Here is a 288,358-nt window from a genome sequence, read left to right on the forward strand (position 1 = left end):
CCTAGGTAGAAATTCTAGGGAGGTCCCAGGCCAACCACTTTCAATTCTCTGCCCCATTTCTGCTCACTCAGACAAGTGCACGTAGTCAGCAGCCCTCTGCTAACAAGGTGAATTACATTTTCCTTTCTTTGCTTAGATCTGTTTTGCATTGGGTGAAACTAAGGACATCATCAGTGTAGGGTTTTTTTATATATATTTATTTGAAAGAGCTACACAGAGAGAGAAGGAGAGAGAGAGAGAGAGAGAAACTTCCTCCTTCCACTGGTTCAATCCCCAGTAGGCCGCAACGGCTGGAGTTGTGCTGATCCAAAGCCAGGAGTTTCTTCCAGGTCTTCCATGCAAGTGCAGAGGCCCAAGGACTTGAGTCCTCTTCCACTGCTTTTCCGGGCCACTAGCAGGGAGCTGGATCAGAAGTGGAGCAACTGGGTCTTGAACTGGTGCCGGTATGGAATGCCAGTGCCGAAGAAGGGGGCTTAGCCAACTACACAGCGCTAGCCCAGAGTAGGATTTCATGAATCACACGGTTCATTAAATTTTTTTTCAGGCTCACAATGCTTCAAGAGAAGGAGAACATCAGGAAACCCAATGGGGAGCACACTCCATTGATCGTCAGGTGCATTTACCACACAGCAAGTGACTTTCCAAATTATTCAAATTGGTGCTGGCGTTGTGGCCTTTTGAAGGTCCCTGGTGTATACTATGTTTTTTTCCTAACCATACATGTCTATGATGAAGTTTGATTTATAAATTAGGCACAGTAAGAAACTGACAACATGAGCCAGCATTGTGGTGTAGAAGGTTAAGCCTCCGCCTGCAGTGTCGGCATCTCAAATGGGTGCTGGTTCAAGTGCCTGCTGCTCCACTTCTGATTCAGGTCACTGCTAATGTGCCTGGGAAAACAGCAGAAGATGGCCCTGGAGCTTGGTTCCCTGAACCCTCATGAGAAACCCGGATGAAGCTTCTGGCTTCTGACTTAAGACTCACCCAGCCCTGGCCTGTTGTGGCCATTTTGGGAATGAACCAGCAGATGGAAGATCTCTCAGTCCAGTTACATGATTATAATGGAAGCCAACATTTGTGAAAAGAGAAGTCTAATTAAAGTATGAAGTAGGGTGGTGGCGCTGTGGCACAGTAGGTTAATCCTCCACCTGGGGTGCCGGCATCCCATATGGGCACTGGTTCTAGTCCCGGCTGCTCCTTTTCCGACCCAGCTCTCTGTGATGGCCTGGGAAAGCAGAAGATGGCCCAAGTCCTTGGGCCCCTGCACCATCATGGGAGACCCAGAAGAAGCTCCTGGCTCCTGGCTTTGGATCGGCTTAGCTCCAGTGGTTGCAGCTCTCTGTAACTACACCTCTCAAATAAATAAATAAAATCTTAAAAAAGAAAAAAAAAAAAAAAACACAAGGTGGGCCTTTATATGCATGGCTCTGGAGAGAAGCTGGCTGGGCCACCACAATGGAGAAAAGTGACACCATGGAAGCTCCAAGCTTCCAGATTGCTGCCTTGTCACACACAGCAAGCATTCTCGGCACTCAGAGCAGTGGCTGACAGTGCAAGCCTTACAAAGCGTTGGTCAAACCTTGAGTTTGCGTGTGCTGGGACAAGAGTAGGTGAGGTTGGAAACTAGATCTACACTTTACACAAGGGGAGGGGGACTAGGTAAGGTGTGATGTCACACCCCCGAGAATGGGCGAGGTCACCCCACGTTCTCCCTTGTGGGGTTTACAGTATCTCTCTTTGGTGGGGAGGCTGCAGCTCAAAGCCAAAACCTCACAGAGCACACTGTGTGATGGCTCAGAGTCATTCCAGAGTCACCTAACAACACCTGTCTTCTGCTTTGGAGGAGGGGGCCATGGAGATGTTTGTCTGCAAACAAGTATTTACTTTCCAGAGGACAGAAGTTCCTACCTCCTTCACGACAGCTCATAGATCTTGGAGAGGGACAGCTGGCTCCAGGCTTGCGATGCTGACCTCTAACACTTGTGTGTTGGAAATGACACTAGTGGCTGAGACTGAGCCCTCTTTGATACAGCAGACCTGTGCCCTCCTTCCCTTTTAGATCACAGCTTATGCTCGCCTCCATGCGGGTCTTTTCTGGATGGACTACACCACACCATACCTCTAATTAGCAACAGGTAAAATCAGACCATCGGGTTCCTGTTTGGGACCTCACCTTGCACATAAACATGGATAACAGTAACCGGTTTAGCAGAGACTTTTCCATCCAGAAGATTTCATATTCATTTCCCCTCTATACTCAGAATAAATACTTTAGGCAGGCTGATTAGAGAGGGGTGAGAAATCAATACCACTCTTGTCTATACACAGTGCTCCACACTTAACCAAGGCTTCATTTCCCAACCTTTATTATTACCCTAGATTAACCACAGCAGGAAAATACTAAACGGAGAAATTTCGAAAATAAACAACCCATGCATTTTAAATTATACACCACTGTGAGTAGTGCGATGAAACCTCATGTGGTCCCACTCCATCCTGTTTGAGATACCTTTGTCCGGCACATCCACACCATACACACTGCCTGCCCATCAGTCACTTAGGAGCCATCCCTGTGATCAGATCCGTTGTGCAATCACAGTGCTTGTGTTCAAGCAACCTTTGCTTTACTTAGTAACGGCCCTAAGGCACAACGGCAGTGATGCCAGCAATTTTAATATGCCAAAGAGAAGCTATATAGTGCTTTCTTTAAGTGAAAATGTGAAAGTTCTCACTAAAGAATGAAAATAAAACTCATATGCTGAGGCTGCTAAGATCTTTTAAATTTATATTTATTTACCTGTGAGGCAAAAACAGTGAGCTCTCTCATCTACTAGTTCATTCCCCAAATGCCTGCAACAGCTGGGGCCAGACCAGGACAAAGTGAGGAGCCAGGAACGTCACCCAGGGCTCCCCAGGGGACAAAAGGGACCCAAGTACTTGAAGTATTATCTGCTGCCACCTAGGGTGCATGTTAGCAGGAAGCTGGAATCAGGAGTAGAGCTGGGGCTCAAACCCAGGCACTCAGTTCCAAGTGACATCTTAACTTCTAGACTAAATGTCTGCCCCCTGGAGTCGGTAAAAGCTACTATAAATTATCATTGTTGTTAATCTCTCACCATGCCTAGTTAAACCTGATCTCTGGGATGGACGCACAGGACAGGACACGGTGGTGTCAGGCATCCATTAGCTGTCTTAGACTGAACAGCCTGTAGATAAGGGGGGACTACTGCGTTGTAAAAGTCCTCTCAGCTTGGTGGGTAACCTCAGTGAAGGAAGCTTATCCGCCACTAGATGGCAGCAATGATTCAGCTTTGGACAGATTATCATGCCAGAAAGCAACAAATTGGTAAAAATACCAGATTTCATTTTGCACCCTGCAATATGTTTTCTACCAGCTTCCAGGGCCCTTGCCATCCCACTCAGCTTTATGGGATAGTGGGGTATGAGCTATCCAGAAAGGACACACACAGAAAAAAAGCTTTAATTGTGGTCTAAATAGGAAATCAATAGGCCCAGGGCCCTACAAACCTGTTGCTTGAACAACTGTAATATTCTTACTAGGATCCCCATTTTTCATCCTCTTCCAAGCCTCCCGTGATATTTCTACCAAATCATACTCCAAGCAGCTGACCTGATTTTTTCAATTAGAATCCCAGTTGCTCCACTTCCGATCCAACTTTCTGCTACGGCCTGGGAAACAGTAGAAGACGGCCCAAGTCCTTGGGCCCCTGCACCTGCATGGGAGACCCAGAAAAACTCCTGGCTCCTGGCTTCAGATCGGCTCAGCTCGGCCATTGGAACCATCTGGGGAGTGAACCAGCAGATAGAAGTCTTCTCTCTCTCTCTGCCTTTCTGTAATTCTGCCTTTCAAATAAATAAATAAATAAATCTTTTTTAAAAAACCTGTCATCATTTGGAACTTGCGTAATTTTTAATCTTATTTTATTATCTGGCTACACTGGTCTTTGCAGTTGTTTGTCCAAGCAAGGATATCCCATTGATTTGAGCCTAATATATCTTCCTTGTATATACATACATATGCATAAATAGATATGTAGACATATGTCTTTTCTATACATCTGCATATATATTCCTATCCCTATATTCCTACCCACAACCTGCAGGTGGCCTGTTGGAATGGATTCTTCCAAATAATTATTCCCCACACATTTTTTTCCTTTGGATCTTTTTTATCAAACGAGGATTGTTATGGGTTTTTTTAAGATTTATTTATTTACTTACTTACATATTTATTTGAAAGACAGAGTTACAGACAGAGAGGAAGAGACAGACAGAGAGAAATCCATCCACTGGTTCACTCCCCAAACAGCCAGAGTTGGGCCAGGACCAAGCAAGGAGCCTTGAACTCCATCCAGGTTTCCTACATGTTTGGCAGGGGCCCAAGTATTTGGGTGATCTTCCACTGATTTCCCAGACCCATTACCAGAGAGCTAAATCAGGAGTAGAGCAGCCAGGACTCAAATCTGCAGACTCAAACTGGTGCTCACATGGACTACCAGTGTCACAGGCTCTGGCTTAACTCTCTGTGCCACAACACCAACTATAGTATTGTTTTCAAGATCAGATGAGACATAAGCTCTCCTTCAAAATACTTCAGACTTCCAAGTAGAGGGAGGAATATTCTTATGGTAGAGAGAGAGAGAAAGAGCAAGAGGAAGTGAGAGGGAGTGAGGGAGAGAAAGAGAGAGAGAAAGGGAGAAAGGATATATGCACAAAATATTAGCTTAAACTCTTAACAGATTGCCTTTTTGTGTTGATTACAAAAATGCTTGACAATACCATCCCCAAGAAGCAAAGACAGTTCTTTTGGATAAAGGATAGTCTTTTCAAACAATAGTGCCAAAGAAAATAAATACCATATTAATCCAATTTCTGTGTCTACAACAAAATATCTGAGGCTGGACACTTTATAAAGAAAAGAGATTAATTTAGCTCACATGTTTGGAGATAGGGTGACCTCAGTGGTTCAGTCCCTGATGAGGGCCCGCTGGGCTGGATCACAAATATGTGGAGAAGTAGACAGGAAACCAGATATTTGCACAAGGGTCCAAGCACATGGGATGGCCCAACTTTATAACAAACTGCCCTTAGGAGAGCTCAAGGCCAGCATTAATACTCCTTCCACATGTGACACACCTATGACTTAGCTACCTTGTATGAGGTCCCTTATCCCAAAGGCCTCATCATTTGTCAACATCACCACTCGGGATCAAGCTTCCAGCAAGCAAATGTTCAGGGGACAAAACACACCCAAACCATAGCATATCCTCATCTGCATAAAATATGAACACAGATCATATACTTTATGCAAATAATAATACCTTAAAATGGATCATGTACCTAAATATAAGTTGTAAAACTATCATTTCCAGGAGAAAATCCAGATTACCTTAGGTTTGGTGATGAATTTTTGGATATATTCCCAAATATACAAACCCAGGGCAGGTGGGAAGGGGTAGACAGACTGGTGAAGCTGTACTTTATTAACATTTAAAACCTCTTTTAAAATACTGATTTATTTTGTTTATTTGAAAGGCAGAGTGACAGGGAGAGGGAGAGATAGAGAAAGAAAGAGATCTTCCAATTGCTGGTTCAATAATTTAATAAATGAATCAATAAAGAGGAGGGAAGGTACAAACCTCATATGTAGAAGAAACCTGTTTTTTAGCTTTACTTTGCATATTTATTTATTTGTATTTGAGAAGAAGAATAACAGACACACACATGGAGAGAGAGAAGAGAGAAAGAGACCTCCTATCCGCTGGTTCACTCTCCAAATGCTTGTAACAGCTTGGACTAGGCAAGGCCAAATCCAAGAGCCCAGAAATCAATCCAGGTCTCTCGCATGAGTGGCAGAGACCCAACAACTTGAGCCACCACCTGCTGCCTCCTGGGGTCTGCATGAGTAAGAGGCTGAATCAGAAGCAGAGCTAGGACTGGAATCCAGACACTCTAACTTGGGTTATGTCTTAACCACTGTGCCACAGTGCTCACTCCCAAACAGAAGGATTGTAAATAATTTTTGTATACCCTACACCCTCAAGGAAAGGAAGCACAACTCCCCTCTTCTTAAGTGTAGATTGAATGTAGTGACTTCCTTCTAAGGAATATAATGTGAAAAGTGGTAGGGGAATAACTTTCCAGTGGGGAAAAACCTGGCAAGGTGAACAAGGTCGCAATCAACAGTGCTAAGTCTTGTTGATAGTGTGCTCAATTAATATGAAGTGAAGAACATGACATTTTATCTCTGTGATTTTCCCCCAAACATACAACTCTAATCTAATCATGAGAAAACCATCAGACAAATCCTGAGGAACATTCTACAAAACACCTGAGCAAAGCTGTCAGGGTCATGGAGCATGAGGAAAGTCTCACAGCCATGAGTCATGACAATTAAATGTGATGTGATACCCTGGATTGGGTACTGGGGCAAACAAAGGGCATTAGGCAAACGTCATGGACTTCTGGATAAAGTGTGAACTTCAGTGAAAACTAATATTCTGAAAAATCCAAAATTTTTGTAAAATGAAATCTCAGAAGACAGATTTTCACTGATTTAAATAAAAATGGAATCTTGTGTATAATTCTAATGATTTATGTAGGGGAGGTACTTTCCTTAATGAAAGGGTAAAGATCTAAAGAATTATCCTTGATTTTAAAACTTTTTCCAAAAGTGACTGATCACACTGTTGTCACAATGTGTAGTTGTATTGTTTTCGTGGCATTTTGATAGACTTCCAAAGATTCTCAAGTGAGGCTTATCCTGTCTCCCGCAAGGAAGTTGGGAATATATGAGAGTGAATTGGATGCATAGGAGTTGTTACTGGCATCTAGTCCATGCAAATAGATATATTAAGAATGCTGTGGAGCTGGCGCTGTAACACGCCCTGGACTGAAGTGCTGGCATCCCATATGGGCACCAGTCCAGGTCCTGGCTGCTCCACTTCCAATCCAGCTCTCTGCTATGAGCTGGGAAAGCAGTAAAAGATGGCCCAAGTCCTTGGAACCCTGCACCCACGTGGGAAACCCAGAAGAAGCTCCTGGCTTCAGATCGGCTCAGCTTTGGCCGTTGCAGCCAATTGGGGAGTGAACCAGTGGATAGAAGACCTCTCTCTCTCTCTGGCTCTCCTCTCTCTGTGTAACTCTGACTTTCAAATAAATAAATCTTTTTAAAAATTTTTAAAAAATGAATCTTGCAAATCACAGGACAGTTCCATAAATGAATGATTTTCATTCATTTCACATGATGGAATTAAATATTAATCTCATTTTCAAGGTACATTAACTATGCAATCATGGGGCTACATTTTACTAGTATTTCCACCAACTTCGGTTGGCATCACTGTTTTACATATTGAAATTCCTCTCCCCTCTATTTTCTTCAGTAAAGCCCTGTAAAGTAACAAGAACAGTTGACTTGATGTTACCAATCAGTAATGGAGAAACACCTCCACGTAGGTCAGAACACAATCTATCACAATGTTATGTCTGTCTTCTTTTTTCGTATTTATTTATGTATCTGAGAGGCAGAGGGTGGGGAAGGAGGGAGGGATGGAGGGAGAGAGGGAGAGAGGGAGAGAGGGAGAGGGAGAGAGAGAGAGAGAGAGAATATCTACCATGCACTAGTTAATTCACAAAATACCTACAATGTTCAGGGCTGTGCCAGTCCAAAGCCAAGAGCCAGGACTTCAATCCAAGTCTCTCATGCTGGTGGCAGGAACCCAGTTACCTGAGCCATCACTGCTGCCTTCCAGGGTGTGCATTAGCAGGAAGTTGGAGTCAGGAGTGGAGGTGACTTTGTAACCCAAGAACTCTAATATGGGATGCAGGGGCACCAACACAGCTTCCTAATCATTAGACCAAATGTCTGACCCTTCTGTTCTTTCTTTTAATGTGTGAATGTAGGTGAATCTATACTTCTCAGTTTGGAGAATTATCAGAATCATATCAACTTCTCATTCTAATCAACTCTCCAAGAGAAGCTGGGTGCTAATCATTTACATAAATTTCATTTTTCTTCCTCTTGCTCACTAAAAAGTGTGTGTAGTTTTATTGTCACAAGAGAGATTTTCATGGATTTAAAGTTAGCCATACTTTAAGGGAAGATGCAGTGAAATAATTTCTCTTCCTTTATATAGAGTTCTTACACCCTGCAAGTCTATTCTTTCTCTATGAGCCACACTCAACAACAAAAATGAAACAAAGTTAACCTCACAAAAGTAAATGGTATTTTAAAATTTTTTTTATTTATGGGACCAGTGCTGTGGCTCAGCAGTTTAAGCCATTGTCTGCAGTGCCAGCATTCTACATGGGCACTGGTTTGAGTCCCAGCTGCTCCACTTCGGATCCTGCTCACTGCTAATGCATCTGGGAAAGCAACGGAGGATGGCCCAAGTGCTTAGGCCTTGGCACCCCTGTTGGAAAACTGGATGAAGCTCTGGCTCCTGGCTTTAGCCTGGTCCAGCCCAGGTCATTTCAGCCATTTGGGGAGTGAACCAGCTGATCAAAGATCTCTCTTCTCTCTTCTCCCTCTCTCTCTCTGTCTTTCCCTCTCAAGCTATAACTCTGACTTTCAAATAAATAAATCTATTTAAATTTTTTAAATATAATTTTAATTTATTTATATTTATTTGACAGGCAGAGTGACAGAGACAGTGAGAGGAACAGAGAGATCTTCCATCTGCTAGTTCACTCCCCAGATGCCTGCAACAGCCAGGGATAGGCCAGGCTGAACCTGGGAGCCAAGAACTCCATCTAGGTCTCCCATGTGGGTGGCAGGAACCTAAGCACTTAGGCCATTGTATGTTGCCTCCCAGAGTGCACATTAGCAGGAGGCTGGATGGAAAGCAGAGGTAGGACTTGATCTCACTCTGATATGGTATGTGGGCATCCCAAGTGGCATCTTAACTCAGTAGTCCACAATGCCTGCCCCTGAACAAATAATGGTTTTGTGGCTACAGTCAGCCCTCCTAATGAGTTCTGCATCTGTGGATTCAATCACCTGATGATGAAAAAATTTCAGAAAAAAAGCCTCTGTCCTCAACATGTACAGACTTTTTCCTTGTCACTATTACCTAAATGATACAGTATAATAGCTAGTTACATTGAATAGGGTATTACATAAGTAATACAGAGATAATAAACTGTATGGAGAGATGTGTGTAGGTTACTTGTATATCCCAAAACTGTTCCATTTTATTTAAGGGACCTGAGTATCAGCAGATTTTGATATCCAGAGTCCTAGCACAACTCTCACAGGATACAGAACTGTATTTCAGGAAAGAGGTTCCTGCTTAATTTCATTTTGTGAATAAGATTCACCATATACCATATTTTGCTTCAAAATTTGCTATAGAAGTGCAATCAAAAACATGAAAATATATCCAAGGGCCAGCATTGTGGCATAGCAGATGAAGCCACTGGCTTTGGTGCTAGCATCCTATATGGGCATCGGTTCAAGACCCAGCTGCTCCATTTTCAATCCAGCTGCCTGTTAATGTAGCTGGAAAACCAGCAGAAGATGGCCCTAGTGCTTGGGCCCCAGCACCCACTTGGGAGATCCAGAAGAAGTTCCTGGCTCCTGGCTCCTGGCTTCTACCTGGCCCAGCCCTGGCCATTGGGGCCATTTGGAGAGTGAACTAGCAAAAGGAATATACCTATCTATCTATCATCTATCTATCTTTAGCTTTTACTCTCTCTTTGTTATTCCTTCAGATAAATAAATAAATCTTTAAAAAATTATATTCAATTATGTAACGGGAGTAAATCATAGCTGCCAAGGCACTCCCCACTGGTCAGTAGAAGCACACAAAAGCCAAACTTGACAAAACTTTCTTGACAAACATGAATTTTGGAGGAAAAAATTTAAATATTTTCAATGGATTTTTTTCCATGAAGGCTTTTTTGTATTCTCAAGATATTTCTCTCCAGTTAACTGGGTCAGATCTTGAAACACGAGCAGAGCCTACGTAGTAAGAGCTGAATATTTTGAGCAGTTTTATCTTAATTTTTTAAAGATTTACTTTATTTATTTGAAAAACAGAGTGGCAGAAAGAGAAAGAGACATCCCATCTGCTGGTTCACTGACCAAATGGCTGCAACAGCTAGGACTGGGCCCGGCCAAAGCGAAGAGTCTGGAACTCCACCTAAGTCTCCTATGTGGGTGGCAGGGGTCCAAGCACTTGGGCCATTTTACGCTGCTTTCCCAGGAGCATGAGCAGGAGCATGGATCAGAAGTAGGGCAGCTGGAACTCAAACATGTGCTCAGATATGGGAAGCTGGTGACACAAGCAGCACTTTAACCTGCTGCGCCACAATGCCTGGCCCTAATTACCTTAATTTCTTTAAAAAGTCTGTCACAAGAAGCACCATTGCTTCATGAAAGGTAAACTAAAGCATGACAAAAAATTACCATTTTCTTTATACCAGTCTATGGTCAGCTTGTATTACCTGTGTTAATATCTTGGTACTATTCCTAATTTCATTAATGTCACACTTCATGATAGTTTGCCATATATATTGGTTCTTGTAACTTGCAGTCCAGAAGATACCTGCCATTCTTGCAGGAGACCTGAGCTGAGTTCCAGTTTCCTGGCTTTAGCCTGGCCCAGCCCTGGCTCATGTGGGCATTTTGGGAATGAACAGTAGATGGAAAGATCTCTGTCTCTTTGTATCTCTGCCTTTATATAAAATGAAAATGAATCAATTTTAAAACCCTGGTGTTCTTAGAACCACACGGGGATTTCATGAAAACCCAATTTCCCAGGCTGCTTCTTAGATGTTCTGATTTGCGGATTCCAATGAGGCTCACAGATGTGCATTTTTAACAAGCAAGCCTCTTCCCTTGAAAAACAATTCTGTGCAGAAATCTGTAAGTCCCACTTTTTAAAAGTTTTTTTACTTTAAGTCTATCAAACTCATAACAGTATTTTAAAACACAGTAGCACAGTGTATCAGCCATTGTAAGTTCTAAGAATTGCTCAAGAAGCTCCGGAAAATTGAGGACTAAGTTTGCAAGGTCCAAAATGGCACCCATTGCAGTTGTGATGTGAATGACATAAGGTGAGATGTGAAGCATACAGATGGTTCTCAAAGACTCAGCATGAAAATAAACATGGGGGCCAGTGTTGCAGTGCAGCCAGTTAAACCATAGATGGTGACACTCACACCCAATATGGGAGCAATGGCTAAGGTCCCAACAGTTCCACTTCCAATTCAGCTTCCTGCTAAGGCACCTGGGAGGCAGCAGGTGATGGCCCAAGTACTTGGACCCCTGCCACCATATGGATGGAGTTTCTGCCTCCTGTCTTTGGCCGGACCCAGACCTGGCTGTTGCAGGCATTTGGGGAGTGAATCTGTAGCTAGAAGATCCCTCTATCTTTCTCCCTACCTTTCAAATAAATAAATATTGGAAAAGAAAAGAAAAGCAATATGAATAATTTTTATTGAATTTTCAAAATGAATATTTTGGGTTAAATAAATCTCCTTTAAAAAAAAAGATTTATTTTTATTTGAAAGGCAGAGTTACTGAGAGGCAGAGACAGAGAGAGAGGTCTTCCATCTGCAGGTTCACTCCCCAAATGTCTGCAATGGCTGGATTTGAACTGATCTAATCCAAATTCAGGAGCCAGGAGTTTCTTCCAGTTCTCCCACACAAGCTGCTGGGACTCAAGGACTTGAGCCATCTTCTGCCTTCCCAGGCCATAGCAGAGAGCTAGATTGGAAGTGGTGCAGAAGGAACTCGAACTGGCACCCATGTGGGATGCCGGCACTTCAGGAAGCATCTTTACCCTCTACACCACAATGCAGGCTCCAATAAATATACTTTTAAAGTTAGTTTCATCTGGGGTGGAGTGGTTTTTTTTTTTGCCTTTTTAATGTGTGTACCAGAAAACTTAACATTAATTATAAGATTCAGTGAGTGAGATCCCAGTGGAAAGAACAGGCCATCAAAGAAGGAGGTACCTTTCTCTGAAGGGAGGAGAGAACTTCCACTTTGACTATGACCTTGTCTAAATAAGATCAGAGTCGGCGAACTCAGAAGGCTTCCATAGCCTTGGCAACTCATGACAAGAGCCTAGGGAGATTACTGATGCCATAAACAAGAGTGTCAATTTGTTAAGTCAACAACAGGAGTCACTGTGCACTTACTCCTCATGTAGGATCTTTGTCCTTAATGTGTTGTTCAATGTGAATTAATGCTATAACTAGTACTCAAACAGTATTTTACACTTTGTGTTTCTGTGTGGTGCAAACTGTTGAAATCTTTAGTTAATATATACTAAATTGATCTTCTGTATATAAAGATAATTGAAAATGAATCTTGATGCGAATGGAATGGGAGAGGGAGCGGGAGATGGGAGGGCTGAGGGTGAGAGGGGAGTTATGGGGGGGGGGGGGAATAGCCATTGTAATCCATAAGCTGTATTTTGGAAATTTATATTTATTAAATAAAAGTTAAAAAAATTATGAGATTCACACTCTATTTAGATTGCAGAGGACTGTTCTAAGATGAGGCATTGCCTTCCTCAACTTTCTTTCTTATTGACTCTGTGTTTTGTATGCTTTTTTTTTTTTTTTTGTCTCTTCTTGCCACAGAACAAGCTACAACATGAACTGAAGCATGTACAATGGGCTTTCTACAGGTAATTCTACAGTGGGTTTTGCCAGCTCACTTAAGAGAAGTTGAATGGTTCCTTTCAAGTAGAAAAAAAACATGAAGGTATGGCTGGGCCAGTGCTGCGGCATAGTGGGTAAAAGCCGCCGCCTGCAGTGCTGATGTCCCATGTGGGCACCGGTTTGAGTCCTAGCTACTGCACTTCTGATCCAGCTCTCTGTTGTGGTCTAGGAAAGCAGTGGAAGATGGCCCAGTTCCATGGGCCCCTGTCCCGCATGGGAGATCCAGAGGAGGCTCCTGGCTCCTGGCTTCAGATTGGCACAGCTCCGCCTACTGCGGCCAACTGGGGAGTGAACCAGCAGAGGAAAGACCTCTTTCTCTCTCTCTCTCTCTCTCTCTCTCTCTCTCTCTCTGCCTCTCCTTATCTCTGTGTAATTCTGACTTTCAAGTAAATAAAAAAATATTTTTTTAAAAAAAGTATGGCTACAGACTCAATACCAGAACTCTTTAGCTTTGAAGGAATTTCTCAGTGGTGTAAGAACAAAGTAAATGTTTTCTGTTCTTTCATTTTTCCTCACTTGCAAATAATTCCAGAACACGTTGGCTAATACATGTTGAAAGCTAGTTTAGAAGTTTTCAGAGAAAACGAATGAGCTTTCCTCGGGTTGGGGATCATAACATTTATGTTCCATCTGCGGCAGGGAGGAACTCAAGAGGCCTGGAAGTCTTTGCCTTTCACTCTTTTCTCTTACGGAGAGAAATTTGTAGCACACTCTGTGTTGCTTGGCGAAAGTGCTGTTTTATATTTCTGTTTTGCAAGCATTTCTTTCCAAACTGTGCGTGTGTTGTGGGATGGTCTCTAGCTTGCTGGTGGTCTCCACAAGAGAAGGAATTTCATGGGAGATGGAAGAGACATAACAGAGAAGCAAGATTTATTTAAAGTGAAAGTACACACTCCAGGAAGGGGTGTGGACAAGCTTCAGAGAGAGTTACCTTTTTAAATGTTTCCAATTGTTAAGGCTTTATACTGAAATCATCTTGGGTTTAACAAAAAAATAAAAAATAAAAAAAAAGTACAAACAGTTCCGACATACCATTATCCAGCTATTATAAGTGTTAACATGCTGTATAAAACCATAGGACAATCATCAAACCCAGAAAACTAAAATTAATATAAACTGCTCACTGAGCTACAGACTGGGCTCACGTAGTCAATTGTTCTATTCCTAGCCCAGGGTTTAATGCAAGCGCCCATATTGTATTTAGAACTTGTGGCCCCATCATGTCGTCCTATTTGATACAGTTCCTCAGTCTCTTGTCTTTTATGGCCTGGATACTTTTCAGGAGCACCTGTCTGCTATTTTAAAGAATGTCCTGGGGCCAGCACTGTGGAGTAGTGGGTAAAGCTGCCACCTGCAGTGTCAGCATCCCATATGGGCACCAGTTCAGATCCCAACTGCTCCACTTCAGATCCAGCCCTCTGCTATGGCCTGGGAAAGCAGTGGAAGATGGCCCAAGTCCTTGGGCCCCTGTACCCATGTGGGAGATCCAGAAGAAGCTACTGGCTCCTGCCTTCAGATAGGCACAGCTCTGGCCATTGCAGCCAATCAGGAAGTGGACCAGCAGATGGAGGACCTATCTCTCTCTCTCTCTCTCTCTCTCTCTCTCTCTCTCTTTCTGCCTCTCCTCCTCTCTCTGTGTAACTCTTTCAAATAAATAAATAAATAAATCTTTTTTTAAAAAAAAGAATGTCCCCCAGTTTGGGGTTCCTGACGTCTCAAACATTTTGTAGATTTATTTGTTTGTTTGAAAGCAGAGTGACAGAGAGACAGAGAGCGAGGGAGAGAGAGAGAGAGAGAGAAGCAAATCCTCCATCTGCTGGTTCACTCCCCACTGGCCACAAGAGCCAGGACCTAAAACTCCAACTGCATCTCCCAATCACATGGGTCATCTTCTGCATTACCAGAAAGCTGGATGTGAAGTGGGACAGCTGGAACTCCAACATGGGATGCTGCTGTTGCAAGCAGTGGCTTAAACCACTGCACCAAAATGCCAGCCCCATCATCCAAATTTTGTTTGTGCATTTTGGCAAGAAATTAGAAATGTTGTGCCTATTTCTGGGCGTCTTACCAGGAAGCATGCAATGTCACTATGTCTCCTGACTGTGAACATTATATTTGATTATTTTGTTAATGTGGTATCTCCACTGTGAACTTGCTGGGTTTTTCTTTGTATGTAATAGGTATCCTGTGGGGAGATTGTACTTAGCCAAATTTCTTATTTCTCATCATACCTTAATCCACCAATTTAGCACCCATTTGTGATTTCAACGACTATGTTGTATTTGCTAAATGGTGATTTTCCATTTTCCATTGTTATCAATACTTTTATATTTATTAATCAGAGAAGTCTACTGCGAGGCAAAACTGTCCCTTCTCCCCTATTTCTTTCTTTCTTTTTTTTTTTCTTTTTTTTTTCTTTTTTTTTTTTTTTTTTGACAGGCAGAGTGGACAGTGAGAGAGAGAGACAGAGAGAAAGGTCTTCCTTTGCCGTTGCTTCACCCTCCAATGGCCGCCGCGGCTGGTGCGCTGCGGCCGGCACACCGCGCCTATCCGAAGGCAGGAGCCAGGTGCTTATCCTGGTCTCCCATGGGGTGCAGGGCCCAAGGACTTGGGCCATCCTCCACTGCACTCCCTGGCCACAGCAGAGAGCTGGCCTGGAAGAGGGGCAACCAGGACAGAATCCGGCGCCCCGACCAGGACTAGAACCCGGTGTGCCGGCGCTGCAAGGCGGAGGATTAGCCTACTGAGCCGTGGCGCTGGCCTATTTATTTCTTTCTTTATATTTATCGCTCTGCTTGTTTATATTTGAGAAGTTCTGTTCTGCTATGTTTTCCACCAACACTTAAGCTTATATGATCAGTTAGGTTTTGCTAAGCTCTGGAACATGTAAAGGAGTAATAATAATCCCACCCACTGAGAGTCTTCTAGCTCATTGTCAAGCACAGTTGAAATTGGTTAGTATGATTTCTTTTCCCCCAACACTGCTTTATCACACGCAGCTGAACTTTGAGCTTCTGGTATTGACCAGAGGTTCTCCAACTTTAGTGAGCATAGGAATTTCTTGGGAAACATGTGGGTGCTCAGGGAATGACTCAGCAGAATCAGCGGGCGACCTGGTCCTCTGTGCTTATTGCTGTGGATCCTCAATGACCACGATGCAGATGGGCGAGAACTGCACTTGGGAAACATCTCTAGATGTTAGAGCTCCAGCAGAGACTTACTTGCACTCTTTGCAAGGCCATCTGATGCAGCAAGTTGGTCTCTTCCACTCTAACATGCTCTCAATTGCAGGACGTGTTTTCCCTTCTTCAGAAGAGTGGTACTTGAGTTCTGAAGCATTTGAGCAATTCTTTTATCTAGGGCCCTCACCATTTCCAAGAACCTGTTGGCTTCTCTGCCTGATGAGGAAAGCATTTGTGGAGGAAGAGAAAAAGAGATTTTTCTGAATATTCAGGGTTCTATGACTGCTGTTGTCTGGATGCGGTTTGTTCCCCCAAGATCTATATGTTGCAGACTTGGTCCTCAGTGTGGGCATGTTGAAGAGATGGTGTCTTTATAATTCAAATGACAACGTGTTCATGTTCGTGTGTGTGTGTGTGTGTGTGTGTGTGTGTGACAGAGAGAGAGAGAGAGAGAGAGAGAGAGAGAGAGAGAGAAGTCTTTCATTCACTGATTCACTCCCCAAATGGCCATAAAAGTCAGATCTGGGTCAGGCCGAAACCAGGAGCCAGAAACTCCATCTAAGTCTTGCACATGGGTGGCAGGGACCCAAGTAGTTGGACCATCTTCCATTGCCTTTCCAGGCACACTAGCAGAAAACTGAGTTGGAAGCAGAGCAGCCAGGACTTGAACCACCCCTCTGATGCAGGATGTTGGCATCACAAGGAAACAGTTTAACCTGCTGTGCCACAATGCAGACCCCAGGAGGTGGGACTTCTAAGAGGTGGAGCTTAGTGGAGGTGCTCTGGTCCTTGGAGGGCACTGCCCTTGGAAGGGATTAAGAAACTCCTTGAGTGGCCGGCGCCGCGGCTCACTAGGCTAATCCTCTGCCTTGTGGCACCGGCACACCGAGTTCTAGTCCCGGTCGGGGCACTGCATTCTGTCCCGGTTGCCCCTCTTCCAGGGCATCTCTCTGCTGTGGCCAGGGAGTGCAGTGGAGGATGGCCCAAGTACTTGGGCCCTGCACCCCATGGGAGACCAGGATAAGTACCTGGCTCCTGCCATCGGATCAGCGCGGTACGCCGGCTGCAGCGGCCATTGGAGGGTGAAGCAACGGCAAAGGAAGACCTTTCTCTCTGTCTCTCTCACTGTCCACTCTGCCTGTCGAAAGAAAGAAAGAAAGAAAGAAAGAAAGAAAGAAAGAAAGAAAGAAAGAAAGAAAGAAAGAAAGAAAGAAAGAAAGAAAGAAAGAAAGAAAGAAAAACTCCTTGTGGGAAGCCCGAGTTAGTTATTGCAAGAGGGTTGCTATTGGAATTGGCATTGTGGCACAGTAAGCTGCCTCTTGGGACACTTGCATTCCATATCGAAGCTCTGGGTCAAGTCCCAGCTGCTCCATATTCCAATCCAACACCCTGATAATACGCCTGGGAAAGTAGCAGACAATGGCATAAGTACTGAGATCCTGGCCACCCACTTGTGAGACTCAGATTAAGTTTGTGGCTCCTGGCTTCAGCCTGGCTCAGACCTGCTATTGTGACCTTTTTGGAACTGTATCAGCAGATAGAGATCTGTCTGCCTTTCAAATAAGTTAATCTTTTTTAAAAGAGTTGTCATTAAAAAAAAAAAAAAAAAAAAAGCAAGCCTGGCTATTCCCCAGTCCCTTTGACTACCTGTCTGGTGATGTGATCTCTCCTTGTTTCATATGCATGTCCACCTTCTGCTATCTGGCCCTCATAAGAGCCAAATTGATGCCAGTACCTAGCCTTTGAACTTCCAGAATTGTAAACTAAGTACACAACTTTTCTTTATCAGGTTACCCAGCCTCAAGAATTCTGTTATTGCAATGGAATATGGATGAATAACATGACAGTGGTGTTTGTTAGCAATACTGGGAAAGGATAGTTTTGAGGAATCCTGATAGTTTGCATGTTCTGGGTGACCTGAGGTTTATGGTATAAGGCTCCTGAAGACCATCATCATCATGATAACGAAACACATTATGGAAATTCAAAATGTCTTAAAATGCTAATTGTTTAATTTTACTCAAGAGTAATTGTATGTATGCTTGTACAACTGTGACTTCCTGTCTAAGAAGGATGTGAAACACAGTGGAGTTAAGGAAGAGTCTATTTGAAGTTTTGGAAATCAAAGACCAGAAATGAGAAGTGATCATTCCACTTCTGAGCACGTGCATTTGGGCAGATCACTAGTGAACTCTGATTCTGAGCTTCCTCAAAGGCAAAACAGGACAGTGCTAGATGCATGCTGTGCCAGCCTCACAAGGAATGGGTGTGACTCCTCAGAGAGCATGACCCGGAGGGCATTTTAATACAATAACTCATTAAACACTCTTTGTGCCATAAACAAACTTAGTTGCTTACCATTCTTAAAGGGCATTAAGCTTCATTGCTGAGGGTTCTCTGAAGAAAATGCTACCCTCTACTTAGATCATAAACAGTAAATCAAAGAATGATAGATTTTCTTATGGCTAATTGTTTTGTTTTCTCTGTTTAGCAGCAGAAGCATGCTCATTTATCATAAATTCTGAGAAATATCATTTGAGCAGTGTAGATAGAAATATGATTTATGGCTTTAAGTAAACCATTCATGTGATGGTTTATTTCTTATGAATGGACTCTGTGCCACAAGTTAAATTAATGAATTTTTTCTGAGTGAGATCAATGAAGGGGCTGAGAAAACTGTCAACGGAAAAGTGCACAGCCCTCCGGTGTTGCTGAGCATGCTAAGCCTACTATAAACTTTGTTTAAATTTCTCTCTTCTGTCTTCTTAAACAGTCTTAAATATAAAACAAATTCAAACCCTTTAAGGAAAAAAGTTACCTGATGTATCTGCTAAGCTCCTTGTAAATCTCCTAGGGGTGATTAATATGATTACTTAAAGCCGACTGTCTGAAGGGGCGTTTTGACAGTTTTATGAGGGAATTCGTTATTTTCTATTTTATGGCCAGTCTTTTCCTCTTGGCTGTTTAGTGCAGACCTGGGCATCTTGAGCCGTCTTTGGCAGAACCAGTCACTGGCCAGAGCCCACGCTGTGTTTCTCCCAGACTTGCCACCCCCTTAGTCTGTTAACCTTCACAACAAAATCCCAAGGTTGGGTCACAGACAATTCACCCGAGAAGACTTTCTTTTGCATTCCCCTCTCTGCTGTGTTTACTCTTCGAGGGTATTAAATATTTATATGTGTATCATTAATTATATATACATAATTAAGAAGAATATTTTCCGTCTCCTCAAATTAACAATAGACTTTGCATCACCTGCTACTCCCAGAGCCTTGGCCTCAGTTTGAGAGCCAAGATTTTCGTTTGAAGCTTTTGTCCCTCTGACCCTCTGATCTTCTTAGACTTCAATTTTACCAAGAAGATTTATACTATCCTCAGCTCTGGCCTTTCTCCTATTTCTCCAGGCTTTGGGGGCGTCTCTTTTTTAAGTTTTTTTTGTTTTATGTTAAAGCCAAAGTTACAGAGAGGCAGAGGCAGAGAGAGAGAGATCTTCCATCTGCTGGTTCACTACCCAGATGACCGTAATGGCCGGAACTGCGCCCATCTGAAGCCAGGAGCCAGGTGCTTCTTCCGGGTCTCCCACATGGGTGCAGAGGCTCAAGGACTTGGGCCATCTTCCACTGCTTTCCCAGACCATAACAGAGAGCTGGATCGGAAGTGGAGCAGCCAGGACTTGAACCAGCACCCATATGGGATGCTGGTACCACAGGCTGCTGCTTTACCCACTACACTACAGCACCGGCCCTAGGGGGCAGTCTTTTTATTTTTCATTCAGTTCAACTTTATGTGTATATATCAGTTGCTTTTCTTTATTTTTTAGTTGATTCATATTTTTCTTACTTGAAAGGCAGACAGACAAAGATCTTCCATCTACTGGTTCACTCCCCAAATACCTCAAGAGCTGGATCAAGGCCAGACTAAAGCCAGGAGCCTGGAACTTAATCTGGGACTGTTATATGGGTGGCAGGGATCCAAGTACTTAAGATATCACCTGCTGCCTCCTAAGATGTACATTAACAGGAAGCTAGAATTGGAAACAGAAGAGCTAGGACTCAAGTGAGGCACTCTGATATGCGGTGTAGAAGCCCCAAGTGGAAACTTAACTGCTGCACTAAATGCCCACAACTAAGTTGCTTTTCTTGTAAAAAAAAATGAGGAGACTGTCATTTCACAGAGGATATATGACTTCAGTAGTACTTTCAAAATGGTCCAAGCCTCCCCTGGAAACTTATCAGACTCAGCCCCATATCTGCTGAGGCAGAGGCTCTGGGCAGGGCCTTAGGCTCTCTGGTTTCAGAACCACTGGTTTAGAGTATTAGCCTAGGTCCTACCACAATCACATGAGCAATAGAATGCCCAGAAAATCTGAATGATTTTAAAAAAATTTAATAACTGAATGATTAACAAAAACATGAAGAGTGAAGAGAAACTACAAGGGCCATTAACAGGGGAGCTGCCAGAATCATCTCCATGCCTACAGGAGCCAGGGGAGAGAACCTGAAGACAGGGAGGGCTGGGCAAAAAGGCTGTCACATAGGGACCTACTTCCAGTCAGATGCCACTGTGAGGAGAGAACCATGACTTCTGGCTCCCCATTCTCTGGCCAGTGCTCCTCACTGGCTAAATCCCATCAGATGACTGAGGGCTTACAGATGGTGCATGGGTGCAACACAGAGAGCAGTGTGGAGAAGGGTGGCAGGTGCATCCAGAGGGCACTAAGGGAAGCTATCCAGTGTGAAGAACCAGTAAAGCCTGACCCTTATTCACAAAGACGGACAGCTCAATGGGTGATATAAAATACACTATGAAGGAGAATATGATAAGTCCTAGAAGGAAGGTGATCCCAGTTTGCCTGGGAATGTGAGTGGGGGTACAGAGTTACTAAGGCTTCCAGTGCCAAAGCCAGCACAGAATGTAAGAAATGTGTTGGCGAGGATCTGGAAGATGTAGATAAATGAAAGATTGTGCATTGCTGGTGGGAATTTAAACTGGTGAAGCCACTATGGAAAACAGTAGTTCCTCAAAGAATTAACCATAGAATTAGTGTATAATCCCTCAATTCTACCCAAAAGAGTTGAAAGTAGAGACTCAAACATGTGCTCATACACCAGTGTTCATAGAAGCCTTAATCACAACAGACAAAAGGTGGACACACTCAAGTGTCTGTCAACAGATGAATGGAGACACATTCAATCCAATGTCTCTTGGGAATGTACAGGGAGCTACATCATAATGTTTGAGGAACTTGGAAATTCATTTTAATAGATAATAGGAGTGGGGTGGGTTTTTCATTTAATTTTATCTTAAAGAAGCTTGAAGTCAATTATTTTTCTATTCTGTTGAAATCTCAAGAAACCTGGTACCTACCTGAAACCCAAAGGACCACCCAAGACCAAAATGACTCTAGATTTCAGAGCTTAGTTTCAAGCATTATATACATGTGTTTTCCCTCACACTTTGGCTCACAGGACTTTGTTCTGTGGTTTTTATTTGCAATGTTTTCTTTCTTTCTTTTTAAATTTTTTCCTTTTTATAATTAATTAATTAATTTTTAAGGAATACAAATTTTATATGTACAATGTTAGGAATATAGTTATTCTTCCTACCATACCCTCCCATCCACCCACACTCCCACTTCTCCTCCTCTTCCCTTTCCCCTTGCCAATCCCATTCTCTATTAAGATTCTACATATAAAGTCATACTAAAAATGATCCATAATGAAGAAGGAGATGGGAGAGGGAATGGGAGGTGGGAAGGGAGCAGGGTGGGGGCCTAAGGGAAAGAACCACTGTATTCCTAAAGTTGTATCTATGTAAAAATGCATTCATTAAATTAAAAAATTAAAGAATAAAAAAGATTCATTTTCAACTTTGTACACAAAAGACCAACTCTATACTAAGTAAAGATTCTAACAATTTGCACACACACACATACACACACACACAAACTGTCTGAGAACTGGTTTTACAGTTAACTCTCAGTACAACTCATTGAGGACAGAGGTCCTGCATGGGGGGTTAGTGCAGAGTGACTCTTGTTGTTAACTTAACAATTAACCATCTATGTATGACATCAGTGACTACCCAAGGCTCTTAACATGAGCTGCCTAGGCTATGGAAGCCTTTTGAGTCCACAAACTCCGTCAATAATTGGACAAGCCATAAGCAAAGTGGAAGTTCTCTCCTCCCTTTAGAGAAAAGTACATCCTTCTTTGATGGCACCTTCTTTCCACTGGAGTCTTTCTCACCAAGATCCTTCATGTAGAACATTTTTCACCACAGCATCTTGGCTTTCCACACCTGAAATGCTTTCATGGGCCTTTCAGCCAGACCAGGAAGACTTAAGGGCTGATTCTGAGGTCAGAGTGTTACTTAAAGCACTTGTCATTCTGTAGGTCTGCTGTGTGGACTGCTTCCTATGTTGGACATTCTCTCCTTTTTGATTCTATCTATGATAATTACCCCACACTTGATCCTATTATAACATTATTTTAACACTATCTATGTGTTAACTTTAACACTTAATATGATCACTTTAACACTTAAGATGACATTTTTATCACCCAGCTTATGGGGACTTAGGGTCCCATGACAAGTTTTTAAACTGTACCCTTAGAAGTTAGTAATTAGGAATGTATGCAAAACTATGCAGCTTTACAGTTACAAACTTCCTCCTCCCTCTCTTATTCCCACTTTTATTTCTCACTGAGATCCATCTCAATTGACTTTATACACATATAATTAACTCTGTTAGTAAATATTTCAAAAAGTAGTATGAAGAGAAAAAAATGAAAAAAAAAACTGTTCCATGACAATCAAGACAAGGGCAGCTCAAGTCATCAAAATACAATACATAATTTAATATAACAAATAAAAAATGCAGTGGAGAGCATTAACAACAGAATTGGTAAAGCAGAAGAAAGAATATTGGACTTAGAAGACAAAGCACACAAAATTATACAGTCCAACAATCTCTCAGTAAAAGTTCAAAGGAAATGAATATTTTTGTAAAAATGGCAAGGCAAACTTGTTATTTATCAATAGTCACTTTAAATGTAAATAACCTCAACTCTCCAGTTAAAAAACACAGACTGGTTGAATGGATTAAAAAATAAAACCCATATATTTGCTGCCTACAGGAAACACATCTCACCAACAAAGATGTCTGCAGACTGAAAGTGAAAGGATGGATAAGGTATTTCATGCCAATAGAAACCAAAAAAGAGCTGGTATAGCTATCCAAATATCAAACAAAATAGACTTTAACACAAAAATTGTTAAAAGAGACAGAGAAGGGTACTACGTAATGATTAAGGAATCAATACAACAGGAAGATGTAACTATTACAAAGATATATGCACCTAATTATAGGGCACCTGGCTATTTAAAAGAAACGTTAAGGGACTTAAAGGGAGACTTAGACTCCAATACAATAGTAATGGGGGACTTCAATACTCCACTTTCAGCAATGGGCAGATCAACCAGACAGAAAATCAGGAAAGAGACAGCAAATTTAATCAACACTATAGACCAAATGGATCTAACATATATTTACAGAACTTTTCATCCTATAGTTGCATAATACACATTCTTCTCAGAAGTACATAGAAATTTCTCTAAGACTGACCACATACTAGGCCATAAAGAAAGTCTCAACAAATTCAAAAAAATCAAAATCATACCATGTAACTTCTTGGACCACAATGAAATGAAGCAGGAAATTAGCAACTCAGGAATCTCTAGAACATATGTAAACACATGGAGACTGAACAACATGCTCCTGAATGGACAGTGGGTGATAGAAGAAATCAAAAAAGAAATCAAAAACTTCCTGGAAACAAATGAAAATGATAGCACAACATATCAAACTTATGGGATACAGCAAAAGCAGTGTTAAGAAGAAAGTTTATAGCAATAGGTGCCTACATCAAGAAATTGGAAAGGCACCAAATAAATTATCAATGCATCTCAAGGATCTAGAAAAACAACAGCAAACCAAACCCAAAGCTAGTAGAAGAAAATAAATAATTAAAATCAGAGAAGAAACCAACAAAATTGACTCCAAGAAAAATGTAAAAGATCAGCAAAATGAATAGCTATTTTTTGAAAAAATAAACAAAATTGACACACCTTTGGCCCAACTAACTAATAAAAGGAGAGAGAAGACCCAAATCATTAAATTAGAGATGAAAAAATAAATGTAACAACAGACACTACAGAAATAAAAAGAATTACCAGAAATTACTACAAAGAGCTGTATGCCAACAAATGGGAAAACCTGGAGGAAATGAATAGCTTCTTGGACACATACAACCAACCTAAACTGAGCCATAAAGATATAGAAAACCTAAACAGACCCATAACCAAGACAAAAATTGAATCAATAATAAAGGCCCTCCCAAAAAAGAAAAGCCCAGGACACCAGACATTTAAAGAACTAACACCAATTCTTCTCAAGTTATCCAAAACAATTGAAAGGGGAGGAATCCTACCAAATTCTTTCTATGAACCCAGCATCACCTTAATTCCTAAACCTGAAAGAGATGCAGCAGAGAAAGAGAATTACAGACCAATTTCCCTGATGAAAATAGATGCAAAAATCCTTAACAAAATTCTAGCCAATGGAATCCAACAACACATCCAAAAGATCATCCACACAGACCATGTGGGATTTATCCCTGATATGCAGTGATGGTTCAACATTCACAAATCCATCAATGTGATACATCACATTAACAAACTTAAGAACAAAAACCATATGATTATCTCAATAGATGCAGAGAAAGCATTTGATAAAATACAACACCCTTTCATGATGAAAATTCTATAAGCAAATTGGGTATAGAAGGAATATTCCTCAACACAATCAAGGCTTTTTATGACAAGCCACAACCTGTATCAGACAGGAATGCTCACTCTAACCATTGCTATTCAATGTAGTCCTGGAAATTTTAGCCAGAGACATTGGGCAAGAAAAAGAAATCGAAGGTACACAAGTTGAGAAGGAGGAAGTCAAACAATTCCTATTTGCACGTAACATGATTCTATATATAGGGGATCCAAAAGACTCCACTAGAAGACTATTTATTGGAAGTCATATAAAAGTTTGGTAAAGTACCAGGATATAAAGTCAAAACACAAAAATCAACAGACTTTGGCCGGTGCCGCAACTCAATTGGCTAATCCTCCGCCTGTGGCACTGGCACCCCAGGTTCTAGTCCCGGTTGGGATGCCGAATTCTGTCCTGGTTGCTCCTCTTCCAGCCCAGCTCTCTGCTGTGGCCCAGGAAGGCAGTGGAGGATGGCCCAATTGCTTGGGCCCTGCACCCACATGGGAGACCAGGAGGAAGCATCTGGCTCCTGGCTTCAGATCGGCGCAATGCGCCAGCTGCAGTGCGCTGGCAGTGGTGGCCATTTTGGGGGTGAACCAATGGAAGGAAGACCTTTCTCTCTGTCTCTCAGAAGAAGCTCCTGGCTCCTGGCTTTGGATCAGCGCAGCTCCAGCCATTGCATCCAATTGGGGAGTGAACCATCAGATGGAAGATCTCTCTCTCTCTCTCTCTCTCTGCCTCTCCTTTCTCTGTGTAACTCTGACTTTCAAATAAATAAATAAATAAATCTTTAGGAAAAAATGTCCATCCTTCCAAAAGCAATTTACAGATTCAATGCAATAACAACCAAAATACCAAAGATATTTTTCTCAGACCTGGAAAAAAATGATGCTGAAATTCATATGGAGTCACAGGAGATCTCCAATAGCTAAACAAATCTTATACAACAAAAACAAAGCCCACAGCATCACAATACCACATTTCAGGACATATTACAAGGCAGATATAATCGAAACAGCCTGGTACTGATACAAAAATAGATGAATAGACCAATGGAACAGAATAGAAACACCATGAGTCAATCCAAACATCTACAATCAATTTATACTTTACCAAGGAGCTAAAGCCAATCCCTGGAGCAAGGACAGTCTCTTCAACAAATGGCTCTGGGAAAACTGGATTTCCACATGCAGAAGCATGAAACAAAACCCCTACCTTACACCTTACACAAAAATCCACTCAATATGAATTAAAGACCAAAATCTACAACTCAACACCATCAAATTAATAGATAACATTGGGAAACCCTGAAAGACATTGGCACAGGCAAAGAATTCTTGGAAAAGACCCCAGAGACACAGGCAGTCAAAGCCAAAATTAACAAATAGATTACATCTATTTTTAGATGTAATCTACAAATTGAGAAGTTTCTGTACAGCAAAAGAAAAGGTCAAGAAAGTGAAGAGGCAAGTGACAGAATGGGAGAAATTATTTGCAAACTATGCACCTGATAAAGGATTAATGACCAGAATCTACAGAGATCAAGAAACTCCACAATAACAAAACAAACAACCCAGTTAAGAGATGGGCCAAGGTGGTAAACAGACATTTTTCAAAAGAGGAGATCCAAATGGCCAACAGACACATGAAAATGTTCAGTTGAAGAGTTAAAATTGTATATGTGCGGGTGTAAAAAGTTAAGCTTAAGCTTACAGGTTTAAACCTTCCTGGTGCAGCTGTGAAAATAAAACAGAGTGAAGTAGCACCTTGACAGTAGGGACTCCATTTTGGAGCACTTGAGACTCCATTCTGGGAAAGCAACCCACCTCCCACCCCCACCGTGAGACTCTGGTCTGAAACTATGATCTCAAATAGTCGGACAATAGCAGTGCACTACATCACCCTTTGCAACGCACAAAAAACCCCCAGCATGATTGCTCAAGCTTAAAAATAAAAAGGTTGCACCTGGGTTACCTGAGCTAATAATGAAGATGTGATTTGTCTATGTCTTAAGATCATAATTGCTGATTGTAAGATATTAGCAACCGCTTAGCAACCGTGTATTCTCTCCCCCCTCCCGATTTGGCGGTTTTTGTCTTTATAAACCCTATGCTGTAGTTCCTCGGGGCTCCTCTGTCCTTGTATGTTCAGAGGACCCCAACATGTTGGATCAATAAATTTAACCCTTTGCTGGTTGCATGAGAGAAAAGTCTCTGGGAGTCATTCCTCGGGCGGTGGGCTTTTTCGGACCCTAACACAGTATCACAGCTGTCAGGGAAATTCAAATCAAAACCACAGTGAAGTTTCACCTCACACCAGTTAGAATGGCTTTCATACAAAAATCAACAAACAACAAATGCTAGTGAGGATGTGGGGAAAAATGTACCCTAATCCACTGTTGATGGGAACACAAATTGGCAAAACCACTATGAAAAACAGTATGGAGATACCTCAGAAATCTGAATATAGACCCACCATACAACTCAGACATCCTACTCCTCTGGATTTACCCAAGGGAAATTAAATCAGTAAACAAAAGAGCTCTCTGCACCTTCATGTTTACTGCAGCTCAACTCACAATAGCTAAGACATGAAATCAACCTAAATGCCATTAACCAAAGAAATTATGGGATATGTACATTATGGAATACTACACAGTGGTAAAAAATAATAAAACAAATCATTTGCAACAAAATGGATGAATCTGGAAAATATCATACTTAATGAAATAAGCCAGTCCCAAAGGGACAAATACCATATATTGTCCCTGATCTGTGGTGACTAATAGAGCACATAAAACTGAATCTGTAGAAGTGAAATTGACACTTCGAGAAAGCATAACTTGAGCTGCCCTTGTCTTGACTGTCAAGGAACATTTTTATTTTCTTTGTTTTTTCATCTTTTTTTCTTCATACTATTTTTGAACTCTTTACTTAACATAGAGTTAATCACATCTGTATAAAGTCAATTGAAAGTAGATCTCAGTAAAAAATAAGAGTGGAAATAAGAGAGGGAGGAGAAAGTTTGTAACTGTAAAGTTGTATAGTTCTGCATACATTCCTATGAACTTACTTCTAATGGTACAGTTCAAAACTTGTCATGGGACTCCAAATCCCATTAAAATTGGTGATAAAAATGCCATCTTAATTGGTAAACTGATCATATTAAGTGTTAAAGTGAACATATAGATAGGATTAAGTGTTAAAGAGATCATGTAAACAGTATCAAGTGCCTGGTAATAACAAGAGACAGAACTAAAAAGGAGGGAATATCTAACATGGGAAGCAGTCCACACAGCAGGCTCTTAATATGACAATCACTTTAAGTAACACTCTGACCTCAGAATCAGCCCTTAAGGCATTTGGATGTGGCTGAAAAGCCCATAGAAGCATTTCAGGCATGGAAAGCCAAGACACTGTGGCAAAAAATATCCTACATGAAGGATCTTGGTGAGAGAGACCCCAGTGGAAAGAAGGGGCCATTAAAGAAGGATGTACTCAACCACAGGAATCACTATGCATTTGCTCCCCATGTAGGACCTCTGTCCTTAATGTGTTGTACTATGAGAATTAATGGTAAAACTAGTCTTCAAACAGTACTTTATACTTTGTGTGTCTGTGTGGGTGAAAACTGTTGAAATCTTTACTTAATATATACTAACTTGATCTTCTATATGTAAAGATAATTCAAGATGAATCTTAATGAAGAATGGGATGGGAGAGGGGGTAGGAGATGGGATGATTTGCAGGTGGGAGGGTGGTTATGGGGGGGAACTGCTATAATTCAAAAGTTGTGCTTTTGAAATTTATAGTTATTAAATAAAAGTTTTCTTAAAAAAACACTAAAAAAAGAAGGATATATTGACAGAATTTGTGGTCACAAAGTCTTCTATAGCCTTGGTAGCTCATGACAAGAGCCTCATGTGATCACTGATGCCATTTATTAGAGTGTTAACTGTTAAATTAACAACAGAAGTCATTGTGCACTTACTCCCCATGTAAGACCTGTGTCCTTAATGAGTTGTACTATGAAAATTAACTCTTGTGTATGACATCAGTGACCACCCAAGGCTCTTGACATGAGCTGCCTAAGGCTATGGAAGCCTTTTGAGTCCACAAACTCCATCAATATTTGGACAAGGCCATAAGCAAAGTGGAAGTTCTCTCCCCCCTTTACAGAGAATTTCTACTTTGCTTATGACCTTATCTAAACTCTGATGGAGTTTGTAGACTCAAAAGGCTTCCATAGCCTAGGCAGCTCATGTCAAGAGCCTCGGCTGATCACTGACATCATAAATAAGAGTGTCAATTGTTAAGATAACAACAAGAGTCACCCTGCACTAACTCCGCATGCAGGACCTCTGTCCTCAATGAGTTGTACTGAGAGTTAACTGTAAAACCAGTTCTCAGTTTGTGTGTATGTGTGTGTGTGTGTGTGTGCGTGCAAATTGTTGGAATCTTAGTATAGAGTTGGTCCTTTGTGCACAAAGTTGAAAATGAATCTTAATAGAGAATGGGACTTGGAAGAGGAGAGGGAGGATAAGGAGGGGTAGGAGTGTAGGTGGGAAAACTGATATGGTGGGAAAAATAACTGTATTCCTAAAGTTGTGCTTATGAAATTTGTATTCCTTAAAAAAAGAAAAGATCATGGAGCAGTCACTGGGTGCAGCAGTTAAACTGCAGGCCAGTATACCCAAATCCCTTGTTTTTGGAGTACCTTGATTCAAGTGCAGGCTCTGCTTTTGATTCCTGCTTCATTTTAATACATAGCCTGATAGGCAGCAGATGATGCCTCGACTAGTTTGTTATGAAACCCATGTTGGAAATTCAGATTGAATTCCAGTCTCCTGGCTTCAGCCTGGCCCAACCTGGCTGTTGCAGGCATTTGGAGAGTGAACTGACAAATGAAACACACACTCTCTCTCTCTCTCCCTCTCTCTCTCTCTCTCTCTCTCTCTCTCTCCCTCTCCCTCTGTCATTCAAATAGATAGCTAGAAAAAAGGAAAAAGTTTGATCAACCTCCTGAAAGGTAGATGAAGGAAAAAGAGAAAGAAGACCCCAATTACAGGAGATATCACTATAGATCCTACCAACATGAGAAGCACATTAACAGCATCCCATAAATCACCAACATTACTTTTAATTTTCTAATTTTTAATTTTCTAATTTCTTCTTCCTTTTTTGCTGGCCTGAGTGAAAGATTTCCAAATATTTGTCTTCTAGCTCAAGTATCAAATATTCTTTCTTCAGTCTCATCGAATCTGTTGTTAAGGCTTTCTACCACATTTTTTATTTGATCTATTGAATTCTTCATATCTGGCATTTCATTTTGATTTCTCTTTAAAATCTCAATTTCATGGGAAAAAGTTTTCATTCATGTCATGTATAGATTTCTTTAATTTGTGCATTTGCTTCTGATTGTTTTAGTAATCCTATGATTAATCTTTTGAATTCTGTTTCCAACTTTTAATAGATCTTTTCATCTTCAAATTCTAATGCTGAAATGTTGTGTTCCTTTCGAGGGGTCATCTTGTCTTCCTTATTCTTGTTTCTTGAATTTCTGCATTTATTTTTAGGCATTTGCAGAGAACAACATACATGAACGAGTTTATGCCAATCCATTTCATAACTTAGGTAAAAAGAGCAAATTCTTTGAAAAACACAATTTGATGAAACTGACATAAGAAATAGAAAATCTCAAAATTTCCATTCAAATAATATAAAGTTTTATGAAAGACAAATATTAATCTAGGGGTCAAGTGCTCTAACACATGTTCAGGTGAGATGCAATCACGGAGTGAGAATTAAGGTTACTGTTGATTACGTCTAATTTTTACAAGCTTCCAGAAAGAACTTGTCATGCTGTTTCAAAGATTTCAGTCCAATCTTGAGATATGTTTCAGCTTTCAACAGAAGTCCATTCTCTTCCTGCCCAACCACAGTCAATGAGAAAGTATAGCAAGGATACAAGGGCCTAATCAACTTCCGCTCCAAGCAGAACTTTTCTTTTTTTTTTTAAGATTTTATTTATTTGAAAAGCATAGTTACAGAGAGGCATAGAGAGAGAGAGAGAGAGAGAGAGAGAGAGAGAGGTCTTCTATCTGCTGTTCACTATCCAAATGGCCACAATCACTGGAGCTGTGCTGATCCAAAGCCAGGAGCCTGGAGCTTCTTCCAGATCTCCCACGTGGGTGCAGAGGCCCAAGGACTTGGGCCATCTTCTACTGCTTTCCAAGGCCACAGCAGAGAGCTAGATCAGAAGTGCAGAAGCCAGGACTTGAACCGGCACCCATATGGGATGCCAACACTGCAAACGGCATCTTTACCCACTATCCCACAGCTCCTGCTCACAGATGGAGCTCTTCTAAAAAGCAACCTTTGCTCATGAGCTTCCTGATGGGTTGGACAGACTTTATTAGACCAACAACACATCCTGGTGCTCAACCCTGCTCTTCTTTTGTCTTTAATGGGTATTACCTCAAATAGACCTATTTCACTACCAACTGTCTCACAGCATTGAATTCTGGAGAGAACTTCTGAGTTTAGAATTCAACCTGGGTTAAATTTGATACTTTGAAAGTATATGAAATAACTGACTATATGGCACAAAATAGACTTCTAGTAGATGTCCTATACCTTTTCCTCTTGCATCATTTAGGATATGTGCTTGCCTGCTACTCAAGACAGACTCAAAAAGGTGAACACAAATGGAATAGTTGACAGTCAAGTCTTAGTAAGGCGCCTCACAGAACTTTTAAGGAAGAAAGTAAGATTCAGTGGTAAATGGATAAGGAAATGTCACTTTTTGACAAAGTAAACCGTGATATGAAGACTGTTCTTTATATATGTCTATATGTGTCTATATGTAATTATATCCTTATTGATGATTTTATTAAGGAAAGTAACCATACCCTTCCATGCTTTACTGGAAATTTGAAATCTTGTCTAGAGAAGAGAAGGGAGAAAATGTATTCATAATTGCAAAACAACTAGACATATGTGTTTCCATCTTGTTAGACAGCTTGTGTGTGTATGTGTGTGTGCATGTACAAACGTATATTCATGAATGAGCTAGGTGAAGGTTGCAGAGTGTGTTGTCCTGAAGTTATTGTTGGTAAGAATATTCTAGGCTGTGCAGGGGTTGGAGGTGCGTAGGAGGCCCTCGCTATGGTGTAGCATGCGTGACTCCCTGGTCAGCAGCAGCTTCTATTGCATAGAGACCACGACAACCCCAGTACTGCATCTGCTAGGCAGGCCCTGGGAGGGAGATCTTAGGTGAGCCTCTTGGTAGACTCATGGCCACCCCTCTGTCCTAAAGATACAACATGTCCCACAAGCTGGGGCCCTTGTCTCAGCAAAGCAACACACTAAGTCCTAGACAGGGCATTGTGCATGACAGTGGGGGTGAATTTCCAAGTCAGTAGATGCAGAGGGCTTCAGACTTCATTGAATTTTGGGCTGCGTGTGGGCTCTGGGAATCGACTGTGGCTCTCAGATCCTAGCCCCACTTTGTGTCAGCCCTGTGTTAGAGGAACAACCTCCCTGACCTGATGTTTAAGCCCTCAAGCTCAAAATTCAATGTATACTCCCAATAGATATTTCTTTTTTTTCCCTACGATTATCTCTAGTCACTATTACTGGTCATTGTTAGAGCTATTATTAAAATTAGTGTAAAAAACTTATATGATGCTTACCAAACTAAATTCATGCCATATCACATGTTGGTTTTTATTACAAGCAGCTTGGTTGATAGACAAAGAGCACAGGGTCTATTGTGGGCCTAGTGTTGCAATTTAGCAACTGTGTCTACAATTGTCTCCATGGCCAAAATTTCCTGCTCCATGAAATGGTGATGAACGAATGCTGATTTTAAAAATGGTGCCAGGGCCAGCACTGTGGCACAGCGGGTTAACGCCCTGGCCTGAAATGCTGGCATCCCAAATGGGCGCCTGTTCTAGTCCCGGCTGCTCCTCTTCCAATCCAGCTCTCTGCTATGGCCTGGGAAAGCAGTGGAAGATGGCCCAAGTCCTTGGGCCCCTGCACCCATGTCGGAGACCCAAAAGAAGCTCCTGGTTCCTGGCTTTGGATCGGCGCAGCTCCGGCCATTGCAGCCAATTGGGGAGTGAACCATCGGACAGAGGACCTCTCCCTCTCTCTCTCTCTCTCTCTGCTTCTCCTCTCTCTGTGTAACTCTGACTTTCAAGTAAATAAATAAATCTTTTTTTAAAAAATGGTGCCACTGGGCCTATGTTGTGGTATAGTGAGTAAAGCTGCCATCTGTGGTGCAGGCAACACATATAGGTGCTGGTTCAAGTTCCAGCTGTTCTATTTCTGATCCAGCTCCCTGCTAATGTACCTGGGAAAGCAGTGGAAGATAACTCAATTAACTGGGTCCCTGCACCCGTGTGGGAGACCCAGAAGAAGCTCCCAGCTCCTGGCTGTGGATTAGCCTAGCTCCAGCCAGCTATTGAGCCCATTTGAGAAGTGAACTAGCAGTGGAACTCTCTCTCTCTCTCTGTCTGCCCTTCAAATATATAAATAGATCTTTTCTTTTAAAACAATGGTGTCAACTACCACAAAAGTAGCAGAAAAATAAAGCAAAATTAGGAATCTAGGCCTGGGGAAAGTGAGTGCTAACTCATTGTCACATCTGTGAAATACAGCAGGAAATGATCAATTTGCCACTGGCCCCAATGCCTCACAAGTGTGCTACTGAAACCAAACCACGAAGACTGCATGGGTGTATTTTGCCCATAATTCTAATATCAGCTATCAGTGAAATGTTTTGTTTGCTTCCTCTCCCTGATCTGGTGGGTGAATGGGGCTGAACCTGGGACTAGGCCTAATCTTCAGTGCCAACAGAATTTTTGACAGAATTCTTTAGATAAGTTCAAGAAGAATCTGTACCCATTAAAAAAAAGATAGAAGGAAAGCATTTGTTTTATTACCAAGACTTTGCCTAAATGTCGTATCGGAGAATGTGCATAAAACCAAATATGGTAATATTTGTCTAAGGAACCTGAGTTAACCTATGAAGCAAAGAAAACCCCTTGCACAAAAACAACACAAGACCTGGTCCAAGGCTTCCATGATTCCCCAGACTTAGAGGTTGAATAAGGAAGGACTAAGATGCTTATATTTTGAGGACCTGAAGAAGGAAATAATTCACATAAAACTCTCAATATTACAAGCTAAGTCTGAGGGAAAATCCCAGACTTGACCCCCAGTGTGGAAGGGATTTGTCTCATTTAATCTGAAATTCCTTCATAAAACACCCAGCAAGTCAGACTTTGAAAGAGTGTATTTGGTCAATCACTCTTCTTCCTGCACTCATCTAAATGATCAGGCCAAGTTAAATGAGATTGGAACTACTGCCAAATGGAAGTGATTGTTTATGGTAAAAATGGAGGTGCTATAGGTAGAATTTATGTTTTGGTAGAAAGCTAGAGGGTACCTGGTATTCCACTCCAGTCCTAGTCACTGTTGCTGCGATGCTATTATCTATAAGATGGCCTGTTTCAGAGCCACTACATGCTGAAGGAGGGTCATTTCATATAAAATTTGGAGGACAACTTTCAGGTGTGCTCTTTAACCTTCTGTCCATGGAGTTCTGTGAATTCTCTGGTTCCATAAGCAGAGACACTCAAACTGCAAAGCAGAAAAATATGCTTCAAGCTCAAGTCTCAAAATCTCCTTGACTGACTTCCCCTCTCACAGAGACTGAGTTGATGGCTTCTGTGGTCACTAACCTTGGATTTTCTTTGAATTTCATACTTTGCCTGTGTTTTAGAGGCTTTCCCTAAGGATAATGCTACAGTATTTTGGAAATGATAAGAAAAGTAGGTGTTGGATGCAGCTATGTGTCCTCAAACCTGGGGCCTTGTCCACATTCAGGTTTCTCCAAGGCTCTGAAGGATGGCACTGTGTGTACAGTTAAGGGGATGATATCGGGGCAGGAAAGGAGCAGTCAGCAGCCCAGAGGGACCTTGGTAGATCTTGAAGGAGGGGGTCCATGCAATGGGACCTTGAAGATGTGAACTCATTTCTCTGGTGACACCCCAAACAAAACCTAGAACTCTGGTAGCAACAGCCACTATCAGCACACTTGATGGGCGACACTCAGGAGAACAACATGTCTCCCTGCTGCTGCCCATCACTGCAAGGCTCTCATCCTGGAAATACCCAGAGAGAGGATCTATTCCAGCACTTCACATGTTGGGTTGGCTCTCACACTGGATATCTGTGGTCATTTGCCAGGAGGCATGCCCAGGTAGCTGAGCAGTCCAGGGAAGTCCCACCAAGGCCTTGCATTGCTCAGGACTCTATCTGGGCTTTCCTTCGCCCCTCCCCTTTATCATGAGCAGAGCAGATGAGAGGCTCTTCCTGCCCAGCAGCAGGAACCAGATGGTAGAAATTGGCTGTGCCTGTCTTATTCATCCCCCATTTCATGGATGCCTGGTTGGGAAAATGGGTGTTGGGGCCGTTTTTTCTATTTACATGTTAATGCTGGGACCCCATCTTGTCATCTGGAGTCCTTCCTGCCTGGAAGTGTATACAGGTATCCCTATGTGCCTGACTTGGAGAGCAGATTTCTCATGGTGGTATTCCCTGTGGGGCAGCCATGGATGACACTGATGCCTTCTGGCCCAGCTGCCAGGCACTCTCATTGCAGAACTCCACATAAGAGAGCACTGATGAGTCATATGGAAAAGCCATATACTTAGTCAATGGACAGGTGCATCTTGCAAACAACTTGGCTAATGCTGGTCAAAGTGAGAATGGGGCCTGTGGGTTTCCACAGGTGGGGATCCAAGATGAGCAGGAGGGGCCCAGAACCAAATCCTGAATATAGGAACTTCCCTGAATCTTGTTCGAAAGATTTCCCACCTGAGTGACTGACCCCCAATCCCAGTCCCAAAGACATCTCTCCCCATTGGCAACTTGGTGAAGGCAAACACTATTTTCACACACCAGTAGGAAGAGCAGCACATTCCTACTGGTTCCACTCTGCACTAACCCAAGAACATGTGTGTGTGGCCACTGTGTTGAATGTTTTCACACCTGCATCAGGAATCCTGTGCAAACATCCACTGCACTGCCCTTCCAGGTCTTATCCAAGATTTAGAATCCAACGATCTTGCCAGGAAGATTTCCGTACATAGAGGAGTGAAACTTACCCAGAAAGTGGTGAAACAATTCTGTCAGCCATGTGTCATCTCTCAGGTCAAAGCAGTTTAGCCCCCATGACTGGAGCCCAGCACCTACTTCTCTTCATTCTGTTCCATGAGAAGACATGTCCCCTGGGGCTCACCCTCTCAGTGCTGCTGGGAGGCGCTGTGACCCAGTTGCATTTCCACTGCAGCTCTGCTGCAAGGCACAGCCTTTGTGTGTGCTCATGGAGTATAGCAAGCAAGGGCAGTCAGCACAGGGCCCCGGACTGGATGGCTGTCACATTAGGAGTTGTTTGCTCACAGTTCTGGAAACTGGATGACCGTTTGTCGCTGGGGTGGTGTCTCGGAAGAGCACTCCCCTTACTTGTAGATTTCCATCTCCATTGCCATGTCCATGTGGTCTCGGTTGCTGTTCTGTTTCCTTTCACCTGTCTTTTGAGAACAGCAAGTTAATGGGATGGGGCCAAAACCACTGTCTGGGATAACACTGATTTAAAGACCGTGTGTCCAACTTCACTCGGGGACACTGATGATGGAACATCACAATTCAGCACATAACAGCAAATAATGTCCTGCTGAAGACAAAGTCCCAGGACAGAGCTGGCTGACAAAAGGCTTTGGATGTGCAAGGTGATAACAGCCCCAGTCATATCACTTTGCAGAAGGACTGTGGCCATTACACTCCCAACAACCTTCTCTGAATACTTGTGCTTTCCAGGATGGCCTGGCATTTCCTTGTCCCCTTGTCTCATTGCTTCAGACCTGCTATCCATTTGGAAAAAAAAATTAATATTGTTCCTTTCAGATCCAATTCTCCCATTAATGTGTGAAGTTTTTTTGATGACCTGGAGGACTCTCTCATCCCTGAGCCCCCTTCAGGCTCTTGGTCCAGAGAGGAGGTTTCCGTCAACCTGGGTCTCTGATCCTCTGTGCTCCCTGGGCTGCCACTGACTTATGTTCCTCCTGGCCCTCCCTAGTATGGATCTGCATCCACACTGTACGGAAAGGAGGTCTGCACCATGCAGACTCCACAGCTAGGCAAAAACAAGAAGATGGTAGACGCCCTCATCCCTGCTTCCCCAGACAGACCCATCTCATCCGTCTCTACCTTCCTAGGCAACTACACTGGCTTGTCCTACATGCCCTATTATTTGGAAAAGACATTTCAACAGGTAAGTATCTGTCCCCTCCAGGGCAAACACACTGATTCTCCCAGTCAATATCTGTGTCTTGACAGCTCTCAGGACCTCTGAGCAGTGTCGTGGTAAAGGATAAACTTTATATGGTTTTACAGGGACTAAGTGGTTTAAGTCATGCAGGCAGGGGCCCGGTACTTAGCTCTGTGGACAGTGTTACTGGCGTGCTATGGTCACTCTTGTTTATTCTTATTGTCCACAGACTCTCACAGTAGACCTCCTAAGCAGGTCATGTCCACAGTGGCAGAGGGGAGGCCTCCTGGTGTTCTTTGGGAGTAGCTGCATCCTCCCATATTCTGACTGGGATGTCAGAATCCAGGCCCCACTAAGATGTCAGTGGCACTGGGTCCAGACTAAGGCCTCTGTCACTCTAAACTGGGAGAACAATATGGACTGTGGCTGGGGGAGACAGACAGGGTGTGAATCTCACACTTCCTGTGACTTATCTGAGAACACTGAGGCCTGGAGATTCCCCTATCCCAGAGGAACAGAGTATAATAGAGCTGTTGGGGTTCTAGACATCCTGCAAAGAAGAGAGGAAGATACTGCTCAGCTACAGCCCCCAGAGGTCCATGCCCAGCACAGGTGTGTCCCAGCTCTGCTCTCATTCCCCCATTCTGCAATATACCCATCCCTCCCTCAATCCCAGGAAGCCCAGGATTGGAGTTATCATGAGCAAAGGCTCCCAAATATACCTAGACCCTCAGTGCTAAGCACAGAGGTGTGCTTCCACTATCAGTGGAAGGCTGAAGCCCACAGCTCTAGAACAACCCTATGGTACTAGATCTGCCATTTCCAGGACAGCCAAGGTGGGCTGAGGAAGGTGCAGTCATCCTCTAGATAGGAGGAGGCAGCTGCAGAGATCCAGACCTACACAGAGGGCCCCAGGCAGGCAGTGTGGAGGGACTGACTGTGCTGCCCTCTCTCCTTCCCCAGCACCATGATTTCCTTTATGGAAATATGCCAAACCCAGTGCATATCAGAGTCCTGTGGTTGTACAGACTTCGTATTGCTGAAGATGATAGAGTGCTACCAACAGGTCTGCCTGCCTGGAGGTGATCTGAAGACCTGTGTGTATTTTGAGTATATCAATTTGGGCCGCCACAGGCCCACTGAGGCAGAAGCAGATGGTGAGGTACATTGAAGTCTGGGAGACACTCAAGGGTGCTATGGGAGCTGGACTCCACTTCAAAGCAAAGAGATTTTTCCTGGGTTTGCAGAAATCATTGGAAAGTGATTAATGTCAGTGAACCTTTCTTTTCTCCCTGATCCTGATCTATTTGTAGAGCTCCAGTCTTTCCAAACACTGGCTATTGAGCCAGCACCTGCACCACAGGCAGAACTAGTGTCTGCTCTGGAGCCAGCCTCAATTTCAGCACTGACCCTTCCATCATGTGCAGAATCAGCACCAGGGCCAGCTCCAAAGGCCTCCAATAAACATCCATGGGTTGCAAAGGACCTTTCTGGGGAAGAGATGGCTGACATCACTGCTTTCTCCCCAGGCTGCTGGCAGAGCGGCTGACTCTAATAGATTCCATAAACAGTCAGCTCTGGTGGGTAGGGCCAGGCCAGGACATCCCTGTCACCAGTTGTCCCACATCAGCCCTGACCAGAATCCAGTGACCTGAGTCCACTGAAGGCTGCATGTCTCACCAACTATGTGACCTGGAGTATGTTCTTAACTCACAAGCCTTCCTGTCCCAGGTGGGCAGCAGAGACTGAACACACGTGGTGCCAGCTGCACATCTACTGAGAGGCCAGGTATGGTCTGATCAATGAGATGGTGGAGGAGACTCAGTGAGGTACAACCAGGTCCTCCTGTCACCCATCCTTCTGCCCAGGATGCCTGGGCACTGATTAGCCACCAGAGGTGTACCGGGTCCTAGAGCAGATTCCCAAACACAGCTCCTTATTGTATCTGCCACAGGGAGGAGCAGTAGGATGAGCACATGAACCACAGGGTCAAATGGGATGGGCAGAGGATGAGGAGATGGTGAGGGTGCCCAGGAGAAAATGCCTCTATCTTCTCTCCAGGGTTGGGTTCTGGGCCATCAGGTCCTGGGCACCATGGGCAGAGAACCTAATCCGGCTGCACCCATAGGTGTGAGCCCTATGTGAAGCTTCCTGAGCTGCAGCTCAGAGCACTGCCTACTTCCTAGGATGGTGGGTATCCGTGCTCTCTGCATGGGGGTTGTCATGCCCATGGGAGACTCTCATACCCCCAGGACCTGTTTCAGAATGTGGTGCCCCATCACTGCCTGGCCTCCTTCTGGACCCAGAGTAACAAGAATATCATGGAGCACCTGGACCCCACTGCCCACACTGTCATCACCCAGTACAACAATGTATCCAACTGTGTTCTGTTTAAATGCTTGGGGGACCCCAGTACAACAGCCATGGGTCCAGGTGGTGGAACACTGGATCCAGGTGGCCAGGGTAAGCTGTGGGAGACCCAGGAGCTCCCTTATTGCCAATCAGGAATGAGTCACTTTGCTTTCTCAGAGTATAGTCTATTCATAAGTTCTGACTCTGCACAATCCCTGGGCCCTTCCTGCCAGAGAGGGGTGCTGATTTGATTCACCCGTCCCAGGGTTCATGCTCACCTCTTACCTGGGCTCCTGCCATGGGTTGAACACAATCCTCAAGTGAGGGTGGCATACGGGATGCTACCACTGCCCTCCTGTGGCTCTCTGGGCATCTGTTTGAGGCATGACTTTGGGAGGGGCTGTGTACAGGCACAGGGAGACTAGGAGTTGGTTGGCTTTGTGTGTGATGTTTTCTTTAGTGTCAGGAACAGAGTGTTGCAAAATTAAGTTCTTGCACTTGCATACCATGCAGCACTGAAACTCCTGTGCACATGAACTTGAAACAAAACAGAGATCCTCAGGAGGAGGCAAAAGGGCCCAGGCAATGAAATTGAGAGCTCCCTGCACAGCTCCCTGGGCCCTAAGAGCTCAGAGAAGCCAGTGACAAACTCACCCAGGCAGTGTGGATCATCTGGGTTCTTGAATAAAGGGGATTTGAATCAATATCACTGCCCTCAACACTATACCCAAGCATTCCCTTCCTTTTTCCCCTCCTGACAGAAAACGCTCCCAAAGATTTCAATGCATTTGTACAAAGGAGAGCGCCCTGAACTGGGATCTGCTCATGAAGGTAAAGTGGAGGCCAGGGTGTGGGGACAAGGGTTAGGAAGGGACAGGGAGAGTTGGGGTTAGAAAGGTACTGGGCCAGAAGTGATTATTAGGTCTGAAAGTGAACATGAAAAATCCCTCTGCTGTTTGGGACAACAGGAAAAGAGAACAGTGTGATCACAGGGGTAGGTTATGAGGGTCACAGGGCAATGGTAATGGGCTGCAGTGCATGCAGCTGGGCTCTCACTGGGGCTGGCAGCGTCTGTGGGCCTCTGGCTTCCATGCTGGTCCCGCTTCTCCAGGCTTTGGGGTGGATGCGGCAAGCACAGCTTCCTTCCTTCCTCCATTTTGCCCCACAGTTTCTCAGGAAGGCAGGCCCTCCTAGGGTTCCACATGTTCAGGACCTCCATGGAAGGGCTGCCCAGCCTGCACCATTGGTGACACAGCACGGATTCCCAGGGCCCACATGGTCAAATGGGCTCCCCAGCTTTAGGTTCCTCTGGGCCAATAGGTACTGACCCATGTGGTTGCTGTGATGTCAAATCTGCCCTCCCTACACACACACACACACACACACACACACACACACACAAACTCCAAATCAGTGACACACATGGGATTCTCCCCCTTGCCCAGGGGCAATGGTGAATCTGGAGAAGTATCTCAGACTATATACTTCCAGTGGCTCCTTCCTATCTAGATCTCAGAGCCTTCTGCCTAAGCCAGGAAGCAAAGTGTCACCCACTACCTGGGAAGGCTCTGCCTGACACTCAGACATGGCCTCTTGAGATCATTCATTGAGTGGAAAGGGACACAGCTTTGTACTGGGACTGCTTGAGGGTATCTGAGAGGAAACTTTGCTCTGGTCTCAAACCCACCTGGTAAGGCAGATCTTCCAGAGGGGTTAGGTGGGCAGGACCCATCAGCCAGGCATTCTGAGATGCCCTGTCCCTCTCCCATCATGGCTGGGCTTTCCAGGGACAAGGACATACTTAGAGAGCCCATGGGATGTGCTCCTGGCCAGGGGTGCTGCCGGCAGAGAGGTTAAGGCAGTAGGATGGGGCCTCTAGTTAGGGTTCAGGGCTGTCTATGGGGTCTTAGACCAGTCCCTGCCACATTTGACCTCTGTCTTCTCATGTATAGGATGGAGCATGATGAGCCTATTGTGCAGACTGGACAGGGCGTCAGTGAAGCTGAGGGAGGGGATGGGGGTGCAGGGTCTGGACCTCCTCCCAGGGGCACGGTGAGAAGAAAGGTAGCCCTGAGATCTTAGGAGTCCTGTGAGGTGGGGGAAGCCCCGCACCCCACCTAGATGGGGAGCAGGCCCAGGGGGTCCTGACCCCTCACCCAAGACCATCCCAGTTGAGAGTGGGAGTTGCATGAATCAGACAAAGCACACCGGTGGGATTGGGGTGTTGGGGTCATTGTGCTAATTCTGGGAACCAGACATCCATAGCCCATGGTGAGGGGCACAGTGTGTGCAGGTGAGGGGAGGACACTCTCACTGACCTTGACACAACCCTGGCAGATCGAGACTCTCAAGTTGGCTGATCTGGAGCAGAACTCCCAGAAAGCCCAGATAAGGCAGCAGCAGCAGAAGAAAGTGAGTGTGCCCATGGCATGAGGGGCTCCTCCCTCCTACTGTGGCAAAAGTCAAGGGAGCAGGGCCTTCCTCCTGCAGCCTCTCTGCTCTCTCGCACAGTACCTAAGAGACCTCCACTGAGAGACCATGACCATGGCCTAGAGCAGCTGGGATCACCATGCACTTGGGGTTGAGGTAGGCTGGGGCCACAGGACCTATCTGAATTGTTGGCATCCTCCCAGGGGCCTCTGTGTTGTCTGCTGTCCTTGGAGGCAGCTGGGAGGATAGAGAGAGAATGAGGAGAAGCAGTTTGGGTTCCTGGATGACTCCCAGTTGGAGACCTGGGCAGGGGTCCAGAGCTGGAGTGGAGCAGATGTCAGGGGCCAGGTCTTGGGTGGCACCTGAGAGCAGGTGCTCATCACCATCACCTGATGGTGCAGGGAGCCGTCCCCTTCCTTGGAACCTTCCTCCAGTACCCGGACCTGCTGGACACTGCAGTGAACTTTGTGGATGTGAGTCAGCATGAGGTGGGTGGGTTGGGCACCTGGACCCTGAGGCCTAGGGGAGGTGCCTGGACTGAGCCTTAGGCCATAGCTTCTACTGCCCTAGGGTGGGGTCACCTGCATCTCCCTGGTAAGGAACAGAGCCTACAATCAGGCAACCATCCCTGTTCCCTGAGGGCTGAGGCAACAGAACCCCTGACTGCAAAGCTGCATGAGGTCCTGGCTGAGCTGCCTCAGCTTCTGGTGGAAATTGCCCCCCCCCCCCCCCGCCAGATGGCTGAGCACCCCCGTCCATTCCCAGGCCTCAGTTTCTCTGCCTGTCATCTGCCAGGATTAACCCAGCAGGTCCCTGAACTTCAACTGCCATGTATCCTTCTGCAGAACCCAGAGCCTGACCAAGGTCTAAATACTCTTCCCTGCACATCTCTGCCAGGCACTGGTGGTGCTGAGCCACAGGAGAGGAGAGACACAGAAGATAATCACAGGCTGGGGCTGTTCTGATGGACTTCGTCTGCCTTCCAGGAAGAGATCAACATAGATAAAATGAAGAGGGTGAGCAGCTGTGCCCTCACCCGGGGGCAGGGAGGGTACATGGGGGTCAGAGCTGCATGCCCCGGGTGGGACCTCCAGGCTTCACCCCTGCACCTTTGCTTTATCTGGAGGACTTAGTGTATACAGCGGGAGACCCATGCCTGGGGAGGGTGTGAGTAGGGGACTGGAATCAAGGAGAACCCCCTGGAGGAGAGGCTGTTTCAACCCAAGTCTGAGGACAGGGCAGAGCCTGGACGGGATCAGAAGGGAGGAGTCCTCTGTAGAGAACAAACCCAGAGGACATCCCTGTAGCCCCTCCCCCACCAGGCCCCTACAGCATTCCCAGTGCAGGCCTCTCAGTGTCCTGTCTGTCCCGCTGGCCCCAGGAGATCAAGGTGCTTCAAGACAATCAGCTGCTGGTGGCAGCCACTGAATATAGCTTTCAGCCTGATGCATCATTTGGACTCTGGTTCAAATCCATGGAGAGTCTCAGTGAGTCAGAGAGGTGAGGGCTGGGTAGGGAATGTGGGAAGCCCAGGTTGAGGCATGGGGGAGGCTCTCCCTGTTGTGCAGCTGCAGAGAGTGGTATCCATGGTTCCTTGTCTGCAGCAGGCCATGTCCTTCGGGGACTGTTGGGCTCCAGGACTGCTGCTGCTGGGTAGGGCCTGGGAGCCAGCCTGAGGTGAGGCTCTTCGTGACTCACAGCTGCCACTCTCTCTGCAGCTACAAGATGTCCTTCTTGGTGGGGGCCCTGTACTAGAGGGATAGCAACAGCCTGAAGGCCAAGAAGATCAGGCCACTGTGAATGTCATCTTGACTGAGTCCCCAGAACAGCAGGGACAGATGGCCTCAGAACTCACTGGGTGCTCAGGGAGTGGACAATGGCACTCAGTTCCCAGCCCCACCTAGGATTACTATGTGCCTAGGAGAGTGTGAGGCCTCTTTGTCATCAGTTTAATGTGTACTTGCAATATATTTTTCTCATTTCCCTATATTTATCTATAATCATCATTAGAACCATCCTGTTAAAGTTTTTATTAAAATTCACATAAATAAATTATAGCATGAGTGTCATTCTTTCTCCTTATTTCTTCCCTGTAACTGACTCGAGACCATTCTCTGTAACACACAGATCCACGTCTGCATGTGAACTGGAGGGTGTCTTCTACCCATGCAAATGCCACAGCCATGAGTGCCCTTTCTGGTTGGAGGCTCTTACATGGGTCTCCATGCTCTCTGGCTGAGAGCTTCCTTGAACTCATTCTCATAAGGGCATCTGGTAGGTCATTTGGTGTCTGGTGTAAAAACACTGTCTCACTGCTTCTGCCACACTTTCTCCTCAGAATGATACTTAGGGAGGGATCTGTTGACTCAGATGTGATCCTCTCTTAATACTTTTCCCACATAATGCTTTGTCATCAAATATCAGGAAAATTTCCCAAGAACCCAGCCCAGATTTCAGTTACCAGAGGATATTCACCATGATTTTCAGTTCGAAATGAAATAATATACCAGGATGTAAAAACTACTATATACCTGTGTGTGATTATATGTAAATATATATTTGTTGATAATTTTACCATGAAAAGTAACCAGATTCCTTCTGTGTTTCACTGAGTATTTGAATCTCTGTTTAGAGAAGAGAATGAAGAAAAGGTGTCCATCATTACAAAAGAGTAAGGCATTTGTGGTTTATCTTGTTATAGGGCTTGTGTGCGCACGTGTGTGTGTGTGTGTGCACATGCTCATGAATGGAGAAGGAAGGGGATGCAGGGTGTGTTATCCTGAGGTGACAATATTCTAGGTGTCACTGCTCTTGTATATTTCTGCTAGGCCCCATAACCTGAAAAGGATTTCCATTATTTTTATGGTTAAAAAGTATATTTTGGGGCCGATGCCATGGCACACTAGGCTAATCCTCTGCCTGCGGCACCAGCATCCCATATGAGAGCCGGGTTCTAGTCCTGGCTGCCCTCTTCCACTCCAGCTCTCTGCTGTGGCCTGGGAGAGCGGTAGAAGGTGGCCCAAGTACTCAGGCCCCTGTGACCACATGGGAGACTGGGAGGAAGCATCTGGCTCCTGGCTTCAGATCGGCGCAGCTCCATCCGTTGTACCCATTTGGGGAGTGAGCCAACGAAAGGAAGACCTTTCTCTCTCTCTCTCTCTCTCTCTCTCTCTGTAATTCTATCTGTCAAATAAATAAAATCTCAAAAAGTGTATTTTATGCTTTTTAATCTTTTTAAAATAGAACAAAAGGATATACAAAGAAAAGTGGAATTGTTTAAATTATTAAAGTTTTGAGATTTTGAAACAAGTTTTTGTTAGAGCCAAAACTTTCCATACTGTCACTGTCTTCGGCTGAATCATGCTGATGTGTGAAGATCAGATGTTTTCTGGATGAATCTTTAGATTCAAGTGCTTAGTACACCCCGAAGATGAACATCTTGTAAAATTTTCCCCCTGTGGAAGTTAGTCTCTGAGATGACCCAGTGCCCTGTCCCAGAATCACGTCTTTAGAAGAAGCTGACTTCTGTGGGGGCGAGCTGGCTGCAAAAGCTGGGGGAGGAAATCTGGGAGCTGTAACAGAAAGTGAGCAGGTGCCTGTCAAAGGCCTCTCATTGGTGGGTTGTGCTACCCGTCAAAATATAATATAAATGGTGTTCCCTACTCTACAGATGGCCAACAGTGCCGGGGATTAACTGTCTCAGCTGTCAGAGAGGCAGCTTTAAGTTTTTTCAGACTCATGCCCCCAGATTACTTATGTTCAAGGGATTAAATCTGAGATAGCCTGGACCTATCTCTGCCAGCACAACAGAGGGAATTCCTAAATCCATGAGGGACAGGCTGGGTTACAGGAAGTCTTCACATTCAGATGGCTGCAGGACTCTGGTTCTCCACCAGGGGACCTGTGCCCACCACAGAGCAGTGTGAAACCAGGACCCCTTACCCATGGAAAGACCCTGGCTCAGTTCATGTAAAACATTCGTGGATTCAGTCTGCAGAATTTCAAAACCCCAAATTTCAGCCAAAAAACAACTATGAATGTTAATGCTGACATGTACAAGTGAGTATACTGGTGTATACATGGGTAAGCCATTTTAAAATGCACATTATAAAATTGAAGGATAGGCCGGCGCCATGGCTCACTTGGCTAATCCTTTGCCTGTGGCGCCAGAACCCCGGGATTCTAGTCCCCATTGGGGCACCAGATTCTATCCCAGTTGCCCCTCTTCCAGGCCAGCTCTCTGCTGTGGCCCGGGAAGGCAGTGGAGGATGGCCCAAGTGCTTGGGCCCTGCACCTGCATGGGAGACCAGGAGGAAGCACCTGGCTCCTGGCTTCGGATCAGCGCAGCGCGCTGGCTGCAGCGCACCAGCCATAGGGGCCATTTGGGGGGTGATCCAATGGAAGGAAGACCTTTCTCTCTGTCTCTCTCTCTCACTGTCTAACTCTACCTGTCAAAAAAAAAAGAAAGAAAGAAATTGAAGGATAATCTTAAAAGTGAGCTAAAGTTTGGATTAATATACAATGTCAATTTACTAGTAGAAAATAAACATCAAATTTATGATCAGCTTGCTTATGGTAAATGAAATTTTCCATGATGTATATGAAACCTCTCTGTATAAAATTTCTCCATGACCACAATGTCTCATTAACTTTTTTTAAAACTTTTATTTAATGAATATAAATTTCCAAAGTATAATTTTTGGATTATAGTGGTTTTCCCCCCATAACCTCCCTCCTACCCACAACCACCCCATCTCCTACTCCCTCTCACATCCCATTCTTCATTAAGATTCATTTTCAATTATCTTTATATACAGAAGATCAACTTAGTAATTTACTAAGCAAAGATTTCAGCAGTTTGCACCCACACAGACAAAATATAAAGTACTGTTTGAGTACTAGTTTGACCATTAATTCGCATAGTACAACATATTAAGGACAGAGATCCTACATGGGGTGTAGGTGCACAGTGACTCCCACTATTGATTTAACAATTGACACTCTTATTTATGACATCAGTGATCACCCTAGGCTCTTGTCATGAGCTGCCAAGGCTATGGAAGCCTCTTGAGTTCACCAACTCTGATCTTATTTAGACAAAGCCATAGTCAAAGTGGAAGGTTTCTCCTCCCTTCAGAGAAAGGTACCTCCTTCTTTGATGGCCCATTCTTTCCACTGGGATCTCACTCACAGAGATCTTTCGTGTAGGTCATTTTTTTTTTTGCCACAGTATCTTGGCTTTCCATGCCTGAGAAACTATTAGCCAGATCTAATTGCCTTAAGAACTGATTCTGAGGCCAGAGTGCTGTTTAGGGCATCTGCTATTCTATCTCATTAACTTTTTTAATATAAACATTGACCAACTGTGAGTTTGGAAAACAGGATCATCTCCATGAATCTACATTTACATAATTTTTAGATTTCTTTGAGTAAGATAAAGGAAAATTGTTTTAAGTGCAAAAGAACTACATCTCTATGGGAGAAAGCAATTGAATGGTTTTCCAATCTAATTGTGATAACAATAAATTTTTAAAAAACTGTTTTGTTAATACAGATAAATGGAATATTCTTAGATATCTCTGAGTTCACAATGAGAATTTTAATATTTAAAAAATTCTGAGAAATGCTCAATTTTCATCTTCTACTACAGGGTACCATCTCACATTTCATTCATAAGGTTCTTCTCTTGCAAAAATGCTTGCTATTTATCATTTTTTTTAATGAATGCCCACTACTCTCCTGAGTGTATTTAACTGTGTTATATTTACATACCCACCAATCACTTAGTGTTTCACTTTCGATTTTTCATTGTTAAGTCTCATATATAATAAAGACGTTTGTGCCTCTCAGATGATGTATAAAAATCTAGGAAACGGATGTCTTCGTCAAAACTATCAGCATTGTTTTGGTTCTGTGCATCTGCTTCCTGATTGTGGGTGAAAATGGATATTGTGTGATAGCAGGCAGTGACATAGCAATGAAGGACCAAACTCATGAACTTAAATGTATGGTTTTGTTTATATTGGGAAAAATTTAAAAGAGGATTGATATCAGCAAGACTGTCAGAATACAAAGTCCTAGAACCTGTTCCTTTCACAGACTCCTATTTCAAAACCATGTAGGATCCAGAAAGTATTAATGAGGCCTTCAAAAACCAGTTAAGAAATTGTGAGTTGGCAGGCATCGTGGAGCAGTAGGTTAAATGCTCCCACCTATGACACCAGCACCCCATATAGGTGCCATGTCATGTTCCGGCTGTTCCACTTAGGATCCTGCTCCCTGCTAATGCACCTGGAAAAGTAGTGGAAGATGGCACACGTGCTTTCATCCCTGCCACACACATGGGAGACCAGATGGAGCTCCCAGCTTCTGGCTTCAATATGGCCCAGCCCAGGCTATTGCATCCATTTGGGGATTAAACCAGTGTTTGAAAGCTCTCTCTCTCTCTCTCTCTCTCTCTCTCTCTCTCCTGTTTCTCTCTTCTTCTCTCTGTCTGTCCCTCCTTCTTTCATTGTAACTCTGCCTTTCAAATAAATAAATAAACAGTTGCCAACATTACCCCCATTAAACAGTAAAAAAAAAAAAAAAAAAAAAAGCCATTGGATTTTGCCCAAAGTGGTTCTTCTTCTAAACCAGTACAATTGTTGGAAAATGCCCAACACTGGAGAGTGGAACATATGTCCAACATTTTTAGTTTACTAGTGCTGTGTTCTCTGGTGTCCAGAATAGTATCAAATCATCCAAATACATTTAAAATTTTAGATATTTTTGCAATTATAGAATTTTTAAAAATTTTTCAGTTAATACACAGTGAAAAGGGCTCCTTTGCATAGCTTATTTCATTTGTTGATGTCATCTTTTTATTCTTCTTGGACAGGAATTGTAATCATTATAAGACTGCTACACTGATTTCAATTTATCTACTTTGACTGATTTTATTTATGGGTTATCGATCACTTTGTCATTCTGTGTATCCTGTGTAATTAGCATTTTTTTCTCAAAATCAGAGCCATCATAGCTGACACATTTTGGGCCCTACCTTATTATATTCTTCTAAAGCATGGAGACAAACGGAATGCCGCGTAGGCAGTTACAGCAGAAGACAGAGAAGTGAGCAGGCAGCCAGCAGGCTCCCTGAGAGGGCTGAAGTTAGACGCTGAGGGCAGAGCTGTTGCTGTCACGCTCAGGTCTCAGTGCTCCCGCAGCGCGGCCTTCTGGAACCTCCGGGGAGTGCCCAGTGTTGGATAAGGGCCGCACTCAACACCTCTCTCGCAGCGTGGCCTCTGGACTTGCTCAGCCTCGGGAGCACGGCTGTCTGCCACGTCCCTGAGCGCGCCTCGGTCGCGGTGCTCCTCACTTGAACACTGTAGCTTGGCCACACAGCGCGCTGCAGGTGGCAGTGGCTTCCCCCTGGTGACCTCAGGCTACGCTGTTAGCCTGGGGGAAAGCCGCGCCAGCCAGAGCGCCTTGCTTTCATCTTGCTGTTGAAAAGCCCTTCTTCCCGCGCTGCTCCTTCCCGACTCCTCTGTGAGCCGGCGACACTGCGCGCCTAAGCGGCGGCTTCTCCGCCTTTGCAAGGCGCAGCACTCTCCATCCCGGGGATTGCAGGACTCTGGGCACACGCATTGCCCTTGGCGAAACTCGGTTTTCCCTGACTGCCAGCTGTGCCATCTTGTAATACTGGCACCAGAAAGGCCATGCGCCCTCGGATTCCACGTTTTCCTGATCCCTTCCCCTAGCGCTGCAGCTCTAACAGCAGGCGTTTGCCTTCCGAGTTAGTTGTGAGGACAGCCGTGCCCATTCCCTCCCTGCACTGAGGTTTTCTAACTTCGCGTGGTCTCTGCAAGCCCACGATGTAGCTGCCCCGTCAGTGCCACTCATTCCACTTTTTAAATCCTAGTGTCCCCATTTCAAGGACTAAGGCAACAAAGACAGCAAGAAATAAGGCAGCGATTCCTTCTCACAGAACAAATGAGAGTAATTGTGTTCAGGTTCTTCCCCACAGAGTCCTGCGGGGGCCTTGGTTACTCTTCACATGTGTCTCCCAAAGTGTCACCATTTTTAGCTGGAGGGATGGGGAGAAAGAGAGGGTTCGGGAACAGGGACATTTTCAACATTGAGCTGACCAGAGGCTGCCCCCATCACTTCCATTCAGAAGCCGTGGGTGTGAACTTGGTTTTGACTATCATGCCCAACACCCTCCTCAGGAATATCAATCTTTGCGTTTGTGTAACTGCACAAAATCGGAGAAATAATTTTAAAATATCCTTACTGGTCCAGTAGAGGAACTGTTAGGTCATTGTTGATCAAATTAACATTCCTATTTTACATGTGTTTGTGATTTTCCATCTCTCTGATATGACTTTTTTATGTTCCTTCCTGTGTTTTAATTTTAATTTTTTGTGTTTTATATTTATTTGTAAAAGCATTTCACACAGTAAGTCTGTAAAGTCTTTGCCACTTAGATGTATTGTAGTATTTTTCATGACTTCTAATTGATTTTCAATTTCCTTAGGATAATTAGAGTTCTTTTTTTCATTTTTGGGATTTTATCTAGAGTTATTTTCTTTTTTGCTTTTGTATTTTAAGAAAGACATATTTACACATATTCTTCTGCATTTAATTTTTGGAAGGAATTTTCACTGGAGTTTGGGTAAGGAGGGGGCAGGGAAAAGAAGTCACATCACCTCCATAAAAATTATTGCAAGCCAACTTTTCATCAAGGTTTTTTTATTTATTTAAGATTTATTCATTCATTCATTCATTAAAAATGCAGAGAGAGAGAGAATGAATATTTCATCCACTTGTTCACTCCCCCATGGCCACAATGGCCAGGGCTGGGCCAGTTTATACCAGAAGTCAAGAACCCTGTCCTGGTCTCCAACATGAATTTCAAGGGCCCAAGCAGGAAGCTGGACCAGAAACAGAGCAGCTGGGACCTCAACTGGCACTCTGATATGGGATGCTGATGCTGCAAGTGGTGGCTTGACCCTTTGTACCACAATAATGACTCCTACTGAGCTTTTTCTGTAAATTAGAATTTTACAGTAAAAAATAAATTGATATCTAATTTATCCCTTGGAGTCCTTGATGAAAAGAGGAGGCAAGTTTTATTTTTCCATGTGGATGTGCTGTTGACTCGGAATTATTTTTAAAGATTTATTTATCGGAAAGTCAGAGTTACACAGAGAGGGAAAGACAGACAGGGACAGAGAGAGAGAGAGAGAGAGAGAGAGAGAGAGAGAGAGAGAGAAATCTTCCATCTGCTGGTTCACTCTGCTGGGCCAGGTTGAAGTCAGGAGCCAGGACCTTCATCTAGATCTTCCACATGGATGCAAGGGCCCAAGAGCTTGGGTCATCTTCTGTTGCTTTCCCAGACACATTAGCATTCTGAGCTGGATGGGAAGTAGAGCAGCTGAGATCAAACTGGTGCTCATATGGGATGGCATTGCAGATGGTGGCTTCAACTGCTATGCCACAACATCGGCCCTGACTCAGAATTATTAATTGAAAAAACACCACTTTTCGTTATCTGCTAAGAATTGTCTTCTCACAAATCTACTCACATAGGCATTGATTTGTTTCTGAATCTGTTTTCTGTTCCATTTGTCTACTTTTTTTTTTTAACAGGCAGAGTGGATAGTGAGAAAGAGAGACAGAGAGAAAAGTCTTCCTTTTGCTGTTGGTTCACCCTCCAATGGCAGCCACGGCTGGCGCACTGCAGCCGGCGCACCACGCTGATCCGAAGGCAGGAGCCAGGTGCTTGTCCTGGTCTCCCATGGGGTGCAGGGCCCAAGCACTTGGGCCATCCTCCACTGCCTTCCTGGGCCACAGCAGAGAGCTGGCCTGGAAGAGGAGCAACCGGGAAAGAATCAAGCACCCCGACCGGGTCTAGAACCCGGGGTGCCGGCGCTGCTGGGTGGAGGATTAGCCTATTGAGCCGCAGCGCCGGCCCCATTTGTCTACTTTTAAACTTTGCACTGATACCACATCTTCTATGTTGCTAGAGTTTCAAAATAAATAAATCATACACTTTGCCATTTCTTGCCTCCTCATTTACATCATAAACAAAAAAATCCATTCTAGATGGGTTGTACATTGAAATATGAAAAGTAAAAAGAGGGGCCAGAGCTGTGGCATAGCGGGTAAAGCCTCCACCTGCAATGCTGGAACCCATATGATAATACATACATCTATTAAGGATTCATATGAAAAATTTAGGAGGAATCCCTACAAATAATAAGAGGTAGAAAACCCAATATTCTTTTTTCAAAATTTTTTTTTATTTATTTGAGAGATAGGGTTACAGAAAGAGGGTGAGACAGAAAAGTTTTCCATCCATTGATTCACTCCTCAAATGGCTGCAACAGCTGGGGCTGGGCCAATCCAAAGCCAGGAGCCAGGAGCTTCTTCCAGGTCTCCCTCATGGGTGCAAGGGCCTAAGGACCTGAGCCATCTTCTACTGCTTTCCCAGGCCATAGAAGAAAGCTGAGAACCAACGGCAAAAAGGAAGACCTTTCTCTCTGTCTCTCTCTCTCTCACTGTCCACTCTGCCTGTCAAAAAAAAAAAAAAAAAAAAAAGAGGACTTGAACCAGTACCCATATGGGATGCCACCAGCACTGCAAGTAGCGGTTTTACCCACTATGCCACAGCGCAGGCCCCTCTTTTCCATTTAAATGATCATCATACAACCCTCTAGTTAATGAAAGAAAAATGATCTACTAATTTAGCTGGTTTCTTTACTGATTTGCATTATCCTTACAGCCTGTAAGTCCTCAATTGTGTTGACTATGTAATCTGTGTTATAGTCCACTCATGGGTATAGAGATCTATTGACTGTCTCCTATAATTAAGTTATGCATTTCAACCTAAGAAATGACCCTAGGGTACCGTTTGTAGCAATGAAAGCTAGAAAACAACTTAAATTGTCCTGAACAATAAAATATGTAAGTAAATTAACAGGGCATGAGGATGGACAATGGCTGACCATGACTGCCTGAAAATACTGAGTCTCACACACAAGATGTTGAACAGAAGCAGCCAGATTCCAGATAAGGTCTGCTTTGTGGTTCCATTCACAGAGAGTCCAAATCCACAGCAGGATCAATGTCACTGTGGGGAGGGAATGGTGTTCAGGGATAGGATGCAGGCAGGGGTCTACTGGGGCACTGGCCCTGGTCTGTGTGTGCATCCCTAGGCAGGCTGCACAGTGAGTTCACCTTGCAGACTGGAGCTGCATACTAAAGACATTTGAATTTTGCATTTTTGTTTATTTTACTAAAATGTTTTCCAACAAAAATGCCATAACAGCATTACTAGAGAATATTCGTGAGCAGTTGCCAGACACTGAGACCACAGGGTCAGCGTTGCACAGAGGTTCTGGGGGCTGCTCTCTGCTGGCCCTGCTGGATTTGCTTGTGCAGTCTGTGTCTCGTGACTCCGCCCCCACCTTCCACCACAGAGATCATCAATCACCGAACAAGCACCACATGCCTGGACTATACCTGCTCCAGATGGGCACACACATGTCGACCATGGTGATATGGAAAAGTGTGTGCCACAAAATTTGCCAAGACATTGGGATGCCCAATTGCATATTCCATTTTTATAGAGTTTCCTTGAAATTTCTGCATTTACAAATTTGCTGGGATGAGTATACACTATTTTTGGAAACAGGACCACTATAAATTTTTTAATTGTGGTTGTACTTGAATTTTGGAAAAACATTTAGTGAAATAAGAGCCACAAATGCTCTGACTTTCAAATCTGAACTTTCCATTTGTGAATCCACCAATATAAGCACATGGAACAGACAGTGGTTTATTAAGTCATCTCTCTCATAGCAAAATGTGAGAAACACTTGGGTCCCTGTCACCCAAATGAGAAATTCATTAGAGTTCCAGGCTCCAAGCTTTTGTTTGGGGTCCTCTCTCTCGCTCTGCCTTTCAAATAACTAAATCTTAAAAAAAAAAAAAAAAAAAAAAAAAAAAACATGAAGCATGATTTTGAATTGTTGACACATTCCTGTGATTTTAAAATTTTCAGCAATAACTATTTTCAGATGAAATTTAAAGTTAAAATGTTTATACATTTAACAAATTGATTTCAATTATGGCTGCTTACCCTCATGACATAAGGAAAAGTTTCTAATGTACATTTTGTTTAGCATCAATAAAACAGAAAAATCGTAATAATAAACTATACCTAGTAGTTTTGCATTTTATGTAAATTCAAACACAAGCATACTTTGGACTAAAATGTGGCCACAAGATAATATTTTCAAAGACAAATGAAAACAGCTACAAAACTTCTATAAAGAAATTATATTAATTATGTCAATGATATTAAAATGGTTAAAGGAATGGAAAAGCCAAGCTATTAGTTATCTTTAGAGTCTAGTGTATGGATTATGTTATATTTTCTTTTTAAGAAAAATTATTTACTTCTTTACATTTTATTGAGAAAAAGAGAAAGAGAGACAGAAAGAGATCTATCAGCTGGTTCACTTTCCAAATGTCTGCAACAGCCAGGACTGGCCCAGGCTGATGCCAGAAGCCCAGAACTCAATCCAAGTCTCCCATGTGGGTGGCAGGAATCCAAGTGCTTAAGCCATCTCCTGCTGCCTCCCAGAATGTGCATTAGCAGTAAGCTGAACTCAAACCCAGGCACTCCAGTATAGGATGTGGACACCTCAACTTCTGTGCCTAGTACCTGCCCCTACTTCACCTTTCAATAATTGTGTCTAGTTTCCAAGTCTTCTACAATGGTCAACTATTACCAAAAACATCAGGAATTGTTTATGAAAGGATACAATATACTGAACTTATTACTAATGGTTTCATTCAAGTGCCGCTATTCATCCTGTTAAAAAGGTGATGCAATGACGACTTGTTGAGAAGGGGACTTCCTGACCTGGGTTACAAGACAGACACAAAATGTGCAGGAACTCTCTGGAGAAGTCATTGCAGGATATCAGTAGGTTTACATTTTCCTTTGGAGGGTTACAAGGATCAGGTATTTTGACCTGTCTTTAGTGTTGGGTCCCGCAATTCACTGAAGACCCAACCAACCTCCCCAGGACTGTTCCTAGAGAGGGCACTGCCACCCTGAGAGGGTCCATATGTGGATCAGCTCCCTTCAAGTTCCTGTGTAGCTGGGCCACACAGTCTGGCCTCAATTTCCTCAGTGCTCTTCCAGGAGAGTCTCGGGCCCACCAGTGCCAAGTTGCCTGCATCCCATCTCAGAGAAGCAGCAGAGCCAGGCAATGAGTGCACTTCCCTGCCTGCTATCTAGAACCGTACTCCCTCACCCTTCCACTGGAATCCTGATTCCCAGGTATGTGATGCAGAGGGGCGGTCACTGTCACTCCATCCTGCTGCACTATGACTTCCACGTTCTGTGTTTGTTTTGTCTTATTTGACCTGAACAACCCTGGTGGACACTGGCTGTTCATTGAACTGGTTTGTGCATTTAGATTTTTTAAAAGATGTATTTATTTATTTATTTAAAAGTCAGTGTGTGTGTGTGTGTGAGAGAGAGAGAGAGAGAAAAAGAGAGAGAGAGAATCTCCCATCTACTGGTTTAATTCCCAGATGGCTGCAACAGCCAGGGCTCGGCCAGGCCAAAACCAGGAGTCAGCAGCTTCATCCCAGTCTCCCATGTGAGTGCAGAAGCCCAACCACTTGGGCCATCTTTGCTGCTTTCTGAGACTATTAACATGAAGCTGGATCGGAAGCAGAGCAGCCAGGACACTAACTGGCACCTATATGGGATGTTGGCAAACCAAGCTATGGCTTTACCTGATATGCCACAACACCGACACCATGCTGTTAGATTTTTTAAAATAATTTGCATGTCAGCATTTCAAACAGAAACAAACACTTTAACACTAAATGCAAAGCTAAAGCAACATAGATTGCAAATAAATGACAGAGAAAAGCTGAGTACAATCAGTAACCTGAAGAAGAGTGAGATAGATGATGATGTGAAGGAAATCGCCTCAGTGTTAGTCTTGATCATGGTACAGGTGAGTGGTGATGTCTTTGACACACCAGTTGAACTCTGAGTTTCAGAATCCATACTTGTAAAGATAAGAAGAAAAATAATCTCATAAAATGTATTTGAAGATTAAACAAGGCTATTTATACAGACACACATGTGGGGCATATTTTTGTAAAGTCAAGAAAGGCTAAGACCATATATTAAGTAACTGAGATTTCATAGATAAGATTTTATTGGTAACGCTGTGATTGGAGATTACTGTTGAAATCTGTTACAATTTTGAGTTTAACAGAAAGAGTGAAAAAAGTAAACCTTCCACGTGTGATGGAGGTATCCCCCAGCACCACAGCTCTCCTAATTGCCCAGTTGTTATTAACAGAAAACTTTCACCCACTCCCTCAGTGAGCATAGTAAACCAGGAATGACACCACTTCTGGTTGTGCCCTTAACCCACCCCTGTCCCATGAGACCACAAAGGAGGCTCAACACACCATTTATGTTGAGTTCAACCAGACAGATAGGTCTGGCAGGTCAAGGTGTTGCCACTCTTGTACTGTTCCGCATTCTGTTAGTTTTCTTGACTGTATTTCTTATTTGTTAATCACCTATTTTTGTGGAGAAAAGAAAACATACCTTTTTCTTTAAAGTTTTATAGCACAATCACTGCAACGCATGTCTGAGTTCCCATGAGGCAGTGAGGACCAGACACATTGGGCTCCCACACCAAGGCATCAGATTCACATGCAGTGCTGTCTACGTCATCAGCACTACAGAACCTGGGACTGCTATTGACTGAATTGAATAAACAGCTTCTGGAATTACTGCAAGCGTATGAAAAGTGTCAGAAATTTGGAAGTTGTTTCTGAGCTCTTTTCCCATCGTAACATGGCTGAAATCTTCCCAATAAGAAAAGCTATTCAAATCTAGCACATAATCTGCAATAACTTAAAACCTGAAAAATTTCAATCTCTGTAAGAGAAAATGTGGAGGGCAGAGTTGTGGTGTAGTGGGTAAAGCAGCTGCCTGCATCTCTAGCATCCCATATGGGTGCTGGTTCAAGTTCCGGTTGCCATGCTTCCCATCCAGCTCCCTGTTAACAGCCTGGGAAAGTGGCAGAAGGTGGCCCAAGTTGTTGGGCCACTGCCACCTACATGGGAGACCTAGAGGAAGCTCTTGGCTACAGCTTCATCCTGGCTTAGTCCTGGCCATTGCAACCACCTGCGGAGTGAACTACCGGATGGAAGATCTCTCTCTCTCTCTCTCTCTCTCTCTCTCTCTAACTCTTTCAAATAAATAAGTAAATGTTAAAAAAAATTGTGGAACAAGATATGAATTCTCTTCAGTGAGGCCAGATGCATTATGTGTCCATTGCTATTTTTAAATCTATTTTGCAGCTGTTTAAAAATTCTACCTTCAATTGTATTTATATAATTTTCCCTTAAACTATATATACATAATTATATAAACTTTATAAATTGTATTTATATAATTTAATTTATATAATTTATATATGTGTATATTTATATAATGTACTTAATTATAATTGAAGTTTTATAATTTATATAATTTTATTACAATAAAACTGTAATTATAATAATTTTATATAATTTTCCCCCTGTTTTTGAAAACACTGACTAGGACCTCCTTTAGTGCGATCAGTTTCAGTTTGTCCTTGAGTTGTCTTTAGCATCTAACACAGAGACTGGCATGAGGAAGAGGAAACAGAGACATCTCAGTGTTGTTTAATTTTTCTTCTCTGCATCTGTTTCCAGGACCAATTGATTGTGGCAGCAGTGCAGCAGATGGTGTCTGCAAACACTGAGAAAGCCTTGTCCGGTGAGTGGCAATGACCCTCTAATTGCTGATTGTTCCTCCCAAGACTTACTGCAAAGGGTCAGACCCCTAAGCAGATTACATGGGAGGAACAAGTATAATAGCACTTCAAAAATTCATTGGGAAATGGAATTAAAATGTAAGTTTATTGTGGTGCAATGCAATTTTTCAATCCAAGCATAGTTTTTCACAACACACGTTTTTCCATGAGCTCTCATTGAAGATCCCTCATTTTATTCCAGATCTATAAGTCTGTGTAATACAGACCTAGTTATCCTCACATCTCAAATAATTTTTCTTAGGGTAATTTGCCAAAAGGGCTTACAGCAGTGCCACAGTGAGTCCCTCCTCTGGATCAAAATTCTACAATTCAATATCAAATACAGCAAAACAAAACAAAATACTTCCTTCCACATTGCTTTGAAATTCCTCTGTTGTTTGATTCTACCTTTTTCACAGTGCAAAGTCGTTTGTTGCATCATCTTCTAATTTAATTCATATAAGCTTCTTTCAGAGCCCAGCTAGCCTATGATCTCCTGTTTTACCAAAGATTTCTTAAACTTAATTTTTAAAAAAGTGCTCAATAACCAGTTTTGAAACTATCTGCTCCTGAAACACTTTTGTTACTAATTTCTCAGTTGCACCTTAAGGTTTTCAGAATGCCTTATATATGTGATCTCAGTTTTTCTTCAGTCTGGAACTTAGATATCACAGAAGTTATTTATCCAAATTAGTGGTGGACCTGTGAAGCTTATGATACTTATTGCCCACATTTGAAGGCTTTCTCAGGGAAGAGGGATTAGAATTGCTCTTTGTGCCTCTAAGAAGACCAGCAAATTAGAGAAAAATATTTTAATAATCATAGGTTATGCAAATATATAATGAATTATTATAGGTGGTAATATAACTTTTTTCATCTCTGGAACAATTCACATATCGGTATCCCTAGAAATTTAGGTAATAGTAAATATAAAATTTAAGAATTGTCAAAGTTTCTGGTAAATATAGTCTCTTTTTAAAAAGTTTATTTATTTATTTATTTATTTGAAAGCGATAAAAAGAGGGAGGGATAAACCCTGGGAGAGGGGCTTTCCATCTGCTGGTTCACTCCCCAAGTGGTCACAGTGGCCAAGGCTGAGCCAATCCAAAGCCAGGAGCTTCATCCGGGTCTTTCACATGGTAGTAGGATCCAAAGCACTTGGGCCATCTTCCTCTGTTTTTCCCAGGCCATTAGCAGGGAGCTGGGTCAGATGTGGAGCAGCTGGGACTTGAGCTGGCACCCATATGGGATGCTTGTACCACCAGTGGCACCTTAACCTGCTGTGCTACAACACGGGCCCCTATAAATATAATCTTTATGTTCTCTGATTCTTTATGGTGTTATAAAACCCTATGAATGATTTATGCACGTTTAAATTTTAGAATCCTAGGGCTAAGGTGAATGTTTGAATTCACACTATTTAAACCACAAGTGAAAAGATCACATGCCAGTCAATGAAGTTGTCTGTAAAATTTGATGTTCCTAATAAGTTTTCTACTAATGAAGATTTTCAAGTCATTGATTGCAAGAAAAATCCATCAAGTAGTTATTGTATGAATAAAATCTGAATAACTGAAAACATCACATGTTCACATTAGATTCTTCAGCTGGTATTCCTCAGCTCAAAGAGAGATTTGAGGGAGATGCATGACTGAGAGGCTTATTGCACTGTCTGTGTGAATAGTAGTCAATTGCAAAGAAGCAAGGTTAATTTCATACACTCTCTCAGTGCCCTAATCATTAAAGCAACTGTTGCTTTCAAATCCAGTATTCATGGACTTCAAATTGAAAAGAGAAAATAGAGCATCATAAACTTGATTACCAATAATTGAAACACCACACGCACTTCAGCAAGATAATTATTGCTGTCTACAGTGGGACCATATTCTGAAAATTGTGAGATTTTTGTGCCTGGTCTCACCTTCTGCCACTAGGAAACATGTCCAGGCATGTTTGAGAGGAGCAGATGGATGGTAATAATACATGCCTTCTACGTGTACCACCCGAGATCCAAATGCTCCTGCATTTATTTATTTATTTTATTGTATGTTGGAGGAATTCAGTCAACTTGGATATACTAATTCCTATATAGATTACCTTCATTGGAGGCATCCCTCATTCACAACATATTGTTTCAGATTCCAAAATCTGAACTATTTTTTTCTGACCCTGCCAACAGTTGGCATTGAGGCGCTTGTCAGACTTCTCTGCTAACATACTTTGGAGTGAATATTTCAGATCTTGTTGCAAATTGGTCCTCCAGACTCACATGAAAAATTAGAATGAAAAGGAAAACATCTTAGTAGAAATAAATATTGTCTTATTGTGTGAAAACAGTCTTCTATTGTGATTTATCCCTGTTTTTAAAAAACCTATTTTATGTTTATTACTAGTAAAATAATTTTTTGAAATTTTTTCTTTTTTTTTTTTTTATTTGAGAGAGAGTGACTGCTCCCTTCTGCTGCTTTATTCTCCCAAACACCCACAGTAGTCCAGGCTGAGCCAGGCCAAAGCTAGGAGCAAGGAACCCAGTTCAGGCCTCCCACGTGGGTGACAGGGACCCAACTACGTGAGCCATTGCCTGCGGCCTCCCAGGATGTGCATTAGCAGGAAACTGGAATCAGGTGCAGAGCTGGAACTCAAAGTGAAGCATTCTGATATGGGGTGCAAGCATCAGGAATAATAGCTTAATCAGTAAGCCACACGTGGCGTTCTTCCTGGTAAAATATTTAAAGTATCATGTCTAAGTTAAAAGAAAACTGAAATAGAACCATTAGAACATGAATATTACCTTCAGAATCACTGGCTTATAAACTTATGTCTTGAGAACATCTTCAGAATCATAGAGTATATGGTTTTAATGAATGCCTATTGTTTAGACTATTTTTAATATGAATCATTGTCGATACTAAGTTTGATGAAACAAAATGAGAGAATATAAGACTATTTTCTATTGATCTGCTCTGAATTAATACTCACCCATAAAAATTTTCAATAAATCACTTTGAGATCGTCACTAATGTCATATAAACATACAGAGTAATTTTACCAAAACATAACAAATTTATCCTATTGTTGGCATATATGAATTTGGAGGTGATGTGCTAATTATAGGAAAGGCCAAGGCATGCGAAAATGTGTGTCATATGCTTACAGGACGGAGGAGCACTCAAGGCTGTGCAATAACAATCACCGGCCACCTAACTCCAACACTCTGCCAGGAATTTTCATGTGCTAACACCTCAAATCTTCATAATTGCCCTCCCAGATGTCAGCATTACTACTGTCATCATTTTCATCATATAAATGAAGAAACTGAATGATGAAGTGTATCACAAGGCCAGACTGACTCAGAGTCAGGATTTGAAGTAGACAGTCTGCTCTTGGGTTTTCATCCTTAACTCTTCCCTGGAAACTTGTTAGATCCCTCACTCCACATTCATTCATTCATCTAAACCATCTAAAGCAAAACAAATTTCACCAAGTGTGTGTGCCAGGTGGCCTTCCCCTCCCCCCACCCCGCTTTCCTGTTTTAGGATGGTACTGGTGAGAGCTTTTATTAATTTGGCTTTTCTTGTCTATAGACAGTTCATTTGCATCTCTGCAAAAATTAGCAATTAGTTCCCTGGCATGGCTGCAAGCAGTTTCACATGACTGCTAAGATAATAAACAACTCCTACTTTTCCACCAGCAGAGTTATCAGTTAGGATGCAACCGCCACAAAAGGGCCAATAGTTGTAATGGGCAGTGGTCATGTATGTAAGCAGTCCTCACCTGCAAACTCTCTTCCACACTCAGTGATCACAGTGTCTGGCCCCCTGTGCCACCAGGGGGCACTCAAGCCACTTCTCTGAGTCTTTACAGTGCCCAGGGTGACTGGCAACCACAACCACACTCAGTGTTAAATTGTTTACTACCTAGCTTCTATTAGATTTTTTTTTTTTTTAGATCAAATAGATTGTATTAGTTTTCTGGAACTACCATAAAAAAATTCCACAGTGAATATTGATTTAACCATAAAATTTGGCATGAGCACATTGGAAGAAGAATATAGGGGAAATGCAGTTGTTATGAAATGGAGCCATGTAGGGAACTTCATTCTTATCTCACAAAACAAATTCAATATGTAATATCTAAACTGGGATAATACATAAGAGGTAGTATAGTATATTGTTTTCAAATATGGACATAAATTTCTGGAAATGAATTGCTAAAGAATTGATAATGGTCAACACTAGTGAAAAAAGATTGGATATGGAGGAATGATTTGCAAGTAGTTTTTGTATTAGAAACTTTGTGGTACTACTTGACTTTTAAGCTATATACATATATTGCTTGGTATATAGCCTATTGTATGGCTATGATTGTATATAATGTGTTAAGTAAATTCCCCATAGATAGACATTTTATTTTTCGTGGGAATTTCTGCAAGAATTTCCTGAGGGCAAATTCCTAGACTTGGAATTATGCTGTAACAGGAAATGTATATATTTTAGGCTTTTTTGATTCATACTGCCCAAATGTTCTCCAGAAATTTATTCTAGCATGCTCTGTCGAAGGCACTGTATGAAAGTGCTTTTATACCCAGAGATTCCACAAAATTCTTAATCTGTCCCAATGGTAGATTAAAATAAAATAAAAAGGCATCACCCCCTTCCCAATTTTCATTTCAATAAGTAGTAATTTTGATTAGTCTTTCATATACTTACATGTTTTGCTGCATATATTTTTCTGAGAAATGTCTCTTCATGTCCTTTGCCCATTAATCTCTTTTGTTACTAATTTGTAACCAATCTCTAAAAATTGACACAATCCTATGTATGCTATAATTATAAAAATTCTTCATAATTTTTAAATATTTATTTATTTATTTGAAGTGCAGATTTACACAGGGAGAGGGAGAGAAAAAGAAAGAGAGACTACTCCCGTCTGTGGGCTTACTCCCCAAATGACCACAATGGCCAGAGCTGGGCCAGGCCAAAGCCAGGACCTGGAATTCTTAAGGTTTCCCATGTTAGTGTCAGGAGCCCAAACACTTGGGCCATCTCTACCACTTTCCCAGACATACTAACAGGGAGTTGGGCAGGAAGTGGAGCAACTGGGACTCAAACGGACATTCAGATGGGATGCTGGCATCACAATAGTTGGCTTAACCCACTGTGCCACAACACTGGCCTCAAATTCTTCACAATTTGTCCTTTGCCTTTTCACCTTTGTCTATAATATTTTACTATGTACTTCTACATTTATATTTCAAGACATTTTATCATTTCATTTGTTTGTATTTGACGCTCTTTTTTAGAGTTTTTGCCAAAGGTTCCAATTAATTCATTACAGAGGAGGAAAAAGAAGTATCTTAATCAAGCAAGTCATTTGATCAGATTTATATATTATAAAAACCAATGGTGTGGCCGGCGCCGTGGCTCACTTGGCTAATTCTCTGCCTGTGGCGCTGGCACCCGGGATTCTAGTCCTGGTTGAGGCGCTGGATTCTGTCCCGGTTGCTCCTCTTCCAGTCCAGCTCTCTGCTGTGGCCCAGGAAGGCAGTGGAGGATGGCCCAAGTGCGTGGGCCCTGCACCCACAAGGGAGACCAGGAGGAAGCACCTGGCTCATGGCTTCAGATTGGTGCAGCGTGCCGACCGTATCAGCCATTTGGGGGGTGAGCCAATGGAAAAAAAGGAAGACCTTTCTCTCTGTCCCTCTGTCTCTCACTGTCTAACTCTGCCTGTTAAAAAAATGCTGTAGATTTGTTTAAAGGGCCACAAATTCTTTGATCCTCTATCCATTCTCACCCTTTGAATTAAATCAGGTCTGCTACTATTTTGACAAGTAGAGATTGAAAGAAGTGGCTCTGTTTTGACTTCCAGTACCAGGTCATCTGGCTTCTACCTGTTTCTCTTTGGACGCTCACTCTAGAACAAGTTAACAATGCAAGATTCTAATTATTCCATTCTGGAGATGTCACATGTATGTTCTCTTCTCAATAGTCCAGCCTTCTGGTAATCCTTGCCAAGACATCAGATAAAGAAGCTCCCAGATGATTACAGCCTAAACCTTTGCAGTTAGCATCAGCCATTCAAATATTCCCAACTGATGCCCTAGACTCCAAGGACCAGATAGATACAAGCCATGGCTACTATGCCCTGTCTAAATTCCTGATTCATAGAATACATGAGTATTATAAAATAATTATTTATGATATTGACCTTCAATTGGTTTGTCCACAGCGATAAATAAGAGGAATAATCCTTCACAAGAATGTCAAGACAAGAGTTAAAAATGAATTTCAAAATGTGTTCAGGAGAGACACATTGAAAGCTCAAATAAGGTTGAAGTGAATATCGGAAGAAATCAAAACAGAGTGCAGAAGCTAAATCTACAATGCACATGAAAGCAGCAGATACAAGACTCTGTGTGTGTGTGTGTGTATGTCTGTCTTTAATTCTGTCTTTCAAATCAACTGGCTTTTTTTTTTCTTTTAAGATTTATTTATTTGAAAGGCAGAGTTATGGCGTCAGGGGGAAGAGAAAAAAAGAGAGATCTTCCTTCCCCAAATGGCCACTAGGTCCAGACCTGGAATAATACAAAGCCAGGAATCAGGAGCTTCTTCAAGGTATCCACATGGATGCAGGGGTCCAAGGACTTAAGCCATCTTCCTCTGCTCTCTCAGGCACATTAGCAAGGACCTGAATTGGAAGTGGAGCAGCCAGGACTTGAATCAGTGTCCATATGAGATGCCGGTGCCGCAGCTGGCAGCTTTTTACCCACTATGCCACAGTGCTGATACCTCAAATCATCTCAAATGGCAGCAAGAGCAGAAGCCAAGCCGATCTGAAGCCAGGAGCCAGGAGCATCTTCTGGGTCTCTCACATGGGTTCAGGGGTCCAAGAACTTGGGACATCTGCTGCTGCTATCAAGGCTATAGCAGTGAGCTTGGTGTAGTTTCAGTTCAAGAACCATTTAATGAGTGCATACTTATGGTGAGGTCCAAGATAGATGGTCAGGTTATGAAGACAAATGAGACAGAGCACCACTCCTGGGGGATGCTGTAAATTGAAGTGTCCATAGGGCAGTCAGTCAAGCATGTACACAGTCAGGAGGTATCAAATCCAGCAGCAAAATACAGAGCAGCCCAGCCTAATGGCCAGACGTGGAAGAGGGGCAGTTGAGGGTATCAAAGAGGCTCTCTAAATAAAATGCACAGACAAGATTTAAGTTGTACAGGTCCAGCAAAATCCACGTTGCATATGCTCTGGCCTCGCTGGAATCTCTCCTGTCCATGTTCAACGCTAAAGAAAATTGAGGAGCCTTGAAAATTCATGCCACACTACATACACTGGGCACCTCTGAACAACTCAGCAAATGTGACAAACATTATCCGCATCGCTTTGCAGACCACAGAAACTGAGATTCGAGCATCAAAGACTGACCAAGTGCTGGAAAGTCAAGAGAGATGTGGCTGGGGGCAATTACACACGGCAAGAAGCCCGCCCGCGTATGAAAGCAATCCCGCTAGCTTTGCCTCCATTCTCAACACAGGCAACAGGCACAGGCCAATGCCGCCGAGGCTGTGCATCGAAGGGCGGGGCTCACTGAGAGGTAGGCCACAAAGTCCCATAAGATTTTTTATGGCCAGGAGGAAAAACCTGTTAAGTCACCCTAACGACGCCCTCAGCTGAAGCCTGCTAGAGAAGATGCACTTCCACTCCTCATCATTCGAGCCATACATTGAGATTTAATGCTATAACTAGTACTCAAACAGTATTTTTCACTTTGTGTTTCTATGTGGGTGCAAACTGTTGAAATCTTTACTTAATATATGCTAAACTGATCTTCTGTATATAAAGAGAACTGAAAATGAATCTTGATGTGAATGGAAGGGGAGAGGGAGCGGGAAAGGGGAGGGTTGTGGGTGGGAGGGAAGTTATGGGGGGGGGGGGAGCCATTGTAATCCATAAGCTGCACTTTGGAAATTTATATTTATTAAATAAAAGTTAAAAAAAAAGAAAAAGAAAAAAAAGAAACTCTTCCGCCTCTGAGTCAGTCCCAGCAACCTTTGCGCCCTGCACAGCGAAGCCCAGGCACCCTATTAGATTACTATTAGAGGCTCACGAGGTGACATTTATTTATGGAATGATTTACTGATTTAAAGCAATTTAAGAATTTTTAAGGTGTGTTGATTTCATAGTGATTCATAATCAATACAGCACATGTATAAACAAACATTCCTTCAATATTTTCATTATTAGCCTTTTTGCATGCCTCTGTAGGGGTGCAGAAGGAAAGCGCTGATTTCCCTGGCATTCAATCTGCACAATAATAGGGGTTAAGACTCCATGTTATTGCAAGCTGGAGTCAGCAGCAATGGGCAGCAGACTGCCTTTGTTCCTCAGATCTTCTCTTCTGGGAGGAGGCACGAGTTGAGAGTGAATTCTCTAAGCAAGTTGAGCCTGGAAATGGGAGTCTAGGAGTGAATTTCCAAAGATGGAGAGCAAATGGGCAGCCTGGGTACAGTCTAGCTCCTGTGCTTAATGCACTGCCTGACTCGGGAATGTAAATCACTTGACTTGGGTAGAAAGGCTGTTAAGTGCAGGTACTTACAAGTTTTGAAGGACTTGGTGCTTACTAAAAGGCAGTTCCCAAAACTCCTCAATGGCTATGACCTAACCTTTTGTACAGCACAGATTAATCCAAGGTTCATGAGTTGGCCAGAATAGTGTTGAATTTATTACTATGGCTACTTACACATTCAGAGCTCTGAGATTTCCCATTAGTTGTAGTACATGGATGTGACTGTAGTGCTTGTTTATCAGGCAGTTCAAAAACAATGTATGTACAAAGCAAAAACACAATAAAATAAAATAATGATTGATGAAGGGCAAGTTTGAAACTGTGATAAATGACAATTATCAAAAGGCTTTAAATCATAGTCAAAACAAGTTCAGAGTTGGTGAACTCAGGGGGCTTCCATAGCCTAGACAGCTCATAGCAAGAGTCTCGGGTGATTGCTGATGTCATAAATAAGAGTGCCAATTATTAAATCAACAACGGGAGTCACTGAGTACAGGCTCCCCACGTGGGATCTCTGTCCTTAATGTGTTTAACTATGAAACTTAAAAACAACACTACTTGTCGAACAATGCCCTTTACCTTGTGCGGTTGTGTGAGTGCAGCCTGTTGAAATCCTTGCTTAGTGCATACTAAGTTGATCTTCTGTATATGAAGGTGATTAAAAACAAAACTCAATGAAGGGCGGGATGGGAGAGGGAGTGGGAGAGGAGAGGGCCGCGGGAGGGAGGGAGGTTAGGGGGGGAGCCACAACAATACAAAAGTTGCACTTTGTAAATTCACATTTATTAAATAAAAAAAAAGAACTTATGGGGGGAAAGCCATTGTAATTCATAAACTATACATTGGAAATTTATATTTATTAAATAAGTTAAAAAAAACTAAAATAAACGTCAAAAAAATCATAGTCAGTCCCAAAGGGACAAATATCATATGTTCTCCCTGATCGGTGACAACTAACCAAACACCTAAAAGGAAACCCATTGAAGTGAAATGGACACTATGAAAAACAACGACGTGATCAGCCTTTGTCTTGACTGTAGAGGAACAACTTACTATTTTATTCCTTTTAGTATTTTGTTGTTGTTGTTTCTTTGTTCTACTTAATACCATTGGTTGAACTCTGTAATTAATACACAATTATTCTTAGGTGTTTAAAATTAACAGAAAAGTGATCTTTGTTAAATATAAGAGTGGGAATAAGAGAGGGAGGAGATATACAGGTCTACACATGCTCACTCGGACTTACTTCCAATGGTAGAGCTAGAAATGTGCCAGGGGATTCCAATTCAATCTTAGCAAGGAGGCATGTACCAATGCCATCTGACTTGGTAAAGTGATAAGTTTGAGTACATAACTGATCAAAAAGATAGGGTAAGTGTCATAGAGATTTCACAAATAAGACCAGTGTCTGCAAATAATGAAGTATAGAATTAAAAGGGAGAGAATGATCCTGCGTGGGAAGCAGGACACAGCAGACTCATAGAATGGCAAAGGCCCTAAACAGCACTCCGGACTCAGAATCAACCCTTGGGACATTTGGATCTGGCTAAAAGGCCCATGAGAGTCTCACAGGCATGGAAAGCCAAGACACTGTGGCAAAAACAACCTGAATAAAAGATCTCACTGAACAAGACCCCAACAGAAAGAATGGGCCATCAAAGAAGGAGGCACCTTTCTCTGAAGGGAGGAAGGAACCTCTGCTGTGATATGGCTTTGACTAAATAAGTTCAGAGTTGGTGAACTCAAGAGGCTTCCATAGCCTTGACAGCTCATGGCAAGAGCCTCGGGTGGTTACTGACGTCATAAATAAGAGTTTCAATTGTTAAATCAACAACGGGAGTCACTGTGCACCTGCTCGCCACATAGGATCTCTGTCCTTAATGTGTTTTACTATGAGAATTAATGGTAAAACTACTAGTCGAACAGTACTCCATATCTTGTGTGGTTGTGTGGGTGCAGTCTGTTGAAATCTTTGCTTAGTATATACTAAGTTGATCTTCTGTATATAAAGATAATTGAAAATGAATCTTGATGAAGAGTGGGATGGGAGGGGGAGTGGGAGATGGGATGGCTGCGGGTGGGAGGGAGGTTACAGGGGAAAAAGCCACAACAATGCGAAAGTTGCACTTTGTAAATTTACATTTATTAAATAAATAAAATAAATTTGTTTTTAAGTATAAAAATAAATAAACAAAAGTTGAGTTTCCCCCAGAAAGGAAATTAAACCCATAAAGAACTAGGTGAGATTAAATTATTAAGCTAACCTTCGGACGTGTGTTTTGTTAGGTTGTGATTCTTGCAAGTCTCAGTGAATTGGTATTTTAATTATGACTAATATGAGTTTGCCTTGACAGTCTAACTTCACTTTAAGTTTTTTCTTGTAAGACAAGTTATAAATGAGCCAAGCGGATGGCTGACAGTCAACTCTGACAACTGTTTGTCCATATGCAAATGAGATAGCAGGTCTCCAGGACTTTTCCCTCCAAGGTCAGGAAGCTGAGATACTACTCCTTCTGGGGTGATAAATGCTGGTTTCCTCAGCCTGCCTTTGAGACACTTCTCATAGTGAGAACTCTCACTCTTTGTGGGTATTCACTCTGAAGAGACATCAGCTGCCAAGGGCTAGGCTGGGGTGAAAAGTCATCTCTGTCACTGCTTATGACTTGATACATCCACACCCAGTTGACTGTCACTTTGAAGAACCATCTCCTGCACCCTTTGGACCAATCCATCTATGGACACCCAAGTTTGGGTCTTAGCACTCTGTGCTTGAGTAATTTTCTTTTACCTATTTCCGCCTTTCTTTTCACATATTCCTTTTGCTGATTCTGTTTCTGTGTGCATTACAATAAAATAATTAATTCATGAACTATTTTTGTTTCACTTGACATGTCATTTGGTAAGAAAATATTCTGTCCTTCTTGGAGAAATTATAATCCTTGGGATCAAAATTGTCATCAGGTATCAGGGAACCAAACCACCGTTATTGGTCCACAACAGGTAATTTTTGGAATAGTTTGTGATTCAGACCATTAAGCAATAAAATCTTTGCCATTTCTTTTTTTTCCCTAAGATTTATTATATTTATTTGAAAGATAGAGTTTGAGAGAGAGAGAGAGAGAGAGAGAGAGATCTATCTGCTGCTTCATTCCCTGGGGCTGGGCCAGGTTGAAGTCCAGATTCAGGAGCTTCATCTGGGTCTCCCATGTGGGTGCAGGGGCCCAAGCAGTTGGAACATCTTTTCTACTGCTTTTCAAAGCCATTAGCAGGGAGCTGGATTGGAAGTGGAGAAGGCCTGCACCACGGCTCAATAGGCTAATCCTCCACCTGTGGCGCTGGCACACTGGGTTCTAGTCCCAGTCAGGGCGCCGCATTCTGTCCCGGTTGCCCCTCTTCCAGTCCAGCTCTCTGTTGTGGCCCAGGAAGGCAGTGGAGGATGGCCCAGGTCCTTGGGCCCTGCACCCGCATGGGAAACCAGGAGAAGCACCTGGTTCCTGGCTTCGGATCAGTGCGGTGCGCCGGCCGCAGCATGCTGGCCGCGCTGGCCATTGGAGAGTGAACCAACGGCAAAGGAAGACCTTTCTCTCTGTCTCTCTCTCTCACTGTCCACTCTGCCTGTCAAAAAAAAATTAATTAATTAAAAAAATAAATAAAAAGGAAGTGGAGAAGCCAGGGCTTAAGTTGGTACCCATATGGGATGCTGGCATTGCAAGTTGTGGCTTAACCCTTTACACCACAACACCAGCCCACCAAATCTATGCCATTTCAGCTTTGTCTTTTGATAAAATATCTTCTAAAATAGGCCGGCGCCATGGCAACTTGGCTAATCCTCCGCCTGCGGCGCTGGCACCCCGGGTTCTAGTCCCCGTTGGGGTGCCAAATTCTGTCCCAGTTGCTCCTCTTTCAGTCCAGCTCTCTGCTGTGGCCCAGGAAGGCAGTGGAGGATGGCCCAAGTGCTTGGGCCCTGCACCTGCATGGGAGACCAGGAGGAAGCACCTGGCTCCTGGCTTCGGATCGGCTCAGCTCGCCGGCCATAGCGACCATTTTGGGGGGTAAACCAATGGAAGGAAGACCTTTCTCTCCGTCTCTCTCTCTCTCACACTGTCTATCTCTGCCTGTCAAAAAATATATCTTCTAAAATTTTAAAAAGAAAACAGGTTCCAATTTGTTTAGAGAATTTCTAAACATCTTTTGAAATCATTTAATTATAATTGCTCTTAGTGATTTTCTTATTAGGTTGTGTTATTTTTAATGGTATAAAATAATGTCAGACTTATAGAAATAATAGTCCTTTGTGCATTATTGGCCATTTCATTTTGGTAATTACATTCATCGAAGAGAATTTGTCATTTACATATAGACAAATCCACAAGTTTTTAACAGTATTTAAGAGTTTAATTCTATGTCTGTTTTGGCTTTTTAAAACTTTTATTTGAGCAGTGGACAGAAACACACATAAACACACACAAACACACACACAGAAAGAGAGAGAGAGAGAGAGAAACATCCCCATTTGCTAGTTCACTCCCCAAATGCCTGCAATGGCCAGGTCAGGAGTAATGCCAGGAACTAGAAATGCAACCCAGGTCTCCCATGTGAATGGCAGGCACCCAATTACTTGAGCCATCACCTCTGCATTCCAGGGTCTGTATTATCAGGAAGCTGGGTCAGCAGCCAGAGTGAGATATCAAAGCACTCCAACATAGAATGTGTGCATCTTAACTGTGAGGCTAACCACCCTCACCAATTCTTGTTTTTAAATATTGTCTACAATTTTTATCTTCAGTTCATGTGAATATTATTTGGGGTTGTAGTTGAGGTTAGAAGCTCAGTTTATTTATTTTATTTTTTTTTAAATTTTTTAGGAAGCAAGGCAGTTGTCTCCTCTGCCTAAATTGATTGATGGATTGATTGGACTTAATTGGCCTCTCTGGTGCTTTATGAAAGGAATTCAGTAGATTTCAGCTTCTTCTTTCAAGTAGTGCTACAACCTGAAGTGATGGTTTTCACCCAAGGGCAGACAGTGCTGCCGGCCAGAAGAGTGGAAGCACTGGGGCTGGTGTGCACCAGCTGGGGTGAGGGATTGGTTTTTAAAGTTCAAAATAAATTTTCCTGTTATCATCTTCACACCATCAACAAATATATATGTCTGCCCTTCTCTTTTTCATGCAGATACCTCATAGGCCTCAAGCTACATCATGCAATTTAATTTTAATTTCACAAAAGGGCAGATCATTTCTCCTGAACTCAAGATCTTTCTAGGAGTGTTGGTAACCATTGCAGTTAAAAGGTAAGCCTTTTAATGTGTCAGATTTTCTTTCTTTGAATTCCCCTTTTCTGTCATGTTGTGGAAGCAGATGTGGACAAAAGTTTTTGTTGCCTGAAGTTGCATCAGGTGTATTTAGGTTAGATACAAAGAACTTCGCCAAGTAAAATAAACTTGCCTTTTTGGAACCCACAGCCTAATGTGATGAACACAAAGGTAGGATGATAAATTCAAGGTCAATACATGCAAATGCAGACAAATTTTTTTGAAGATTTATTTATTTATTTATTTGAAAGTCAGAGTTACACAGAGAGAGGAGAAGCAGAGAGAGAGAGAGAGAGAGAGAGAGAGAGAGGTCTTCTATCCGATGGTTCACTCCCCAGATGGCTGCAATGGCCGGGGCTGTGCCAATCAGAAGCCAGGATTCAGGAACTTCTTCTGGGTCTCCTACGCGGGTACAGGGGTCCAAGGACTTGGGCCATCTTCTACTGCTTTCCCAGGACATAGCAGAGAGCTGGATCAGAAGTGGAGTAGCCCATATGGGATGCTGGCGCGGCGCTTCAGGCCAGGGTGTTAACCCTCTGCACCACAGCAACGGCCCCGCAGACAATAAATTTTTTAAAAAGTCCAAGACAGCTTCAGGTCTATTGAGTTCCTTACAGCAGTGGCCCATTTGTAATTTATAATGTTTGCATTTTGAAAACCAAAGGGGAGGTGGTGGCCACTTGGGAATGAAAAGAGTGTAGAGCATTGGGACCACATCCTCCCAGCACATAGTAGACAATGAATAGCAGATCCCAAGTCTGGGTTAGAGGGAGGACAGAACACCAGAAGCTAGAAGTGGGAGTTAGTTTGAGATGAGGGCACTTCCATTTGTCTGTAATAGTTACATTGCTGGGTAAGGAATGGAATTCATGATCTTGACCCTGGACTATTCCATTAACCTCTTCAAGCTTCAGTGTCCTGACAGGTGAAAACACAGACAGAGGTTTTGTTTCCAGGTTGAAACAGATGGTGAACCTGGCCCTTGACTCAATTTGTGAGAGCTTAGAAAAGAAATGAGTGGTCGAAATAATTTGGAACTAAAACTGAATAATACTAAGATGAACTGTGTTAAGAGAAGCAAAAGGGATTTACAAGCTCACTAAGACTTTATTTGGGGAGAAGCATGGGTAGAAATAAAGCCATAGAAATTTATGTGAGAACAGAGTATATAAATGTTCTCAAATTGTTCTTAGGTGTTTAAATTTTGACTGAAAAGTGATCCCTGTTAAATATAAGAGTGAGAATAATAGAGGGAGGAGATGTACAATTTGGGACATGCTTAAGCTGACTTGCCCAAAAAGGTGGAGTTAGAATCATGCCAGGGGGATCCCAATACAATCCCATCAAGGTGGCATGTACCAATGCCATCTCACTAGTCCAAGTGATCAATTTCAGTTCACAATTGATCACACTGATAGGTCTAAGAGTCAAAGGGATCACACAAACAAGACTAGTGTCTGCTAATACTAGCTGATAGAATCAAAAAGGGAGAGAACGATCCATCATGGGAATCGGGATACACAGTAGACTCATAGAATGGCAGATGTCCTAAATAGCACTCTGGCCTCAGATTCAGCCCTTAAGGCATTCGGATATGGCTGAAGAGCCCATGAGAGTATTTTAGGCATGGAAAGCCAAGACACCCTGGAAAAAAAAAAAAAAAAGAAGAAGACGATGACCTAAATGGAAGATCTCTGTGAGTGAGATCTCAGTGGAAAGAACAGGGCCATCAAAGAAGGAGGTATCTTTCTCTGAAGGGAGGAGAGAACTTCCACTTTGACTATGATCTTGTCTAAATAAGATCAAAGTCGGCAAACTCAAGAGGCTTCCATAGCCTTGGCAACTCATGACTAGAGCCTAGGGAGATTACTGACGCCATAAACAAGAGTGTCAAATTGTTAAGTCAACAACAGGAGTCACTGTGTACTTACTTCTCATGTGGGATCTGTCCTTAATGTGTTGTCCAATGTGAAGTAATGCTATAACTAGTACTGAAACAGTATTTTACACTTTGTGTTTCTCTGTGGGTGCAAACTGATGAAATCTTTCCTTAATATATACTGAATTGATCTTCTGTATATAAAGATAATTGAAAATGAATCTTGATGTGAATGGAATGGGAGAGGGAGCGGGAGATGGGAGGGATGTGAGTGGGAGGGAAATTATGGGGGGGGAAGCCATTGTAATACATTAACTGTACTTTGAAAATTTATATTTACTAAATAAAAAAAATGTTCTCAATAAATTAGATATAGCCACCAGAAAGTTGTTTTTAAGTGTAGTATTTTTACCTAAGTAAAAATAAAAAGGAAGCAGGATAAAATTCTGTCAGTATCAAGTGGAAGAGTTAAGTCTTAAAACAACAATACTTTGGAAGGGGAGAGAGAGCGGGAAAGGGGAGGGTTGCGGGTGGGAGGGAAGTCATTGGCGGGGGGAGCCAATGTAATCCATAAGCTGTACTTTGGAAATCTATATTCATTAAATAAAAGTTAAAAAAAACAATACTTAAATATTCAATTAGATTTGACAACAGGGGACAAGCATTGTGGCACAGTGGGTTAGGCTAACACTTGTGATGCTGGCATCCCACTTGGGAGCACAGGATCAGGTTCAGCTGCTCTGCTTCCAACCCAGCTCCCTGCTAATGTACCTGGGAAGGCAGCAGAAGATGGCCTGAGTTCTTGGGTCCCAGCCACTCATGTGGGAGACCCTGATAGAGTTCCTAACTCCTGGCTTCAGCCTAGTCCCGACTCTACTGTTGGGGCTATTTGGGGAATGAAGTAGTGGAAGATCTCTCTCTTATCTCTCACTCTCCCTCTGTCACTCTGCCTTGCAAATAAATAAATAAAAATAATAAAAATATTTTTAAACTATCCATCAATATATTTTCTACAAGAGACATTTAGACACAAGAAAAGATAAAAATAGATTTAAAAAAACCTATTTCAGGGGCAGACACTGTGATGTAGCGGGTAAAGCTACCACCTTCAGTGCCAGCATCCCATATGGGCACTGGTTCAAGACCCAGCTGCTCTACTTCTGATCTAGCTCCCTGCTATAACTTGGAAAAGCAGTAGAACATGGTCCAAGTCCTTGGGCCCCTGAACCCATGTGGGAGACTTGGAAGAAGCTCCTGGCTCCTGGCTTTGGATTGGCCCGGCTCTAGTTATTGTGGTCATCTGGGGAGTGAAGTAGCAGATGGAAGACCTCTCTCTCTCTGCCTCTGCCTCTGTAACTCTACCTTTCAAATAAATAAATAGATCTTTTAAAAAAATAAAAATAAAAAAGATATTTCAGGGAAATATAATTTGAAAGAAATAGTAACAACTAAAATTAAGACTAAAATTATTTTCAAAGCTAAATGCACCACATGAAATGCAGTGGAATGTTGTTTATAAGTTAAAGAGAAATATACCAAGAAGATAAAACAATTATGAATATAGTTCCAACTAACAATACAGCCTGAACTACATAGAACGATATAGGGCAGAATTATGAAATAAATCCATAAGTCAACTACTATAGTTAGTAAAGCCACATATGAGGTCTATAAACACACTGACTTAATCTTACCCAGATGAAAATACAAAATATATCTAGCATTCATGAAGTCTCCCACAGGCCCTTCTCTACAAAATCTATCATATGGTTCATTTGTCTATTCTTGAACTTCATATAAATCCAAACTTTAAATATGTAATCTTTTGTCTCTGTCGTCTTTAACTCATTGTTCTGTGATATTCCATGTTGTTGCTGTCTGTAGCTGTAGTTCATTCTTTTAAATTGCTTTTTATGTTACACTGGGTGAACTAATCATAAATAGTTATGAAATCTTACGTTAAAGCATTAACTTCCAGTTTTTACCTATCAATGTTAGTTTATATGTCTTTTTGGCCAATAAACTCATTACTTTGGGGTAAATACCTAAGAGTAGGGCTGACATGTCAAAGTGAGAGATTAAGTTTATTTCAATATATGGTCATAATTTTTAAAATTACTTTTCATGGGTCCAGCATTGTGCTATAGGAAGTTAAGCCAATGCCTGTGATGCCAGCATTCCATATGGGTGCTGGTTCCAGACCTCATTGCTCCACTTTCGATCCAGCTTCCTGCTAATGTGCCTAGGAAAACAGTGGAAGATGGCCCAACTGCTTGAGCCCCTGCACCCTTGTGGGAGACCAGAAAAAGCCCCAGACTCTTGGCTTCAGCCTGGCACATCTTAGCCATTGCAACATTTGGAGAGTGAATTAGTGGATGGAGGCTCTCTCTTTCTCTCTCTCTCTTTCTAACTTTGTTTTCAAATAAATAAATATTTTTAAAAAATTACTTTTCATCTCTAGTGTATGAGTGTCAATTGCCTGTATCTTTGCCAACCGCTGGTATTGTTACTTTTTTTAATTTTAGGCATTCTAGTAGGTATGTAGTGATACTACATTATGGCTTTGATTTGCATTTTCCTGATGACGAATGATGTCTAGCACTTTTTTTAAAAAAAAAAAGATTTATTTATTTATTTGAAAGGCAGAGTTACAGAGGGGCAGAGGCACAGTGAGACAGACATCTTCTATCCACTGGTTCATTCACCAAATGGCCACAATGGCTGGAGCTGGGCTGATCCGAAGCCAGGAGCCAGGAGCTACTTCTGGGTCTCCCACGTGGGTGCAGGAGCCCCAGGACTTGGGCCATCTTCTGCTTTCCCAGGCTATAGCAGAGAGCTGGATCGGAAGTGGAGCTGCCAGTACTTGAACCAGCACCTGTATGAGATGACGGCACTGCAAGAGGTGGCTTTACTCACTGTGCCACAGCTCTGGCCCCTATAGTAGTTCTTCATATATATATTACTATATACTCTGTATTGTAATGTTTTGTTGCAGCCATATATGCAATATCTTATCTAGTCTATGACCTGTCTTTTCACTTTCTTGGTGGAATCTTTTGTGAAATAGAAGTTCCTAGTTTTCATGAAATCCAATTTGTCAATCTTTTTATTTTTTCTTATATTTTCTTATATGTTTCAGGTAAATTCTGTGGAGAGTCAGCAATTAAGGCAAAGGTTCATTTAACTACCATCTTTCATTAAAATGGCCATCCTTGGGGCAGGTGTTGTGGCGTGATGAGTTTAGGTGCCACTTGGGACAATTGCACCCCACATTAGAATGCTGATTTGAATCCCATCTACTCCACTTCTAATCCAGCTGGGGCCACTGATACTGATATGGGAGACCTGAGTGATGTTCCTGTCTCCTGGATTGGCTTCAGCCTGGCCCAGCCCCAGCCATTGCAGCCATTCAGGGAGTGAAACAGCAGATGGAAGATCTCTGTCTCTGTCTCTCTGTCTCTCTGCCTTTCAAATAAATAAATAATTTTTTAAGGCCATCCTTTTGCTACTGGATTACAGTGGTTACTTTGTAGTGAATCAGGTGACTGTACTTGGGCAGGTCTATTTCTGGCTCTGTTTTCTACTTTCCTTGTGATCATAACCCAGCACTGGATTTGCAAAGCCAGAAATAGTAATTTCCCAAGATGCTATTTTTAGGTTGTGACAGGAATTTCTTTGTCTTGATGGAGTTCTTTTGATTCCTTCCCCTGACTGACTTTTCATACCTTTATAAGGACAAAGATGTCAGCGAGCTCCAGGCCATGCAGTGGCAGGGTCAAACTCAGACATTGTTTGCCGTAAGTTCTATTACACCTACTTTGTTTCATAGAAGCAGTTTAATAATTCAAAATTTATTGTGTTCATTAATTCAACACCCAGAAAGGGAGGTGAAATTATACAATCAGGAGACTTTTTTGCTTTATTTATAATTAATTTTCTGTGTTCTTCACCATTGGTATATATGAACAGCTATGAAAAATATTTTACAAATGGTTTGTGATCTCAGAAAGAAACAGTGCTACAATCTGGGATTCTGATTTTTCCTTTTCTTATTTTTTGATAAATAAAATATTACATATAAATTTCATATTTAATAAAAAACTGTTTATTTGCGAAGCAAAAGAGATGTCATCCACTAATTCACTCCCCCAGTGGCTGAAAAGGTAGCAGCCAGAATGCAGTCCAGGCCTCACACACAGTAGCCAGTATCCAATCACAGGAGCCACCACTGCTGCCTCCCAGGGTCTGCATTGGCAGGAAACTGGAAACTGGAATTGGGAGCCAGAGCTGGATACAAAACCCAGGCACTCCAATATGGCACATGGGCATCATAACCAACACCTTAACTGCTAGGCTAAATGCCTGCCCCATGATTTTATCTTTAATTTTAGCATTCAATGATTATATTTATGCAGTGTTGTACTTGCAATTTACAATATTTTAAGTAGAAAAGTACATTTGTAACTCACTTGTGAATGAAAACATTAACTACAAGAAGAAATATCCACATACATTTTGGCTGCGATACCTTTATGAAATGATTCTTCAAAAACTGCCAACTAAAAGAAATCCTGGCTTGTGTATTAATCAGTTTTTCCGAGCAGTGGAACTAGTATGCCTAATTCAATCTCTACAAGTATTTGGTTCACTGAACATTCAATGCCTTATGAAAATTTATAAATTCCATCTCAGGCTGTACCTGGCTCCCTTAAAGACAAACATGTCAAGCAGTATGTGCAGCTTGACTTGTGAAATTATGGATTTCTTTGTTTTCTCATCCCTGGCTTCACCCCTACTTCCTCAAGATGGTAAAGGATCCCTTCTAAGGTCCTACTGTTGATAAATGACAGCTGTTAAAAGGTAGCCTTTTGAATCATTTATGTGAAGAAGTTTCTGTGTAGAAAATAAACTTTGAATAAGTGTGCATTGTTTAAGAGAAGCCAATTTGGGCTATTCATGACTGTGAAAAAACCTAGTTTGTTTGCATTCACAATATATGAAAGACCAAAAAGGAATATTAAAAAATATGTATTTATTTATTTGAAAAGCAGAGAGAGAGAGAGAGAGAATGAATCTTCCATGAAGTGGTTCACTCCCCAAATGCCTACAACGGCCAGGTGGAAGTCAGGAGCCAAGAACTCCATCCAAGTCTCCCACATGGGTGGCAGGGCCCCAAACACTTGGGCCTACTCTGCTGCCTTCCAAGGTAGGTTAGCAGGAAGCTGGATTGGAAGCAGAGTAGCTAGGATGTACACCAGCACTCCGGTATGGGATGCCAGCATATACATTTCTGGTCAGGATCTCTCTATGAAGACAATAGTTTGTGAAGATAAGCCAAAATGAACTAAAGGATATAGTCTTCAACTCTTCAACCTTCAATGGCTTGTTTTGTAATTTTTCAGCTTCACAATGGTGTGAAAGTGGTATGTATTCAATGGAAATCATACTTCTAATTATTAACTAGGTCCCATCCTTTCTTAATATGTTCCCAGGCAGCTCTAGGATCACTGAGAAAACAGTCCATGTTACAGTGTGCTGTATTGCCAGTGCTTTTTCAATATTGTTTTGGAGTTTTACATCCCATTGCCCACACAACACCTATCCGTGGGATATTGTTTTATTTTAAATTGTCTGTCACATGATTTTGCCCAATGTAAGTGTTGGAGACATTTAAGGTAGGCTAGGTTATGAGGTCTGCTAGGTGTATTAAAGGCTACATATTTTTGATTTATAATGTTTTCAAATTACTGGTATGTAACCCAGTTATAAGTCACAGAGCATTTGTATTTATGGAATAAGTGATAGCACTGATGACATGCCTAACTCAATTATTTTTGAAGCATGTCCACTGATTTAAGGAACAATTGGGAAACATTTTTGAAATGCTTCAAGATGGTTAACAAACTTGTCTCATTTGGAAAGGAGAAAATAAAATTTTGCCCATACCTTAATCTACCTACTATATAATTTTCTAAAATCTTTAATTCCTATGGGAATCAGAGAAGGACTATACATCATGTTTTCCTTGAAAATTATAATTTTAGAGAAAAACAAAGTTGTGGAAATAGAGTTGTCTCAGAAGATTAAAATAACGATCAGGAACAGGCATTTGCCTAGTGAAATCAGAGTGCCTGGGTTCAAGTCCTGGTTCTGTTCCCAATTCCAGCTTCTTGCTAGTGTGGAGCCTGAGATGCAGCTGCGATAGTTCAAATAGTTGGGTCCCTGCCACCCATGTAGGAGACCTGGATTGAGTTCCTGGCTCCTGGCATTTTGGGTATTTGGGAAGTGAACTATCAGATGAGAATTCTGTCTCTCAAATAATTTCAAACAAAGAAAATAAAGATCAAAATGAATAAAGCTATAAAATATTTGATATAATTATTTTCAATATGAAATATAGATGCTAGTGAGTACTGTTATATTAACATTCATTTTGGAATGAAAAGTTAATATTTTATTTGTGCTTGTCATTTTTTAACAATGAAGACAAGCTTTATCCCAAAGAAAGATGGAAGGGAGCAGAGGTGTTGCTTAGTGTCTGTCTGTATCCTAAAATACATAAGTGCCATTTGTTACATGTCTGAGAATGCTGTGATTCAATTTTGTGGGATTGGGTGATGGGGAAGGAGCTGATATATCTTTTTGTGAAAAGAAACATAATAAAAATATTGATACAAGAAGCCTAGAAGACTACCCTGCCAAAAGCATGTAGCCTTTTGAAATCTCTAGGAATGTGTTAATATTTGTACAACACTGTAAAAAATTGTATTAAAGCTTTTTTTATTTAAAAGGCAAAGTGACAGGGGAGTCTCTCTCTCTCTCTCTCTCACACACACACACACACACACACACACAGAGAGAGAGATACATATTATCTCCCATTCACTGTTCAATTCCCCAAATGCCTGCCAATAGCTAGACCTGTTCCAGGGGTGGAGCCAGGAGCCAGAGATCCAATCCAGGTCTCCCTTTAGTGGCAGGAACCAAATTAATTCTGCCTTCATCACTGCCTCCCAAGTTCTGCATTGGTAGGAAACTGGAGCAGCAGCCAGAAATGGAATCCAGGTAGTCCAGTGTTACTTTAACTTCCAGGCTAAACACCCATTCCTTGTACAGTACTTTTTTCACATCACCTTCTTTCTTTCTGTCATCATAATAAACTATGGAAAATATTTCTGACAGATGGAAAACTGAGGCTAAAATAAGTTATATAGGTTAACCAGCTATTTATTTTAGATTCAGCATTTTATTTAATCCAGTTCTATAGCCTAAAAACATTCTGCCCTTTATGAGAGTGCTAGAGTGTATTTTTTTTTATTTATTTATTTTTACAGGCAGAGTGGACAGTGAGAGAGACAGAGAGAAAGGTGGTCTTCCTTTTGCCGTTGGTTCACCCTCCAGTGGCCGCCACGGCCGGTGCACCGCGCTGATCTGAAGGCAGGAGCCAGGTGCTTATCCTGGTCTCCCATGCGGGTTCAGGGCCCAAGCACTTGGGCCATCTTCCACTGCACTCCCGGGCCACAGCAGAGAGCTGGCCTGGAAGAGGGGCAACCGGGACAGAATCTGGTGTCCCGACCGGGACTAGAACCTGGTGTGGCAGCGCCGCAAGGCGGAGGATTAGCCTAGTGAGCTGCGGCGCCGGCTAGAGTGTATTATATCTACAACTCTAGGTGGTAGGATCTGCATAAGACGTTGGAACTTCCCAGAGGAAACAAGTTCTGAAGATACGTAAAGACTTGTCAAATAAATAATGTCCAACTCAAGTATTTCTGAAGTTCAACTTCATTGATGATGTGGAGCTACTGGTAACTTGGGGAAAGTATCAAATTCCTACCATGAACACAAACTAGTGGACTGCAGGCCCCAGACACAGGCGACTTCAATGCTGTCCTGAGGGCCCAGTCACCAATGTATTTTCTAAACATTAGGCTTCAACACAGTTGTGTGACCTACTGGTTAAATGTTAGTGGTCCACTATCTTGGAAACAGTTCAAGTTTTCCTTAAAGCAAAAGGTGTATTTCTTTCAAATCCAAAGGCTAAATTCAGAGAGGATGACAATGATCAGCTTTGTGAACCCAAGTACCTTGGGTGCTAACCCAGGTGTGAACTACTTCCTGTAGCAAGGTGCTCCATTATCAAAGGAGGCTTATAGCAGAAAACAGTTTGTACATGGTCTGATCAGTGGTATTGTCTCTAGGCATGGTGAGCTGTCTCTTCTCATATTAACATATGGAACTGCTATTGAACACCCCTAAACTGAGTGCAGAATCTCAAAACCAGGTTCACTTGCCTGATGCACAGCAAGTCAATCGTTGATACCAGGGTGGTGGAAAAAGCAAGTGTTTATGGCAAAGCTCAGGGTAAAGAGGTAACTAATGTTCAATACCTAGGCTCTCTGAGGCTCTAACTTGTGGATGAATAGGGCATGCCCAGCTCATGTGTGAGCCTCAGGTTGGTCTTCAGCTCACCTGGCTTTTGACTGATCAGTAACAGAACACCTTTTTTTTTTTTTTTTTTTTAAGATGTTATCATAGCAAGGGGTGAGGGGTGAGAGTGCTTCAGCTGTCTGGTGCCTATGGGCCAGATTGGTTATCACTTTGTTTTGAACAGGGCTTGAAGTTCCTGAAAAACATCTCAACTAAAGTCTATCACTAGGATGACAGCTATGGGGGTGATAATGAATTTCAAGGCCTACACTTTGGTGTTCTGCCTCTGAGTTGTTCCCAAACTTCCCAGAACAGAAGCTAACACTGACATGTCAACCATGTCATTTGTGTGGCATTTGTGCTCATCCCTAAGAACTGAGTTAATCTTTACAGAAGAGCTGTTGGCTAAAATACTGGGGCCCCATAAAGTCTACAACAAAGGCTTTCAGGGGAGGCAGCATTGTGGCATAGCAGGTAAAGCTGCTGCCTGTAATGCTGGCATCCCATTTGGGTGCCAATTCAAGTCCCAGCTGCTCCACTTCCAATCCATCTCCCTTGGGCCCCTGTACCCACATGGGAGACCCAGATAAAGCCCCTGGCTCTGGCCTGGACCAGCAGCAGCCTTTGTGGCCATCTGGGAAGTGAACCAGGAGATGGAAGCCCTCTCTCTCTGTCTCTCCCTATCTAACTCTACCTTTCAAATAAATCAATAAATTAAAAAAATAAAAAAGCTATTAGGGATGGGGATCACTTATACAACTGCTCCAGGAAGCAGTTCTGATTAGCACCTACCATCCAAGTTTGTTACTACAGTAACTCTGATTATTTTCCCAGCAACTTTGAAAAGAACTCAAGACAATAATAGCACACAAAATATTTTTAATGAGTGGATACTCTATAATTACAGTAAACTTCCATTTTGCAATATATGCATTTTTTCTTGGCCCTCTTAATCAAAATAAAACTTTTGGATTTTACTGCTACATAGCACACAGAATCATTCAGATCTCATTCTTTACTGAAGATTTCCTGAATCTCATCTAATCATTGACTTTTAGTGAAATGTTCTGTAATTAATTAAAAGTTAGAAATACTAAGGCAGTGAGGCAGGTTATTTCAATAGTCAAAATTACTAAGTTTTTAGAAGTTATGTAAATAACCTGGGTTACTTCCAATTCGAGGATGATTTACTCTAATGAAAGTTGAAGAGCAGGGCCAGCACTGTGGCATAGCAGGTGAAGCCATCGCCCACAGTGCTGGTATCTCATAGGGGCACCAGTTGGAGTCCTGGATGCTCCACTTCTGATCCAGCCCTCTGCTATGGCCTGGGAAAGCAGTGGAAGATGGCCCAAGTCTTTGGGACCCTGCACCTGCGTGGGAGGAAGCTCCTGGCTCTGGATTGGCCCAGTTCCAGCCATTTCGGCCATCTGGGGAGTAAACCAGCAGATGGAAGATCTCTCTCACTCTCTCTCTCTCTCTGCCTCTCTGTAGCTCTGCCTTTCAAATAAATCAATAAATCATTAAAAAAAAAAAAAAGCTAAAGAGAACACATTCAAGGAATCAGGCACCCATTACTTCTTGAGTAAAATCAGCAGTTTTAAAAAAAAACACATGTGGCCGGCGCCGCGGCTCACTAGGCTAATCCTCTGCCTTGCGGCGCGGCACACTGGGTTCTAGTCCCGGTCGGGGCGCCGGATTCTTTCCCGGTTGCCCCTCTTCCAGGCCAGCTCTCTGCTGTAGCCCGGGAGTGCAGTGGAGGATGGCCCAAGTCCTTGGGCCCTGCACCCCATGGGAGACCAGGAGTAGCACCTGGCTCCTGCCTTCGGATCAGCGTGGTACGCTGGCCACAGCGCGCCAGCCGTGGCGGCCATTGGAGGGTGAACCAACGGCAAAAGGAAGACTTTTCTCTCTGTCTCTCTCACTATCCACTCTGCCTGTCAAAAAGAAAAAAAAAAAAAGTGTTACCTGGAAAAATGTGTAAGAGACTATGGATATGTGGTTAGGATTTTTAAGACAATGAGCGGTTCCAACTAAGACAATGAAGACATAGCTGCAGTCTCAAGGAGACAGGACTAGAATGGAGTAATATAACAAAACTAACATCTAAGCCACAGAAAAAGCAGTAACAGAACAAAGCTGAGAACAGTGGCCTTAGACCAGGAATTCTGGGAAGCGGGGACAGGGAGAATGTGAAAGTATGTAAACATAAATTCTGCACAGGTATAAATCAGCAAGGATGCTGTCTCGGCTCTCAATGAACCTCAAGCATGAGCAAGGAAACATCTACTGTGCCTTAAGTAGGGAGCTTTCCATCCTAGGCATGGTACAAAGAGTGATTAATGACCCCATCACATGCCTCTCCCTGCACATTGTGGGAATGTGGTACACCTCCTTAATAAAATTTTAGCTATTACCAGGCACTCTAATTGCCAATGAGGTATCCTTTGATTTTCAATGTGACTGATAACCACACGTAACTCCCTGATGTTAAAACCTGACTCAGTGCAGGTACCCATCCTGTAAGAAAAGGTATAAAACCTATGACAAAGCTCAGACTTGTGGAACAGCCAGTTCAGGGAACTCAACAATCCAGCACACTGGACCACCACTGTGATCTTAAACTTTAACCCTGGCTCTGATCTCCAGCTCTCTAGGGAACTTTACCAGCAATTCTGGAGAAAGAGTTTGTCTATTAGGATTTCTGCTGGCAATTATCATTTCAAAGGAGTTATCTTTTTTGTTGTTCCCATCCTCTTTGATATGGCCTTCATTTACATAAAAACATGGAAAAATTAGCACTGTGGATTCATGAATGTTTTTCTAATTTCAGGAAATATGGTATTTAGAAGACACAGCAGGACTGATATAACCGGAAAGTGCTTAGTATTTCAAATAATAGGGTGAGAGATATGCTCTGAGAATAGTTTGGTTTTGGCATTTCAGTTATTATCTACACGCCTCTACCCACCTCCTATCCTATTGCTCTAAAACCAGTTCTTGGTTTGAGATCTCACCTATCTTAAATGAGCATATTTGAAAACTTTTTTTTTTTTTAATTTATTTGACAGATAGAGTTAGACAGTGAGAGAGAGAGAGATACAGAGAGAAAGGTCTTCCTTCTATTGGTTTACCCCCCAAATGGCATCCACGGCTGGAGCTACACCAATCCGAAGCCAGGAGCCAGGTACCTCCTCCTGGTCTCCCATGCGGGTGCAGTGGCCCAAGAACTTGGGCCATCCTCCACTGCCTTCCCAGACCACGGCAGAGAGCTGCACTGGAAGAGGAGCAGCTGGGACTAGAACCCAGCGCCATATGGGATGCTGGTGCTACAGGTGGAGGATTAGCCAAATGAGCCACAGTGCTGGCCCCCATTTGACAACTCTTAAGAGTAAATGGCAGGCCGGCGCCGCGGCTCACTAGGCTAATCCTCTGCCTTGCGGCGCCGGCACACCGGGTTCTAGTCCCAGTCGGGGCTCCGGATTCTGTCCCGGTTGCCCCTCTTCCAGGCCAGCTCTCTGCTGTGGCCCAGGAGTGCAGTGGAGGATGGCCCAAGTACTTGGGCCCTGCACCTGCATGGGAGACCAGGAGAAGCACCTGGCTCCTGGCTTCAGATCAGCGCGGTGCGCCGGCTGCAGTGCGCCGACCTCGGCGGCCTCTGGAGGGTGAACCAACGGCAAAGGACCTTTCTCTCTCTCTTCTCACTGTCCACTCTGCCTGTCAAATAAATAAATAAATAAATAAAAAAGAGTAAATGGCAAGTTGGCTAATAAAACTAAAATGATGAGGGTACTTCAAAAAGCCTGTGTAAAATGGACATTAAACTTCATTTTGGTGCAAAAATATCTGAAATCTATGCAGATTTTTATTGCTTGAAAAGCTTTGTGATGTTTTAAGGTGAGCACAATTGCTCAGTCTGCACAGGTTAATGTGGAAGTCCCTTGGGAAATGCAGTATCAAGTCCCAGGGCAGGCAGTTGACTTCTGTCAACTACTGCTAGTCCAGGTGGGAAGACCCCTACCCGAGTGATGACAGAATTCTGGTATAGAACAGCATTTATTAATGTTGCCGTTTATTTAACAGAATGGTGTTATTTGTAAAGCACCTCACAATATTTTATATTATGCACAATTGCTTTCAGTGCTAATTATTAATAAGAACCTTCTGATAAAGGTTCAGAAAATCCAATGGCTACAAGGTTGAAAGCAGAAGTCCCACACTCAAGCTTTCTTGTACTCATTGATGCTATGTGGAGTATGAGGAATATTCATGAAAATGTGTTATTTCCAAAAATGATATAATTAAATGTATAGTGGCATGAAAATAGGAGGAAAGAAATAGATTTCCATGGCAGCCTGTTTTAAAGGTGGCATGCTGACACCTCCTCAGGTGGGCTGGCTGCAGGGAAAAGCTTGTAACACGTGATTACAAAAACTGCAGAGAATGGAGGCACTGTCCATGCTTGTATGATAGGCTCTGAATACTTCTGGACAACTGAAGAATTCATTTTTTAAGAAATATAAGCAATTCATATCAGAAGCCTAGGCTGGTTAAGGAGACATCCACCGGGAGAACAGAATTCCAAGATTGCAAATGACACCTCTGTTAAATACTCACTTAGTTAATAGCACTACTATGAGTACTGGAGGAATCAACTGGTAGTCTATCGAAAGCAGTCTAAGGAAACATATTCCAACATCACTGGAATTACTGACTGTCACAAGGTTCTTTTCTGTCAGATTCCACAAAACTAGAGACAGCATTCTGAAACAAAATGTAACATTTGTACAAATAACTCTTTGAGAGCTACTGAAGGTGTCAGAAACTACTAAATTGTCCACAATAAAGTCTGGTGACAGTACAGTTGGAGGGATTTCTGCCTCTAGGAAGCCTGGTATCCTGTTCTTGAAGAAAAGGGTGACACTGGATATAAACCATTTGAAAGGCACACTGTCTGACTAGGGCCATGGAAACTGGATATATCCAAGCAACCCTGGGTACAGTCTTCCGTGACAAATACAAGTATTATTGCTTTGATTAGAGGGGTGCATGAAGGACTACACTTGCATTTTATTATCTTGAGCCTTGCAGTTTGTTTCCAACATTAGAACTGTCACTGCCATCAAGCGTTAGGGCAGGAGTGAAGCAGGTGGAACTCACCCTAAATGGTCTCCGAGTCTGAGACACCTAAGGAGTATGTAAACTAAATAGCTTAGTGCTGACTGTTCAGTCTCATTACCACTATGTTAAGAATTGTTTGAAAGAATTTCTAGCTTACTCATAAAGATGATAAATTACACAAAGTATTTTTAAAAATTGGCCAAAGACAGCTTGTTTATGTCCTAAGAGCATGACTAACATAAGAGCTATCAATTAGTGAACATTAATAACAGTTTTAGTTCCTTCTTACTTATCACTAATAAGTAAAATAGGTAAAAATTAGATTATAAAGTAAACATTACTAAGTTTGGTTGGCTTTAGACACTGCTGAACCCCATCCTTTCTTTTCTAGAAATGTTCAAGGATTTACAAATCTGTTTCTAAATCTTAAAACGCAAACCAATTTTAGAACTACAAAAAGAAATGTGGTGGTTTTAAAATGACCCCTGACCCCAACCCTTTTCACAGCTACTCCCACCCTCGGAATCTGAGTCTGAGTTGGCTCTGCGATTCACTTTGAACAAAAGAATGTGGGAGAAGTAATGTGACTTCCAAGCCCAACTGTTGCAGCTACTTTCCCTGCAACATCATTTTGACAGAGGCTACACAAGCAATCAAGGCATTCCCAAAGTAGCTCTGGCTAAGGTGCCCCGAGTTGATTACTACAGCCACATGAGCCAACACTTGGTTGCTATCTGAAGCCACAAAGTGTGGCAATAATCAGTTTATACAACTTATGTCTGATACAGTAATAGGTACCAACAGTGAGATGATACCATAACAAAAACATGGAACGTACGGCAGAAAAGAATAGTAATCAAACTATTGGCAGTTTAGTAAAGGCTGAAAAAAGGAAAGAAACTGCTATTGGAAGCTGAAAAGTTGGGGACTCATGTCTTGTGGTAGCAAAGCAATTTGCCAAACTATCGAAGTTTTATAATGCTGGCTAAAAAGTGTCCAGGAAATACTGAAGGTGTCAACTGGATTATTTTAGCACAAGAGAGATAGTGGGGCTGGTGCTGTGGCATAGCAGGTAAAGTCACCATCTGTAGTGCTGTGGGCGCCAGTTCCAGTCCTGGCTGCTCCACTTCTGATCCAGCTCTCTCCTATGGCTTGGGAAAGCAGTGGAAGATGGCCTAAGTCCATGGGCCCCTGCATCTGCATGGGGGACCTGGAGGAAGCTCCTGGCTTCTGCCTTCAGATAGGCCCAGCTCCAGCTCTTGCGGCCATTTGGGGAGTGAACTAGCGGATGGAAGCCACCCCCTCCCCCCACCACGCACGCCTCTGCCTAAGTCTACCTTTCAAATAAATAAATAAATCTTAAAAAAATTTTAAAAAGATACCAAATAACCAAATAGAAAACTTTTGTTTTAAAAAAATATTTTATTTGAGAAGTAGAGTTACAGTGAGAGGGAGAAACAGAGAGAAAAGTCTTCTGTCCGCTGGTTCACTCCCCAATGGCTGCATGGTCGGAACTATGCCAATCCGAAGCCAGAAGCTTCTTCCCGGTCTCCTATGTGGTTGCAGGGGCCCAAGGACCTGGACCATCCCCTACTGCTTTCCCAGGCCACAGAAGAGAGCTGGACTGTAAGAGGAGCAGCCAGGTCTAGAACCAGCGCCCATATGGGATGCCGGCACCAAAGGTGGAGGATTAACCCACTGCGCCACAGTGCCGGCCCTAAGAAACTTTAGTCTGCAACAATAAATTATCAAAAATAAAAGAAACTTAGGAGCTGCTTAGTTGGACCTAGTCTTTTCATTAAGGTGAAGTTTCAGAGAAATAGTCACATCAAGGCTGTATTATCTGCTTTGTTAAAACTTTAGGCTTCAAGTCAGTACCTAGGAGATCCTCTTAGCAAGACAAATTGGCTCCTAAGAATCTTAATGGTGTTTCCCCATAGCATTCTACCACTTAAAAAAAAAAAAAATTCTGTGTGAGAGGCCACCGCTATGGCACAGCAGTTAACGCCCTAGCCTGAAGCGCCAGCATCCTATATGGGTGCCGGTTCAAGACCCACTGCTCCACTTCCAATCTAGCTCTCTGCCATGGCCTGGGAAAGCAGTGGAAGATGGCCCAAGTCCTTGGGTCCCTGTACCAGCATGGGAGACCTGGAGGAGGCTCCTAGCTCCTGGCTCTGGAGCGGCGCAGCTCCGGCTGTTGCAGCCAGTTAGGGAGCGAACCAACTGATAGAAGACCCGTGTGTGTATGTGTGTAACTCTTTCAAATAAATAAATCTTAAAAAGAAATCTGTGTGAATTATGAGTTAGCTGTCAAAGGTATAGACAACTTTAGTGGGTCTGATAGGAAATCCAAAGCTTTTAAAGGACTGCACTTTGTTGAATGCTTATGCACAAAGACATTTCAAAATGAAATAGGCCTCTAGGTCTCCAACTTTGAACAAGCAGAAAATAACAAATCCACTGCAGGAGCCCACCTGCCCACCTGAAAGCACTAAGACAAATGCTTCTAATTTCTTGTAAATGTGTATCTTTTAGTCCCTTTGAGTTCTCATGGGTCCGGGCTTCAAAATAATATGAGCTACCATAACCACTGAAATAAATTAAGCTAGATTTTTCCTCCTAATTGGAAGCATGCTAGAAGTTTCCATGTTAGATGTCAAGGGTGATCAATTTAACTTCCAGCTCAGATCCTAATTCTGAGATACTAGTCAATTTACTTACCCAAGTCTATTTTATCTTTCAAAGGGTTAGGTCATTAGTGATGTCACAGAAAATTGCTGATTAGGAATCTCAATGCGTTCTTTAATCATTGATGCAAAAGTTCTGAACAAAATACTATCAAATAGAATTCAACAGCATATTAAAAAAATTATACACCAAGACCAAGTAGGATCTTTTATTCCCACAATGAAAGTATTTTTTTTTTTTTTAAGATTTATTTGTCTGAAAGAGTTACACACAGAGAGAAGGAAAGGCAGAGAGAGAGAGAGAGAGAGAGAGAGAGAGAGAGAGAGAGAGAGAGAGAGAGAGTGTCTTCCATCCACTGGTGCACTCCCCAATTGGCCGCAACAGCCGGAGCTGTGCTGATCCGAAGCCAGGGGCCAGGAGCTTCTTCTGGTTCTCCCACATAGGTGCAGGGGCCCAAAGACTTGGGCCTTCTTCTGCTGCTTTCCCAGGCCATAGCAGAGTGCTGGATCAGAAACAGAGCAGCCGGGACTCGAACCGTGCCCATGTGGGATGCCAACACTGCAAGTGGCAGTTTCCCCCCTACACCACAATGCAGGTCAGAGAGAGAGCATGGTTTAACATACAAAAAATTCAGTACACAATATTAATAGGATAATGGAAATAACCCACGTGACCATCCCAGCTGAGGTAGGCCAAACATTTAACTAAATTCATCTTTTTATGTCAATTAAAAACAGGAACTAGGGGGGCCGGTTAGTTAGTGGTGCTAGGGGTTACTGGATATTTGCATGCAAAGCAAGGCAGTCGGACCTTTAGTTCTCACTATATATAAAAATTCACTCAAAATTGAACCAAAGTCTCACAGCAAATACTGTAATATTCTTAGAAGAAAACCTATGGGTAAAATATTTATGACTTTGGATTTGGCAATGACTTTTGTGTTGTTAAAGCACAATGACAGGGAAATAGAGTTCTTTCATATGATGGATGCTAGTTCATACCTCAAGTGGCTGCCAACAACCAGGATTGGGCCAGGCTGAAGCCGGGAGCCAGTAACTCCATCTGAGTCCCCCACATAGTTGGCAGGGACCCAACCACTTGAGGCATCTTCCACAGCTTTTCCAATGTGCATTAGTAGGAAGCTGGATCAGAAGTGAAACAGCTGGGGGCCGACATGGTACGGCAGCTCCCTGCTAATGCATGAAGGAAAACAGCAGAAGATAGCCAAAATCCTTGGGTCCCTGCACCCACGTGGGAGACCTAGATGAAATTCCTAGTTTTGGTTCAGCCCAGCCCTGACGGTCATAGCCATCTGGGGAGTGAACCAACAGGTGGATGCTCTCTCTTTCTCTGTGCCTCACTTTCAAATAAATATATCTTAAAAAAAAAAAAAAATAGAACAGCTGGGACTTGAACAATGGTGGCCAATAGCAATGACTTACAACACTATATAGGACTTTATAAAATGGAGAAATCTGAAAAACATCATGCTGAGTGAAATAAGCCAGTCCCAAAGGGACAAATATATGTTCTGAGAACTGAGTTCCTAATAGGAAACCTGTAGAAATGAAACTGACATTATGAGAAGCAATGACTTGATCAGCCCTTGTCCTGTCAAGGAACAGCTTACTATTTTATTGAGTCTTTTCCTTTCCTACTTAATACCATTGGTGGAACTCTTTACTTAACACATAATTATTCTTAGGTGTTTAAACTCAACTGAAACTTGATTCCTGTTAAAAACAAGAATGGGAATAAGTGAGGGAGGAGATGTACACATTCCCTCAGACTTACCCTTAAAGGTAAACCTAAAAACCTGCCATGGGACTCTACATCCCCATTAAGTTGGCAGATACCAATGACATCTTACTAAAGTTATCAGTTTAAGTTCATAACTGATCATAAAGATAGGATTAAGTATCAAAGGGATCACATAATTAAGACCAAGTGTCTGCTAATAATAATTGATAAGAATTAAAAAGGACAGAATGATCTAACGTGGGAAGCAGGACACAAAGCAGACTCATAGAATGGCAAATGCCCTAATCAGCACTCTGGCCTCAGAATCAGCCATTAAGTCATTCAGATCTGGCTAAAAAGCCCATGAGAGCACTTCAGGCATGGAAAGCCAAGACATTGTGGCAAAAAACGACCTACATGAAAGATCTCTATGAGATCCTGGTGGAAAGGTGCCATCAAAGGAGGTACCTTTCTCTGAAGGGAGGAGAAAACTTTGACTATGGCCTTGCCTAAATAATGTTGGAGTTTGTGGACTCAAGAATCTTCCACAGCCTTGCCAGCTCATGACAAGAGCCCTGGGTGATCACTGATGTCATAAATAAGAGTGTCAACTGTTAAATCAACAACAGGACAGGAGTCACTGTGTACCTACTCCCCATCTAGGACCTCTGCCATCACTGTACTATGTTGTACCATGAGAATTAAAGGTAAAACTAGTCTTCAAACAGTACTGTGTGTCTGTGTAGGTGCAATCTGTTGAAATCTTAGTATATACTAAGTTGATCTGTATATAATTAAAAATGAATCTTTATGAAGAATGGGATGGGAGAGGGAGCAGGAGGTGGAATGGTTTGAGGGTGGGAGGGTGGGTATGGGGGAAAGAACTGCTACAATCCAAAAGTTGTGCTTATGAAATTTATATTTATTAAATAAAAGCTTTCTATTAAAAAACACTTCTTTGTATCAAAGGAGATTATAGAAAAGACAAAACCTATAGAATGAGAAAAATACAAGTAAATCGTATCTGTACAGTATCCAGAATGCATGAAGAACTCTTAGAACTAGATGGTAAAAAAAAAAAAAAAAAAAAAAAAATCTCAATTTAAAAAATGGGAAGAGGGGCCAGTGTTGTCACACAGCAAGATGAGCTGCCATATGCAATGCCAGCATCCCATAATGGAGTACTGGTTCAAGTCCCAGATACTCTGCTTCCAATCCAGCATGCCTGGGAAAGCTGAAGATGTTCCAGGCACTCATACCATGTGGGAGACCTGAAAGGAGCTCCACCTTCCTGGCTTCAGCCTCCACCAGCCCTGGCCATTGGAGCCACTTAGGGACTGAACCAGCAGATGGAAGATCTCATCAACTGCCTGTCAAAAAATAATCTTTTTAAATGAGCAAAGAAATTAAACGATATCCCTTTCTGCAATGAAGATACAAAATGGTCCACAAGTGTGTTAAACACCCATGAGGATTGCCCTGTGTGTGTGTATGCATGAAAATAGTGTTAGCAAGGACACAGATCAACTGTTAACTCTCAGAAAGGTAAACAGAATTAATTATGTCACAGTAATTCCTCTCTTAGGATATAATCTAAGGAAATGAAAACAGGCATACACACACAGTAACACGGAAGCACTGTACCTAAGGCCACAAGGTGAAAACAATCCAAATATCCATTAACAGACAAATGGGCAAAATATAGCATATATATTTTACATGCATTTAACCATAAAAAGAATTAAGGGTTAACATTACTTTCAAATTGGTAACTTTATTTCAATTCTATGCAAAAAAAAAAAAAAAAAAGAAAAAATTAGGGCCTGGTATTGTGGTGTAGCAGATTAAGCTGCTGCTTCCAACAGCCTACTGGAGTGCCAGCTTGAGCCCTGGCTGTTTCGCTTCTGATCCAGCTTCCCACTAATGTTCCTGCACGGATGATGACAGCCCAAGCAGCTTGTCCCCTGCACACATATGGGAGACTCAGATGGAGTTCTAGGCTTCTAATCTTGCCCTGGCCCAGTCCTGGCTGTTGTGGCCATTTGGGGAGTGGTCCAGTGGATGAGGACTAAAATTAACTAACGAGGGAGAAAAAAACCCTTAGTGCAGGAGATTACATCCAAGGACTGACTGTTCACACAGAAGAAGGTCCAGTGAAGGACTTGGCATAAGGCCATGAGTAAAACAGTCGTCAAGGATGTTTTCCTCTGTAGAAACAGAACTCCATCTGTTTGTAGTGCAAGACAAGGCGGCCGGGTCTTGACTGATAAATCCCCTAGAGACAGACCTTACAAGTAAGCACGAAGGCCTTCGACTTTGCTGTTTCCTTAATCTGCTGACTATGGTGTTTCACACTATAGAAGGAATGCTGAGAAATAAAGCTTTTGGCAATCTCTCTAAGAGTTGTCCTTGTCCTGTGTTTTCCAGAGAGAAGTCTCGCAGGTCCCGGGGGTCTAGAGCCCCCACACCTTAGGAGGCATTAAAGGAGCAGAAAACTTTTAAGAAAACACTGACTTGCATTTTTAGAGATTTGAAAAATAATGAATTTACAGAACTCCTAAAAGGTGATCAGCATTCTTGAAAGTTAAAACTATAACTGCCAACTTAAAAAATTCAATGAAGGAGCTAGTATTGTGGCACAGCAGGTAAAGCCACCACCTGCGGTGCCAGCATCCCATATGGGTGCTGGTTCGAGTCCTGGCTGCTCCACTTCCAATCCAGCTCTCTGCTACGGCCTGGGAAAGCAGCAGAAGATGGCCCAAGAACTTGGGCCCCTGCGTCCATGTGGGAAACCTAGAAGCTCCTGGAGGAGCTTTGGATTGGTGCAGCTTCAGCTGTTGTGGCCAACTGGGGAGTGAATCAGATGAAAGACCTCTCTCTCCCTCCCTGCCTCTCCATCTCTGTATAACTCTGACTTTCAAATAAACAAATAAATCTTTACAAAAAGTCAATGAAATGGTTAATGAAAAAAAAAAAAACACTGGAGAAAATCCCAGGAACAATTAGAGATGATGTAAGTAAAATGGAGACCTAAAATGTGCAACACCCAGTAAGTGAAGGACAATTTAAAAAAAAAAAATGTCCTTACAGCTGTGTGACACGCATCTCTGGGCTGCCTAGAAGCAAAAATAGCTGGAGTTGGGAACTGTGTTTTCTAATACCAGAACTAAAAAGAAAGAAGTTCCTAAAAGTTCCTATGGAGCCTCAGAATGAGACAGGGAACAGAAAATTTGTAAAAAAGCAAGAGATGGAATGATATGATTATTATATATTACAGAAATAAGAGAGCAGAGCCAGCCCCCCAAAACTTGTATCTATATGCAACTATCAATCAAGTGTGACCCTATTACACTTAAGGGACTCAGAAAATTTCTGATTCTTTCCTAAGAAATTACTTGACCATAAACTCTAGCAAGAGAGAAGAGAACCCACAAAGCAATGGCTTTCTAAAAAATATTAAAAGCAGTCCTAATATTGTAAGTAGACATAGAGAGTAACCAGATGTGAGACGAGCTAATGGTTCCAAAAGAGTTTTCAGAGAAAAATGTGAATTCAAAAAATAAAACACAGAAAAGGATTTGAAAATGTTAATGCTATGACAATTACAAGATAATTGCACAAGGTAAAACATGGAAAGATCTTCAAAGGAAAATGCATAGGCTATCCATGAAACAAAGTGTAATCACAGTCAGAACTTGGCTTGGCAGTCATTTGGAGTCATGATAATGTGAATCTGAATGAACAACCTGGAAAATAACATTACACAGACAATAACTGAGGAAGTAAAAGTAGGAGAAAATTCAATCTTCACTTAAGACATGTTCATCGGGTCATCAAAGAAGTAGGTACCTTTCTCTGAAGGGAGGAGGGAACTTCCACTTTAACTAGGGCCTTGTCTAAATAAGATCTGAGTTGGGGAACTCAAGAGACTTCCATGGCCTTGGCAGCTCATGACAAGAGCCTAGGGTGATAACTGATGTTATAAATAAGAGTTTCAATTGTTAAATCAACAACGGGAGTCACTGTGCACCTACTCCCCACGTAGGATCTCTGTCCTTAATGTGTTGTACTATGCGAATTAACAGTAAAACTACTATTCAAACAGTATTCTACACTTTGTGGGTCTGTGTGGGTGCAGTCTGTTGAAATCTTTACTTAGTATACACTAAGTTGATCTTCTGTATATAAAGATAATTGAAAATGAATCTTGATGAAGAATGGGATGGGAGAAGGTGTGGGAGATGGGATGGTTGTGGGTGGGAGGGAGGTTGTGGAGGGAAAAGCCGCTATAATCCAAAAGTTGTACGTTGGAAATTTATATTTATTAAATAAAAGTTGAAAAAAAATACAAAAAAAAGACATGTTCATGCTAAAGCTTACAGCACACTGACAGTCACTAACCAAACTAAGATGTCATTTGATGAGTGGAAAGTTTCAAGTTTCATTTCTCTTTTTAACTAAGAAAGTAGTTCAGTTTTTTAATTGATTTTATAGGTGCACATGAACACTGACAGGATGGATACAAAATATGTCCTAAGAAAAACTACAATGAGAACATTCAACTTTAAAGAGTAACATTAATGTGATGAAGATTTGACATCAAGTGTCACAACCCACTTCAATTCCATGGTACGATGACCATGTATTAAATCTGAGAGGGAGCAATGGAGTCAAAACGGCCTAAATGGAAGATTCATTTGGAAGCAACCAAATCTGCTTATATAAAGTAATTTATTATCTTAATATTCACTGCATAAAAATGCCATAGAAGGACTGAATAGAAACATGTGGAATCATTTGTTCATTTATTCATTAATATGTTGTCAAATTCAGTTTTCTATACACTATGTTTATTCCATTTTTGTACTAGTAGATACATATATTAAAAAAATATTTAACTTATTATTATGAAGAAATTAAATATTTTTGAATCACTTTATTATTTGCTAGCAACAAAACTGAAACAAGTCTCATCCAATTCAATAAACCCATTTAAATACCTTGTTCAATGACAATGTCTCTGAATATCTAGTTTACACATTTCTATTCTACACAACACTGTTTTACCCTGTTACATGGTATACAGTTAAACATTTCCATAATAAACAAGTTTCTCTTTGATATTATTCAGAACAATTTCTTCATACTCCCCAGCAATCACTCAAATATATTAAAAATGTATCCTCCTTTAAAAGGCACACACATTTACAGGTTCAAATCTTTATTGTTTTAAAATTGTTCAGATCTTTTACAATACAATATTTTGTTATTTAAATGACCTCTAAATGGTTAATGTACAATGAATATCTTTTTCTGAAACTCAACCATGAAATATGATTTCATCAATTTGATTATTCTAAACAGAGTCATAGGATGTTGGGAAGGTTTGAGTGCTGCATTTCAAACAGTCAACGGCACAGACTCTTCCCTTTAGAACCCACATGATGGATCTGTTGAAAGTGCTTTTGAAGATTGCTGATAAACTATGGCTGATCTTAAAATCAGTCAATCAAATTAGAGGGTTTTTTGTTTGAAATATCAAAGGGCATTTAAAAAAATAAATGAAAGAATTTGCTTTAGTCATCTACAGAGGCAAACTCAAAATTATGATTATCTGCATGCAATAACACTCCTTTTTAAATAGTATTGAAGAATTTACACATTTTATAAAGAATGTGTTAATGAGTGCAAGTATTCCGATACTGATTTCACAAAAGGACAAATGCTGGTAATAATAACTAACATTTAACACACCTAAGTTCAAGCTAATGTATATTTGACAGGCAATTAATATGGCTAATCATCAGCCACATAATGCACAGGGGATGCCCTTTGAGAAAATGAACTAATTTGGTCCACAAGTCTAGAGTTATCTGGGTTTTTTTCTCTCTCTCCAAAAAAAAAAAAAAAAAAAAAAAAAAAAAGGCAGAAACAAAACCACTGTAATTCAGGCAAGGGCTTTGATGAATTTATTGTTCCTATAATATAGCCAGTTAAAAAGAAATGATGTACACCAATGAAGTATCTTGTCAGGTGACTTCTGTATAAAAAGATGGCCTGCTGTGTTTGGAGTGATTAATGAGCACTGCCAGACAAATCAGCAAAATGTCATAGTACATATATTAATTTTTTCCATTAAGTTATACTTTCTTATTCCACGACACAGCTTTCACTCGGTAAAACTTTGTTCCCAAAGGAACTTTAAATCTATTTTGTGCCTAAGAGGAAAGAAAGAGGGGGACGTGGTGTTACTTGATTAAACCAAATTACAGAGATATCCTCCTATCATACTACTCACTTCCAGAATATATTTGGGGGAATGGATGGGCATCTTTATCAAACCACACAAGATTTGTCCCTGTCCAACTGAGACTACAACTAATGATAGAAGCCAAAGTTGGTGGCCAAGTCTACGAAGTGAGCCATGTCACTATTTTAAATATCAAAGAATCCTCACTACTATACTTCAACTTGTATTAAGAGTTTTATGGGCCAGAGCTGGGCTCACTAGGCTAATCCTCCACCTAGCAGCACCGGCACACCGGGTTCTAGTTCCGGTCGGGGCGCCGGATTCTTTCCCGGTTGCCGCTCTTCCAGGCCAGCTCTCTGCTGTGGCCTGGGAGTGCAGTGGAGGATGGCCCAAGTGCTTGGGCCCTGCACCCCATGGGAGACCAGGAGAAGCACCTGGCTCCTGCCTTCGGATCAGCGCGGTGCGCCAGCCGCAGCGCACCAGCCGTGGCGGCCACTGGAGGGTGAACCAACGGAAAAAGGAAGACCTTTCTCTCTGTCTCTCTCTCTATCCACTCTGCCTGTCAAAAAAAAAAAAAAAAAAAAAAAGAGTTTTATAAAACTGAAAATCACACTGAGTAAAGAGGGCACCTCAGTAAGTTTCACCAATTCTTCAGGAATATTGGTGATGTTACTAGCAGGTCCATTTCAAAAAACCAAATACTTGAAACTACCTTTTTTCAATGGGAAGTACAGTACAAAATAGAAAACACTGACTCTACAAATAGCTTTTGCCTTTGTCATCAGTTATGCAAGATACTTCTTTTGCACAGAAGTTACACTAATAATAAAGAACAGAAACTATGTAGTTGTTTTCCTATATATAGGTTAATGAATTGTTGATAAACTATCCAAAGAAAAACAAATAATTATTAAAATTACTAGTTCAAACTCTGGTTAAATTTAAGCTTTAACCCAAATGAACTAAAGGCCAAGAACAGCACTAGAATAAATTCTCTATAAAGCAGTGTAAGAATCTTCTTTACAATTCATAGGCTATATCACATGATGTAGTTCTTACCTTTTTGGCTTGACAATATTCCTTCTCCATTACTTTTCCAAGTACCCAGGGTCTTCTAGATGCACCTGAAGCTAATTAATCAAGCTGTTAAATTTCTTTTTTGAAAGTACAGTTATAATTATTTATGAGAATAATTTTAATGTCAAAACATACTAACGGAGCACTGAAATGCTTAATGATTTATAAAACTGAATTCATGTTGCTTTTCACCAGTAGTACATGGTTTTTATTATTTGTTAACTAAATGCACAGAGCACATCATTTCTTCAAAGAACTAATTATAGTTCAGGAAAAACCAGTAATGTAAGTACAAATCATAAACAAATATATCTGGAAGTTCTAAGCTAACTCAACAGTGCCATCTACTGAAAGAGCTAACAAAGTTAACCTTTTCAGTTTCTGAAAGCCGACAAAACATATTTACAAAAATCAAAGCAAAACACTGATTTAGAGGGACAGCACTTTTAACCAAGTCCTTAAAGGCACACACGCACACCAGAATAGCTGGCAAGGTAACGTAAACATAGTTGGTGCCCAATAAATAACAAGGGTAAAGAACTAAATAAATTCTAGATGGGCAGTGCTTTGTGAGAAGGGGAGAGGAACAATACTGGAGAACATAGAATGAGAAGGCTAGTTCTCAGAGCCAATGCGATATAAGCTAAAAGATGAATACTCATTCCCCTTTAAATTAAAAGTAAAGATGATTTTTAAAACATCCAGTCAATAAATTCTTCTCTTTTAGCTAAAACTGTTTAGATTCCCAACAAAAGTCCTAACAGATTTTTATTCCACTAAAAACAATTTTCCAGAGCACAGACTGTAGCACAGAAGATTAAGCTACCACTTGTGATGCCAGCATCCCATACTGGTATGTTGATTGGAGTCCCAACTGCTCTGCTTCCAATCTAGCTCCCTGCCAATGTGCTTGAGGAGGCAGCAGAGAATGGCTGAAGTATCTGGGTCCCTGCCACTCACGTGGGAGAACTGGGTAGAATTTTAAGCTCCTGTCTTGGCCACTGGGGAATGAGCCAGCAGATGGAAGATCTCTATGTCTATCTGTCTCTATGTAACTCCGCCATTCAAAGAAAAACAAAATTGCCAAGGCATACATGAAAGTTATCCTGAATAAATTACCAGAAATGAACTGATTATATAAGCATATTGTCATGTGACAGAAAAATAAAAGACCCTGGACAGTAGGAGGTAAAAAATACTCTGGGGGCCGGCACTGTGTGTAATGGGTTAAGCCTCCAACTGTGACATTGGCCATCCCAGATGGGAGCTGGTTTTAGTCCCAGCTGCTCCACTTCTGATCCAGCTCCATGCTGATGGACCTGGGGAAAGCAGTGTTAGATGACTTAAGTGTTTGAGCCCCTGCACCCATGTGGGAGACAGGGATGAAGTTCCTGGCTTTGGCCTGGCCCAGCACTAGCATTGTGGCCCTTTGGGAAGAAAACCAGAGGATGGAAGATCTCTCTCCATATCTCTCCCTCTCTGTAACTCTGCCTTTCAAATACATAAAATAAATCTTTTTAAGGAAGGAAGGAAGGAAGGAAGGGAGGGAGGGAGGGAGGGAGGGAGGGAGGGAGGGAGGGAGGGAGGAGAGAGGGAGGAAGGAGGGAGGCTCTGAAGAGTAAAATAGCACTTTATAACCAATTGATGACATCTGGAAATAATCAGTGAAAACCAAATACTCATATTATGTCAGAGCATGATGAGTCATACTATCCCAGGCACAAAGGCACTCTGGTAATCCCCTCACCCTCTGCAACAACACAGGGGTAGCAGGATCTTAATGGGCACCAAATGTTATGTATTTCTCAAAGGAATTTTGAAAAGGAAGAGGGGGGCAGGAGGGGTGGTTTGGGTAATTTATGGTTAATAAGAATCCTTAAATAAATTCTTTCCTACAGGACTTGTGAGGGCCTTATAATGGTAAAATGCATTGGAAGGGGAGTTGACAAAATTTTCCAGACTTAAACACTGAACTCTGCCTAGGCTTAGGAAATGCACACTGAAGGGCTGTGATGTAACTTACACTCATATGATTCTAGGGGGAAAAAAGTATGCATTCATCTATGTCTATTTAGACACACATGCATGTAGAGGTAATACAAAAGGGACAAAAAGTCAATACTACATTAATTTTTGCAACATGTTTCTAAACTTAGAGATTATTTTCAAAAAGAAAGTTTAAATAAATGAAGAATTTAAAAAGCCACACAAATAAAATAAAAATACCCATCAAATTCACTGGTTTCAAGGCAGGAAAAACTAGGCTCATCTTAGTTTTTATGGTTACTGGACTGCTCTAACTATGAGCATTACTGCTAATATCCCTCCAGGAGCTGTGATGGAATAGCCCTTACTGGCCTGCTTTAAGAAATGATATGACTCTGTTCATAAGTTACTCCTAACAGAAACATCAAAGAAAAAGGACACATGTTGGGGCCGGCGCTGCGGCATAGCGGGTAAAGCCACTGCCTACAGTGCTGGCATCCCACGTGAGCCCCGATTCAAGTCCTGGCTGCTCTACTTCTCTACTTTCAGCTCTCTGCTATGGCCTGAGAAAATAGTGGAAGATGATCCAAGTGCTTGGGCCCCTGCACCCACATGGGAGACCTGGAAGAAGCTCCTGGCTTTGGATTGGCTCAGCTCCATAGCGGCCATTTGGGGAATGAAACGGTGGGTGCAGGATCTCTTTCTCTCTGCCTCTCTGTAACTATGCCTTTCAAATAAATAAATAAATAAATAAAATAAAAAAGGACATACGTTTATTATCATTTTAAAATAAATTTAGGCGAGGTATATCATATCTACTCTTTAGGAAAAACAGGTTGTACTTAAGAATTCTGAAAATACAGTTCTTGCAATTGCTGGAGTATAAGATGTTTGCGGCCAGCACCACGACTCACTAGGCTAATCCTCTGCCTTGCAGCGCCGGCACACGGGGTTCTAGTCCTGCTCGGGGTGCCGGATGCTGTCCCGGTTGCCCCTCTTCCAGGCCAGCTCTCTGCTGTGGCCAGGGAGTGCAGTGGAGGATGGCCCAAGTGCTTGGGCCCTGCACCCCATGGGAGACCAGGATAAGTACCTGGCTCCTGCCATCGGATCAGGGCGGTGCGCCGGCCGTAGCGTGCCGGCTGCGGCAGCCATTGGAGGGTGAACCAACGGCAAAGGAAGACCTTTCTCTCTGTCTCTCTCTCTCACTGTCCACTCTGCCTGTCAAAAAATAAAATAAAAAAAAAAAAATAAGATGTTTGCATCATTCCACTTCTAATCAGTTAACTCACTGCATGAACCACATTCTAATTTGGAACTGTTGATAGAATACACAAAAATAATCTAGATAATGTGGATTTCATTTTTTAAAAAAGTATAAGGCACAGTTTCCTCTCAGTGACTTAATTTGAATATAACTAGACAACAGGAAAAAAAATCTTTTTTGTATTCTTTCCATTTCAGGCTTAGTATTTTAGCCATGGTTGTGACACTTACCACCCTCACCTGGTTTGAGATCCAGGGCAGGCAGAGACTCTGAGTGCAGGAAATATAAAGTAGGACTAACAGTAAACAAAACATAATTGTCGTGGCGTTCATCTAGGATGATGAGTACCAAATCTCCCACCTGAAAACTGGATAAAGGAATACAATTTTATTACCCTAGGGTGAGCTATAATCAATCACTCTACTCTGAAAACTTAAGTACATATTCTGCTCAACTGTATGTTAAAATAGGAAGGCAATATTAAATTTCACATTCATATGATAATCTTTGTATTCTCAACTGCTCCTAACAGGAGTGCTGCTCAGGTACAAAATATTAAAAAGATGATATCAGCAATTGTCAAAGATCACACGTTTCCTAAATTGTGCTTCCACTATCTAAATTTACAAAGAGGAAAAAAACTGCTCATATGAGCTTTAGTAACAACACCTTTACAGTTTATCTATCCGTTTTTGTTCAAATCTTTCATTTTATACAAAGAAACAAATTCAGAGAGATCTTATTTACAGTTACAGTAGCAAAGACAGTGTTAGATTCTGCTACTCCACTTTCCAGGCAAAGTGTTGCTGAAAAAAACAACTAAGCTAGGACCATGTGCTTACATGGGTTTAAACAAATGGTTATTACACTTGTAATATTTGGGTATGGGTCTGAAGGAAGGGAACAAAGAAAAAAGAGAGGATACAACTGCTTGCAAGCTTACGTATTACTTTTTAGAACCTTTTCAGAACTGTTGCTCAAAACTTCAACAGGCCGTCAAAAACTCATCTCAGATTTCCTGGTTGTCAAGATGATTTAATGAAACAGGTTCTCAAAATCAGCTTTGCAGTCTTTAGAGGAAACTAGCTTTTCATTCGTTAATGGACAATCGTAAAAATGCTTACTAGTAGCCTAATGATGTGGCAGGCAGTTTTAGGTAAACATACTAACATGTTAAAAGTAAAAAAAATTTAAAAACTCATCTTTCTCAGGGCTGGCACTGTGGTATAGTAGGCTAAGCCTCTGCCTGCAGCACCAGCGTCCCATATGGGCAACAGTTCATGTCCCAGCTGCTCCTCTTCCAATCCAGCTCTCTGCTAATGGCCTGGAAGAGCAGCAGAAGATGGCCCAAGTGCTTGTACCCCTGCACCCACTTTGGAGACCCGAAAGAAGCTCCTGGCGCCTGGCTTTGGATTGGCCTAGCTCTGACTGTGCAGCCATTTGGGGAATGAACTGGCACATGCAAGATTTCTCTCTCTCCCTCTCTCTGTAACTCTGCCTCTTACATAAACAAATCTAAAAAAAAAAAACAAAAAACAAAAAAAAAACCTCATCTCTGTGTAATCTTTAAAAAATCATGAATGAATCCCTCCCTGCCCATTCTGATCTGACATACAGCTGGTTCTGACGGATACCGTCAACCCTTTAAAAACATTCAAAGACAAAATTCTAGTGAGACGTGAAAGGTCAAAACCACTGATATCTGATAATCAAAACTTCTGCAAACACACCTATCATAAATAAAATAAAGGTATTTAAAATAAAGTGTATCTATTACTTATATACTTCAGTAATTTTTGCATCCTTCCTGTCAGGTAAAGACTGATCACTATTCATGAGTTGCTAATAAAGTTTTTGTTTTATTCTAGAGCACCTTTCAAATAACCCAAGCCAAAGAAAAACTATCACTACGGAATAAATTCAGTGCAGTAAATTCAATTGGATCAAATGATACACTTCATGTTTTTTGAACTTGTACAAATGAAAGCTGAGTAACAGAAATGAGGACATCTGACAAATTAAAAAGAAATAAGACTTTCAAATCTAAAATGAAAAAGACTAAACAAATAGGTGGGATTCTAAAAAAGTGGCACCAGCTGAAAACTAGAATTAAAAAGGCCTAAAGGAAATATATGATAAGGATAAAGCTAGAGAAGTAAAGTGTTGGAACGCAATTCTAATGTTTCCAGGATAACAAATGAGAAAAATTTTGTGTGTCAACAGAAAACTGTTACTGCAGCAAAACATTCCGCTACTCACTGACTGCAATGGAATGATTATTACATTTTCATTAAGTAATAATTCAAGTCACCAAATTTTTGTCCTCCAAACAAAAACCAAAACTAAAAATAAAATACTTACTCTCTTATAGCTATCTTTTCAGAATGCCTTGAAGATACAGAAGACATACTCTGAGACATCTAAAAAAAAGAACTTCATGAACATTTCAGAATATTATAGCACCAAATATATTTACTGTATATTTAGTGTAAAAATTTGTTTAAATGGGCTATTCTATCTTCAAGTCTGTGTCTCTCCTTTCAAGCACACAAACCTAAAATGTAGAACTTATGTTCATTAATATAATTTTTTGAAACAATCAGTTTCATTAAATAAATGCACCTACACTTTCAGTTATTTTAGATAAGTTAGATTAAAAACTGATTTTAGAATCACATGTTATTTAATCTTAAAATATAGAAAAACAGATTGAAAAATTTTAAAAACAGTTTGAAAACTATAGCATATCAGTTTTAAAACCTTTTCTTTGACAAATACAGCAAGAACAACAAAAGGGATTATTTTTTAAAAATCAAGTCTGAGGGACTGGCAACATGGTGCAGTGGGTTAAGTCACTGCCTGCAATGCCAGCATCCCATGTAAGTACAAGTTCAAGTCCTGCTTGGTCCACTTATGATCCAGCTCCTTTTAAAAAATTATTTATTTGAGAGGCAGAGTTAGAGAGAGAGAGAGTCAGAGATAAAGACAGAGGGATAGAAAGAGAGGTCTTCCATTCTCTGGTTCACTCCCCAAATGGCCTAAACAGCCAGAGCTGGGCGGATCCGAAACCAGGAGCCAGACACTTCTTCTGTGTCTCCCACATGGCTGAGGGGCCCAAGCACTTGGGCCATCTTCCACTGCTTTCCCAGGTGCATTTCCAGGGAGCTGGATGGGAAGTGAAGTAGCCAGGATTTGAAATGGGGCCCATATGGGATGCTGGCACCACAGGCAGAGGCTTTACCTGCTACACCACAACACCAGCCCCAGTATGGCTCCCTTCTAATATGCCTGGGAAGGCTGTGGTTGAGGGCCCAAGTACTTGGCCACTGCTACTTACATGGCAGATTCAGATGGAGCACTGGGCTCTTGGCTCCCACCTGGCACAGCCCCTGCTGTTGCAGCCATTTGGGGAATGAACCAGTAGATGGAATGTCTATGTAACTTTGCCTTTCAAATAAATAAATCTTAAAAAAATAATTAATTCTAAAAGTAAGTTGAAAAGTTTTCAATAATAATTAAACTGTTTCAAGGGCATTATAAATGAAAGTTTTTAGAACTGGACAAAAAAAGAAAGTACCTGCTATATTGAAATATTGATTCACTATAAAATGGGCTACTGCTACAAATGGGTGAAGTTACAGGTTAAAGTAAGCCCAAGGCAACTCAGAAAATTATCAGAGGGTCTTTGATCAGATACCTTCATTTTAATAAAGAAAAGACTGATGAAAGGACATGATGTATTAGAATTACACACACCACTGGGAATGACCATGTTAGCCTTTTAGGAAGCTTATGAAGCACAGCTCTAATTTTTAATCCATTCAGTGACTTAATAATAACTAAGATTACAAAAGCATTTAATTATGGAATCCTGAGAAATAAGTCTTATTAGAATCAGAGAATATGGCATGAATACTTCTCATTGTTTCTAAAAGTGTCTTAATATGGTAGTTCATTTAGAATCTTAAAATTCACTGAGACATGTTTATATCCAAAATAAGAAAAGGATTGAATCAATAGTCACAGGTGACTAACTCTGACCTAACTTGAACACCAAGAATCAAGTCATTAACAACAAAATAGCTCAACAAAACACTTGAAATAAATTAATCAAAGTGCCCTTTCTTCAGATGGTCAATCATCCTAATGAATAATTTTAAAATGTCAAGTTCATCAGGGAAAAACTTACCAGTCTTTGATTTAACCGCTTATTTTCTTCTTCCTTTAACTGCAGTGTCTGCAAGTAGAAAGAACAGTCCTATGGTTTATCTTTGTGCCCACTCAAATAAATCCAAATAGAACAACTCTCAAACAGTTTCTATCCTGGGGCCAGCGCTGTGGTATAGAAGGTTAAGCCACCACCTGCAGTGCCAGCATTCCATATTGGTGCTCCACTTCTGATCCAACTCCCTGCTAACGCACCTGGGAAAGCAGCAGAAGATGGCCCAAGTGCTTGGGCCCCTACACTCATGTGGAAGATTGGGAGAAGCTCCTGGCCTCAGCCTGGCCCAGACCTGGCCACTGCAGTCATTGGGTGAGTGAACTAGTGGATGGAAGATATCCCCCCTCCCTCCCTTCTCCCCCCTTCTCCTTATCTCTCTCTGCCCTTCATATAAATAAATCAATCTTAAAAAAAAAAAAAAGTTCCTATCCTGGTTCCACCTTTGATTCCAGATTCCTGCTACTGTGTACTCTGGGAGGAACAGGTACTTGGATCCCTGCAATCTTTGGAGGAGACTTGGATTGAATTCTGTGCTCCCTGCTTCAGCCTGGCCCAGTCCTGGATGCTGTGGGTATTTCAAAAGAGAACAGCGAGTGCAAGATCTCTATCACTCTTCCAAATAAATAAATGAATAAATTTTTTTTAAAAAAGTTTCTGTGTTCAAACTAATGTTCAGGTATGGAAGGTTAATGAGGATACCATGTTTATATATCTTTTGCAACTGTTTTAATTATTTACTGGCTTAATGAGAACAAGGTAGTTTTTTTGATGTTTCTACGTAAGGATTATGAAGCTTTAATATGCACCTGAAACATCAATACAACTTGCTAATATGCAGTAAACACCCAAGATCTTCCTCCATAAACTAATAGGTCTCATCTAAGAGGAGGAATCTGAATTTAAACAGTCATCTCAGTTGATCCTGAGGTGGGTAACCACAAAAGAATAGGGGTGTGCATCTGGAACCATGGTAAAGATTCCATGTCATATGGAAATGCCTGGGTTTGATTTTCAACTGTGCTTCTGATTCCAACTTCCTGTTAGCCTGCACCCTGGCAGGCAGCAGGTGATGCTTCAGGTAGTTGGGATCCTGCCACTCAAGCAATTTGAGATCCAGACTGAGTGCAGACTCCTGGCTTCAGCCTGACCCAGAAGAGGCTGCTGCTGGCATCTGGTGAGTGAACTAGCAAATGGATGGAAGATTCATTCTCTCTCTCTCTTTCTCTCTTCCCTGTACTCTGCCCCATAGCTTTTCAAATAAAAAAACCAAAACAATATAATAATTCTGTATTTGAACAAGTTGTGCTATTTTGACTGGATTTTTATCATAAAATTAAGCTTGTAGAAAGATAATGCCAAAAATCTTAAAGTAAAAAAACAAGTCTATGAATAAAGATTTGCCAAACATGTACAATTTTATACACAATTACAGAGAAACCTTTTATGGTCAGTTTTCTTCTGCTCCTTTCAATTAAACTTTACTAAAAACGTAACTTAAAAAAAAAATCACATAATTCCTTTTTTCATTATATTTTTGTCCATTTCCAAAATAAAATACTTAATAATTTCTTTCTGAAATGTATAAAATTCACATGTGTAATTTTACTGAACTCTAATAAGAACAAATAAGAGTCTTGAAATACCACTGCCTACTGTTTAGCCACTAGGAATGCAAATGATATGACTTCTCAAAACATTAACAAAGACAGTACATTATATGTTTTGAAAATCAGTTTCCACAATTGCATATCAGAAGTGAACATATTACAAATGGCATTTTAAGAAGAGAATGTACTTACACGTTCTAACAGCATTATCCTCTGTTTTTCTTCAGATAGTGTATGGATATTTTCTCTAAAAGTGAGAGAATGATTTTAGCTTTTTGAAATTCTGAACTTTATATTTTTCAATTAAGAATTTAGAGATGTAAATCTACACGTTATAACAAATTTATAATTTGTACTAATTTTTAAACCAGCTTATTTAAAATTAGGACACATTCTAGTATTGTTTACTTATTGTACCAAGACTTTGGTCAATAAATCTTTTGAAATTATAACCAAAACTTTGTGTATACAGTTATGTTGGGCTAATCTCTTTAAATTTCACATTTTTTTGCAAGGCTTAAGAACCATTCTTCTTAATCTGAATGAGTGAACCTATGTTACTAAGAACATCAACAGACTTACTAAATGACTGTAATGCAGTCACTATCCCACATGTGCTCTTGTCCATTATAGTAAAACACCCAAAGCATAACTACAAAAGTGAAAAAATTCAAAAATTAAAAAGAAGGGAAAATATTGCTAAGGTTTTAAAATTCTTCTATAGGTATAATTTCCCCAATTTTTTTGTACCATGTTAATTCTTCAAGGAAGAGGTTCTGCCTAATACAAAGTAATGAAGACTTACTCCTGTGAGAGGTTTATAATATTAATTTTTATATTTAAGTCTATGATCTATTGTAAGTTATTGTACATGGGGAGGAAAGGGACCAATTTCACCCTTTTGCATGTGGATATCCAGCTGTCCCAGCACCATTTGTTGAAAGGCAATGATTTCCTATATTAAGATGTCTTGTATCTTGGACTGTAATGTAGGAATTAATTTCTGAAATCACAAATCTATTCCATTGATATATATGTCAGGCCACTACCATCATGGCTTATTACTTTAGTTTACAAATTTTTAAAGCCTGGCAACTTTTTTCTTTAAGATGTTTTGGCAATTCTGGGTCCCTTAGTATTCCATATTAATTTCATGATTAGCTTGTCCTTTTCTGCAACAGGAGGCAGTTGTGAGGAGTACATTGTGATATAGTGGGCCCATGACACCTACCTCAGATGTGGGCACCAGTGCAAGTGGCAACTACTCCAATTCCAATCCAGCTCCTTGCTAATGTGCTTGGGAAAGCAGTGGAAGATGGTTCAAGTCCTTGGGCTCCTGTACCCATGTGGGATACCCAGACAAAGCTCCCAGCTCCTGGAAGTTGAGTCCTGGCTGTTCTGATTCCAATCTATCTTCTTGCTAATGTGCCTGGGAAGGCAACTGAAGATGACCCAAGCACTTAAGTCTTGCCACTGGTGATACAGAAAAGAGAACCATTCTCTGATTCACTTGACAAAGGGCCACAATGGCCAGGGAGGCCAGGCTGAAGCCAGGAACATGGAACTCCCTCTGGGTATCCCATGTATATGCCAAGTAGTGTACTAGAAGTATATTTTGCATTTATTTGAAAATGAATTAATGATAGTAAATGAGTTACAATGTAGAAAGTCTGTTTAGTGAATATTCAAATAAATACAAAATACAAATATGTGGATTGAAGCAGAACATAACCACAAATCTGATTTTTATGTTTATAGATGTTAAGTTAATAATACTTATAAATTATAGATGAAAAGAATCATACTGACAATTTTATCTTGTTAAATTCCATGCAGTTTGAATATGACATAGTTGTCATGACTTCTAATGAAGTATTTGAGTAATGAAAAGTAAAGGCTAGATAGAAAATCTCCTTATGTAATCATATTCACTGATTACTTGGAAAGAATTATGTAATCATCTCAGTAGTAGTAGATCTGTCAATTGATAAAGTGACGGTTCTTAATTAAATATAACTTTAAAAAAAAAAAATATCTGTGGGGACGGTGCTGTGGCATAGCAGAATAGCTGCCGTCCGCAGCGCCTGCATCTCACATGGGCTCCAGCTCAAGTCCTGGCTGCTCCACTTCTGATCCAGCTTTCTGATAATTTGTCTGGAAAAGCAGTAAAAGATGGCTCAAGTACTTGAGAAATTGCACCTACATGGGAGACCTGGAAGAAGCTCCAGGTTCCTGGCTTTAATTCAGCCTAGCTCCAGCTGTCACAGCCATTTGGGGAAGTGTACTAGTAGTGGATGGAAGATCTTTATCTTTAAAAATAAAAAAAACTCTGTAAACTAGCAATAGATTTGAACTACTCTTTTCCTTGAGAAGGTATTCAGTATGTTCTGAATAACTGAATAATTTATTTTCTGATATGAAATCAGAATGTATTGATGTATTGATCAATACCAGATGTATTGATTCCTTATTTTAGTTAATATAAATTTTTAGAATTCTGAGACTTACTCTGTGATTTGATACATACTTGAGTTGCAAAACTATTTTCTAAGATTATAACTGCATTGCTCTATTTCTTTAAAGCCTTATTTAACTTCATTGTTTCCTATGACTTAAGAGTTTCATACTCTGATTTTGTGTCTGAAAGTACTCATTCTCCTTTTAATCCATTTCTGATTCATTAGAGTGGATCACAGTCACACTTCAAAGCATCTATAAGTAAATAACTATTTTGGTGAACTGAGGAACAGGAGCCCTCTCCAGTTCTGAAATTCCCTCTAACTTCATGGGTGCAGGGGCCCAAGCACTTGGGCCATCTTGTACTGCTTTCTCAGGCCACAGCAGAGAGCCTGATTGGAAGTGGAGCAGCTGGGACCTGAACCAGTGCCCATATGGGATGTTGGCACTGCAGAAGGTGGCTTTACCTGCTACACCACAGCACCAGGCCCTTAACATCAACTCTTAAGCCCTAAACCTCTGCAAGTCTAAAGGTAACAAAGCTGTAGTATTTTTCTCCAAACTAGAGAAATCTACATCAATTTTGTACTTCAGAAACAGCCTATTGCTATTCCCCCACCAAAATAAATATATTGATTACTACAGAAACTCCATGACCTCCTAAGTAATGGACGGCAAAACTTAAACAGGCCCTTGTAAATGAGAACATTCCAACTCTATTACAGTGATATTATGGCAGTCCAGGTAAGTTTTGGTGCACATATTAGATGCAGTATGAAAACAACAAAATGATTAACCTGTTACATTAAAATTATTTCTCACAATTCCTTAACATAAAGAATTAAAATAGCACAATTTACAAGATATATGAGCTCTAAAGACTATAATATGTAATTTCTTCAGAGCTTTAGGGTATACAAACAAAACAGACATACCATTGGGCCAACTAACCAAAAAAATTAGACCCAAATCAATGAAACTAGAGATGAAAAGGGAAATGTGACGACACTAAAAAAATAAAAAGAATTACCAGAAATTACTTCAAAGAGGTATATGCCAACAAACTGGGAAACCTAGAGGAAATGAATAGATTCCTGGACACATATAACCAACCTAAACTGAGCCACAAAGACACAGAAAACCTAAACAGACCCATAACTGAGACAGAAAATGAATCCGTATTAAAGGCCCTCCCAACAAAGAAAAGCCCAGGAATGGACGGATTCACTGCTGAATTCTATCAGTCATTTAAAGAACTAACTCCAACTCTTCTTAAACTATCCAAAACAACTGAAAGAGAGGGAATCCTCCCAAATTCTTTCTATGAACCCAGCATCACCTTAATTCCTAAACCTGAAAAGGATGCAACAAAGAGAATTACAGACCAATTTCCCTGATGAATATGGACACAAAAATCCTCAACAAAATTCTAGCCAATGGAATCCAACAACACATCAGAAAGATCATCCACCCAGACCAAGTAGGATTTATCCCTGGTAGGCAAGAGTGGCTCAACATTCGCAAATCATTAAATGTGATACACCACATTAACAAACTGTTGAAGAAAAACCATGTGATTATCTCAACAGAGGCAGAGAAAGCATTTGATAAAATATAACACCCTTTCATGATGAAAACTCTAAACAAATTGGGTATAGAAAGAATATTCCTCAACACAATCAAGGCAATTTAAGACAAACCCACAGCCAGCATCATATTGAATGGGGAAAAGTTGGAAGCATTCCCACTGAAATTTGGCACCAGACAGGGAGGCCCACACTCACCATTGCTATTCAATATAGTTCTGGAAGTTTTAGCCAGAGACAGCCATTAGGCAACAAAAAGAAATCAAAGGGATACAAATTGGTAAGGAAGAAGTCAAACTATCCCTATTTGCAGATGACATGATTCTTTATGTAAAGGGACCAAAGAACTCCATTAAGAGACTATTGGAACTCATAGAAGAGTTTGGTAAAGTAGCTGGATATAAAATCAATACACAAAAATCGGCACCTTTTGTATACACAGACAACGCCATGGTTCAGAAAAAAACTTCCGAGACCAATCTCATTCACAATAGCTACAAAAGAAAAATCAAATACCTTGGGATAAATTTAATCAAGGATGTCAAAGATCTCTATGATGAGAATTACAAAACATTAAAGAAAGAAACAGAAGAAGATACCAAAAAAATGAAAAAATCTTCCATGTTCATGGATTAGAAGAATCAGTATCATCAAAATGTCCATTCTTATAAAAGCAATTTACAGATTCAAGGCAATACCAATCAAAATACCAAAAACATTCTTATAAGATCTAGAAAAAAAATGATGCTTAAATTCATATGGAGGCACAGGATAATTCAAATAGCTAAAGCAATCTTATACATACAAAAAAAACAGAGTTGGAGGCATCACAACACCAGATTTCAAGACATACTACAGGGCAGTTATAATCAAAACAGCATGATACTGGTAGAAAAACAGTCGACATGCCAGTGGAATGGAATAGAAACACCAGAATTCAATCCACACATCTACAACCAACTTACATTTGATCAAGGAGCTAAAATCAATTCCTGGAGCAAGGACAGTCTATTCAACGAATGGTGCTGGGAAAACTCAATTTCCACATGCAGAAGTATGAAGCAAGATTCCTATCTTACATGTTACACAAAAATCCACACAACATGGATTAAATATCTAAATCTACAACCCAACACCATCAAATTATTGGAGAAAACCTGCAAGATAATGGCACAGGCAAAGACTTCTTAGAAAAGACCCCAGAGGCACAGGCAGCCAAAGCCAAAATTAACAACTGGGATAAGGATACATCAAATTGAGAAGTTTCTGTACTGTAAAACAAAGAGTCAGGAAAGTGAAGAGGCAACTGAAAGAATGGGAGAAATTATTTGAAAATTATGCAACTGATAAAGGATTAATAACCAGAATCTACAAAGAGATCAAGAAACTCCAAAACAACAAACAACCCACTCAAGAGATGGGCAAAGCACTTAAATAGACATTTTTCAAGAGGAAATCCAAATGGCCAACAGACATGAAAAAACATTCATGATCACTAGCCATCAGGGATATGCAAATCAAAACCACAATGAGGTTTCACCTCACCCCAGTTAGAATGGCTTTCATACAGCAATCAACAAACAACAGATGCTGGAGATGATGTGGGAAAAAAGGCACATTAATCCACTGTTGGCGGGAATGCAAACTGGTAAAGCCACTATGGAAGGCAGATTGGAGATTCCTCAGAAACCTGAATATAGCCCTACCATACAACCCAGCCATCCAACTCCTTGGAAGTTACCCAAGGGAAATTATATTGGCAAATCAAAGAGCTATCTGCACCTCCATGTTTACTGCAGCTCAATTCACAATAGCTAAGACATGGAATCAACTTAAATGCCCATCAACAGAAGACTGGATAAAGAAATTATGGGATACATACTCTATGTATTACTACATAGCTGTAAAAAGAAATGAAATCCAGTCATTTGCAACTAAATGGAGGAATCTGGAAAACATCATGTTGAGTGAAATAAGCCAATCCCAAAGGGACAAATGGCCCATGTTCTCCCTTGTATGTGACAACTAACTGAGTACCTAAAAGGAAACCTGCAGATGTGAAACTGACACTATGAGAAACAATGACTTGATCAGCCCTTGTCCTGTTGAGGAACAGCTTACTATTTTATTCTTTTCAGTATTTTCTTTTTCTACTTAATACCATCAGTTGAACTCTTTACTTAACATAGAATTATTCTATGGTGTTCAAACCAAATTAAAATTTGATCAGTTAAAAATAAGAGTGGGAATAAGAGAGAGAGGAGATGTACAGTTTGGCACACACTCACTTGGACTTACCCCTAATGGTAGAGCTAGAAACATGCCAGAGGATTATGGTTATGTGTGTGTATACATATACACACACACACACACACACACACACATATATATACACTATGGAATATTACACAGCAGTAAAAAAAAATACTGTCATTTGCAACAAAATGGGTGAATCTGGAAAACATCATACTTAGTGAAATAAGCCAGTTCCAAAAAGACAAATACCATAATTTCTCCTGATCTGTGGTAACTGAGAGAGTACATAAAAGGAGATGTATACATGTGAAACTGACATTTGAGATCCGATGGTTGTTTACAGCCCTTGTTTCTATTGTTGAGGAACAGTGTTTTTTCCTCCTACTATTAGCTGAACTCTATTTAGTGTGTAGGGTTAATCTTATGAGTATAAAGTAAAGTGAAAACAGATCTTTATGAAAACTAAGAGTTGGGGGTCCGGTGCTGTGGCATGGTAGGTTGATCCTCCACCTGTGGTGCTGGCATCCCATATGGGCACTGGTTCTAGTCCCAGCTGCTCCTCTTTCAGTCCAGCTCTCTGGTATGGCTTGGGAAAGCAGCAAAATATGGCCCAAGCACTTGGGACCCTGCACCTGAGTGGAGACCCAGAAGAAACTTCCAGCTCCTGGCTTTGGATCAGCCCAGCTCTAGCTGTTGTGGCCATTTAGGGAGTGAACCAGGAAAAGGAAGACCGTTCTTGTTGTCTCTCCCTCTGTAACTCAACCTCTCAAGTAAAAATTTTTTTTTTTTAATTAAGAGTGATAATAGTAGATAGAGGAGGCAGAAGGGTGGACATGTGGGCAAGAAGAAGGGTACGGTGGGAATTCTATGTTTCTCAATATGTTATATGAAATACATAAAATCTGTATGCCTTAAATAAAATGCTGAAAATAAATAAATAAATAAATGTCTTACATAACACAGTCGAAGACTGGCAAACTTACTGTACAGACATCATGCTTGTCTCCATTGCTGAATCCACTCTTCCTTCTTCTGCTGTTTCCAGGGCAGGTCTATCTATTTCACCTGGGACTTCAGGTGCACAAGCTCCATAGAGTTCTGGGGCTGCAGCTACATATGGTGAAGGAACAAAACTGCTGCTTCTCAACTTACTGACTTCTTCTTCAAGTTTTTTCTTTTCCTCAAGCAATCGAGCTCGATCTTCAGAAAGTGACTCTATCAAATCTGAAAGATCACCAAACTGAAAATGAAAAACTGAAATGGAAAAACCAAATGCATAATTTTTTCCACTTTAAAAAAGGAGCTAAAGAGACATCACAAACAGTACTAACCTTTGTCCCGTTCTTGTTGTTGCATTGTACTTTTCAACTTATCACTAAGATCATTTATTATGTTTTCTTTTCTCATTTTCTCTCTTGTTAAAACAGTGTTAAAATTGGTCTGGAACAACAGAATAATTATTTTAACTTTATGCCTACATTTAACAGAGAAGGCTGGGAAAATAAACTTGCAAATATTCTTTTCTGTGGTACAGTTACACATGTAGAAAATGTGAGTCATGAATGTTTATTTTAAATAAAAATGCTATATAAATGCTAAAGATTGCATTTTCTTTCATTTCAATATAGTATCTAGAAAATAAATTCTCATTATTACCCATGTATTTATTGTCAGAGGAAAAGCACTAGCAATCATTTTGAGATAAACAAGTGAAATGATCAACAACCTGAAGACTGCTGTTAGATACCTGCCTTTCTCTTTGAGTGATCTTCTTGTCTCAAAATTCTTCATTTGTTCTTTAGCTAAATCTTGATTATCACTTTACAATTTACAGGTTACTCTATCCTGTTTCTCACATCTGGCTATTTGCAATGGTCACTAGATCTGATTTGTATTGGTTTGACTTGTTATTACCCAACTGTTAAATGCTCTTACCAAGAAACACATCTATGTATGTGCACAGATCTCATGAGAAAACTGCTGACATGTAAAGATAGTGGGAAGAATGACGAAATTATCTAAATTGACTCTTCCCATTTGCTCAGCTTTTTTAATTTCAAAAACTTAAGAGTTCTATGGTCAGGCCGGCACCATGGCTCAACAGGCTAATCCTCCGCCTTGCGGCGCCGGCACACCAGGTTCTAGTCCTGGTCGGGGCTCCGGATTTTGTCCTGGTTGCCCCTCTTCCAGGCCAGCTCTCTCCTGTGGCCAGGGAGTGCAGTGGAGGATGGCCCAGGTGCTTAGGCCCTGCACCCCATGGGAGACCAGGAGAAGCATCTGGCTCCTGCCTTCGGATCAGCACGGTGCGCCGGCTGCGGTGGCCATTGGAGGGTGAACCAACAGCAAAAAGGAAGGCCTTTATCTCTGTCTCTCTCTCTCTCACTGTTCTATGGTCTCTTGATCAATGACAGTAATGCTGACAATTGGGAGAATTAACAGGAAAGAATGACATTTTTTGAAAAAAAAAAAAAAATTAATAGAGGAATTGGATTGTGACACAAGTAGCTGCTTGGGATGCCAAAATCCCATGCGTGAACCCTGGGTCCAAGTCCTGGTTGCATAACTCATGATCTAGCATCCTGTTTTCCTTGTGAGACAGCAGAGGATGGCAAGTACTTGGGTTCCTGCTACACACATGGAAGACCTTAACAGACTTCCTGGTTCTTGGTTCCTGACCCAAGCAAGAAGTGAACCCGTGCATGAAAGATATCTATCTCCCCACTTTCTGTCACTGTGGCTTCCAAATAAATAAATTTCTAAATATTGAAACATAAGCAGTTTTTTCTATCAGAAACTTTTAGTGAACTTCTTGAAGTATCCTCATATTATCTCTATACATAAAATATTTGTAAAATCACATTGAGCAATTTTGCTTATTTTTATATCTCTGCTATTTCTATAATATGAAAAGGATTTTAGGATGATCATTACAAGTTATAACAGGCATGTTAGAAAGAAGGCTAAATAAGAACCATGTAGCCACAACACAAAAATAATCTGCATAGATAGATACCAGTAAAAGCATCTAAGTACCACTAAACACACACACACACACACTACTGAAAATTATAAGGCATCTCACAACTCATCTTTTCTAATTTTCTTTTACAAATATTGAAAGAGGCCTTAAAATACTTAAGATTTAAATTGCAGAGCCATCGACTTCATAGTTTTGATTTCAGTTAATTCATAACTTACTTAATTTTGAAAATGTGAAATTGTGTATGTGTTCACAAAGATGACTAGGGACAGAATGTAAGAGAACTACTATTCCCATCCCCTAAACACTTGCTTTCCTTGATTTTCAGGAAGCCACATTTTGCTTTTTTCTGGGACACTTTTTTTCCACCAGGCTTTTGAAACTTAAAAATTCTCAAGGAGCTTGAGCTGTTTTTTTTCTTATTTTCATTGTGTGTTTCCTAATTTCCTTTTTTTTTTTCAAATTCTATAAAGACTTTAATTAATCATACTATTTTTGGAAAAAGAAAAATACCACGTTATGTGTGTACATATTTCATAACACATAGTAGCTTGAGAGATGTATCCCTCAGGATGAAAAAGTATGTCATCATCTTCTTTAGCAAGGCTTACAACAGCCACTCAACTGCCCCTGAAGCTGCCTGTCGTGTAGTCCTCTCATTTTTTCCATAGTCCCATGGCTGATGTCCACTAAATGTAAATACAACTATGACACTCTTTTTTCTTCAACCACTGTCCTCTCAAGGCATTCTAGTCCTCTATGATCTGGTTCACCTTTACTTCATAAACACTAACTCTTACCATTGACCAACAAAAATGAATAACCAAATCAGCAAAGTTCAGCAATACTCCCATCATAATATACCAATCAGCCTAGTAAGAATCACAAAAAGAAATATGTGATAAATTGGTACTAATCAGCCTTTATCTTAGGATAATAGGATTTTAGAGCTCAGGGAAAAAATTCAAATATCCTCTATGTGGTATTGTAAACATCATTACTTTGGAGAACACTAACAGCTTCTCAATAAATTTAATTCACAAATAAATGAAACGGGGATGAAACAAACCTGTTGCTCTGCAATCAAAGATGTTCGAACATTCTGCATTTCTTCATTCTTTCTTTTTTCTTGCTCTTCAAGCTGTTCTAGAAATTTAGCTTTTTCTTCCTGTAGCTTTTCTTGAAGTTCAGCAACTAAGCTTGAAGAATCCTCCCTGGCAGATTCAGCAGTAGAACTTAAAAGTTAAAAATACTATTAATTTTTTATAATTACAGATGCAATCAAAGTATACAGACTAGTCTTCCTTGAACTAATATGGTGTGAAAAAATTTTCTATGTGAATTCTAGCTAAAAAGTAAACCAGAGGGGCCAGCGCTGTGGTGCAGCAGGTTAATGTTCTGGCTTGAAGCGCCGGCATCCCATATGGGCGCCGGTTCAAGACCCGACTGCTCCACTTCCGATCCAGCTCTCTGCTATGGCCTGGGAAAGCAGTAGAAGACGGCCCAAGTCCTTAGGCCCCAACCCGGAAGAAGTTCCTGGCTCCTGGCTTCGGATCGGCACAGCTCTGGCTGTTATGGCCAATTGGGTAGTGAACCATCAGATGGAAGACCTCTCTCTCTCTGACTTGCAAATAAATAAATAAATCTTTTTTTTTAAAAAAAGTAAACCAGAACACAAGTAAAACATAAAAGACTTATACTGATGATAAGCACAATGCCAATAAATGGTAGAATAATTTTATCAGATAATTTCAAGATGATGTGATCTGTACATAGAAAAATTAATCTAATTTCAGAAAAAGTCAGTTTCAAATTTGTTTTGTAATTCCTATAATTTCCATGACTGAGGAAAATATTTAAAAAACCTTACGGGCGGCGCCGCGGCTCAACAGACTAATCCTCCGCCTAGCGGCGCCGGCACACCAGGTTCTAGTCTCAGTCGGGGCGCCAGATTCTGTCCCGGTTGCCCCTCTTCCAGGCCAGCTCTCTGCTGTGGCCAGGGAGTGCAGTGGAGGATGGCCCAAGCGCTTGGGCCCTGCACCCCATGGGAGACCAGAAGCACCTGGCTCCTGCCTTCAGATCAGTGCGGTGCGCCGGCCGCAGCAGCCATTGGAGGGTGAACTAACGGCAAAGGAAGACCTTTCTCTCTCTCTCTCACTGTCCACTCTGCCTGTCAACAACAACAACAACAAAAACAACAAACCTTACAGTTACATACAACATACATTGAAAGATTATAATTTCCATAAATTAGAATCTGGTCCATTTTGCTAGATAATAAACATATAAAAGAAAAAAAAAGAATAAATAACATAAAACACAACTACACATTCCTGTACCCACTTATTTTCCTCAAAATTTGCTTGATGCTCAAATTACCTTCCTAAAAGACAGAGATATGTGGTTGTTGAAAATATACCTTGAGACTAAAACCTCTAGGAAAATCTAAGTTTTCATGCTTTGTTTCTAGAAAAGCTGGAATAGTAACTTTCTATTCCATAATCTAAATAGAAGGACAAGAAGAGGAATTGTTATTTTTCTCTAGAACTACAGGACAGAGACGGAAGGTTAAAAATCATAGCATTGCTGGAAAAGTGACAGGCTGCATAAACCAGTGTTACTGAGAAATTAAATACAAAAACTGATTAACCAAAAAAAGTGCTTAGGATAAAATTAAATATGGACAGTAATTAAAAATAACCCTGTTTAACTCATGTTTTCCTTGAAGAAATATCTCTACCATTTTATGGTAAACTTTCATTATCATGAGCAAAAACTAAGATGCCAGGTTCCAGGCAGCAAATCAAGGAAAATAATATGGACTGAGGTTGGAGAAGTGGGACCATCACGAATAGTGATGGCTTCAATTTTTCGTTTAAGTAAGACAGAAGTTAATAAAAAATTCTGTCTAGAAAACGATATGATGTGAATTTTGGTTTTAAGAAAACTGTGAAAAACAGTATTGGTAAGAAACTGGAATACAGTAAACAATCCTGAAATAGAGTAGATTTCAGCTAGAAATAATAGAACAGTATGGTTCAAATTGTGTGTGCATATGGGTGGGGTATTATACACAGGAGCCCAGTACTTCTAATTTCTAGGTGTCTTACATATTTGGATTGCCTGGTGTACTCAATTTCAGGGCTGAGATGACACAGGTACCAAAGGATAGTTCCAGGCACACAATTATGCATACACACCATCATCTCTTTGAAAACACTTTCAGCCCCAAACCTAGAATGAACACACTGGATACTTTCTACAGGCTATATGATACAATGACCAGTGAAGTCAAAGATGTTTAGCAGTAAAAGCAAAGAAAGGAGAGCTTATGACATGAAGAACAATCAATAATTATCCTGTGCTGGGGATCAGAATTTCTTGTGGTTGTATTAATCCAGATGAAAGTACACATTATGCTACACTGTTGGAATTTTCTCAATAGACAATGGTTGTAAGTGACTATCAGTCACATAATTTTATTTTACATTACCTTAGAAACAGAAATGTCTTTGACAAAAGTGGAAATTAAACCTAGCAATGCAATAGTGAAAGATATTTTGTTTTTCACCAGGAATAGGGATTAGCTTTCTTTGGGGAATAAGCTATGATGCCCTGGGGAGAGCAGGAAGTCATGAAGAAAAATATTTAATCTAATAAAACTACCAAAGAAACTTAAACTTAAAAATTGGTTAACTCCCCCTGCCAAAAAAAAAAAAATGCATGTACCCTTTCATATGCATACAAGAGTACTGTAAAGAGCTCAAAGAAATAAAATTTATCATGGTGCAAATTTTTTTGAAATCTATGCAGTTTTTTCATAATACACATTTTCCATGAACTTTTTGTCAATTTCAAATCTTCCCACTAAAATCACTATCTCTTTTACTTTTCCATGAAACTGAAGTACCTGGGATATAGACTGTCATGAACTTTGAACACTCACTCAAACTTGACTGTATTAAATCTGGGTCTAGTAAACAACTTTTTTTTTTTTTTTTTAAACTCTTGAGATTAAACAATGAGGTTAGAATTGTAAAATTAAAATGTTACTACCTAAACTCAGCCAGATCTTCATTACTACTTTATGCCATGTAAGGTGATTAACCATGGAGTCCACAGACCCATGTAAACCATACATGCATTCTGCACTTATCTTGTTGTACACAGTTATGAGAAAGCTTTTTCCCCATTGTCAAAAATAGTATAAACTATTCACCTATTATTTCCTACTTTTAAAAGATAATTTCTGTAATTCCAGGTAGAATTAACAGCTATTTATTTACCATCCATTTGCAATTCTTGTAATCCAGATTTTCTTACCTGCTGTTCACTATCTATAATATAATGGATTATGTGCCTTTATTTTTTATCTTACACGTTTTTCTGTTAGCCTCACAGCTGTTTCTAATACATGTAGGACCATGCAGTGAAAGCACAGATGTGTTTCACTGTGTGTCTTTATATTAGCATTGGTTTTTTCCCAGGTTTCCACTCCAAGAGTGCATATATGGAGTCCCCTTTACATTAGGTTCTGTGTTCAACATTGCAATGAAAGATGTCCACATATGAGGAATTCTGAAGAAGGAATCTACTATGCTCCCTACATATTGGAAGCCACATATTTGGACACTGTGAGATGCCTAAGAGGTTTTCTAGTAACCTGCCAACTTTGGTTTCTCTGAACAATTGTTGTGGTCTTCCAACGACTCCAGCAGCATCCTGAAGATCTTCTGGTGACATTCAGCTTGTAGATTTCCTAGGCTTTAAAACTGATTCCTATCATTCATTCTCCCAGAGATCCCAACACTCATGAAGGTTCAATATTAAATACCATTATCTTGGAAAAGTGGTCATTTTTTTAAACTCATTACACAGAGATAGAAAAATGATTCCAGAGTAAATTCCTGACAGAGAATCTAGACATGATTCTCTCATCTAATTGGGACTCAAGGTAGTAGTGAACTCATTGTCAGTATAAGGTGAATCACTGACAGACCAGGGCACTCCATGGTAGGACAGTTCTTAGAGAATGAGCTGAGTAAAGATGCCAAGGCTGGGGCCAGCGCTGTGCCGTGGAGGGTTAAGTCACCATCTGCAGCGCCAGCATCCCATGTGGACAGCAGCTCAAGTCCCAGCTGCTCCACTTCTAATCCAGCTCCCAGATAATGTGCCTGGGAAAGCAGCAGAGTGCCTGGTTCCCCGCAATCACGAGACACACGGAGGAAGTTCCTAGCTTCTGTCTGGCCCAGTCCTGTTCACTGCGGCCATTTTGGAAGTGAACCAGCCGACAGAGGATCTCTGTCTCTCCCTCTCTTGCTGTTAACTCTTCAAATAAGTAAAGAGATAAAAAACAAAAACAAAGTAGCAACAGCCAGGACACATCCCAGCTGTCACTTCAAATCCTGCCAAGTCTTCCTTGGAAGCAGTATTATCCTCTTCTCCCTTATCTGAGGTACTTAGTGTCATTTCATATGAGCTAGTCCCTTTCTCAACATGCAGTTTAAAAAGCTTTCGGGCCATTGTTACCTTTGAATTCCCAGATAACCAGGAAATTAAAAATCCAGCCAAGTAAGAATTGTAAAGCATTCAGTGTGTGTTTTGACACTAACATGGGAAATGTGTACAAGAATGGATACAATGGAAAGGACAAAATTAATGTTGCATTAGGCCATGACTGTTTACATGGATGCAGTGATCAGAGATTTAAGATTCCATGTGGGCTATTAATACTTTGCTAAGTTGACTGCTTGAAACCAGAACCAAATGGACAATATAAATGAAAGGATACCATAAAGAACGAATGATAGGCAAACTGAGCCCATTATTTAGTTTTGTAAATAGCCTTAGTGGGAAATAGTCAAAGCATTCACTTCCATTGCCTTGCTGCTATCTTGCTACAATAATACAGTTGAATAATTTGAATAGAGACTATCTGGCCCTCAAAGCCTAAAATATTTGCTCTCTGGCCTTGAATGTTTGCCAAACATCCTCTGAATCAGTAATTCTCAAGTATGTCCCACAGACACTTGATGGGATCATGACGTTCAGAGGGTAAGAGACACAAAAATCTATTTTCATAACAACACTAAGATGTTATCTTTTTCACCTTGCTGACATTTGCACTGCTGATTAAAATGCTGGCACCTAAAAACTAAAACCTAAAAAAAAATTGAATAATAATTAACATTATTAAATCTTTTTCCTTGAGTACATCTTTTTAATATTCTGTGTGAAAAAATTGCACCTAGTTATAAAGTATTTCCTAGTTTATTTGCCTAGTTTATTCCCAGAATGACCAATTCATGGTGCCACAAAAAAGCATGGATAAAAGATTGTTTATAACAGAGATAGCCAATAAATGATAACGTAAAGATTAAGAGGGGCTGGTGCTATGGTATAGCGAGTAAAGCCACTGCCTACAGTACTGGCATCCCATATCGGTACCAGTTCAAGTCCTGGCTACTCCAATTTCAATCCAGCTCCCTGCTAATGTGCCCCAGAAAGCAGCAGCAGAAGGCAAAGTGCTTGGGTCCTGCACCAACGTGGGAAACCCCGAAGAGGCTCCTGGTTTCCAATCAGCTCTATTCAGGCTATTGTGCCCATTTGGGGGAGTGAACCAGTGGGTGGAAGATCTCTCTCTCCCTCTCTGTAACTTTGCCTTTCAAATAAATAAATAAATCTTTAAAAACAGATTTAGCTTCTTAAAAGATTATGAAATAATACACTGATAGTTTCCCAGTCCCCAGTAAAACTAATAGAGAAAATTATTTGCTGAATTTTAATATAGTAACAGAGAACAGTCACAGTTACATAAAATGACTATTTAAATATTTCTCTCCTTTTCCAGTTACATGAGTGTAAGGCTGTAAGTTCTTTTCTTGAAAATTTTGGTCAAAATGTATTGCAACACAGTGGATGCAGGAGAATTCTTTATGACAAATGCTCAAACAATTTACATATATAAAATATTTTCAATAAAATAATCTGGGCCAAGCATTTGCCCTAGTAGGTAAGCCAAAAATTTGGGAATACCCACGTCCCACATTGGAGTGGCTACATTCAAGACCTAGTTACACTTCTAACTCTAGCTTCCCATTAAGTGCACCCTGGGAGGCACATGATGGCTCAATTAATTGGGTACCTGCCACTCACTTCAGAGACCTAGACTGATGTCTTGGCTCTTGTCTTCAGCCTGGCGCAGACCTGGACATTTCACACATTTAGAGAGTGATCCGAAAAGACTCCCCGCTCACCTTCAGCCCACTCTTGGCATCTCAGATAAATAAATGAAATAAAGTAAAAAAAAGAAAAAAAAAAAAAAAAGAGAGTGAGAGAGAAAACCTCATTCATGCAAATACGTAAAGGATTAAATGATGAAAAATGTTCTAAGCTTCTTGTTTTCAATGTTTACTACAGAAAATAATGACAAATATAATCTGTATCAATAAAATCACTTTGGAGACAATTGTTTCTGAAAGAGGTACAGAGACTAAAGTTATAGAACTGCTCATTTTTTTAAAAAAATATTTAGAGTGGTCGGGGCAAGATGGCGGAATAGGAAGGGAGCACACTGATAGTCTGGGGAGAGATAGTTTAATAAAAGTGGAGATACTGCAGGTTCAAGGAAGAGTAGGGGAGGAAACAGCAGAAGAAACTCTTCCGGAACGCGTGATTCACAGTGGACCTGCGTGGAGAGCGTGGGAGCCCACAGTTCGGGACACCAGCGGCAGACTCAACACACCAGCGCTGGAACGCGAGGTGAGCTGAACCTCAATAGCCCGAGACACCGGCAGGCAAGCGGAGAGAGGAGACTAGAGGGAACGACCCCCGGGGGGGGGGGGGGGACTTCACCAGGCTAACTGGAAGAGAGACAGAGAGAAAAAAAAAAAAGGTGACTGGTACGGACAAGGGTTTCTCTCTCTCCGCTCACCTCTCAAGGGCGAGCAAGACAAAGAGCAGGCGCCATCTTGGACATACGTCATAAGCAGAGCGAACTCAGGTCTGCACCGGCCCTGAGCCTAGCAGAAAAACCTGACTCTGGGCGGGGCGAATTAACAGGAGATTAGGACCTAGTAAATCTGTGGTGCTACTGAACTGAGACTGTGAAAAAAGAGACGGTGGGGGAGAGAACTCACGGAATTCACGTGAGCACTCTCCAGAGACGCTACAATTCCGTAACTTTGGCAACCCAGTGGGAGACTGAAGGAGAATTTGAGCCCACTCTGAGGGCAGAACAGATTCCCTGTGTGGTCCTTGGGAAAGAGCTTCTGATCTCTGGCTCCTGTGGGTATATCATTTGCCTGCTAACTACCTCCAACTTCGTTCAGCTGTGCGGAATTACTTCCCTTTTGAATCAAAAAAAAAAAAAGAGAGAGAGAGATTTACCACGCCTAACCTGGGAGTGTCACCTTTGGCACACCAAACAGAGCTCTCAGGCCACACCCATCTCAAGCCCTATGGCTCCATCAAAAACAGATAGTCCACTTAATCTAGAGTCATAGTATAACAAGAAAAAGCACCACAGTGAAGAAACCAAATATCTCCAATATGACAAATAACAAACACAAAAACCGAGGTAATAAAAACAAGGAAGTCACCATGAAGCCCTCAAATGAAAAAGACACCCCAATTCAAGATTATGAAGATGATGATAGAAGAAATGCAAGAAGCAGATCTCAAAAAATTGATAAGAACATTAAGAAGTTCTCAAAAACAAATTCTTGAACTACAGAAATCCTTAATGGACAAGATAGAAAATCTCTCTCGTGAAAATGAAATATTAAGGAGGAATCAAAATGAAACAAAACAACTAGTACAACAGGAAACTGGGATAGTGACTGAAGTGAAGAATTCAATAGATCAAATGAAAAACACAATAGAGAGCCTTACAAACAGAATGGGTGAAGCAGAAGAGAGAATATCGGACTTAGAAGACAGAGAACAGGAAAGGATACAGTCAGACCAAAGAAAAGAAGAGGAAATTAGAAATCTAAAACATATTGTGGGAATCTTCAGGATACTATTAAAAAACCCAACATTCAGATTCTAGGAGGTCCTGAAGGCATGGAGAGGGAGAAAGGATTAGAAGGCCTTTTTAGTGAGATGTTAGCAGAAAATTACGTCAGATTACTCTCAGAGGATCTCCAATCAGACTCACAGCTGACTTCTCATCAGAAACTCTACAAGCTAGGAGGGAATGGCGAGATATAGCCCAGGTACTAAGAGAGAACAACTGCCAGCCCAGAATATTATATCCTGCAAAGCTATCATTTGTGAATGAAGGTGAAATAAAGACTTTTCATAGCAAACAGAAATTGAAAGAATTTGTCGCCACTCGTCCAGCCCTGCAAAAGATGCTTAAAGATGTGTTACACACAGAAACACAGAAACACGGTCATCAATATGAAAGAAGGTAAAGGAAGGAAACCAAGGAAGGAAAGCTCACAGCAAAAGATCACAGGGAATTCAAAGCATATATTAGAACTTATCTTTGGCAAATGGCAGGGCAAAGTTACCACTTATCATTAGTCACATTGAACGTGAATGGCCTGAACTGTCCAGTTAAAAGACACCGATTGGCTGATTGGGTTAAGGAACAAAACCCATCTATTTGCTGCTTACAAGAAACACATCTTTCCAACAAAGATCCATACAGACTGAAAGTGAAAGGCTGGAAAAAGATATACCATGCCAACAGAAATGAAAAAAGAGCGGGCATAACCATCTTAATATCGGACAACATAAACTTTACGACAAAAACTGTTAAGAGAGACAAAGAGGGGCACTATATAATGATTAAGGGATCAATACAACAAGAAGATATAACAATTATCAATGTATATGCACCTAACTACAGGGCACCAGTTTATCTAAAAGAGAGACTTAGACCCCAATACAACAGTACTGGGGGACTTCAATACTCCACTCTCAGAAATAGACAGATCAATAGGACAGAAGATCAACAAGGATACAGTAGATTTAAATGACACTATAGCCCAAATGGATCCAACAGATATATACAGAACTTTCAATCCTACAGCTAAAGATTTTACATTCTTCTCAGCAGTAAATGGAACCTTCTCTAGGATTGACCACATACTAGGCCATAAAGCAAGTCTCAGCAAATTCAAAAGAATTAGAATCATACCATGCAGCTTCTCAGACCATAAAGGAATGAAGTTGGAAATTAGCAACTCAGGAATCCCTAGAGCATACGCAAACACATGGAGATTGAACAACATGCTCCTGAATGAACAATGGGTCATAGAAGAAATCAAAAGAGAAATCAAAAACTTTCTCGAAGTAAATGAGGATAACAGCACAACATACCAAAACTTATGGGACACAGCAAAAGCAGTGTTAAGAGGAAAGTTTATATCAATAGGTGCCTACATCAAGAAATTGGAAAGGCACCAACTAGATGAGCTTTCAATTCACCTCAAGGATATAGAAAACCTACAGCAAACCAAACCCAAATCTAGTAGGAGAAGAGAAATAATTAAAATCAGAGAAGAAATCAACAGAATTGAATCAAGAAAAACATTCCAAAAAATCAGCCAAACGAGGAGCTGGTTTTTTGAAAACATAAACAAAATTGACACCCCATTGGCCCAACTAACTAAAAAAAGAAGAGAAAAGACCCAAATCAATAAAATTAGAGATGAAAAAGGAAATGTAACAACAGACACCACAGAAATTAAAAGAATCATCAGAAATTACTACAAGGACTTGTATGCCAGCAAACAGGGAAACCTATCAGAAATGGATACATTCCTGGACACATGCAACCTACCTAAATTGAACCAGGAAGACATCGAAAACCTAAACAGACCCATAACTGAGACAGAAATTGAAACAGTAATAAAGGCCCTCCCAACAAAGAAAAGCCCAGGACCAGATGGATTCACTGCTGAATTCTACCAGACATTTAAAGAAGAACTAACTCCAATTCTTCTCAAACTATTCAGAACAATTGAAGAAGAGGGAATCCTCCCAAATTCTTTCTATGAAGCCAGCATCACCTCAATTCCTAAGCCGGAAAAAGATGCAACGTTGAAAGAGAATTACAGACCAATATCCCTCATGAAGATAGATGCAAAAATCCTCAATAAAATTCTCGCCAATAGAATGCAACAACACATCAGAAAGATCATCCACCCAGACCAAGTGGGATTCATCCCTGGTATGCAGGGATGGTTTAATGTGCGCAAGACAATCAATGTGATACACCACATTAACAGACTGCAGAAGAAAAACCATATGATTATCTCAATAGACGCCGAGAAAGCATTTGATAAAATACAACACCCGTTCATGATGAAAACTCTAAGCAAACTGGGTATGGAAGGCACATTCCTCAATACAATCAAAGCAATCTATGAAAAACCCACAGCCAACATCCTAGTGAATAGGGAAAAGTTGGAAGCATTTCCACTGAGATCTGGTACCAGACAGGGATGTCCACTCTCACCACTGCTATTCAATATAGTTCTGGAGGTTCTAGCCAGAGCTATTAGGCAAGAAAAAGAAATTAAAGGGATACAAATTGGGAAGGAAGAACTCAAACTATCCCTCTTTGCAGATGACATGATTCTTTATTTAGGGGACCCAAAGAACTCTACTAAGAGACTATTGGAACTCATAGAAGAGTTTGGCAAAGTAGCAGGGTATAAAATCAATGCACAAAAATCAACAGCCTTTGTATACACAGACAATGCCATGGCTGAGGAAGAACTTCTAAGATCAATCCCATTCACAATAGCTACAAAAACAATCAAATACCTTGGAATAAACTTAACCAAGGACGTTAAAGATCTCTACGATGAGAATTACAAAACCTTAAAGAAAGAAATAGAAGAGGATACCAAAAAATGGAAAAATCTTCCATGCTCATGGATTGGAAGAATCAATATCATCAAAATGTCCATTCTCCCAAAAGCAATTTATAGATTCAATGCAATACCAATCAAGATACCGAAGACCTTCTTCTCAGATCTGGAAAAAATGGTGCTGAAATTCATATGGAGGCACAAGAGACCTCGAATAGCTAAAGCAATCTTGTACAACAAAAACAAAGCCGGAGGCATCACAATACCAGATTTCAGGACATACTACAGGGCAGTTGTAATCAAAACAGCATGGTACTGGTACAGAAACAGATGGATAGACCAATGGAACAGAATTGAAACACCAGAAATCAACCCAAACATCTACAGCCAACTTATATTTGATCAAGGATCTAAAACCAATTCCTGGAGCAAGGACAGTCTATTCAATAAATGGTGCTGGGAAAATTGGATTTCCACGTGCAGAATCATGAAGCAAGACCCCTACCTTACACCTTACACAAAAATCCACTCAACATGGATTAAAGACCTAAATCTACGACCTGACACCATCAAGTTACTAGAGAACATGGGAGAAACCCTTCAAGATATTGGCACAGGCAAAGAATTTCTGGAAAAGACCCGGGAGGCACAGGCAGTCAAAGCCAAAATCAACTATTGGGATGGCATCAAATTGAGAAGTTTCTGTACTGCAAAAGAAACAGTCAGGAGAGTGAAGAGACAACCGACAGAATGGGAAAAAATATTTGCAAACTATGCAACAGATAAAGGGTTAATAACCAGAATCTACAAAGAGATCAAGAAACTCCACAAAAACAAAACCAACAACCCACTTAAGAGATGGGCCAAGGACCTCAATAGACATTTTTCAAAAGAGGAAATCCAAATGGCCAACAGGCACATGAAAAAATGTTCAAGGTCATTAGCAATCAGGGAAATGCAAATCAAAACCACAATGAGGTTTCACCTCATCCCGGTTAGAATGGCCCACATACAGAAATCTACCAACAACAGATGCTGGCGAGGATGTGGGGAAAAAGGGACACTAACCCACTGTTGGTGGGAATGCAAACTGGTCAAGCCACTATGGAAGTCAGTCTGGAGATTCCTCAGAAACCTGAAGATAACCCTACCATTCGAACCAGCCATCCCACTCCTTGGAATTTACCCAAAGGAATTTAAATTGGCAAACAAAAAAGCGGTCTGCACCCTAATGTTTATTGCAGCTCAATTCACAATAGCTAAGACCTGGAACCAACCTAAATGCCCATCAACAGTAGACTGGATAAAGAAATTATGGGATATGTACTCTTTAGAATACTATACCGCAGTAAGAAACAACAAAATCCAGTCATTTGCAACAAAATGGAGGAATCTGGAACACATCATGCTGAGTGAAATAAGCCAGTCCCAAAGGGACAAATACCATATGTTCTCCCTGATCGGTGACAACTGACTGAACACCAAAAAGGAAACCTGTTGAAGTGAAATGGACACTATGGGAAACGGTGACTTGATCAGCATAGCCCTGACTGTTAATGAACAACTTAATACATTATCCCTCTTAGAAGTTTTTTTGTCTGTTCTACTTAATATGACTGGTTTAATTCTGTAATTAATACACAGTTATTCTTAAGTGTTGAAAATTAACTGAAATGTGATCCCTGTTAAACATAAGAGTGGGAATAAGAGAGGGAAGAGATGTATAATTGGGGACATGCTCAAGCTGACTTGCCCCAAATGGTAGAGTTAGAAACATACCAGGGGATTCCAATTCAATCCCATCAAGGTGGCATGTACCAATGCCATCTCACTATTCCAAGCGATCAATTTCAGTTCACAACTGATCATAATGAAAGGACTAAGAGTCAAAGGGAGCACATAAACAAGTCTAGTACCTGCTAACACTAACCGATGGAATAAATAAAGGGGAGAGTGATCCAACATGGGAAGTGAGATACTCAGCAGACTCATAGAATGGCAGATGTCCTAAATAGCACTCTGGCCTCAGAATCAGCCCTAAAGCCATTCGGATCTGGCTGAAAAGCCCATGAGAGTATTTCAGGCATGGAAAGCCAAGACACTCTGGCAAAAGATCTCTGTGAGTGAGATCTCAGTGGAAAGAACGGGGCCATCAAAGAAGGAGGTACCTTTCTCTGAAGGGAGGAGAGAACCTCCACTTTGACTATGACCTTGTCTAAACAAGATAAGAGTCGGAGAACTCAGAGGGCTTCCATAGCCTTGGAAACTCATGACTGGAGCACAGGGAGATTACTGATGCCATAGACAGGAGAGTCAATTGGTAAAGTCAACAACAGGAGTCACTGTGCACTTACTCCTCATGTAGCATCTCTGTCCTTAATGTGCTGTGCATTGAGATTTAATGCTATAACGAGTACTCAAACAATATATTTCACTTTGTGTTTCTATGGGGGTGCAAACTGTTGACATCTTTACTTAAGGCATACTAAACTGATCTTCTGTAAAAAAAAAAAAAAAAAAAAAAAAAAATTATCAATTCCCAACTTGACTCTCACTGGGATTAAACATGACAATAGGTCTGATCTGATTTCATCATCATTTAAAAAAAAATCATCTATTATTTTTCACTTTATGTTTCTGTGTGGGAGCAAGCTGTTGAAATCCTTACTTAATGTATACTAAGCTGATCTTCTGTATATTAAGATAATCGAAAATGAATCTTGATGTGAATGGAAGGGGAGAGGGAGTGGGAAAGGGGAGGGTTGTGGGTGGGAGGGACGGTATGGGGGGGAAGCCATTGTAATCCATAAGCCGTACTTTGGAAATTTATATTCATTAAATAAAAGTTAAAAAAAAATATTTAAAGGATGGTAGGTACTTCATATAGAATGTGACTTAAACAGCACCTGTAAATACTAAATTCTCTTATCTAGTCATTTAAAGAACAAGGTTAGTAACCACTGGTTGAGGGGAAAGCATCTAAAGGCATGTACAGGGAGAGGGTCCAGAAAATACTTAAAACAAGAATATGAGAAATGCAAGCTTAAAAGGCTCAAGGTTTGTTCCTTGCATGGATACTAGATGGAGAACAGACCACTAATAATTCATAGTGTAAATGACAGGATTTTGGTGTGACAGAGGTCAATCAGTGGAATGTCATCATCAGACACATGATGTGGCTCCCACTAGAAGAAGAGTCAAAGCATTTACCAGAGGTATGACAAAGAAAACTCTTTAGCAATGGTTGTCCTGAGGTCTGTAATAGAAAGTTCTGATTAAAGGTTTATAGTACACCTACAAAAAATACTAATACTATGATAACCCATTGGAGTACGAACACTCTAAATCTGGTATTCAAAGGTAGTGCAATCAAGAAAATACAAATCCTCAACCAATTCCCAGACCTGAATCAGCAATCAATTACATCATCAAAGAGTTGGCCAGCTATTTTCCACACTTCCAGGGAACTACTTAATCCTGTGATCCAGTGCTACTGTGGCCTCGGAGATTACTTGTACTCAGGAGATAAAGTCTGTACATAACAAACCTCTCGGCAGAAGCAAGTATTTCCTTATACTCAGACTCTCTAACAGAATAAACTACTGACAAGTATCTCGAAGAAAATTACAGCAGCAAAGGTCAAATAAAATCTCTAAAACTGTACAACACTTCACATGACATAAAGATCTCAATCACATTTTTATTCAACCTAAATATGTTCTCCAAAACTAGCAGGGGTTATCAAAGAAGTCAATCAGGTAAGAACTCCAATTCAACTACTGTTTCAAGTATGAGCTCCTTGCTGGTTCAAATCACCAAGGCCCCTACTACCTAAGAAAGAGCCAGAAGATTTGGCATCTTATCTCACCCTCACCCCCTGGTTCCTATTAATCTAAAGAGGAAGTCAACTCCGAATTTTGGCAGCAACATATATCACATTAGGATTTGATATTTGGAGGCATTTACCAAAAAACTTCTAAGGCTATTTGTGTAGAACCTAGAGCAGAAGCTTTCTTGCAGGAGGACCATACTATCATGTATGCAGCTCTATGTTTGGGTCACATTTCCTAGCAGGTAACTGAGAAGTCTGCTGCAGAAATGAATTCCACAAGGAGTCTTTGGCAAACCCTATAAAAGAATCACAATCAAGATCCTTCAGAGCAGTTAACTAGTTCCTCATTGCAAAATAGTTTTAAAGATTGACACTGCACCCTTGTAGAAACTGGAAACTGACCACAGGATCCCAAAAGACCAGGACACTATAGTCTCTCAATATATAGCTCTCAGTTAATCAATCAAACTATGAGTTTACAAATCAGCACTCTCTCACTTTGACAAATATGGCAAAAATGAAACCAAGCTCAAACAAGTCCTAAACAAAAAAGGGAAAGTACAGGAATTTCCTGTTCCTTTTACATTGCTTCTTTTCTCCATCACTATGATGGGAAAAAAAATAGCAGGCCTGGTATCCTTTTGATTCCGTACAATGTGCTCATATTCTTCAAAACAGTGAAACTAATGGGCCCACTGAGAAGTAAACCTGAAGAATAGCAGTGAAGGTAAACCTGTGCACTGGAAATACTGCAAGCAGTGAACACAAAGTTACCTAGGAGAAATGGACAGTGATAAAGAAACATGACTCATGCAGATTAGCTAACAGGCTGGGCTAGACAGTGAAGGATATGAAATGGACTAAATTCAAATTTGGTGACAAGTTATTTATGGAAAAGGAATATGGATGAATATCTTAAAACAGGCACAACATGTGAGGAGACTGAAGTCTTCTGAGGATAATATGTCCCACTCCTAAGAACTTAATAACCACACAGGCAAGCTCAAAATTTCACTGTCAGGAAACTTATTATATCCATTCATATCAGTCCCTGTTCCAATAGGCTGATAAAGATGTGTCCAGCAAGGAATGACATGAGGTTATGTACAAGTTCAGCGACATGGTTTTACATATATCTAGCAATAAAACACTGAGCTCCTTGCACAACAGTTCCCTACGGAGAAAGGCCACTTAGTAGCAGCAAGTACACTCACTGGACCATGTCCATGATGAACAGCAGTATGTCTTCACAACATTTATTCTCCATATGATTTTTACCATCTATGCCACAAGATTTCAGCCAAAACATTACAGAACCTACATAACACCTGATTCAGAGTTGCTACTGAATACAGGAACCCATTTACAGTAAAACATGTACAGCCATGACCTGATGCCCATTAAAGTTATTGTCTTACTACATATGCCAATTTCTAAAGTAATCAGCCCGATGCAATTGTGATAGAACTACTGAAGACTTAACAGTACCAGATGGCTACCATTTTGCAGGATTAGGATAATGTTCAAATGTACTGCGTGCTCTAAACCACAGATCACTGCTTGACTTGAATTTTTTCACAGTGAGAATACACAGATTAGGAGCTAGCACTGTAGCTAACTTCTAGCATGTGATATCAGCATCCCATATAGAAATGCTGGTTCCAGTCAAAGCTGCACCAGTTCTGATCCAGCTTCCTGCTAATATGCCCAGGAAACCAGCAGCAGATTGCCCAAGTTCTTGGGCCCCTGCCAACCAAATGGTAAACCAGGAAGAAGTCCTGGCCCCTGCCTTAAGCTTTCCCCAACCCTGTTGCAGCCACTTGAGGAGCAAACCATCAGATGGAAGGTCTCTGCCTTTCAAAAAGATAAAAATGAAAAAATGAGGGAGGTACACACACTGGAGAAACAGAAATGAGGGGCTGGTGTTGTGGCACAGCAAGTAAAGCCACTGCCTGCAATGCCACATCCCTTTTGGGCACTGGTTCAAGTCCCAGCTACTGCACTTCCAATCCAGTGCCCTGTTAATGTGCCGGAGAAAGCAGCAGCAAATGGCACAAGTACCTGGGACCCTGTATCCATACGAAGACCTGAAAAAGGCTCCTGACTCCTGGCATAGTTTTTTTTTTTTTTTTTTAAAGGAAAGAAACAGAAATGAAAATAAGAATCACTATTGTATTAACATGGTGAATTAAAATAAATTTTTGCATCCTCTGTATTTTGGGGCTATGCTGATTTAGAGGATGTTTCCTTCCCTCTAACAGAATTTCTTTACCAGAAAAAATTACTAAGGTACCACTAAACTGGAAGTATACTAATATCACTTGGACACTTAAGACTCCTCATTTGATCAACAGGCAAAGAAGGAGACTGTTGTATGGATTACTGAAACTCATTTTCAGTGGGAAAGAAGTTGCTCCTATACAATAGGGGCAAAGAGAAATAATACTGGACCCCATGGGCTTCTTCTGGAGAGGACACTGGCACTGGTGTGGTCAGTAGTGAAAAGAGTCAACTAAAGCCGGTGCCATGGCTCACTTGGCTAATCCTCTGCCTGCGGCGCCAGTACCCCGGGTTCTAGTCCCGGTTGGGGCGCCGGATTCAGTCCTGGCTGTTCCTCTTCCAGTCTAGCTCTCTGCTGTGGCCCAGGAAGGCAGTGGAGGATGGCCCAAGTGCTTGGGCCCTGCACCTGCATGGGAGACCAGGAGGAAGCACCTGGCTCCTGGCTTTGGATCGGCGCTGCGCACCAGCCGGGGGGTGAAGCAACGGACTAGGAAGACCTTTCTCTCTGTCTCTCTCTAAATCTGCCTGTCCAAAAAAAAAAAGTCAACTAAAAACTATATAAATGTATTACAGAACTATCATTCTTGGAAGTCTCTAAATTAACAAGATTTAAATCATGCCTATCAAGTAAAATCAGCTGAAGTATTGAAAAAAAAAAAAAAAACAGGGTAACAGAAACTATACTTACTAGAATGTTGAGGCTGCTTAGAGAAAAAAAGACTAATAAAGAAGACATAGCTACTAATCAATTTTTTCATCTTTACCCCTTTCTCCCATTGTGTTAGTATGGAAAATAAAGTACGGTAAAGGTAGTTAACCTTACATTTTAGCATTAAACCCACAGAATACCAAAGCGATTGTAACAAAGCAGAAGAGGGAATGAGTATCAAAACTTCACTCTTAGGAGGCTAGTTAGAGTGGCCTAAGTTTTAGTCTTACCTTTTGAAGACAGGTTGAGAATACCTGAGGTGATAAGAGATATTTAAGTTGCATTATGTCAGACAGAAATATGATATTTAAGTGCCTTTATTTGAGAGTGCAATATGGGCAAAAGAAAAAGATGTCTGATGCAGAGAGTACAGGGTGCTAGCCCCTCTGCTGTCCATTGAGAATTTCTCTCAACCCTTTTTATATATCATCCATAATGCAATGCAGATATTCTGCATTTCCCAGTAACCCATATACATTATGCCAATGAAAGCCCAGGTTTGCAAAAAGCTCAGGCTTATTCTGCCATGGAAGATGTAACAACTCTTCTGTAATGCAGATTGAGCCAGAACACTGATGCTTTGAAGAGATTCTTGAATACTGCAGCAGCTTCCTGGTAAACAATCACGAATCATCAGCTTTGATGGATGCTTCAGTTTCCTGATATTTCACTTAGAGTTTGATAAAAACCCTCCAACTAAACTTCAGTCAAGTTCTTCACGGCCCTCTTGGATTTGACTTTGGCATTTGGTCTTCTCTGGTCCGCAGTGCCCAGTTGTAGAAATACCCTTGCTAAGTCAGTTAACAGAAAAATTTACAATAGATGGATATCACCTTTGCATCAAACTCCTCATCCTTCAACCTGCATAGCCAACCAACCTGGCCTGCCTTCAACCACGAATTATGTTAGGTGAATTTAGCCAAAACCCCCCTTCTCTAACGTCTTCTCTTATTTTCCCTCCACTGATCTCTATCCTGGTCCTTGGCTATAAATCTCAACTTGTTCATGCTATGTACTGAACTGAGTCCAGTTCTACAGAGTTATCTTCCCCCATTCCAGTAGTTCTTGAATGTAATTTTTTTATACCACTTTTAGTGTCCAGCTTTGGATCTCCATGACAAATTTCCCTGGTCTTTAGCAGTGACTCACTGGATCTTCACTTCCTCAGATCTTTAAACTTTCATGCAAGAACAAGCCTCCATTAAACCTCCTAGTCACCTCCAAATAAAAATACAGCTACTTCCAACCCAAGTGGAAGATTTAACTATACCAATATAGCCAGAGAGACTGTTTAAAAGTAGTAATACAAAAGAACAGGCTAAAAACAACCACAGAAACATTCATTTGGAGAATTAATGATAGAACTAACTAGTATATTAAACTCTTCAAAGTGTTTATTTGTCCACAAATCCCCATCAAAACTTTTTAAAACTCAGACATACTAAACATCATCTTCTGTGACCAGAAGGTAGGAACATCAGATAGTAACAATAATAAAGGCAAAAAGAACAAAAAGTAACCCCAAACTACAATATCAGATCTGGAATTTAAAACATTTTCTTTTAAACCACAGGTAAAATAAGCAGTAATATCAATGAAATAACAATGATGAGCATTCTACATATTCTCAAACTATGACTTAGCCTTTGTTAAACATTGCTCAGAGCAATCTTCTGTAGTCTTTAATATATACACAGTAAAGTTAAAGAGAACAAAAATAAGAAATTTTCAAGTGAAGGATTTAGAAACTTAAATATAAATTATGAATTAGGAAAGGAAAAATGAGGTGCCCTAAAATATTTCAAATCTTCAAAACAACATTTCTTAGAAAAATCCATAAACTATAGAGATTAATTTTTAAAACGTTATCTGTTTTCTTGTTCTTATAATGTTTGCAAGAAACAGTGACCATTTAAAAAGAAAAGTTTGCTTCATGAAAATATTCATATTGCTACATTTACCTAAAGTAAAGGAACAAATCAAGATATTATGATTACACACAGGCACATTTGAACCAACAATATTTTAATTGTATAATTACACACTAAACTTAATTCTTACCTTTTTGCTATTTGATTTTCAAGATGCTTAATTTTTTCTAATAACTCTTTCTCAACAACTTCTCTCTCCAATTTAAATTCTTTTAGGGCAGTCTGAATAGCTTCATCTTTTTCACAATTAAGCTTCTGAATTAACTGTTCTCTGTCTTGTTCATGGCGCACAACCAATGTCTCTTTGTCTTTCACAAGGCGGTGTATAATAATTTCATATTTATCTTCTTGTTGACTAATTTTTTCATCTTTCTGTTTTTCAAGAGCACTCAATTCTGAGTCCAATTTATTCTGCAGTTCAACTATTTGTTCTTTTAGGTTTTGTTCCATCTCAAATGCTTGGTGATGCAACGATGTTACTTTGCTTAATTCAGCTTTAAGCACATTAGATTCTTCTTCATGTCTACTAATCAACTCTGAAATGCATTGATCTTTTTCAATTGCCATTAAAGTTCTTAGCTCTACTAGGCCCACCTGATAATTTTCATTATTATCCTGAATCTTTTGGTTTAATTTACTAATTTCTGTTCTCAAATTTTCTGTTTCTTTTTCAAGGAGAGATTTCAAGGTCTCTTTCTGCTGAGTTCTGCTTTCTTCCAACAAAATTTTTATTTCATCAGTTTCTGCTTCCTTCAATGCAAGTTCAACCTCTAACTTACATCTCATGTCTGACAAGTCAGAAACCTTGAGTTTTAATTCTTGGAGCTGTTGCTCTTTCTCCTGGATCACTGTAGCATGAGACGCTTGTAGCTGATCAATTTGTTGCTGGTTTTCCTTTTTCAATTTCTCCAAAGAAACTTTGTGGTCTTCCATAACTTTCTCAAATGCCTGTGTGTGCCTAATGTGCAGTGTATCCTCTAACTCCTTTAGATGACTTTGCTCTAAGGACTGAAGTTCTTCCCTCAATAACTGTATCTTCTCATCGTTTTCAACGTGGAGCTTCTTTAAGTCTTCTAGCATTAGTTCTCTTGAATGCTTCAGTTCTCTAATTTCACAATTTTGAGTGTGCATTAAATTTTCCATCTCTAACAACTTCTGATCTTTTTCATTCTGCAAGCAGATGACAGCTTCTTTTTCATTTTTAACTAAAGCAAATTCATTATCTTTATTTTGTAAAACCTCCTCAAGACATGCTAAGTCTCCTTTCAATTTTTTAATTTTGTTTCCATTTTCTTCACTTTCCTTTATTAGTGCCTCAAGTTTACTTTCATATTCATTTTTTAAGGATTGTAGTTCTTTCTGATGTTTCTCTTTTAGTGTTATTTCTAGGGAACATTTTACTTTTTCAATAATATTTCTTATTTCCACTGCTGTACATTTTAAAGAATTGGAGAAGTCACACTGTTCTTTTTGTACAAATGTTCTAAAGTGACAAAGGTCTTCCTTGATGGTTTGAATACTAAAGTGAGAGTCCTGGGCAACAACTTTACATTTTTCTAACTGGATGTTTAAAGAAGCATGATCTCCAAAATTCTCTTTACACGTATTTGTATCCTGCATACGTCTACTGTCAATTGCATTGATAACGGATGAATAAAGTGATTCCACCATCATTTCTGGACTTTGTGGGTCACTTATAGGATTAGGAGATGATAAATTTTCTTCTATTACAAACTCATTCACAGCAGACATAAAATCTGATTCAGGACTTTCTGCTAATGAATCCAAGTCTAAAGAAACCTGGTGAATAGTTTGTTCTATGTTTGGATGGGGGATCGTTTCAAAATCAAACGTATGTGCATCAATGCTATCTGGAGATAATTCTTCTAATGGACATACTGTGGGACATAAGGGATCTTGAACAGTGAGTGGGGGAGGACTTCTTGGTGAGGTAGTAGTTGTCATTCCTGTTGCACTTTCTATCCGTGGTGAAGAAGCCGACTGTGGGGAGGCCTGACTTACAGATGCCTAAAAGACAGAGAGAAAGGGTTATAAGAGCAGCAATAATGCAAATATTTCACACTAATAAAGAGAAGCATTTGAAAGAATTTCATTTGCCTTTTGTTCATTGAGCAGATCTGTAATGGTCTGTGACATTTCATCCAAACTTTGTGCTGCCTTTACCAAATTATGTAGAGCAAGTACATGCTGGTGTAGAGGTTCAAAGTCACAAAGTAAGGGAACCCTGAAACACAATGCAAACAAATTAGAATTCTGGTCTCTCCTTTGTGTTCACTTACACATTTTCCAATTACTTGACAGGCAGAGAAAAAGGGGAGACACAGAAATATCAACCATCTACTGGTTCATTACCCAAAATGCCTACAATACTCAGGGCTGGGCCACGCTGGAGCCAGAAGCTGTTAATTCCATCAGCGTCTACCACATGAGTAGCAGAGACCCAAGGACTTGAGCTTCTTCTGATGCCTCCCCCAAGATGTGTATTAACAGGAAACTTAATTGTAAGCAGAGTAGCTGGGACTCAAATTGGCACTCTAACATGAGATACCGGGATTCCAACCAGCAGTTTCACCCAGTATGCTACAAGAGCCATCCTAGATTTCTCAATGAAAAACTGGATAACTACAACCAAGTATTTCAATGTCTAAAATGAGTACAGCATTGTCATTTCAATTTAATCAATACTAGAAATATTTTTAAGAACCTTAGATCATGGAAATTAGGAAAGCAACAAGGTAGAAATCTCAGAAGTACGTAAAGTCAGTGAAACTACCAGAAAAAAACACAAATCAAATGAGAGGTAAACCTTTTTACATTCCCCAGTAATTTCCTAAAGCAATCAAAAGAATAAGTCCATCATAGAACATTTCTTTATCCTGGTATTTCCGAAGAATACTGGTGCTACCTTCCTTAACTACAGGATAATAAGGTTATGACTGAAATTAAAAACTATAATGACACTTACCTGAGCAAAGGCTGAACTTCCGAAGGACAAAATGATTGCAGAAACTGTAAATCTTTTAATGAAATATCTGGAAGTTCACAGTCAAACTTTCGAGGTTTTTGAGTCTACACCAAAAAAGAGAAAGTTTTTTTTTCCCAAAAACATAAACAACCAATGTGGTTTCTTACTCCAATCAAGTACAATACACCAAATGAGTTAAAAATGATTCAAATGGATAGTCACACTTAAGGAAACAAAAACAAAGAGTAAAGTAAAAACAAAGTAATGTTCAGTGAAGACCTAGTACACAACATATTTTCTCACATATTAATAGACTTGGAAATAAATTCATGTGCCTCCTCCTCAATTCTGTTTTTAGCTTCACTTCATAGTAACTCTAGCATTTCTATCAACTAAGTGAAAGCATTTGTTTCATTAGTGCACAGGCTATTCAGAAATTCTTCCTTAATTAACAGCATGATCATGAAGATTTCTCTAGATGTGAATCTATTCCTATTACCAGTTATCATGTCTTGTTGCTATAATATGGAAAAAATATATTTTCTTCTGTGTATAATTTCCTTCCTTGCCTTTACCTTGATATTTTGATTATTTTTTTCCTAAATATAGAATCCAGATAAATTTCAGTTTTTTTCAAATACTAACTTAGTAAGCCCAATCCTCTCTTTTTTCATAACAATAGAAAGAATTTCACACTGTTTTAGATATTACCTCAACATATTAAGAGATGTCAAGATGTCCTTTATAAAAAGGATTCTGGAGTAAAAGAGTTTTGGAGTCAATTCCTATTGCATCATCCATTAATATATTTTAGAAAATACAGACATTTGAAGTCACAGGAAATCTTTCAATATAGAAACATGTTGAAAAGCTAAGTAGTACACTAGAAGGCAGAGGGGAGACCCAGAATCTCTCAGACTTCATTGATCATGGGAATGTTTTTTCTCTTGTAATGAAATTAAGAGCTCAAATAATAGTTTAGACATACGACACATTTATTTTTCATGATTTAGTTTCAATGAAAATTTCATGAGTTATCCTATGCTAATTTCTCAAGACATGAAAAGGAGTGGGGAAGTATAAAAGGGAGAAGCAGATGTAAAACAGAGGCAGGGAGGAGACGATGGGCTGGTAAAAGAAAAGGGAGGAATAAAACATAAAAAAGAACAAAAGAACCAATCAATCTTAAAAGTATAGTATAAGGTATCTTTCTATGTTATGAAGACTTTCTCAATAATTATATCTTAAAAGTTTTAAAATACAATCATTCTAAGTTTCTGGCCGGCGCCACGGCTCACTAGGCTAATCCTCTGCCTTGTGGTGCTGGCACACCGGGTCCTAGTCCCGGACGGGGTGCCAGATTCTGTCCCGGTTGCCCGTCTTCCAGCCCAGCTCTCTCCTGTGGCCAGGGAGTGCAGTGCAGGATGGCCCAAGTGCTTGGGCCCTGCACCCCATGGGAGACCAGGAGAAGCACCTGGCTCCTGCCTTCGGGTCAGTGCAATGCGCCTGCAGCAGCAAGCTGGCCGCGGCGGCCATTGGAGGGTGAACCAACGGCAAAGGAAGACCTTTCTCTCTGTCTCTCTCTCTCACTGTCCACTCTGTCCAAAAAAAAAAAAACAAAAAAAAAACAAAAAAAAACACACACACAATAATTCTAAGTTTCTAATATGTCTACTTCTGGAAAAGAGATTTTAAAACACTTAGTCAACACAAGTTCAGAGTCGGTGAACTCAAGGGGCTTCCATAGCCTAGACAGCTCATAGCAAGAGTCTCGGGTGATTGCTGCCATCATAAATAAGACTGCCAATTGTTAAATCAACAACGGGAGTCACGGGGTACATGCTCCCCACGTAGGATCTCTGTCCTTAATGTGTTCTACTATGAAACTTAAAAACAACACTACTAGTCGAACAATACCTTATACCTTGTGCAGTTGTGTGAGTACAGCCTGTTGAAATCCTTGCTTAGTATATACTAAGTTGATCTTCAGTATATGAAGGTAATTGAAAATGAAACTCAATGAAGGGTGGGATGGGAGAGGGAGTGGGAGAGGGGAGGGCCACGGGAGGGAGGGAGGTTGGGGGGGAGAAGCCACAACAATACAAAAGTTGCACTTTGTAAATTCACATTTATTAAATAAAAAAAATAACTATATAACAAACCAAAAAAAAAAAAGAGAAAAAAAAGAACTTAATACTTTACCCTTTTCATATTTTTTATGTTCTACTTAAAACTATTGGTTGAACTCTGTAATTAATACACAATTACTCTTAGGTGTTTAATTAATGCTTTAACTAGTACTCAAATAGTATTTTGCACTTTGTGTTTCTGTGTGGGTGCAAACTGTTGAAATCTTTACTTAATATATGCTAAATTGATCTTCTGTATATAAAGATAATTTAAAATTAATCTTGATGTGAATGGAAGGGGAGAGGGAGTGGGAGAGGGGAGTGTTGTGGGTGGGAGGGAGGTTATGGGGGGGTAGCTATTGTTATCCATAAGCTATACTTTGGAAATTTATGTTCATTAAATAAAATAAAATAAAATAAAATAAAATAAAAAACTTAGTCATGATTAGGAAATAAATACATACACAAAAAGAAGGTGGCCAGGAGTCCAATCCCCTAAACAGACGATTTCTTAAAAAAGATTTCCCTGTATAAAGAAATTAACAATACAACCACTTTAGCACTTTGTTTAATGCAAAAAACATTTGTCTTTTTTTCAAAATGTAAACTAAAATTTTACAATACTTTACATTGAAAATTTATCAGATTTAATTCCATAAGTTTTAAAAGCAATGTTTCTCTAAATTTCAATGATAATTAATGGTCAGAATATAATGATTTAAATAATTCATGTCTATGAAATAAAAACATCTGCTTCCATTAAAAAGAAAGCTATTACAGAAGAACACTTACTAAATAATTTCCCAAAGGATTCCCTTTTTGACTTTTCAGCTTCATATAATTGTTTTCCATCTTTGACTAAAGCACCAGCCCACTAGAAGAGGAAAACATCATTATAATCTATACTGAATCACAAAGTAAATGTAGAAATTAAAATAGAATTCAACTTGCATACCTCCCTGTAGTGTTTTATGAACATTTTTCTCCTTACAACCTCAACAACAGCTAAGCAGTACATCTGAGGAACTGTACTGAGAGCTTCAACAATTTTAACTCTCTCTAACAGCTCTATTACAAGGCGGAGCAAGGCTTGTAATTTCTCTCCATCTTGATCAGCATGAAGCATTACAAAACAACACCACCTATAGAATGAAATTCATTATTTTCAAAATCCACAATTGGTAAAATAATTCCTTACTAGTAAAGTTAAGAAACTACCAAGACAAACAGGCTACATAAAAAACAGTACAATCCCGAAATTAATCATCAAATATTTCAATATACTGGAAAGAGAAAATCATCCCATCACTTGGGAGAAATAAAACATCAACTCAATATATCCAACTCAAATATAATTGAACTACTTACTTCAGTCTAACATGTAGATTATTAGCTAGTTCTTGTTTGGCAGTGGTGCACTTCTGTTTAATATCCAACAGTTTTCTATGATTTTGCAACATAATCATCAACTGATTTGCATGACTCAGGCACAAATCAGGTAATACAGATGCATCCTTCAAGTTTTCTGCTCTCATCTGATTAGCTAAAAATCCCTTTGACAAAAGATATTTTAAAAAACATTAATTTTATCTCCTGAAAAACAACATGAATGTTCACCTAAGTCCTTATGTTAAACAGAACTATTCAATTTCAAACAAGATTTCAAGATCCTGTTTTGTTTTGTTTTTTTTTTCCTAAATAATATAACAGATCCTGAAACTACGGTTACCTAACTTTGTTTCCTTTTTCCAACTAGGGTAAATGAGGACCAAGAAGATGAAAAAGCTTACCCACGAACAGACTTAATAGCTGAATTAGAACAAGAGCCTATGCATCTACTCCAACTAAACCACAGATCAGTTAGAGCATAAATAAAATATGACCACTGAAAAATAACCACCCTTGAAGCATTTACAGATAGCTAATTACCATCTGCAGTTAATTTAAGACTATATTTTCCCAAGCTACCCTCTTATCGTTACATGACAATTTTATAGTATACAGTCATATACCCATAAAGACATATATGTACATATGATGGTGGTCCACTACGATTAAAATAGAACTGAAAAACATCTATTGGCTTCTGATGCCACAGCATTCCTAACATCACAGTACAACACATCACTCACAACTTTTGGTGGATCTGGTATAAACAAACCTACAATGCAGCAAGTAATACAGAAAATACAGTACATAAAATTAGGCACTGTACATAACAGTTGATCAAGATAATAAAGGACCATGTTACTGATGTATATATTTAATATATTACAGTTTCAATGGATATTTTAGCTTGTACTCCTCCCAATCATTACAAAAAAAGGTAATTATGAAACAGCATGCTGTTATACTAGTATCACAAATCTTGCTTTTATTCACACCTTGATTGCCTCAAGAGGCCAACTGAGTGGTTTAGTCTGTTAAGATCTGGGTTTGTGTAACTGCACTCTATAATGTTCATAAGACAATGTAATTACTTAATGATGTATTTCTCAGCATGTAGCTTCATCATTAGGCAACCCCCTGACTATACCTTATTATTGGTGGGAATAATTTTATAATCCTCTATTGTTAACTCATTTACTTTTTTTTTGTTTATTCACAGTGAGAGAGAGAGAGAGAGAGACAGAGAGAAAGGTCTTCCTTCCGTTGGTTCACCCCCAAAATGGCCGCCACGGCCGGTGTGCTGCACCAATTCAAAGCTAGGAGCCAGGTGCCTCCTTCCGGTCTCCCATGTGGGTGCAGGGCCCAAGCACTTGGGCCATCCGCCACTGCCCTCCCGGGCCACTGAGAGAGAGCTGGACTGGAAGAGGAGCAACAGGGACAGAATCCAGCACCCCAACTGGGACTAGAACCTGGGGTGCCGGCACCACAGGTGGAGGAGTAGCCTAGTGAGCCAAGGCACCAGCCTACTCATTTACTTTTATAGGGGTATTCAATATCATTTGGTCCACTTGAACTAAATCATTACTAAATCTCTGTCTCTTACATGGGAGACCAGATTGGAGTTCTGGATTCCTGGCTTTGAACCGGACCAGCCTAAGATGTTACAACCAGCAAAAAAAATCTCTCTATATATATGTATTTCCCTTTACCTCTGTCACCCTGCCTTTCAAATAAAAAGAGAAATCTTTAAATATAAATAAAAAATATTTCCAGTTTTGATAATGTAATCCAGAAGTTAACTTTCATGGAATACTATAGTTTCAAACATTAACAAAAAATGTAAATGATTTAGAAGAGAAAGACATTTAAACATGATGCTCTATGATCACAAAAAAAAAATCAGTGTTGTAATTTTCATGAGAAAAGTGGGAGGGATGTTCCATGAGTTTTTTATTTTTATTTTATTTCAATGGTAGAAGAGACAGAGATCACCCATACACTGTTCACTTCCCAAATGTCTCCAATAGTGAGGCCTAGACCATACTGAAACCAGGAGCAGGCAACTCAATTCAGGTCTTCCCAGTGTGTGACAGAGTCCCAAGTACCATAAGCAATTAATGCTGTCTCCCAGGGAGCATACTGGAACTAAGGTTGATGAGAATTGGAGCAGTTGGGACCAGGCACTCCAATATGGATGTGGACATCCCAAGCAGTATCTAAACAGCTATGATAAACATTTGCTCTCTATCCATGTACCTAGATAAGCAGCTGAAGATGATACAGGTGCTTTGGCTCCTGCCCACCCATATGGGACATGAGGAGAGAGTTCCTGTCTCCTACCTTCAGCTTGACCCAGCACCAGCAGTCATTTGGGGAGTGAACCAGCAGATGGAAAACCAATCTCTCTCTCTCTAAGGAAAAAGTGAAAGGAAATGGGAAGATCAAAGGGAATGGAGGGAAGTAAAACAAACTGAGAGGTAAGGCAGGAAGCTAGCAAAGCAAAGAATAAATACTTAACAGTCCTGATTTCCAGATGAAGCAGGAGAGGGGGAAGCACACGGGGATCATAGCCAGTCAGTCAAGGGAAAGGACAATGGAACATACATCACATTTGGATCTTTAAAAGCTACATTATGGCTGGCGCTGTGGCTCACTAGGTAATCCTCTGCCTGTGGTGCCGGTACCCCGGGTTCTAGTGCCGGTTGGGGTTCCGGTTCTGTCCCAGCTGCTCCTCTTCCAGTCCAGCTCTCTGCTGTGGCCCGGGAAGGCAGTGGAGGATGGCCCAAGTGCTTGGGCCCTGCACCCCATGGGAGACCAGGAGGAAGCACCTGGCTCCTGGCTTCGGACTGGCACAGCGCACCAGCCGTAGCGGCCATTTCAGGGGTGAACCAATGGAAGGAAGACCTTTCTCTCTGTCTCTCTCTCTCACTAACTCTGTCTGTCAAAAAATAAAAATTAAAAAAAAAAGCTACATTATAAAAAGCAGCATAAATGACAAGTAGACTGATCATGGCAAAAACCAGAACTACCAACTTCAATTAATCTAAATCTCTAAAACTGGATTAAAATGATTTAAGATAATTAACTGTTCCTAGCACATCCCCAAAACACACTCTCTCTGGGAGAAAATTATCTTTGGCCTCATAATAGTTCTTTAGTTTCTCCTACCAAACACAGTCACATGAAAAAGGAAAGACTACATGAGTTAAAGCTGGTAACAAACAGCAGAAAATATAAACAGACCCATAGGTAAGGATAATGAAGTTAACAGACAAGAGACTTTTAAATTAGTAAGAGCATTATTTGTTCAAAGAGAGGATCAATAAGGATCAATAGTTTGGTCAAAAATCTGAAATTGTATAAACAAATGATGCACAATGGAATTGTAGAGCTGAACAAATCAACACACAGTAAATTACAACTAGTCAATGGTGAAAAATGAATCAGAATGATGAGACAAGGGGCTGGCACTGTGGCACAGCAGGTTAATGCCCTGGCCTGAAGCGCCGGCATCCCATGTGCTTGCTGGTTCTAGTCCCAGCTGCTCTTCTTCCAGATCCAGCTCTCTGCTATGGCCTGGGAAAGCAGTGGAGGATGGCCCAAGTCCTTGGACCTCTGCACCCAACGTGCGAAACCTCGAGGAAGATCCTGGCTCCTGGCTCCCTCTAGCCATTGCGCCCATCTGGGGAGTGAACCAACGGATGTAAGATCTCTCTACCTCTCTCTGTAACTCTTTCAAATAAAGGAAGGAAGGAAGGAAGGAAGGAAGGGAGGGAGGGAGGGGGAGGAGGGGGAGGAGGGGAGGAGGGGAGGAGGGGAGGGAGGGGGAGGAGGGGAGGGAGGGGGAGGAAGGAAGGACTAAGCCAAACACCTGCTCCAAAACAACTATTAAAAAAAAAAAAAAATGATGAGACAAGTGGCCAGTGTTGTGGCGTAGCAGGTGAAGCCACTGCCTGCAATGCTGGCATCCCATACAGGTGCTACTTTGAAACCCAGCTGCTCCACTTCCAATCCAGCTTCCTGCTAATGTGACTGGGAAAGCAGCAGAAGATGGCTGAAGTTCTTGAGCCCCTGCACCCACGTGGGATACCCAGAAGCTGCTGGCTAATGGCTTCATAACCAACAAGCTCTAGCGGGTGTGGACACTGAGGAGTGAACCAGCAGATGGAAGATCTCTTTCTCTCTCTCTGAACTCTGCCTTTCAAATAAATAAATCTTAAAAAAAAAAAAAAAAAGGCAGAATGGTGAGACAAGTCAAATAACTTCATTAAGGCACAGACAGACAAAAGAATGGAAAATACAGTAAATGTGTAAACTGAAAGGATGTGTTGAAAAATATAACACTAGAATCACTGAAAAGGAAAAGCAAGTGAGGCAACAGAAAAATCTGAAAATAAACTAAGGGTTTCCAGAAAATCAAAGTGATTTTACAGAAATTTTTCAAACAACTGAATTTGTCACTGAAATAACACTGAACAACTTCTAACATATCAGCTGTGACTACATCAAAGATGGATGTTTGATGAAAAAGTATATGTATTTAGAGGTAAAATATTAGCAGAAAGTTAACCAAGAACATGTGTCAGAATCTGCTTATGAAATTCAACTGTTTACCTATGGGTTATTTTGCCATAATGCCTAGAAGATGTCACAAATTAAAGACACTAGCTTAAAGGGAAATGTGCAAGCACAGAACTCTTTGTTATTCCATCACATTCTTTTGATTATAAATCTATTTTGACAGTAGAGCCCTTGGAAGAATAAAAATTAAACATAAGAAGTAACAACTAGTAAATCCTTTAAGATTTCATATTTTCCTTGTGTCTTCTGATTTCACTTGTCATTTTTATCTTTTTTGAGAGAGCAAAAGCACTCCAACATTTAATACCATAACTGCTTTTATCATACTCTAAAGAAGAGTAGAAGGGCAAGCATTTGACTTCATAGTTAAGATACCAAATGGGATACCGACATCCCATACTGGAGTGCCTGCCACAGACACAGCTCCCTCTTTATGTACAATGAAGACTCAAGAACCTGGGTTCCTGTTTTTGCAACTCACCTGGGAAATAAGGATTGGACTCTAGACTCTACTGGGCTTCATCCTAGCCCAGTAAATGGAAGACTTCTCTCTGTTTTCTCTCTCTTTTTCTCTTGATCACACCTCACCCCCAACCCTTGTCTTTCAAGTAAGGTGAAAATATATTTTTAAGCTGTTCTTTCCCCTGCAGTTAGTAGCAAGTAGTAGTTTCATAACGTATCTTTCAGGTTTCATTTATACAATGCTTGAGTTCACTTTAACCACTCCAACCACTAAGAACATGCCTTTATTACACAGAGACAACACAGTAACAAAGTGTCAACATTCAAGAATGAAGAAAAAACATGGAACATACCAAATTGCCATAGCACATAAAATACTTGTAATTACAAATTTATTTTCTTGAGAGAAATCTGAAAGAAGTACCTGAGCAAGTTCTTTCTGTTCATTCACCAGCCGGCCACAGCTAGCGATCATCTGGTCCAGGGCATACAGTCGATCTTCAAGCCCTTTAATAGCTTTCATATTCTGATTATCAAGTTTGGCAATTGTTTGATGGCATTCTGCTATAAATGGTCGAATAATTCTTGGATCAAGCTAAATGACAAGGAGACACATATGAGTACAATTTTGTTGAAATAGCTTAAAAATATTTTATTTTGACACACAGTTTCAGAGAAATAAAAGTGATAAAAGACATAGAAAAGCAAAAGCATGGAAAATCTAAGTCACATTTTTACAACATTTAACAACAAGATAAATGAACCTAAAACATCACTATGGAATACAATAAATAATTTAGAATATACTTCCATGAATCACACATTTCCACCAATGCCATAATATGTAACTGATCCTCAACTTGCCTCAGAAAATGTTACTTTCAAATTCTTCTTATGAAATACAGCAGACATACTGACTAAAACTCATTCTCCAATCAATCCAATTTCTAAAGCTTAGCAACTTGTTCATTTAAACTAAGCCTGGTTCTTCCTGGAACCAAATATAAAATGTTTGTATTCTTGTTCTCTCTCTCAGGGAATTTCTATAATCAGTCACACTTTCTAATTCTTCAGTTTTACAGATTTGCTGGAATTCATAGAATCTAAAGAAATTTTTCAGTACTTCTTCTTTTCTCTTAAAAAAAAAAAAAAAACACTAGCTGACTTGGTCTACATTTCCCATTAAAACCATTTGGCAAAAATTACCAACATCCTTACTTCGCTTGAGGATTTAGCACAGCAGATCAACTTTTACAAACCCATACAGGCTTTAGAACATTAACTTTGCTGGTTCTTTACAGCACTACTCTTGGGATGCTTTTCCAGTGACTAAAATGATCCAGGGACCGAAGCCATGGTGTAATAGGCTGTCTCTGCCTGCAGCACCTGCATCCCACATGGGCACCGGTTGGTGTCCCAACTGCTCCGTTTCCAACTCAGCTTTCTGCTTATGGCCTGGGAAAGCAGTGCAAGATGGCCCAAGTGCTTGGGCCCCTGAACCCAAGTGGGAGACCCGGAAGAAGCTCATGGCTTCAGAGAGGTGCAGCTCCGGCCATTGCAGCCATTTGGGGAGTGAAGCAGAGGATGGAAAACCTGTCTCTCCCTCTGCCTCTCAAATAAATAAATATTTTATACATGTAAATGATCCAGAATGACTTTGCTCTTTGCCCACTTTTACTCTACTGTACATGATTTCTACACTAGCATATCAATCTCTGATCTATCTCACAAATTCTCAGGCTATAACTTCATGCTAATAGCCATATGTCGATATCAATCACCCTCAGGTTATGGATATAAAATATAGATTAAAACATAACTAATTACACTGTTACACTTGGTGCCACCTCCAAGATCTCATTGCATACATTAAAATATTCCAAAATCTGAAAAAAATCCAAATTCTGAAACACTTCTTGTCCCAAGGACTTCAAGTAAGGAATACCTGAACTATACTAGATTGTTTATCTCTGCCCCCGTTTAAAGGTTTCAGTCAAATACTACCTACTTCATGATAGCTTCTCTAATCTCCATAGTCAAAAGCATTGCAACAATTTATTTTATGTATAGTGACTTTTAAACAGAGAATAAAAAAAAAAAAACAGTGAAAACTTAACTATTCTACATCAAGAATCAAGTGGAGAGGCCAGGTATGGTGGCTCAGCAGGTTAAGCTGCTGCTTGGTGATGCCAACATCCTATATCAGAGTGCATTTGGAATTCTGGCTGCTGCACTTCCAATCCAGCTCCATGTTAATGCACCTGAGAAAGCAATGGAAGGTGGTCCAAGCACATGGGCCCCTGCCACCCAGGTGGGAAACCTGTATGGAGTTCCAGGTTTTGGCCAGGACCAGTCCAAGCCATCCCAGGCATTTGAGGAGTGAACCATTGAAATCAAGAGATCTCTCTCTCCCCCACTCAAATAAATTAACGTATTAAAAAAAAAAGGTGAGTATTATTTTTTTTTAAGATCAATGAAATGGAGTTAAGAAGTAGCACTGCTAAAACCACCTAAAAAAGTTAAAACAGCCATTATTTAAGTATAAACAGAACACTCATTTTGCACAATATTATCTTAACTGTAACTTGTATGAATTGAGTCTAATATGCAAGTATTTTCATTCTGTAGTACTATACAACCAAAAGCATGGTTATAAATTATTAGAAAAATAAAAGGATAAAAGAGATTACTATAATTGGTTAAAATTTTCAAAAAAGTCAAAACTACAATTCTATATAAACAATGATTTAAAGAAGATAAACCAATGGCCTTGATTATGTTTTTGTGTTTCAAATTATTGAAAGTACGATACAACTGCACTGATAAAACACAGAAGAGGATTTTATGACTCACTGAACACAATTTATGTAACATGACTTTCTAAAAGCACTGGACTGAATATTTATTACATTTCAATTAAAACTCAAAATTTTTTCAAAGGTTTTTTAAATTTGTAGATGACATTTAAAAAACATAATCATATTAACACCAAATTTTCAACAACTGACACATGGTGCTACACTAGGGTTCTTTCTTTGAAATCTATTAATTGATTAGAGAAGCAAATCATCTGGGATGTGTAGAAAGCTCACATGCTTTTCTGGTGTAAGTTGTTGGTCATTATAAAACCAAAAACATTAGACAATTTACATTTCCTAATTCTTTCTGTATCTGTTTCTTTGATGAGATCCCACAGATAAGCATTTCATTCAATTCAAACATGTTTGCCAGGGCAGTGATGTATGTAATACATAGTGCAAAGATTATTGCTAAAAGTGAATTAAATATTTCTGTTGAAACTATTGACATTTTAGTAGCCTAAAAATTCCATTTATGATAATGGAGAATTATGCATATGATTGTGATCAGAACTGTGATTTTTGTTTTTTAATAATAAAAACTGTCCTGGGGGGCTGGCATTGTAGTACAATGGGTTAAGCCACCATCTATGATGCCAGCATCCCATATGGGTGTTGGTTCAAGTCTCAGGTGCTCCTTTTTCTATACAGCTCCCTCTAGAGTGCCTGGGAAAACAGCAAAAGATGACTCAAGTCTCTGAGCCCCTGTAACTTACATGGGAGACCTGGATGCAGTTTCAAGCTCCTGGCTATGGCCTGGCCCAACCCCAGCTGTTGTGGCCATTTTGGGAAGTGAAACAGCAGATGGAATGTGGGTGATCCTGTACCAAGCTGGGAGTATGCCTGCCAAGCCCATAGCCTGGATGGCAGGCAGCAGGAGCCCCAGGCACATTTCCCTGGCCCCCACCTTCTGTTGACAAGATCAGCTAAACAGCTCCCAGGTGTGGCCCAGGCCCATTAGGACCACCTGGAAAGCTACATGACTTTCAAGCTGATTGGAGAAGCATAGAGGCACCAGTATCAGTTCTATCCTATAGAATTAGTGTTGCCCTAAATTAGCTAAGCCTCCTCTGCCTGACCTTTAAAAGATGTGCTTGCTCCTTAATAAAGTGGACATATTCACTGAAAATTGTCTCTGGTGCTTCTTGTCAAAGAATGCCATTGCCCCACCCATCCCACAATATGTGGGACCTTTCGGGGAGAGGCCAAAATGGAAGGCCATCTTTCCCTCCCTCCCTCCCTCTCCCTCTCTCCCCCTCTTCTCTCTTCTGTCCCTCTCTCTGTAACTCTGCCTTTGAAATAAAAATAAAAGCCTTTTTTTATTTAAGATTGACTGAGTATGGGATGTATATATAATTATCAAATATTTGTCCCAGAGAAGTACCTACTTGATATCTGACATCAGTAGTGCTATCTGCCAATAAAGCAATAAGCTATGCTTAAGTGATGATCTGTAAAAGCAAATTGTATTTAAAAAAAAAAAAACCTTTTTACAGACTGATTCCAGTTATGACAATATTTGTAACAAGTGTTTCCAACCTAACTTGAGGATTTAAAAGTGTGGCCCAAGGATCCTTGAGAAACTTCCCCCTACAAAACCCAACCAAAACAAAAAATGTGCCAAAGGATTTAGTAATGACAGGGTTATAGACTGAATAGGACCTGAGATTAGCCATGAGTTTGTATGCTTAAATGCAGAACATAGAAGAGTCATAGGTTTTGTTTATTTAATGTAACCAGAAGAAACAATACTATGGCTTAATAATAAAAAATTTAAAAAATTTTATACCTACGGAAAATGGAAATTAGCATATTACTGAGTACTTGGATGTTGTTATTTTCATAAGGTATAGCAATGTCTCTAATGTTTGTGATATATTTCATGGTTACTGAGAGGAAAAAATACAAACTTTGATTTGTAATACATGATTGTTAATAAAATTAGTTAATATGACTTAGAATATTGCCTGTACAACACTTATCAGTTGCAAATACCCATTATATAAAAAAAAAAATCTGCTCTACAATAGCTAAATCACATGTTGAGAAATTTTGTTTATGTATATTGCCTTATATTTTACTTAACACTTAACATTGTATGATTTGGTTATATCAAATAATAAATGCACTTTGCAATGGTGTTTTTGTTAGATTAATATTCTTCTCCTGACAGCTGTCCTATGTTTTTACTTGTTCTGGTGGTTGCTATTCATTGAACTAACCACTTAACACCTGTATAGTATATCATTCTACTTTCACTAGAAATTTTACTTATATATTTTCCAATAATCTTCACAAATTTAGTCAGCTTTAAATATACTTATGAGTTACATAATCTGTTTTGACCTAGGTTAAAAAGTTCAACTTCAAGGCACTTTATTTCTGCTGTAACATAATACCTCTCATCATATAAAATCTTTAGCAAACATAGATAATATAACTTAAAATAAACAGAGGAAACAAATTTCCATTACTCACCCTACTCATAGAATCAAAGCACTTCCTGACCAAAGACTCCACATCATTAGGTCTATCTTGAACATTTATCCAGTCTAATAATGAAACATTAAAAAAAGGCAGATCACTGTCTTTAGCATCTATTGATGCTTCATCATGCTGGATGGGACTTTGACATGATTCTTTAATTTCTTTGCCACTTTCAGCATCTGTGGTATCTGAAGATACATGCTCCACTGACTTGTGAAGTGAGGTTAACGAGGATTTGTTAGGCATATCAGGAGAGAGCACCAGTTCAGTGGATCTTTTCATCTCCGCCTTTTCTGAGCCATCATGTTCAGGTAAAGAATCCAGTCTTTCTAAACATTCTCTGTAACTATGTCTGGTTAGGCACTCCAACAGTGGAATCTTGGCCATTACTGAAACAGCAGTTCCTAAACTTAAAATACAAAAGATCTGTCAGTAAAATATGAAATTCCTCTTTTAAGGAATTATCATATTTGAATTAATCATGTTCTGTTATCACACATGTAAATATTACCACCTCTATATTGTATCAGGAGCTTGCTGTTTAGTCAAAGAAGTTTACATTAGAAGAGACAGTGTATCATTAACACACTAAAATACTCTAAAGTAAACCTGGCTAGATCATACTAAACAAATGGACCCTGGGTTTCATGAAACCTTAAGTATAACAAACTCAAATTTACAAAAAAAAGATTTACCATAGTAGTACTTTATACTACAATCTGTAAGGAAGCAAAACATATCTGATATATATAAAGTACAAGATGAAATTAATAATCCCAGTAAAGATTAGGCTAGAACCCTGAAAATTTACAGATGATTTGGTTTTTTATAAAATCTTAAGATTTCACTTTTATAAAATCATATACAAAATAATGCAGGTTCCTACATTAAGTTAAAATAGCTTATTGAACTCTTCAGAAAAAGTTACTTGAAAAGTCATTTCATAAATTTCAAAAGGGTCTCTCTTTCCCAAGATTTCATGGTCAGTTTAAGGCCAAAATCTATCTAAAATATCCACAATAGAAAAGAAAGCTCAAAGAGATTACCTGCAATGGAGGAATGGAAAGGAAGAGGGAAGGAAAAAAAAGGAGGGAGGAAAGAAAGCAAAGAAAGAAAGGGGAGGAAGCAAGGAAAAGAGAGGAGAATGGACAGATACAAGAACAAGAAGGCGAGCAGTCAAAAAAATAATATGCAACCTACTTCTAATTCTGGTCAAAGTAAAACACAAACAAAAACCCCCACAGAATCCAAAACAAAAAACACAATACAAAATACTCGAGGTATGTGGGTGGACACATACACACAATAAATGGCAATATTCATGTTGAATTATTGCTTTTTTTTTATATTAACAGCTCTTTATTAAGAAGAACCAATGGCAATTAGATGTGTTTCATTGCAAAGTAAAAAGTCAACTAAATGAGACTCTAAAACACACTGGAATTTTTTCTGTCTTCCCAAACATGCATCAGGATGACAATATCTCAAAGGGAATATAAAATCTTCCTTGATTATGCAATACTTGTTTGATAATTTTTTCATATCCATCAGAATATATTTGGGGGCCGGCGCTGTGGCGCAGCAGGATAACGCTCTTGCCTGAGGCGCTGGCATCCCACATGGGCGCCGGTTCTATTCCCGGCTGCTCCTCTTCCGATCCAGCTCCCTGCTATGGCCTGCGATAGCAGTAGAAGATGGCCCAAGTCCTTGGGCCCCTGCACCCACGTGGGAGACCCGGAAGAAGCTCCTGGCTTCAGATCGGCACAGCTCCAGCTGTTGTGGCCATGTGGGGAGAGAACCAGCAGATGGAACACCTCTCTCTCTCTGCCTCTCCTCTCTGTGTAATTTTCTTTCAAATAAAATAAATAAATCGTAAAAAAAAAAGAATATATTGGGCGGCGCTGCGGCTCAATAGGATAATCCTCCACCTGTGGCGCCAGCACACCGGGTTCTAGTCCCTGTTAGGGGGTCGGATTCTGTCCCAGCTGCTCCTCTTCCAGGCCAGCTCTCTGCTGTGGCCAGGGAGTGCAGTGGAGGATGGCCCAAGTGCTTGGGCCCTGCACCCATGGGAGACCAGGAGAAGCACCTGGCTCCTGGCTTTGGATCAGCATGGTGCGCCGGCCACAGCGGCCATTGGAGGGTGAACCAACAGCAAAGGAAGACCTTTCTCTCTGTCTCTCTCTCTCTCACTGTCCACTCTCCCTGACCAAAATAGTAATAATAATAATATATTTGATGTTTTACATCCTGAACTTTTTTTTTTAAAACTGGGCAAGAGACAGGTAAAAGTTCTTGATTTTGTGAATAATTCCCAAAGACTTCTGAGCCTTTTTCATAAATAAACAGCTCAAGAAAAAGAAATGTGGGAGGCTCATAAAGTACATGGTAAATAAGACCACAGCTTTTAACTATAACCTTGAAAGTACGTAAACAACAAACCATAGAGCAGTATGACAAAAGGCTCAAAAAAGATGGTCAGTTACAATAAATATATGGACTCTATAAGAAAGAAACTTACAGAGTGAATAAAACTACTGATAAATTTCTAAGGCATTTCAAAAAAAATCTTATTATTCACTTTAATGGTAAACATACTGAGTAAGTTTTAACTTGATGTCTTCTATGGATTTCAGATAATTTGAATAAATACTTTCAAACTTGGAAAGTAGCTTTTGGTACGAATTTGTACAGTCTTCCAGATTGGCCATGATTGCAGCCCAGCCTTGGTGTTGAAGGTGTTCATCATGGACAAGCCCTTCACAAAAAGAACAAAGTTTCTTGGCAACTTCATACATTTCCTATATTGAAAAAAACAAAAACAAAAAACAGCACAGTAAAAGACAGCTTGGTTTGTGTGAACATGACTGTATGTACAAACACATTCTAAGCATATTCTAAAGACAGTGGTTTTATAAAGGATGATTTACCTTATTGTCCATGCCTAGATGTGACACAAGATAATGAAAACCGAGGCAGGTACCTTAATAGATGATCAAAAGGATTCCTAATATACTATGTCCAGAAAATAGAGAACAGAAGATTCTAATATTTTGACTAATGACAAACATGCAACATCCAATTATTACTATCCTATAGCTATCCCCAAGGCTGACATAATTTTGAAATCTGAGGAAGTATGTTCTTTCCTCCAGCTTATATGTTTTAAAGATTTATTTTTATTTACTTGAAAGGCAGAGTTACAAAGAGAGAGGGAGAAAGACAGAGATCAAACTTTCATTCACTCCCCAAATGGCCACAACAGCAGGGGCTGTGCCAAGCCAAAGCCAGGAGCTTCTTCCAAGTCTCCTATGTGAGTGTGGATGCCCAAGCATTTGTGGCATCTTCTGCTTTCCCAGGTGCATTAGCAAGGAGAGGGATAGGACATGGAGCAGCCACTTCTCAAATCTACGACCGTGTGAGATGCTGGCATTGAGGGCTTAACTCGTTATGCCCCACAGCAGCCCCTTACCCTTGTTTTGTGTAACTCTCATGCATACTCCTAGACACTGTTTCATATGAACTATTTTAAATCCGAAACACAAGGAAACTTAAAATTCCCCACAATAAAATCATATCATCATGAATTCAGTAAGTCCATTGTATTTCTGGATGGGCATTAGCCCTATTAGTTAAGCTTTTGAGGCTCTTAACATCCCACAAAGGCAGTGCTGGGGTTTGAATCTGGGCTCCACTTCAGATTCAGGCTTCCTGTGAATACTCACTCTGAGAAACAACAGGTTCAAGAAGAGTACTTTTTTCACCCACATGGGACAACTGGATTAAGTTCCTGACTCCTGGGGCTGGCACTATGGTGCAGTGGGTTAATCCTCTGCCTGGCCTGAAACACCGACATCCCATATGGGCACCGGTTCTAGTCCTGGCTGCTCCTCTTCCAATCCAGCTCTCTGCTGTGGCCTGGGAGAGCAGTGGAGAATGGCCCAAGTCTTTGGGCCCCTGCACCCAATGGGAAACTGGCTTCAGATTGGTGCAGCTCCAGCCGTTGCAGCCATTTGGCGAGTGAACCAACGGAGAAGACCTGTCTCTCCCTCTCATTGCTTGTAACTCTACCTCTCAAATAAATAAAATAAATCTTTAATAAATAAATAAATAAATAAATAAATGTTCCTGACTCCTGGCTTCAGCATATCTCAGCCCTAGCTGTTATGGACATTTGGGGACTAAACCAAGCCAATGGGAAATCTGTCTTATTTTCTTTTCCTCTTTCTCCCTTTCAAATTACAAAAATAAAACAAAATCAGATGTTTTTTCATTTGTTCATATCTTATTATATATTCTTAAAATAATTTATGTGCATTTCTTTATAAAGCAAAATTGTTAAATGTATTTTTCTATTTCAGAAATTCTGCTGCTAGAGTTTGTCATTTTGTCCATTTCTGCTCCAAAACATTGGCCAGAACAGAGAAATTATTAATTTTTATATATTTATGACATACTCAGTCATCTCACCAAATTCTAACAGGTTTTAATTAAAATCTCTTGAATTTTCCAAATACCCCAAGACATCATCACCAAAGATGTTTTTCACTTATCATTTGAACTATTAATTCATTTTTAAATTTTAGTATATTTCCCCAAACCTGTAAAAGAATACAGGCATACCTCATTTTACTGTGTTTTGCACCCCTGTAATTTGCAGATGCTATATTATTTACAAATCTAAGATTTATGGCAACGCTGCACAGAACAAGTCTATCACATTTTAGTAGTTCTCACATTTCAATTACTTTGCTACTGTATCTGCTATGATGATCTGTGATCAGTGTGGTCTTTGAGGTTACTTTTGCAGCTGTTATGGGGTACCATAAGCCATGCTCACATTAATCAGAAAACTTTGATAAATATTCTGACTGCTCAGTTGACCAGCCATTTTCTCATCTTCCTCTCCCCTCTGGGCTTCCTCATTCACTGAGCACAATACTGAATTTAAGCCAATTAATAATCTTATAATGGTCTCTAAGTATTCAAGTGAATACCCATTACACATCACAATCTAGAAATCATCAAGCTTTTTGAGGAAGGCATGTCAAAAGCTGAAATAAACTGAAAGGCAGGCCTCCTGTGCCAAACAGCAAAGTTGTGAAGCAAAGTGAAAGTTTTTGAAGGGAATTAAAAATACTACTCCAGGGAACACACAAATGATGGCAGAAACAGTGGTAATGCTGATACACACAGTTTCAGTGGTCTGGATAAAGGACAAACCAATCACAATATCACTTTATGTCAAAGTCTAATTCAAAGCAAGGCCCTAACGCTCCTCAATTCTATAAAGGCTGGGAGAGGGTAAGGAAGCTGCAGAAGTTTCAAGCTAGCAGAGGTTGATTCATAAGGTTCAAGGAATCTGTCTCCATAACACAGAAGTGTTAGGAGAAGCAGCAAATGCTTTTGTAGTATCTGTAGCAAGCTATACACATGATCTAAGAAAAATGATGGTATTAAAGAACTACTTTCAATGCAGTTGAAACACCCTGAAATCAGAAGGTGCTGTCTACTATGTTCATATCTAGGAAGAAGTCAATACCTTACTTAAACTTCAAAGGACAGTCTGATTCTCTTGTTAGAGACTGATGCAGTTGGTGACTAAGTTGAGACCAATGCTCTTTACCATTCCAAAATTCTAGGGTCCCTAAGAATTATATTAAATCTATTCCACCTGTGCTCTTTAACAAGAACAACAAAGCATGAATGACAGCATGTATGCTCACAAAGTGACTTAATAAGTTTTTTTTCCCAGAAACCTTTCATTTAAGGTATACAAACTTCATGCATTTCACAAAAACAAATTTAGGAACACAGTAATTCTTCCCACCCTAACCTCTCTCCTTTTTAAGTACTTAAAGTTCATGGTGGAGATCTGCTCAGAAAACAAAGACTACTTTGAAAATGTAACAATACATCTGGTCATGCAAGAGCTCTGATGGAAATGTATAAGAAGATTCATGTTATTTTCATGCCTGCTAACACAATATCCATTCTGCATCTCATGGATCAAGAACTCAAATTGGCTTTCAAGTCTTACTATTGAAGAAATATATCTAATAAAGCTATAGCTGCCATAGTTATTAGTAATTCTTCTGACGGGTCTAGGCAAAGCAAATTGATGGCCTTCTGGAAGTGATTTACCATTCTAGATGTCATTAAGAAAATTCATGATTCATAGGAAGAGGTCAAATAACACCATCAATACAAGTGTGGAAGAAGTTCATTCTAATCCTCATGAATGACTTTGAGGGTTTCACATAAATGGTATGTTTATTTTTAGAAAAGGTAACCATTATTTCATTAGTGCTGAGACAAACTTTTTCATGTCTGAAAGCAAAATGTATGGAAAGCTAAGAAGCAACAATATTATAGCTAAAGAGCAAGTTAAAAAGAAAAATCAAATGACTGGTACATAATCCACAAAAATTGCAAGCAGCAATATTAGAGGTATGTTTTGGAAATAAACTTGGTTCTCTTCTCTAGGAATTAAATACGGCTAAAAGAAAAATAGTGACTTTTTAGAGCTATTCATCTGTACTTGTCTATGTGTATTTTAACACAGCTACTTTAAACTATAGAAGATTCTAAAGTAATTATCTGCATATCACCATCTAGGAGAGAAACTAACCAAATCATATTTAAGAAAGTTTTTCCCCCTCTAAAGTCCTAAATTTTCAACGTAGAATAACTAGCAATGAGTAAGCCTGAAATATAAAAAAAGATACATATATATATACACACACACACACACACATATATATATATATACAAAGATATTTTTCAAAGGGTCGCTTTTCATATGTTTCTTCGTTATTGCCATAAAACTTAAGACTATTCTATTATTGAGACTTGAATTCATGTAAGAATAATCATTTAGACTTGAATTCACATAAGAGTAATCAGCTAGTTAAAACAACCGTTTATGTCTTACCACTGCAAGCTGTGTCCTTGAAGCAACAGTATGAAAAACTGCAGGCATCATAAGAGACTCTTCAACTTTTAACTCCATGTCATTTTCTGTTGAAAAGGTAGCTTTAGGAATAGCAGGTGCACGATCACATAAGATCATTTCTTTGTTAAAAAGAAAAATTGGATTTGTGTCCTGTATTTTAAAAAGGCAGAAATGAAATAAAATGTTACAAGTACTGAATATTCACATTGCACACAATATATGAAATAAACCTTATTTGAACAATGATTTCTAGCTCAAGTTGGAACACTGTTCCGTGAAAGCACCCTTGAATACCAACCGTTCCAGCACTGTAGGTGCATACTCTTCGATCTGCAGCCATGCATTCTCCTCCATTGACCACCAGCACCTGGTGTTGAATAGCAATCTTGTATTTGCTTTGAATGGCATGCTTCAGGTCTGCCACACTTCCCCCATAAGAAGAAAAATGAAAAGTATCAGTTACATTTTCCCAGTGACTTTACTATAAAACTAATACTATGCAAAGATTCCTAATGAGCTAATGAATTTCACTCTAAAACTTTCTCCAAAAAGTAGTTATACAAAATATAAGCTTCCTTTTCTTAAGATGGATTTTCCACAATTAACTGACTGTGAAATTAGTAAGTTAATCACTTAGTAAATTATTCACACATTTTGTCACATCTAAAAGTCATATTAAGAACTACAAGCACTGGTCACATTTGTTTTTGTGTTCTCTAAAGCAGAAAGTGTAAAGAAAAGAAAAGAATACTCAGAGGGGCATCAAGTCTGTTCTGTTAGATCTCTGGAATACAAGATTTGTTACTAAAAGTTTCATATCACAGTACAGAAACTACATTAAATCTAAACCATGAAAAAATTCCTTCCTGTTCCAATCTTTCAAAAAAGTATTCCCTGGAGCCGGCATGGTGGTGTATCAGGTAAAGCTGCTGCCTGCAGTGCCAGCATCCCATATAGGCACCATTTTGAGCCCTGGCTGCACCATTTCCAATACAGCTCTCTGCTAATGGCCTGGGAAAGCAGTAGCAGATGGCCCAAGACCTTGGGCCGATGCATTTTTGTGGGAGACCCAGAAGAAGCTCCTGCCTTACGGCTTCAGATTGGCCCATCTCCAGCCATTGCGACCATTTGGGGACTGAACCAGTAGATGGAAGAAATTTTCTCTTTATTTGTCTCTGCCACTCTCTAACTTTCAAATAAATAAATAATCTTTTAAAAAATTCCTTTATATAAAACTGCACTTAATGGAAACTATTCCTTTTTAAAGAGAGAAATTCCATACCTCTATATATTATAAGTAACAAAGTTACTTGTAACAGAAATGGCTTGTAATAATTTTGGTGTCAGATTTTTAATTTTATATTTGTTACTCTTATGGAAACTATAAAAATATAAGCAGGTTTGGAAATTATATTCACTATTTATTTTTCTTCCCTGTTTAGGCTCAACATCTAATGGGTTAGGCGTCCACTTATAATTCCAGCATCTCATATCAGAGTGCCAGTTCAACTCCCTGCTACTCTGCTCCCAATCCAGTTTCCTACCAGGGAAAGCAGTGTGAGACAGTCCAAGTGTTTGTCCCCTGCCACCCATGTGGGAGCTCCTAGATGCTGATTTGACCTAGCCCAGCCCTAGGCCATAATGGCCACCCCTCTCAGTGTCATTCTGGTTCCAAATAAAGAAATTATTTAAAAAGTATGTATGTGGGGCCAGCGCTGTGGCACAGTAGGTTAATACCCTGGCCTGAAGCACCGGCATCCCATATGGACACCGGTTCAAGTTCTGGCTGCTCCACTTCTGATCCGGCTCTCTGCTATGGTCTGGGAAAGGAGTGGAAGATGGCCCAAGTCCTTGGGCCCTGCACCCACATGGGAGACCCAGAAGAAGCTCCTGGCTCCTGGCTTTGGATCGGCACAGCTCAGGCCGTTGTGGTCTATTGGGGAGTGAACCATCAGATGGAAGACCTCTCTCTCTCTCCGCCTCTCCTCTCCGTGTAACACTGACTTTCAAATAAAATAAATAAATCTTAAAAAAAAAAAAAAAAGTACACATGTAACATACCCTTCCTCCTATGACAGCTGTCCCCATTTTTCAAAAATAAAAGATATTCTAAGGTAACTACAGATAACATCAATATATTGCATGTATTGCTAGGTGGGAAAAATAACAAGATGAGATTTGGGATGTTTTTAATACAAAGAAAAGTTCAATGTTTGAAGAGACAAATATATTTACCCTGGTGGACAATACAACGTATATGTGTACATGTACTGAAGCATCAACACATAATACATCATAAATAGGTACAAGTTTTATGTCTGTTAAAATTTGAGGAAAATAAAAATTTTTTAAAGAGAACATTCTGGGGGCTGGTGCTGTGGCCTAGCAGGTAAGGTCGCTACTTGCAATGCCAGCATCCCATATGGGTGCCGGTTTGAGTCCCAGTTGCTCCACTTCCAATCCAGCTCTCTGCTATGGCCTGGAAAGCAGTGGAAGATGGCCCAAGTGCTTAGGCCCCTGCACCTGTGTGGGAAGCCCACAAGAAGCTCCTGCCTTTGGATCAGTGCAGCTCTGGCAGCTGCAGCCATCTGAGGAGTCCACCAGAGTATGGAAGACCTCTCTCGCTCTCTGCCTCTTCCTCTTCCTCTCTGTGACTCTGCCTTTCAAATAAATAAATAAATCTTTGTTAGAGAGAGAGACCATTCCAGAGCCGGTGTTGTGCCACAGCAGATTAAGCCTCTGCCTGTGAACCAAGCATCCTACACTGGGGCCAGTTAGAGACTCAGCTGCTCCACTTCCGATCCATATCCCTGAATGGGCTTGGAAAAGCAGTAGAAGATGGCCCAAGTCCTTGGGCCCCTGTACCCACATGGAAGACCAGATAGAAGTTTTGTGCTCCTAGCTTTGGACTGGTTTATCCCCAGTCATTTGGGAAGTGAACCAGCAGATGAAAGGTCTCTCTCCCTCCCTCCCTCTCTCTCTTCTCTCTCTGTCTCTTTCAAATAAAAAAAAAAAATACTTAAAAAAAAGAGAGACATTACTTGGCCAATTATTTGAAATCCCTGTAAATAACGAGAATGATCAGGCATATGAATCCTAATAATTTAGCTAAAATTACTAAACTTAATATGTTTTCAAAACAAAACCTATTGCCTTCATTCATGTAAAGTAATAAAAAACAAATTGCCAAAAAGTGAGTACTTAAAATGACAGTGTCAGCATGAAACGAGTTTGTTTTGAGGTAGGTTTGTTTATTGTAAATAATATATTCATGCAAATGAAAGCACAACTTAAAGAATGTAATTTTAATATTTCACATACAACTCTAAATGTAAAATGTCAAGGTATAAAATGTAAACCAGGCCACACATGGAGTCTTTTCTCAAAATCTAAATATATTTTTTGCAAACACACAAAACACAAAACTGATGGGAATAAATGTAAAATAACTCACGTTTGCACTGTAAGTTCAGTGTCAAATGTTAGAGTAGTTCCAGTGTTAACCAGAAATACATATAACTTCATGATGATTTCTCTGGATTCTGTGAGATAATACCTCACCCTCTGATATGGTTACTAAAGGAAGCCAAGAAAATTCATCAATTTTACAAACAAATGTTCAAAGACCTTCATCATTAAGACACAACACACATTTACTATATATTATTTAAACAAGAAAAAAAATGAATTTTAATATCTATTTGGTCAATTCAATACTAAAAAAAAGTAAATAATAAGAAATTAATTAAAAAACAAAAGCAGCAAGGTTCTACTATTGAAAAAATAACTAGTTTTCAGGACAGAGTCCACTAGTGAGAACAAAACTTCATAAGTATATTCCACAGTTTTCTGTATTAAAAATATTTTATCAGAAAATAAAATATTTGATCATACATCTAATCCCCAAAAGTTCTTTCCCAACTTCTTTAATACAATAAAAAAGACTAATTATAGGAACAAATTTATTAATAGCAAGAGTAGCCACTATTCACTAATTAGGAGAAACAAATCACAATTCCTTCCCCTACTTGCATATTATTGTGTGTCACACCTCTATACTGATCAAGAAAACTCTGGTCCTCTACCACCTTGTGCAACAGAAAGAACTGAGGTTCTAGAAATCAGAATATTTAACACAACTCTACCATTAACTTCTCCATTATAAACCTTAACTATTAAATAAAGCTTCCTCATTTATAAAACTAAAACATATAAACCCACAAAATTCAAGATCTGGTTACTTTTTTAAAACTGGAGATCAAAATCCCAACAACTCATTAACAAAAATGGTTAAAAGACAACAAATAAGTTTCCAGGAACTAGAAGTAACACTTGTTTTATGCTTTTTCCTTATAGTGAAACAATCAACAAAGAAGGAAATGATCAACAAAGAAGGAAGGAAAAAGCAAGGAAGGCCTTAAATTTAAGACTTCCAAAATTATTTTAAATGCATTTGATGAAAACATGTAATATAAAGAGAAGACCTGTGACTTACCGTCAGGCACTGTAACAGGGACTACTTTTCCTTAAATAGCTGATTAAAACTGGCTTATGTCTGCTTTGCTTGGTGTTGGCAACTGGATGGTCTTACTGGTTAAGCTAAGAGAACTGTAAAACAAAAAATTCTGGATGACTATAGAATAAGCAAGTCAATATGTAACAATGATACAGTCACTATTCTGTTCTTCTGAAATTACCATCTATGAGAGCAATCTCAGTCCCTTTTGCTACGTAGGTATCCACTGAAACCACAACTACATGACTTTGACCCCTTGACTCCATTAAGACTTCAAACAAAAGTCACCAATGAACTCCTGTTTCTACAATCATTTCATAGTCCTGAAAATATAAGAAAGAAGAACCCAGGCCATAGAGTCAGTCATCCTAGCTTTGGATCTGGCCCCATTAATGGCAGCTTGATGACCTTGACAAGTACATTACTTGTTTCAGTTTCCTCTTTTGTAAATAGGAATAAAAGTACTAACTGTAGCAGAAAATCTCTAAGATAACACTAATTATCTGTGCCACCTCCATTTCCTAGTATCTACACTCTATTGGAATTCCTTCCTTCCAACCTGTAAGCAGGGTCTGTAATCTACTTCTCTCTCTCTCTCTTTTTTAAGAATTATTTTATTTGAAAGACAGAGATACAGAGAGGTAGAGCCAGAAAGAGAGAGAGACATCTTCCATTCCACTAGTTCACTCCCCAAATGACTGCAACGACCAAAGCTGAGCTAATCCAAAGCCAGGAGCCAGGAGCTTCTTCTAGGTCTCCCACGAGGGTACAGGGGCCCAAGGACTTGGGCCATCTTCTACTGCTTTCCCAGGCCATAGCAGAGAGCTGGATTGGAAGTGGAGCAGCAGGGACTAGAACCGGCGCCCACACGGGATGCCTACACTTCAGCCCAGGGCGTTAACCTGCTGTACCACAGCGTCAGCCCTGTAATCTACTTCTAACTAATAAAATATGGCAAAGTGAATGTTATATACATGACTGATAATCAAAATTGTTAACTAGTATCTTAACAGCTAACTCTGCCTTACCAGCTTGGAGGCAGTAAACAACCATATGGAGAGGGCCAACAGTCAGCAAGAAGCTGACTCAGCGGTGGCCTCAGTCTCATAATCCTCAAGGAATTAAATTCAACATAATTACGTGACACTGGAAGCAGATTCTTTCCTGGTTGAGCCTTGGACATGACAGCAGGCCCTGCCAACACCTTGACTGTATAGTTGTAGAGAAATCTTTTAGCAAGGGACTCAGCTAAGACATGTCCGCAATCTCTGAAATAAATTTAAGTTTCAAACAGCCAAGTTAATAGTAATTTATTATTAAGCAATAGGTGATACAATACAACCACATCATTGAAGTGTCAGAGAATGATAAAAAACTTTTATGTGGTAGCATGGTCCCTGGCAAATAAGTCACCTCTACAATGTCTGCCTGGAATCTTAGCTCTCCTTACTCACCTTAGCACAGAAAAGCTCACCAACTCCTAAGGCTACAATATTCCTCTTAACTACTGACTCCTACATCTAGATCAACTGTCTCCTGAATTATCAATCCAACCCTTCTCAAACATAACAGATCCAAATTTATTTCCTCTGTGCTGATCTTCAACATTACTGTCTCTAAAACTGAACTCCTTATCTTCTCTGCCCCCTAAACCACCTTGCTTTTCATCATCTTCTTTGATGATGGATTCTACATCCCATTTCACACATGCTATTCTAACTCTCTCAGCAGATAAACATCAAGAAATCGGTCACTTAAATATTTATTGACCATCCATCCCTATTCACATTGCTACTACCTTCACTGTTCTTCATCCACAAAGCTTCTCAACCTGCTCTTATTTCCTCAATTTCTGCTATACCATCCTCTGCATTCCTCCAAAGATATCTTCTAAATGGTAGGATGACCCAGTTGTTCTGCTTGAAATTCAAGATTACGGGGCCAGTGCTGTGGTGTACCCAGGTAAAGCTGCTGCCTGTAGTGCCGGCATCCTATTTGGGCGCTGGTTCGAGTTCCAGCTGATCCACTTCCAATCCAGCTCTCTGCTATGGCCTGGGAAAGCAGTAGAAAATGGCCCAAGTCCTTGGGCTCCTGCACCCACGTGGGAGACCTGGAAAAAGCTCCAGGCTCCTGGCACAGCGCCAGCCGTTGCGGCCAACTGGGGAGTGAACCAGTAGGTGATGGAAGACCTCCCTTCTGTCTCTGCCTCTCCTTCTCTTTCAAATAAATATATAAATAAATAGCCTTAAAAAAAAAAGAAATTCAATCACAGTTTTTTGAGAATTTACTATATCCCAAGAAACTATTCTAAATATTTCATTAAATGAAATGTTCGTTAGAGTCTCATAGAACCCATAAGGGGCAAGCATTTGATGCAACAGTTAAACTGCCAGCTGATGCCTAGCTATATCCCACTTCTGGAGTGCCTGGGTTCAGGTCCTGGCTTTGCTAACAAATCCCAGCTTTTTAATAATTCATAACCTGGAACACAGCAGGAAATTGCACAAGTGCATGGGATATGTGGACTGAGTTTCCAGCTCCCAGCTTTTTACCTGACCCTGTCCCATAAATTGCAGGCATTTGTAGTTAAAAACAGATGAGAGTTGTCTCTCTTTCACTTTCTTTAAAATGGATATATAAAAGTTCGTCTTAAAATTTTCTTTGAGGGGCCAGTGTTTTGGCATGGAAGGTTAAGCCTCCACCTCAGTGTCAGCATCCCATGTGAGTGCTGGTTCAAGTCCAGGTTGCTTCACTTCCAATCCAGCTCCCTGCTAATGCTCCTGGGAAAGCACCAGACCGTGGCCCAGGTGCTTGGAAACCTATACCCGCATGGGAGATCTGAAGAGGCTCCTGGCTTTGGCCTGGCCCAGCCCCAGCCATTGTGGCCATTTGGGGAGTGAACCAGAGGATGCAAGATCTCATTCATACTCTCCCTCACCACCACTTTATCTCCGCCTTTCGAATAAATAAATCTTTTTAAAAATTTTTGTTTTAATTCTTTAAAGCAGATATTATTGTGACCGTCACTTTGCGGGTAAGCAAATAATTCAGGAGTTAAATGCCACAGCTTAATGAGTGAAACTTCAAATCCAGGCACTCCAACTCTACACCATTTCATGCCTTTACACATTCTAACAATATTCAAGACAGCATGTGGCAGAGGCCTTTGTCTTTTTAATTGTTTCTCATTATGATTAAAACAGTGGTAGTAATCTTTGCAAGGTCAGAAAAAGAACAAGGGAGCCATCTTACTTGGGAATAAAATGTAGTTGTTATCTGCTTGCCTATGAATACTTCAACTTTGGTTACTATCTGCTTATATGTAACCATTTCAGGTTCTGCTTGTTAGTACATGTCAATGATGTTAACCCTTGCCAGACAGCAGACTGCTCAGTATGTGTGTTTAAAATTCTCAGTTAACAGGCCGGCACCGCAGCTCACTAGGCTAATCCTCCGCCTTGCGGTGCCAGCACACACACCAGGTTCTAGTCCCGGTCCAGGCGCTGAATTCTGTCCCGGTTGCCCCTCTTCCAGGCCAGCTCTCTGCTGTGGCCAGGGAGTGCAGTGGAGGATGGCCCGATTACTTGTGCCCTGTACCCCATGGGAGACCAGGAGAAACACCTGGCTCCTGCCATCGGATCAGCGCGGTGCGCCAGCCGCAGTGCGCCAGCCGCGGCAGCCATTGGAGGGTGAACCAACGGCAAAGGAAGACCTTTCTCTCTCTCTCACTGTCCACTCTGCCTGTCAAAAAATAAAAAAAATAAAAAAATTCAGTTAACTATGTTCGTACAATAATTGTATCAATCCAGTGGCCACCACGTAAGGTTAGAATATCCAACCAAATGCATACATGTAACCATATAAGGGGCTAAAACCATATATAAGGAAAAACCCTTTTTTGTTTGGGGTTTAAGATTTTGGATAAGAAATTCCACCTGGGCCCTATGCCAGCATAATAAATAACTACTTCCTGTTAAAAGGCCTTGGTGTCTTCTCTCAGTATACTAATCCTGCTACAAGCAAACATAAATATAGCTTCTCTCTCTCCACCACAACTTCCTACCCTCAGCCTTCTGCCACCCCAACTTTTCCCTCCCAAATATCACATCAATTAAATTCCTCTACAAAGCAGGTTGATAAAATCTGTGATAATTTATCAGGGCGGTTCTCCCAATTCTCTTAATCAGGGGATGAGTTCTTCTCTTGATGCTATGGTCCGTTCCTCTTGCTCTACACATCTTCTCTCACTGATTCAATCAAATAGGCCCAGTTACTTTGTTAGCTGCGCTATGTACTCTACATGTTCTTTTATGCTTGCATACACGGTCCTCATCTCTACTAAATAAACAGATTCTGGGGCCAGCACTGTGGTGTAGAGGGTAAAGCCATTGCCTATAGTGTCAGCATCCCATATGGAAACTGGTTCAAGTCCTGGCTGCTTCACTTCCGATCCAGCACTCTGCTATGACCTGGGAAAGCAGCAGACGATGGCCCAAGTCTTTGGGCCCCTGCACCTGCGTGGAAAGAACCTGAGAAGGCTCCTGGCTCCTGCCTTCGGATGGGTCGGCACAGCTTGGGCCACTGCGGCCAAATGGAGAGTGAACCAGCGGATGGAAGACCTCTCTCTTTGCCTCTCTTCTCTCGTTTAACTCTGACTTTCAAATAAACAAATAAATTTTTAAAATTAATGAATAAACATTTTTTAAAGCTAGAACTATGCTTTCCTCGGGAAGAAAACTAACAAATGGGCCAGCATTGTGGCACAGTGCACAGCTTGTGACACTGACCTCTCATTTTGTAGTACTGGTTCTGAGTCTCGGCTACTCAGCTTCTTAACCATCTCCCTGCTAATGTGTCTGGGAAGGCAGCAGATGATGGCCCAAGTCCTTGTGTCCTTGCCACCCATGTGGGAAACCTGGGTGGAGTTACTAGCTCGTTTCCGCCTTGCCCAGTTCTGGCTGTTTGGGGCATTTGGGGCATGAACCAGGAGATGGAAGATATGTGTGTATGTGTATGTGTGTGTGTGGTATGTGTGTGTATCCCTCTGTCACTCCGCCCTTCAAACAAAAAAATAAATCTTTGATTGTCTATATCATTGGGCAGACTCCTAGCAAGTACCATGTTTGAGATCAAACCCAGGATTTCTTCAACTTGTTCTTTAAGCGAAATCTCTAGGTTTTCCAATATCATTAATTACATGACAATAGTAAGACTTCGGTTCAATATATTTCCCTAATCACTACCAATGATGGGTGATGCAGACACCTGATAAAGACTGCTCTCATTGTTTAGCCCAACTAAATAGATACTACAGTTCTACCTACCTAACATAGATTAAAATATGTCTTGTTATACTATAGATTAGTAGTATCAAATATCTTAATGAATGAGAGAAAATGATTAGGAAACCAATAGAGTAAAGCAGAGAAACAGAATATTCCAGTAACAAAGATATCTTCCTGAGTAATAGTAGGCAAAGTCCTCTGCCAACTCCAGTAGAAAATTACAAGTAAAACAAAGAAAAAAATTGTTATATTACTAAAATTGAGGGTTTCATAACAGCATTATGAAGTGTATCCTGGCTCATATACTTTTCATTAACTTTAAGCACTTTTCCATATTATTGCAAATGCTTCATAATTATCAATATTGTCTAAAAATATTCTAACTTGTAAATTCATCATAATTAACTTACTATCTCCCAGGATTTTTCAATCTCACAGACATATTTTTTTTTTCCTTCTGTACAGTAACACTTCCATAAGACAGGGGGATAGCGTTGTGGCATGGCAGGCTAAGCCTCCACCTACAGCGTCGGCATCCTATATGGGCACCGGTTCATGTCCCAGCTGCTCCTCTTCTGATCCGGCTCTCTGCTATAGCCTAGAAAAGCAGTAGAAGATGGCCCAAGTCCTTGGACTCCTGCACCCGTGTGGGAAGATCGGGAAGAAGCTCCTGGCTTTTGGCTTTAGATCAGCCCAGCTGCAGCCACTGCAGCCATTTGGGGAGTGAACCAACAGATGGCAGACCTTACTCTCTGTCTCTCCCCCTCTCTCTATAACTCTACCTCTCAAATAAATAAAATCTTTAAAAACAATTACTAAAGTAAAGCTGTTAGATTAAACATTTAAATATTTCAAGACCTTTAGAATATGCAATAATTGCTTCTTTTACCAATTTATACACAAGAAATGTACTCGTCAACAAGGTCTCTCTATCCTTGCCAGCATCCTATTTTTAATTGTTTGTCAATATTTCAAGCTTTTATAATTACATGTCATCTTTGATTATTAAACATTATTCATTTCTAGATTGTTTACTATGTTCCAAGTACTACAACAGACATGGAAAGTACCAGTTAGCAAATAAATGCAGTTCTGAGACTACTACAAACCTCAATACTAGAAAAAAGGATAACATCACCATATAGAGTTTCATAGATAGATAGATACAGAAAGAGTAATAAGCAAAGCTTGGGGCTGGTACTGTGGCAGTGCAGGTAAAGTTGATGCCTACAATACCAGTATCCCATGTGGGTGCCTGTTTGTGTGTGTTCCGGCTACACTTAAAGTTCAGCTCCCTGTGGATGGCTTGGGAAAAGCAGCAAAACAAGGTCCAAGTACTTGGGCCCCTGCCATCTATGAGAGACCCATATGGAACTCATGGCTTCAGCCTAGTTCAGTCTTGGCTGTTGCAACAACTGGGGTAGTGAACTAGCAGATAGAAGACCTGTGTCTCTCCCTCTCTTTCAAATTTACGAAGACTTACACAAGGCTATAATCACCCAACTTAATATCTAAGACAAGTACTCAAATGAATTCAATCAGATTTTGTATGAACAAGTGCCAGGTATTCATCATTTGCTCCTAAGTGATAAGAAGCTACTCCTTACCTATTCAAATATGGTATCTCATATTTTCAATCATTCTTAACAGCTATAAGACTGGCAACACTAATCAGAGGCTTCCTTCTGAATAAATATCTACATCTCATTAACTCTCAGCTACATCAAAGACCTACCAAAGAATAGAACAGAAAAAAACTGGCACAGTAAGACAAGGCATCATTTCCACGTGGGTCGATAGCACTTGTAGTCTTAAAAAAAAAAAAAAAGTCAGGTTTGTGGCTTTTGTGGCCACAAATGTTCTTTTTTTATTCCACATATGCGACTTAAGATAAATAAAAATGACTGCTAACATATAATGAGCGAACTTATTACACACCACACATTAAATTAATAAGTTTTATATGTATCACTTCATTTTTCAAATGTGTAAAATGTTAATATCATTACTGTTTCCATTTGCAGGTAGGAAACAAATTTAGAAGTTACTTGATTTGCCTTAAGGAATCCGAGTCTTAGCAAATAAAAATTCTAGGAGCTAGAACACAGATTCATTCAATATGAACAGCACCAGTTGGGGCCTGCACTGTGGCATAGCAGGTAAAGCTGACGCCTGCAGTACAGGCATCCCATATGGGTGCCAGTTCGAGTCCTGACTGCTCCACTTCTGATCCAGCTCTCTGCTATGGCTTGGGAAAGCAGCAGAAGATGGCCCAAGTTCTTGGGTCCCTGCACCACATGGGAGGCCCTGAAGAAGCTCCAGGCTCCTGGCTTCCAAATGGCCCAGCTCCAGCCATTGCAGCCGTTTAAGGAGTGAACCAGTGGATGGAAGACAGAGTACAGTTTAAAAACTTGGCATGGGAGCCCCAAATCACCTTAGACTGGGTGGTAAAAATACTACTTTAAGTGTTAAAGTGATCATATGGATTGGATTGAGTGTCTGGTAATAATAATAGAATTAAAAAGAAGATCCAACATAGGAAGCAGTCCACACAGCAGACTCATAGAATGACAATCATTTTAAATAGCACTCTGACCTCAAAGTCAAGGCATTCTGGTTTGGCTGAAAAGCCCACAAAAGCATTTCAGGCATGAAAAACCAAGACATTGTGGCCAAAAATGTCTTACATAAAGGACTACAGTGGATGAGACCCCAGTGGAAAGAAGCGGTCAAAGGAAGTGGTACTTTTCTCTGAAGGGAGGAGAGAACTTCTACTTTGCTTATGGCCTTGTCTAAACACTGATGGAGTTTGTGGATTCAAAAGGATTCTATAGCCTAGGCAGCGCATGTCAAGAGCTTCAGGTGATCACTGATGACATACATAAGAGTTTTAATTGTTAAATCAACAGTAAGAGTCATTGTGCACTAACTTCCCATGCAAGACCTCTGTACTCAGAGTTGTATTATAATTATGTCTAAGTGCTTACAAAAGACATATCATTCTTGGTGCTTCTGTAAAGTTAATTAGGTTTCTAAAAAAAAAAAAAAAAAAAAAGCTGGAGGGAGAAACTGACTTCAAGAGGCAATGACTTCGAACAGCCCTGGTCTAGACTGTTGAGGAACAGTTTTGTTGTTTTCGTGCAAATTGTTGAACTCTACTTAGTATAGAGTTGGTCTTTTGTATATAAAGTTAATAAAAAATGGATCTTATTGGAGATTGGGACCTTGGAGAAGTGGGAGGAGGTGGAGTGGGAGAGTGGATAGAGGGCAGGTATGGTGTGGAAGAATCACTGTATTCCTAGAGTTGTACTTTGTGAAACGCTTGAAGTTTGTGTTCCTTAAATGAAAGGTTTCTTGTGGGGGGGGAGGGTGGCATAAAATATATTCTCACAAAAAAAGCACTCATTTTTAAATAAAAACAAAATTCAAAGTATACAGTTACATTTCATTGGATTTCCTTTAAAGATAATGATATTGTCAGCACAGCAACAGCTTCCACTGACTGATTGCTCAAAGTTCAGTTATTTCCCAAAGCCACACAGCAAGAAAGTAGTACAACCAGAGTTGTACTAAATGGATCAATATGGAAAAAAGAACATTATCATACTATTGAACAATAAAATCCCTTACATGTAAATACATGTAATAAGAACTAATTCTATGATCTGGAATTTTGCGAACCCTTTAGAAATCTCAACACCTTTTGTCCTCCCACTGATTTCACCACTTTATATGACCATTTTAGGTCATGGGATAACAAGATTTCCTTGGTCCACAAATTAAAAGACAATTCACGGCCGGCGCCACGGCTCACTAGGCTAATCCTCCGCCTTGCGGCGCCGGCACACCGGGTTCTAGTCCCGGTCGGGGCGCCGGATTCTGTCCCAGTTGCCCCTCTTCCAGGCCAGCTCTCTGCTGTGGCCAGGGAGTGCAGTGGAGGATGGCCCGATTACTTGTGCCCTGTACCCCATGGGAGACCAGGAGAAACACCTGGCTCCTGCCTTTGGATTAGCGGGGTGCGCTGGCCGCAGCGCGCTGGCCGCGGTGGCCATTGGAGGGTGAACCAACGACAAAGGAAGACCTTTCTCTCTGTCTCTCTGTCCACTCTGCCTGTCAAAAAAAAAAAAAAAAAAAAAAAGGCAATTCACAGCATGTAGCAAAGACTAGAAATTCCACACCTGGGCAGGCTGGCAGTATGAATTACTCTGGGAATATGTACACTGAAAATTTCATAGATAAAAGAAATGTACACAGAAGAACCAAAGCTCAAGGTAAAAACATTAACCTCACCTTTGCACCCTTACCTACTTCCTATCCGAGCAGCCTCCTGCTGCCTAGGGCATACACTGAAGCCTTATATACACAGTTGCTGCCACTGCTGAACAAGTGCAGGGCAGAGAAGAATACAATCTCAGCCCGGGAGTGGGAGCCCCAACAAACCATCTGGCCTTCCACTCAGCTTTCAGGAAGATGAGAAGAGTGATTCAGGACCTGTGAATCTCTTAAAAGTAAAATGATTGTGGCCTCCACTCCCAGGCTGCCAGGCCCATCCCCTACAGGTAATCCATCTAAAACAGGGCAAGTATCCAACTGATGGCAACATGGCACAAAGAATGCCCGCTACCACTGGATAGCCTGTACTGGATAAAGTGGTCCTGACAAAGAGTTTTCTCTCTTGTTATTTAAGAACCTTCATCACAGCCTCAATTTCTCCTTTTACCAAAGTCTAAAATAGGTAGCCACGGTACTTCAAAGAAAAAGTTTGGGAGGCTGGCGCCGTGGCTCACTAGGCTAATCCTTCGCCTTGCGGCGCCGGCACACCAGGTTCTAGTCCCGGTTGGGGCGCCGGATTCTGTCCCAGGTGCCCCTCTTCCAGGCCAGCTCTCTGCTGTGGCCAGGGAGTGCAGTGGAGGATGGCCCAGGTGCTTGGGCCCTGCACCCCATGGGAGACCAGGAAAAGCACCTGGCTCCTGGCTCCTGCCATCGGATCAGTGCGGTGCGCCGGCCACGGCGGCCATTGGAGGGTGAACCAACGGCAAAGGAAGACCTTTCTCTCTGTCTCTCTCTCTCACTGTCCACTCTGCCTGTCAAAAAATAAAAAAAAAAAAGAAAAGAAAAAGTTTGGGAATTCTGCTCTAAAGCTTTATCAATTGTACCTATCAGTGAGAGTTGCATGTACCTCAGCTACTACCAGGCATCTAATTCTCAAGGGCTGAAGCCTCCTAGAAAACTCACACAATTTGTAACAATAACACCATATGGGAGTGACGGAAATAACAGAAGAGAAGTCACTCAGGAAATGCCCAATTTCCCAGTTTTCTTTCTAATAGACCACAGACTGATCAAGGATTGACTATAGAAACGACGTCTTCTTTAACTTAAAGTGGAAGGGAAAAGGTGAGAATCAAAGAAGCTATTTCCATTACCTAGTCCCATCATTACTTTTGAATATCCAAAGATGTGACTACTTCCTCCACAAAACTGGTAAAATATGACATTACAAGAGGGGTAAAAAGGATACTATGAGCATTTTTAGCCTTTAAAAGTGTTCTGGGAACCTGCCTCATGGTGCAGCAGTAAGCCTCTGCTTCTGACGCCAGTATCCCCTAACAGAGCGCTGGTTCAAGTTCTTTTGCGGGATAAGTACCGACTGCACTACTTTTTTTTTTTTTTTTTTTTTTGACAGGTAGATTGGACAGTGAGAGAGAGAGACAGAGAGAAAGGTCTTCCTTTGCCGTTGGTTCACCCTCCAATGGCTGCCACACCGCGCTGATCCGACAGCAGGAGCCAGGTACTTATCCTGGTCTCCCATGGGGTGCAGGGCCCAAACACTTGGGCCATCCTCCACTGCACTCCGTGGCCACAGCAGAGAGCTGGCCTGGAAGAGGGGCAACCGGGACAGAATCCGGCGCCCCGACCAGGACTAGAACCCGGTGTGCCGGTGCCGCAAGGTGGAGGATTAGCCTAGTGAGCCGCCGCGCCGGCTGACTGCACTACTTTCAATCCAGCTTCATACTGATAACACCTAGGGAGGCAGCAGGAAGACGGACGAAGCACTTCAGCGCTTGTCACTCACACAGAAGACCCAAATGGAGTTTCAGTTTTCGTTTCAATTTGGTCCATCTCTGGCTACTGCAGCCATCTGGGGTGTCAACAACCAAACGGAATATACCTCATTGTCTTTCCCTTTCTGTCACTTTACATTTCTACTACATCAGCCATCTAGGGAGTAAACCAGAGGATGGAGGACTTCTCTCTGTCTTTACGTCTCTCTGTAACTCTGCCTGTCAAATAAATCTTTTAAAAAAATTCCCATAAATTGGTTTTTTATTTTTTAATTTTTTTTATTTGACAGATAGAGTTAGACAGTGAGAGAGAGTGACAGAGAGAAAGGTCTTCCTTCCATTGGTTCACCCCCCAAATAGCCGCTACAGCCGGCACTGCGCCGATCCGAAGCCAGGTGCCAGGTGCTTCCTCCTGGTCTCCCATGCAGGTGCAGGGCCCAAGGACTTGGGCCATCCTCCACTGCCTTCCCGGGCCACAACAGAGTACTGGACTAGAAGAGGAGCAACCGGGACTAGAACCTGGTGCCCATATGGGATGCCAGTGCCACAGGTGGAGGATTAACCTAGTGAGCCACAGTGCTGGCCCCATCCCATAAATTGTTAAAAACCCACTAAAGATTCAAAATAAGCGGACCATAGGCTTGAGTAGGTAATTCAAATTTGGCTAACAAATATTAAAAACATCTGAAACCTCCTCTGTCAAATACATTAAGTAGAAGACAGCATTTTTCACCTATCAAACGAGTAAGTTCAACCAAAGATTTCAAGATTTTCAGCCTAAGAAAAAAAGAGATAAAATGTATAAAATAAGTAAAACTGGAAGCCAGTGAGTGTTGTGGCACAGTGGGTTAAGCTCCCACCCCCAATACCAGCATCCCATATGTGTGCCAGTTCGAGTCCCAGCTGCACCACCTCCAATCCAGCTACCTTCTAATGTCCAGGGGAAAGCAGCAAAAGATGGCCCAAGTGTTTGGGCCCCTGCCACTCATGTGGGATATTTGGATGGAGTTCTAGGCTGCTGAAATATTGTAGCCATTTAGGAAATGAACCAGCCCTGTCTCTATTTCTCTCTACATCTCTCTCTCTATATATAACTCTGCTTTTCAAATAAGTATGTGCTCATGAAAACTACTTTGAAAATACTATTATAAACAAGGAATTTTTCTCTTTCCATTTTTCCACAGCTCTACTGGGAGAGGGTAGAACAGGAGTGACAACCCTAAAGCTCTCAGTCCCCACTGTACCCAATATAGTGAAGAACTGACCTTACCCAGTTACAGGTCTAATCTGTGCCTTCTGGCTACTGGGAGGTGATTCTGAAGCCCCTGGAATATCCAGCCTGATAGGATTACCTTAATTTGCCAGGGAGTTTGAAGACCCACAATAGGAGTTCTGCTCTCCAACATAAAAGGACATCAAAGACATTAGTCTGACCTTCAGGATTGGCTGAAGTCTAAAGATCAGCCACCCAGACAATATGTGTTCGAGCCCCAATAAAAAACACTGGGCATCAAAAACTTTCTTAGCTAGGAACACTCTGTACATGTTAGCACATGGTGGCCAAGGGGAGGTAAATGCTGTTTGACTCCACAGAAGACAAAGGTCAGAAGCTCTGCATTTGGAGCCCTTCCAGATCTTGCTCTCCGCGTATCTTCCTTTGCCTGATTTTAATTTTCATCTTTTGCTATATTGTACTTCTAAGTATAGTGTACTTCCTTTGGTTCTGTGAGCTTTACTAATAAGGATTTTTTTAGAGAGTTGTCATGAGGAATCTGCAATTTATAGTCAGCTGGTATAGAGTGAGGGCAGTCTTTTTCCTTCGTTCTCTAGAGTAAGCTAAATTCACTGCACTGCACAGCCATATTGTAGTTTTAGAAAGGAAGCTTTGCAGAAACAGCTGATTCTAAATTAGAAAATATACCAATCATATAAGCCTGGAACAGCTTAATATGCCATAAAATGAGGAAGCTATCAAAAGACTAATGAGATCATGGCAAAAGGGCAGAGATCAACTTTTTTTTTTTTTTGAGATTTAAAAAGCAAGATTTATTAGAATCAAAGACCTCCGCCAGAGCAGCATAGTTGGGGTGGAGATTAGGTTGGCTATGATGGGGCAGTTTGAACATGAAAAAAATGATCGCAAAAAAGTAAATAGCATCTAACCAATAAAAATTCAAGTATTCATAATAGTAATAATATTTTCAAAAACCCTCAGTGTGCTAGGACAGATCTCATTATAAAAACTGAAGGAGGGGGGTAGGCATTTAGCACAGTAATTCAGACACTGCTAGGGACACCTGCATCCCATATTTGAGTGCCTGGGTTCCAGTCTGGGCTACTCCACTTCTAACCACTTTCATGCTAACAGACTTGGATATATGCCACCCAAATGAGACCTGGACTGAGTTCTAGGCTCCCAGCTTTGGCATGGCCCAACCCCACCAAGTTGTGGGCATTTCTTAAGGCAACCAGTGGATGGAATCTCTTCATACTTACCCCAAAATGTCTATTTACAGTTGATTTGATTTAGAATCCAAATGTTATATGTTATATTTATTCTGTCTCTTATTTCTCTCCTAACCTGTAAAAGTCCTCTATTCTCTTTTCTTTTTGAAACTATTTGCTGAAAAGATTAACTCATTGTAACATGGAATGCTCATAGAATTCTAAGTTTAGATGATTGTTTCTATTCCATAATGCCTATAAACTGTAAATTACAGATAAATGTAAAATTTGAATTAATTTTATAAAATCATAGTTTCTATAAGTGTATATACAGTAGAAACACACAAACTTCCACAGTGCACCAGTACCTAACCAATAAGGACACTTCAAAATGACATGGAGGCCGGCGCTGCGGCTCACTAGGCTAATCCTCCGCCTTGCGGCACCGGCACACCAGGTTCTAGTCCCGGTTGGGGCGCCGGATTCTGTCCCAGGTGCCCCTCTTCCAGGCCAGCTCTCTGCTGTGGCCACGGAGTGCAGTGGAGGATGGCCCAAGTGCTTGGGCCCTGTACCCCATGGGAGACCAGGATAAGTACCTGGCTCCTGCCATTGGATCAGCATGGTGCGCCGGCCGCAGCACACCAGCCGCAGCGGCCATTGGAGGGTGAACCAATGGCAAAAGGAAGACCTTTCTCTCTGTCTCTCTCTCTCACTGTCCACTCTGCCTGTCAAAAAAAAAAAAAAAAAAAAGACATGGAAAAATGGAACTGAAAGATTAATTTATCCTCATGCAGTTTTTTCAATCTGTGCACAACATTCTCACAATATGCATTTTCCATTACCTTTATCAAGATCACTCATAAAAAGGCTAGAGGATACCGAAAGGCCAGAAAAATGGAAAAAAGTCCCACTGCTCTCTTGCACACAAGCTATCGCGTGGTCAAGCAAAAGAGATAGTGCCCCACTTCTGCTTACACAGATCACCACTTTTTATCACCTAAATCTCTTAATAAAGCTCCCTGATCTCAAATTCTCACTGAGCTCCTTCACAACTAAATTCTTTGCTTAAAAATGTTTTTTTAGGGGGCAGCACTATAGCACAGTGGATTAAAGCCCCAGCCTGCAGTGCCGGTATCCCTTATGGGCACAGGTTCTAGACCCAGCTGCTCCACTTCCAATCCAGCTGCCTGCTAATGTGCCTGGGAAAGCAGTGGAGGACCGCCCAAGTCCTTGGGTACCTGCACCCATGAGGAAGGCCTGTAAGAAGCTCCTAGCTCCTGGCTTCGGACTGGCTCAGCTCTGGCCGTTCCAGCCATTTGGGGAGAAAACCAGAGGATGGAAGACCTCTCTTTCTCTACCTCTCTCTGTATCTCTGTTTTCAAAGACATAAAACAAATCTAAAAAATTACTTTCTTTAAATATGTTCTTAGAACAGGGATGCTGTTTTCAGTTTTAGGTGGCTTTAGCTTTGGTTTAGCTTCACACAACAAGAATAATGGATTTAAAACATTCCATTCTTTCATATTTCTCAAATTGGATACAATCAGACAATGAGTTTATATTAATAAAAATTTAATGATGTATATGGCTAACAGTACAAATAAAACATTTATTCATGCTGTTTTAAATTCTAATTTAAAAGAAATGTTATGAGACCTATACTAATACCAATTTTGTGTAATCTAAATCAAAATTATAAAATTCTATCGATATGCATCTTCTACAGCCAATCTATGAACCACATGGCTTTACTATCAAAACAAAAATTATAGATTAAAAAACTTCCTCATCAGTATACATTTATCAAATTTTCATTCCTGATATTGTAAATGGGGATGTTAGTAATACCTACCTCAGAGGCTACTGTAAAAAACATGTAAAATAATCCACATAAAGACTTCATATAGGAGCAGGAATTTAGCCTAGTGGTTAACACACCTGCATCTCATAAGAGTACCATGGTTTGGTTCCCAGTTTCAGCTCCTGACTCCAACTTCCTGCTAATGTAGACCCTGGAAGGCAGGAGTAATGGCTCAAGTAATTGGGTTCCTACTACCAACATGGTAGACCTGGAATGAGTTCCGTAGCTCCCAGCTTTGGTCATTTGGGGAGTTAGCCAACGAAAATGGGAGTTCTTTATGTGTGTCTCTGCCTCTCAAACAAATAAAAATCTTAAAATTAAAAAAAAAATTTAATAAAGCTTATTTAGTGCAATGACAACTTAAGAGTAACTATTCCAAAAATGTTATCAAGAGACAAGTGTGGGGAGCAACTCGGACTATACTGTTACTGGAATTAGGACTTATTCTATGCATCTGCTCTCCCACAATATGGCGCTGGGAGAGAAGAAAACAGCTTCTACACAGCTGCCTCCAGTTCAGCCAATAAACTGTAGGACTTGCTCCTGATTGGAGGAGAGCAGCGTACTCGGCGTGTGGGCAGCTGAGTTGGGATTGGCAGAGGAGGACTATAAAGGAGGAGAGAGACGGCATGCACCAGGAACATCTAAGGGGAACATCTAAGGCGAACACCTGTGCAGCCCCCGAGAGAGCCGGCCGGCGGTGTGCCGCTCCCCTGCGGAAGTGGGGAATGTGGCAGGGGGAACCACCCTTCCACGGAGGTGGAAGGGACAGTAGCCAACCCGGGAAGAACCAGCAGCAAACCCGGGGAGGGCCGAGCAGACGAAAGAACAGAGCAGGGTCCTGTGTCGTTCCTCCACGAAGAGGGGGAGCGACAACAAGAAATAATCTTTTAGTATAACAGAAAGCACTGAAAAGCACCTGTTGAGGATTTCACTAGCAGTCTTCTCATAAATGACAAAGCAGAGTTCAAATAGTAAGAGATTATATCCAAGTAGCTGGTTTTTGGCTGTTTCTTTATTAAGTAATGTTTCAGGCTCTTACTTTTTTTTTTTTTTTTAAAAAGCAAATCAATTTGGCTTAATATGGTTTAACATCATATGTGACTAAGTATACCCTGGGTGGGTGGTCCCACTACTGTCACTAACTCTTGAGCCCTCTTTTCCACTTTATTTCTATTAAGTCATCTAATTCACAGTTCGTTCTTCTGCGTAGCTTAGTTCTGAGTAGGATTACATTCTTTCTACATCCAGACTGCATCTAGGAGAACACTATATCTAGGAGAACACTGTTTTCCAAACAGTATGGTAGTTAGTTCTTAGTTTTGAGTTAGTTCTTAGTTCACCACACTAAGAAGATGTCATAACATCTACTCAACTAAGTACAAATTCCTTAGACTAACATTCCACTGCTACCCTCTAAGATCACTAGGTAACGCTCCACAACATTTAAGCTGTTCTATCATAAGACAGAATTGCTTTCAAGCGACTTTACTCATGTCATTCAGCATCTTCCACTTTCCAACCAAGAACTCAGAAACATGAAAGTCTTCCCCAATCTATTGCCTAACATTTTACCATATTCTAAAGCACTTACAGCCCATAGTTCAAATTTCAATCCATGTAAATAGTGTTTAAAGAACATAAATAAAAAAAAGAGAGGAAGAGGCACCAAGATGGTGGAATGAGGAGGGAGCTTACTGCTCAAGTCTAGGAGAACATAGTCGAAAAAAAAAAAAAAAAGTGGAGAGACTGCAATTTCAGGGAAGAGTTAGGGAGCAATTGCAGAGAAAACTCCATGCAAATTAGAGGGACACCATAGATATATGTGGAGGGTGTGGACATGCACAATTCAGGTCCCAAGCAGCTGAGGGCCTCAGCACCATCTTTGTGAGTGAGGTAAGGCCAGATTGCAGCAGCCCCGCCACTGGCAATAAAGCTGTGGGAAGAGTCTGGCTTAGAGCCCTTTGGGGGACAGTACACTTGCCAACCTAGAGGAAAAAAAGGCAGGGAACATTTCTCTGTCCCCAACCAACTGGCACCCATTTCCTGTAACTACCCGAGGGCAGGAGGGTGCCATTTTGGACATAAAAAACAACTGTACCAGCTCATGTCCGCACACCCAGCATCCAGCCCAGAGGAGACATCTGAGTCTGGCTAGAAAAATTAACAGGGAGCTATAATAAATGTATATGCACCTAATTACAGGGCATCTAGCTATTTACAAGAAATGTTGATGGATCTAAAAGGAGACATAGACTCCCATACAATAGTAATGGGGAACTTCAATACCCCACTTTCAGCAATGGATAGATCAATAAGACAGAAAATCAGCAAGGAAACAACAGTTAATCAACACCACAGACCAAATGGACCTAACAGATATCTACAAAACTTTTCAACCTACAGTTGCAGAAAACCCATGCCTGAAACTTTCTCTAGGATAGACCACAAGCCAGACCATAAAGCAAGTCTCTGCAAATTTGAAGGAATTGAAATCATACCATGCATCTTCTCTGACCACAGTGGAATGAATCTGGAGATAAACAACTCAAGAGTCTCTAGAACATATGCAAACACATGGAGACGGAACAGTATGTTCCTGTTGAACAGTGGGTCATTGAAGAAATCAAAAGAGAAATCAAAAAACTATTGAGGAATAGGGTTTTTTTTTTCTCATAGTATTTGTGCTGAGTTAATCTTCTGTGTATAAAGCTAATTGAAAATAGATGTTAGTAAAAAATAAGAATGGGAATAGAAGAAGGAGGGAAAAAAGTGGGAGGGTAGGTACAGTGGGAACAATCACCATTACTGTGTTCCTAAACTTGTATTTATGAAACGCATGAAGTTTGTATACTTGCATAAAAGGTTTATGGGGGGAAAAAGAATAAGCTGCAAAGATAGATAAATAGACAGACAGACAGACAAAACAAGTGTATGGAAGAGAAATGTATCATGAGCTGCATAGTGATGTTTCAGCCAATGACAGAAGATTATGATGGGAGCTGAAATATTCCTACCATATACAGATGTCACAGCTGTCCTGAGGTCATAGAGCAATGCATGTTTGTGCCGTGACAGTGAAAACAAACCTGTTGTCTTGCCAGTTATATAAAAGTATAGCAGTGTAATTGTGGATAGTATATAATCCTGGATAACGGCAATAAATGACTATGTTTTTGGTTAATACAGTTAATATGCTAATTTTTAAATCATTATTTTAGAGCATATGCCTTCTACTCATAAAAAAGATTATCAAAAAACAGATTGCCACATTAGGCCAAGAGCAGATTCCTACATCTTATGTTTACAGAGTTTTTGCTTAGTTTTATCTCACATTGCGTTGTTCATCATGTTCCTAGGAGCAATAGGCTATAGTATGTAAATGTATATATATACACACACACACACACACACACATATATATATATATATATATATATATAAAATGCAGCCTAGGTGTGCAGTAAGCTATGCTATCTGGGTTTGTGTTACTGCGCTTTATGATGTTCACACAGTGATGACACTGCATAATGATAAAAAAAATCATAAATAAATGCTTGATATGCTGTGTTGCCACTTGCCAAATACATTACATTGCCAAACTGTACTGTAAATGACTAGAGAAAAGTTGGTCATTCATTATGCCTCATTTTGAAACACCACGTATTACTAATATATTACCTAGGGATAATGGGCAGTCCAACAGTTTTGAGGCTAAAATCATGGATAAAGACTAAAACAAGAACCAGAAAACTGATGGAGCCAACACTGTGGTATAGTGGGTAAAGCAGCCACAACCGAAATCACAAAGCAAGTAGCTCAAAGAGAATTCACAGGAGTACTATTTATAAGAATGTATAATTCATGCACATATCTATATGCTTCTAATACAAGATGACCCAATAAAGCTGAATTCACTTAAAACATTAAACAAAAGGTGATGTTAGGTACCCAAGTAGATAGTCATCCTGAAATAAAAAATTGGACTGAAGAGATCTGGATTTTAATTCTAGTTTCACACCTTGACAGTAAGTCATCCAATTACTTCAAATCTGCTTCTTTATCTGCAAAATGAAAAAGGTATGCTAGGGGCCAATGCTGTGGCGCAGCAGGTTAACGCCCTGGCCTGAAGCGCCAGCATCCCATATGGGCGCCGGTTCAAGACCTGGCTGCTCCACTTCTGATCCAGTTCTCTGCTGTGGTCTGGGAGGGCAGTGGAGGATGGCCTGGGGCCTTGGGCCCCTAGACCCACATGGGAGACCCTGAGGAGACTCCTGGCTCCTGGCTCCTGGCTCCGGATGGGTGCAGCTCTGGCCACTGTGGGCAATTGGGGAGTGAACCATCGGATGGAAGATCTCTCTCTCTCTGTCTGTCTGTCTCTCTCTCTGTCTGTCTCTCTGTGTAACTCTGACTTGAAAATAAATAAAATCTTAAAAAAAAAAAAGAAAAAGGTATGCTAGATGATTCCTCTAATCTTATTAAAACGCTATGTATTCAGATTATTTATTAAACTCAGTTCTAACAGTTACTAAACAAATATTAATTTTACAAGAAAATGTGTGCCAGTGACCAAAATCAACTCTAGAGCTACACAGTCTGCCTTCCAAAATCCCAATCACATTAAAATAAAAATTACAATATAATTTAATTGTGTTAAATACCCCTGAAAGGGTACATTTAGCAAACCACTGAAATAAGAAAACTACTGCTAAAAAAGAGCTGATCCTTTTATCAACATGAAACTTTTAGGAATGCTCATATGCATTTTCATTTAACATATATAACCCATTTAAATTCCACAAATGGGTCATTCCATGTAATAATAAGGTGTACACAGAAATCGACCACTGTTAAAGGGATTACAAATTTACTTTTAAGTCTTACATAAATCTAGTAGTATTTTAAGTACAATCCTCCTTCAGCAGGATTGATTCCAGGAGCTACCTCTCCCACCTCCACCAAAACCAAAATCTGGGATGCTCAAGTCCCTTATATAAAATGGTACAAAATCTGCATCTAATCCACCCACATATTCCCTGAATATCCTTCTCCAAACTGAAATCATCTCTAAATTACCTAAAATACCTAATATAATGTATATGGTATATACATAGCTGTTATACTATACAGTTTAAGGAATCACTGAAAGGGTGGGGCAGTCTGTGTATGTTCAGTTTGGATATAATTTTTTTTAAACATTTTCCACCAGTAGTTCACTGACTCCACAGATGTGGAACTCAAAGACATAGAAGGCCAACTGTGTTATTTTCAAATGGTAAAGATTTCCTAAAATTTGACATGATGCTCATTTCATATAGAAATTTTCCTAACTTTTAATAAACTAAATCATACTTAACATTGCACAAGATAACACAAACCAATTCTATACTAAAAGTAACAGGTAAGGAACTCAAAAATTGAGATTTTCTTAAAATTACTACATGATCATTTGCCTAAATACTGCCTTTGGTTTTTGTTTCTGAAGAGAGTAATTATCTAACATATACAAGAGGGCTTCAAAGAGTTCATTAAAAAAATCACATTATCTTTTGGCAGGGGCTAGGCAAAGGCCAAGGCCAAAGTCAAAGCCAAGGAGCTTTGGAAATGCTACCCAAGTCTTCCACATAGATGGCAGGAATCCATTTAAATTACCTGGGCCATGACCACTGCTTCCCAAGGTTTACATCAGCAAAAAGCTGGAGTCAGGAGCCAGAGTCAGGTGGGATGTGGTCATCACAACCAGCATCTTAACTGCCAGGTGAACTACCAAATCTTTTACATTATCTCTTTTTTTAAAAAGATTATTTATTTGAAAGTCAAAGTTACACAGAGAGAGGAAGAGAGGCAGAAAAAGAGGTTTTCCATCCACTGGTTCATTTCCCAATTGGCGGCAACAGCCAGAGCTGTACGGATCCGAAGCCAGGAGCTACTTCCGGGACTCCCATATAGGTACAGGGGCCCAAGGTGTTGGGCCATCTTCTACTGCTTTCCCAGGCCAAAGCAGAGAGCTGGATTAGAAGTGGAGCAGCCGGGACTTGAACTGGTGCCCATGAGATGCTGGCACTGCAGGCGGCTTTACCCACTACGCCACAGCACCGAACACACATTATCTTTAAATTCCATGAATTTTTTGTATTGAGACAATGTAGATTACTAAAACATGTCATACATACTATAAACTCACAGTAGTTAACACTGTGGGATTCTGACACATTAATAAGCAGATAATGAAGAAAACAAAGCAGATCCAAACACTTTTTATATGCACACACACAGATATTGTAGTAAAATTTCAAATTGGGGGAAAGGATGAATTTTTTCAATAGCATTACAAAAGGTGGCTATCAGTAACATCAGGAAAAATAAACTATCTGGAGGCACTTCAGAAATAAAAACTGGGGTCAGCATTGTGGCACAGTCACATTGTGGCACACACTATCAAAGCTGCTGCCCATAGCAGGTAAAGCTGCCACCTGTGACACTGGCAACGCAAATGGGCGCCAATTTGAGTGCTGGCTGTTTCATTTCTGATCCAGCTCCCTGCTAATGCACTGGGACAGCATCAGAAGATGGTTCAAGTGTCTGGGACCCTGCACCCACTGGGAGACACGGAAGAAGCTCCTGGCCCAGCCCTGGCTTTTGTGGCCATGTGGGGAGTGAAAGACAGGATGGAAGATCTCTCTTTCTCTCTCTCTCTCTGCTAACTCTGCCTTTCAAATAATTAAAAAAATAATAATAATTAAAAAAATAATTAAAAAAAAAAGGCAAAGAAAAAGAAATGAGACCTAAAAATGTCAATGGGATACCATTTTTTACCCTTCTGATTACAACTACTGGTTAAAATAAGTACTAAGTGTTGACAACAGTGGGCCTACTGGACCATTTCTGACAACAAACTGATAGGACTCTCAGGGAGATTTAAACTGACAATAAACACCAAAATTTTAAATGTACAAATCAGTAATTCAGCTTCTGAGAATGTACTGGAAGCAAACAATGAGACAGGTGTACAAAGGTATACACTGAATGAGCTTCATTACAACATTAACAATAAAAAATATAGAAAACTGACTATCCACTGTGGTTTGTTAAATACAGTATGATGTAACTACATAATGTGACATGATTTAGAAACTGAAAAATGTTCATTTATATCTACACATACTGACTAGCAATATATTTATCATCCAATAAAAGTAATTTACATAATATATCAAGTTTGTTTCTGAATTTTTATTTCACAACTAATTCAGAAGGACCTGTTTATATATACAATCACTTTAAAAGACTGCAACAATCCTTTCAACACCAGCTATCTCTGGACACCAGATTTTCACCTTCTCAGGTTTCCTTTAAAATCAGTTTTATAATCCATGGAAAAACAAATTATCTCCATTGTTTAGAAAATGGTGACATTCCATGCATTACAAAGAAACCTGAATGGCTGCCCCTGAAGAGTTGGTCCTACCCACAGGGCCAAAGATTCCGCCAACTTCCCCATTTCTGGAACCAATCTGAGGTACCAAAGGAGTTCTGCCCCACCCCATATAATCTTTCCTAGTCATTCATAGTTTTTCCTCCAATTGTTATCCTTATGTAGATCCCATATAATCTTTCCTAAATAATTAGTCAGTCATAGTTTTTCCTCCAATTGTTATCCTTATGTAGACATTAGAGAAAGAATAGATCTGTAAAAATAGCATGAGATAAGGAATCAGAAGACCTATATTGAACTCCTGCCCCTACAGTCTATGTGACTTTTATTGCCTTAGTGCAAAAAGTTTATTCTATTAATTACAAAAAGGAAAAAAAACTATCTGTCTCACAGGGTTGCAGTGAGTCTATAGAGTAATGAACACATATATAGAATTACAAAGTACAATGCAAACATCCGGTGCCATGATTCATACAGATTTATGTTCTGAGTATAGGATTAGTACTACCGTCTACAATTAGAGATCCTACTGCTTCCTCAAACTCAACGTATCTAAATTTCCATACAGTTCAATCAAATTATTTTACTCCGGCTAACCTAAACTTGTTACTTCTGTTCAAAGCCTATCCATTCTCCCCTTTATAATCCAACCCTATTCTTGCATGACTTGACTTTATACCCTACAAACTTCTGTCTGCCTTTAAATCACTAGCCTGATTATACCCTTCCAGAACATTCCCACTGCCAGTTACAAACACCATAGATAGCAACTAGGCATCTTCCCTAGGGTGTTATCATACAGACAAAAGGGCTCAACCAGTGGTCCAACATGACCTGTTGTCTGTAACTCTCCTGTGGCCCCAGGTTTGGTACCCAGACAGCTTCATTTAATTTCATTATTGGGCTGTCCTCTAAGAATGTGAATTTGCCAACTCTGACGTGGGCTAGAATGACATAAAAATGGCAAGATCTACCCGTATTTGAATACCACTCAGGCACAGACAACGTCTACATAACATAAAGTGAAATGATACGTTTAACAGAATAGATAAGATAGCAACTTATGTCAAAATTCTTTCAGAGACCAGGAATGTAAAGCTTAAAAAAGGGTGGCAACTCTGACTTTATTTAATAAACTCCGGCACCATGGACATTAAAATTAATTCCAGTTTACCCTTCTAAAAATATCACATGAAACCTATACCCTCACTTTACATCTTCCTACCAGGTAAAATTACTCCCCACCTCTGTTTACCTTAATTTTACTCATCCTTAAAAATGCAAGTATGGTTCTATTACCAGTTCTGGGAAGTCTTTCTGATTCACAGTATTCTTTTCCCTTCCTTTGAATTTACAGAGCTCTTAAAGAGCTATATAAGGGACCAGCGCTGTGGTATAGCAGGTAAAGCCACTGCCTGCAGTGTCAGCATCCCATATGGGCACCAGTTCGAGTCCCTGCTGCTCTCTTCTGTGGCCTGGGAAAGCAGCAGAAGATGGCCAAGTTCTCAGGCTCCTGTACTCACAAGGGAGACCCAGAAGAAGCTCCTAGCTATGAAATGGCCCAGCTCCAGCCATCATGGACATTTAAGGAGTGAACCAGTGGATAGAAGACTTCTCTCTTTCAAATAAATACATTAAAAAAAAAAAAAAGAGCTATATAAAACAGTGCAAATTATGCGGTTAAAAAAAAAAACTTGAGGACATTATTTGCTTCTCTTAGGTCCTTCTGGGATATAATCAACTACAAATAAGGGGGGAGAAGAAAATGCATTAAAAATAATCTTATTTAATTCTAGATGTATAGGGATAATGTATAGGGGTAAAATATTGATCTTCACTTAATTCTGTATGTATAGGAATAATGACTGGACTTTCATACCTATATATATATATATATATATACACAAAAATGAACCAGAAAACCTTCAGACTCATAAAAATGAACTTATCAGCTAGAGATTAATTTACAATTTTCTCTTGAGCTTGCTTCTGTGATGATTATTATTAGGTCAGTCATTTCAGTCTACTGTCAACCATTTTAACATATTCAAAACTTAGAATTAACCTCCTCATACAGGGAGATGAAAGACAGAATACCCATTTTCTGATGTTCAAAACTAAATATGCTCATTATCACTCATTTAATATTTAAAGAGTATCTAATATGAAGGTGCTTCAAAAAATGCATGATGTGCAGCTGCTTAAGCAATGGCCTGCAACACTGAAATCCCACATCAGAGTGCTGGTTCAAGTCCTGGCTACTCTGTTTCTGGTCCAGATTCCAAATGTGCTTGGAAGAGCATCAGAACAGTCCAATTACCTAACCCCCCTGCCATCCCTGTGGGAAACCAGATGGGGTGTGGGCTCTTTTGGCCTAGCAAAGACCCAGCTATTGCAGGCATTTGAGAAGTGAACCAGCAGATGGAGGATTGATCCCTCCCTCTCTCCACACTCTCCTCCTCTTCCTCTCCCTCTCCATCACTTTGCTTTTTAAATCAATTAAAAAAAAAAAAAACAAAAACAACTTCATTGTGCTCATACCATTTGGCACAGTAGTTAGGACACTGTTTGGGGCACTTGAATCCTGTGCCCAAGCACCTATGTGAAGAGTCCCAGCTCCACTTCAGATTCCAGCATCCAGATAATGCGAACACTGGGAGCTACCTATAACGGCTCTGGGAGCTACCTATAACGGCTCGAGTACTTGGGTTCTTGACACCCATGTGAGAGACTCGGATTGAGTTCTGGACTCCAGATTTTGGCCCAGCCCAACCCCAGAAGTGGTAGACATTTGGAGACTGAATCAGCAGATGGAATTTGTCAGCCTCTGTCTCTAACTTTCAAATAAACAAAAATAAATTTTAAAAAGTTTTAAGTTCATGGAAAACAAATTGCCAGCACCGCGGCTCGCTAGGCTAATCCTCCGCCTAGCGGCGCCGGCACACCGGGTTCTACTCCCAGTCGGGGCGCCAGATTCTGTCCCGGGTGCCCCTCTTCCAGGCCAGCTCTCTGCTGTGGCCACGGAGTGCAGTGGAGGATGGCCCAAGTACTTGGGCCCTGCACCCCATGGGAGACCAGGAAAAGCACCTGGCTCCTGCCATCGGATCAGCGCGGTGCGCCGGCCGCAGTGCGCCAGCCGCAGCGGCCATTGGAGGGTGAACCAATGGCAAAGGAAGACCTTTCTCTCTGTCTCTCTCTCTCACTGTCCACTCTGCCTGTCAAAAAAAAAAAAAAAAAAAAAAAATTAAAAAATAAGTTTAATTTGATGCCAAAAACAATTAAAATCCATGCATAGTTTTTTTTGTAATACACATTACCACAAACTTTCTGAAAAATCTACCAGATACTCTACTAGTGATAGGAATACAAATGCCTTAAAGTTGCTTTCAAGTTGAAAAGATAACATGAAATCTGGATGCCTTGCTTACAGTAGATAAAATACTTCAGAGAAAAAAGAAATTGGGAGCAATTCTTTTTTTTAAAAGATTTATTTACTTATTTGAAAGCAGAGCTACAGAGAGGCACAGGCAGAGAGGGAGAGAGAGAGAGAGAGATATCTTCTATCTGCTGATTCACTCCTCAGAGGGCTGCAATAGCTGGAGCTGCTAGGAGCCAGGAGCTTCTTCCAGGTCTCCCATGTGGGTGCACGGGCCCAAGAACTTGGGCCATCTTCTACTGCTTTCCCAGGCCACAGCAGAGAGCTGAATCAGAAGTGGGGCATCCAGAACTTGAACCGGTGTCCATATGGGATGCCAGCACTGTAGGTAGCAGCTTTACCAGCTATGCCAGTGCCGGCCTGGGGAATAATTCTTCCTGATTTCCAATACTACAGATTGAAAATCTTAGCAATTTTGCCTCAGTGAAGAGTCACTGGCCCTAGCTTCCATGAAAAAACATCCACCACAAATGGGAAATGTCCAGGTTTCCCAGGGACTGAAAACTGGAAGTCTTTTGTTTCTTGAAATCAGGTGTATTCCCATCTGACATGCCCCTGCTCTACCAAGAAGGAAAGAAGAGTAGGTCAGAGAAAAGAGAAGAGAATCTTCCTCAAATTCCCTGAGAGAAAAACCTTTTCATAAAGATTCAGGGCCTCTAAATGTATGCCTTGTCTACAAGTAGACAAGCAACCCCATATAAGGACAGTACCAAAAAGAGACAGTGAGAGAGAGATAACATTTAGAAAGGCAGCATCCAGAGAAAGGTAAAAATAGCAAGACATGGGGCCGGCTTTGTGGCACAGCCCGTAAAGCCACTGGCTACGATACTGACAACCCATCTGGGCACCAGTTCATTTTCTGGCTGTTCCACTTCTGATCAAGCTTCCAGATAATGGCTTGGGAAAAGCAGTAGAAGATGGCCAAAGTGCTTGGGCCCCTGCACCCGCATGGGAGACCAGGAAGAAGCACCTGGCTCCTGGCTTCAGATCAGCGCAGCGCCAGCCATAGCAGCCATTTATGGAGTGAATCAACAGAAGGAAGACCTTTCTGTCTGTCTATAACTCTACCTGTCAAATAAATTAAAAAAAAAAACAAAACACCAATTTGGTTTTATAAACATTACACTATGCATACTACTATACATCTTGGTTGAATAACATAAAAATGTTTGCACAAAGAGTACATTAACATTACTGATTTTGGTGTTTCATCATTCATAAAACTATATGATGCAAGTTAGTTATATTTTTATTTTGCAATGGTTATCAGGTTAAAAAGGTATTATCTATATAGCCAATGCTGAATCTACTTCATTCTATTAAACCAAGACTATCTTGTTTGGATATAACCATATCCAAAAAAATTATGCAGACATCTGCTTTTTGCAGTAAATGTTACCAAAAGTCATGGAAATAACAGCACTCCACTGAACTGATTAAAATTTCAACAGATATGCTGGACAAACATTGAACAATTAAAGTGCAGAATAAGAAGGGAATCTAGATAGTCCCAAACCAACAAGATGTGGAACCCTGTCACAATTATTTGCATCTCTTAACATATTTACAAGTCAAATAAAATGAGAATCATTTTAAATTCATGAATGGGAAAACTGTTGTTCCACAATCCTTAAAACCCTCAGTCAACAGTTGTGAAAGCAGAAACTCACCAATCAAATAAAAGTGCTTAGAGGTACTAGAATATTTTATGTACTTGCAAAGAGTAATGATCAGAACTTCATAGAAGGACAGAAAGAAAGGCCAACCTCTCAGGAACCTAGACAATGAGGGATCCATTGCATAGGCAAATTGGGTTTCTTAGGCCTACAATAATGAAAGAATCAGAGAAAAGTAACGACTAATCTTTATATAATTTTACCAACAAGAATAAGTACAAACTCTTCACCCTTGCACTCCACAATCTGCTTCTTTAGCCTTGGATTTATTCTACCATCTCAAAACAATCTGCATTTGTCATTTTACGTTCTTTGAGCATCCCAATGATTCATCATTTCATATATACATGTGGGAGCACTTAAAACACTTTGTGGGAAAATGGAACTAGCCAGATAACCTTATTTTTCCTAATGTGCATTTTTCCATGAACTTTTGGAAGTACCTGGTTGGACATGTGTGTGTGTGTACTTCTACTAGGTAAGTTTATTTTGGTGCAAAAAAAATTGAAATCTGTGCATAAACAGCATCTTCATGTAAATGTGTATTATGAAAAACTTGCATTAGAGGTGGGAAGTGGAATGAACATTTAGCCTAGTGGTTCAGAGGTTCATGTCCCATATCAGTACCTGGGTTCAACAAATGACTTTGGCTTGTCTCCTGACTCCAGCTTCCTGCTAATGCAAACCCTGGAAAGCAGCAGGGTTGGTTCAAGTAATTAGGCTCCTGGCACCCACTAGAGACACGGATTGAGTTAGAAGGTCCTGGTTTCAACTTGGCTCGTCCCAGCCGTTGTCCGCTATCTCCGGCTATCTGTCTGGCTGTTTGCCTCCCAAGTAAATGAATTTTCAAAAACTATACAGATTTCAAAAACTGTTTTGCATCAAAATAAACCAGTTTTGATTCCACTTTTCCACTAACTTCTGTAAGTGCCCTTGTGTATGTCTATGTCCATTTTTGTTCACAGTGATGCTGGTGAAGCTAGCAGTGAATAAAAGAATGCTTCCTAGTCTTGCTACATTTACTGGAACTCACCTCTTAAGCATTTGCATAAGCAAAGCTAGAGTATATTACAGTTACTTGCTATTCCCTTTAAAGACAATATCTGTAGAGACCCCCTGATTCTACCACTATTTCCCCCACCCTTTTCATGCCAGTCCTGTCTCAGTAACCTGTTCCTTTTTTCTCTTCTATATGCCATGGATCTCAGAATATCTGCATTTACTATTCTGTCAGATGGTCAGCACACATAGCTTTCTTACTACAAGCCTTTACTCAATGAGGTCACCTCATTCAACTTATCTAAAATTGCAAAATGTTGCCAATCCTCTTTTTCCTACTTTATTTTTCTCCTTAGCATTTAACACTCTCCTGCTCCATATTTTCTTTGAATAATAGGGATTTTAGTTTCATTTGCTCACTGCTAAATCCCCTGTACTTACACAGCAGTGCCTGAAACATAGCAAGTGAATGTCACAATGAATGTCACAACTCTGCAAGATGGCTAGGTCATTTTTAAACAGAGCCCAAGTGATTTATCACCTCATCCTTTTTCTTCTTCCAGAAATACCATCACACACCCTATAAAAGCTCAAATCCCAGGGCTAGCATTGTGGCAAAGCAGGTGAGGCTGCCATCTCCAATGCTGACATCCCTTATGGGCGCTGGTTCACGTCTCCGCTGTTCCAGTCTCCATCCAGCTCCCTGCTAATAAAATGGGAAAAGTAGCAGAGGATGGCCCAAGTGTTTAGGTCCCTGCAACCCATACGGGAGATACGGATGAAGCTCCTGTCTTTGGCCTGGTCCAGTGCTGGCCATTGCAGAACTCTGGGGAGTGAACCAGTGGATGGAAGATCTCTATGTGCCTCTCCCTCTCTCCGTCTGTAGCTTTGATTTTCAAAATAAATAAATAGATCTTAAAAAAAAAAAAAACAACTCAAATCCTTTCTAGTGATTTCAAATAATATCCATAGTATAATTGCATCTACAGGACTCCAATTTTCTTTTATAAAAAAATTTCTTAAACATTCTTATAGTCCCTGTAGTAACTGGTCTAATGGGCTCATTATAGCAAATAAATATTAAAAAGATCTTGAATGTGTGTTGAGAGGCACTGCTAGGCTTTCCCTCATGTTTCTTGGGCCAGTACTTACTTAGGGTTAGAGAATATCACCAGCTGAGTAATAAAATTTTACTAGCCATGATTTTCAAAAAAAAAAAAAAAAAATTCAGAAGTGATACATATCTGCAAAGTAAAGCATTTTAGTGACAAAATGTTTGCTGAATGAATAAAAATTTAAATATAATCCCCAAATTAGAGGCCAAATAAAAGCTTTTTAAGTCCACATTATCAACATTTGCTTTCAAAATTGGGGCTTTCTGCAGTTACTATGCCACTTGGGACATCAGAGTCCCTGGTTCAAGTCCTTGCTCCTGTTTATGATCCAGGTTCCTGCTAATGGGCATCCTAGCAGAGAGCAGATGATGGTTAAGTGCTTGGGTCCCTTGCCACCCACATGAGAAACTTTCATGGAGTTGCTTTATAGGCTTCTGGCTTTGACTGGAAAAGTCCTAGCTGTTGTGAGCATTTGGGGCACAATCCAGCAGATGGAAGGCTACACTCAGTCTCTGTGTCTGTGTGTTTTTATCTCCCTCTGTCTCTCTGGCCCCCATCTGTTTTTCAAATTAAATGAAAATAAATAAGTAAAAATTGCAAAACAACAAAGATCTGTGTCCTCTGCCCTTTGGCCTTTACAAATTTTACTTGCAAAAAGTAGATCTGCCATGCATTCTGACCCTGTTTCTTAAGCAAGGGCCAGAAAAATTTTCAGCCACAGGAGTACTGCTTCCATGTCCTTCCTGACACCCAATAACAACATAATTAAACTGTATTACAATAACATCATTAATATAGAAGATTCGAAACACACTGAATAAAATTACTTTTAATTCAGGCCTGACTTCATATCCAAATTCCATAAACAGATTTATAAAATAAACATTATGTGCCCACAGCATCCCTGAAATAAAGCTAAGTTTTGAACAAACAATAAACAGCAAAAAATAAAAAAGAAAGAGAGAGGGAAAGAGTGAGTAATGTTACTAAGGCAATGTTTATTCAGGCCACATTCTGTTACAACATTAAACACAAAAAGAAAATTATTTTCACACCTTAGAAGTTGGCTGCCTATAAATTCAGTAATCCAAAAAAAATAAAATCAGCCACTATCCTCAGTAGTCCCTAAGCTTCTCCAAGTGATAACTGATAAGAATTAGAAGGATTCACTTTGGATCGCCTATAGAACACCTTTGGTTAAAGACACACTTAGATCTCAATAAATCCAAAGTCTCCTTTTAAACTGCTAACTTTCCAAACGTTCAGGTAAATCATACAAACTCTATCAACACACACAGTTAAGAAACTCCTAACAGTAATAAAGAATTGCTAGGAAAATAGGTACACTGATTGTGTTACTGCAGACGTGAAGGGAGTACTCCCGCCTAGCTGCTTGTCTGGCATGTCTCTTCTTTATCAACAGGGAGCACATCAGTTTTCCTTGGCACCCAGGCCTACACCACTTCATGGTACGACCACACTTTTTTAAAAGAGTCATGACGGAAAAGCCTACATTTCGAAATCCTAAACAGAAAACTATAGTTATTCCAGTCTGAAGCTGCCTCTCCTCCGGCTGGCTGATGTATTTTTGTTTCTACCAAGAAGTTGTGAAATACGCACGCACACCCTATCCCAAATCTATCACTGGGGCGGGCAGAGGCTGAGTCATTGCTAGGAGTAACTTTATACCCATCCTCGCACTCCCGGGGTCGGGACAAAGACATCATCTCTCCGGTTCTCCAGTCCGTGCGCCGCGTTCGGCCTCCGCCCAACCCCTCTCTACGGTTTCCGAGTTCAACACGACATTAGGGCTGAGCCCTGCCAGAGGTGACCACTTGCGAGGACGTGTCCCGATGGGTTCAGGTGTCTCTGGCCCTTGGCCACCCCCGCCACTGGGCCAGGTGCGGATCGTGGTGCGAACAGGGAGGAACCTCAGGGACACCGGCCAAGGAAGCCACAGGCAGCCGGGCACCCAGCGCGCCCGGCCTCGACATCAACACTTCCCGCAGCCCGGTGGGGCTTCTGCTGGAGCTGCTTTTGTCACCCCAGGGCCCGTAGCGCCGGGAACACGGCAGCTGGGAAACACCTGTCCGGGCGGACACGCCAGGTTCGCGGGCGCACACACTTGCGCGCGGGCCCGGCTCGCGCCAGTCCGAACCCCGCGTCCCCAGCCCACCGTACCGGGACCTGTCGGTCGGCCGCGGCGTCCAGATGGGGGAAGGGGCCGCGGGCGGTGGCGGCACTTACCCGGCAGCGCCTCCTCCTCCACCGGTGGCAACAGCAGAGCCGGCGGCCCCCGGCAACATCTTCCGCCGCCGCCTAGTCCTAGACGGCGGCTACCAACCGCCCATTCGGCACCGTCAAACAACCCAAACGCCGGCGTCCAGGGCGCCCGCCCGCCGCGGCCCCAAACTCCGGGCAGGAGGGAGGGGTCGGCTAGAAGGACCTGGTTAGGCCCCTCGGCTCTGCGTCGGGGGCCGGGGAACAAAGGGCCGCGGCCGGTCAGAGCCGAGGGGCCGGGACAACTAAGGGACCCAGAGGCAGCGCCGAGGTCTCCGCAGGGCCGCGGACACAGCCGCGGCTGGGTTTGTTATTGTCGACTCCGTCTCTTCCTCCGCGGAGCATGCCGGGAAGCGGCCAGTCCGGGGGGAGGGGCGCTCTGGGCTGCCCGGGCGGCGTAGAGAGACGTCTGCGCAGGTGCGGAAGTCTGCGGGCTGCCGGGATCGGCGCGTCTCCGCCTCCAGCTGACTTGAGCCAGGCGAGTCTTGGCTGTCCTGCCCTGACCTGGGGAGAGTTTGCTGGGACGACCTGGTTGGTCCTATTCGCCTCAGGGCGCTTAGGTTCCCAAGGTGAGCCTGACCTTCGTTGCTACGTCGAGTAGGCCCAAGCTAGGCCGACCCCTCGGAATTTGGGATCAGCCAAGAGTCAACGAGAACTCCTACCCTGGAACCAGTGGCGGAGGAGCGGGGCCCGCCCGGCGAGGATCCGGTATCCTCGTCGCCTGTCGTCTGGACAGCCCGCGGGACTGATCCAAGGTCTGTGACAAGGATGCCTGACTCGGGCAGTCCTGCCGCCACCGCCCCAAAAACTCGGACTGCTGGGACCTTGGGAAGCCGACAGGTGTCCCAGATATCTCTGCAAGGGTGGGACGGCGCAGTTTTTCTCAGAACAGGTAGGGCATAGGAGACGTAGCAAAGAAGAGAGTAGCGGCTAAGCCGATTGGGATGAAAATGTCAACACCACGACCACTCTGTTTTAGCATCTTGAATACTGACTTCTCTTGTGGTCTAGCAGTTAGCATGACAGAATGTCAGAGAAATCTGCGTTTGTAAAGGTGATCAGTCACGGGCAATGACTTGAAGTCACAAGGTTTGAGTACGAAAATCGAGCCGATGTTACAAGTAGAGTAATTACATAATACTTTTCAAATTCCTGTTTAATCCAGGAGTATGGCATGAGTAAAAGCAGGGTGGTAACACCTAAGTCATAGGGACTTTGAGGTTGTGTTTGCAAAAACAGAGCACCAAACCAAACTTTGCAACCCTTCATTTGTTGGGCAGGAGAAGATGGTAAGCGCTAGTGATTTTCAGTTTTTAATCACACCTGTCCGGTGTCTGAAAGTTATGATAGATACTGGCTTGTCTCTACCTCTTTGTTTTTCATCTTTTTCTGAAAAACTGGTCTTTCGGATCTTTGGCAAGTCATTTCACTTAGGTTTTTTTAGGCAGGAATTTTATTACACATCCCAAGCAAGATAGAGCAGAGCAATGAAAATTTAGCACTGAATTGTTATGCCAGACAGCAAAGTATGAACTGACAAGACTGAAGAAAAGCTGATTTTAGTAGACACGGCATGTTAATCAGCACATAGAAATTAAGTAGTAAATATGAGTTTGACCAGAAAATTGACTATGAAAAACAACACTGTGAGACCTCTAAAGAACATACTCCTGCTTATACTTCCTCTTCATGATCAGTGTCATTGATCGTTACAAAAAGAAAGTCCAAATTAGGATGTACAAACGGGCTGGCATTGTAGCATAGGGAATTAAGCCTCATCCTGTAATACTGGCATGCCACATGGGCACCAGTTGGAGTCCTGGATGCCCCATTTAGATCCAGCTCCCTTCTAATGCACCTGGAAAAGCAGCAGAAGATGGCCCAGGTTCTTGGGCCCTGCACCCACGTGGAAGACACAAGATAATTGGGTGCCAGGAACCCAGTTACTTCAGCTATTGTCACTACTTCCCAGTTTCAGCATTGGCAGAAAGGTGGAGACAGGAATGAGCCCAGGTACTCTGATGTAGGATTCAGACACCTTAACTCCTAACGCCTGCTGTTTTATCTCCCTTAATCATAGGCAGGAAGAAATTCCAGAAATAACTATTTCACATCTTAAAGATTTGCACCTCTAGTGTAAATGTTAAGCATTTGTAAGCATCTGAAATTGTTTCCTAGAAAACCTGAATATGTTAACTGATTTTATTACATGAATGAAGCATCTTAAGGAGATACAAGTTATTAATAATGCATGGTTTCATGATAATGTCCCCTGTCACAAGTTATTTGCCATACCAAGCCTACTGAACACCATCTGTATTTTTCCTTCCTTAATCAACAAAAACAAGATCAGTCATCCTGACAGCATCACTTCTCAACCACATTCCCTGATAGGAATTCCTCAATCCACAGTCTTATTTTTTGCCTTTTATGCTTTCTATGCTTTTATGTTTTTTTTCCCTGAAGCTGAAAATAGTTTAACACAGACTTCCAAATTATTACATTAAATGGTCAGTGCTGAGACTTTATTTGAACTTTGAAAGGCATTTTGGCATTTTAAGTTATTCAGTCTTTTATCTTCCCTTTACTTTTTCTGCTGCCCTCCCCCAGCCCTACCCCAGTGCTCCTAAGTATCTGATCTTTAATTTCATAACCTCTTCTAAATTTTAAACTAATTATAATAGTATGTGAACGATGCAAAAATTATGCACTGTTAATCCTGTCCTCATCACATTATTTTTTAAATTTGATAATGATTTTAGATGCTGTGGTAGAATAACAGTAAATGCAAAAGTAGTTTACTTTAGGAGGAATATAGAGGATTTTGCAGGACTTAATGAAAAAGCACCCTTGGTGCTTCAAATCAGATGACATCTATAAAATCCAGTTTTCTCTTCATGTCTCAATTTTTTTAAAAAAGATTTATTATTTATTTATTTGAAAAGTGAAGTTAGGGAGAGCCAGAGGCAGAGAGAGAAAGAACTCGTACATCTGCTGGCTCACTTCCCAAATGGCCACAGCAATGGCCAGGGCTGTGCCAGATCAAACCCAGGAGCCTGGAACTTCTTTGTCTCCCACATGGGTACAGGGGCCCAAGAACCTGAGCCATCCTCCAGTGCTTTCCCAGGCACATCAGCAGGGAGCTGGATGGAAAGCCAAGCAGCCCCGACTAGAACAGGTGCCCAAATGGGTTGCCAGTGCTGCAGGCGGTAGCTTAACCTGGTCCACACAGGGCTGGCCCCTCATGTCTCAGTGTAGTGTCACTTCCTCAGATACCTTCCCTGACTTGCCTGTAATTCCAACAAATTCTCCTATCTTTCGGTGTTTAACTTGCCTAATAGAGATTACGTTTCAATAGCTGGTGCGCTGTAGTGTGTGCCCAATAAACATTTGGTAGCATTACCGCATACCTTCTTCAGGCCTTGCGTTTATACCACGCTGACCTCCGCAGCCTCCATTATTTACTGAGTGTTCAGTCCACTGATGTCTCTTTCCTGTCTATCAGCCATCCTCTCTTTTTTTGTATACAAGATACAATTTAGGGGTCTATCCTGTGGTGCAGCTGGTTAAAGTCCCGGCTGTCCCTCTTCTAATCCAGCTCTTTGCTATGGCCTGGGAGAGCAGAAGATGGCCCAACTCCTTGGGCCCCTGCACCCATGTGGGAGACCCAGAAGAAGCTCCTGACTTCAGATCCCATCAGCTCTGGCAGTTGTAGCCATTTAGGGAATGAATCAGCAGATGGAAGACCTCTTGCTCTCTCTCTGTTTCTACCTCTCTCTGTAATGCTTTCAAACAAAAATAAATCTTAAAAAAAATTAGTATTTCAACTCCAGCAGTTTCTCTCTGCACTTTCCCCTTTTATGTGCCTTACATGCATTTCCTCATCATAATTCACCTTTTAAAGTCATCCTTTAAAACACAGCTTGGACACCAGGAGTTTCCAACTTCTACACCGACAGGTGACTATTCACCCTTTACTGGCCCTGTTTCATATCATACAACTATCATTCTTTTGTCTCCCTTCTAAATCTATACAGTTCTTAAGATTAGAAACTATGCATTGTTATTTTTTTTAAATTCTTAAGACTTTATGGCAAGCACAGTCAGCAATTAATAAAATTTTTGTGGGAGCTGCTGATGTGGTATAGAAAACCACTGCCTCCAACTCTGGCATCCAGTATGAGTGCCGGATTCCATCCCAGCTGCTCCTCATCCAATCCAGCTCCCTGTTAACTTCCTGGGAAAAGCAACAGAAGATGGCCTAAGTATTTGGGTACCTGCCATCCACGTGGCAGACCTGGAAGAAGCTCCTGGCTTCTGGCTTCTGGCTTTGGCCTGGCCCAGCCCTGGCTATTGTGGCCATCTGGGAAGTAAACCAGGGAATGGAAGATCTCTCTGTAATTCTGACTTACAAATCATAAAAAATAAAAATCTTTATAAAAAATACTGTTGACTATAACAAATTCCACAAATATTTATGCTGACTATTATCTAAGTAAGAAAATTCTTTCCCTTGGATATCTCAAAGGCTAGTACAGAAGACCATCAAAAAAAGTAACAAGGACAAGTTCAGATGGCATTAATCCTTCACTGAAAGACATTCAGGCTATCAGGAAGGAAATGGTACAGATCTTAATTTTGCCAGCTCTGCCTGATGCAGGATTTCATTCAGCATATGCGTTGGATGTTTCTCAATTTTGAGCCCTAATTTTCTTTTAAGTTAAACAGCCAGCAACCACAATTCACATAATTGGCCTTTGTTCAAAATGTGAATCATAAAGAGTTAAAAAGATGTGCTGTTCTGGTTTTTGTTTTTAAGATCATTAATTTTATGTATATGATCATGTAATATTTAGAGGCTGTGGGCACTATGATTATTACATTAATGTTTTCAGTACTATTTACAGACCTTACAGCTACCCTACTCAGTTGGTCTGTTTGGTACTCACCGTATTATTAATAATAATGATGATGATAGTTAACTTAGGAATGACTACCTTCAAAGCTAGTGATGAGCTTGATGAGCTAGTGAGCAACACTTTCCACTGTTGCAACAGTACATGCAAGAAGATACTTCTAGCATGCCAAATTTTTCCAAAGATTTAGATAAAGCATCTGTCATTTTTCACATAGAAAAGGATGACATGTCCTTAGCATATTTTATTGGGTTATCTTTCATTACCTTGAAGAGCTTAGCAAAATGTCCAAAGTAGACATGACGCTAATTATATAGTAATGAAGAGTTGACTCAAAAGGCCAACTAGTAGATGGAGTTCTATCATTTTTACTATCATTCACATCCAGAATTACATTTTAACATTGTAAGCAAATATACACATATAGGCTACTGTATCAATGAGATATTTCATAAAAATTTGTAGCTTATAATGTATTCTGATATTGTCTATTCTTTTTTTCCCACTGCTCTCTTGAGCTACTGTTAATTGTACCACGATCTCATGGTTTGAAAAGATTGCATGACATAGACCCCAATCCCTGAGCTTTTTTATTCTAGGTGTTACATTCAGTGCCTTCCTATTTTGACTCAACAGTGAAGTTAATGATTGTGTTTATTTAGAGGGAAAATAACCAGTGCTCATGAAACTGAAGATACCAAAGATACCAGACCTGGGTTTTAATTTATAAACTTGTTTAATTTTCTTAAGAATTTCAATAAATTCTCCCCAGTGCTTACAGATGGGGAACCAAGGCATGGAAAGGTTACATTACTAATTAAATGTACTTCCTACTGGTTAATATTCTTCAGCACCTAACAGGATCAGGATTTGAACCCAGGTAATTCAATTCCATAGGCTGTACCTTTAAACACTATACTGTGCTGCCTCTTAATTGGTGTCAACCCAAATAAGGTGAAAAAAATGAGAACTTAAATGACAAGTAATAGGCTGCAAACTTTGTCAGTCTCGATATTACTGACATTTGGAGCTAGTTAATTCTTTGTTGTAAGGACTGTTGTGTGCATTTTAGAATATCCCTGGTCCCTACTTACTAGACATCAGTGGTGGCAGCCCCAGTTATTTTGTAATGCTTTCAGAGGAACAAAATCAACCTTTTTCCAAGGATAACAAGACTCATTTATGGCACCTCAATATAATGAAATCCTATTAAAATTGTATTTTAAGGAAATAAAGACAAAGGAAGATGTCCTAACTGAGATAGTGACTGTGTTTCACTATTTTAAAAATATTTTATTATCTCTGATATCTGGGCACATTTAACAGTTGATAAGGATTCTATAACCCTCTCAACTAGTTGCCATTTATGCAAGACATCAAAAACCCTAGTTTTCAAAAAAAAAAAAAAAGTCCTAAAGGTAGTGCTGAGACATTCTTTTAAACCTAAGATGCCAGGCTTGTGGAGAGGATTGGAAGAAGTGATGAATCAGAGAGGAGCATTCCCAAAAATCACTCAGGAACTCAGGACCATGGCTTTGGTTCTTTGGTGGATTTTTTTTTTTTTTTTTTAAGAGAGTTACATACAGTGAGAAGGAGACAGAAAGGTCTTCCATCTGCTGGTTGACTCTCCACATGGCCGCTATATCCAAAGCCAGAAGCCAGGACCTCCCTCTGGGTCTCTCTCCCATGTGGGTACAGGGGCCCAAGTGCTTAAGCCATCTTCTACTGCTTTCCCAGGCCATAGCAGAGAGCTGGATCAGAAGAGGAACAGCCAGGACTAGAACCGGCACCCATATGGATTAACCTACTGTGCCACAATGCCAGCCGCTTGGTGGATTCTTGAGATGTTTGTTGTCAATGCTTTTGATGGTGCTAGGATAAATTGTATGGAGAGGGACCAGTGCTGTGGTGTAGTGGGCTAAAGCCTCCACTTACAGCACCGGCATCCCATATGGGCGCCAGTTCTAGTCTCTGCTGCTCCTCTTCCAATCCAGCTCTCTGCTGTGGCCTGGGAAAGCAGTAGAAGATGGCCCAAGTATTTGGGCACCTGCACCCACATGGGAGACCTAGAAGAAGCTCCTGGCTTCGGAACAGCCCAGCTCCGGCCATTGTGGCTATTTGGGGAGTGAACCAGCAGATGGAAGACCTTTGTCTCTGTCCCTCTCACTGTCTGTAACTCTGCCTCTCAAATAAAGAAATAAAAAAATTGTTTTTTAAATTGTATGGATAAACCTAGGCGGCTTCTAAGTCAAAAGTAATTCAGTCTTGTATTTGTTTTCCTTTTCATGTTTGCACAAAAGCATATCATAAAAATGTTTAATAAAGTTCAAAGCTTTTTAAATTAGTGATTTTTCCTTTCTCTGTGTACATTTTTTCTGCATTTGCAAACCTACATGTAATTGAAAAATGTATCACTGGTCATTAAACTTAAATTGGTTTCTCTGTTTAAAACTTAAAATGTTTCCTGTTTATTGTAGAAAATTAAAGATGTTTTCCAATTTGCTAAAGTACCATTTACTTTAGTAACATCATTTTTTTGACTTCTTTAAATTATCTCTTTGTTTCAGTCAACCCTGCCTGCTGTCCATACATAAAAAATAGTTGTTTCAAATTATTTATTTTTATTTTTTTAAAGATTTTTTATTTATTTATTTGACAGGTAGAGTTACAGACAGTGAGAGAAAGAGAGACAGAGAGAAAGGTTTTCCTTCTATTGTTTTCACTCCCCAAATGGCCACAACGGCTGGAACTGTGCTGATCCGAAGCCAGGAGCTTCCTCCGGGTCTCCCAAGTGGGTGCAGGGGCCCAAGCACTTGGGCCATCCTCCACTGCTATCCCAGGCCACAGCAGAGAGCTGGACTGGAAGAGGCACAACTGGGACTAGAACCCACGCCCATATGGGATGCCGGTGCTGCAGGCAGAGGATTAACCTAGTGTGCCATGGCGCCGGCCCCAAGTTATTTATTTATTTATTTATTTATTTATTTATTTATTTTTTGACAGGCAGAGTGGACAGTGAGAGAGAGAGACAGAGAGAAAGGTCTTCCTTTGCCATTGGTTCACCCTCCAATGGCCGGTGCGCTGCGGCCGGCGCACTGCGCTGATCCGATGGCAGGAGCCAGGTACTTCTCCTGGTCTCCCATGGGGTACAGGGCCCAGGCACTTGGACCATCCTCCACTGCACTCCCTGGCCACAGCAGAGGGCTGGCCTGGAAGAGGAGCAACCGGGACAGCATCCGGCGCCCCGACCGGGACTAGAACCGGGTGTGCCGGCGCTGTAAGGCGGAGGATTGGCCTAGTGAGCCGAGGCACCGGCCTATTTAAAGTACTCAGGGCTGTGTTAACTCTACTCCATTTTCCCATCTTAATCTGTCATTCTGTGTGGTATGTATCCAAAAAATATTTCACGGAATTTTAGCCTAGATATGGGGCCAGTGCTTGGAATAACAAGTAAAGCTGTTGCCTGTGGTACCAGCACCCCATATGGTCACTTGTTCAAGTCCTGGCTGCTCCACTTCTGATTCAGCTCCCTGTTAATGCACCTGGGTAAGCAGAAGATGGCGTAAGTCCTTGGGCCCCTGCGTTCAAAGGGGAGACCCAGAAGAAGCTCCTGGCTCCTGACTCCTCGCTTTAGATCTGCCCAGCTTTAGCCATTGTGACCATTTGGAAGCTAGCACTCTATCTCTTTCTCTCTTTGTAACTCTGCCTTTCAAATAAATCTTTTTAAAAAATTATAAATAAAAAACAGTATAATTTAGTAGATACTTAAATTATATCTCTTGCAAAATTTTTAAAAATTTTACTCCATAGTGACAGGACAATTGTTTACATAAAATGATTTGTTCACAACTTCTACACATATATAAGAACTATGGTATATATTTTTTTCTTTTGGGATTTTCTAATGTTTTTGACTTCATTGACATTTGAATAAAAAACATTAAAAGATAAAACTTTCTGGAGAGACAAAATCACCTGAGAATCACAGATCAATCATCTGAAGAAATACTATGATGTTCTGTTGAATTTTAATAACATATATATGCCTCAAATCAGTACATTTCTATTATTTATCTTTTAGTAAACATTATTTCCATTGGCATCTTAATCGGGAGAATTCACTACAGCAGGCATCCAACACACGTCTCAGCTGTATGTCTCTGTTGGTGTTGCAGGTACATTTGATGTTTCCACCTTGTTTTGATCACAGAATGTATCTCCAACCTCATGGATACCATATATATCCTAGCTTTAGCAATAGATTCACAATACAAGCTGACCACACCATGATTGTAAAGGTGCCAAAACAGAAATTGAACCAACTTCAGTTCTATTATTCTAGTGTAGATCATTTTCTAAGCTTTCTAAGCCTTTACTCAGCTTTCCTGTCTTCCGTTTTCTTTTTCAAAAAATACATTCATGTAGTAAAGAAGTTTTTATCTATTACTTTTTCTCATTTTTGTACTAAGGTATTTTGTTTAAATTTTTATTTGAAAAATTCTTAACTCATAATTATATAAATGAAAAATGTATTTCAGTGTCTTCATCTCTTCTTTTAAAAAAAAATTATTTATTTATTTATTTATTTGAAAGGCAGAGTTACAGAGAAGAGGCAGAAGGAGAGAGATCTTCCATCCACTGGTTCACTCCCCAAATGGCCACAACAGCCAGAGCTGGGCCGATCCAAAGCCGGGAGCCAGGAGCTTCTTCTGGGTTTCCCACACAGGTGCAGGGGCCCAAGGACTTGGTCCATCATCTACTTTCCCAGGCCACAGCAGAGAGCTGAATCGGAAGTGGAACAGCTCGTACTAGAACTGGTGCCTATATTGGATGCCGGCATTGCAGGCTGGGGCTTTAACCCACTGCGCCACAGCACTGGTCCCTCTTCATTTCTTCTATTACTTTTTTTTTTTTTTCATTTTATTTCATGAATAGTAAATAGTTTCCTCCCTTAGAGAAAGAATAACAAGGGGCTGGCACTGTGGTGCAGCAGGTTAATGCCCTGGCTTGAAGCACTGGCATCCCATATGGGTGCCAGTTCGAGACCCAGCTGCTCCATTTCCAATCCATCTCTGCTATGGCCTGGGAAAGCAGTAGAAAATGGCCCAAGTCCTTGGGCCCCTGCACCCATGTGGGAGACCTGGAAGAAGCTCCTGGCTCCTGGCTTTGGATCAGCGCAGCTCCGGCCGTTGCAGCCATTTGGGGATGGAAGACCTCTCTCTCTTCCTCTCTCTCTGTGTAACTCTGACTTTCAGATAAATAAATCCTAAAAAAAAAAAAAAAAAAAAATTGAGAAATTCTAAAATGAGAAGATTAATGAACTGTGTTTGTCATATTCTGCTTTTATCTCCTTGTCTGATTTGGCATTGGGTTGAGATTTGTAAATTATATCTGTACTTACAACATATTTATAAGATAAGTTCCCTGGGGACCCAGTGCTGTGGCATAGTGGGTTAAGCTGCCGTCAGCAGCGCCAGCATCCCATATGGGTGCCTGTTGAGTCCCAACTGCTCCAGCTCCCTGCAGACACACTGGAAAAGCAATTTGCTTGGGCTCTTACATTCATGTGAGAGACCCAGACAAAGCTCCTGGCTTCGGACTGGTCCAGCTCTGGTGATTTCAGAAGTGAACCATCAAATTGAAGACCTCTCTCCCTCTCTCTCTGCCTCTGCCTTTCAAATAAATAACTAAATCTTTAAGGGTCTGGCACTGTGGCATAGCAGGTGAAGCCGCCACCTGCAGTGCCAGCATTCCATATGGGCACCAATTCCAGTCCTGGCTGCTCCACTTCTGATCCAGCTCTCTGCCAACGCCTGAGAAAACAGTAGAAGATGGCCCAAGTCCTTGGGCTCTTGTACCCGTGTGGGGGTCCCAGAGGAAGCTCCTGGGTCCTGGGTTCAGATCAGTGCAGCTCTGGCCATTGTGGCCATCTGGGGCATGGACCAACAGATGGAAGACATTCTCTCAATCTGTGTGTGTGTGTGTGTGTGTGTGTGTGTGTGTATGTGACTGCCTTTCAAATAAATAAATAAATCTTTAAAGATTTGCCTGTTAATGACTATTTCTTAACTTCAGCTGTGTCTTGCTCTGGTTTGCATAGCTAAGGCTCAAAATTATTCTCTGGGTTGCCTCAAATGATCAGCAGGTAGGCAGAGTATATAACTAATATAATTGAGTGTGTGTGAGGTATACTGCTAGCTGCTTTCTATACATTATTTAATCAGTCACAACAAACTGCCATTTCCCATAAAGAAAAGGAAGCTCAGTCTTAATTCTTTTACCCTCAAATTCTTTTTGAAATCCTCAATAGAATAAATAAATTATTTTTAGATCTTTTACAATCTCAATCCTAGGGTGATTTTTTGCTCCCTCAGAAACCAAATAATGGTATTTTTCTTCAATATGAAAAGTGACTTTTTAAAACTGTGCACTTCTGTTAGTTCTTAATAAGAATTGCTTTCCAAGATAACAGTATACCTGCTGTTAAGACTACTGTTTCAAATTATGTGGTCTACCTATATGACATATATACTTGCAGCTTTTGTGGATGCTCAGTCTTGCTGTAGCATTTAATGAAGATTTGTTGAGTGTATAATGTATTAAGTTTATAACTTAAACCTTGTCAGTGTGAATGAAGTTGGCTCCAAGAAAAATTACCCAGAAATGGCTTTATCAGCAAAGTCATGGTTCACAAGTATCATAAATACTGAGAATACACAAAATCACTAAAGTTCTTGTCAAACACAAACAAGAGAAATAAGACAGGCATCTTTTTAAACAGCCACTAAATTTCCTTTCATATTGGCTGTTATAGAACTCTGCACCAGCTGCAAAATGCATCATTGCCCAAATGTTAAATAATGAGTTATCCCCAAAACTTCCACTTTTGAGTAGTCAGTGTTAAAGGTTCTAACAGGGGAGCTACCTGGGAATCGCAGTCTATGAATGAGAACCTAAGTTATTATTATTCCCTATTATTTTTCTTTTTTAAAATTTTTAATTTTCTTTTTTATCTTTTTTAAAAAAAATCCTGTTTCTCTGGCTTGCAAAAGATGTCATTTTAACAACCACCTAAGATATATACTTAACTCATTGTAAATATGGGCTGGGTTTGATGGCCTTTAACAAACTGCCATTCAAAAGATGACTAATGAAGTACTGTTTTCATTTTTAAACAGAAAACTTAGCCTAATCTATAGATTCCTTGACTAGCTTGTGATTGAGGTTGTTTATTCAAGTTACAAAAACTGAAAAAACATACCCAGAGTTGTAAAAGGTGATGCCTCCAAGCCTATACAGCTTGCCCCTCAGGTCTTTAAAGAGCAGTGTACTGGGGTTGAATTCATTGGACTGCATCTATTCCCCTGGACACTGTGATTCATTGTGAGGAAATTATCTGTAGCCATCAGAGTCCACACCCAGATATGTAGTTTGCCTTGCAATCAGTTTCTTACCTATGGGTACATCAGTTCACTCACTGACTCAACAAACATCTCCCACTGACACTGACAAAGTGCTTTTTTCTATTCTTCAGTTTGCTCAAAACATATTTGTGTGTGCTCAGTGTTTCTCTTTCTCCTCAATGCCCCCTTTTTGTTTACCCCAAACACAGCATAACTCTAGGACAGGAGACATCTTGTTCATCTCCGAATGCCACAGTCGAGCAAAGCTTGTGAAACAGAATGGCATTTGATGTGAATGTCCACTAAAATAAATAGGCAGGAGAATAGCCCCCACCCAGTATCAAGGATAAACCTAATTGTTCATCAGTAAGTATGTGCATATGTAAACTCTAGCATGCTTACACAATTTAATATACCCAGTAATTAAAAATCCATGAGCAGGGGCCGGCGCTGTGGCGCAGTGGGTTAAAGCCCTGGCCTGAAGCACCGGATCCCATACGGGCACCGGTTCTAGTCTCGGCTGCTCCACTTCCAATCCAGCTCTCTGATATGGCCTGGGAAAGCAGATGATGGCCCAAGTTGTTGGGCCCCTGCACCCGTGTGGGAGACCCAGAAGAAGCTCCTGGCTCTTGGCTTCGGATCAGTGCAGCTCTGGCTGTTGTGGCCATCTGGGGAGTGAACCAGTGGATGCAAGACCTCTCTCTGTCTACCTCTCCCTGTAACTCTGTCTTTCAAATAAATAAATAAAATGAATCTTTTAAAAAAAATGTATAAGTGGGGCTGGCGCTGTGGCATAGCTGGTAAAGCGGTCACTTGTGCTGGCATCCCATATGGGTGCCAGCTCAAGTCCTGGCTACTCCACTTCTGATCCAGCTCTCTGCTATGATCTGGAAAAGCAGTGGAAAATGGCCCAAGTCCTTGGGCCCCTGCACCCATGTGGGGGTCCCAGAGGAAACACCTGGCTCCTGGCTTCAGATCGGCACAGCTCCACCTGTTATAGCCATTTGGGGAGTAAACCAGTGGATAGAAGACCTATTTCTCTCACTCTGCCTCTGTCTCTAACTCTGCCTTTCAAATAAATAAATCTTAAAAAAAAAAAAAGATGTATGAGCTAGATCTAGGTTATCAATAAGGATATCTCAGACACATAGTATTTCTTTAAAAATTGAAACATTTGATAATATGGATTATTAGGAAGGTGGTGAAAGAATGGGTACTTAACATTGGGAGTGTAACTGCTATAGGCCCAAGGGAAGACAAGTTGGCAATTAAGTAAAATTAACATTACAATTAATAAAGTATCCATTCTAATTTATTCCACAGAATATCTACATGTGTAGAAAATGACAAATGGATCAAGAAGTTTTCACATTATTGTTTATACTAATAAACAATGGATTGTCAATTGATAGAGGACAGGTTAAATAAATTCAATGCATGAGACAAAAAGATGGGAAGTGTATCTATCCTCTATGTAATTATCTTTTATTATTATTATTATTATTTGACAGAGTTAGACTGTGAGAGAGAGAGAGAGGTCTTCCTTTCGTTAGTTCACCCACCCAAATGGCCGCTACGGCTGGAGCTATGCCTATCTGAAGCCAGGAGCCAGGTACTTCCTCCTGGTCTCCCATGCGGGTACAGGGGCCCAAACACCTGGGCCATCCTCCACTGCCTTCCCGGGCCACAGCAGAGAGCTGGACTGGAAGAGGAGCAACCGGGAATAGAACTCTGCGCCCATATGGGATGCTGGTGCTGCAGGCGGAGGATTAACCAAGTGAGCAGTGGTGCCGGCCCTGTGATTAAGATACCTCTGGAAGAACACAGATGAGAGCTAGGAAGCAATAATTGCTTTCAGGAAGTGGCACATAGGAGGAAAAGAAGCTTTTCATTGCACAGTCTTTAGATTCTTTTGAGTTTTGAACTTTATCTATTCACACATACTTTAAATACAAATCACAACTGATTCCTAAAGAGGATCACAAGAACTAACTACAGGTTAAGCTGCTGCCTGTAGTGCCATTATCCCACAAGGGCTCTGGTTCAGGTCCTGACTGCTTCATTTCTGATTCTGCTCCCTGCTAATGCACCTGGGAAGGCAACAGATGATGGCCCAAATACTTGGGCTCCTGACCTGGAAACCTGGATGGAGCTCCAGCTTTCAGCTTTGGCCAGGCCCAGCCCTGGTCATTGCAGCCATCTGGAGAATGAACCAGAAATGGAAGATTCTGTCTCTCTCTCTCTCTCTCTCTCTCTCTACTATGCCTTTGAAATACATAAATAAATCTTTAAAAAAGGATCAGCTGATGGGGAGGCACCTTATGTGGAAAGACAGCACTGCCTTCCACATGCAGTGGCAGACACAAAGAGCTAAGACATTGGATGGTAGATGAGGAAGCTTCTCATGACTTCTCACCTGGACCAAATTCATGTGTTGTTGCCTTCTCTGTGAGGGGGTCTTCAAAAAGACCATGGGAAATGTGCATCATGAAAACCCTGTGCATGGATTTCAAAAAAGTTTGCTCCAACATAAACATCCTTTAATTTCATTTTTGTATGACATTTCTTTTTAAATGTTTTTTCATTTTTATTTATTTGAAAGGCTGAGTGATGGGGCTGGGGGAGGTAGGAGAGAGAGAGAGATTATCCATCTGCTGATTCATTCCCCAAATGCCCACAACAGCCAAGGTTGAGTTGGGCCAAAGCCAGGAGCCTGATCCATCTTGGTCTCCCATGTGGATGGCAGGAACCTAAGTACTACAGCCACCTTCTGCATATGAAAGATCTCTCTATCTCTCTCTTTCTTAGTTTGCCTTTCAAATCAATAAAATAAAACCTAAAAGAACTCAGTTCTGGCCTATCCTAAATTACCCCCAGGCAAGTAGCCATATACATCACACACTCACCCGCTCATAGTTCATCCCTCATAATCCATGGGGGACTGGCCTCCGGAACCCCACACAGATACCTAACTCCTTGGACACAAAAGGCCCTTATGAGATGGTGTAGTATTCTCAAATTACCAATGTACATCATTCCATATTCTTTACATCATCTCTAGATTACTTATAATACAATGTAAATTCTGCATAAATAATGGATACGTGGTGTTGATTAGGAAATAATGACAAGGATATTTGCAAGTATTCAATACAGACACAACTTTCCTCCAAAATATATTCAATCAGCAATAATAAAATATATGAATTCAGGAGGTAGTGTAGTGGCACTGCAGGTTAAGCTGTTGTTTTGCATTGTTGGCATCCCATATTGGAGTGCTGGTTTGAGTCCCAGCTACTCTGCTTCCTATTCAGGTCTCTGCTGATGGACCTGGAAAAGCAGTGGAAGATAGTCCAAGTACTTGGGCCCCTGCACCCACATGGGAGTCACAAATGGAGTTCTAGGCTCCTGGCTTCAGCTGTTGTGGCCATTTGGGGAGTGAACCAGCAAATGGAAGATCTCTCCATCTTTCTCTGTCTCTGTCTCTCCCTCTGTGTTTTTCACTCTGCCTTTCAAACAAATGAATAAAAAATCTTTTTGAAAATTCTATATCTGTTTTCTCTTATGGGGTTTACAGGAATTGTCTGAGCAACTAGAGGAAAATGTTGGGCTTGGGAGAGCCTTTAATACTTCCAGATCTATGGCCACAGACTAACTCATGTGTTTTCTGTTACTGCTGGGTTATGCTTTATACAGCTCCTTGCCAACACTAGGGCTTTCCACGGGACTCACACTGCCTTCATGGTGGCAATATACTTTGCAGTTAGACAAAATATTAGTTGATGAATTAGCCTGGTTACAAAGAAATTGTGGAGTGTCATGTCCATCCATGTGATTCTGAACACCGCAGTCAGAAAACATGGATGTTAAATAACATTCTTCATCATTTTAATCAGTGTCACCTTTACTTATGCACTTGCCATTGTCTGAAGGCCTTTCCACATATTCTACCCAATAATATGCATCATACCAGGCCCACTAGATCTGGTCATGATTAGGATGCAAACAGCAAACTCAGCAGGCAGCAGTCCACTCAGTGCATGTTTTCTCTCCTTGTCCTTTCTATCTTCTTTGTTCTGTCTCTTTTCTGCCTGCATCCTTCCTGAATATTCTTTCTCCTTCTCTCTTTTCTTCTATGTTCTATGAAGGATTTGAGCTGAAAACTTTGTTCTCATGACATTAGCGTAGCCACTGTGTTAAATGTTATTATGTCCAGAATGAGTTACTTTGATTTGACTCATATAATTACACAGATCATTTATTATTTAATTTTGTCTTTCATGAGAGAACACAGTTCTACATAAAATACCTAAAGACGTAAAGAAACCTGGAAAAATAATGCCACCCACTACATTAGGCTATAGATTACTATAATTGCTTTTATATTTTTAAACAGATTAAATCATTTTCAGAGTCAACATTTGATAAAAATAAATTTCACCAGTTCAAAAACTCTTTCTACTCTAAACCTTTTAAAAGCTTTATTTATTTAGTTGAAGGGCAGAGTGACAGAGAGGGAGAGATATCTTCTATCTTCTGGTTCATCTTCAAATGACTGCAATAGTGTTTGGGCCAGAGTGAAACCAGGAGCCAGGAACTCCATCCTGGTTTCACTTGTAGGTGACAGGTGCCCAAGTGCTTAGACCATCATCATCTGCTGCCTTCCCAGGCCAGCTGCATTGAAAGCAGAGTAGTCAGGACTCAGATATGGGCTGCAAGCTACTGGTCCCTATATTATAAATTTTGTTAATGGACTAACACAGTGTTACTCTCTTGTATGTCTAGTGGACAGAATCCAATTTTCTTTGGAGAAATTGGCTACCCCAGAACAACTAAGAATGAGCTTTTATTTACTGGATTTGGCTCTCTCCTGCCAGGAGCTGTTTCAACAGATCTGAAGATTAGATGGGAATAGCATCCTGCATATTTTTCAAAATAACACCAGGGGTCACTGTAAGCTAGAAACTTAAACCACCAGTTTAAAATGTTATCAGTCCTGAGACTTTTGAATATTTGCTTATTTCTTTTAAAATCCTGATTTTGACTCATATTACCCTTAATCATCTTTAAGTTCTGTAATTTTAATTCAACTTTAAAAAAGAAAACATAAACTCAAGGCTAAAATTACAAATGATAAAGTGAGGGAAATATTATTTATGCTGACTTGATAAGTACACATTGTATACATTTATTGAAATGTTACACTGTACCCTATAAGTGTATATAATTATTGTTAACCAAGAAAAAAGTTTTTAATGTTTAAAGTGGCAGAACTACAAACTAACCCAATTTGGCCTTCACATTGAATAAATGTGTTCACTTATCTATCACACTGAAATCCATAAATATGTGCAATAAAAATAACAATGAGATTAATTTTAGAAATCTTCCTTGAGAACTTTTAGAAGAAGCACTTCCATAATCATATAATGACAAAGGTATATACTTTCAGAAACGTTGGAATTCCTTGTTTCCAAAAAATTAAATACACTATCATAATTCAGTTAATAAAGCCACACTTGAAATCAAGGATGAACTCTTTCTGCCTAAATTCCTATCTCTTAGGTGCAGACTAGAATAGATGATTTCAAAGAACCTATCCAAGCCGGCGCCACAGCTCACTAGGCTAATCCTCCGCCTTGCGGCACCGGCACACCCGGTTCTAGTCCCGGTCGGGGCGCCGGGTGCTGTCCCGGTTGCCGCTCTTCCAGGCCAGCTCTCTGCTGTGGCCAGGGAGTGCAGTGGAGGATGGCCCAAGTGCTTGGGCCCTGCACCCCATGGGAGACCAGGATAAGTACCTGGCTCCTGCCTTCAGATCAGCGTGGTGCACCGGCCAAAGCGCGCCAGCCGTGGCAGCCATTGGAGGGTGAACCAATGGCAAAGGAAGACCTTTCTCTCTGTCTCTCTCTCTCACTGTCCACTCTGCCTGTCAAAAAAAAAAAAAAAAAAGAACCTATCCAGCTCTTAGTTTTGTGATCACGTAATTAAACAAACTACAGCCATTTATTGCTTTTAGGTGATCTGACATGATTCACAAGGCCCATAGCATTTCCTAGAGGGTCACTCTGTTTAGGGATGGGCACTGGGGGAGGGAAGTCTAAAGTAGATCTGCAGGGCTGGCGCTGTGGCGGAGTAGGTAAATCCTCTGCCGGTGGTGCCGGCTTCCCATATGGGCACCAGTTCTAGTCCTGGCTGCTCTGCTTCTGATCCAGCTCTCTTCTGTGACCTGGGAAAGCAGTAGAAGATGGCCCAAGTGCTTGGGCCCCTGCACCTGCATGGGAGGCCTGGAGGTGGCTCCTGGCTTCGGATCGGCTCAGCTCCGGCCATTGCAGCCATTTGTGGAGTGAACCAGCAGATGGAAGACCTTTCTTTCTCTCTCCTTCTCACTCTTCTTACTATCTGTAACTCTACCTCTCAAATAAATAAATAAAATATTTTTAAAAATAAATAAAGTAGATCTGCAACTATTAGAGATGTTTTAAATTTTATTTTTTATTTATTTGAGTAGCAGAGAAATTGGGAGTCAAACAGAGTTCCCATTCACTGGTTCACCAGACTCCAATGTCTGCAAAGGCCAGAAGTTAACAGGACTAAGCTGGTAACAGGGATCCAATTACTTAAATCACCATGGCTGCCTCGTGAGGTCTGCATTAGCAGAAAACTGGAATTAGGAGTTGAAATCCCAACTTGAATCCACACACTCCAATATAAGCAGTGTGCATCCCAATTGGAGACTTAACTGCTAGGCCAAATGCCCGCCCCTAGAGATTTCAATTCACAAAATACTCCTGGGATTCATGACCACAGACATCCTGAATTCTTTACACAGAAGGAACCAAATCTCCAGATAGCCTCAGAGCTAAATGCTTTTCTCTTGGGCCATACAGGGCTCCTCAGATTCAATGTCATTCTTACCTACCCAACAGGAGGTCAGCTGTCTCCAACACACCCTCAGACACATCCAAGCCAATCGAATGAAACCTATCAATTTCATTCACTTCTTCAGACTTCTTTCATCCTTATGAAACTTCTTTCACCTTCAATGCATGCTGAAGCCAGTCCTACTCCCTAGGACCATGCTTTCCACAAATCACTAAGTCATTTCATTTCACTTCACTGCTAAAGAAGCACCTCTTTAGGAAGCCTTTGCCTTCTGCCATTCTCCAAGCATTCCTATGTTCTGTGAAAGCTCACTGCAGGTGTAGCAATGCTAACCTATAATTACAAGTGTCACCTCAAATTAAGCTTCTTGAACCTAACGTAGTTATTATTATCAAGTTTATTTTGCATCGCAAGTCAATTTCTAAACTCTCATGAAATGTGACTACCATGTACTACAGCCCAGACAATCAACAGTTTAGTATAGAAAAACTTTCAGTGAAGGTGGGTGATGACTCTAAAAAGTTAAAAACTTCCATGTCCCAGAGTGGATGTACGTGGGTTTGATTCCGGCTCTCACTCCTGTCTCCAATTCCTTGCTAAAGCAGACCCTAGGAGGTAGCACATGATGGGCTAAGAAACTGGGTTTCTATTGGGTTCCATGGTGTAATGGTGAGCACTCTGGACTCTGAATCCAGCAACCGGATTCCTGCCACCCATGCAAGGTTGTTAAATTGAGATCCCAGCTCTGGACTCCAGCCCAGTCCAGTTTTGTTCATTTTCAAGTGTTTGGGTAATGAACCAGCGAATGAGTGTGTCTCTCTACCTCTCAAATAAAAAAGTAAAAATAAAAACAAAAACTTTCAGTGGGGCCAGCGTTGTGGCCAAAGGGGTTAAGCTACCAGTTGGGGCGCTGCCAGCATCCCATATGAACTCCAGTTCCAGTTTCAGCTGTTCCACTTCAGATCCAGCTTCCTGCTAATGTGCCTGGGAAAGCATCAGAAGTTGACCCAACTCTTGGACCCCTGCTACCCACATGGGAGACCCTGGCTTCAGCCTGGCCCCAACCTAACTGTTGTACCCATTTGGGGACTGAACCAACCAATGGAAAATTTCTGTCTCCCTCTTGCTCTGTGAATCTCCATCTCTCTCTGTAACTCTGCCTTTTAAGTAAATAAAACAAATTTAAAAAAAAAAAAAAGCTTTCAATGGATCAGTAAATCTATAATAGCCTCATTGATTACTGATTATGTCCATGAAAATTTCCTACATTTTGATTTTCAGCACATCTGATCATCACAATCGAGTAATTTGCTTTTTTTGGTATTAGACCCCATAAACCTTGAACAATTTTCAATTTTTCAAATTTATACTTACTCATTAAGTAAATAAAAAGTCTGTACCCAGCAACATTAGTCTATTTAACTTAAATATCAATGAGGGGGCCAGCATTCCAGCGCAGCAGGTTAAGGCATGCCTTATGATGCCTGCCTCTCATTCCTGGTCATTCTGCTTCCAATCCAGCTTCCTACCAATGTGTCTGTGAAGGCAGCAGTGATAGGCCAAGTGCTTGGACCCTATGCCACCCACATGGGAGACCTGGAAGGAGTTTCTGGCTCCTGGCTTCAGCCTACCCCTGCCCTGACTGTTGCAGCCATTTTGGGGAGTCAGCAGATGGAAGACCTTCTGTCTCTGCCTTTCAAATAAAGTCTTAAAAAATAACCATAAATGAAAGAGAAACACTGACCATGTCACAATAAGAACGTCTTCTTAATCTTAAAAAATTATGTTGGGGCGCCAGTGCCACAGCACAGCAGTTTAATCTGCAGCATTCAGTGGCAGCATCCCATGGTGGTGCCAGTTGGAGATTTGAGGACCAGCTGCTCCACTTCTGGTCCAGCTCCCAGTGAATGTCCCTGAGAAACCAGCAGAAGATGGCCCAAGTCCCTGGACCCCTGTTACGCACTTGGGAGACCCAGAAGAAGTTCCTGGCTCCTGGTTTTGGCCTGGCCCAGCCTTGGCAATTTTGCGCATTTGGGGAGTGAACCAGCGGATGGAATGTTGAAAAAAAGAGTTGCAATATTGGTACCTCCTCACACAGGGACCAAAATGTTAGGAAAAGGAGCACAGAATATAGGGGAGACAGTGGATGAATTTACAGCCAGACCAAATTTATTCAGAGAAAATAAATTTGTAGAGGTGGGTGACCAACTGCCTGCACACATTGATGGAACACATGGCTGAAAGCCCTGACCCCCAGGGGCCAGGCCTTTTAATATTTTAGGAGGGCTATGGATGGGGGTGAGGGTAGGGGTCAGCAGGAGGAGGGGAATTCCTAGAACTGGGCGGGGCCTGGGAACCTGGAAAAGAATGCCGGGTGAGGCATGAAGGCAACAGGGTGTGAGACCCTATTGAGATTCAAGGGCAAGGAATACATTCCAATGTTTATCTTTTGGGCAATGAGCAAGAAAGGCTAAAGCTTAGGTCCAGGTCCTTGTTCCATCATGGAAGATCTCTCTCTCTCTCCCTCTCTAACTCAAATAAATCATTTTTTTTTAAATGACATGGGGGTGGGGCCGGCATTGTAGCACAGTAGGTTAATCCTCCACCTGTGGTGCCAGCATCCCATATGGTCGCCGGTTCTAGTCCCGGCTGCTCCTCTTCCAATCTAGCTCTCTGCTGTGGCCTGGGAAAGCAGTAGAAGATGGCCCAGGTGCTTGTGCCCCTGTACCCACTTGGGAGACCAGGAAGAAGCACCTGGCTCCTGGCTTCGGATCGGCTCAACTCCGGCCGTTGCGGTCATTTGGGGAGTGAACCAGTGAACAGAAGACCTCTCTCTGCCTCTCCTTCTCTCTGTAACTCTGACTTTCAAATAAGTAAATAAAATCTTAAAAAAAAAAAAAGAATTTGTAAAAAAATGATGCGGGGGTAGAAGGGGAAGATTACTCTAAAAAAAAAAATAATAATCCTTAGAAGTATCTGGATTTGGGGGCCGGCGCCGTGACTTACTTGGTTAATTCTCTGCCTGCGGCACCGGCATCCCATATGGGCAAAGTGTTCTAGTCCCGGTTGCTCCTCTTCCAGTCCAGCTCTCTGCTGTGGCCCAGGAAGGCAGTGGAGGATGGCCTAAGTGCCTGGGCCCCTGTACCCGCATGGGAGACCAGGAGGAAGTACCTACCTGGCTCCTGGCTTCTGATCGGCGTAGCTCCAGCCGTAGCAGCCCTTTGCGGGGTGAACCAATGGAAGGAAGACCTTTCTCTCTGTCTCTTTCTCTCTCTCACTGTCTAACTGTCAAATAAATTAAAAAAGAAAAAAAAGTATCTGGATTTAATTTTCAGTGTCCATAGATCATAAGAACACCTACATCTCTTCATCTGTCCTTTCAATAAGTTAGTATTTATTGAGCAACAATTGGTGATTTTGTGGTGCTTAGCCCTGGGCATTTTATAAAACCCCACTGTTCTCTCTTCTTTATAACAAAGGAAACTACAACTTAATTTGAAGGATTGGTTAGCCCCTGCATCCTCATTTGGAATTCTACTGTAATACCTACATTCCTAATATTTGTAAATCCTATGGTGAGTCCAGAAACAATATTCCTGTAGCTGGGAATTTATTATGTGAAAAGTGCTAAGAAACCATCTGTGTCTGATGTTCAGACCTTAGGACATCGATACAGACACCCATTTCTCTACCCTCAATCGCACTTCCTGAAAGGGTTAAAGGTTCAAATGTGAGGCCAGCTAATGTGCTCTGGGAGGCAGAAGAGGATGGCCCAGGTACTTCTACCCCTACTTCCCATGTGGGAGATTTGGATGAAGTACCAGGCTTCTGGCTTTGACCTAGCCCAGCTCTGGCCATTGTGGCCATCTGGGGAGTAAAGGAGCAGATGGAATCTCTCTCTCTGTTTCTGTTTCTCCTTCTCTCTGTGTATCTCTGTCTTATATTTAAAATAAATTATGGAGGGGGCATGTGTGCAATTTTTAAGTTACAAACAATCATTAGCCTAAAGTTCATCTCAAGTTTGTGAATTAATTTCGCATGTGTTGCCATGATTGCTAACCTACTTATTATGTCATTCCTAAGGAGACTCACTTAGAAAAAACTGGGAAAATGTGTATTTCATTATGATATAGATTATATATTATTTTTTAAAAAGATTTTATTTATTTATTTGAAAGGCAGAGTTATAGAGAGGCAGAAGCAAAGAGAGAGAGAGTGAGCAAGAGATTAACAGAGAAAGATCTTCCATCCACTGGCTCATTCTCCAGATGGCTATAATGGCTGGAGCTGAGCTGACCCAAAGCCAGGAGCAAGGAGCTTCTTCCAGGTCTCCCACATGGGTGCAGAAGCCCAAGGACTTGGGCCATCTGCTGCTGCTTTCCCAGGCCATAGCATAGAGCTGGATCAGAAGTGGAGCAGCTGGGACTTGAACCAGCACCCAAATGGGATACCAGCACTGCAGGCAAGTAACTACCCACTATGTCACAGTGCCGGCCCCCAGATTATATATTATTACTTTATATTTTTTATTACTGCCTTTGCATTTTTCATCTCTCCTCAGGGGACGGCAAATCAGAATATGAAAAGAACTGGTTAGATTTCCATTTGTTTGGGGCCATTGTTTTGTTTGCTCCTATAAGAATTAGAATGTAGAACATGTCTGAGAGGACAACAGAATGAATTACATGAAGACAAATTATTTCAATACAAGATATTTAAAGCTTTCCTGTTATGATACATTTGCTTTCTGTGGTTTTCCTTAAAATAAGCACATGCCATATTTTTAGTGTTAAATATATGTGCCAAAATAAAACCAGTTGCTTCCGGAAGGAAACCATTTTCCTGAATCCTTGGCAATGATGATTTTGGGATGACATTTATAAGCAAGCCAGTATAGGAGGTTATGGGCAGCTCTATGGTATAGCAGATTAAGCTATTGCTTGGGACACCCACATCCCATGTTGGAGTGCAGGTTTGAGTCCCAGCACCTCTACTTCAGATCCAGTTTCCTGCTAATGCAACCTGGAAGACAGCAGAAGCTTGGGCCCCTACTGTCCTCATGGGAGACCTCAGAGGAGTTTCAGGCTTCTGAATTTGTCCTGGCCCACACCCTGGCTGTTCCATGGGCATTTGGTTAGTATATCAGTGAACTCCCTTTCCTTCTCTCTCGCTTGTTCAAGTAAATGATATACTGTGTATAGCAGGTTATATACATATGCTCACAAACAGAACAAGCACTGAAAATAGTCAAGTATCTCTTTCTTCATCTATGCTAGTCTCCAGGCCTTCAAAGAGTCATTGTGAATTTGATAGGGAGAGCCTCACATAGGCCTTGCAACCACCTTTCAATTTATAAAGAGCAGTTGTGGTAAAGAGTGTCATTAAATAAAAATTACAGCAGGCCACTGCTACCAACTAAGCTGTCATACTGGGCTCAGAGATGGAATCGCTCACACTAAAGTTCTGTGTCACTAAACAAACTAAGCTATTGGCTGACCTTCTGAAATATGGGGAAAAGAGGACTAACAGCTACATTTCCCAAGCAGTCCAGGCTCCGTTGACATGATAATTATGCTCCCAATGATTTAATCCTGACACAAAAGTAAAAATTAAGCTGGAGTAACCTGATGTTAATCAATCAGTTGTTTTTCTATTCTTCAGTTTTAAAAGAAATTAACTTAGAAATAATAACCAATACACTTTTTTTCTTTGTCTGTCTGTAAAACAATGTCCACATTGTATACAGGTATCAAATTATCACACTACCTCATAATATTCACAATTAAACAATAAAATAAAACTTCAACAGTGTGATGAGTGCTCTCAACTCATCAAAACCCGTATTCTATTCTGTAGAATGAAGTGCTGCCAAATTCTAGAATCACAAATAAAGCCATTTAAGATATTTAAGTTATTGTCATTTTGTCTTTAGACAAAAGAATATTCAATGACAATCTAGACTGATACACAAAATAAAAGGATTAGGGGGCCAGCGCTGAGGTGAAGTGGGTGAACGCTCTGGTCTGAAGTGCCGGCATCCTGTGTGGGCTCTGGTTCGAGACCCAGCTGCTCCACCTAGCTCTCTGCTTTGGCCTGGGAAAGCAGTGGAGGATGACCAAGTCCTTGGGCCTCTGCACCCACATGGGAGATCCAGAGGAGGCTCCCGGCTCCTGGCTTCGGATCAGCATAACTCTGGACATTGCGGCCAATTGGGGAGTGAACCATCGGATGGAGGACCTATCTCTTTCTCTCTCTCTCTCTCTCTCTCTGCCTCTCTTCTCTCAGTGTAACTCTGACTTTCAAATAAATAAATAAACATTTAAAAAATAAATAAAAAGGATTAGGGGAGTCCTGAATGTGCCAGAATTTTCTTACTACATTTAAATATCTATTAAATCTCATCTAAGGGGCAGATGCTCTGGCAAAGTGGGTTAAGCTGCCAGTTGGAACGTCAGTGTTTTGGATGAGTTCCACCTCCACTTCTGATCCAGCTTCCTACTAATGCACCTGGAAAAGCAGCTTGGACCCCTACCACTCATGTGGGAGCCAAGGATTGAGTTCCTGGCTCCTGGCTTTGGTCTGGTCCAGACCTTGCTGCTGTCACTCACAGAGTGGGCTAGCAGATGGGAGATCTCTCTCTCTCTCTCTCACTCTGCCTTTCAAATAAACAAAACTTTTAAAAATCTTCCTCATGACTTTACTATGATAATACTCATTTTTAAAGGAAATGGTAAAGAAGTATATGAATCACTTGATTGAGATTATCGAGCTGGATAGTGGCAGAGGTGAGATTTCAGTTTAGTGTTTGGCTCTGATCCTGCTCTCTACGCTTGCACTAGCATTTGGCTTTACCATTGATCTTTATTTTAACCAATCTGATGGGTATGCATTGACATCCCATTTAAGTTCAACCTCATTTGCCTAATGGCTAATGAAATTGAACATCTTTTCCAATGCTTATCCACCATACATGCTCTCTGATCCTTTACTCATTTTGTAACTAGATGTTTTAGTTACTGTCGAGTTTAGAGTTCTTTATATATTCTAGATAATGGTCCTTTGCTGAATATACAATTTATTTTCTGAGATCTTTCCTTGTTACAGTATCTTATGAATCATTTATTTATGAAAATAAATTAGTGGGAGTCAAGGTTACATCGCATTATTTGTTAGTAGGTTTTCAGTGCAGAGTCCACTACACACTTGGTGCTTAACCGTGTAAGTATAAAATCAGCTTTTACAATAGACTATGACAATAGAATATTCACCTTTTATGTATAATCAGCAGCCAGTATTAGTTAACATTCTTGATAAGGATCACCTGTTTGTTTGTAGGTTTCCCTACAGTAGAGCCAATGCCTGATATGTGTAAGGAATCTGGTATTTTAATATATGTTAAGTGGCACTGGGGGTGTTGAATTCTTTATTTCACTTAGCCCACTCAACCACTGAAAGGAATTACTATCATCTCTATTTTACAGGTTAAAAAAATTCTAGGCCTATGGAGGTTAAATAACTATCCCAGCTTGCACAGAAGTGAAAATAGAATTTATATTAGGTCTGAGTCATTCCAGAGACTCTTAGCTACCATTCAGAATTGCCTCTTTTATGTTAGAGTCTGTTGTAAAATATTTGGCTTTTTAAGAAATCATTAGGCTGGGGCTAGCGCTGTGGCCTAGCGGGTAAAGCCGCTGCCTTCAGTGCCAGCATCCCATATGGGTGCCGGTTCGATACCCAGCTGCTCCACTTTCGATCCAGCTCTCTACTATGGCCTGGGATAGCAGTAGAAGATTGCCCAAGTCCTTGGGCCCCTGCACCCACGTGGGAGACCCAGAAGAAAGCTCCTGGCTCCTGGCTTCGGATTGGCGCAGCTCCAGCCATTGTGGCCAGTTGGAGAGTGAACCACAGGATGAAGACCCTCCCTCCCCGCCTCTCCTCTCTCTGTGTAACTCTGACTTTCAAATAAATAAATCTTTAAAAAAAAAAAAAAGGTTTCAAGAAAACTGAGGTTGCCCAGTGGGGCTGGGGAGGTCTGTGGTCTCCTCAGACATAGGTTGAATGCCCTTCACAAGCAGGCTGTCAGCTGTGGCTGGAAAGCCTGTCTCCAGACCAACTGGCATCTCCCCCACTAATAGCTTCTTGTGCTGCAGGTGTGAACTTGTGGCTTTAAATCACACCTTTAAGGTGGGTGCAATCTTTCACCCAGAGCTGGCAGAGGAAGGGGCTGAGCCCCTGGGGAGAGTTGGACTGGCTCCAGGAGATCCTGGCTATCTTTTGTGACCTTACAGTTTAAATCATGCCTTCAAGTTAGTTGCACTCTTCCACCCAGAGCTAGCAAAGGAAGGGGGCTGAGCCCCTAAGGAGACAGGCTATCTCTAGGAGACCCCTGTTATCTCCTTGATCCCAAGCCAATCTACATATGCATGTGAAAACACCCCCCTCAATGGGCATCCCCAAAGAAAACCAATGGAAAAAAAAAAAAACAGTAAAGTCTTAAAAACCCAGGACACTTTCTCAAAGCCATTGTTCCACTGGACACTTCAGCAGGTTTCCAGATGTTTTTTCTGTCACTTGCTAATCAAATAAAACTTTCTTTTCTGTCAAATGAAAGTTTCTGCCTCTTTGCAAATTGTTTCCCGGCTTTTTATTTCTATACTATACTGAGGAAAGAACCCAAGAAACTCATTCTAGCAACCGCTCTCCCTTCCATGACTGATAGCAAAAAGCTTGAGGACAATGACAAGAGCAAAGAAGCAAAAAGATCCAAATTAAATTTTTAGAGGTGAAAAATATGATATTTGAGGGCCGGTACTGTGGCATAATGGGCTGAGCCTCCGCCAGAGTTGCTAAAATCCCAAATTGTCACCAGTTCGTGTCCCCAGCTGTTCCTCTTCCAATCCAGCTCCCTGCTACTGCCTGGGAAAGCAGAAGATGGCCCCTGCACCCACGTGGAAGACCTGGAAGAAGCTCTGCCTGGCTTTGGATCGAATCAGGTCTGGCCATTGTGGCCATTTGGGGATTGAACCAGTGGATGGAAGACTTTCTGTGTCTCCCTCTGTTTGTAACTCTACCTCTCAAATAAATAAATAAGATCTTAAAAAAAAAAAAGATATCTGATATGAGAAATAAGTTAGATGGTTCAAACAGCAGATAAGACTCTGCAGAAAAAAATCTCGTGAAGTTGAAGACAAAGCAACTGCATTTAATTTACTATAAACAAAAATTAATGTTAAGATTTGAAAAATGGGCTGGTGCCTTGGCTCAATAGGCTAATCCTCCGTCTGCAGGGCCGGCACCCCAGGTTCTAGTCCCAGTCGAGGCGCCGGATTCTGTCCCGGTTGCCCCTCTTCCAGTCCAGCTGTCTGCTATGGCCCGGGAGTGCAGTGGATGATGGCCCAAGTCCTTGGGCCCTGCACCCACATGGGCGACCAGGAGAAGCACCTGGCTCCTGGCTTCGGATCAGCGCGGTGCGCGGGTAGCAGCATGCCGGCCGTGGCAGCCATTGGAGGGTGAACCAACGGCAAAAGGAAGACCTTTCTGTCTGTCTGTCTGTCTCTCTCTCTCACTGTCCACTCTGCCTGTCAAAAAAATAAATAAAATAAAAAATTTTAAAAAAATTTGAAATATGGAAAGAACAAAATGTATCACCATGTATCATTAGAGTTCAAGGAGGAGGTGGGGTATCAAACAATAGCTGATGACATAAATGGCTGAATTTTTATCAATTCTGAGGAAAACTATAAACCAGCTGATCAAAGAAACTCAACAACCCCAAATAAAAAGGCTAAAAGTAGATGGAAAATTAGCACATGAAGAGTCATCCATGACCATTAGTCATCAGGAGAATGCCAATGAAAATTGTAGAGAAACCACATCAGACTCACTAAACACTAAGATGAAAAAGGCTTCAGGCAGCCACAGCAGCCCCCATGGCTGGCCTCTCAGCCACACCAACCCCACGCCTGCCCCTCCTCCAGTGGCGGAGTCCACCTGGGACTATGGCCAACCCTGTGTGAAGAAGATTTAGATCAAGGCCAGCATGGTGAAGCAGTTGTCCAAGAAAAAATGATGTATGAAAAAGGAGCAAAACAAGAAGAAGGAAAGATTTAAAAATATGAAAGCTGAGGATGGTGAAAATTACGCCATTAAAAAGCTAGCAGAGATCCTGCAGGAGTGGCACATGATGATCCCAGGCTGCCAGCGCAGGCCTTCAGCAGATAATAGAAAGTGAAGGGACAAGCGCTGTGGCGCAATGGATTAACCCCCTGGCCTGAAGCAATGGCATCCCATCTGGGCGCTAGTTCTAGTGCCAGCTGCTCCTCTTCCAGTCCAGCTCTCTGCTGTGGCCTGGGAAAGCAGTGGAGGATGGCCCAAGTCCTTGGGCCCCTGCACTCACATGGGAGACCTGGTGGGGACTCCTGGCTCCTGGCTTCGGATCAGCACAGCTCTGGCTGTTGCGGCCAATTGGGGAGTGAACCAGCGGATGGAAGACCTCTCTCTCTCTGCCTCTATTCTCTCTGTCTAACTCTGACTTTCAAATAGATAAATAAATCTTAAAAAAAAAAAAAAAAGAAGGAGAAGTGAAAAAGACTGAGAAGAAGCTGAGGGATATAAAGAAACATGTTTAGAGGCTGGTGCTGTGGCGCAGTAAGTTAATCCTCTGCTTGTGGAGCCAGCATCCCATATGGGTGCCAGTTCTAGTCCCTGCTGCTCCTCTTCCAATCCAGCTCTCTGCTGGGGCCTGAGAGGGCAGTAGAGGATGGCCCAAGTGCTTGGGCTCCTGCACCCGAGTGGGAGACCCAGAGGAGCTGTCTGGCTTCGGATCGGTCCAGCTCCAGCCCAGCTCCAGCTGTTGCAGCCATTTGGGGAGTGAACCAGCAGATGGAAGACCTTTCTCGGAGTCTCTCTCTCTCACTGTCTGTAATTCTACCTCTCAAATAAATAAATAAATAAATACATATTTTAAAAAAGCATGTTTAGTACTGGATTCAGTGAAGTTAATAGCCTAATACTTTTCTGTACAGGGTGCTTTTTGCTTTAAAATTCTGGAGTCCATTTTATATTTCATTATTTTTGACCAGTGTCCTATGTTCAAGTAGTCTGCGAATGTGATTGTTTTTATGCAGTTATAAACATTTCTTTGACTAATTTAATGCATCAATGAGTTCATCTAATAAACTTGTTTATTTCAGATTTTATAAGCCTGTTATTCAATCAGACATTTTTGACAAAATTAAAATCTGATAGATTCTCTTAAAACAAAAAATTTAAAAACAAGAAAAAAGGATTCCTGTGGGGAGCAACCGGACTAGACTGAGTTACTGGAATTAAGACTTATTCTATGCATCTGCTCTCCCACAACATGGCGCTGGGAGAGAAGTAAACAGCTTCCGCACAGCTGCCTCCAGTTCAACCAATAAACTGTAGGACTTGCTCCTGATTGGAGAGCAGCGTACTCGGCGTGTGGGCAGCCGAGTTGGGATTGGCGGAGGAGGACTATAAAGGAGGAGAGAGACGGCATGCACCAGGAACATCTAAGGGGAACATCTGAGGGAACACCTGTGCAGCCCCCCGAGACGAGCCGGCCGGCGGTGTGCCGTTCCCCTGCGGAAGTGGGGAATGCGGCCAGGGGGAACTGCCCTTCCACGGAGGTGGAAGGGATAGTAGCCAACCCGGGAAGAACCAGCAGCAAACCCGGGGAGGGCCGAGCAGACAGAAAGAACAGCGCAGGGTCCTGTGTCGTTCCCCCACGAAGACGGGGAGCGACAGATTCCCATACCAAACATTGGCAAAGATACAAAGCAATTGTAATGTTTATACACTTCTGGCAGGAAATTCAAAATAGCACAGCCACTTTAGCAAACCCATTTCACAGTCTCTTTATAAAAAGTTGAAATGCTCATCATATGACTTAGCCATCCAACTCTTGTATTTTGCCAACAGAAAGAAATGGACAGGTCCATACAAAGACTAGTACAGCAGATCCTCAACACAATTTTGCTCACAATAACCAGAAACTAGAAGCAACCCAACATCCACCAATAGACAGGTGTATAAATTCATGGCAGGATACCCATTCAGTGGATTTGACCTAACTACTGATTCAGGTAAAAGAGCAAAAGAATCTCAAAAGCATTATATTAAGTGAACGAAGCCAGACATAATAACACTCCTCTCACTCCCTTCATGCCCCTGCACTAAGATAACATGCTGTTGTGGTTCCACTCATAAGAATAAGAAATTTTAGGAAAGGAAAAGTCCCAGTGACAGAACCAGATCTATGGGCTCCAGGGGTAGGAAGAGTGAATCGACCTCAAAGGAGAACAGTGGAATTTTTGGGGTGATGACAATATTTTATATCATAATTACATAACAAGATACATTTGTCAAAACACATCAGATTATACACGTGATATACTTAAAATCTTATTTCTTGTAAATGATAGTGAGGATATTTTGGAAGCTCTTATCAAAGCATTAGAACAGAGAAAGCCAACATGGGAGGGTGAGAAGGATGAAAAGGAGCACAGGAGAGAGAATTAGGCTGAGACAGTGAGAACAATTGCTATGCTTGCAAGGGTGGGGTGGATGTTAACTCCTGACCAATACTCCCAGGAGAGGGATAATGTTAAGAAAATGGCGCAGTCTTATCTACGGTGTGATCTACACCCTGACACCATCCTAGGCTCTAGCCCTCACCGCCATTGCTGGAAGCCATGTGGCCACATGGTCCAACCACCAGTGTCAAGTTCCATCCCCATCCTAATGGGCTTTGCTGCTCCTGCTTCCCTGCCTGCCCTCTGGCAAAGTTTTAAAAGGACCTGTTCCTGAACACAGGGTGCTCATCTTCTCTCTCTCGCTCGCTCTTCTCCTCTCTCGGCTAGCTCTCTATTGCTCACTCTCTCTTCTCTCTCTGCTCTTGCTCTTCTCCTCTCTCCCAGTCCCCTCTCTCTTCTCCTCTCCTCTCTCTCCTCTCTCTCTCTTACTCTCTTTTCCTTCCTCACCCCTTTCCTCCAGCCTGCTGGGTTTTCTCCAATAAACCCTTTTCCTTACTCCGGTGTTTGGTGTGTTTTGTGACGATCTTACTTTGGTGCCAAAACCCAGGATCTTACAGATAATGCAGGTAGGCAGGGCATGAGGCAGAGAGAAAACAAAAGGAGGCCTTTGAATTAAAAGAACTGTAAGTAGATCATGACAACAAAACTAATTTTTAGAAGGCAAATACAAGATGGTATGGCACAAAGCCATATGGAACCAGCTCACAGCACCTCTCCCTCAAATGCACCTCTCTAGGAGTACTCACATCATTAAACAAAAACATTTGAGTGAAACTTCAAAGATAATCATGTCCAGGTAAATATACGGCCTTTCTTGACACTTCAGTGAACCAATGATTTAAAGATTAACTTAGCATCTCATTTATTAGACAAAACCAGATATGTATCCTTTTGGGAAAGGCAAATACTGGTAATGGCTAGGAACAGATAACTACTTGTAACAAATTGGAAATCTAGCTCAAAGCTGCTTCTCCTTCTGCAATAACTCCCAGCTGCTTTTGCAAAAAAGCTCTGGTATCAGACATGCAAGTTCATGTTTATGTCAACCCAGGAAGACATACTTAAAGTCTAAGAACTCACACAGCACAGAACAACCAGAGCAACTTGAAACAACTCCAGATATTTTAAATGTATGAATTCTGGGCCCAGCTCTGTGCCATAACATGTTTAGCCTCTGCCTGTGGAGCCAGCATCCCATTCGGGCACTGGTTCGTGTCCCAGCAACTCCACTTCCGATCCAGCTCCCAGCTGGATGAGGCAGCATTTCCTTAATGGCCTTAGAAAGCAGTGGAAGATGGCCCACGTGTTGGGGCCCCTGCACCCACATGGGAAACCCAGAAGAAGCTCCTGTCTCCAGGCTTCGGATCAGCCCAGCTCAGGCTATTGCGGTCGTTTGGGGAGTGAACTAGCAAATGGGAAATTCTCTCTGTCTCTTCTTCTTTGTCTGTAACTCTGTCTCTCAAATAAGTAAACAACTCTTAAAATATATATATATATATCTTTAAGAAAAAAGCCTTCATGGTTTTTTCAAACTCATGTGATATAATAACAAAATTGACTGTACAAAACCTGAATTAACAATTTTCAATTTCTAAGCTGGCAAGAAATAAATTTAAGGGAGGAGCCTTTGTAGCTCAGCATGGACAGCCGCTGCCTAGGATGCTGACACACAGTATGGGCACTGATTAGTGCCTCGGCTGCTCCACTTCCGACCCAGCTCCCTGCTAATGACCTGGCAGAAGCAGCAGATGATGGCCCAAGAACTTTGGCCCCTGTGACCCATGTGGGAGAACCGAATGAGGCTCCCAGGTCCTGGCTTCAACCTGGCCAAGCCTCTGCTGTTGTGGCCATGTGGACAAGTGAACCAGCAGATGGAAGATCTCTGTGTCTCTCTAACTCTTTCAAATACATTTTTTAAAAAAGAAAGAAAATAAACTCTTCCCTTTAGTGTTTGAAATACATGGCAATTGGTAAAAATATCTACCACCATTGTAAAAGTCTAATTCTTACTCACCCTTTCTTGGTAGATGTTAAGACGCAGGAGAAAGCACTACAGAAGTGTTAGTTCTAAACTCACAAAACTTCGTTAAGTCTGCTTTAGGCTATTGATGCATACATCTCACTGCTGGGAATCTCATTTAAATAAAAAAGGAGACAAAAGAGCTTTTGGTTTCCAGGTTGGAATTACTAGTCCCCAGGGAGATGGCCAAAGGGAGATACCAAAGGCCAGGTGAAACTGAAAGAATTTCCAGTACTGGGCTAGCATATATAAAGATTGACTCATCAACTTAGCAAAGAATTGTTAAATTGCTCCTGTGCTCTAAGCAGTGCTAAGGACTAGAAATGTTAAAAACTAATACTAATAAGGGGCTGGCAAAGTGGCATAGTGTGTAAAACCGCCACTTGTGATGCTGGAATCCTATATGGAAGCCAGTTCTTGTCCTGGCTGCTCCACTTCCAATCTGGCTCCCTGCTAATAGCCTAAGAAAAGCAGTGAAAGATGGTTTAGGTGCTTGGGCTCTTGCCACCCATGTGGGAGACCTGGAAGAATTCCTGGCTCCTGACTTCAGCCTGGCACAGCCAGTGAGCCAGTGGATAGAAGATCTCACTGACTCTCCTCTCTGTACTCTGACTTTAAAAACAAACAAATAAATCTTTAAAATAAATAAAAAATAGTAATTCTCCATTTACTTTAGGAAAAAAATAATAAACATAAAATCCAATCTGACTAGGTCTTGTCCTCCAGGAATTTACAGTGTTGTGGCCAAGTGAGGAGTGATAAGTGAGTTGTCAGTGCAGTGGTTAACTTGTGATCTTAGATGGGACATCCACCTACTCTTCAAGGTAAAACAGAGGACAGGGAGGGGCAGGTGGATAAGGGGTTTGAAAAGGTATACTGCAGGGCATGGATTGGGCAATCAGATTCTCACCTTCACCCATCTCCACACTCTACTCTGCCCTTTGGCCACTGATTCCTCAGCCCAGCTAATCTTATCTTTTTGCAAACCAATGAATTTCACTCTTTTTCTTATTCTACTAGGAGTTGCATTCCTGTCACTGGTAACCAAAGACTAATTAATACAACTGTAATTGTTAAGTAAATTTAGATTTAAAAATTGTAAGCTTTACAAAGTATAATATATTGCAATTCTAAGTGGATAAACAGAATCTCTGCCCTGTTTCAACTGTGCTAGAAATAGGGAAAGCGAATAGCTTTCGACAGAAAGTTTTCCTATTTTTTTTAAATTCTCCTAAAAACTTTTCCTGCTAGGGGAAAACTTACACAATTTAAAAAATGCAAACAGGAATATGTTTACAATGATAGAAATGGCACATAAAAATAAATGATGAATTGCTTCCAAAATCATAAATATAAGAACTAAAACAATCCTCTAAGAGTTAAGTTGTAAAACTTCATGTAATAGGCATCATAAAAGAAACATTGAAAGGAATGTAGAGAGAATGATTCTGGAACTGAGGACTTCTTATGTGGTTGTTAAAAACTGTTTAAATAATAATTTTGAAACACATGCAAAGGGCCAGCAGTATATTAGGTTAAGCCTCTGCCTTAGGTGTCCGTATCCCATATGGGCGCCAGTTCAAGTCCCATCTGCTCCACTTCCAATCCAGCTTTCTGCTAATGTGCCTGGGAAAGCAATGGAAGATGGCCCAAGTGCTTGCGCCCTTGCACCCATGTGCGAGGCCTGAATGAAGCTCCTGGCTCCTGGCTTTGGATTGGCCTAATTCCAGCTGATACAGTCATTTGGAAAGTGAACCAACAAATGGAAGTCCTCTCTTTCTGTATCTCCTTCTCTCTAACTCTGCCTTTCAAATAAATAAGTAAATCTTAAAAAAAAAAAACACATGCAAAAGTAGGAAGAAAAATATAATGTATACCCAGATATCCGTGAACCAGATTCCATCAGACTTTGCACACATTCACTTCATCAATTTTCTTGGTAGGTGTCATAGCACAGGTACAACACCTGCAACACCAGCATCCTGTATGAGTGCCTGTTTGGTTCAACTGCTTCACTTTCAACCCAGCTCTCTGCTCATGGACCTGGAAGGCAGCAGAAGATAGTCCAAGTATTTGGGCCAGTGGATGGGAGACCTGGATAGAGTTCTAAGATCCTGGCTTTTGTCTGGCACAGCCCTGGCTGATGCAGCTACTTAGGAAATGAACCAGTCGGATGGAAAAGCTCTCTCTCTCTCTCCCTTTTTCTCTCTCTCTCTCCCTTTTTCTCTCTCTTTCTGTGTGTGTGTGTCCCATCCCCATCCAGTAGCTGTCTGTCAAATAAATAAATAAATCTTTTATTAAGAAATTTATGAAGTTTAAAGCAAAACTTAACATTATGTCATGATACCCCTAAATTTCTCAATAGCTCTCTCTACACATTATGGATTTATTTTTTTATTCATTTAAAGATTAAAGTCAGTTCAAACTCAAGGCAACTTTGACAGGTGAGCATTATCAGTCTTTTTTTTTTTTTTTTTTTTTTTACAGGCAGAGTGGACAGAGAGAGAGACAGAGAGAAAGGTCTTCCTTTGTCATTGGTTCACCCTCCAATGGCCACCGCGGCCAGCGCGCTGCGGCCGGCGCACCGCGCTGATCTGAAGGCAGGAGCCAGGTGCTTCTCCTGGTCTCCCATGGGGTGCAGGGCCCAAACGCTTGGGCCATCCTCCACTGCACTCCCGGGCCACAGCAGAGAGCTGGCCTGGAAGAGGGGCAACTGGGACAGAATCTGGCGCCCCGACCGGGACTAGAACCGGGTGTGCTGGTGCCGCCAGGCGGAGGATTAGCCTGTTGAGCCTCAGCGCTGGCCATCAGTCTTATTTTTACTGATGTAGAAAAAGGCTAAGAGAGAGCTATCCCATAATAAGACCAGGAGTCCTCACCTTATGGAGATTACTCTCTGGTGGAAAGACGGAAAATATGTGAATGAATAGCAAAAAGGTAATTTCTGGTGTGAAGAGTGGTTTCATGGGGTAGGGGATGCACATTCCTTTCTGTAACGTGATCCCCTAGATCTTCTTGGCAGTGATGACATCTAAACTGAGAGGGGAAGAGGAAAAGGACTCTGCCTTCTAAAAAGGCTCCAGCTCAAGCAGGAAAGCAGGAGGCAAAAAGGGACCAATTCTGCCTTCCTCCAACTGTTTTTGCTGCTTTCAGGGCCTCAGTGGGTTGGATGATGTCCACCCACATTGTGGAGGGAAGTTTCCTTTACTGAGTCTAGTATGGAATACCTGAGTCTCCAGGATAAAGAAGTATCTGGTGGAGCAGCAGGTTATACCACCACCAGGGACTCTTGCATCTGAAATCTGAGTGTGGGTATGTCTTGGTGGCTCCACTTATTATCCATCTTCTTGTTAATGCATCCTGGGAGGCAGCAGATGGTGGCTCAAGTAGTTGGGCCCCTTTTACTCACATGGGAGACCCAGGTGGAGTTCTGGGCTCCTTTTTTCGGTCTGGCCCATCCCTAGCTGTTGTGAGCACTTGGGATGTAAAACGGCAGATGAAAAATCTCTCTCTCTTGCCCTGCCTTTCAAGTAGATGAAAATAAATTAACAAACATTAAATAAAGAGAGGAAGAAGTATCTGGTGAAAACACACTGTAGACATCCAGAGACACTTCCCCTGGAGCCCTGTCAGGATCCTATCTCAGGAAAGAGACTTGAAGACCAAATCAGAGGAAAATGCAACTAGATGGGTCGGCACTGTGGCATAGCAAGTAAAGCCACCGCCTGCAGTGCCAGCATCCCATATGGGCTCCAGTTGGAGTCCTGGCTGCTCCACTTCCTATCCAGCTCTCTGTTATGGCCTGGGAAAGCAGTAGAGGACAGCCCAAGTTGTTGGTCCCCTGCACCTACATGGGAGACCTGGAAGAAGCTCCTGGCTTCAGATTGGCACAGCTCTGGCCATTGAGGCCAATTGAGGAGTGAACTAGCAGATGGAAGACTCTCTCTCTCTCTCTGCCGCTCCTCTCTCTATGCAACTCTTTCAAATAAATAATAAAAATAAATCTTTTTTAAAAAATGCAACTAGGGCTGTTAACATTCCTTTAACCCATTTTAAAGATATTGGTATTTTCTTATTGTGAAGCAAGAAGAGAGAAATCCGTGTTGCCGCTGATAGCTTTGGGATCGCAGGAATGAAAATCTGGGAATGAAAAGTCCTTGTCAAGGTCCCCTGGGTTTACATGGTATAAATCCCCTTAGATTTTTGCTGGTGCTACTTGCATCCTGAGGAGTCTCAATATGTGGGGTTAAACATAATTTTTTTTTCCTTCTAATACCTGTCTCCCAAATGAGAAAAGTTAACCACTTTTCCACATGGGAGTGGTTCTCTAATGCCACTTTGGCCATATTCTGTACCTTGGCATTCAAGGTCAGATGCCAGAATACTCAATCCAGTAGGTAGAGTTCAGTCTTCTTCTTCTTCTTTTTTTTTTTTTTTTGAGTTCAGTCTTCTTAACTGTTTTTTAATGTGTTTTTAAACTTCAAAGCAATTATTCCTCCCTCCTACAGGCCATACCACAATAGTGGATAATTGGCTTCTTTCCATTCCCTTAGAAAAGTGGAAGAAGAAGAAACCATTTAGAGATGCCTGCTGGGGACAGGCTGCACCACTCAATTTGGCTGGTGGTAACTGGGTCTGGAATTCATTATCTATGGGTTTAATAATGTTGTATAATGTTCCCACAGGGCCGCAGGGTAAGGTTTCTGTGCCTACAATTCTCTTGGGATTTTTCAGTAGTCAGACAGCTTTGTTCATACCTTCTGAGGGCATCATATTGGTCTCTGATGTATAAATGTGGTCCAGGCAAGGCTACAGCTGCAAGGTTTCTGCTTTCCTGAGGTCAATTCTTAAACCACCCCACACTTGGAGATCTATTCCAAATCCCCTAGGCACTAAGAAGAGGGTTGGTTCACAATGTTCTACCACGTGGTCGCTCTTTAATTTTCTTGTCTCTCTTTTTTTTTTTTTTTTAGTTAAAAAGTCTATTTAATTTTTTTTTCAAATTGACACAATTTTATATATTTATGGCATACACTGAAAGATCAATGCATGTATACACTCCATGTTGATCAAATCTGGGTAACTGGCACTTCCAGCTCCTTACATGTTTCTTATTTCTTTGTGTTTGTTTGGAACCAGCCAGCTCCTCTCAATTTTCTTTTCCACTGCTACAGTTGAACTCCAGGGGAGCTTCTTCAAGCTCATAATTAGCAGATATCCAATAAGAAAACAAAATGCTGCTCTTATAAAGCACCAGGCTTCAATCTTTACAACTCACATCCTGAGGCCCTTGTACCCCGTCCAAGGGAAGGAAGAGCCAAAATGGCTTCTCCAGCAGCCTGGGGATCCCAGCTGTAGGCTCTTTGCTATAGACTGAGAGTAGCTGGGGTGGTCACCTGAGACGTGGCTGGCAGTGGGACCTCTTCTTTCACCATCTCAGTGAGCAAAAGAGTTCTGGCCCAGGCAACAACTGCACTGAGAATGTGGAACCCTAACAGCAACCCAAGAAAACAGCAAAGCAGACACCCACATCCATACATAACCAGTCTGGTTTGTTCCAGTCTCCATGGGGCACAATGGAAGGCATCTGTTTAGGTGGTCCAGAGCCATGGTCCAGGTTTTCTGTCTATATATATATATATATGAAATGGAGTTGCTGTATCAAAGAAAAAGGTGGCATACAAATGACTCATTGTATATGAACATGTTATTTTCATTACATGCCCTCAAATTCATGGAAAAGCAACAAAATTATTACAACTAATAATAGTTAAATTCTCTCCCTATCTTTGCTAAATAATTCATAGAAACCAGGATGCAATTAAACACAAATTCTCCTACAGATGCATTTGGTCACTTTCCTGGCTGCTACACTACAGCGCTAGCTCTCTAAAGTTTTTTATTTATTATTTATTTTCATTTTCTTTAAAAAAAAAAAAAGACCCACATGAGAAAGAGAGAGAGAGAGAGAGAGAGAGAGAGAGAGAGAGAGAGAGAGAGAGAGAAAGTCTGCCACAGAACACACCAAACACCAGAGAAAAAGAAAAGTTTTATTGTTGGGGGCTGATAGACTGTCTCTCCATGCACAAGACAGCAGCAACCTGCAGTTAGATAACAGATTTTAGTACAGCCTTGAAGAGAGAAGGAAGTCGGAGCAGCAGATTCTGTTAGGGTAGGGTGTGGAGGTAACACTTGTGGTTGGGTCATCGAGACGTCACCGTACTTCTGGTAAACCAAGCTCAGTTCCAGGAAACTGAAACTTATCTTGGCAGATGGCGCTGAGGATAAGATGACATCAGTCTTGCCAATAGAGAGGAACTCAAACTAATTCACAAGCATTATATCATTTATTCATCAAGATAACTTTAAGAGGATAGATGAATATTATTATATCCTTTTATAAAAGGATGCAGAGGGGCCGGTGCTGTGGTGTAGCAGGTAAAGCCTCCACCTGCAGTGCCATCATCCCATATGAGCTCTGGTTCGAGACTCAGTACACCCATTGTGGCCATCTGGGGAGTGAACTAGCAGATGGAAGAACTCTTTCTCTCTCTCTGCCTCTAACTCTATAACTCAGCCTTTCAAATGAATACATAAAATATTTTTTAAAAAGGAAGCAGAATTTTTCCTTTTTATTTTAATTAATTAATTTTTAAAGATGTATTTTGTTTACTAAAAAGGCAGAGTGACAGAAAGAGAAGGAGAGACACACAGAGAGAGAAACCTTCCATTGGTTGTTTCACTCCCCAAATAGCTACAACAGCCAGGGCTGGGCCAAGCAGAAGTCAGGAACCAGGAATTCCATCCAGGTTTTTGACATGGGTGGCAGGGGTGCAAGCACTTGGACCACTATTTGCTGTCTTCCCAGGCACATTAGAAAGAAGCTGAATTGGAAACAAAGCATCTAGAACTTGAATTGGTTGATAGAGAATGGTGGCGTCGCAAGTGGTGACTTAATTTGCTGTGCTACAATGCCAGCTCCTATTTTTATTTATTTGAAATGTAGGAAGATGGAGAAAGACAGAAAGAGAGGAAGAGAGAGAGAGAGAGAGAGGGAGAGAGGAATTTTCCATCTACCAGTTCTCTCCAGTGTCTGCTACAGTCAGGCCTGGTCTAATCCAAAACCACGAGACAGGAACTCAATTTAGGTCTCCCACATGGACAGTTAGGACTTGGCCATCACGTGCTACTTCCTGAGGCACACATTAGCTGGAAGTTGGAACCAAGAGCAGAGCCAGGACACAAACTCAGGCCCTGTGATGTGGGGTGTAAATGTTCCAAGGGCTTCTTAACTGCTGCACTAAATGCCCATCCTGCTACAAATTTTTTGAAGACTCCTAAATGCATGGATTTCAAAAATTTCTTTACACCAAAATAAAGTTATCCTTTTTAAAAAATTCAATTTTCCACATTCTTTTTGAAGTATCCTCATGTCCACTGTGTGTGTGAAAGGAAACTAGAACTTTTATAAAAGTGATTAAGTTTAAAAATCTGTATTAAAAATATTAAAAGAAAGAAAACTGTTTGAGGGGCTGGCATTGTGGCATAGCAGGTAAAGCCTGCAATGCTGGCATCCCATATAGGCCTCAGTTCACATCCTGATTTCTCCACTTCTGATCCAGTCCACTGCTAAAGCCTGGGAAAAGCAGTGGAAGATGATCCAAATGTTTGGACCCTGCAACCCACATTGGAGACTCGGATGAAGCTCCTGGTTTCAGTCTGGCCCAGTGCTGGCCATTGTGGCCATCTTGAGGAGTGAACCAATGTATAGAAGATTCTCTCTCTCTCTCTCTCTCTCTCCCTCCCTTCCTCCTGCTGTGTGTGTGTGCGTGTGTGTCTGTCTGTCTGTCTATCTCTTTTTCTGTCTCTGTAACTCTGCCTTTCAAGTAAATAAATCTTCTTAAAAATAAAAATTAAAAAAAAACTGTTTAAAAGTAACTTTTGCTTACTTGGATGCTTAGTCTCTCAAAATATCAGAGGTTTTTATTTTCTTTAATGAATTTTTTTATTTTGGAATAGATTTATAAGGAAATTGCCAGGAACAAAGGAGTAGATATAATGGAAAGCTCACATATATCCTACATCCAATTTCTCCTGTTATTTGCTTCTTACATTAGGAAAGAACATTTGATACAATAACCAATATTAAGGTATTATTCTTGGGGCCAATGCTGTGGTGTGGCCTGTAAAGCCACCGCCTGCAGTGCCAGCATCTCATATAGGCACCAGTTAGAGTACTGGCTGATCTACTTCCAATCCAGCTCTCTGCTATTGCCTGGGAAAGCAGTGGAAGATGAACCAAATCCTTGGGCCCCTGCACCCATGTAGGAAACCTGGCTCCTGGCTTTGGATCAGCCCACCTTCAGCCGTTACACCATCTGGGGAGTGAACCAGTGGATGGAAGACCTCTCTCTCTGCTTCTGCCTCTGCCTCTCTGTAACTCTGACTTTCAAATAAATAAATAAATCTTTTTTAATGGTATTATTCTTACATAAAATTGTGTGTTGGCTGTTTATGTTTCCTAGTTTTTGCCTAATGGCTCTCATCTCCCAGGACACCACAGGATATTTAACTGTCATGCTTCCTTGGGCTCCTCTTGGCTGTGACAGTTTCTCAGACTGGTTTCTGATGACCTTGACAGTTTTTAGAGTCTTGGTCAAGTATGTTGCAAAATGTCCCTCAGCTGGGATTAAAAAAAATTTTTTTTAAAAATCCATTTGAAAGGCAGAGAAACAGGGAGAGGGAGATACAAACAGAGATCTTCCATCTGCTGGTTCATCCCCAAATGCTTGCAACAGCTGGGACTGGGCCAGGAGAAATCTAGTATCCCAGAACTCAGTCCAGATCACCCATGTGGGTGGCAGGGAACCAAGTACTTGAGCCATCATCTGCTGCTTCCCAGGATGTGCATTAGCAGGAAGCTGCAATTGGGAGCAGAGCCAGGACTGGAATCCAGACAGTCCAATACGGGATGTGGGTATCTCAAGCAGATTTTTTTTTTTTTTTTTTGACAGGCAGGATGGATAGTGAGAGAAAGAGAGAGACAGAGAGAAAGGTCTTCCTTTTGCCGTTGGTTCATTCTCCAATGGCCGCCGTGGCCCGCGTGCTGTGGCTGGCGCACCGCCCTGATCCGAAGGCAGGAGCCAGGTGCTTATCCTGGTCTCCCATGGGGTGCAGGGCCCAAGCACTTGGACCATCCTCCACTGCACTCCCGGGCCACAGCAGAGAGCTGGCCTGGAAGAGGGGCAACTGGGAAAGAATCCGGTGTCCCGACCGGGACTAGAACCAGGTGTGCCGGCGCCGCTAGGTGGAGGATTAGCCTAGTGAGCTGCGGCGCCGGCCTATCTCAAGCAGATTTTTAACTGCTATGCCAAAACATTCATCCCCAGAAGACCAACAGAGAGGATTATTCTTCATTGCTACCTGGAATGCAGATTAAATCATGGATCACATGTAACTTAGGAGGCAGATGAAATCCAGTGTCCTTATGAGTATATAAGAATAAAGAAGTCCTGAAGATAAAGAAGATAATGAAGACCAAGTTCAGAAGGAATGAGGTGAGAGGAAAGGCCAAGGGAGAAGTGACTTTCACCCAAGGAGAAAACCTCAGAGTTGAAGAATCTGGAGATGGAAGACATCTGGTCAACAGATGATTGTCTCATATTTATGGGCAGATGAAGTGGAGTGGAGATAAAGAATTTCAGAGGTGAGGGAGCTGTGACAATGTGCTAAGAGGGAATGAAAGAATCCAGAAAAGGAAGGTGACAGATTACAGGGTGAGGAGACACCCATAATGCAAATAGGGAGATTCTTAAGGAATCACCATACTCATACAGTGTATATAATTTTCAAAGGCGAGTGAATGTGATATTAGTGCCGTGTCCACACCCCTCAGCCTTTACCATTGCTACTCACCCCAGAAGCTGCAGACAGTGACTGCGTCTAGGTTCAGGGCATGCTGGAACTGCTGGGAACCAAACCTGTCCTTAGCTGCCACATGGCTCCTTTGCAACGCTAACAGGACAGCTTCGAGATAGGTTTTGCACTTTTCCTTGGAGGATCAAACACAGCCAACCACATGGAATTTATCTTCTGCCCTTCATCTGATGCCTTCCCTTCCCAGTACCACTTCTGCCCTTTCCTACCATTTCCTAGAGTCTCCCATGAAAACTACTTGCACTTGAATTCTTGTTTCAGTCTACCTGGGGGGAGCTCAAACCAATTCACAATTATCAAGATGGCTCTAAAAGGAGAAAGAATAATAGCATTTCCCTTTTAAAGGATTTATTTATTTGAAAGGAAGAGAGAGAGACAGAGAGTGAGAGAGAGATCTATCCACTGGTTCACTCACCAATACAATACAATACTCACCAATACAATAACCAGGTCTGGGCCAGGCCAAAGCCAGAAGCCTGGAATTCCAGCTGGAGTTGCTTACATGGTGACAGAGGCCCAAATATTTGAACTATGTTCAGCTGCTCTCTCGAGATCATTAGCAGAAAGCTGGATGGGAAACAGAGCAGCCAGAACGCAAATTGGCTACAATATGTGATGGCAGCCCTGCAACCAATGGCATAACCAGCTGTGCTGCAATGCTAGCCACTATTAATTTCTTTTATAAAAGGAAATAGAAGTTGTACATTTAAAAAAAAACTTATTTATTTGCAAATTAGACAGAGAGATGAAAGAAAGAGACAGAGAGATATGTTCCATCTGCTGGCTTCCAATAGCCACAACAGCCAAAATCTGAGCCAGGCTGAAGCCAAGACTCAGGAACTCAATCTGGGTCTCCCATGAGGACAGCTGGGACCCAAGTACTTGGACCATCACCTACTTCCTCCCTGGGTGTGTATCAGCAGGAAGCTGGAATTGGATGCAGATCTTGGATTGGAATCCGGGCTCTAAGATATTGCACACAGGCATCCCAAGTGGTGTCTTAACTTCCGCACAAAACATCTGCTCTGGTTGTTCATTGTTCAAAGCAATCCATATGATAAGAGGCTGAGCGGAGAGTTGAACTGTTGACTCCAAGCTCTGTGTTCTTTTTCATGCATCTTGAGCCCCTGTATCAAATCCCTATATTCAAGATGTATTCATGTCTATAAGTTTGGTTTACAATAGATAAAAATAACAAGTTTGGATTAAAAGATTACAATAACAAGCATGGAGTGGGGAAGGTATATACTGATATGTGATTACTAACAGATAAGTCATGGGAATATGACAGGGAAACAATACATGAGGTTAAAAATGGGATTTAACCCTACAAAGGGACATAGTGTATTGCAAAGAGTTGCTAAGAGTGGTCCAGGAGCACAGGACTACTGAGAACCAGGTTTTATCTAAGGTGATACAAGTCAAGGAAAGAACAAAGACCGAAGTTCATTCCCTGTAGAAAGTGAACTTGAAAGCAATCAAAGGAACTGATTGGCAGGTGTCTGTGAGCTCTAAAGGAAAGGTAGATGAGCTGGATGAGGATGTCAATTATTCTTACTTTAGTTGCTGTCACCTGATGGGAGGCTCCTGAGCCATTGGTAATGGTGGAGAAATTGACACTGGCTAAAACTCATAAAGAATGTCTTAATTTGCATAAAAATATATGTGAAAGTCCTGAGTGAGACTCTCTTGACATGTGCTCATGGTCATTAATAAGATAATGCTTAACCTTATAGGGTTATAATAGAAAATAGCATTACCAAAATTGAAAGGATTACCTTCATTTTTGGTTATTCTGCTCCCTCCCCCTCTTCTGACTCATTCTCCCCATCCATACCATTCATCTGGCATCCCTGATGGCACATGGCTTTTGGCATCCAAGCATCATTCTTGCTGACAGCCTTCATGGACTGATAGACACACCCAGCTTTCCAACCCCACAGAAAACCTGGTGTGTGTTGTAAGATGATGGAGTAAATGTATTCCCACAAAACATTAGTCCAAAAAATCACCATAGAAATTATTTTTGTATTGTCAGGAATTAGTCACACAAACTTTTCCCTTATCCATGCTGTTTTTTTTTTTTTCCTTCTGAAATAAGATTAATATAGTGGAGCTCAGAAGGGATTGACTGGAAGGCCTTTTGTGAAATCAGAAGGTCTGGATTTCTCTCTTCATTTTACCTTGTATTAACTGGGATACCATAAGGAAGCCATATAATGGTCTCATTAGAAGACTCTGTTTTTTTTTTTTTTTAAGATTTATTTATTTACTTGAAAGTCCAAGTTATACACAGAGAGAAGGAGAGGCAGAGAGAGAGAGAGAGAGAGGGAGAGAGGTCTTGCAGTCGCTGGTTCATTCCCCAATTGACCTCAATGGCCAGAGCTGCGCTGATTCGAAGCCAGGAGCTTCTTCCAGGTCTCCCACATGGATGCAGGGGCCCAAGGACCCTCTTCTACTGCTATCCCAGGCCACAGCAGAGAGCCAGACCGAAAGAGGAGCAGCCAGGACTTGAACCAGAGCCCATATGGGATGCTGGCGCCCCAGCGGTGGCCCCGGTGCAAAACATTTCAAAGTCCAATTATAATTTTTTTAAAGATTATTTATTTATTTATTTACTCGACAGGTAGAGTTACAGACAGTGAGAGGGAGAGACAGAGAGAAAGGTCTTCCTTCTGTTGGTTCACCCCCCAAATGGCCGCTACAGTCGGAACTACGCTGATCCAAAGCCAGGAGCCAGGTGCTTCCTCCTGGTCTCCCATGCGGGTGCAGGCGCCCAAGCACTTGGGCCATCCTCTGCTGCCTTCCCAGGCCACAGCAGAGAGCTGGACTGGAAGAGGAGCAGCCGGGACCAGAACCCAACACCCATATGGGATGCAGGCGCCACAGGCGGAGGATTAACCAAGTGAGCCACGGCGCCGGCCCCAATTATAATTTTTTTAAATATGTATTTATTTATTTGAAAATCAGAGGTATAGAAAAGGAAAACCAGAGGCAGAGGCAGAGAGAGAGAAGTCTTCCATCTACTGGTTCCCTCCCAGATGGCAGCAACAGTTGGGGCTCGGCCGATTCTTAGCCAAGAGCCAGGAGCCTCATCTGGGTTTCCCACAAGGGTGCAGAGCCCAAGCACTTAGGCCATCCTCTGCTGCTTTCCCAGGTTCTGCTTTTTTTTTTTTTTTTTTTTTTTTTGACAGGCAGAGTGGATAGTGAGAGAGAGAGACAGAGAGAAAGGTCTTCCTTTTCTGTTGGTTCACCCCTCAATGGCAGCTGCGGTGACTCACTGTGGCCAGTGCACCATGCTGATCCGAAGCCAGGAGCCAGGTGCTTCTCCTGGTCTCCCATGGGGTGCAGGGCCTGAGCACTTGGGCCATCCTCCACTGCACTCCCTGGCCACAGCAGAGAGCTGGCCTGGAAGAGGAGCAACCGGGACAGAATCCGGCACCCAACCAGGATTAGAACCCGGGAGGATTAGCCTATTGAGCTGCGGCGCCAGCTAACTTTCCCAGGGAGTTGGATGGGAAGCAGAGCAGCTGGAACTCACGGTCCCTGTATGGGATGCCAGGGCTGCAGGTGGCAGTTTTACCCGCCACGCCACAACACAGGCCCCAAGCATAGTTTTTAATAATGCACACTCTCCAACTTTTTAGAACCCTCATGTACAGTTTCAAATGACTGTACCCTGCTACCCATGTGGGAGACCTATATGGAGTCTGTGCTCCTGGTTTCAACCTAGACTAGCTCTGGCTGTGGGCATCTAGGGAGTGAAACAGCAGAAGGAGGATCTTTCTTTGTCTCTATCTCTGCCTTTCAAATAAAAAGGAAATAAATTTTAAAAGATCATCAAATCGGACTCATGATCAACAAGCATAATGATGCTTCTTTGTCGCTCCCCCTCTTCGTGGAGGAGCAACACAAGACCCTGCGCTGTTCTTTCTGTCTGCTCGGCCCTCCCCGGGTTTGCTGCTGGTTCTTCCCGGGTTGGCTACTATCCCTTCCACCTCCGTGGAAGGGCAGTTCCCCCTGGCCGCATTCCCCACTTCCGCAGGGGAGCGGCACACCGCCGGCCGGCTCTTCTCGGGGGCTGCACGGGTTCCCTTAGATGTTCCCCATAGATGTTCCTGGTGCATGCCGTTTCTCTCCTCCTTTATAGTCCTCCTCCGCCAATCCTAACTCGGCTGCCCACACGCCGAGTACGCTGCTCTCCTCCAATCAGGAGCAAGTCCTACAGTTTATTGGCTGAACTGGAGGCACCTGTGTAGAAGCTGTTTACTTCTCTCCCAACGCCACATTGTGGGAGAGCAGATGCATAGAATAAGTCTTAATTCGAGTAACTTAGTCTAGTCCGGATTGCTCCCCACACTTCTTAACAGATTTTAATATAGTACACATTGAGGGAAAAGTGAAGTATACAAATACAAAGAGGAGGGGCCGGTGCTGTGGCAAAGTGGGTTAAAGCCCCAGCCTGCAGTGCAGGCATCCTATATGGATGCCAGTTTGAGTCCCGGCTGTTCCTCTTCCAGTCCAGCTCTCTGCCATGGCCTGGGAAAGCAGTAGAAGATGACCCAAGTCCTTGGGCCCCTGCACCCACGAGGGAGACCTGGAAGAAGCTCCTGGCTCCTGGCTTCAGATCAGCTCAGCTCTGGCTGTTGTGGTCATTTGAGGAGTGAACCAGTGGAATGGAAGACCTCTCTCTCTCTCTGGCTCTACCTCTCTCTGTACTGTCTTTCAAATAAATAAAATAATTCTTCAAATACAAAGAGGAATGGCTGGAAGATATAGACAATCTCAGATGAATGTTAAAAAAATAGTGACATACTAATTCTAAACTTATAAAAAATTTAAAAATTCACATTCATAATTCCATCTTTATTATGAAAAATATTTTATCATGAAAAATTCAAGCACAAAGAAAAATTTTGCAATATATACCTATATATCCACAACTCAGATGTCACCGTTAGCATTTTAATATACTTGCCTTATTATTCTTGTATATCTACTGCTTCTCAGCTTTTTGGCTATGATCAAGTGTATTCTTGAATATCTGTCAAGCTATCCATCCCTTTGTCATCCATCAACCTATGTTATTGTCGGACACATTTCCAAGAAAATTGCAGATATCCAACTATTTCCCCCTAAGCTCAATATAGTTTACAGCTCTTTATTATTTTTTAAAATACATTTGTGTTTTTAAAAATATTTGCATTTATTTGAGTGGCAGAGAGACAGAGCTATTTCAATCCCCAATACTTGTAATGGCCAGAGCTGGGCTGGATAGAAGCCTGGATCTGGTAACTCAGTCCAAGTCTCCCATGTGGGTGGCAGAAACCCAACTTCCTGAGCCATCACTTGCTGCCTTCCAGGGTCTGCATTGACAGGAAGCTGAAGTCAGGGCTAGAGCAGGCATTTGACCCAAGGTACTTCAATGTGGGATGTGGGCATCTTAATTGCTATGCCAAATGCCCAGTTCCTACTGTTCATAATTTTCAAGATAAAATTTACACACAGTGAAATGAACAAATCTTCAGTCTACTTCACTATGAGTTTCGACAAACACATACACCTCTATACCCTACTCCTCTATTAAAATATAGAGCACCTCCTTTAGCTCAGAAAGCTCCTTCCAGCCCATCTGCAGTCCAGCCTTGTCTGTACCTAGCCAGAGGCAGTCTTGATGCTACCCCAGGTAAGCTTTTTCTGCTTTAGAACTTCACAGACACAGAATCATGTGCTATGTATTCTTTTGTGCTAAGCTTTTAGGCAGTGCAATTCTTTTAAATTGCCTGCAAGTTATTGTGTGTGTCAGCTATTTCTTCCTTTTAAATTGTTGCTTACTGTTCCATTTTAGCAGTATGCCACAACTTGTTTTTCCCTTTTATTGATGGATACTATGCTATTTCTAGTTTGCTTACTGTGAATGAAGCTATTATGAACATTCCTTTTTTTAAAAAAATTATTTATTTATTTGAAAGTCAGAGTTACACAGAGAGAGAAGGAGAGGCAGAGAGAGAGAGGTCTTCCATTTGCTGGTTTACTCCCCAAATGGCCGCAACTGCCGGAGCTGTGCCGATCTGAAGCCTGGAGCTAGGAGCTTCTTCCCGGTCTCTCTTGCGGGTGCAGGGGCTCAAGGGCTTGGGCCATCTTCTACTGCTTCCCCAGGCCACAGCAAAGAGCTGAATAGGAAGAGGAGCAGCTGGGACTTGAACCGGCGCCCATATGGGATGTCAGCACTGCAGGCAGTGTCTTTACCTGCTATGCCACAGCACTGGCCCCGAACATTGTTATAAAAGTGTTTTGTGGACATGAATTTTCATTTTTCCTGGCTAATAGCTAAGAGTAGAAATGCTGGGTGGGATTTTACTTTAAAAGAAACTTTTAGGTCACTTTACGAAGTGGCTGTTCCATTTTACAATTCATGCCAACAATGTCTGAGCATTTCAGTTGCTCTTCATTCTTTTGAAAACTTGTGTGGTCATCCTTCTAAATCTAAGTGAGAGGTGACATCTTATTGTGCTTTGTCCCTAATCAATATTGAAGTAGGGTGTTTTTAATATAATTATTGACGATTCACATATCTTCTTTTGTGAAGTTCACGTTCAAGTCGTTTCATGTGTTTTCATCAGGTTGACTTCTTTTATGTTTGAGTTGTCAGGGATCATCATACTCTGAATAACAGTCTTCTGACAGGTATATGTTTTTCTTAATTTGTGTCTTCCTTTTTTATTTCCTTAAAAGTGTCTTTTATGAAGAAATTTTACAGGTCCTGGTGCTGTGGCACAGTGGGTTAAGTTATCACTTGGAATGCCTGCAGCCCATATCCAAGGGTCTGTTCAGTTTCTGGTACCTCTGCTTCTGAATGAGAGTCAGCATATAGTGGTTTAGGTGCTTCAGCTCTTGCCACCCATGTGGGAGACCCGGATGGAGTTCTGGGGTCTTGCTGTAGGCTGGCCTGGCCAGCCTGGCTGTAGAGGGCATCTGTGAAGTGAACCCAAGGGTGTAAGATACCTCTCTCACTCTCTCTGTCACCCTGCCTTTCAGGTCCTTGAGAAGTAAATAAATAAATATTTAAATTTTTTTTCAAGTTTTAAATTATTATGAAGACTAATTTGTTAACTTTCTCTTTAAAATTTTTTGTTTTGAATGAATGATTATTTTTTCTATAATTTCTTTTAAAATATTTATTTTGCTTATTTGCAAGGCAGAGTTACAGAGAGAGATGAGAGAGGGAGAGATAGAGAGAGATCTTCTATCTGCTGGTTCATTCTCCAAATGGCCACAATGGCCACAATTGCCAGACCTGGGCCAGGCTGAAGTCAGGAGTCAGGAGCTTCTTATGGGTCTCACATGTGGGCACAGGGACGCAAGCACTTGGGCCATCTTCTGCTGCTTTCCCAGGTGCATTAGTGGGGAGCTGGATTGGAAGTGGAACAGCCAGTACTTGAACCAGTGCCCATATGATGTTGAAGGCAGCAGCTCAACCTGTTACACCACAATACTGGCCCATATGTTTTTAGTTTCTGTATTTTTTCACAAAAATTTTTACCTTTCCCAAGTCACAAATATAGTCTCCTATGTATCCTCGTGAAAATTTTATAGTTTCAGATTTTACATTTAGCAGTATGATCCATGTAAAATTAATTTTTGTGTATAAGATTGGGATTTTTCCCAATTAAGTATCTAGGTTTTTTTTTTTTAAGATTTAGTTATTTATTTGAAATTCAGAGTTACACAAAGAGAGAAGGAGAGGGAGAGGGAGATGGAGACGGAGAGGGAGAGGGAGAGGGAGAGGGGGTGGGAGAGAGAGAGAGAGAGAGGTCTTCCATTTGCTGGTTCACAACCCAATTGGCTGCAATGGCCGGAGCTGGGCCAATTGGAAGTGAGGAGCCAGAAGCTTTTTCTGGGTTTCTCATGCAGGTGCAGGTGCCCAAGGACTTGGGCCATCTTCTACTGCTTTCCCAGGCCATAGCAGAGAGCTGGGTCAGAAATGGAGCACCTATATGGGATGCCAGCACTGGAGGAGGCGGCTTTACCCTCTACACCACAGCTCTGGCCCCCTAGTTGTTTTTTTTTTTTTTTTTTTAAAGATTTGCATATTTATTTGAAAGGCAGAGTTACAGAGAGAGATGAGGAAAGATAGAGAGATAGAGAAAGAGAGAGGGAAATATCTTCTATCCATTGGTTTATTCCTCAAATGGCTGCAACAGCTGGTATTGGGCCCGTCCAAAGCCAGGAGCTAGGAGTTTCTTCCAGGTATCCCACGTGGGTCCATGGGCCCAAGGACTTGCAGCTGTCTTCTGCTGGTTTCCCAGGCACATTAGCAGGGAGCTGGATTGGAAATAGAGCACAAAGGACTCAAACCGGTGGCCATATAGGATGCTATCACCACAGACAGCAGCTTTACTTGCTATGCTGCAGCACTGTCCCCAGTAACTAGCTGTTGTATCATCATTTGATGGAATGATTGTCCTTTTCCAATTCAATTGTTCTGGTTCCTTTGTTGAAAATTAAGTTTTGTTTTTTTTTTTTCTTCTTGTAATGGTATATCTTATCTTGTCCTAACCTAACCCATATCTGTTTGTCAACTCTCTCAGTAAATCTGAGAAATTTTTCTATCATTCTGTGTCTTTCTCTTCTGTTTTGCTTCTTGCTCTTCTCATTCCAGAAATGTATGAAACTGTGTAACTTGAACTTAGAATAGAAATAGAGGCTGTGATAAGCTAGGAAGGAAAATTAATTTGTTTCTTCAGTTTTATTTTAATGCAAGTTTTAAAATAAGAAGATTTGGGGCTGGCGCCGCGGCTCACTAGGCTAATCCTCCGCCTAGCGGCGCCGGCACACCGGGTTCTAGTCCCAGTGGGGGCGCTGGATTCTTTCCCGGTTGCCCCTCTTCCAGGCCAGCTCTCTGCTGTGGTCAGGGAGTGCAGTGGAGGATGGCCCAAGTGCTTGGGCCGTGCACCCCATGGGAGACCAGGATAAGTACCTGGCTCCTGCCATTGGATCAGCGTGGTGCACCGGATGCAGCACGCCAGCCGCGGCGGCCATTGGAGGGTGAACCAACGGCAAAAGGAAGACCTTTCTCTCTGTCTCTCTTTCTCTGTCCACTCTGCCTGTCAAAAAAAAAAAAAAGAAGATTTGGGACTGATGTTGTGGCATAGTGGGTTAGGGCCATGCTTCGGATGCCCATGTTCCATATTGGAGTGCCTATTTGAGTCTCAGCTGCTCTGTTTTTGACACAGCTCTCTCTGCTTGTCCACCTGGGAAGGCAGTAGATGATGGCTCAAATATTGAGTCTCTGCCACCGACATAGAAGACCCATATGGAGTTCCTGGTTGCCAGCCTTGGCCTGACCCAGCTCTGACTGTTATGGGTATTTGGAGAGTGAACCAGTGACTGGAAGCTCTCTCTCTGTCTTTGTCTGTCTCTGTCCCTTTCTTTCAAATGAATAAAGAAGTCTGTAATTAAAAAAAATAGATCTACTTCTTAGTCAGGCAATATTTATATTCAAATTATGAGAATATATATAAAACAAGAGTTTCCAATTGACTGTATGTTTCCATATTTTGACTGTATACAAATATATGAAAGATCTTCAAAATGTTTATGGGAATGTATATTATGAAAACACTATGGATGAATTTTATTTTTGCTTCAAAATAACCTCATACTAACTCATTATAAAATGTCTGAATAGCATCTAGTTTGAGACACTAATAAAGATGAGCCATCTATTTGAAAAAAGCTCCTTTTAGAGGAACCCGGATTTCACTAAAATTGAAGCACGAATGAACATCAAGCTGATGCTGAAGCATTGGCAGAAGAATGGTGAAATCATTGATACTTTATGAAAAGTGTGGGAGACAGTGGTGCAAAGACATCATTAGTTTACAGATATCTCATTCTAAGAAGGCATGGGGGCAGTTGTTTGGTGCAGAAGTAAAGACTCCTGTATCCTGTATCAGAGTGCCTCATTCAAGTTCTGGCTCCTCGGCTTCCAATCTGGCTTCCTGCTAAAGTGTGCTCTGAGAGACAGCAGATAATGGCTCGTGTGCTTGGGTCCCTCCCACTCATGTGGGAGATTGAGTTCTGGGCTCACAGTTTTGGCCTGGCCCAGCCCTGGCTGTTTTGGGCATTTAGGGTTGTGAACCAGTGGATGGAAGATGTCTTTGGATCTGTGTCTTTCAAATGAAGTGAATATAAATAAATAAAAATAAAAGAAGGCATGAGATGATGTTGAAATGCAGCCTGCAGTGGCAGATCATTCACATTAGTTGGTGAGCTAAAAATTAATCTTGCTTATGCCCTAACTGAAGAGGACAAGCAATTCACAGCACTAACAACAGCCAGCACCACAGACATCTCAAATGGTTTGGCTTACATAATTCTGGCTGAAAACTTAAAGTGGAACAAACTTCTTGCCCTATGGGTGCCAAAATTATTGTGCCTAGATCGGCTGTACCCAAATTGGTTGTGAACTAGAGCAGAGCTTTTAATGGAAATTTGAAACAAATGGAATCAAGATGACAAATCATTGCTTCCAATAATTCTAACTGGAGATGAAACATGAATTTACTATTATGATCTTGAAGACAAAGCACAATCACACCAGTGGCTACCAAGTGATGGAAGTGGTGCAGTTAAAGCAAAAGTCAAGAGCAAAGTCATGGCAATAGTTTTTGGGGATGCTAAAAGTATTTTGCTATGGATTTTCTTGAAGGCTAAATAACAATGACATCTGTAAATTATGAGAGTATTTGGAGAAAGTTATCCAATGCTTAACAGAAAAATGCCTGGGAAAACTTCACCAGAAAATCCTTTCCATCATGGCAATGCTCCTGCTGATTTCTGTCATCAATGAGGCAAATTTTGCAAGACTTTCAATCAGAAATTATTAGATACTCACCTTATGTAATGAGTCTGCTTCTTCTGATTTCTTTTTGTTTCTAATGTTAAAAAATCTTTAAAGGACATCCATGTTTCTTCAGTTGGTAATGTAAGAAAGACTGCATTGAAATGACTAAATTCCCAGGATTCATACTTCCTCAGGATAGACGAAATATCTGGTATCAAAAAGCGTCTTTTTTTAATAAACAATCAATGTGAATTCATAATTTACTTGGTATCATAAAATTTATGATGTAATAACTGATTGGTATGTCATAGATTCCATTGATATATCAAAATGAATTGTTATAAAAACAATTTTGATGCCCTAAAACCCATTGTGAAGCCATAAACCTACCTTGTGACATTATAACCAACTGTGACGTAAAAGAAATTCCAGTGATATCATAATCTATGGTGATGACATAAGCCAAAATTGTGATATCAAAATCTTACCATGTGATGTCATAAAAAACTGAGATATCATAAACCACCATGTTATGTCACTTCCTTCATGGTGTTATAGCTTTTTGATATCATAAGAAACCTTATGTCATGAAATATTATGATGTCCGAAAATGAATCTTGATGTGAATGGAAGGGGCTAGGGAGTGGGAAAGGGGAGGGTTGTGGTGGGAGGGACGTTATGGAGGGGAAGCCATTGTAATCCATAAGCCGTACTTTGGAAATTTATATTCATTAAATAAAAGTTAAAAAAAGAAATATTATGATGTCATTAACAACATCTTATAGATGTCATAAACCTATTATTATGTGATAAACCAGCAATTTTAATAATCAATTTCTATGACATAAACCTGTGAAAACATTAAATAAAAGATAAAAATAAAAAAAAAAAACATAAACCACCCTTGTGATGTCCTGATTGTTGTCATATAGGCACTGCAATGTCATAATCATTGGATGTGATTAACCACTCCATTTATATAATAATTCAGCCCTTGTGATGCTACAATAATTTTATACCATAAAAACCTTCACTCTGTGATAAATTTATGTGATAAAACAACATGCTCGGTTCATAAAAAACAGTGTGATATCATAAGCCACCTTTGTGAAATCATAATTTCAGTGTTATTAAAAGCATTTGATGTCAATTGTGATGTTATAAAATTCATTGTGATGTCATAGGTCAACCAATATTTATTCTTACTGAATTTTATCATACAGCACTATTGTGATGTCATAATCATTGTAATGAAGTGTTCAAGTCTAAAAACCGCTGTGAATTAATCAGCATTGGTATGTCATCAACCTACCATTATTTTTTTTCTTCTGCCAATTTGTCTATTTTATTTCAGCAGATACAAATATCAAACCCATAAAGGGAAAGTTTGAGCTTCCCTAAGTCATATACAACAAAATTTTTTTGTTATTTAATAAATGTGAATTTACAAAGTGCAACTTTTGTATTGTTGTGGCTCCCCCGCCCCCCAACCTCCCTCCCGCCTGCGGCCCTCCCCTCTCCCACTCCCTCTCCCATCCCACCCTTCATCGAGTTTCATTTTCAATTACCTTCATATACAGAAGATCAACTTAGTATATACTAAGCAAGGATTTCAACAGGCTGCACTCACACAACCGTGCAAGGTATAGGGTATTGTTCGACTAGTAGTGTTGTTTTTAAGTTTCATAGTAAAACTTAAAAAGCATCTTGAACTTGATAGAGCTTATGTTGATAAATAAAGTTTGTATTTTATATTTTTAAAATTTTTTTAAAGATTTATTTTTATTTATCTTGAAAGGCAGAGTTAGAGAGAGAGAGAGAGAGATTTTCTGTTCACTTGTTCATTTTCCAAATGGCTGTAACAGCTGAGATTGGGCCAGGTCGAAGCCAGGAGCCTGGAATTCCATCCAGTTCTCCCACAAGGGTAGCAGGGTCTCAAATTTGTCTCCCCATCTTCTGCTGCTTTCCCAGGCATATAAGCAGGGAGCTGGATCAGAAGTGGAGCAGCTGGGACATGAACCGCAGCCCATATGTTATGCCGGCAATCCAGACATCAGCTTAACCTGCTATACCAGAATGCCGGTCCCTATAGATTTATTTATTTATTTGAAAGTCTGAGTTACAGAGAGGGAGGAGAGACAGAGACAGAGAGGGTAGAGAGAGAGAGAGAGAGAGGGAGAGAGAGAGAGCGAGCACTTCCATCTGCTGGTAGCTTTCGCAAATAGCCACAATGGCAGGGGTTGGGTGAGGCTAGCTCCAAACGCCTGGAGCTCCATCTGTGTCTCCCATGTAGGTGGCAGGGGACCACATACTTGGGCCATCTTCTGCTGCTTTCTCAGGCTTATTAGCAGGGAGATGGATTGGAAGTGGAACAGCTGGGCCTGGAACAAGCATTCACTTGAGATGCAGATGTCACAAGCAGTAGGTTGACCCACTGTGCCACAACACAGGACCCTATTTTCTTCTTTAAATTCTATTTTTCAATTTATGTTTTCATATATCCCAGTATTTGGAAGAAGATATGTGTATTCAAAACTTGATAGAGGACAAGTGGCTTGGAAGTTGATATAATCTTCTATTTATTTGTCTTGTTTGTTTGGACCCAAACTTTGGAACCAAATTAGATCCTCAATCTTTTTTTCTCTTGTTCAATAATGTTTATTTCTTCCCCCAGAAACTTTTTATTTAAGGAATACAAATTTCATATATTCCATAATTACAACTTTAGGAATATGGTGATTCTTCCCACCATTCCCTCTCTCCCACTCACTCTCCCACCCCTCTTGCTCCTCCCTCTCTTATTCTCATTCTTATTTTTTACTCAGATCTATTTTCAATTATATGATTATAATTAACTCTATATGATTCACTCTATGTTAAGTAAAGAGTTCAAATAATATGAGATCCTCAATCTGTAAGTGTCTCTATATTCCCGAAATAGATAATCACTAGGCTTTCTCTATTTCAGGAGGAGAATAAGAATAAGGGATCTGGTACAGTTTGGCCAAGGATTATTAAACGGAAAAGCAGTTTACAATCAGCTGTTTAGAATCTTCTTCCCTTCGTGTTTTCTCATCTGTGTAGTCTCACTGCCTATCTAGTGTCTAGAAAACAGTATGTTTACAAAAGGATGATGTCATCTCTCTGAGTGTGTAAAATGGTTAGAAATGGAAGTAATGGTAGCAAAGCAATCCAGTTATTCAGAAGTTTTACATCTGTTCATTGTAAAGGTTCTAAGTTGACTCATTTGGTTTGTTTTCTGAATGGTGACATATAATGCTTTAGAAGTTATATAATAGTCAGTCCTACTTAACTAATATGGTATAAAAATTACAAGATTTTAATGCACAGTAATTTTTTCCCCAGACATAACCTGGGAATCTAAAAACTTTTTATTTGTTTGAGAGACAATGAGAAAGAGAAAGAAAGCTTGCATCCACTGGTTCACTTCCCCAGATGCTTGCAATGGCCAGGGCTAGACCAGGACCAGAGTCAGGAGCCAACAATGCACTCCAGGTCTTCAATGGGCGGCAGGAAAGCAATTATTTGAGCTATCCTCAGTGCCTCCCAGCAGCTGCATCAGCAGGAAGCAGGAGTCAAGGGCCAACTCTGGATATCCAACTCAGGTGCTCTGATGTGGGAAGAGTCTCAATCACTAACTAACACCTGCTCCCTTGGAATTATTCTTAAGCGAATTTCCCGTAATATCAGCATTTTAATGAAATATCTCATCTGAATCAATATCATGTATTTTTGCCAGTTATCTTCTAAAAATGATTGTACTATTGGGATTGGCTGCAAATACCACTAACATATTTTAGGAGAAAATTCATGAAATTTCTGCCTAGGCAGTATATATCAGAAGGAAAATTGAATTTATTAGTAAAATTCCAGAAGTCCTAGCCATTCTAACTATCATGACCTTTAACAAAGTCATGTAGCTTCTCTGGGCCTTGGTGTCTTTCATCTATAAAATATTGTACCAATTATCTCTGAGATCATTTCAAGTTTTTAATATATGTGCTTATTGATATTTTAGTGAAATTTTAGTAATAAGCTCATTTTAGAAATTATAGATAAGCAGCTAACTATCTATAGCAGTAATAAAGATTGAGATTTCAAATATTGATATTAAACACATTCCATGTCTCTAAGCAGATAATTGATACATGGTTCATCTTCTTATCACCTACTTATTTTCACTAGATGAGCACAGAATTTATATTTAAATTTTCATCTGTCATGAAACCATTTGAACACTTCGATGTTATTGTTTTTCAGCTGATGGAACTACTCCCCACACATTTTCCCCATTTCTTTTTTCCATCTCATCTGTTATCTAAAATCTCTCAAAGGTATTCCTAGTTCTTCACACAATAAATTTCCATTTATGTCACTGGTTTTCTGAGGCCAAAACATCAATAAATGAAAAGCAAACAACTGTGTGTGTGTCAATATTCACTGCTCTGTCTATATAACCCTAGTCTACCTTCAGTAGTAAACCAGGATGAAGAGTTAATGATATTGATAAAAATGCCATCGCATTCTTTATTGAGTACCTAGCATGACAAACACTGTGCTTTCCTGAAGGAGTTCACAGTGTTGTTGGTAGGAGAAATATTAGAACACAGTGTTATATAATAATATTGACCTGCATGTGGGTTTGTGGAAACACAGAGGTCTAGCTAACAGAGTCTGGAGAAATTAAAAAATGACTATCTGGGGAGAGTAATGCCTAAATTTCCCCTTGATTGAAGTTGAGGGTAGGGGTTGTGGCAGTTCCTGGCAGAGTGAGTACTGTGAACACTGACCACAGATAGAAAAGGCTATGCATAAGTGTGTCAAGAATGACGAGCAGTCTGGTGCTGCTTCTGTGTCATGTGTCAGGCAGGAGTGGAGAGAGTTGAGACTGCCTCTTTAGCTTCTCAGGAGTAAGAGAAGGAGGTCCTCTGCTCTGTGTTCGGGAGTTTGCACTTTAATCAGTACTTTAATGGGATACCATTAAAGAGTTTTAGTGAGGCAAATTACTTGTACCAGGTTTGATTTCATCCATTTCATCTTCCTAGTAATTCTACCATTTTAAAAAAGTGAAATTGCTCCCATTAGAAGGTCATGTAGAGAATAATTTGATTCTTTTATTCTATATGATTTGTACTGTTCTTCTAGATCCACTTTTCTTTCCAAGATCTGCCTATTATCAAAAATTACACAGTGACTGAAGTTGTCTAAAAGCACATAAGACCACAATATTCTTTATCAGACTTATTCCCAGAATTACATACACATAGAAATACTTGGAAACATGTTTTTTGTTTTATGTTAGATTATTATTAACTGATTTCAAATAAATTCAATTGCTGTAGTAGTATTTCTTAGGATCAAATACATTTTTAAAACATAAAAAATTAGTATGTTTGTTTTTAAAAAAGATTTATTTATGTATTTGAAAGGCAGAGTTACACAGAGAGAGGGAGATACCTTCCATCTGCTGGTTCACTCCCCAGATGGCTGCAACAGCCAGGGCTGAGCCAGGCAGAAGCCAGGAGCTTCTTCTAGGTCCTTCACGTAGGTGGCAAGGGCCCAAACACTCGAGCGTGTTCCATTACTTTCCCAGGTGCATTATCATGGAGCTGGATTGGAAGTGGAACAGCCAGGACTCAAATCGGTGCCCATATGGGATGCTGGCATGGCAGGTGGAGGCTTGATCTGCTGCGGCACACCACAAGCTCCAGTATATTCATTATTAAGTATTTGTTAAATTGAATATAATTTCTTCAGAGTCTCCCCTATTTGGGCTGAAAGGGAGATTAGCGGGATGACCATTCTAGACTCTTGTGTAGATTGCCATTCTAATTTTAACACTTAGCTCACTTTTGCAGTCATTGTTCTTTAAAACTGTAGAATGTTGTTTTGAGCCTGTGTGCCTAGAAGCTCCTCTTGCCAGGTGTCGTTTGCAGAACATCTGTGCCAAAGTGCTTTCTGCATATGAAACTTAATTTCAGGGCTGGGTCAGGGTCGAGTGCTCGAGCCATTATTTTAACAAACGGCTAAACAGTACCCAAGAGGAGTACTGCTTGGATTCTCTCTCCACCTCCCCAGAACTGAACTGCTCTGATTTAATGTTTCTGTTGACTTTCTTTAAATTGTTCTTTTTTAATTTTAATCCTGGCACCTTAAAATAATATTATAATTCCAGGGAAAATTCAGTATATTCTGGACTTCTCATGTATCCTATTCCAAGGAAATGAAGGGTGACAGGAAGGAGAAGAAGGATAACTAATCAAACACTTAGATGCCAGAGATTTTCACACACCAGGAACTTCACACATTACGTTCAATGACTATCAGCGACTTCCATAGATTGGATATTGGCCTCATTTGACCTTCAGAGGAAAAGTGTGAGGTCAGTCTGGTTAAAATACCTATTTTGCAATAGAAGCAGGAAGCTGAGTTTCAAATAAATGAAATTATTTGTCCCAAAAATTTGAATCTGAGCCTGTTTGAACTTCATAGCCCAAGTAGTCTATATTCCATCACGCTACATAAAGGGGTTTTGTGAAGCAGAGAACAGATGAGATGTGTTTTGCTGTGTTCGTGCTGTGCTTCTAAGTAAATTGACATTTTATTTATGATTAATGTGACTGTACTTTGACAGTCTCAACCCAATTTTATGCTTTTTGTTAATAGCACAAGCTCTAATTGAGCCAAATAGCTGACTGATAGTAAAGAGGCCCCTTACTGGACCCTGGCTTACTGAGAGCCACTTTGGTAATGGTGTACTGATAAGCAAATGAGAGTTTGGGTCCAGAACTTTCCCTCTCAAGGTTGACATCTGGAAGCTAAAATAACGTACCTTCTGGGGAATTAAGTTACAGTATCTTCCAACAGCCATTTGAGACATGGCACATTGTGACTCTGCTCTCTGAGAATTCCCTCTGGAAAAGCATTGGCTGCCAGTGGCTCTGCTGGAGCGAAAAGCCCTTTACTTCACTGCTGATGGCTGAGGGCAATCTGGATTGATCTGAGTGTCATCTTGAAAGGGGCGTGTTTCTTGTGGCTGCAGTGTCTGGTTCATTACTAGCAATTTGTGCTCAAGTAATTCTCCTTTGTCTGGTTTGGCCTGCTTTGTCATATATTTCTTTGGCTTATTTTTGCTTATTCTGCTTTTGTGTGCATTGTAATAGTGTGGGAACTGTATTTGCTTGACTTGGCTTGCCATTTGATTAAAGGGCAAAAGCACCTGTACAGGGAAAAGTATAATCCTTGAGGTTGAAATTGTCATTAGGTATCGAGGAGCTGGCCTGCTCCAGCATGACAAAGACTATTTCACAGGGTTATAGAAGAGGTCTCAGACTGACTTCTTCTAAGTTTATAGAACCCCAGTTTTACCTTTATGACCTGAAACAATGGGGAAAGATTCAACTTCCCTCAGAGATTTCAGAGATCAGAGTTAACTTGCTTCTCAGTGTTAGATCTTTGTTTCTCAGCTGCCACCCATCTCCCTGGGAATAGGGGGATGTGGGTTAGTTACAATGGAGGAGAAATGCAAAAAGATGCCAGGCAACATTAAACTTCACAGCAGCAAGCACGCCATTTTTAATAGGAGGCTTTTTTTAAATCTTCGGTGCAGTGGTTGCCATTGGCTAGGACCACCCAGCCAAGAGGTACATTGCAGTGAGCCTCTACCTCCTGCCCAGAGGTGCCCATTGTCTTCAGGCTGGCCCTTGGCACCCTGGAGCGCCTGCCATCTCTGCACTTTGGTGTCTTGATTATCCTCACTCATTGTGGCTGGCACCCACCATCTGAAATGATTCCTCTCTGCTCAGCCGCAGAATTGTCATTTTTATTTCCAACTGACAATAGCTTGTTACCCATCCGAGATACATTTCCATCTAAATACAGCTGTCATTATGCTAGCCCTTTGCTTAAAAATGTTCAATGTAATCCCATTGTGGTTAGAATAAAAACCAAACTCCTTGCCTCGGCCTCTGAAGTCTTTTGTGATCTGGCCCAGTGTCCCATTTCATGTTCTATTTCTCCCCTCATGCAGGCAGCTCAGCCACAAACAGCAGTCCACGCCCCATTCCTTTCCCTTCCCTTCCCTTCCCTTCCCTTCCCTTCCCTTCCCTTCCCTTCCCTTCCCTTCCCTTCCCTTCCCTTCCCTTCCCTTCCCTTCCCTTCCCTTCCCATAGCAGAGTTACAGAGAGGCAGAAGCAGAGGGAGAGAGAGAGAGAGAGAAAAAAAGAGAGAGAGAGAGAGAGGTCTTCTAATTGTTGTCTCACTCCCTAAATGGCCGCAAGGGCCGGAGTTGAGCTAGTCTCAAGCTGGGAGCCAGGAGCTTCTTCCAGGTTTCTCATATGGGTGCAGGGGCCCAAGTATTTGGGCCATCTTCCACTGCTTTCCCAGGCCATAGCAGAGAGCTGGTTCAGAAGAGGAGCACCTGGGACCTGAACCTGTACCCATATGAGATGCCAGCACTGCAGGAGGCAGCTTTACCTGCTATGCCACAGTGCCAGTCCCTCTGAAGTAGGCAGGCATACAGGTTAAAATTGATCAGATTTGTGAACTGGAAGACCACGCCCCTGTGTGACCTCATGCTCCCATCTGATGCCTTTGCCACGCCCCTGTGTGGCCTCATTCCCCTACCTGGCCACACCGGGGTGCCCACCAGCCAATCAGGTTAATTAACCACTCCCCTTTGGGCACAGTGTGCCCGGGCCTGCTCTTCTTCCCTGGCCTCTTGCCAGGACAGTACTTACTGTAGCCCTGCGCCTCCAGGGTGCATGGCCTTCGGGCCATGTGCTCTAGGCTTCCTGGCCTAGATGCTCATCCACATGGCTGGTTCCTGGTGCTTGGTATGAACCCCTATTCACCTCTCTCCCCTAAATAAAGCTCTCACTCTCTTATGCACCTTTCTTACTAAATAAAAGCTTAAAACGTACCACGCTGCCTCGTTTATCTGTGTCGGTATTTAGAATTATTCTCTAAATACTAGGCAAGAACCCTCTCAGGCTTATTAATATTGAGGATTTAGTAATAAGCCTGTGGTGAAATCATAAGGCACCCCAAATTCTGATAGCGCATGTGGTACCCCGGATAGCATTTCTAGGGAACTTTAAGGGGCCACATTTCAGGGTAAATTTTAGGGGGTCTTTTCCGATTTCACCTCCACATTCATTTTCTTTTTTTTATTTATTTTTATTTTATTTTTATTTTTTTTTTATTTTTTGACAGGCAGAGTGGACAGTGAGAGAGAGAGACAGAGAGAAAGGTCTTCCTTTGCCGTTGGTTCACCCTCCAATGGCCGCCGCTGCAGCCGGCGCACCGCGCTGATCCGATGGCAGGAGCCAGGATCCAGGTGCTTTTCCTGGTCTCCCATGGGGTGCAGGGCCCAAGCACCTGGGCCATCCTCCACTGCACTCCCTGGCCATAGCAGAGAGCTGGCCTGGAAGAGGGGCAACCGGGACAGAATCCGGCGCCCCGACCGGGACTAGAACCCGGTGTGCCGGCGCCGCAAGGTGGAGGATTAGCCTATTGAGCCACGGCGCCGGCTCCACATTCATTTTCATTTGCTGTCACCTGGTTCCTTCTCTTGATGCAGGTCTCAATTTATCTGGCATCTTGGAGGAGTCTTTGCTTACCTTCAGCCTCCTACAGCTCCCACATTGGCCTCACTTTGACTATATTACCATTTTTATTTTTTTCAAAGAAAAAGTTTATTTAATTTTTTTCTGACTTTCAGCATTGAATTTTTTAAAAAGATTTATTTATTTGAAAATCAGAGTCACACACAGAGAGAAGGAGAGACAGAGAGAGAGGGAGAGGTATTCCATCCGCTGGTTCACTCCTTAGTTGGCCACAATGGCCAGAGCTGTGCTGATCTGAAGCCAGGAGCCAGGAGCTTCCTCCAGGTCTTCTCATGCAGGTGTGGGGGCCCAAGCACTTGGGCCATCTTCTTCTGCTTTCTCAGGCCATAGCAGAGAGCTGGATCAGAAGTGGAGCAGCTGGGTCTTTTTTTTTTTTAATTTTTATTTAATGAATATAAATTTCCAAAGTACAGCTTATGGATTACAATGGCTTTCCCCCCTATAACTTCCCTCCCACCTGCAACCCTCCCCTCTCCCGCTCCCTCTCCCCTTTCATTCACATCAAGATTCATTTTCAATTCTCTTTATAAACAGAAGATCAGTTTAGTATATATTAAGTAAAGATTTCAACAGTTTGCACCCACACAGAAACACAAAGTGAAAAATACTGTTTGAGTACTAGTTATAGCATTAAATCACAATGTACAGCACATTAAGGACAGAGATCCCACATGAGGAATAAGTGCACAGTGACTCCTGTTGTTGACTTAACAAATTGACACTATTGTTTATGGCGTCAGTAATCTCCCAAGGCTCTTGTCATGAGTTGCCAAGGCTATGGAAGCCTTTTGAGTTTGCTGACTCTGATCATATTTAGACAAGGTCATAGTCAAAGTGGAAGTTCTCTCCTCCCTTCAGAGAAAGGTACCTCCTTCTTTGATGACCTGTTCTTTCCACTGGGATCTCACTCATAGAGAGCAGCTGGGTCTTGAACTGGTGCTCATAGGGGATGCTGGCACCTCAGGCAGTGGCTTTACCCACTATGCCACAGCGCTGGCCCCCTGCATTGAAATTAAAAGCCAGCTTGTCAGGGGCCATCTCTACCTGTTTTCCACTATATTCCTCATGCATAGAATAGTACATGCTTGATAAAATATTGATCAAATGAGGATGGTGTATTAACACTGAGGCATGGCTGATCACAAGTAGAAGCCCAGCCACTGTGGCAAGTAGGTAAAGGAGCATGGAAACTGGGGCTAAGGGGGTGGATGCTTGGCACAGTGGTTAAGTCACCATTGGGATGTCCACATCTCATAAGGGAGTGTAACATTTTGCAAAAATTTGTCTTTTTTTTTTTTTGACATGCAGAGTGGAAAGTGAGAGAGAGAGACAGAGAGAAAGGTCTTCCTTTGCTGTTGGTTCACCCTCCAATGGCCGCCATGGCTGGTGCGCTGCGGCCGGTGCACCGTGCTGATCCGAAGGCAGGAGCCAGGTTCTTCTCCTGGTCTCCCATGTGGGTGCAGGGCCCAAGCACTTGGGGCAACCTCCACTACCTTCCCAGGCCACAGCAGAGAGCTGGCCTGGAAGAGGGGCAACCAGGACAGAATCCGGCACCCGGACCGGGACTAGAACCCGGTGTGCCGGCACCACAGGCGGAGGATTAGCCTATTGAGCTGCGGCGCTGGCCAAAAATTTGTCCTTGAAAGAGGGATTTTGCTTGTTTATTTCACCTAGAAACCTTTTATTTAAGGTATACAAACTTCATGCATTTCATGTATACAAATTTAGGGACACAGTGATCCTTCCCACCCTACCCACCCTCCCACCCGCACTCACTTCTTCCTCCTCCCTCTCCTAATCCCATTCTTATTTTTGACAAGATCTATTTTCAATTAACTTTGTACACATAAGATTAACCCTACACTAAGTAAAGAGTTCAACACATAGTATGAGAAAAAAAAAAAAAAAACAAAACTGTTCCTCAACAGTCAAGACAAGAGCTGTTCAAAGCCATGGCATCTCAAAGTGTCAATTTCACTTCTCTAGATTACCTTTTAGGTATTGTAAAAGGAATTTGGCCTGCAGAGATGAAAGTGCAGCAAAGAAAAGCACTGACAATGCTGGAAGTGTAATTGGAATAAAATATAAATGGAATTATAGAAGTACTGAAGCAGTAATCAAAATTATGGGACAATTTACATATATGCACAAAATTTCTGAAGTATGCATAATTTACTATAATTATGATCCATAATTCACCTTGCAAGTCTACTTTCAACCATCCCAGTAGTCAAAAAATCATTGCAAATAGCAGTCCATTCCTTCCCTTTACTTTCTTCTGCTCCCTCAAGCCTACCTGTTCAAGTTCCCTGCTTTGATTTTTCCTTCTAATCTTTGTGTTACAATTTGACCCCCAAGGAGGTGAAAACCTACTGTCAGTTGCCTTCTTGGATGGTTCTGGGACTATACATATTTGGAGGTCCCCAATTCAAAATTTCCCAATTTCTGTTTTTCCTAAGAGTTTTGTATCTGAGCAAGAATATTGTTTTCGGGGTTGGCACTGTGGCCTAATGGGTTAAATAGCTGCCTGTCACACCAGCGACACATATCACAGTGCCGTTTGAGTCCCAGTTGCTCCACTTCCAATTTAGCTCCCTGCTAATGTGCCTGGGAAAGCAGTAGAAGATGGCTGAGACTTGAACCAGCATTCCGGTATGGTGTGCCGGCATTGCAGATAGCAGCTTAACCTTTGCCATGATGCACTGACTCCCACGCATCACATCAAAATTTTATGTCACCACAGTCTCAGGCTTGTACAGGGATTTATTGTCCTGCTCAGAGGCTTTACACTTTCATACAGCAAGAATTGGAAGCGAGTTTGGGGCTGTGGTGTAGCAGGTAAAGCTGTCACCTGCAGTGCCAGCATCCCATAGGGCTGCTGGTTCAAAATCTGGCTGCTTCACTTCTGATCCAGCTCTCTGCTATGGTCTGAGAAAGCAGTAGAAAATGGTCCAAGTGCTTGGACCCCTGAATTTACATGGGAGACCCAGAAGAATCTCCTGGCTCTTGGCTTCCAATTGGCCCAGCTCCAGCCGTTGAGGCCATTTGGGGAATGAACCAGCAGATGGAAGATCTCTCTCCCTCTGCCTTTGCCTCTGCCTCTCCATAACTCTGCATTAGTGGGAAACTGGAGACAGGAAACAGAGTTAGCTTTGGAACACAGGTACTTCAGATGTGGGACACTGGGTTCTGAACCCCTAAGCAAAATACCTGCTCCCAGTTTGTCATTCCAAGCATGCAGAAACCTAGTGAAAGTTGTCCTGGCCTTGGAATCAGGAAGCTTGAAGTGAAATCTTGACTCTTTCACTTACCAATTATGTGATCCAAATTTCCTCCTCTCTTAATCCAAGACAGTAACACTCACTTTGGCAACATGGGAAGGTGGTTTGAGAATCTGTCATGTGTCAGGTCTTGTTGGTCTCATATCTCGCTACCTCCCCAGCGCATCGTCTAGGTCCTAAACGTAGTAAGCACTCAGTCATGAGTGGTTGTACTGAGTGAATGATTAATCAAGGTAACATCTACAAATCTTATTATACATTTAAAAATGGCATGCATACATTAGGAATTTTAGCTGCTCATCTATAAATGGATGATATGTGTGTGTTGGTAATGGTGGTTAGATGCTATCCCATGAGTGAATGCCATCAACCACTTCCTGTTTTTTCATGGTGAAATCTGAACCCCTGATGAGTGCTTGGCAGGGAGCAAGCACAGTGAACTGCCTTTTCATGTTGGTAAGCTGTTTTTAAAAATGGTAGCTATATTTTCAAAATGCTAGGAAAGTATTACTTGTTATTTTTGTAATAAATATTTCTGACAACTTATGAGAATTCAAAAGTTAACATTCTCTATATTTTTATCATGCTAGAGTGCTGATTTTCAGTTTTGCTTTCTATTGTTTTCTTGATTCTATTTCATGCAGAAAGTAAATGTGTATAAACCATGCATCTGCATTTTGTTATTTATTTTCTGGAAGGCAAAAACGCCTTCATCTAACCCTTTTCTTTCACTTGTAATGAGTTTCGTGTTTTGTTTTGATTTGATTTTCTTTCAGTTCTGCTACATCAGTAGACAAAGATTGAAATATTATCTTTTGGATCCCTTTGCAGGAAGAGCCAGGGCCCCTGGAGGCCCTGCATAGACAATGTCACTGTTTCCATGCTCACCACAGCTGGGTGCACCTGTCCCTTGTCATTATTGAATCTCCTGGATTTACTGATTCTGGGAGGAAAAGAAAGGTGTAAATATTAACATATTTCCTGCATGTAGTATTTCCAGTAGAGTCACACCAGCCTAATACTTCTATGAGTCAGCTCATTTGTATTGAAAATAAGCATACCAGAAAATAAAGCTGTCAGTCACGTCAAGTTTGAAAATAAGAATGAAATTCTCAGCTTAAAAATGTATAGAAGAATAAGGTTCGCTCATACATAACCTCCAAGATTGCTCTGAATGACAATAATGTTATTATGTTGGTATAGAATCATGGGGCTTTGAAACTAGAAGTTCTATTTTTATTCCCCAGTTTTATGCATGAAGAAATGGAGGCCCAGAGAGGCCAGAGCAAGCAGTTAGTGGCAAAAGCAACATAGAGATATAGACTTTGGGATCTGAACTAAGGATGCTTTTTAAGGATTGTTGGTTATTTGGTTTGGGGATTATTCAGGACTACTGCTTTGTGTCCTGAGTCCTGCTGGAGCCTCTATTTTAGAGCATTTGCTATTTGTACCTGATAGGACTAGGAGATAAGTCCTTAGCTCTGTGGGGGATTTGGCAAAGATTTAATGAGAAGGAATCTTTGAAAAGGTAAGATTAAACTTTCAATAAGATTTTGATATTTTTATATGTGGCTTCGTGGTTTCCCCTCAAGTTAATTAAAAATATACTTTGAAAAATGTATTTACTTGAAAGGCAGAGAGAGAGAGAGAGAGAGAAATAGATATACATAGAGACATCTTCTGGATCACTTCCCAAATGTCCACAAGAATCAGTGATAGGCCAGGCTAAAGCCAGGAGCCCAGAGCTGAATCTGGATCTCTTATGTGGGTGGCAGGGACCCAAGTACTTGAGCTGTCGCCTGCTGTTTCCAGAGTGTGCATTAGTAGCTAAGTTGGAATTGGAAGCAGAGCTTGGATTCCAACCCAGGCATTCCTCTGATATGAGCTATAAGTGTGGAGACCAGCTCCAGCCAGTCCAGGGCGCCAACATGTGAGACGTGTCGGCGCTCAAAGAAATGAGAGAGACTCTCACAGCAATGCTGATGGCATGTCTCTGGCTCTCGAGCACCAGAGTTTATTCTTATATCATAAGTCACATAATGATTCTTTCTTCTTAGAATAACAAGTCTGTTGTCCACTTTTTTCTAATTACAATTTCTTTGATTTTCAAGGGCATATTCAGAGCATGGGTTACAATCACAGACAGATGCGAGATAATGGGCTGCCCACACAAGCTAGGGCCTGGAGTGCTAATCTTTACTAGAAGCCCCAAGTTCAAAGCAGGCCCTTTTTAAATGTATCCCCTCTTTGTAGTTCTTTCTGTAGCTTTAATTTCTTTATTGTACTTATTTAAGGGCTCACTTAGATATATTCTACAGTTTTGGTATTCTAACTATTGTATTTGTAGCATATATTGAATGAAATCTTTAATAACATTTATCTTAACTCTAGTGGGAAGTATATATCAGGGAGCCTGTTGCCTTTTAATTCTTTTGCACAAACAGCTCAACCTTGTGTAAAGCATAACTCCTTCTCCTATACTAGCATTTGATTTGATTAGAATTCTACAAAGCAATGGACATTTTGGGGATAATGAGACCAAGCGTCCTTCCCTAAAATTAGGAATACAGCAATCATTAGCAGGACCACTAGGAAGCTCCAGCTTTCTTATGCAGAGTGTAGTTCCCAACAAACCTAAAACCACCAAAAGGACCTCAGCTGTCCTTGCTGAGACAGACCTTCTACTGTGACCTTGTCAGCAAGCCGAAGTTGCCTTGGCCTTGCCATATAGGTATCTCAAGTGGTGTCTTAACCACTGCCCCAAATACTCCTCTCAGCTAGAAATATTTTAATGTATGTGCTTTTTTTCTTTATTATTCACATAGATTCATATTAATATATTACACAAAATCTTATTCCAAATGATACTCTATTAATGTGTTTCATGTTGTGACATACAAAAGAAACAGAAAAAAGTACTTGGCAATCTGGTTTGGTAGTTACATGTGGATTGCAATGAACAAAGTATATCAGTTATGTAGAGTAAATGTCACATTATGAATAAAATCAGAAGAAAGTTGAATTTAGAGATCATTATCACTGTGACAGAGGACTGATAGAGAGAGGTTTTAAAAATATAATATGAAAATGTTTCTGTTTGTTGAATGACATTTTTTGAATATGTTGTACAGCAGAGGCAATTATAATAATTTATTCCAGTTTTGCATAAGGCAGTGTTTAAAGGAGTTGCATAGGATTACCATATATCCATAATTGAATCGTCATTGCCAGTAACCTTACAGAAGAAATAGTTTCAGAAGTTACATCTATCTTTAGTTTACAAAACACAGAAAAAACATCAAAAAATTGACTAAGAAAAAAATAAACTAGTTGTAGAGATTTTTGCTGAGGATCATGTGTAACAAAAATAGGGAGTGGATGTTCAACCTGGTGGTTAGTATGCCTGCATCCCACACTGGAGTGCCGAAGTTCCATTCTGGGCTCTGGCTCCTGACTCCAGTTTCCTGCCATAGTAGATCCTAGAAGGCAACAGTGATGGCTCAAGTGGATTCCTGTCACCTATGTGGGAGAGTTGGATTGAATTCCTGGCTCCCAGTTTTGTCTCTAGCTAATTCTTGGCCATTGCAGGAATCTGGGAAGTCTATCAGTGGATGGGAGCTGTATCTCTTTGTCTGTCTCTTTCTCTGTTTCTCAAATTAATAAGTTAATTAAAAACTAAAAAACACAGCCATTTGTAGATGTCTTTCAAAATCTTGGTGGCTGCAGATTGCGTAGCATAATGATTAAAGGCATTTCTTCGGCCGGCGCCGCGGCTCACTAGGCTAATCCTCCGCCTTGCGGCGCCGGCACACGGGGTTCTAGTCCCAGTCGGGGCGCCGCATTCTGTCCCTGTTGCCCCTCTTCCAGGCCAGCTCTCTGCTGTGGCCAGGGAGTGCAGTGGAGGATGGCCCAAGTGCTTGGGCCCTGCACCCCATGGGAGACCAGGATAAGTACCTGGCTCCTGCCTTCGGATCAGCGCTGTGCACCGGCCGCAGTGGCCATTGGATGGTGAACCAATGGCAAAGGAAGACCTTTCTCTCTGTCTCTCTCTCTCACTGTCCACTCTGCCTGTCAAAAAAACAAACAAACAAACAAAAACAAACAAAACAACAACAACAACAACAACCTGGGACATGTTCCAAGACCCTCAGTGAATATGTAAAACTGTTAGTAGTACTGAACCCTATATATACTATGACATACACACCTATGATGAAATTTGATTTATAAATTAGAACTTAGAAACAATAGCTAATAATGAGATGGAACAATTATAATAGTTTATGGTAAAAAATTGCTAACATCTCTGCTCTTGGGTTTTGGGGCCATTATTAACTAAAATGATGGTTACTTGAACACAAATATGGTTATGTTGTAATATTCAAGCCAATAACTGAGTAACTAATGGCAGGTAGTGTATACACTGGGCAAAGTGATGATTCACATCCTGGGTAGGATGGAGCAGGATGATGCAAGAGTTTATTGTGCTACACAGAACAGTGAGCAATTTTCAACTTTTCTGGAATTTTGCATTTAATGGTTTCAGATAGGCATTTACTGCAGTTAACAAATTTTATAAAGTTAACCACAGATAAGGAATGATTACCATACATGGTAGCCATTGCCAAATCTTTTTTTTTCAGTTTAGATCTCTCCTCTAAACTCTAATCCCATACGCAGTGTTCCATGCAAAAATCTCCAGACTGTGTCCTCATCACCCTCTTGATTCTCCAATATCTTCCCTGCCCAGTTGTTGGCAACCTGATCCATCAATTGACTGAGTGAAAAAAATCCATGTTATTCTTGATTCTTTTCTTTCACCTTCATGTTCCAAGTTCAATTATCAGAACATCATCTAGGCTCTACCTTCAAATACCCAGAATCTGACTGGATTCTGCCCCACCCTCCACCACCATGCCTTGCTGTAAATCTCTGTCACCTCTTAGATTATTCTAACAGATACTTAGTTCCTCTGCTTGATGGCTCTTGTTCCTCCCCCACAGTCAGCAGTCAATGTTTTTACAGCTGCTGTAAACATTTCAGTCCTGCTGCTGTTCTGTTCACACTCTCCAAGAACATGCTGCTGGCGGAAGAAGCTTCTCTGACTTCCTCTGCTACATTCTTTTCTGGCTGTCTGAGCCAGCGCGAGCACAGCACGTGTTTCCATGCCCTGGCCTGGTTCCTGTCTGCAGTCCAGATGGCACTCCTCCATACATCCTCCTGACAACCCACTCAAAAGCTGCGGTATCTGCACCTCCGTGACCTTATGCCTTCTCAGATTGCCCAGTCTATAGTCACAGCCCATATGACCCAAGACCTGTCCCAGGCTTATTTTTATTCCAAGCATTTGCTTTCTAATTGTACCCTGTTTTTCTGTTTGATTTTTATGTGTCTTACTTGTTCCTCCCCTGCTAGATGATAAGCTCCGCTGCCCCAGGGATTTTGCCTCTTTCATTCACTGTTTCGTGCCCTGTCACCTAGGAGACACTGCAAGGTTTGTTCAGTCTATGTGAGAATGGGATTTGGAGTCTTACAATCCCATTTGTATAACCTAAGGTAGACACTTGTATTCCTTTGGGACTAAGGTTTTTTTTTTTTAATTTAAAAAAAGATTTATTTATTTAATTTGAAAGGCAGAGTTACAGAGAGAGGGAGAGGGAGAGGGAGAGAGAGAGAGAGAGAGAGAGAGATCTTCTATACACTGGTTCACTCCCCAAATGGCTACAATTGCCAGGACTGGGCCAGGTCAAATACAAGAGCCTGACACTTCATCTGGGTTGTCCACGTAGGTGGCAGGGTTCCAGCCACTTGGACCATTATTCACTGCTTTCCCAGGTACTTTAGCAAGGAGCTAGATCTGCAATGGAGCAGCCGGGACATCAACCAGAGCTCATGCAGGATACTGTTGTCACAGCTGGTGGTTTAATCTGCCACACTGTCACAGCACTGGGCCCTGGGACTAAGTTTACTGATTTGTAAAATGAAAGTTTTCATATTCAGATACTGTTTTGAAGAACAAATTACGTAACTGGATATAAATTATGTACTACTAAGATCACAAATTGTAGGGTTTTTTGTTTGTTTTTAATCACTTACCTACCTAAATCTTCTGATTGCAGGGCTGGTGTTGTGGCTCAGCTGTTAAGACCCTGCTTACAATGCCAGCATCCTGTATTGGAATGCAGGTTTGTGACCTGGTTGCTTTTCACCCAGCATTAACCTGAGGAGATGGTGGAAGATGATCCAAGTATTTGGAGCCCTGCTACCCACAGGAAACCAGGATGGAGTTCTTGGCTTCCGGCTCCAACCCAACTCAGCCCTGGTTGTTGTGGCCAACTGGGGAGTGGACCAATGGATGGAAGGTCTCTGTCTCTCTACATTCCAAGTAAATAAATAAATAAATAAATCTTTAAAAACACTTTGCATTTTTTCATTTTTCTACAGAAACATTTTAGTGTCTTTTTTCTTCCCTGACTGCTAAGATAATTAATTACAATTATAAATACTAAGATCTTAATTTATGTAACTGTTATAATATATAATATTAGTAATATTATATATAACTTATATATATATAACTGTTAGTGATATATAATTACATATGTAGTTATGTATTATTATATATAATATTAAGATTTTAGTCATAATTACAGTCTAGGGGCCGGCATTGTGGCCTAAAAGGCTAAGCCTCTGCCTGTGGCACCAGTGTATCCTGGCTGCTCCTCTTCTGATCTAGCTCTCTGCTTATGGGCTGGGAAAGCAGTAGAGGATGGCCCAAGTGCTTGGGCCATGGTACCCGTGTGGGAGACCTGAAAGAAGCTCCTGGCTCCTGGCCTCATTACAGTCAGCTCAACTCCAGCAGTTGTGGGCCATTTGGGGAGTGAATCAACATTTAGAATACATCTCTGTCTCTCCATCCCTCTGTCTGTAACTCTACCTCTGAAATAAATAAATAAAATCTTTTTTTAAAAAAAGAAAGAAAATACTCCATCTTACTTTTCTTTTCTTTTCTTTTTTTTTTGACAGGCAGAGTGGACAGTGAGAGAGAGAGACAGAGAGAAAGGTCTTCCTTTGCCATTGGTTCACCCTCCAATGGCCGCCGCTGATCCGATGGCAGGAGCCAGGAGCCAGGTGCTTCTACTGGTCTCCCATGGGGTGCAGGGCCCAAGCACCTGGGCCATCCTCCACTGCACTCCCTGGCCACAGCAGAGAGCTGGCCTGGAAGAGGGGCAACTGGGACAGAATCCGGCGCCCCGACCGGGACTAGAACCCGGTGTGCCGGCGCCGCTAGGCGGAGGATTAGCCTAGTGAGCCGCGGCGCTGGCCCCATCTTACTTTTCTTAAACATTTTATTCCATAAACATTTTAAAGTAATTATTTGTATGATTCTTTTCTAGAAAATGTTAGCACACATTTTGATAACAATATTCATGGTAGGTATATATTTGATCTGTAGAAATGCTGATATCTCAGTCATGGTTGTTTGGGCCAAATAAAGCATTTTCCATTTCCTTTTATGAGTGTTATAAAGGTAATTTTTAGAAAACTAATTGCCTTTTTTTTTTTTTTTGACAGGCAGAGTGGACAGTGAGAGAGAGAGAGACAGAGAGAAAGGTCTTCCATTTGCTGTTGGTTCACCCTCCAATGGCAGCTGCGGCCGGCACACCGCGCTGATCTGATGGCAGGAGCCAGGTGCTTCTCCTGGTCTCCCATGGGGTGCAGGGCCCAAGGACTTGGGCCATCCTCCACTGCACTCCCTGGCCACAGCAGAGAGCTGGCCTGGAAGAGGTGCAACCGGGACAGAATCCGGCACCCGGACCGGGACTAGAACCCGGTGTGCCGGCGCCACAGCGGAGGATTAGCCTATTGAGCTGCAGTGCCGGACTAGAAAACTAATTGCTTTTTAATCTTTAACATAAAGTGGAAAATATAGATGTTTCTCCTCCAATTGCTAAGACTTGATGACATTTATGGACTTTGAAATAAATTACAAATAGTTTTTTAAAAAAAGATTTATTTATTTGAAAGGCAGAGTTACAGAGAGGCAGAGGTAGAGGCAGAGAGAGAGGTCTTTCCACTCCTGGTTCACTCCTCAAATGGCTGTAATGGCCGGAGCTATGCTGATCTAAAGTCAGAAGCCTGGAGAATCCTCCGGGTCCCCCACCTGAGTGCAGGGGCCTGAAGACTTGGGCCATTTTCCACTGCTTTCCTAGGCCATATCAGAGAGCTGGATTGGAGGTGGAGCACCTAGGACTCAAACCAGCACCCATATAGGTGTTGGCACTGCAGGCAGTGGCTTTACCTGCTCTGCCACAGTGCTGGCCCCACAAATAGTTTTCTTTTTTTAAACTTTTATTACTTTAAGTAGAACAGACAAAAAAAAATACTATGAGGGATAATGTATTAAGTTGTCCATTAGCAGTCAGGGCTATGCTGATCAAGTCACCGTTTCCCATAGTGTCCATTTCACTTCAGGAGGTTTCCTTTTTGGTGTTCAGTCAGTTGTCACCGATCAGGGAGAACATATGGTATTTGTCCCTTTGGGACTGGCTTATTTCACTCAGCATGATGTGTTCCAGATTCCTCCATTTTGTTGCAAATGACTGGATTTCGTTGTTTCTTACTGCGGTATAGTATTCTAAAGAATACATATCCCATAATTTCTTTATCCAGTCTACCATTGATGGGCATTTAGGTTGGTTCCAGGTCTTGGCTATTGTGAATTGTGCTGCAATAAACATTAGGGTGCAGACCGCTTTTTTGTTTATCAATTTAAACTCCTTTGGGTAAATTCCAAGGAGTGGGATGGCTGGATCGAACGGTAGGGTTATATTCAGGTTTCTGAGGAATCTCCAGACTGATTTCCATAGTGGCTAGACCAGTTTGCATTCCCAACAGCAGTGGGTTAGTGTCCCTTTTTCCCCACATCCTCGCCAGCATCTGTTGTTGGTAGATTTCTGTATGTGAGCCATTCTAACCGGGGTGAGGTGAAACCTCATTGTGCTTTTGATTTGCATTTCCCTGATTGCTAGTGACCTTGAACATTTTTTCATGTGCCTGTTGGCCATTTGGATTTCCTCTTTTGAAAAATGTCTATTGAAGTCCTTGGCCCATCTCTGAAATGTGATCCCTGTTAAACATAAAAGTGGGAATAAGAGAGGGAAGAGATGTATAATTTGGGACATGCTCGGGCTGACTTGCCCCAATTGGTTGAGTTGGAAACATACCAGGGGATTCCAATTCAATCCCATCAAGGTGGCATGTGCCAATGCCATCTCACTATTCCAAGTGATCAATTTCAGTTCACAATTGATCATAATGAAAGGACTAAGAGTCAAAGGGAGCACATAAACAAGTCTAGTATCTGCTAACACTATCCGATAGAATAAATAAAGGGGAGAGTGATCCAACATGGGAAGTGAGATACTCAGCAGACTCATAGAATGGCGGATGTCCTAAATAGCACTCTGGCCTCAGAATCAGCCCTAAAGGCACTCGGATCTGGCTGAAAAGCCCATGAGAGTATTTCAGGCATGGAAAGCCAAGACACTCTGGCAAAAAGATCTCTGTGAGTGAGATCCCAGTGGAAAGAACAGGTCTTCAAAGAGGGAGGTGCCTTTCTCTGAAGGGAGGAGAGAACCTCCACTTTGACTAGGACCTTGTCTAAACAAGATAAGAGTCGGAGAACTCAAGGGGCTTCCATAGCCTTGGAAACTCATGACTGGTGCATAGGGAGATTATTGATGCCATAAACAGGAGTGTCAATTGGTAAAGTCAACAACAGGAGTCACTGTGCACTTACTCCTTATGTAGGATCTCTGTCCTTAATGTGCTGTACACTGAGGCTTAATGCTATAACGAGTACTCAAACAGTATATTTCACTTTGTGTTTCTATGGGGGTGCAAACGATTGAAATCTTTACTTAATGTACACTAAACTGATCTTCTGTAAAAAAAAAAAAAAAAGAAATTATCAATTCCCAACTTGACTCTCACTGGGATTAAACATGACAATAGGTCTGATCTGATTTCATCATCATTTAAAAAAAAATCATCTATTATTTTTCACTTTATGTTTCTGTGTGGGAGCAAACTGTTGAAATCCTTACTTAAGGTATACTAAGCTGATCTTCTGTATATTAAGATAATCGAAAATGAATCTTGATGTGAATGGAAGGGGAGAGGGAGTGGGAAAGGGGAGGGTTGTGGGTGGGAGGGACGGTATGGGGGGGAAAGCCATTGTAACCCATGAGTCGTACTTTGGAAATTTATATTCATTAAATAAAAGATAAAAAAAAATAAAGTAACATCAAAAAAAACCCTTTTATTACTTTATATATTCTACAAATTTATGTATTTATTTGAAAAGCAGAGTTAAGGAGAGGCAGAGGCAGAGAGAGAAAGAGAGAGAGAGAGAGAGAGAGAGAGAGAGAGAAAGAGAGATATTTCCCATCCATTGTTTCACTCCCCAGATGGCCACAATGGCTGGAGCTGCACTGATCTGAAGCCAGGAGACACTAACCTCCTCCAGGTCTCCCATTCGGTGCAGGGGCCCAAAAACTTGGGCCATCTTCCACTGCTTTCCTAGGCCATAGTAGAGGGACAGATGAAGTAGAGCAGCCAGGTCTTGAATCAGCAACTATATGGGATGCTGGCGCTGCAGGCGGCAGCTTTACCTATTATGCCACAGCACCGGCCCCACAAATAGTTTTCTAAATCATAGATTTTCATTTGAAATTTTAGTCAGCATTTGATAACATTAGCATTGACTATTACTGCTCATACACATCTTACATCAAATTTAAAAACAAACTTAACCATGAGTAATATGAGTTTTTGGAGTCATAGTGCCATAATAATGTGTAGCTCAAGTTTTAAGATAATTTAACTCATTTATGCTTTTTTATATTTAGGATAAAACTCCACCCATACTTCAGACTATCATGTCTCATGCTGAAGGTATACTTCCTCTGAAATGTTTCTCCTGTGTTCCTTATCTTAACTAAGAACATTATCACAGAGTTAGTTGTGGGGTTATCACACAGGAGTCATCTTTCCCTGTCTTCATCCTCTGGACACTTTGTCAAGAATTACTATCATTTTAAAAATATTTATTTATTTGAAAAGCAAAATTAGGGAGAGAGGGAGAAAGAGATCTTCCATCGGTGAATTCATTCACCAAATGGCCGCAACAGCTAGAAATCCATCTGGTCTTCCACATGGGTGGGAGGTGCTCAAATACATGGGCCATCTTCCACTGCTTTCCCAGGTGCATCAGCAGGGAACTGGATCAGAAATGGAGCAGCCAGCACTCAAACTAGTACTCATAGGGGATGTCAGAATCGTACACAGTGGCTTAACCCACAACACTGGCCCCAAAAAGAATGATTGAGAGGCAGGCATTGTGGCACTTTGTGGGATGCTGGTATCTCATATCCAGTCCAAGTCTCCACTATTCCATTTCATTTTTTAAAAAAATATTTATTTATTTATTTGAAAGGCAGAGTTACAGAGAGGCAGGGGCAGAGAAAGAGAGAAGTCTTCCATCTACTGGTTCACTCTCCAGATAGCTGAAATGGAGCTGGACTGATCCAAAGCCAGGAGCCAGGAACCTCCTCAGGTATACCATGCAGGTGCAGGGACCCAAGGACTTGAGCCATCTTCTACTGCTTTCCCAGGCCATAGCAGAGAGATGGATCTGAAGTGGAGCAGCTGGTACTTGAATTGGCGCACATGTGAGCTAATGGCACCACAGGCGGCAGCTTTGCTTGCTGTGCCACAGCACTGGCCCCCACTATTCCACTTCCAATTCAGCTTCCTGCTAATGCACTTGGGAGATAGCAGATCATAACTCAGGTGTGGGTCCCTGCCACTTACATAGGTGTCCAGGATAGGATTCCTTGCACCTGGCTTCTGCTTGGCCCACATCTGGCTCTTGTGGCTATCTGGGAATTTGGGGGGTGAGTCAGTGGATGAAAGGTTCCCTCTCTCTTTCTCCCTCTCTCTTTCTGTTACTCTGCCTTTCAAGTTGATGAAAATAAACAGATTTAAAAGAGAATGATTAATGTTTACTGTCAAAATATCTCTTACATCCACTTCTACTCCCTTAGACTAATTCCAGGTGTTGCTTTGAAAGCTATAAAAACTAACCTGAAGCTAGACTTATGATGGAGCCTCTGGCTTTGACCACTTGCAGTTCAGTCCACTCAGCTACCAGTGACCTGTTTCTGACCACAGCAGTGAGGCTCTCCATTATCTGCATCTCCTGTGCAGACTCCTCAGTGCCGCATGTGCTATGTGATGTGCAGTCCTACTAGACGTGCAGCCGAGAGAAAAGGCCTTTTTCAGTGCAGAGAACTCTCCCTGGGTGACCCTTGGGGTGTCATAGCCCCATTCTTTACAAAGGATAAGCCAACTACCTGTGAAAGGGGTGGGTCAGGTGGAGACTGGGGCTGCACAAAAGCAGAACAGGACGAAAGAGAGAAAAAATCAAAGACAGTAGAGCAGTGCCCCCTTATGCATGGCTATGCTTTCTGAGGTTTCACTTACCCGGTGTCAACTGCCATCCAAGAATATTAAAAGCAAGTTTCAGCTAAAAATAACCCCTAAATTTTAAAGCACACAGCATTTTGAGCAGCGTGATAAATATCATCCATTTCACTCCGTGCCGCTGGGATATGAATCTTCCCATTGTCCACAGTGTCTGTGCTGTGTGTGCTTCCCGGCCCTTAGTCACTTAGCACCTGTTAGTGATCACAGCCTGCTGTTGATACCATGATGCTTGTGTTTCGGTAATGCTTACTTTCCCTGATAATGACTCCAAAGCATAAGAGAGAGCAGTGAACCCCAAAGTTGTTTATGAAGAGGGCTGTGTTCCCTTGTCTTCCTAGACTAATGAGGCAAATGTCCTCCCTGCACCCTAATGCCAGCTTTCCAGAGCTGCTCACAAATACCAAGCACAGCTTCTTTTGTGAGCTGTCTCCTCTGCCTGGAAGGCTTTTACTCACTGGGCTTGCAGAGTTACCTCCTACTGACCAGGGCACAGGGCTCAGGGCTCACACTGTGGCTTCCCCCAGCCCTTTATTTTCAAATAGAAGAAAACATGAATCCTCCAGTGAATGATGTCACACTTTTCTCACGGGCCTGCCACGTGACTCATTACCTGGCATTGTAGCTGGCTTTCTACTGACAGCCCTGCTGTGGCTCTCAGTGACAAAAGAAGTCATTACTTCTAAAGGCATCTGCTAAAAACGTGTAAATTGATTTTATACTAAAAATAGGTTTATTTTATGTGACATTGTATTTAATCTGTTTGAAAATCAGAAGGACAGAGGGGGAGAGAGAGAGACAGAGAGAAAGAGAGAGAGAATCCTCCAGCTGCTGACTTACTCTTCAAATGCCCACAACAGCTAGGGAAGACTAGAGCTAGGAATTCCATCCAGGTCTCCCATGTGGCTAGCAGGGACCTAATTATTTGAGCCATCACCTGCTGCTTCTTAGGCTAGGCATTCGCAGGAAGCTGGAATTGCAAAGTTAGCAGGGACTTGAACCGAGGCATTCCTGTATCAGATGCTTTGCCAAACACCCACTCAAAAAGGTTTCATTTTAGATGGTTCCCTTTCTTTCTCATGCTTTTAATTTTTTTATGATTTTAATCTTGAGGTAATTTGAAGCAATTGGTTTGAACAAAACTTTATATTGGAAAACATGATTCAATTTAAATCGTATATAATCATCTACTGGCTACAAAACTAATCAAGGGTGAGGAAAGATGTGGTGGACATGGCTGGGAATATGAAAAGGCATGTGCATAACAGTGGGCCAAAGTTATGTTGAAAATCAGATGAGCAGTCATTGATAAAATGTGTTTGAATAAGGGGCCCAATCTGTGGGATTCAGTTTTGCCACTGAAGAAAAGTTCATTGAAGAAAATTATACCATAAAAAAGCATTTTGATTATTTCATTTACGGGGGATGCACTGAGGAAAGCTTTCCAATATTATTCCCAGGTTTCCTGTTCTGTAATTAAACAGATTTAATTCTGCTTGTACTGCTGTTTTGAGTTGTAGCTGGAAAAGCAAGTTTTGCGCTGTTCACCCTTCTGAGTGGTCACTTAACAGCTTCCAAATTTTGTATGGTGGTTTTTCCCCCCAGTTTATATTTTTTTTAACTTTTATTTAATGAATATAAATTTCCAAAGTACGATTTATGGATTACAATGGCTTCCCCCCCATACCGTCCCTCCCACCCACAACCCTCCCCTTTCCCACTCCCTCTCCCCTTCCATTCACATCAAGATTCATTTTCGATTATCTTAATATACAGAAGATCAGCTTAGTATACATTAAGTAAGGATTTCAACAGTTTGCTCCCACACAGAAACATAAAGTGAAAAATAATAGATGAATTTTTTAAAATGATGATGAAATCAGATCAGACCTATTGTCATGTTTAATCCCAGTGAGAGTCAAGTTGGGAGTTGATAATTTCTTTTTTTTTTTTTTTACAGAGGATCAGTTTAGTATACATCAAGTAAAGATTTCAGTCGTTTGCACCCCCATAGAAACACAAAGTGAAATATATTGTTTGAGTACTCGTTATAGCATTAAATCTCAATACACAGCACATTAAGGACAGAGATCCTACATGAGGAGTAAGTGCACAGTGACTCCTGTTGTTGACTTTACCAATTGACACTCCTGTCTATGGCATCAGTAGTCTCCCTATGCTCCAGTCATGAGTTTCCAAGGCTATGGAAGCCCTCTGAGTTCTCCGACTCTTATCTTGTTTAGACAAGGTCATAGTCAAAGTGGAGGTTCTCTCCTCCCTTCAGAGAAAGGTACCTCCTTCTTTGAAGACCTGTTCTTTCCACTGGGATCTCACTCACAGAGATCTTTTGCCAGAGTGTCTTGGCTTTCCATGCCTGAAATACTCTCATGGGCTTTTCAGCCAGATCCGAATGCCTTTAGGGCTGATTCTGAGGCCAGAGTGCTATTTAGGACATCTGCCATTCTATGAGTCTGCTGAGTATCTCACTTCCCATGTTGGATCACTCTCCCCTTTATTTATTCTATCGGTTAGTGTTAGCAGATACTAGACTTGTTTATGTGCTCCCTTTGACTCTTAGTCCTTTCATTATGATCGATTGTGAACTGAAATTGATCACTTGGAATAGTGAGATGGCATTGGTACATGCCACCTTGATGGGATTGAATTGGAATCCCCTGGTATGTTTTTAACTCTACCATTTGGGGCAAGTCAGCTTGAGCATGTCCCAAATTATACATCTCTTCCCTCTCTTATTCCCACTCTTATGTTTAACAGGGATCACATTTCAGTTAATTTTTAACACTTAAGAATAACTGTGTATTAATTACAGAATGAAACCAGTCATATTAAGTAGAACAGACAAAAAAACTACTAAGAGGGATAATGTATTAAGTTGTTCATTAACAGTCAGGGCTATGCTGATCAAGTCACCGTTTCCCATAGTGTCCATTTCACTTCAGGAGGTTTCCTTTTTGGTGTTCAGTCAGTTGTCACCGATCAGGGAGAACATATGGTATTTGTCCCTTTGGGACTGGCTTATTTCACTCAGCATGATGTGTTCCAGATTCCCCCATTTTGTTGCAAATGACTGGATTTCGTTGTTTTTTACTGCGGTATAGTATTCTAAAGAGTACATATCCCATAATTTCTTTATCCAGTGTACCGTTGATGGGCATTTAGGTTGGTTCCAGGTCCTAGCTATTGTGAATTGAGCTGCAATAAACATTAGGCTGCAGACTGTTTTTGTTTGCCAATTTAAATTCCTTTGGGTAAATTCCAAGGAGTGGGATGGCTGGGTCGAACGGCAGGGTTATCTTCAGGTTTCTGAGGAATCTCCAGACTGACTTCCATAGTGGCTTGACCAGTTTGCATTCTCACCAACAGTGGGTTAGTGTCCCTTTTTCCCCACATCCTTGCCAGCATCTGTTGTTGGTAGATTTCTGAATGTGAGCCATTCTAACCGGGGTGAGGTGAAACCTCATTGTGGTTTTGATTTGCATTTCCCTGATTGCTAATGACCTTGAACATTTTTTCATGTGCCTGTTGGCCATTTGGATGTCCTCTTTTGAAAAATGTCTATTGAGGTCCTTGGCCCATCTCTTAAGTGGGTTGTTGGTTTTGTTTTTGTGGAGTTTCTTGATCCCTTTGTAGATTCTGGTTATTAACCCTTTATCTGTTGCATAGTTTGCAAATATTTTTTCCCATTCTGTCGGTTGTCTCTTCACTCTCCTGACTGTTTCTTTTGCAGTACAGAAACTTCTCAATTTGATGCCATCCAATAGTTGATTTTGGCTTTGACTGCCTGTGCCTCCCGGGTCTTTTCCAGAAACTCTTTGCCTGTGCCAATATCTTGAAGGGTTTCTCCAATGTTCTCTAGTAACTTGATGGTGTCAGGTCGTAGATTTAGGTCTTTAATCCATGTTGAGTGGATTTTTGTGTAAGGTGTAAGGTAGGGGTCTTGCTTCATGATTCTGCACGTGGAAATCCAGTTTTCCCAGCACCATTTATTGAATAGACTGTCCTTGCTCCAGGAATTAGTTTTAGATCCTTGATCAAATATAAGTTGGCTGTAGATGTTTGGGTTGATTTCTGGTGTTTCAATTCTGTTCCATTGGTCTATCCATCTGTTTCTGTACCAGTACCATGCTGTTTTGATTACAACTGCCCTGTAGTATGTCCTGAAATCTGGAATTGTGATGCCTCCGGCTTTGTTTTTGTTGTACAAGATTGCTTTAGCTATTCGAGGTCTCTTGTGCCTCCATATAAATTTCAGCACCATTTTTTCCAGATCTGAGAAGAAGGTCTTCAGTATCTTGATTGGTATTGCATTGAATTTATAAATTGCTTTTGGGAGAATGGACATTTTGATGATGTTGATTCTTCCAATCCATGAGCATGGAAGATTTTTCCATTTCTTGGTATCCTCTTCTATTTCTTTCTTTAAGGTTTTGTAATTTTCATCGTAGAGATCTTTAACGTCCTTGGTTTAGTTTATTCCAAGGTATTTGATTGTTTTTGTAGCTATTGTGAATGGGATTGATCTTAGAAGTTCTTCCTCAGCCATGGCATTGTCTGTGTATACAAAGGCTGTTGATTTTTGTGCATTGATTTTATACCCTGCTAATTTGCCAAACTCTTCTATGAGTTCCAATAGTCTCTTAGTAGAGTTCTTTGGGTCCCCTAAATAAAGAATCATGTCATCTGCAAAGAGGGATAGTTTGAGTTCTTCCTTCCCAATTTGTATCCCTTTAATTTCTTTTTCTTGCCTAATAGCTCTGGCTAGAACCTCCAGAACTATATTGAATAGCAGTGGTGAGAGTGGACATCCCTGTCTGGTACCAGATCTCAGTGGAAATGCTTCCAACTTTTCCCCATTCAATAGGATGTTGGCTGTGGGTTTTTCATAGATTGCTTTGATTGTATTGAGGAATGTTCCTTCCAAACCCAGTTTGCTTAGGGTTTTCATCATGAACAGGTGTTGTATTTTATCAAATGCTTTCTCGGCATCTATTGAGATAATCATATGGTTTTTCTTCTGCAGTCTGTTAATATGGTGTATCACATTGATTGTCTTGCGCACATTAAACCATCCCTGCATACCAGGGATAAATCCCACTTGGTCTGGGTGGATGATCTTTCTGATGTGTTGTTGCATTCTATTGGCGAGAATTTTATTGAGGATTTTTGCATCTATGTTCATCAGGGATATTGGTCTGTAATTCTCTTTCAGTGCTGCATCTTTTTCCGGCTTAGGAATTAAGTGATGCTGGCTTCATAGAAAGAATTTGGGAGGATTCCCTCTTCTTCAATTGTTCTGAATAGTTTGAGAAGAATTGGAGTTAGTTCTTCTTTAAATGTCTGGTAGAATTCAGCAGTGAATCCATCTGGTCCTGGGCTTTTCTTTGTTGGGAGGGCCTTTATTACTGTTTCAATTTCTGTCTCAGTTATGGGTCTGTTTAGGTTTTCGATGTCTTCCTGGTTCAATTTAGGTAGGTTGCATGTGTCCAGGAATCTATCCATTTCTGATAGGTTTCCCTGTTTGCTGGCATACAAGTCCTTGTAGTAATTTCTGATGATTCTTTTGATTTCTGTGGTGTCTGTTGTTACATTTCCTTTTTCATCTCTGATTTTATTGATTTGGGTCTTTTCTCTTCTTGTTTTAGTTAGTTGGGCCAATGGGGTGTCAATTTTGTTTATTTTTTCAAAAAACCAGCTCCTCATTTGGCTGATTTTTTGTAATGTTTTTCTTGATTCAATCCTGTTGATTTCTTCTCTGATTTTAATTATTTCTCTTCTCCTACTAGATTTGGGTCTGGTTTGCTGCAGATTTTCTAGATCCTTGAGGTGAATTGAAAGCTCATCTATTTGGTGCCTTTCCAATTTCTTGATGTAGGCACCTATTGATATAAACTTTCCTCTTAACACTGCTTTTGCTGTGTCCCATAAGTTTTGGTATGTTGTGCTGTTATCCTCATTTACTTCCAGAAAGTTTTTGATTTCTCTTTTGATTTCTTCTATGACCCATTGTTCATTCAGGAGCATGTTGTTCAATCTCCATGTGTTTGCGTATGCTCTAGGGATTCCTGAGTTGCTAATTTCCAACTTCATTCCTTTATGGTCTGAGAAGCTGCATGGTATGATTCTAATTCTTTTGAATTTGCTGAGACTTGCTTTATGGCCTAGTATGTGGTCAATCCTAGAGAAGGTTCCATGTACTGCTGAGAAGAATGTAAAATCTTTAGCTGTAGGATTGAAAGTTCTGTATATATCTGTTAGATCCATTTGGGCTATAGTGTCGTTTAAATCTACTGTATCCTTGTTGATCTTCTGTCCTATTGATCTGTCTGTTTCTGAGAGTGGAGTATTGAAGTCCCCCAGTACTATTGTATTGGGGTCTAAGTCTCCCTTTAAGTCCGTTAACAAATCTTTTAGATAAACTGGTGCCCTGTAGTTAGGTGCATATACATTGATAATTGTTATATCTTCCTGTTGAATTGATCCCTTAATCATTATGTAGTGTCCCTCTTTGTCTCTCTTAACGGTTTTTGTGGTCAAGTTTATGTTGTCTGATATTAAGATGGCTATGCCCGCTCTTTTTTCATTTCTGTTGGCATGGTATATCTTTTTCCAGCCTTTCACTTTCAGTCTGTATGGATCTTTGTTGGAAAGATGTGTTTCTTGTAAGCAGCAAATAGATGGGTTTTGTTCCTTAACCCAATCAGCCAATCGGTGTCTTTTAACTGGACAGTTCAGGCCATTCACGTTCAATGTGACTAATGATAAGTGGTAACTTTGCCCTGCCATTTGCCAAAGATAAGTTCTAATATATGCTTTGAATTCCCTGTGATCTTTTGCTGTGAGCTTTCCTTCCTTGGTTTCCTTCCTTTACCTTCTTTCATATTGATGACCGTGTTTCTGTGTTTCTGTGTGTAACACATCTTTAAGCATCTTTTGCAGGGCTGGACGAGTGGCAACAAATTCTTTCAATTTCTGTTTGCTATGAAAAGTGTTTATTTCACCTTCATTCACAAATGATAGCTTTGCAGGATATAATATTCTGGGCTGGCAGTTGTTCTCTCTTAGTACCTGGGCTATATCTTGCCATTCCCTCCTAGCTTGTAGAGTTTCTGATGAGAAGTCAGCTGTGAGTCTGATTGGAGATCCTCTGAGAGTAATCTGACGTTTCTCTCTTGCACATTTTAGGATCTTTTCTTTATGTTTCACTGTGGAGAGTTTAATTACAACGTGTCATGGTGAGGATCTCTTTTGGTCGTGTTTATAGGGGTTCTGTGAGCTTCCTGTACTAGGATTTCTCTGTCCTTCTCAAAACCTGGGAAATTTTCTGCTAATACCTCACTAAAAAGGCCTTCTAATCCTTTCTCCCTCTCCATGCCTTCAGGACCTCCTAGAACCCGAATGTTGGGTTTTTTAATAGTATCCTGAAGATTCCCGACAATATGTTTTAGATTTCTAATTTCCTCTTCTTTTCTTTGGTCTGACTGTATCCTTTCCTGTTCTCTGTCTTCTAAGTCTGATATTCTCTCTTCTGCTTCACCCATTCTGTTTGTAAGGCTCTCTATTGTGTTTTTCATTTGATCTATTGAATTCTTCACTTCAGTCACTATCACAGTTTCCTGTTGTACTAGTTGTTTTGTTTCATTTTGATTCCTCCTTAATATTTCATTTTCACGAGAGAGATTTTCTATCTTGTCCATTAAGGATTTCTGTAGTTCAAGAATTTGTTTTTGAGAACTTCTTAATGTTCTTATCAATTTTTTGAGATCTGCTTCTTGCATTTCTTCTATGTCATCATCCTCATAATCTTGAATTGGGGTGTCTTTTTCATTTGAGGGCTTCATGGTGACTTCCTTGTTTTTATTATCTCGGTTTTTGCGTTTGTTATTTGGCATATTGGAGATATTTGGTTTCTTCACTGTGGTGCTTTTTCTTGTTATACTATGACTCTAGATTAAGTGGACTATCTGTTTTTGATGGAGCCTTAGGGCTTGAGATGGGTGTGGCCTGAGAGCTCTGTTTGGTGTGCCAAAGGTGACACTCCCAGGTTAGGCATGGTAAACCTCTCTCTCTCTCTCTCTCTTTCTTTTTTTTGATTCAAAAGGGAAGTTATTCTGCACAGCTGAACGAAGTTGGAGGTAGTTAGCAGGCAAATGATATACCCACAGGAGGCAGAGATCAGAAGCTCTTTCCCAAGGACCACACAGGGAATCTGTTCGGCCCTCCGAGTGGGCTCAAATTCTCCTTCAGTCTCCCACTGGGTTGCCAAAGTTACGGAATTGTAGCGTCTCTGGAGAGTGCTCATGTGAATTCCGTGAGTTCTCTCCCCCACCGTCTCTTTTTTCACAGTCTCAGTTCAGTAGCACCACAAATTTACTAGGTCCTAGTCTCCTGTTAATTCGCCCCACCCAGGGTCAGGTTTTTCTGCTAGGCTCAGGGCCGGTGCAGACCTGAGGTCGCTCTGCTTATGACGTATGTCCAAGATGGCGCCTGCTCTTTGTCTTGCTCGCCCTTGAGAGGTGAGCGGAGAGAGAGAAACCCGTGTCCGTACCAGTCACCTTTTTTTTTTTCCTCTCTCTCTCTTCCAGTTAGCCTGGTGAAGTCCCCCCCCCCCCCACCGGGGGTTGTTCCCTCTAGTCTCCTCTCTCCGCTTGCCTGCTGGTGTCTCGGGCTATTGAGGTTCGGCTCACCTCGCGTTTCAGCGCTGGTGTGTTGAGTCTGCCGCTGGTGTCCCGAACTGTGGGCTCCCACGCTCTCCACACATGTCCGCTCCCCTTCCAGCGCTGATGTGTGGACTCGGAGCCCTGGACGTCCCAAGTCTCCCCCCCCCCCCAGTTTATATTTTTATGACATCCAATTGTCATTGTCCTTATTTTATTTTACTGTCTTAAATTATGTAGTTATTTATTAAGTTCTTTTAAACAACTGCTGCCTTGGGCTTCAGTTATTTACAGTTAATCTAGGTGTAAAATAGAAAACTACCCCTTTCCAGGTGAGAGTTTGATACCTGTATAAAACCTAAGGTTTGGTAAGTGCCTTAGCTGAATAAAAGCACAAGTTTATCACTTTTTGAAAAAATCTGTCCAATCTGACAGGGTTATGTATCTTTTATTTTATTTTATTTATTTATTTTTTTATTTGACAGGTAGAGTTATAGACAGAGAGAGAGAGACAGACAGACAGAGAGAAAGGTCATCCTTCTGTTGGTTCACTCCCCAAATGGCCACCACGGCTGGTGCTGCGCCAATCTGAAGCCAGGAGCCAGGTGCTTCCTCCTGGTCTCCCATGTGGGTGCAGGGCCCCAGCACTTGGGCCATCCTCCACTGCCCTCCTGAGCCACAGCAGAGAGCTGGACTGGAAGAGGAGCAACTGGGACTAGAACCCAGCGCCCATATGGGATGCTGGTACTGCAGGTGGAGGATTAACCAAGTGAGCCACGGCGCCAGCCCTCCTAGCCATTTTTTTTTTTTTTTATTTTTTTTTTTTTATTTTTGACAGGCAGAGTGGACAGTGAGAGAGAGAGACAGGGAGAGAAAGGTCTTCCTTTGCCGTTGGTTCACCCTCCAATGGCCGCCGCTGCAGCCGGCGCACCGCGCTGATCCGATGGCAGGAGCCAGGATCCAGGTGCTTTTCCTG

General features: G+C 41.2%; 1 protein-coding gene across 6 annotated transcripts; it reads right to left on the reverse strand.

Annotated features, from left to right (window-relative positions):
• Nucleotides 1–96,154: 96,154 nt before the first annotated feature.
• On the reverse strand, nt 96,155–198,775 carry RB1CC1 (RB1 inducible coiled-coil 1). 6 transcript variants are annotated; one of them, XR_011389989.1, is made up of 25 exons: nt 198,635–198,775; nt 166,050–166,162; nt 165,009–165,130; nt 161,853–161,979; nt 161,534–161,704; nt 157,198–157,400; nt 154,594–155,011; nt 149,682–149,852; nt 144,194–144,378; nt 143,781–143,967; nt 143,618–143,699; nt 143,290–143,351; nt 140,697–140,800; nt 139,829–139,955; nt 137,841–139,738; nt 118,197–118,362; nt 115,479–115,587; nt 115,131–115,371; nt 108,041–108,095; nt 106,682–106,806; nt 106,209–106,256; nt 104,381–104,439; nt 102,250–102,386; nt 98,752–98,822; nt 96,155–97,660 (listed from the first exon to the last, which is right to left on the reverse strand). XR_011389989.1 is itself a non-coding variant. In XM_051843730.2 (24 exons), the coding sequence occupies exons 3-24, from the start codon at nt 165,077–165,079 to the stop codon at nt 97,583–97,585; spliced, it is 4,761 nt and encodes a 1,586-aa protein (XP_051699690.1). In that variant the 5' UTR covers nt 165,080–165,130; nt 166,050–166,162; nt 198,635–198,775; the 3' UTR covers nt 96,155–97,582. The 6 variants fall into 6 exon arrangements, 4 of the variants coding, with proteins under 4 accessions (XP_051699690.1, XP_051699689.1, XP_051699692.1 ...); XR_011389988.1 differs by having other exon boundaries at nt 96,647–97,660; nt 102,259–102,386; XM_051843730.2 differs by lacking the exon at nt 106,682–106,806 and having other exon boundaries at nt 102,259–102,386.
• Between the last annotated feature and the right edge of the window lie 89,583 nt (nt 198,776–288,358).

Source organism: Oryctolagus cuniculus, chromosome 6 (assembly GCF_964237555.1).
Source record: "Oryctolagus cuniculus chromosome 6, mOryCun1.1, whole genome shotgun sequence".
In the NCBI taxonomy this organism is placed as follows: domain Eukaryota; kingdom Metazoa; phylum Chordata; class Mammalia; order Lagomorpha; family Leporidae; genus Oryctolagus; species Oryctolagus cuniculus.

Excerpts from the sequence above, each read along its gene's own strand:
- RB1CC1 (XM_051843729.2), bottom strand. The coding sequence starts at position 165,079 with ATGAAGTTATATGTATTTCTGGTTAACACTGGAACTACTCTAACATTT. Across the intron at positions 144,379-149,681 it reads AACAGAAAGAACTTGCTCAG|GGATTTTTAGCTAATCAGAT; the intron begins GTACTTCTTTCA and ends CTTTTGTCAAAG. Across the intron at positions 102,387-104,380 it reads GAAAAGATAGCTATAAGAGA|TTTTCAGGTGGGAGATTTGG; the intron begins GTAAGTATTTTA and ends TCCTTTATCCAG.